Genomic DNA, 247,707 nt, shown 5'->3' with positions numbered 1-247,707 from the left:
TTGTTCCAGTAGCTGACTTTTCGCTGTTCACCCTGGTTCCCTGGCGAAAACAACGGGGGCCTTGTTTAAACGGGCGACGCCCCAGCCAGCATGAAATTTTGTCATGTTGTACCATCATTCTATATTTTGGTTTAACCAATAGGAATACAATTTGGTCGGCTAAATCCCAAATTGCCAGCCCATCCTCGTCCGTTCAGTATCCAAGTAGATACCCAACAGGGTGCAGCACGAGAAGGTGAGGATTGCACATTAGGTCAGAAGCCCTGGTCGGTTCTCCGCATTCCTTAAAGGCTATGTGGAGGTCTCCTCTCAGTTATACAGCTTTGACCCTTAAGCACCCCAAGTGTCTCCATATTACTAAGATAATTTATAGATAATTGTAGATTAGCTCAAACTCTAGAAATCAGTAGGCAGTAGTCTCAGCATTGTTGAGGTGATTACAACTCCACGAAATATTAGATGAGAAGCGATATTTCTTAACTCTAAGTAGTATTTACTTTCATGTACTCATATGCATTTTATGACATACTTTTGCTGACTTGCGATATTAAAATACATGTTTGTTCTGGAAGAAAATCTCTGTATACACCAAAAACAAAGATTATCTAATTCTGAAATCAGTTCAAAAGGTTTTGCTCTAGACCAGCTACATTCAGACTTAGAATGATCTTGTCATTGTAATCGTCCTTTGAAGGCCTTGCTCATGCAGACTTATACAGGAATGCTTTTTAATATTGCTTGTTGATGACACATGCAACCTTGTGGTAACTTCCGAAACTGGGCAGTTACTTCAATGATATGATGTCACTAACAAGCAATATGATATATGAGGGAACATTTTGGACAAAACCTTGCTTTGTTCGTATGCGAGGTTGAAAACTTTCTAACGACTTTTTTTAATGATTGTGAAGTTAGGCGATCTTACCAAAGTAACTCGGGTTTGAACTCAGATACCAAGATGTTCCATTAAAATTTCAGGATTTGTGAAGTGTTCTGTCGTAGGAAAAATTTGCGATACGCTGAAACGTTCGGAGTTTATTATATTTAATTTGCCATAATGGAGAGAATGGATATGGTATTTGCATGTTTATGGCATATTAATTGGTTCTTATTGCTAGAGATGAGATTCTGAGTGCAGTGACTGATTTACTCATTTTTTTATATATCATTAAGGCTGCCCAAAAGTTTAAGCCCAGTCGCCGACTGGAGGGACTTTTTCTAAGCCTATCTTCGACCGGTTCTCGAGTTAGTCGATCTCTGGCAAGGGGAAAGCGGGTTTTTTTTATTCCTGAAACACGTGTTTTTCGTCCCATAAACTCAAGAAAATCGATTCTAGAACCCACATTATTTCAAACAGTAACATATTCCTGTTAGGGTTAGGTACCAAGAGATGGAAGCACTTGTTTGCCCATCCTCTTCGTCGGTGTTGCCTACAATTAGTTATAGACATGGGCCAGCAATCTTTGATTGGCTACACATACAGATTGAACTGCCAACTCAATCTCCAAAAGGTAGATAGGATTAAAAGGCCTCACTAGTACCTATAAGGGAATAAAAGGCTTTTTTTTTTTCAATAAGGCAGACCTAAATATCAGGGGTTGGTTTTTATTCAGCAGTGGAATTTTTGTTAACATGGCTAGTGTGCTTTTATTTGTTTTCTTTGTCTCTCTTTTGTTGGAATGCTAATAATCAAGATATTGTATTTCTGGTAAAGTTTAATTAAACATAGTTTTAAAGAACGATTAGTTAATGTATTGTAATAGACATTGCATCCAGGCTATGAGTTAAATTTTTAAACAACGTTGTGTATTGTGATACATCACTCGGTGTTATTGTGGTTTTCATTTTAGCTCATTTTGTAATTTATTTACAGAGTTAACAGAGAAGTCATAAAAAAAGTCGTACTTTCTTTTATTTATTTAGTTATGTATGACAATAGTTTAATGTGGAATAATACATAGGCTTCCCACAGAAGACCTATGTATGTCAGAGGAAGTGACATTTGCTTTCTCAGTGCTAAACATCCCGAAGGACGACCTAAGTTCAATTCTGATCGCCAACTAGAGGAAAGGAACTGCTTCTAAGCCTTTCTTCGACCTTTCGATCTCTTGCATGGGTAAGAGGGTTTTTTCCCTGAAAGTCGGGTTTTTCTTCCAATAAACTCGAAAAAATCGACCGTGGAATCCAACTATTTCAGACAATAACATATTGTGTCTGGGATTATTAGATGGCAGCTCTTGTTTTTTAGTCTCTTCACTCGATGCCACTTAAAATTATCTATGATTGGTTACCAGTGGAGATTGAACTACCCACTAAATCTCCAAACAGTTAGATATGGATAAAACGGCCAACTCCACATAAGGGAATAGACCGTTTTAGCTGATCTTGTTTCAGCTTACCAGTTTTCGAAAGTTAGAGCTAGACTGCATTGTCCTCCATCTGGAGACTGGTCAGCATTGGCAGAATTTTCTTTTTCTTTCTTTTCTTTTCTTCTTTTTTTTATAATAATCTAGATAAGTAAATTTTAGTCTCTACTGCGTTTTCTTATTTTATTTATTTTTATTTTTTGTAATATATAAAACTTTGTTATCAACTGGAAATAGTATTTAAACTCCTCAAGAACAGAACTTCAAAATCTGTGCAAGTTTTCATGCTTCAGAGATTTCTAGCTATTAAGATTTATGGAAAACTGTACAAAAGCTGCTGCTTAGTTTTCTAAATGTTATTTCTAAAAGCAATCTTTATTTTAAGAAAAGTAAAGCAAAACTAGTTGAATTAAAATAGTTCAGGTTATCATGAAAAAAAAAAAACGAAATGGAATGGAATGGAATTGCGTTTTGATTTTGATTCAAGTAGACATTTTGAAGTACATTCAAATCCTTGTCACCATTATTATTTATTTATTTCCACTTCAAATTTCTCTCCCTCTCTCTACATTCCTCAAAACTAACATTATGTAACACTCCAGAACATAGAAGTTAATTGGATTAAACAAAATATCCAAACACAATTTCAAATTGCATCGCATATGGGGAAGAAATAATTCTCTCCTAGTTTCAAGATATTCGGCTTAACTGTAGTTTGCATACGACACGAAAGCTGGAATATTTTTTAAAAAAATTCCGACTATCCCGGACTAGCTTACTTGAGTTCAGTTTTATAGAATTAAACTCCACAAAACTGGAACGCAGGTAAGCTAGTATCATAGTCCAGTCCAGTATACTAAGAAATTTTTATTAAAAATAGTCCACCTTTCATGTCGTATGCAAACTACAGTTAAGCCAAATATGGTCTATATTTTAATATAATATATTTTATATATATTATAAATATATATGGCACTTTTATATAATAGCCGCATATTAAATAAATAATTTTTTAAAAAAGAATTTTTAAAACAAACACTTACAGAGTTTATGCCAATGTCTGTAGCTCTCTCCCCATGCACGAGTTTGAAGGAAAATATTCGTTGTAATTTATTATTACAATGAATATTTTGTTTGTCGCATTCGAAAGGATCCCAAATAATGTTGACTTCCAACACACACTCATACACCCCCCCCCCCCACTCACACACACACATGCACACCATAGTTTTCAAGACGGTGCTATGCTATTACATTAATGCTGAAAGACATCTCAACATTTTTGCTTTGGTAGAACACAAATTATTATCATATTCTTCTTATTTGTGGAATACATCCAACCCATCGAGCCTCTGTAATTCAGTCGATGCCTTTTGTTTGGAGAGACCTAAGAATTCTATCTAGGGCTAGAAGAACTTTTATTAGGGTTTTTCAAATTACGGTGAGAATCCGTCTCATACGTGCAAGGATTTTCCTTCAAGAAATTCGGATTTTTCATCCAGCAAAACAGGTAAACCGGCTAGAAGAACACGCACTTTGCAGACAAAACACGCTGGCCTTTTGTGAATCCACAGTAGTTTCAGTAACTGTTTCAACTGAAACTACTGTGGAATATATAAAATACTGTGGAACTGAAAAAAATCGATGTTAGGAAAAGAAATTTTGCTAACATTGATTTTTTTCACTTCTGCTTTTTTTTCCCTTTTTTTATTATTAGATGCATGAATGCGCTAGCTAAGTGGAAGTAGCATGTACCGTCTACTGCGCCTGGGTGATCTGTGGAATTCCCACTTTGATGATCAATTGAATCTTTGCGGGTTCCAGAAGTTAGTGGATAGGGAAAATAGGGGATATGATATAAACATTTAAGTTACTAAAAGGATTTATAGGATTAATGGACAGGGCATATTTCGGCACTTGGCTAGAGATGACAAAACAAGAAGTCATCCCTAAAAAGTGATTAAAAGTGTGAGAACTAGATTTTTTTAGTTGGAGAGTGGCGAACGAGCGCGACAGATTGCCAGACTCGGTTGTGAGTGCTTCGTCTATTGTTCAGTTCAAGGAGAGGTACAATAGATATTGTGTGGATAGTTTGGGTCTACAGTGATGTCTTTGGAATCGATAGAGATGCCCGTATAATAATAATATTAATAATAATAATAATAAGATACACAATTACAGTGTGATGATTTAGAGTTGATGTAAAAATGACAGCCATACGCTAAGTTTTTAATTAAATTATTATTATTATTATTGCATGGTACCTCATCGTGTGAGGGCACACTCCCCCATCCTATTGTACTTTTTTAGGTTTAGTATATATCTTTCCTCAATAATGATATTAAAATTTGCTGTCATGAGTTATTACAACTGAAATCTATTACAGCTTAAATGATAAAATTTTCTCAGGAATAAACCTTCTTGCTTATGAACTCAAAACCAAAATATTAAGGGTAACTTTTTTTCATGTACCACACATATTATACAAAATGTTAATAGGTTTAGCGAAATAATTAATAGAAATGTATTTGTTTGAAAGATTCGAATCGTGTTCTCCACAACACAGAATACTGTATCTTTTTAAGGTCTTTGGATTGAAGGTGAGCTAGCGAGGTCTCGATAGACAGACATACTCGACTATGAAGATAGGATTAACTGCCCTATCAGAGCATCAATTAGATTTCTACGAAACAATTTACTTGGAGTAGACATCCGTAGATTCGCTTCAGTTCACTTTCAACATTATTCCCTGTAAACAAAATAGATACAGTACATTGCTGGATTACAATGTGGACCAAAGATTGATTTCATCATCTCTATGTCTCTCGCTTACTTGGGAAAGAACAAACACTGCGCTCTGTAACAAAAAGAAGTTTGTTAGATCACGTTCAGGGAAGAATAGATTAGCCGGAATTAGACGAAAAAAAAAAAAGAGGGGGAAGAGTTTTTCCCTAGAAATCAAATTTATATATATATATATATATATATTTGTCTACATGGTAGCCACATAACCATATAACTGAGAAAAATAAAAATAAAAGAGAGAGAGAGAGATTCACGAGCAGTCACTAACTGATCCCATCACGTTTCCCTTTCACAGTCAGATGTTACCAGGCTTCTGGCTCTCCTGCACTTCCTACTGTACTAAGAAAACTAAAAATTAGTTTACCGAAATCTTCAAAATGTCAGAATTAGATCTAAATTACTACTTGCTCACTGGTGAGTTTTGGGAAGAATCGCTTAAGAAAAAAAGTAAGTACGCGAATGAACTGGTGGCAGCCGTCATAGCATAAGGTTCGTTTCCGAACTTGGTTTAGCCTCGTCACTCCACATGTAGGACATTTCCAAAAATTATTCCATGAAATTATTTTATGAAATAATTTTTAGAAATGATTATTATAATAATAATTTTACTGAACTTTTTTTATCTTTAATTTATTAATAAATTACTATAATATATACTCTTAAATGTATGAATAAATTTATATATTATTATTGGTAGTAGAAGTAGTGGTGGCAGTAATAGCAGTATGCGACACCTTAACGGAGTCCACTTATCGAGGAATGGATAATTATGGGTAATTATTAAGACATGCAAAGAAGATTAATACGTAAAAAGTAATGCATGATATTTTGAATACTATGTTAACTGTAAGACTTTTATCATCGGTCATTTAAAGATATGCTACTATTTTTAAATGATGCTAAAATATTGTTAATAATTTAATCCTTCCTTCCTGGTTTACACTGACGCGCTAGTCCACACTTAATATTTCAGTGCGAAATTGCGAATGTAATAGGAGAAATTCCTCACTCACAGCGTCGAATTAATACGCTCAACTAAAGCAATAACAGTATGTTACATCTAAAATAGTAAATGTAATATCTTTAATGTTTCAAACATTAAAATCGGAATTTATAAAATAAATTTGTACTATATTTCGTGGGATAAAACTGTACCCAAAGTAATATATGTACAGCTTAAAATTTATAATTGTGGAATTTAAGGTCAGATTCCCACACTTATATATTGTATGTTCTAGCAAAGGGAAAACTTATCGCAAATCATATAACCTAATTCAAGTAGAAGACCATCGTCATTCTTTTTCCGTCACCAACTTAGATCGTGAATAAATTAGACTTGATTAATCTTCACATGCAAAGGAGACTACATCATATCCTATTTAAAAGAGATTATATTATATCCTAATGTAAAAAAAAAAAATTAAAAAAAAACGATAGTTGCCTTCTGCAAATTAACGAACTGCGTTTTTACTGGGAATTATTAATGATTTGCTATTCAGACTTGGACAATGGTATGCGTCATTACTCATTTTTAATATACCTAGTAGCTAGTTAAGTTCAGACGAGTTGGTACAAGGTACCTTCTTTATCAATTGACGATAAACACGAATGAAACAATAATAGAAAATAATGTCATATTATTCAAAAACGAATTTTTGCATTGACGTGATTGCTGATGGCTTGGGTTTAGTATCGGTTAACGTTAAATGGTATTCATGAATGAACGTCAAAGAGACTACAAATAATGTACATTCTAGCGCCAAATTGTACACAGTATAGAGCTGAGATTATGCATTGAAGTTGTTTGCATATTATTTCTCCTACCCCCTCCCCGCTCCTGGGGGTAGAATGTGAAAGGACTTCTCCTACTATGAAAACACTGCTCTAATAATTTATACTTAAACGATGTTATTCTTTTGATGCAATGTCAGGAAAAATGTAGCACTTTCTGACCGTGAACATATATTTAGAAAGATGTCACGTCATAAAGAAGTCAAAACATTTTCTTAGGCAAGGGAATGGAATTTTATTATGCAACATCTTTACGGATTGATATTTAAAAAAAAAAAAAAGTTAAACCAAAATCGAAAATTTTATAAATACTGAAAAACTCATGATTTCAAAATAGTATACTGTGAATATAATTAGCCTTTAATTATTCAAGATGCAAAGTATAGTTTAAATTTATCCGTTTTATTTTTTAATGTGGTACATGTGATATGAAGTATCTGAAGCGCTTTGATCATATGACACAGGAAGGGAAGGGCTGTGCTAAAAAATTACCTAAAAAATATAATAAAGAGGAAATCATTTATGCATATGACCCAAAAATTTCATGTCATTTTGTATCTATTTTCTGTATAATAGTAAAATTGTATCTAAATAATATATACATGTGAAAATCAAGAAGGAAAGAGGGAAAATTTATGCAATAAAATTATTGGAGGAATTTCTAAGCTCCCGCTTGATATATTATTTCAGTCAACGAACTCCCACGTCCGGGTAGAAGAGTAAGAAAATTCACCGACACTCGAATGAGTGTGAACACATGCGAAACGTTTTTATCTGTGACGCACTATCTAATATAGTTCGTATGAAGCTGCGGAAAATAACATTCCTGCACCTTATGCTTGAAACTGTAAAAACTAACGGACAGTCGATTGACACAATTTTAGCTATTAAGGATAATGGTAGGACAAGTATCAGCGACATCAAGCGTTCCGATGTTCTGTATCAAAAGACACGCAATAGTTTAATGTTATTCAAGACATGCAGAAAAACATTCGGCAGTGATTGTTATCATATGTCACATGCTACAGAGCAAAGCTTGAACATAATAAACTTCGTTTCGGATATTATAGCACATAAACAACTAAATGAAAACAAAAAGTGAAAGACAAACAGTCTCCTTGGACAATTATAGAATATAAACCCAAAAATAGCATTCTCTCGGAATTGCGTCACTCCCGAGATGCACTGATTTTGACTATAAGCTTTATTGAAATCGGTACTCACAATTTTTCAGCCTGGCTGGTTGAGTGGTTAGTATTTCCGTTTCCCAGCCAACAAGCTGTGGGTTCGAATCCCACGTAGGCATGGATGTTTGTTATGTCCTCTCCCAATATGGCCTGGGTCACCATGGGAGCAGTAGATCCAGAAACTCCCTCAATGGGAGAGGTCTTCACCCGGTAGTGGTGGAAAAAAAAATAGTTTAATTTTTTTATTTTTAAATAAATATATGAATTGATTGATTTTGTTTAAGTATCTCACAGTCCTTAATATATTGGAAAGGCGTGTTCATTACTAAACGGCCTTAATCATTAGTAACCAAATATTAAACTACCTGAAGATAAAGACGCTCGAATCTGAAGTGCATCTTTGAAAATTATCGAAAGTTATCTAAGGTTAAGACAGTACACAAGTATATTTATACAGTGTGCTTGTATTAGTAGTGGCAAGGGAAAAAAATGAATGAATAAATAAAAAAAGCTGGAAAAAAATTCACGTAAAGTCAAATACAATAATTTGATATACAATGTACACTATATCGAAAATATCTGAACGCCAAAGTATTTCTCAAACGTCATTACACCGTTAGTTCATCTTTGCGATCACAGAGGCCATTATCTAGAGTAGACTTCCTGCCAAATAATTAAGTGAAAGTATTTTGGCTCATTACAAGTTTGATGTGCTTTGTCTCATCCCCAGAATGTCGGCAAACCTCTTCTTGAACTTTACAAGCATTTCTCGGCTGCTATACCGAGAATCGACAAGGTAAGACAAGTTTAAGTTTTAGGAAACTTTTTCCAGAAGTTTTTCTCAACTAACTCATTTCAGAATTAGTTAATTCAAAGATAGTCACACAAGCAAGTCAGTGTTTTTTTTGTTTTTTCTTCTTCTTGAAAGATTTTTTTTTTTTTTTAATAATCATCAAAAGCGTGCGTAGGACACATACAACTACAAACAATTAAATACTAGTTCGAGTAAGAAACCACCCCCTAATCTAGCACGCTAAGAATACACTGAACTCGGTGATGGTGAGAGGCGGAGCTAGTTCCCAGCTGATTATCAAAAAAGTTCGGGCTAAAAGAGTGGTACTTACTCCTTTTGAGGGACTGTAAAGGAGTTAATTATTGTATATTTTATTTTGTTGTTTACATTTCTTAAACTTAAAATCGAAATATTCCTATTTATAATTTTATTTGTGTTTAAAAAACTAAAATATAACAGTTTGGACAAATGTGAAAAAAAAAAAAAAAAAAAGATTGATATTAGATTGCTAGCAAAAGTTTAACTTTGGTTTCTGAGGTTCCGTGTCACTTTTTTTTTTTTTTAATTGTATGTAATATATATATATATATATATATATATTTTTTTTTTTTTTAAATTGATGTAGAAATACTTACCATATGAAACTGTAAAGAAGCTACTTCTTCAAAAGTTCATCCCGACAACGCTTGCTCTCATGGATGTAATTAATGCAGTGAAATTTTCTTCTTATTATGATGATGATGATTTTGCGAAGTTACGAAATCATTCTAAATCATTATGATTTAGAATGGTTTAGTTTCCAGAATCCAGAGTCAAAATGAAATTATTATTATTTATTATTACGTGACACCTCTCAGAAGCAGAACACGTCATCTGCAGGGCTTGCTATTCCACGCAATTCACTGTCTCCATAGTGAAATACAGTTCTTCAGAGCGGCACAGTTTTGTAGTTTAGCCATTTCCATTTGGTTCTGGAATTTATCAATGTCAATAATAATAATAATAAGTTTTCCAATAGCCTGATTATTTTATTAAACACTTGCGAAAATCGGTGAACCTTGAAAGTTTTTTTTTTCTAACTTTTTTTTTCAGCAATAGCCAATCAACAGGTGTGCAATGTAAGATTCCAAAGTCATTATGCAAAACAGAAAGAGGACCGGTTTTGTTTATCTGTATATTCATGCAAATATTTAAATTCATTTCAAAATTTTAAATCTGGAAGTGGATGTGAGCCACATGTTGAAGAAAGGAAGAAATGTCAAGGATTGATCAGATGGCATGTGGGAGGGATATAGAGTTAGGTTGTTTAGAATTATGGCAGGAACAACCGAGGCTATGAAGCAAGTATATTATGTTTGTTAACTGTGTGTGTGTTCTCTGTCCAGTTTGCATGTTTTGGGGAGGGCCATTTGCCGCGAAGAAAAAAAATCCTTCCATCTTTGTATGAGACCGGATAACTCACCTTCAGTTGGAAAGTGAGTTAGCCGGTTACCATTAGGACATCGCCTGGTAATGAGTCCTCACCTCCTACACGGGATTTCGGTCAGCTCTCTCTCTCTCCAGCTGAAGGTACATGTCGCGGCATCATCCAGAATGCATTACGGAAATGAAGGGTTCATGTGGCGTTGATCATATGGAAGACTTGAGAGTACTTGTGTTTATCTATTTGTGAATTTCTGACTGATATTATTGTGTGGAGTAAGTGCCAAATTCTAACAAAGTTGTTGACTGATTTATTTGATTTTATATATTTTTAACCTGTGTTAAAAATGTTATCTTTGTTAATGAAAATTGTTGAATTTTTTGTGGGATGAGAGATTGTTAGATAAATGTAGTTTTGATTGATGTCTGAAGAAAATAATTAACGTGAATTTAACATTTCCTGAATGAGTATAGTGTTCTTAGTTACCGTTCTTTCTTAGCATTTGCTCTAAGGATTTGGTTATTTAAAAGCTATTGACCTTTGAAGCAAACTGAGGGATTATCTTCCCACTTTGATCTATGTTTCCGTGTTATCATAAACTTACGGGTGGAGTGTACCTTGCCATATTTCCAATTTCAAAACAAACCTGCTTATATGAGATATAGAGTAAAATAAAACAGATTAAAAAAAATTCAGATAGTATCCGGTGTTTACAATATAGTTTTTTGAAAGTTTCATATCTTTATCATCTTTCCTGTAATATTAAGCTCACTGGCATGTCTCCAGTTAATTAGGTTGTTATAAAGCCATAGTAACCTGGTTTTATGAAAACCTAATGAATGCTATAAGAGGGTGGCTAATGCTATCCGCATAGTGTGTTACTCTTAATAGCAGTTTATGTGTCTTGCATGATGAAAAAAACCCGAGTTTCAAGGAGAAAAATTTAACACCACTGTGAAATCAGTTAAATTACATTCAGTTGAAAATACCTTATGAAGATTCTTTGCATCCTAGATGGGATTTGAACTCATGTCTTTACTGAGCCTTGTTTCATATTGGCAGCTTAATTTAAGCGAGTCGCTAATGAAAATGTGCTAATTTTTTCTCAAGATTAATCTTTAATTCAATTTTTCTAAGAAAAAAGGACACATTTTAGCTTCCTCTTAACATAATACGTATAATATGTTAAAGACCATAAGCAATTTTAAACCGTTTTAACCAATGATTTATAAATTAATTACACGGGCATGTTGTTGTAACCCGGTGTGCACCATCAGAATAGAATCATAATTCATGGAATTACAACATAACTGAAATTTTGGATAAATGTACCTGTTCATCGTACCTTTACCAATTAGTTCTACGTGGATTTTTCATATTACAAATGTTAATTTTCAAGAACGCACCCTAGACTTCATTGGCCAAAGACGTGGGGAGGATATTCATATGAGAATCAGGGTCAAAAATCAATTGTATCTCTAACATAGAAAAACAAATAATAACAGAAAGATATGTAGAATGTTTCTGCATTTAATCATCCGTGACTGACTCAATCGGTAACGAGGATGCCCTTTATTCAGTCTTGAGTTCGAATTCCGTCTCTTGAACGCGAATCTTTATGAGGGATTTTCAGCTGAAGGCGAGTTAACATGTCTTATGCGGAGGTGATAGGATTTTTCAGACCATATTCTCAAATTCGTTATTCCTATATAAGGAATAACGAATTTGTTTAGGCAGCAGTAATAACATGCAAAGTTTGTTATCCACAATAGAAATGAAAGATTAATTCCCGAATATGTGAACAATGGAACAATATTTCATGACTAATTCTTATATAATCTGGGTGGTGACAACTATCTTCAGTACTTGCTGTTTTGCAAAGGATATGTAACGTCCAAAAAAGTTGGTTCTTTGAACTTCACCAAGTGTAGACAGTAGTAGTAGTAGTAGTAGTATATTATATATATAATAAATATAAAAAATGCCAGCTTGGTTGGCCGAGTGGTAGCGTATACGCTCTCTAGCCAAGATCTGCGGAATCGAATCCCGCCCAGGCATAGATGTTTGTGATTGTCCTCCACTTTCATACATTTATTTATCCAAGTATAAATACACTCTCCCAAGATGGACTGGGCCACCATGGGAGAAGTACACCTAACCCTCTCTCCCTTTTCTACCCACGACAGGGTGAAGGTAGAAAAGAAAACAGTGTGTCCATGCCTTAAGACGGCCCTGCATGCAACGTGTGCACCACATATCCTTCTGACGACTATTGACTCAAACATTAAAATTATCATTCTTTCATTTGTTTCTTGTGTAAGTTCGTTTTGCTTATATGATGACTTTAGACTTTTCGCAGGTTGTTGTTTTGAATTGTACTCTTCGGATAATTTTATAGCATATCATTTTTAGCTTCGTTTTATAAGACTTTTATCCACTTTCTAAATGGTTCACGGAAAATTCTTTGTGGTGACATCTATCTGATACTGATGCACTTAAGGGCCAATATATATTAACAATATAAACAGAATACAATAATTTGGATGACCAACTGTCTCGGATTCTAACACATTGTCACGCATAGCAAATATCCAGGATTTTGAAAACAGTCCCGTTTTTATGATGCCAGTTGTGTTTATTTATTCATCAAAAATCAAAATCAGTTAACGCCTTTTATTCCCTTATAGGGAGTGGACGAGGCCTTTATACCCTATTTAGCTTTTTGGAGACTGAGTGAGCAGTTCAATCTCCACCGGTAGCCAATCAGAGATAGCTAGCCCATGTCTATCACTAATTATAACAGCCACCGATGAAGAGGCAAACAAGTGCTGCCATCTCTTGGTACCTAATCCTAACATGATATGTCACTGTCTGAAATAATGTGGGTACCACGGTCGGTTTTCTTGAGTTTACGGGAAAAAAAACCCGCTTGCCCGTGCCAGAGATCGACTAACCCGAGAACCGGTCGAAGAAAGGCTTAGAAAAAGTTCCTTCACTCGGCGACTAGACTTGAACTTAAGTCAAACTTCGAGCGACCAAGCGCAGAGGACGCAAGAAAAATTTATTTATTTTTTAAAATCTTGCGAGACGATTGGTACGCAAGATTTTAATGTCAGTTCGCAATGTTTATGATGACGATGTTTTTATACAAATACTCGTATAATTCACCTGTTGAGTTACGGATAAATCGCTACCTATCTAATATAAGAAAAACTAATGTTTTTCTTATATTCGCGTTGTTAGCAGTTAATCAACTAAACAACAATTTGATCTTTAAATTATAAATTCTTGGTAATATGTTCCATCAGCCCCAAATGCTTTGCTACATAAAACTATAAATAGTAGTGGTATACAAAGGGATGATTTGTTGAACAGTTCGTGAATTACATGTGCGTATCATATTTGGAACTATGGAGAAGTTCGATGAGCTGAAGCACTTCAAAACTTCAAATGCGGTTTTTATATTAATTATCATTTGCTGGGAACGAGTGCAGCAAGAGAATGTGTCTTTTCAATAATTAACAACTTGTGGACTGCTGAGAACTCACAACTAAACCTCGAAAGTTTACAAGCTCGATAATTAAAAGTGTAATTTCGCAAATTCGTGCGAAAATTTCAAGAATGCGATTAAGTCAAATGAAGAATTTTGAAAAAAATCCACTCAGTCGATAAATATTGTTTTCTATATGTTCACGTATCTGATATATAAAATAAGTACAGGTATCCCTCGATGTACCGCGTATATCAAATTCGCGTTAATCAAATCTAATAATCAATGGTAAAAATTACAATTCGTCCATGATCAATTACTGTATTAATAATTCGTTTTATATAGCACTCTTCTAGGAAAGATAAAAAATGAATGCAAAGTAAATGTTTAATAAATACTTGTACCTACATTATTTACTGCAATTGTTTTTTAGCAAAAAGAAGTTATCAAGAGTCGTTTGCACAGTTTTAGTTGTTTTCTTATCGGCATAAATTCTACGATTACAAGCAAAATGACTCTCCAGGCAAACAAGCAATAAAACATAAAGAAAAAACACTGCAAATATAATACGTGATGGTACAAATTAAGTGGACATTGAATCCAACATTATTTCATAGCCGAATATAGAAACTACAAGAGTTTCGTGCCGAATATATAGAAACTAAAAGTTTTGGCGGATGCAAGCATAAGCAACCTTATGGGCAACTCGTAGTAAAGATGGAGTAAGCTCCAGATCGCTTTCGTTAGTATTTTCCATAATGTAAAGCACATCTCCTAGGGGACATGTTTCAGTAATACATGATGGTTTATTTATTTTCAGCTACAATCTAGAAATTATTGAACAAAGAACAAAAAAAAAAAAACTAAACCATACTATACTGACATCAGAGGTCGCGGTATCTCTCAGATATAATTTACTGTCAAATATCACAAACCTTTGCATAACATGTGTTAAACCAAAATGACAGCAAAAAAACAATGCGGAATATCACTCGTAACATATGAATGCACAGCTACTCGTGACCTCCAAGCTATACACTGAATTGTGTAAGAATATTTATGTTAAGCATTTTGCATGTATCTGTCAGATCAGCTGCGAGCTCCGCAGGGTTAAAGGCGCGTTAATCAAAACTCTTGTCGCGTTTATCAAGGGATTGCAGCAATTAATTTCGCCGCGTTAAGCAAGGGATACCTGTATCCATTACTATTTTCTATAATTATTTTATGACTTTCTGTGATATAATTGTTAAAATATTATGCAGATTGACGCAATAGGACAATAATGATATAGACACCTGTCACGTGATTTATTTATTTATTTATTTATTTATTTTGTCAGAAAATTTTTATGCCCGGATTGAGGTGATTTAAAAAATGGTCACCCTGACAACAATCCATTAAAAGAATAGTTTTGTTCTTCTCTTGGTATAAATACCAGATTTATTCGAAGATAGTGGTGTGGTGGTAGTGAGTGTGTGCAGCAAAATATTCACTGGGACATTTTTGTGGATACGCTAATTGTTGAGTTTTTGTTATTACATGGCAAGTTTGAATTTTTGTATTATGTGTAAGATTATAAAAATTCAAATTAAAAACCACAATGATGAAGCCAAAGCAATACTTTTGCTTAGTAGTATTTGAATATAATTATTACTAATATTTATGATTATTTACTAATATTTAATTTAAAAAACACTAAAAGTTATATCTAGTCTTCTCCCAAATTTTTAAGGTAGGCAAGGAAAATGCAAACGGTTTTAAAAAAATTCGTAATATTCGATGCAAGATAGTTGCAAAAATTGATGTTCACGAAGCAAAGTATTGTCTGGATACGTTTATATGAGATGCCGTTCACGTTCCCATATCCGGTAAATCTCTACTTCTTATCAAGAGACTCTTTTTAATGCATGTTCTTTCTATATATTTAGAATTAATGCAAGCGAAGGTCAGTCTGAGATTACTCATTACACTAGAAGCTATTTTGTAGATGATTAGAAATTCAGCACAACAATCAGTGAAATCTATTATTTTTAACTTATTTTTAATATTTTATAGTTGTTTATTAGTATTCATATGCTGGTATAATTTTATTTATTTATTTTTAAAGTATATGCATTTTTATAGTGATTTCTATAATCGTATAAATAAAGATAAATACATTCTCTAACGGCTTTTCTTAAAAGGAGTAGCGACATTCTTATCGCCCTACCTTATAATCACAGTTAGGACTCTCCTTACGGAAGGTAAGTACTCTTATAGCCCTAAGCAACACATGCACAAATCAATGTGCATGTACTGCATTTGTGAAGTATGCATCATACCGGTTTTGTCACTTGTGACGAACATGCTAAACGAGACCACCGACTGGTGTCGATGCGAGCCGAAATTGATGAATAATTGCAACGAATCCCGAATTAACACTGGCTGAGTGAAGAATATTTTAAAGCACGTGCATAACTGAGTCAGTATTTACACAATTCATGTACCTACTTAAAGACTCTTTTTTTTTTTTTTGTATAAACTGTTACGCTCCTGACTTTGGGATGCTTAGACGAGTTTTCCGCCCTAGTGGCTGTACTAGTTGTACTTCAAAGTATTGCAAGTAGACAAAATTCTTGTAAGAATAAATGGAATCGATGTAGCCAGCCGTTTGTATATTTTTCTTTCGGATGCGAAATGTCTTGCTTTTCTTTTAGAGACTGGTAAAGATAAATAAGTGGAACAGACAGAGCGAGCACGAGTTGAAAGCAGTGTTGTTATCAGTGTTGTACTTACAGATTAAAGAAAAAAAAAACGGAAATAAAACATGAAAACAATATTCATTCCAAAAAAAAAAGTACGATATCTTTTCCATTTAAATTGGTTTTATTAGTTTCTGATGTTTATAGGAGATATTTTTCCAAGCGAAAAAGAAAAAAGTTAGGACTACTGATTTTTGGAAAACATGCCCCCCCCCCCCCCCCGAGCACACCTGTTTTACTTTTCAGTATGAATTCAAGTTTGACCGGTGTTAATTTCGGAAACAAACAGCAATAGCTTTCAGTTAGTTAAAAACATGGGTATTTCTCAAGTTCGTTTAGAGATTGGCTCAGAATTCATAGCCCCAAAATAACGGAGTTAAACACGTTAATATTTACTTACCACTTGAAAAACGAAATAATTATAATAATAAAAACTATGTAGCACTTTTGTAACAACGAGTTAGTATAACAAGAATGTCCCATTTGCTGTCTACGACAGCGATTCTTGAAATAAATTTAGTGAGCTTCCATTTTACTTTTAATGTTTGACGTTCCTCTGCACCTTACCCCAAAACTTCTGAGGAAAAAAAATCACGTGCTTATAAACTTGTTTTATTATAATACACAAATGTATTATTTACACTGTTCTTGAGGAACATATCTTTTCTCGTTAATTAGGAGTATATAGAATAAATACAAAGGACTCATGGCGGGAGGACACTTTACTCTGCCACGCTAAATACATCTCATCCTCTTCACTACTACTTAATTCTCCTACTATGACACTAATACTCCATCAACGCCATCTACCGCCCATCATCACCATGAACAGCATTTTTTTTTGTCTGTAAATTGCGTGTGTTTCGAAGGCCAATTTTTCTGTACGTGGGATGAAAAACCCGAGTTTTCGGGAGAATAAAACCCTGCTACATCCGTATGAGATAGGCTAACACCTTCATTTGAAAAATGCCCATATAAGAATTCCTTCGTCACGACGAGGATCGAACCCACGTCTTTTCCAATCGAAGAGCGCAATGTTAATGTTCCACTGTTCTTCCAATTGCGCTACGGAAACGCTGGGAAATGTTAATGCTAAAGTTGGCAAAAGAAATAATGAAGATGAGAGAGCGGTAAGTAATGAAGCTTGTGGTCAAAGAAATGAGAATGGTGACTTGCTAGTAGCATTTTGTGAAACGAATAATCTCGTAACAGGATGAAGCTCGTTTAAACACAAAACCACACATAACATGATTTGGTATCACCAGACAGTAAAAACAAAAACACAAATTTAACACAATCAAGGGTAGCTTTAAAAGTCACTCTTAGATGTTAAGGCAAGGAGCTGATGTAGGATCTAATCGTTACTTAGCGACAGCTAAACTTAAATGTCTGGTCTACTTTTTAACATGGCCATTGAATGGATCATGAAAAAACTTACAGGTATAGGGAAAATAATAAAATGCAACCTTTATAACAGCTGGAAGATCTAGATTATGCAGATGACATAGTTTCGATATCATCAAAACACCGATATACAAGCAAAATCGGGGACATTGTATGAAAGAGCTGAACAAGTTGGATTTAAAATAAATATAAATAAAATAAAATTTATTAAATTGAACAACAAATGCCGGAAAGAAATTAAAATTGACAGACATAGGAATAGAAGGTATATGTATTATTGAAAACGTAACTAACAAGTATATAAGACAATCTTCTGAAAGCAGCATTTGTTTCAGAAGATTGAATATTATATGGAAATTCTGAATATTATAATAAAACGAAATAAAGATCTTCAGACTTTGTCAATGGCATATTATCAGAGACATGGAAATTGATGGAGAAGGGAAATCTTTAAGAAACAGGAAGCTAAATTAAATATAGTTTTCAAACAAAGTTCTTGGAATATTAAAAATATTTTGGCCACAACGTAAACAATTGATGAATTACCCTGCATAAAAGTATCAAAAGTGAAATAAAAAGACACAAATGGAAATGGATTGGACATGTACTGAAAATGAACAGGGACAAAATTCCAAGAGTAGCTTTGACAAGGATCCCAGAAGCAAAAAGGAAAAGGATAACGCCTAAACTAACTTGGCAGAGAATGACAGGGGAAGAAAAAAAGGATGACTTCAGAATTAGTTAACTGGAGAAGACGGATCTCTACTACTATGTGCCTCGAGACACGAAGAGGATATGTGAATATGTAAATTCAATTTTCTCATTGAGTGTTTCAGGAATTGCACTGAATTTTAGGAAAAAAACACTGGATGTTTACTTACGAAATATTAAAGTTTTTAAAAAAATCATAACCCAAAAGATTTATTTTTATGTATTTAAAATAAAGAAAAGTCACTTTCCCCCAACTTTATTTCCCTGTTGTTAATATATAATTATAATATAATATAATATAGATGACTTAGAGTTTAGAGAGGACTTATTGAGTAAAAATAATCATAAATATACAGCAAATACTGAACAAGTATAGCCAACAACTGGAGGTTTTTTTTTTTTTTTTTTTCAATTAATAACCGTTATACGAGCATAACGTCATTGAACAGTTGCAGTGCTATGGTTGTTTGTACACAAAAAAAAAATAATATGCTACATATATATTCGTTTGAAAAACGAATATATAAAGACAGGAATAATTCATATCCGGTGTGCCTGGAAAACAGTTACAGTGACGTCACCATCTTGGTTTTGATATTGTGAAGTCAATGACCATCATCAGAATTAGATAACAGACGGGAGGTTGGCACGTGTGCTTGCTGCAGTATTTGTTTCTCGAGGATTGTAAAGTAAGAAAAACAAAAATACATCACCTGCAGTGAGCTATGTAGGAGACCGTTTTTTCCTTTATTTCATTTCTGCAAACAGGATATGTTGTTGAGTATTTTTCCTTACTTATTGATTTTAGCTAACGGGGAAATGGAGTAAGAAAAAGTTTATTTCGAAGCAGTATTTAATTTGCTGCATTTAATGTGGTAATTTTCTGATTAACAAATCGATCAAATATTTTGATATACCGATTAACCTGTTATTTACAAGTCAAGCATGATAAACGCGGACCTACATTTTATGTGTATGTTTATGTAAATGAATACATTAACGACATACTCTGCAACTGAATACAACTTAAGCCTTTGGGCGTAAGTTCTCGGGTGGTTTAAAAGCTGCCGTTTGTACAGTTTAGTTTATTCACGATATGATGGTGTGTGTGTGTGTGTGTGTGTGTAAATATTATATACTGGTAGATGCCGTAGGAAATATGAAAAAAAATGAATCTTTTTTTTTTAATGAAAGTGACGTTCTAATGTGGCCACTTCGATTCAATTTTGATATTAAACATAAGTTTCCTACTACTGTCGATTAAAATATAAACAATATTTCAACTACATTATAGACTAACAAAAATGCATGTAATTAGGATGGTGTGGGGACTTTGCAAACGCCCAATTATTATTGGGCGTTTGCAAAGTCCCCATAATAGCTAGAACAGTTTAAAAACGACCCCAAAAGGCGCCGTTTTCCTTGTTATTTTTTATTATTCTTCCTTCTCCTCCTGTGTACGTCACATCGTTCAAGTGATTTCGACGATATATATATATATATCAATTAATTATTTAAATAATTAGCACAGTTTATATAATAATAGTTATTTACATTATTTATTTATTTATTTTCTGAGCAAAGTAAACTGGGGAATAAGTTGGTTGGCTGAAATTTAAAACCAGCTACTTGAGTGACTTATTTTAATCGTTGTTGAATGCGCCACAAATTATTAAAAGTAATACCAGCAAAGAAGCCGCTTCTATTTTCACTTGGCTTTTCTTTTTCCTTTCCTTTAGTGTTACACGGTAATCAGCATTAATTTTACACAAATTATGGACTTTACAATCGTGTTATAAATAATTATTAGGTAGGGAAAGCCGCTTTTACGTTTCATTCGATCTCGTAGTTTCGCTGTACTTTTTTACACACGAGATGTTTTTTATTGGTTATAAGACTGACTAATCACTGGTCTTCAGAAAGCTATTTAGGGCTAAACTTTGGGGAATAAAAAGCATTAGCGAATTTCGTTATTTTCGCATTTATAGGCTCAAATATTACTGAAATTTATTTCCCTAGTTATATTTGTATGTTTCACATTTTTCCGTTCCACAAATTACGAATAAAATAACAGCAGGAGGTGTATAGGTTTCACAATAAAAATCCATTATTACGTCTTTGTTTTTGCAATTTTTTTTTTAACTTTCAAAATGATAAAAACAAATTTGAGACAGCTTCTCTTCCTGAGCTCAGCATTAAGATTTTAACTGAATGAACCCATTTTAAAATAAGATTGCTTTGAAACAAATATTTTTCATTACATGTACAAGACAGTAAATGTAAGTTCTGCAAGTTCCCATGCATACAGGACCGATGCAAAAATAAAATTAAAATAAAAAATAACTTAAGAGGATATTAAATCCCACATTGTTTTAAAACCGAATAAAAAACTCAAAGATTGGAATCAGAGAGTTTCATGCCAAAATATAGTATAGTAAACTATAAAAGTATCGGCGACTACTAGCGTGAGCTAATGCACGTAGTCCAAGTACGTAGTACAAACTCGGGCAACTCGTAGCAAAGGTGGTAAAGTTCTGATCGGTGCTCTTGGTATTTTCCATAATGTAAAACACATTTCCTAGGAAATGTATGCTGTTATTACATTATGGTGGGAAGTCACCACCCAGACCGGTTTCAGCCTTTATTGAGGCTTCATCGCTGAAATGAAGCCTATTGGCTCTTTATATTTAAGTAACTTAATGGGTGCACCTTTTGGACAACTCGCATAGCAGAGTATATAAGTTCTTTTTGCTATACCGTTTGGTATTAATTTGGTCTAGCTACTCACTGATGAAGCCTCAATAAAGGCTGAAACCGGGGGGGGGGAGGTGGGATGGCTCTGAGAGGCTCTGCTTGGGGATAGGTTTTTGCCTGTCTCTGAGTAGGGCCACCGCTGAGATTACGGCTCTGCTTGGTGGTGGGGTGAGCCTGCCACTGGGTAGAGCCAATACTGAGAAGTTCTTCTCGGTGACGGGGTGAGCCTTCATTGAGTGGAACAACGCAGAGTTTGGCGATCTTTCGGGATCGTCTTATTTTTAGAGCCCGCTTCACCTATACATAAGGCTGAAACCGGTCTGGGTAGTGACCTCCCACCATAATGTAATAACAGCATACATTTCCTAGGAAATGTGTTTTACATTATGGAAAATACCAAGAATAGCGATCAGAACTTGACCACCTTTGCTACGAGTTGCCCGAGTTTGTACTATGTACTTGGACTACGTGCATTAGCTCACGCTAGTAGTCGCCGATACTTTTATAGTTTACTATACTATATTCGGCATGAAACTCTGATTCCAATCGTTGAGTTTTTTATTCGGTTTTAAAACGATCTGGGATTTAATATCCCCTTAATTTAAATAATGTTTATATCGCTGAAATGAAGCCTATTGGCTCTTTATATTTAAGTAACTTAATGGATGCACGTTTTTGACAACTCGTATAGCAGAGTATATAAGTTCTTTTCGCTATACCCTTTGGTATTAATTTGGTCTAGCTACTCACTGATGAAGCCTCAATAAAGGCTGATACCGGTGGGGGGGGGGGGCTCATATGAGTTCGCTCTCTTAAGGTTTTTGCCTTAAGGGAGCAATTTGAGTTTCTGGGGAAAGTGTTTTCCGGTACGGCCCGGTGAGGGGCTTTGTCGGTGAATGCTTTTCTCCGGAAAATATGACCGGTTGTGGTGGGTGGAAGGCCATCACTGAGTGGAGCCAACGCTGAGATGGACGGTCTTTCGCCCACAATTGAGTCGCCTAGGGATCGTCCGAATTTTTAGAGACAGCTTTACTTATTCATAAGGCTGGAACCGGTTGGGGCTCCGTGAGGCTCTTCTTCGAGATAGGTTTTTGCCTGTCTCTGAGTGAGGCCACCGCTGAGATTATGGTTCTGCTTGGTGGTGGGGTGAGCCTGCCACTGGGTAGAGCCAATACTGAGAAGTTCTTCTCGGTGACGGGGTGAGCCTGTCATTGAGTGGAACAACGCTGAGTTGGGCGATCTTTCGGGATCGTCTTATTTTTAGAGCCCGCTTCACCTATACTTAAGGCTGAAACCGGTCTGGGTAGTGACCTCCCACCATAATGTAATAACAGCATACATTTCCTAGGAAATGTGTTTTACATTATGAAAAATACCAAGAATAGCGATCAGAACTTGACCACCTTTGCTACGAGTTGCCCGAGTTTGTACTACGTACTTGGACTACGTGCATTAGCTCACGCTAGTAGTCGCCGATACTTTTATAGTTTACTATACTATATTTTGGCATGAAACTCTCTGATTCCAATCTTTGAGTTTCTTATTCGGTTTTAAAACAATGTGGGATTTAATATCCCCTTAATTTAAATAATGTTTATATATCGCCGAAATGAAGCCTATTGGCTCTTCATATTTAAGTAACTTAAAAATAACTAAAAATTAAATAATAATGAAGTAAAATTATTTGGTACTTGGATTATCCACCCTCACCCAACAGACTGCGGTTCCAATCCAGCCGCGAAAACTACCATCCTTACCACTTATTGAAGGTCTAAAAGTGGATTGAAAAAGTTCCATGTTTTCCGGAACAGATAAAAAATGATTAAAAAAATCATAAAAAATTAAGAAAAATAGTAACCAAAAATCCTTAGCCGCCCACGCATGGTACTAATGTACTATGGATCATAATCTTTCATGGGAGGAAGTCACATAAAATAAATAAATAAATAAAATTAATTGTAGTTACTATTATTTGGAAATGCTTTTAAACATCGAATATGGATTTGAGCGTTTAGAATATGGAAATACATCAACGACAATAACAATAATAATAAGTACGGCGTAACACTGCTCTTGTTAAAACTGGAAACATCGGAGCTCCAACAAACACAAATCACTGACCACCTCTCAATATTCTAAGCATATTAAATATTACATATTTAAATATTGAAGAAATTAATATTCTTCAGTCATTTAAACCTGAGTCATTTAAAGTACAATACTTCAGTATATAATGCTTATCGTAACAATAGAGATAGATACCGACGTGGCTTACGCTTTCTACACAACAAGGCATTAAACCTCATCAAATGCAGCTGTGAAAGAGTATTTTATGTCTACTCCGCTCGACAATTTGTCACGCAAACGAAAACACTACACAGCTGACGAACAATAAAACATGATCTACGGATGATGCCAACACAATTAGTACCGCAAACAAATCTCACGAAACAAAAAGACCACGCTTAACAAGGTCAACTACCTAGGGGTTTAAATGGAAACACCAAACGTAGATTGTAAACGTTAATCCTACTCTTTTCATTAAAGCTTATTCTAGCTTTGAAAACGGTGGAACTAAAACCTACACTGTGCATAATTCGTAATTCTAATTCTTAGCTATTATATTTTTCCTACATAATGAAATTTTCCTAGTTATATTTACATGTGCTTCTTTTCATTTCCGTTTCTTTCTCCTCTGTTTTCTCCCTTTCACTCTCTTCTTTTGTTTTAATTATAGATATTATTATTATTATTATTATTATTATTATTATTATTATTATTATTATTATTATTATTTGACACCTCCAGGGAGTCCAAAGATTCATCGAGGGAGGGTACCTGCTCTACAACTCTGTCTCCACCAACTGGCTGCAACTACACCAGCGCCATCTACCGCCGACCACCACCACCACTAGTATTTCCACAGACAATCACAAACATTTATGCCCACGGCCGTATTCGAACCCGCAGCCTTTTTGTTGTTCGACATGAAAAAATATACATTACGAATGAGAATGACAGATTATTTAGTAACGGATTACGTGAGTGTGGAGTGAAAAGCGCAGAAACACATGCACGCAGGTTACTGAGAGATGTACAAAAGAATGTGAGAGAAGAACAGTGACAAAAACAAGCATCAGTGGGTGTAAGAGATGTGAGGTTTAAATGCGGGAAAACAGATAGTGTGCTGTGTGGAGGATTCTATAATTAAAAGTGTGAAAAATGATGGTCATTAAATCATGTCATCCAGTGTCAAATATTAGGGATATAACTGAGGCTGTGAAGTCGCAGAAGGATAGGATGAGTGAGATTATTGTAGTTGTCGTGAGGAATGATCTAAGTGGCGAAACATTTTTTGTGAGACAGGATTTGAAAGACTTAATGATAGCAATGAATGCAGAGAAAGAGAGAGAGAGAGAGGGGAAAGATCGTGAGTGTGCTACCAAGATCCGACAGTGATGAATTAAACAGAACAGCGATTATAGTAAATGGAATGATGTCAAGATTGTGTAAAAGCTTTTGCAAAGAAATGAAACTGAATATTCGTTTTATGAATTCGTTTTGGGATGAGTTTCATAAAAAGAATGATTTTTTAAGAGTGATGATTGCACTTAAACGGATTGGGCGCGTGGCATTCAGAACATTCATTGATAAAGGATAGAGAAAATAGTACTAAGATCAATAATTATTGATCTTAGTATTATTAAGATCCAGAGTACTACTAAGAGCCAAAGCAGAACACACAGCAGAAATTGCTACAAACAAAAATTATTCCCTGAAACTCATGTGTAAGTAAAATTGTTATTTTTTTATAAATATTCTTGTAATTTTTAATGAATATTGTTAAGTAGTTATGTATCTAATTATTGGCCTCTCTCGCATTGAAAGCGCCAGTACGTGCCGTTGCGGGTTCTTACGCCTTTATTCGTTTACAAACAAGCGAGAGCGGTGAGCGCTCTGATTCTGATCTGCGCATCGCTTTGAATAATAGGCTATATCTTCGGGAATTTTTCGAATTTCTTCATAAAAGGTTAGGAACAGATTTTTAAAAGTACCTACTTTCAGAAAATAATATTAAAAAATCGATTTTTTGATCCTCTAAATAGTACTGCCTCCTAAAAACTATCAAAAACTTACAAATTAGCAAAAAGAAAATGCCATAGAGGAAAAACCTGACGTGATAGAGAAAAATGGGTTTGATATTTGAAATCAGCGCACCCAAATTAGTAAAAAACAAGTCTCCTATAAAAGTCAGCAAAGATGTGTTGGACTGTGTAATCACTGTGAATATGGGATTAAATATTCACTATTGTGGACAGAGAACTAAAGTTTAGAGGGCATATTGCAAAGGTTGGTAAAACAGCACATCAAAGTACATTGTTACAGGGATAAAGAAGTTATTGTTCCACTTTAAAATGCATTAATAAGACCCCATTTGGACTATTGAGCACAAATCTGATCACCTGGATTCCTTGGTGGTGATGAAATGGTGGAGACAAGTTCCAGAGGCGAGTGACAAAGAGTGTTGCAGGTCTTGTGAATGTTTCCTATGAGATAAGATTGAAGGTATGTGGGTTCCCAAAACTGGCTAATAGGTATAAGAGAGGAGACATGATTGAAGGATATAAGTTATTAAAGAGGTTTTATAGGATTGATACCGATGAGTTTTTTCTGTACAGTGTAAGAAGGGAGAGAAAGAAGGGTTATCCCTTGAAATTGTGTAAGAGTGTGGTTAACAAGGGTTTTAGGACTATAATTTTTGCCTGGGGGAGTAGTGAACATGTGGAATGCGTTTCCAGAGGCGTTTGTGAATGCTTCGTCTATGAATGAATTTAAGAAGTATGATATATATTGTGTGAATAATAGTTAGTGTGTCAATGTAGAGTCTTCCGCGATGAGTCTTCTGACTCCATGGAGGTACTGTTATAATAATAATAATAATAAAGGTGCTTAGCGTTATCCGCTGCATATTAACACATTGAATTAATTATCTACATAATAAATTATTATGTAGATAAATAATTTATTATCAATCAATCAGAAATATTGCTATTCCTATATTATATTAGTCTATTACACTAAAATTGCGCAAAAATTATTACAGGAACTGAAACAACAGGTGTGCCCTATTTCAGCTATAAATGATTCACAAGTAGCGTCGCACCCTGTCTCAATAATAAGATTATAATTCAGTGTAAATACTATGATGTAATTCTTTATGTATAATTTCAATCGACTTGCAATGCAGTTTTCACTGCTGATTTGTAAAGGTTCTTTTGATCAATAAAAGAGAGGAAGAGAGAGATCTTGATTATGTTTCAGGAATATCCTAAGCAGAACCGGCGCTAGGATCTTTGGCGTCCGCATGCAATTTCTATCTAAGCGCCCCTGTAACGATCTGGGCGTGTGTAGTTCTTTTACGATAAAAAAAATTTAAATTATTTGAAATTTCTTAAATAAATTTTGACAGAACAGCCACACGTTGGTTCACTAAATGTAACGAACCGGGAGTGGTGACTAGGCAGGATCAGTGGCGCACTCAGGATTTAATCTTGGAGGGGGTCGAGCGCTCAGGATTTAACCTTTGGGGGACCCAAGTTGAGTAGACGTTTTGCGAATACACACTACACATCGCATACGACCTATAACTGAACATCCGCAGTGATCGCTAATTCATAAGTAGCACACAACAAATAAAAAAAAAGAATTTTAATTAGGAAAAGATTTTTGGAAATTTTTCTAGTATTTTTCCTTTTCTTTGGGGGGGACAAGGGGCCCGGATAACGATTATCCGGGCCCCTTGCCCCCCCCCCCTCTGGGTGCGCCACTGGGCAGGATAATCGTTAAAAACCCGAATATTCAAAAAATTCTCAAAAGTTAAAGCAAATTTTGACAAAGCCACTTCACTTTAATTGTTGAATATAATGATACAAGGATCATAGCCTTCTCACCGACCCGAATCGCTAACAAAATTAAAATGAATTTTAATTAAAATTAAAATTTATTTGAACTAAAGTTTAAAAATTCTTTCATTTTACAAGTTCGTAAATTCTTAATAACTTGTAAAAATGTTTTAAGAATTTTTATAAGTGGAACTATCTTTTAGGAAAATAAAAGAAACTCAAGATAGATGAGAGAAAATAAGAAAATAATTCAGAAATAATTAGAACATTTAATATAAGTATTCAAAAAATAATATCTTTACAGAATAACAGAAAATAAATTAAATTATATAAATATACTTGAAATTTTTTAAATTAAAATTTTAGGGTTTTTGATTTCATATTCACAAAATTAGAAATAATGGTCTTAACGTCTAATTCCGCACATATATCATTTTCAATAGCTATTAACGCCAAACTAACAAGCTTTTTTTTTGTGATATACTTGTTCTTAAGTAGGTTTTAACTCCTTAACGTACCAATTAAAAATCAAAAAGCGGTCGTTTTTCTGCCAATTTTTTGGGCGAGGGTGATTTGCTGGATCAAATTCATCATTATTTGAAAAATAATGATGAATTTACGCAAACGAAATAGCCGATATACGCCGTTGGCAACTTTTCTCGGCTGAAAGGAAATAGGCACAATATTGTCTAGCGTCTATATTCGGTTGTATTTATATTTGAAACCAAATTTCAAAATCAATTTTGGTGCAATAAACAAAAGACGTGTCACAGACGTCTTTGTATGTTAAGGGGTTAATCAATTTCAACTTGGAAAAGGAACGTTCACCGCTCGCTACACTAAGGTTAATAGTATTCTTAAAGCAATTGAAAAGTTAGGGAAGGATAAATTATTGGACACAATGAAATTAAGAATATCGAAAGGGATTTGAATATTTAAATTATCCTTCCGAAAATTATCCCAGAAAGCACATAACTCGTCATATAGTTCTATTGCATTTACGTCTTTATTGTTGCCGTCCTTCAAGAGAATCTCTAAATCGTCACAATTTTTTCGTAAATCTTCGTTATTAATTTGTAGTAATCTATACAAGAAATTATCATAATATGTTTTTAGTTGTTCAAAACGTTCTATTAACGAACACATTGCAACGTCTAGAAGTATATAAAACACATTCACTCTAAATTTATCTTCTGGCGATTGTGGCGTTTCGTCATGATGCTCGTAGTCAAATTATTGTGTGTTCTTTCGTCATCGAACTTCCGTATCAGTTTTAAATTCTTGTTCTCCATCCACCTCTTCGCTCAGTTCTTTTGCCGTTTTTAGAACTTCTTTAAAATTTGTATCTAATCGATACTCTTGTAAGAATATTTTTAAGTTTTCGATAGATTCTAAATCAAGTGTAATGTTCATATTTTGGTCTTGAAGCATTTTATTCACAGGATTTATTCTGTTTAGTAAATCATGCCAAGTTATAAGAGAGCAAAGAAATTTGTAGTCCTTCATTTTAGCACATAATGTTTGTGCTTCATGCTGAGTTTCTTTATTAAAATTTCCATTATTTAAAATTTCAATAAATGCATCGTAAATTTCTCGTAACTGATATCATAGACGGCGGATTTCATTTATTTTACTTTCCCATCGCGTTTTTGATGGCTGTTTCAATGTTAAATTTTTTACGAACTATATAAGGATTGCCCAATCTTTGTAAGAGAATGAAAAGAAATTGTATATTTCATGAATAATTGCAAAGAAACTAATTGTATCTGCATGCACTTTGGCTGCATCGTTAATGATTAAATTTAGAGTATGAGCAGCACATGGCACGTAAAAAGCTCGAGGATTTTTGTTCAAAAACAAATTTTGGAGCCCGTAATTTTTCCCTTTCACATTTGCCCCATTGTCATACCCTTGACCTCGCATGTCTTCAATGGGAATGTTCCATTTTTCCAGTTATTCCATTATTGTTGCACATAAACCACGTCCTGTGGAATCTGATATATCTGCAAAACCTAAATAGCTTTCCCTGATCTTGACAAATCCATTGTCACAGGAAACAAAGCGAATAATAATGGTCATTTGTTCTGTTTTACTTGCATCAGGTGTACAGTCTAAAATTATGGAATAATATTTAGATTTTCGAATTGATAATAAAAGTGTATCCCTGATTGCGTTACTTAAAGTTTCCGATATTTCATTTTGACTTTACTCCAATTAGTGTACTCCATTGTTTCGTTGTAGGGCCCTTTCAACATGATTTTACATAACGGGATCAAACTTTGCAAACAGTTCGACTAATTTTAAAAAATTGCCGTTATTCCTTTCATATAATTTATCAGATGATCTACGAAAAGCTAAATTTTGGCTATCAAGGAATTTTGTAATTTCAATCAAGCATTCTAAAACACTCGTCCAATGTTTTTTTCCATTTCATACATGCTGTGAGTCTGGCAATCAATAGTAGTTTTGTTTATTAAATTTTTATCAAGTTCCTTCCATTTTAAGAAATTTTTCATGTGAGTTGAACTAGTCTCATGTCTATGCAAAGTTGTATTTACATTTCTCCAATCGTTATAACCTTCTACAAGATTACTTGATTCAGTAGGTGCAAAAAGTTTGCAACAAAAGCAAAAAACAGAATTTAAAGTTTCGGAATAAATGAGCCATGTTCTTGGCACGAGCTCCCCATTTTCCATTTTTCTATTATAATATGTGTCGCCAAATTTACGACCATATGTATCTCTGGGATATATGATATTTTTCTTCTGAACAGGTCCCATTTTAATTAAAACAACTAGTAATTTTTCATCAATATTTCCCCATTCACCTGGATCTTCTAAATTTACAGAGACTAACAATGTATTAGTTTCGTGGTCAACTACAACTAAATCATCTCCTAACTGTTTTTCACTTAAATCATGCGTCGTGTTATCTTGTTCAATAGTTGCAATAGTACTTTCATGCAAACTGGATGATATGCACGGTTGTTCAACTCTGATTTCTGATGTATCGAGTAGGTTACAATCTGCGTCATAATATTTTAATATGTTAACAAATTTATTAAGAGCCCCAGTTTGTTTCTTAATAACTGCTTCTCTCGCAGCATGACGTTTACGATTTTATGCATCGGATAACTTTTTTTTTTTAAATTTTTTATTCCATTTCTATTTTATACCCACAATAAATTATTACACAACACGACACAGAGACGAAATAATAGTTTGCACTGCGCTACTGTCAGTAACCTACCGAGATGCGTACCATATGACTGGTTAACTAGTAACAAATGTTTTGTACGAAAATTCGTTTCTGCGCATAGAAACCGTTCACCGTTTCAGTTTAGATAGACTGCAGTAGACACAACATTCTGCAGGCAAGCATTTAGCCTGCTCTCGCTGCAAAATTGTAAACAGCAGGCTGATCAAAGAGGCCGCAATATACAATTTTTATTCGGTGTATCCGGCCTTATTTAGTTTAACATTGATTATTCTAAGAATTTTTTTTTTTATGATAAAAATTTGTTTCTTAAAAATGAACTTATTAACCGTACTCCGGCGGCGACGCCCCCTTCGTAGCGGCTCCCGCATGCTCTGTATGCCCACTTCCGTCGGCCCTGATCCTAAGTGCATAGAACTGTAATCGAAAATAATGGAATAACGATTAGAGTTAAGACAATGATGTGCGTGTTGTAAAGCAATGATGTGCGTGTTGTAAAGCAGGAGAAAACCCAAGGAGTATTTTACAGAGTTAGAACGAATCAAGCAGCTAAAATCAGTTGGATTGGAATAATGGCAAAGGCAACTATGTGTATGAGGGGCCAGTGTGTTGTTACTTGGATTGTTCTCTTGGCTGATTTGCCTGTTTGTCGAAAAAAGTTTCCGTGGAAAGAAAAAATCTAAATAAAAAATATTAAATAGGTGTGTAGATGCACACATAGAGAAATCACAAGTTTTCTTCCGGATTTTGTTTTCATTTACATTCGATTCTACTTTGATTATAGTCCTTGCAGTTTGCATTGACAATTCTCAGGAAACCTGGCAAAAGGTTTGTCTTAATAAGTATTTTTATGTAAGTGCTGTGTTTCATTTTAATAATGTATAATAAACAAAATATTTTCTACTGCGTTAGTTAATAATACAAAAAAAAATCATCTATTTTTTGAATCACAGTACTGGTTACCCCGCCTTACGACGCTTGTCAATTATGACTAATACCCATTCATACGACATTGCATTCGCTTCGACAGTTTTAGCAATGATTTATGAATGAATCAGCCGATGCGTAATATTCGTGAAATTCGATGTTATTTACGATGTCGCTGCTCGCTACCTTTCTCCGTCTTTTGGTGTTTCGCTATGATTTATAAGGATGGCGTTGCTTCTATTATTATTATTATTATTATTATTATTATTATTATTATTATTATTATTATTATTATTATTATTATTACCACCCCAAGACCTCATGAAGTCAAAGACTCATGAAAAGAAGAAGACGCGTAACCCTATTACATTACATGCTAAGATTAAAACGATTAAATTTAGTGACGATGATGTGTCGAACAATGAAATAGGTGGCAGGCTAAACTTAACTTCGCACTACTGTTGGTTACGTTTGTTAAAAACAAAGTTATTAGTGATAGGCTCCAGGTATTAGGCTCTAAATATTTTTCTATGTTAGCGATGCTTTTCAATACAGCACTGACAACTATAAAAAAACAGTTTGATTTAATGCCGTTTGTTAATGGGCCTTAATAAAGATAGTAATCAAAGGCGAATGTATGGAGGCACACAGCAGTATTCATCCTAAAACTATTACTATATTACGACAATTGGCAATAAGGAACTTGCACATATTGTAACTCTAAGGTCTCCGAGAAAAGAAAAAAATCCTGTAATGCCTTTTAATGTCAAAGCGAATCAGGAAGAGCTATTGTTCTAACGTTTTGAAGACAGATGGACAACAGTCTCTGTTCTTTGGTGATAATGAGTTCAAACTCCATCAACTATGGCTTTCAGGAAACAGAGATAACTCATTTTATTTGCTGTGATAGTGTGAATGCTATGGCGTTTTGAGGTGCAGTGTTAAAAACCCGAGTTTCTACAAAAAAAAGACGTATTTGTACGTGCAAAAATCGACTGGCTCGGAAATTGTCTGAAGATAAAAGGCCTAGTTAAAAATTCTTCTAGTTGTCGAGTAGAATCGAAATAATATTTTTTCGAGCAGTCTAGCGTTATGGAAGCAAATGCAATTTTCACTGAGCTACACAGGCGCTAGAGCTATCCATTATTCTACTTGATGCTTTACATTTGCTATCACCTGTAAGCAAATGTGGCTAAGAAATAAATGTTAACTGCGTATATTTTCCTACTGGGTTATGTATGTTTTACCAAGGAGTATACAAGAAGAAAACTATATACCATTTCGACAGAATTTTACCAGTTTATTCAGTTAGAGGACACACATATACTTCTTCAGATTATAGGCAGTCAAAACTTTTCTGTGCATTACAAACTTTTTTCTTTTTTTTTTTTTTTTTTTTGAATTGCAGAACTTAAGCGAGAGCTTAGAAGGCAGTATAGCATTTATATTTCATATAGATTCAAGAGAACTGTTATGTGTGTTTGTGGAAGTGAGAAGTAGATTCCTTGTACAGTACTTCACACCTATATCAAATATATATTTGACATTTGATCAATTGTCATCATAGTATAGAAAACACTATTACACACACACACACACACACATACACACACACACACACACACACACACACACACACACACACACACACACACACACACACACACACACACACACACACACACACACACACACACACACACACACACACACACACACACACACACACACACACACACACACACACACACACACACACACACACACACACACACACACACACACTCTTTCTGTCATTACTCCTATCAATGCCACTGCTGCCCATCATCAATGAACAGTATTTCTTGTGTATAAATTGCGTGTGTTCTCTTAGCAGGTTTCCCTGTACGTGGGATGAAAAACCCAAGTCTCCTAGAGAAAAAAAATCCTGCTAGTCCAGTATCAGATTCACTAACTCACCTTCAAATGATAAAGCCGATATAAAGATTCTTATCGTCGCCACGACGGGAATCGAACTCAGTTCTTTTCCACGGAGCACAATATCCTCATTCTTTCAGTTGCACCACGAGGCACTTATTTTGTAGGGCCTTTGAGATGCTGATTCCAAATAGTAAATTTCAATAAAATCTACCTATCTTGAATGTTGGAATAACTTGCGAACAAACGATCGTACAAAACGAATCTAACATAAGAGATTATGCATTTTGAGAAATGTATAATCTCTTATGCAAAATCGAACCGTAGGGTTAAAAAAAAAAAAATGCTGTCGCATCTCCTGACGCACACGTGCGATTCCTGTCCACTCCACGTCGCTCTCAACAATATCATCTGAGATTACACAATTTTAAAGCCACTGCCGGAAATATATATATATATTTTTTTTATACTTGTAGTTATTAGTGACGTTTATTCTATATGCGATATTTCTTGGCATGTTCTTCAGCAAATTACGACAATATCGAAAGTTTACTTGTAAGACAAGTATAGCAACAACTCGTGGGTTGCCTAAATGCCACTATTCAGATTTGGGTGTCCGTAGCTTCTTCAATTTTCTATGATGGAAGATATTCGGAAGGGCAAATGATTTGAAGACGTTTCTAATATACTACCGAAACAGCATGATACTGTAGACAATTCCCACGCAGACTTATCAGAAATGTATTCGGCATGGGACAAATCAAATTCTTGCATGTAATCTGTAAAATGATATTCTTGGAATTTTTATATCCCATATACTGCTACTACTACTACTACTAAAAAATAAATAAAATAAAATAAAATCAGCTAACGCCTTTTTATTCCCGTATATACAGGGAGTAGGGGAGGCTGTTTTTAGCCATATCTAACTTTTTGGAGAGTGAGTGGGCAGTTCAATCTCCACTGGTACCCAATCAGAGATAGCTGGGCCAAGACTACCACTAATTAAGCGGCACGCAGTGAAGAGAGACGGTTCTACAGGTGCCGCCATCTCGTGATCCCTAATCCTAACACTCATATTTAATGTCTGAAATATTCTGAGTTCTACGGTTGATTTTCTTGAGTTTAAGGGACGAAAAACTCGAGTTTCCGGAAGAAAAAATCCGCTTTCCCCTGCCAGAGATCGACTAACTCGGGAACTGATCGAAAAAAGGCTTAGAAAAATTTCCTCTAGTCGCCGACTAAACTCGAAACCAAATCTTCCTTCATGCGGCCAAGCGCCGTGGTGAGCAAACGCCACATCCACTGAGAGTAGTAGTAAGAGCTACACATGCTCTTACTACTACTACTACTACTACTACTACTAATAATAATAATAATAATACCACCATGATCAAGCGGCCAAAATAATTCATTGGCATGTATGCAAAAACTATGGCTTTCCTACTTCTGATAACTGATGACAGCATAAAATAGACAGTATTGGAAAACGAACCAGCAAAAATTCTCTGGGACTTTAGAATACAAAACCGATCGGCCTTTGGATCACAATAGACCTGACATCAATTATTGAACATCAACAAGTTTATATTATTGATATCGCAATACCTAGTGGTAATAACATCAACAAAGAACTGGAAAAAAGATCTGGCAATCGAAGTTGCGTGGCTGTAGCTTTAATATGTTTAAGCTACAGCCGCGCAACTTCGATTGCCAGATCTTTTTTTCAGTCATCTCAATTGTTATTGGCGCACTCAGTGCAATTTGAAAGAAGCTATCCAACTATTTACAAGAATTAAACATCAACGAATTAACCACATATGATCTACAAAAAATTGCCATTACTTGGAACAGTCTATATTTTACAACACTAGCTGACAGGCTATTCTTAGATTCTTGGGTAGAATCTGAATCTCTGTTCAAATTGTTGTTTGAATGATATCTTATTTTGGCTGTGTTTCAATAATAATAATTTCTTTACAACTTGTTACAACCTTGTATATCTACAATGATTAAAAATATAAGGAACAAATCTTATGGGACAAAGAGAGAAATCGTTCTCTTTCGCGAAAAAGCGATTTAGTAGATTTTTTTTTTTCATTTCTTTTTCTTTTCTTTCTTTTTTTTTTTTTTTAACTTTAAAAATGTCTCTGCAGCGAAATTTTCATTATGAAAAAAAAAAAAAAATTACGTTACGAAAGTGTTATGTTGAAAAGTATTGCACGCGCACATAGCAAGCGAACTTATGGTCACCACGTTGCTACTCCTGCAGCTATGACACAAAATCATCTTAGAAAACTTCTAAATGTGTGGCAGGATGCATTATGTACCTGGTACATAATTTATTATTATTATTATTATTATTATTTGAATAATATAAGACTGTTATAGCAGTTCAGCTCAGACATGTCCGTGCGGTTAGCCTAGTGGCTTTGCGCTTCGCAACTAATATGCCTGGGGAAGGAATGTCCTGGGTTCGATTCCCGTCGCCGACGTGAGGAGCTTAAGGATCTTCCTCAGCCATAGCCAAGTTAGCCGGTCTTGGGCGTGGACAGCAGGGTTTTTCCCCCGTTTATCTGGGGTTTTTCATCCCGCAAGCAGGCAAACCGGCCCTGTGAACACACACGGATTTACAGCCATAAATACTTAACACCCCCATAAGGGGGCTCAACTCGTCCCAATAGGGACGGGGGAGAAAAAGGAGGAAACTCCATATGAATAAATAAATAAAAGCTCAGACATTTGAATTGCTGATGCAACCTGATATCATTTGCTGGAACATTTATGTTTCCTGTTTGTTTCTCATAATAATAATAATAATTATTATTATTATTATTATTATTCCTGATACCTCCAAGGAGTCCGAAGACTCATCGCGGGAGGACATCTTCAACTATCTCTACACCTTACCTCTACTACGAATCAACGCCATCTACCACCCACCTCCAACACCACCACAACTAGTAATTTTTGTCTGTAAATTGCGTGTGTTCTGAAGGGCCGATTTGTATGTATGCGGGATGAAAAACCCGAGTTTCCGGGAGAAAAAACCCTGCTACCTCCGTATGAGATCGGCTAACTCACCATCGATTGAAATCGACCAGATAAAGATTCCTCCCGTCGCGACGAGAATCGAACTTAGGCCTATTCCAATCGAAGGGCGCAATGTACCGTCGTTCTTCCAATTGCGCTACGGAGGCGCTTACTTTATATATAATCTTTAAAAAAAAATATCGATTTATAAGTAGCGCTGTAAATTGTAATATGGAATTCGAGATTGTGCTTAAACTGAAATTTAGTTTCTCATCTGTTGATAGCAATTGATGATAATGTCTAGGAGTCGTAAGTTTGGAGTAGGGATGACATATATCCTAGGAAGTAATTTGGGTCTACAGTAGGGTGACCAACTCTCCCGTATTTCCCGGGAACTTCCGTATTTCAGCTAATTTTTTTGGATCATCCCGGTTCCCGTATCGATCTTTAAATACTCCCGTATTTTTCATAAGCAGTCATCGTCGTTAATTTTTCAATGTATATTACAACCGCGAAATACAATTTCATTAATATCGATAGTTCGGAAAATTCTAATCGACAATTTTGTTTCGGCCAACGAATACACATGGGTGTTCCGGCAAAGATGTTATATCGTTGCGTTGATCTTGTAACCTTTGGCGCCATTTTAATAATCGATACCCATTCGGAATAATCAAATCGTTGGTTTTTCGATATACACTTCCGGATTTTGTTGTCTGTTTCCTATCTTGCGTTCATACCAGCCGTTGTATCTGCATTCATTCTCAAAGTATTTTTAGTATCCTTGAACATCGAGTGCCATAGTATATTTTCGTGATGAATAGTGACGTTGAAACCGAAGTAATAATCTAAAAATGTCACCGAAAAGAAATGTAAATATTTGTGTGTTTATCTGAAGAAATGGGAAAAACAGTACTCGTGGCTAAAACCCGTGCCATCCAACGTTCACAAAGCCAACTGTATATTAGGTAAACGTGACTTCAGTATTGCCCATGGGGGTAATAATGACTGCAAGCAACATTCTAGCACTGAAGAACATAAACGGAGAGAAAAAGATGTGAAGATTTCTTCGAATTTGAACCTCTTTTTCGGTAACATAAGTAAGGACTTAAACAACACTGCAGGTGAGCTGGCGTTAGTTTTTCACACTGTAAAACACAACATCAGTTACAGAAGCTATAACTGATGCTTTTGATGTGCTACTAAAATTTAAATTGTCATTATTATATTTTAAATATAATTTAAAATCTCCCCTATTTTTTTCCCAAATAAAATATACCCAATCTCCCTTACTTTCATGTTCAAAAGTTGGTCACCCTAGTCTATAGTCTCAAGTGGAAGCAGTTTCCTGCATATTTCTTCTACTTGCACAAACAGATGCAAGTAGAAGCAAAATGAGATGTACTCTATGTCAATTTTCGCTTGCATGCTATGCAAATGGAGTCATAATTTCAAGCTTGGTCTGAGACCATCAAACGCAAACTTGATCTTTTGTGTTAAAATAAATAAAGCTTGTAACGTTTATTACTCCCCACAGGGAGTAGGCTGAACTCTTTAGTCTTAAAAACACTTTGTAAATCAGTAGACAGCCAGTATTCATTTTAGTCATCATCGATAGTTGAGTTCATTGCTACCGGTAATTTGATGACTTCAGGTCTGGGGATACGTCAGACAACTGCTGCCATATCGTATTCCTGAGCGCTCTAATTGCTCAGGAGCACCAGATGACAATTAGAGTGCTCAGGAATATGAGATGGTAGAGCACTCTAACTGGTGCATTAATGTCAAATAGTATGAGGTCTACCTACTATCGGAGAGGAAAAAATCCTAATTTACCCAACATTGGCTAACTTGGGAACCAGATGAAAAAAAAAAAGAGAGAGAGAGACCTAGAAAATGTTCTTTTAGTTGCTATGAAGATATAATTTCACTACTGAAGGAGGTACAGTCTGTCCCACGTGTTCTCGCAATATGCAGCATAACATCATGGCTCTGAGGGAAACGATCAATTCCTGTTCACTTATCCTTGGTGTTCATCTAGTAAAGTTAATTTTTCTGTTCCATACAACTGAGACTAATTACCCCCCCCCCCCAACATCCACACCCACCACTTGCTGCTCCCTGTTCCACTGCCATGACATGAAAAGAGAGTGTAGTGTTGGTTATTTGCACGGAGAGTGATTAGTGAGTGGAATGCATTGATGGACTGGTGATCAAGTACTGATGCTGACTGTATTCAAAACTAGGCATGATAGGTATTTTTATGTCTTCAGACAGTAAGAACTGCATTGATAAGTTCGTAACTTCAGTGTACAATTATTCCAGCTAAAATAATTATATTAAAATTTTCATCTCAGCAAAATTTTAATCTAAGCATTTGTTGTCAAAATTTAGAGGGGAAAATATAAACCTAGTATAAAGAATATTAAACTTATTAAAATCAAACAAAATATTACACATTTTCTAAAACTTGGCAAAACATAAATGGAAGAAAAAAAATCAAATAAATCATCAACGCCTTTTATTCCCCGCAGGAAATAGGCGGAGCTCCTTTAGCATTAACTAACTTTTTTGTAGACAAGTAGGTAGCCAATCTCCATCGTTCAAACCTTCACTAACAGTGAGTACGAGCTGTCAGTGAATCAAAACTGGAAGCAAAAAATCTTAGCCCTGTTTGAGAAACAGAGCCAAGAATTTGTTGCGCTAAACTGTTTTCGAGAATCCTTCTAAATGTATTAATAACATTTATACTTGCTTTTTTTTTCACAGAGAAGTCCAATATTTTTAAAATGGTACCATGTTCCCTTGGTTTATATACTTTAAATATTGCAATATTTAAAGTTAAAATAATTATCTGTAAACTATTTGTTAAGCTTGTGGGGGGGGGGGATTTTACTGTTCACTTGGTTGATATTTAACAGCGTGGAGGTTTCGTCAACGTGACGTCGACCACAAAGTGTAGCCTTTCCTTAGTGTTGGATTTGACAGTATCATGGAGGAATACGAAAGTATATTGTTAGTGAAGCCCGAGGTGTTTGTTTATAAAATTCCTCCTCGTGCTACAAATCGTGGTTACAGGTAATAATACTTTTCCCCATTTAAAACGGTTATAATGTTTTTCACAGAATATTCACAGCTGTAATGCTTAAATTTATCCTTAGTCAAATCATGTTGCCGGCACACAGTTTCTTTTCTTTTTTATTTTTCGTTTACCGTTATTTTCCTGTAAATGGAAAATAAGTCATGAAACGGTAACTAAGCATACCATATGGTTATCCAAGCGAACGTATTCATATTCACTATGTATTAATAAAATCCAAGTCGATGCGCGTCAGCGTTAGTTTTTTTTTTTTTAATTCAAATTATTCTTAATGCCATTGCATAGTAGATTATCATTGCTTATATATTTTAGCTGTTACTATTTATAATATTATTTGAACGATATTCACAGGTAATATATATATATATATTACTTGAGTAAAAGTCATTAGAATGCGTCTGCTTATTCCTGTTTACCTCAGTATAATTGAGACAACGGGTGGGTGGGTTTTGTAGGTGTTTCTCGCACTTCCTTATACTACGTACGAGAGCTAATTGCCAATCTTAATTTCATAATATTGATGTAGCTGATATTAATTAAAAAATGAAAAAAAATAAGCGATATTCCCTTTCACTTAACACGTTGTTTTGTTGTGTTATTAGTTATTATCAATTATTATTATTTTTCCTATTTTGGTGTGCATATATGATCAAGTGTATAACTGTTTGAACAGGTCGTATTAATATGCATTTGTTTTCTAAAAGTGAGCCCCATATATAAATATTTTAGTATTTCCCGTTAATGTGGAAGTACCAAACATCTTTTAAAATCGTAAATGGAATTGGTTTTCTTTAGGGACTTAAATGAAATCTCACACACACATGTTCAGATACTACAAATGATTTCTTGTAGAGAACCAGAAATGATTTCTTATAAAACTTTGATTTTGAAACATACAACAAAATATCATTCTTTAAATTACCATTACTATAACCATGGTCAATATATATATATATCATTTCGTGGTTTCCTTTGCTCCACAATCGATTTTGTATCAACATGAGTGAGGTACTGAAAGACCTCAAACTAACAATAACTTAAATTACTTTATTATTAAAAAAGGGCTTTTGCTGTCATGCGTAATTGTTTATTTTATTAATGAAATTTAAAAGCAACAGATATCATATCATAAAACAAAGTTTAGATAATAATAATACTAATTTATTACCTGCATTAGCCCAAGTACAATTTGTTACACATGGTTGTGAATTGCACAGTAAAAATAGGTAATATTTTTACAAAACAGAATACAAATTACATGCATTAAACATACACTATGTAAATTATAGTAGTAAAAACAAAACATAAAACGTTGGTTACATAAATTTAGATTACATTGATTGACAATGATAATTTTGTTGAACTTTAAAATACAAGTTTGGCATATAATCAAAAAATAATTTTACATGAAAAAGTTCCTCAGAATAAACAACTAATGTAAGTATGTTCGTAGTTTACTCTTTCTCTTAAGGTGAATAAAATATTTTAAATGATTACGTTTTGCTGTACAGGACCGGTAAATGCTGTACATCTGGTCACATAACTAAAGGGGGAGGAGGTTCATCCCTGGACGATATATAAGGAGGACAAGAAAAGCAAGTCTTTTGCATGTAAATGTAGGTAGATTCATTTAAGCCATGGTTTGATAAACTGTGTGTGTATGTGTGAAGAGACCTCCCAAAATGAGTGACTCCATGTAGGTCTAATGATAATAATATAAATCTGAACAAAACAAAAAGGTAATGATGAATGAGAATTTAATGCCAAAAGATTATGCCAGATGATGAATTAGTGGAGAGAGTAGATTCATACATTTATCTGTAACAAATCATAAAAATAAAAGAGAAATAAAAGAAAGCTACAACTTGGTTGTATGGTTTTTGAGATGATGAAATATGTCTTCCAAGGTAATATTCCAATTATTTTGAAGTAGAAAGCTTTTGACCAATGTGTCTTAACCTGTAATTATGTATGGCAATGAAACCTAGAATTAAACTAATATAGTTTCCAAATCAAAAATCAGCAAAGGAATGATAGGGATACTTTTCCATTTAATAAGATCAACAATACTTGTACAAGAAATTATCAAATACATTATGCATTCAAAATGAAAATGGGCTGGACACGGTGCAAGATGTGACAACATAAGATAAAATGACTAGGTTATTAACACAATGACGACTTATGGATGACAGTATGCAAACAGAAAGACAATAAAAGAAATGGCAAGATGAAATTGTTAGGACTGCTGGAATGCAATGGATGAAAACAAGATGAAAAGAAAATGGAATGAGAAAATTAGCATACACCTTCATCCAGTGCTGAACTGATTTGAGTTGAACAAGATGTTATTTAGAATTTCCCCTTTATATCACTAGATATAAAGACATTTAGTATTTTTCTTACACTACCAGGGTAAGTATTTTCACATTCTAATTTATTTTTATTATCATCATTTTTCTAGCTCAATACTATCCACCCTCCTAATTCTCAGGATCAGTACAACACTGCTTTAAAATAAACTTTTGCCACTCTCCAAGATTTATTTAATCACCTTCTCGACTTGTGCTAGTATGTTTCCTAGCTGTTATCCGCATCTCTTGTGTTTCCCACTCTACAATTTTACATACTCCCTTTTCTAAATGATATGGATCTAACATGGGAGGTGGTGGTAGGTATGCCCATAGATGTGAGACCCTTCGACACTTCTGTGCATGTCAAAAGAAGGAGAATCCATTCCGATATTAGGGTAATCAATGCGTTTTGTGGGATGAGTGTTTATTATTATACGTCGAAAAATTACCTATCCTTTTATGAAAATTCTAGTTCTTAAAGTGGTAACTATTTTGCTTGTACAAGTTGGAAAATTTACATATAAAGCACGGTGTTGGTTTCACGTGTTGGTGACCAATTCTTACATCCTTTATTTCTTTCTTCCCTTCAGCATGAATTGATATTCTTGGCAGACTGCCAGACTAGGTTCTCTGAAGTGTGGGCGTACAATATATACAGGTGCTCTTACCTGGCAGCTGAAAACCTCATGTTATAAACCCCTCATGCTTCTGCTAGCACATCCTTTTAAGTAATGGTCTCAAAAGAATTTAAGAAATTTATTTTCTCTACATCTTATGTGCTACTTCCAGCTTCAATTTAATATAATGCTAAGAGAATTATTATGTTTCCCATAATAATTCTCTTATGTACAAATTTCAGAAACAATGTTTTCTATATATACTCTAGCTGTATAAATATTTTAAATATTCTATCATATTATCTTCACCATGCAAGTGCTGTATTATATTTTTGATTCATACAAGTCATATGCTATGTTCACAAAACTCCATCCCTTATGGACAATACTCCCATAGCAATATTTCTTGAAACACAAATACAGATTTATAAGATGGAAGTGAGAGAGATCTGGCAGATGGAATTTTTTGTTGTTGTTGTGAGAACAAAACATTTAATTACAATATACATCATAAATTTGAAACAATGCTATTAGTAATATATTTAATAAGCTATATTAATAAATCAAGAAATGATTTTAAAAAAAAAATCAAATTACTTCCAATGGATAGCAAAAAAAACGTATTATCATAAAAAACTTCCATGAAGTCAAAGACTCATCACAGGAGGTTCCCTGTTACACATACAGTTTATCATACCGCACTTTAAATACGTTCACTGTCTCTGCACTCACCACACTCTCGGGCAATGCATTCCAATCACTCACCACTTTCCATGCAAAAAACCTGCTTCTCACCCCCTTGCTCCTTGCTAACACTCTCCTTATAAAGCTTCGAGGGATGACCTCATATTCTCTTCCTATCTTCACCTATTCTATTCAAAACCTCCCCAACATTAATCTGGTAATAACCTCTTAATAGCTTATATGTCTTGATCATATCTCCTCTCTTCCTTCTATCCACCAATTTCTACAAATTGCATTTTGTCAATCTGTTTTCATACTCAACATTCCAGAGACCAGAAAACACCTCAGTCAATTATCTCTGAACCCTTTGCATAAAATGTTCATCTTTCTGAAAACCAAGTGAACAAATCTGCACACAGTAATCAAAGCCTTATACAAGGGAACAATAACATCTTTACTTCTACAAATCCATGTTCTCCACATCATTCCCATATCCGCTATGCTGTCCTCAATTTTAGCAACATGTCCCTGAAATTTTAGGTACAAAACCACCAACTGGTCAAAGATTTGACACCCCATTTATAATAACATCATCTGATGAGATGACCAAATCCAATACTCTTGATCCTTGTGTATCCTCTGTTACATACTGCTTATGGTAACTGTCTTTCAAAAACTGCAGAAATTCACTTTCTTTGCCCCCAGATGCAGTCTCTTAATTCCAGTCTATATTACATAACTAAAGTCACTCATAATGATCTCCTTTCTTGCTAGCTAGGCTAATTTGCCTATATACATTTCCTTTTCATTACCTTCCATATTACCAGCTCTAAAACATCACCCAATTAAATATTTCATCCTGTTCACCTCCACCTCGCACCATAATGCCTCAAAACCATGGCCACTATTTGCACCTTGCAAATCCACCTTACATGGGCACAACTCATCTGCAACCATCAACAGTATTCTTCCTCCCTTTCTACCTTCACAAAAAATATATCTGTTCATCTCTATTCCTGTCAGGACGTCATCCTCATCTAACCATGTCTCACTTATACCAAAATTTTTGGGGGCAAATAAACTCAAGCAATGCAATAATTTCATTCCCCTTATTTCAAATACTTCTGGCATTAGTAAATAAATATAAGAAATCATTTCTGGTTCTACAAATCCTACGAACATCACTTCTCCAACCTGACTCTTCCCCAGTCCCTTCTTGTAATTTAAACATTTCTGATAAAAAAAAAATTCTTCATATGTAAAATTCAATTACTGTTATCTTAATTCAAGAACTAATTTGACTAATTTGATCAAAACACGTAATTGGTATATCTACAAAATGTAAATTTTAAATTTCAAAACTTTCATTTTTTAATAACATTTTTTGACACGGATTCAGTAGTATCTGAACAACTGTAGAGTTTTACAATTGTTTTTGATATCATTGATCCCAGGTATTTGCAGAAGTGATACTTTGCTATATCTTTTTTTATATGTTTAAAAATTGGAAAGTTTATAATTATTTTTTAATAATCAGGTTTAAACCATGTTAGTAAAAAGAAAACAAAGAGATTGCAAATGGACAAATAATTTGAAAAAAGAGTATCCGTTTACTAAGGAGTATGAACAGGAGGGATATGTTTCATGTACAATCTGTTTGGGAAAATTTTCTGTGACTGGAGGAAAGTGAGATATCACAAGGCATTTAGCTTCTGATAAGCATAAGAAAGCTGTACAGGAAGCTTCTTCTTCATCTGTAAAGATGACCAATTTTCTCCATCAAACTGAATTTGGGATGAAAGAAAGAGAATTAGCAATTGCAGAGGTTGTGTTTTCTTTCTATACCATATATCACAATCAGACTTAGATCTATGGACAGTACATCCAAATTGATCAGCAAATTATTCTACAGCAAATTCACATGTGCAAGGACAAAAGCAAAAGCTATCATCAAGAATGTATTAGCACAACATGCATTGAAAGAACTTAGTAAAGAATTACGAAATATAAACTTTATATCTGTGTTTTCTGATGCATCAAACCATAAAGATGTAAAACTATGGTTTGAGACATTTAAATGGGCAAACCTTACAAATAGGATATCATGGCATGATTTTGAGGCATCGTTGGAGTATACAGATTCTAATTTCGCAAAAAAATCATGGAATATATGAAAATAACCTTTTTGATGAGGTTTCTTGTTTAAAGAAGTATATAATTGATTCAAAAATTGAAGGATGGAAGAAAAAAAAACTCTTCCAGGAGATAGATGGGTTGAGATATTTGCATTTTTTGAGAAACAAAAAGTTAAACAAAAAATAAAAAAAAAACACAGTGGAATTTGCCCTTTGCTTACCTGGGACAAATGCTGTTACAGAAAGAGCATTTTTAGTTGTGAATAAATTATGGACTGCAGAGAAAACACAATTAAAACTTGAGACAATAAAGCCCATTCTTATTGTGAAATATATGGTTGATTCCTGTGAAGATTTTATGGGTGAAATATCCAAGGATGATGAATTATTGAAAATAATTCATTTTTCCAAAAAATGTTTAAATTGTTCATTTGGAAAGTTTTAATAGATATTCATTGTATAAGATAAGTTCTGTGTGATATTTACTTTTGCATATATTATTAAGCAGAATATTTTATTGAAAAGGTATGATCATGTTTCTGTTGGGATAAGAAGAAATACAGCAATTTTAGAATATACGCCTGGAGGGAAGGCAAACCTGCAAAGCAGGAAACAAAAGTTATGCAACCAGTGGAACATGTCCAGCATTGGTCCTTGGATAATCTGGTCACTATACCTTCCAATCTCATTCTATGACAAACCTCTTCTATATTAATCTTATCATAATTGTAACCCATTACTAGCTTATGTCTATCATATCCCCTTCTTTTCATATCTCCCTTGACTCTGTGAATTACATTTTTCTCAACCTTTCTTCATACCAGTAACCACCTCAGTCAACTGCTTCTGAACCCTTTCCAGTATCTCTTCATCCTTTTAAAAACCAGCTGACCAAACTTGTGCATGGTAGTCCATTTATGGCCCGATCAAGGTCTTATTTTACAATTAGTGTCTTCTGTATCATTGCTAGAATCTGTTATGCTGTCCTTACAATTTTAGCAATGTGTTCACTAAATTTTAGGTCCTTACCTACCATTGTCCCTATATCTCTTATTTTCTCAATATTCCTGACAGCTGTATACTATACATCATCTGTTTCCCAAATTTTAAAACCTTATGCTTTACAACATTGAACTGGTAACCCCACTTACTTTCCCTTCCATTTTCAGTTGGTTATGATGGTGTCCTTTGATTGAAAAGATCTGGGTTAAAATCCCATATAGAATGTGAAGAACTTTTATCAGGGCTTTTCACTGAAGGTGGATTAGCTGGGTCTCATAAGGAGGTGGAAGGGTTTCTTCATTCCATAGAACAAGCTGGCCATAAGTGGCAATTTCATATGCCTCATAGTTGTTCCCAACTTTGCATCATCTGCAAACAACTGCACATCTCCAATCCTACATTTCTCAGTATCATTAACATATAAGCTAAACTGCTACAGACCTAACAGACTGCAACATTAGGGAATATCACTAGTGACTTTCTTCTTCTAGGATGTTCCCCTTTACACAATGTGTTATATCTATCAGATAGTGAATCTCCAATCTTCTTCTTCCTAACATGGATTTTAGGCCAGGTGGCCTGTTTTGGTCTCATGCCATCTTTTTTTTTTGTATATTCGTATATTTTTGGTAGTCTGCTGTTGTCCATTTGATTTGAATGTTCTTTCCATTTTGTTTATACTAATCTCCAATCTGACACCCTAACTCATTATCCAACCTGGCCCATTTTAATTCAGTATCAGTTTGTTATGTGGTAGTCTTCAACCCAGTTTGACACTTGGGTTAATTCCTTTAGTGCTATTTCTAGATCTGTCAATTATATCATCAGGCAAAACGTGGATTAGTCAGAATCTTTTGATTAATTATTATTATTATTACGGGCAACTCCAAGGAGTCCCTAGACTCATCGAGGTTGGCCCTAAACATCATGTCAAGAACACCTATTCAACATTCACACAGTATCTATCATACTTTGCCATGAACTCATTCACAGTGTTGGCACCACAACAGCCTCTGGCAGCTTATTCCACTCATTTACTACTCTCCAAGTAAAAAACCTAGCTTTAACACCCTTGCCAACCACACTCTTGCCCAGTTTCCATGGATGGCCCTTAGTCCACACACCACCAGTCCTGTTCTCAAAAATATCCTCTGAATTAATCTTATAGAAACCCTTCAGTAATTTGAATGTCGCAATCATATCACCCCTTTTCTGCCTATCAACCAATTTCTGCAACCCACACATCTTCAACCTGTTCTCATAAGGTACATTCCATAGCCCTGCTATCATCTTGGTCATATTTATATATATTTATATTATAACTTCTATATACCATTTTCAATTCATGAAAAACTTCCTCCCAGTCTTATTCCCCAATTTATAGAAACATTTTCACTTTTTTTATTTAGTTCAATGATTAGGTGGATGACTATGTATATATTTCAAGGTTTTTGGATACTTCTCCTATACCTTGTTTTAATAGTGATTCTAGCTAGGATAGCTAAGGTTTTAATGGAGTCAGATGCCTGGCTTGTCCACAAAGGCTAAAAAGATCAATATTCATATTCTTATCTGCCTAAGAATATGAATATTGGTCAGTAGTTGATGTATTATTCTGTTATTACTTTTGTAAATGTTTTGTAATAGTGAACTAATGGGCCTGTAATTTTTGATATTTTACTTCACTCCCCTTTTTGTATGTATAATCATTGTTAATGAATTATTCCATGCTTCTGTGTAAAAGAGTTTTTTGTCAGATAATCAGCCATTATCTTCTCTCCAAATTTTAAAACTGAAATTCAGTTTCACTTGAATTTCAGCTTTACAAGGAGCCCTTTTCTGCTTCATTGTTTTCAAGATTAATGCAGCATCTTCTCTTGCAACTTTTGGCTGTCTAATTCACAATTCAAGTTAGTTTCTCAAAATTTATTTCTTATAAAGTTCTTCAGAATATTCTGTTTATTATTTCATTTCATATTAGAAAATTCCAATTTTCTAAGTCTGAAGTTTTGAGTTTGTCACTTGCACCTGAGATAATTTCATGGGAGGTGTTAATTATAGTATTTCTTAGTTTTTTTGTTTATTTCATTTAGGCTTTCTCCCTTTGCTGTCTGATTTTATTATTCAAAGGTTTTCTTTTTTTCCTGATTGCTTCCCCCCCCCCCAAGGTTTAAATTTTCTTGGTTTATTGCATTGAACTTAGTTTTTTTTTTTCCATTTAAATTTAGATCTTACAGTTCTGTGATCGCTTTCTGTATTAAAATTGTTTAAAACTATCACATCATTTATAATATGTTAACGATTTGTTATAAAATTATTTCATTAAAGGTCTGACCACTGGAACTTCCTTTGTCCATTTAGATTTATGAGTTCATTAAGTTTGTCTTCAGTAAATTCCAACAGTCTTTCTTCTCCCATTTCCTCTTTCCCAGTTTGAAATTTCCCATTGAATTTAGGTTATTGTTTCTACCCCTCTCCTTTTTTCTTGTCACCATTGATAATAAGATTCTTCAAGTTTGCCATAATTTTTTTTTTATTTCATCATTTAAGTGATCTCATGTTAAATATAAACTTGTGGAGTTTTAATTTGATTTCTTTTGTTTCTTTTCCCCCTGTTCTGATTGATATTTCTTTAATGTAGATTGTTATCTGTTAATTTATGTATAAGAAAACATGTACCACTGAGTATAGTTGGAGTGGTATATCCATTCCATGGTTTAATCAGATGCTATTCTCTTCATTTGCATTACTGTCTGAACACATTCAAGTTAATTTTTCAGTCTCATCATCTCTTCCAAGCAATGAATGTTCTTCTTCTGTAGTGTTTTTTTCCCTTTGATCTACTCTTTATTGTCTGATGCTAGAGTGGTTTAAATGTGAAGTGCCTCTTATGGCCATGGGCTGTAATAGCTTTTATGCTTTGCTTGTTGCATGCAGTTTCAAGTCTGAGGGGTGTGTTTTGAGGGGGGGGGGGATTGACTTAACCTAGCCAGATAGGTTAAAGTTGGAACTTCACTTATCTGTATTAGCTGGATATAGCAGTATGAATATCGCACCTTGAGTGGTCCTTTTGAGAGAATACAATCCCGACATGCTTTATCCATACTGTTCTGACCACAAACACTAACTCCCTCGCTCACTTATTTCTCATATCCAGAGCATCAGTCACCCTGTTCATCATCCCTTTTGGAAAACAGACCTTCTGCCTCCTCTCATCCACCCAGGGTCAGCTCTACCAACGGTGCAGCACATGCATTTGCACAGGGCAGCAAGTTTTTGAGAGCAGCAAAATTAGGCCAATTTGGCCTAAACTATACGAAAAATAAATCATAAAAAGTCATTCATTCCTTCTCTGTTGAAACCAGACTTTGGGATATCGTTTATTAAATTTTTAATAATAAAACTTCATTGTACTGTATATTTTTCAAAAATCATAATCATTTAAAATAATGTAGTATTATGTTGTTTAATATCAGATGACGTGACAGTAACAGAACACCTCCTGTCTTGTATTTATTTCCGATTCCATTGTTGGCTGTGAGTTGACCTGAGGTTAAATCTCATTTAACTAATGAGACCAAACGATCAATATGAGATAATTGGTTAAGAGTAAACCAATTAAAGAAATAGAATCAAAATACATAAATGATACTTTTTTGATACAGTTATTGGGATTTGGCTTTTAAAATAATTTTAACATTTCAGTATGTCTGATGAAAGGAAAAAACTTTCAGGCACAGAATATCACAAAGAAAATCGAAAAAAGAATGCAATATTCGGAAACAAAGTGGGGCTTTGCATAAATATCTGAAAACTGAAAAAGCTAATGTAGTACAAGAGAAAATAAGCGAAAAGACTGAAACCAAAAATTTTGAGTTCATGGCAAGTACTTCTAATTGAGATCCAAATAATGTCGATGTTAATAACAATGAGGGCAAAATGAAACTGATTTAATATCTTCCTCTTCAAAAAAAAAAAAAAAAGTGATGAACTTGAAATGAACATTGATCCAACAAGATGGAATCTTCTAAGTCAAGGTTTCCCAAACTTTTTTTTCCGTGGCGCAGTTATTTTAATACTTCATCTTTGTGACCCACTAAACTGAGCTACTTGAACTACTTTACCTCAAACAAAGAGACTGTGAAATGGCGATGTGGACTGAGCACATTTTTCGTCTCTATTAATTAAATTATTTATTCATTAGTCCCGATTAAATGCTATTTATTTGTATTTTAGAGTTTCGTGAAAAAAAAGAAAGCCCAAAAATGAAACACCTAGGTTTACGAGAGTTTTTTTAGGCAACCCGGCATTTAGCTTTCATGACCCACCATTTGGGAAACGCTGCTCTAAGTGATGCCAAAAGACTAAATCATAATGAAAGGTCCAGTGGCAAGACCAAAAAAGTGAATTCATTTTTCTGCGCAGCTGTAATGGTAGGAAATTTTCATTAAATTATTACACTTGGGAACTAAGCAATGGAGAACATGTTAATCGGTAATGGCTAGTGTATTCTAAAGAAAAAGATTCTGTATTTTGTTTTTGTTGTAAATTGTTTTCCAGTAATAAAATTTCACTCACTGCTGATGGATATAATGATTGGGAGCATTTGTATCTGTATCTTAATGAATATGAAAAATCTAAAAACGCTTGGAGTTCCATAAGAAGTGGATTGAGTTGTCATCTGGGCTTAAATTAGAACAGACGATTGATTCAATGCAACAAAAAATTGTTAAATGCAGAAGCTTGGCACTGGAGGAGCATAAATTGCTATTTTTCAGTTTTTAGCTGAACAATGTTTGCCCTTTTGGGAACATCTGATAAATTGTATGTTCATAATAACAGCAATTTTTTGAAGCTTGTTGAATTAATTACCAGATTCGATAATGCTATATTTTTTAGGCTGTGTTGATAGTATTTGTGATATTAATGAATTTTGAAGCAATAAAATTATTGATTTTTCAAATAAACGAACTTTTAATAATTGCCACTTTGTTATAATTTAATTAAAATTTACAGCAGGTGCATTTACTCTGCGTTTGACAAGTACACGTCTTTGCTTGATTTTAATTACCCATGGAGATAAACATTTTCAGAACAAAATTCCACCATTAAAGGGTTAATTGTCTTTCTCTCTTTCTGTAAAAAAAAATAAAAATAAAAAAAAAAAAAAATAGTTTATGATCATTTTGCATTCTAAATAATGCTATTATTTAGAATTTATGATCAGACATGTTGAAGCCTAGCTTAACATCATGGCTTTTAAGACGTCATTAAAAGAGTTTTTTTTTTAGGGGGAAGGGATGGCAAAGTATGCTATTGCATGGGGTGGCAAAATTCCTAGGGTCGGCCCTGCATCCACCACACCTTTTTATAATAGAATTTCTTACGGTGATATTCTTGAATCATTTCATATTTATTTTTCTTCGCTATCTTTCATTTTATTCTTTTACACTCTTCCACTTGTATCCACCATACATCTAACTTCATTTTGCATCTCTCATTTCTCCTAATCAGTTTATTTGTCAATTGTTATTAACAATATTCAATATTATTTACTTTGATCGGAAATTGATTGTTGATTGGAAGTTAGTACTATCGTAATATGTTGAATAGAGAAATTAGGACTATGGAGATTACTTTAGCTGGAGTAACTAGAACAGGTTTAAGTAAGGGAGAGACTTTGGTGAATGATGATGTAATGAATAGTATGGAAGTGATTGGGAGGCAACAGAATGAAAGCACAAGAAGTCTAGAAGAAATGAGATGTGCAAGTGAGGGGGGTAAGTAAAAGTGTTGAGGGAAAGTAATGAAACTGGGAGAGTCATGCTGAATAGTGTAGAAAATGAGGCTGTGAGTGATGCTTGTTTGGGTTTGAATGAAGTTATGAGTGGTGTAATATATGGTGATTCAATGATTAAGGATATGGAGAGTAGTATGCCTGAGGAATGCTTGTCTGGCAGAACAATAGAGAGAGACTTTAGCAATAAAGAGGTCATGATGCAGAAAAGATGGTAGTTATGGTGGGTACAAATGACCTGAGTGGTAGTATTAATCAGGTAGCAAAAGATTTAAGAACATTGTTAGATATCGTGAAGAAGAAAAGTGTCAAAGGGAGGATAGTGTGTGTGCTGTCTCATTTTGACAATTATGAGTTAAGTAGATGAGCAATGATAATGAATGATATGATTGCAAAAATGTGCCAAAAAAAGATGTCTGGAGTGTGTTTTAAGGCAAAAGACAGCTGTATACAAGAGATGGGTTGCATCTGAACATGGAAGGTCATAAGCATTTCAAGAAGTTACTATTTTCTGAACTAGTTGAAGTAATTGGGCAGGGAAACTAAAATTGAAAAGGTTGAGTGTAAGAGGGAGAAACTTATGCTGAATGTATATTTGTTGATCCTTTTTCACAGAATAATTTGAATAGAGTGGATAAAAATCAGTATGGGACTACTGAAATTAGTAGAATGTATATTATTATTATTATTATTATTATTATTATTATTCAGGCCTCCAAGGAGTCAAAAGACTCATCGAGGGAGGTCCCTCCTAAGACATAAAGTCTGTCAAGATTCATCGAGGGGGGTCCCCCCCCCTGAGAAACACAAAGTCCATCATACCACTCTTTAAACTCACTGACCGTTCTCGCTCCCACCACTCCATCAGGCAATGCATTCCACGGCTCATCCACCCTCCACACAAAGAAACCACTCCTTACCCTCTTGCTCACAGTTTCCTTTCGTAACTTCCAGGGATGGCCTCTTGTCATCACTCCTTCCCGCTGTTCAACCAAGCAAAAGAACTCCCAGTGTCAACCCTGTAACCACCTCTCAACAGTTTAAAAGTCTCAATCATATCACCTCTCCTTTTTCTATCCACCAAACTCTGCAGTCCACATTCTCTCAGCCGATCCTCATAACTATCCTTGTACAGTCCTGAAACCATCTTTGTCATCCGTCTTTGTATCCTTTCCACAGTTAATTTATCCCCTTCAATCCTGGGGACCAAATATATCAGTTCTAAAGCTGGTACAAGAACTAAAGGGAATCTGCAATTTTTGTATACTAATGCAAGAAGCAGTCAAAATAAGAGAGAAGAATTTTTGGCATTAGTCAGTGCAATCTCAACAAAAGTTGTAGGCATTAGTGAAACTTGGCTGTCAGTAGATGTGGTGACTGGAATGTGAATGTGATGGGTACAGTATTTTCAGGGAGGATAGAGAAGATAGAAGGGTGGGGGGGGGGAGTACTGTTGATGATAGCTGATGAGTTGCAACCAAAGAAAGCAGTATATCAAGAGGATAGATGTGCGAATGATAGTTCATTTGAGGTGGTCTGGTGTGAAATAGTGACCAACACAACCAAATATAAGTTGGTTGCTGCTATAGGCCAGGGGGTACAGGGGTGATATTGAATTCATGCATCAGCAAATGAGTGCAGGGTTAGTGATTATTATGGGTGATTTTAATTATGGTGATATCAATTGGAAGGAGGAAATATCACGTGGCAAAAAAGGAAATGGAATTCATACGCCTTCTAAGAGATAATTACTTGAAACAGCACATAACTGAAGTGACTCGTGGTGTGAGAGTGTTGGATCTGGTCGTAGATCATGTGTATTGACCTGAGGAAGTTGAAAAATTTGTGGATTTCTCTCTTAAGGGGTGTATACGGAACTACAGGTTAGGTAATTATAACAAGCTTTGGAGTGAGCTTACAGCCAGCCCATAGCAGAACATATTGCAGGGGAAAGACATTAGCAGTGCATTGGATGAAATCAGCAGGTATCTGAGGAAGGCAATATCAGAATGTATTCCCATGGTCAGGAAGACAAACAAGGTAGGTGTTAGATGGACGAGTAGTAGTATCGGGCTCGATCTGCAAAAAAAAAAAAAGAAAGAAAGAAAATGTTATGGAGAATTTACAAGGAAAAAGCGATCAGTACACCCATGAGCAGTACAAGGCTCAAGCTAGGAAGGTTACCAGCATAGTAAGAAAAGCTAAATCAGATTATGAGAAGACCTTAGCCAAGGAGATCAAGGGTAATCCCAAAGAGTTCTTCCACTATGTGGCAAGTAAAAGGAAGAATGACTTTGGAAGGATAACTTTAGTGGGGGCTGATGGTATTGAGGTGACAAATTCAGATATAATAGTAGAGTTACTGAGTGATCACTTTTCAAAAGTCTATCACCCAAGCGAGGATATCTCTGTACCTGTAGTAATAACTGATGTGAGAATTGAAGTTAATAAATCAGAGGTACTTAGTATATTGCAGAATTTAAATGCAAACACTGCTGTAGGTTTAGATGGAATCTCAGCTCGGGTATTGCGTGAATGTGCAAAGGAATTGTCAACACCTCTGACTTGGTTATTTAACTTAAGTTTGAACTCTGGTATGGTCCCTAAGGAGTGGAAGGCATTTCATAAAGGTGGCTCTAAGACTGTGGTAGTTAATTACAGACCAATCACCATCTCAGGAGTGGTGGTAAAAGTATTGGAATAGTTGTTGGTTAAGGACAGAATTCAAGAATGGGTGGATCAGAATATGATACTCTATAGGGGCCAACATTGTTTTGTTAAAGGTCGATCCTGCCTTAGCAATTTATTAACTTTTTATAACAGAATGACATCTGAATTGGACAAGGGGAACGGCTACACAGTGATACTTCTGGATTTTGCTAAGGCTTTTGACAGGATACCCTATGGAATACTGTTGCGCAAATTAGAGCAGATGGGCATGGATACTAAACTGGTGATATGGCCCATGGAGAGATACCAGAAAGTAGTGTATGGAGGAGCAGAGTTCAGGATGAGGCAGATGAACAGTAGTATGCCTCAGGGCTCTGTGCTTGGGCTGTTATTGTTTAATTTGTACATAAATGATATAGGAAATGGTTTGAAGGGAGATATTCAGTTGTTTGCTGATGATGCAAAGTTGGGTAGCACAATAAAAAATCAAGCTGATGTTGAGAGTTTGCAGGATGATTTAAATAAGCTGGCAAAAAAGGTAAGGGATGTCAGTTCAATGTGGAAAGGTGTAAAGTTATGCATTTTGGGATTAAAAGATTACCAGCTCTGTGTACCAGATTGATGGAACAGTACTCCAAGAGATTGATGAAGCTAGGGACTTGGGGCTGTTGGTGGATAGGGAGATGAAGTTCAGAGGGCACATTGCTAAGGTGTTCAAGATTGCACATACGATTATTTGGTTATTGAAGACCACTTTAACATCCAGAGATAAAGAGGTTATTATTCTACAGTAATCCAAATGTGGAAGCATTTGGATTATTACAGTAATCCAAATGCTTCCACATTTGGATTACTGTAGTCAAGTCTGGTCACCTGGATTCCTTGGAGATGAGGAGGTTGTGGAGAGGGTTCAGAGGAGAGTGACTGAGTTGATGAGTGATGTAAAAAATGCTCCCTACATTGATAGATTGAGAGCTTGTGGATATCAGAGATTGGTTGATATGCAGAGAAGAGGGTATATGATAGAAACATTTAAATTACTAAAAGGTTTTTTATAAGATTGATGCAGGGGAAATATTTTAGCTGGGTCAGCCCTGGAAATTAAGGAAAAGTGTGGTGAGAATTAGATTTTTTGCTTGGAGGGTGGTGAATGAGTGGAATGCATTGCCTGACTCAGTTGTGAGTTCTTCGTCTGTAAATGAATTCAAGAAGAGGCATGATAGATGTTGTTTTGATAGTTTGGGTCTCCTGACTCCATGGCGATACCCATAATAATAATAATTATCCTGTATACCCCTGAGGATACATATCAGGAATTTGATGTTGATAATGATGAACATAGTCTCATTCACTATCATGTTTTTCGATTATTACATTTCACCATTAAATGTAATAGTTTTATTTTCAGACTTACGTAATTTATTTAATGAGATGCCAAAAATTGATTTGCATGAAGATACTCTCAAAGATAAGCCTCTTTGCTGTTTTTGAAATATGAAGTAATTCCAGTCTATGGTAGCAGGTAGCACTATTTCTCTCTCGCCGTTTGTTATGAATTTATGCCTTTCCTGCAGGGGTGACTTCTCCATGCTTGCTGTGCAAGCTTATTAATTGAGAAAGAAGTAATATTTATTTGTTAATAAATGCATCCATTTATAAGCATTCCATTTAGGCTTTTATTTTTGTAGATAGAAGACGTCTTAAGCTTGTGCGGCAATAATTGAGCTTTGCATTGTGTATCGAAGGCCGATGCTTGCTCGTCTAGTCAAAGCTACCTTGACTTGCTCGGTTGTAGGAGCTTCCAGGTCCTCACAGCAGCACTGTGATTTCATGCGTGCGCACATAGCCATTTCACGTCGTCTCACTTTGTTGCTTAAACACAGGCCATACGCAGTCAACGTAGCTCTAGCCAGTGAGCTTCAGCTGGCCTTTACAAGTGTGCATGTTGCATGTTGCTTGGGAAAATTAAGTTACAACCAACCTTTTATAATGGTGTTATTGACCAGTTCATAAAGAAGAACCGTAGGGTAGAATTTGTATTCAAGTAGCTAAATTGAAAAAGATACAACATTTATTTTACAAATGATATTCTATTTGTATGATTAAATGTACATAAATTTCTAAATATATAGTTTTAAATGGTCAGTAATTCATTATTCCACTAATCAGACTTCAATCACACCTCTCACTCCCTGAATGATAACAAGAGCAAGCATGAATTTCAAGACCAGCATTCGCCCCTGCATCTGCAGATTACTTTTAAAATCAATAGTCATTCTCAAACAACATTTGAGAATACTTGACTATATTGATTTCAAGTATTCTCACACATTTTATTTTGCATAACTTGCAAGCCATCACCATTCTTATAAATATTAGAAATACCATTAAACAAAAAAAAAAAAAAACAATAATTACCTATACCGACTTTTCATTTGTTTCTCTGTCACCTGTAATTCTCCTGACATCCTCTTTAACTTTTGCATTTATACCATTGCTGTAAGCATATTTTAACAATTCAAAACATGAGTTAGCTTATTGTAATTGTATACTTGACCATTTTATATGATAAAAGCTTTTTAATAGTGTTATTCAAAACACAACGAGAATGAGTCATGTTTACTGACATTACATCATGAAAAGTTAGTCTGACTCCACTGTTAGGGGTTACCATTTTCTGTTATTTTTGTAGTCTTTATTGTTTGTCTTTCTTATCGAATTATTTTTATGAGTAATTTACACGATTCACCTTTCATTATGGACAAGAAATGAAGGAAATGCAAAGGACTTTTTAGTTTTGTAAAAATATTGGAGAAAACAGTTCTATTGTCATCAACTAAAAAACAATTAACTGCTTTCCAAAACAAATGGCTCAAGGAATTCAAGTAGAGTGTTCTATGAAGATGATGTTGCATTCTGTAATGTGTGCATTGTGGCTGCTGAGAGAAATCATAGATTATTTTAACATGTTTTAAGCCTTTTAAAGTGGAGACATATAGGTTTTAGAGGACGTTCAATTTTCAAAAGAAATCTCGAGCTACTTTTCAAAAAATATTCAATTCTAAAATATTTAAATACCTGAAGTTCCTTTTTAATATAGCATCTTATAAAGCCTAAATTCAATAAACCATTTACTGACATAGGCTTAGTAGTTTTAACAGTATCAAAATGATGTGGTATGTATGTAAAGAATTTGTCAGTTATTACTGATGTTGGTAAATAAAAATTAGTTAAGGAAATCAAAGACTCGAGTAGTGAGTTTCCTTTTGGATATTTCTACAGATACTTCAACTGGGCAGAAACTCATTCATTATATGAGATGCATAGATAAAAATTGGAAAAGGCATTTCTTTAATTCCTCTCCAAAACTCAGTTCTGCAGTGCACTTTATTTCATTCTCCAATCTATTAAACTTTTCTTGCCAGAAGACTGGTAATTCATTAGCAAGCATTGTAACAGAAGTAGCATGTAACATGCTGGGGGGGGGGGATGGACTAGTGGCAAAATTAAAGAGAAACTTGTCAGATCTTATAAATCGTGTATAATTCGAATTTGACTGTTTCAAATTCTATTAATGATATATTCCCCTTATTGCTGAAATGAAATGGTAGTGTGTATGTGCACACTTTTTACCATAAATTATACCAAGACGAGTAAAATTTTTTTGTGATCAGTAGATGTAAGTGGTATTTCTGGAGCTCTGCTAGCGGGCAATCACTCCTTTCATCATGTCCTGCTTAATACTGCTCTGGAAGCAGTAGTGATTCGTCAATCCATATAATTTCTTAGTATATTATCTTCCATGTATTTACTACCAGGTTATGAGTTAAATGAGATTGAACTAGATAATTTTATATTGCAACTGCCTCACAACATTGGGATGGTACAAACACGAATGAACAAGGTCATATCATTGAGTGAATGCTCGACAACTTCTCCCTTTTTAATAATCAAAACCTTCTTTCATATACCTACTTGCTTGTATTCTGCAGTAGATCTTACAATCTGTTTCGTGCCATTTTTCCCACTCATGCGGAATGTCAAAAAGAATGTCTATGGAAGTAATAATTTTCCTGTTATTTGTACTGTCTTCACAAGAACCATGTTTTCCTACACAAATGACTGATGAAAATGGACCAGGCTGACTGGAATACTTTTCCTATATTGCAAAATTTAATGCTGAAGCTGTTTAATTTGAAACCCAGAGTGCCAAGCATCCAAAAAAAAGATCAAGAGAGAACATAGGATATATTTTTAAGATATCCCCTCCCCATCAAATTTAAAACATTTTAAATGTGCTTAGACCAAAGCACGTTACATGAGATGTCAGAGTCATAAACAAGCTGGGATCCAAATTTTATTATCAATTATTCAAATAACTAGTCCAAAAATTGTATGAGATAAAATAAAATGAAAGGTACGTACAGAATGCACAAGTTTGTTTACCGTGGAACATAATGGATGTGTTATTGCTGATCTCCAGAGCTGTAGAAGATGCTTGGGAGAAAATTTCGCTAAAATCTCGGCAACAGCTCATATCCTCCTGAATTTTTAATGTTGAAAGAGCAACAAATGACACTGTGGCTAAGCTTTTCTACCAATATCCCATTGGTAGAAAAGAGAAACTTGATTGTCTTGAACCTGAAAGAGAGCTGATTGTCTGGCTCCAGGATGGAGCCAGACAATCAACCATTTGTTATAAGAGCTCTTTTACTGTCTCACACCAGTGCAGTAGGTCTTGATGAAATCCATTGAGATAAAACATCTTCTATGGATCTCCTTCTCTTAATATACAACAGAATACTTACAGAGGAAGAGTTTAAAGATTCTTGACAAAAGTCATTGCCATCCCAAAACTAGGCAAAGATCCAACACAAGCAAACAGTTATTGACTTATTGCTCTGACCAGCTGTCTTTGTAAGATATTGAAGAAAATCGTCAATGTCAGACTTCTCTGGTATTTAGAAATCATCTTTTTCTGTGGCTTTCATAGACATAGTTCAACCTTCAATCATTTGTCCATTTATAAACATGTATAAGAGATATATATCCTGAATTCCTGGTTTCAATGTTCTTTGATGTGGAAAATGCTTATGAAACAGTCTTGAGATATGGCATATCAAAAGATCTCTATAACCTAGATCTCAGAGGGCACCTTCCTGTATTTATTAAATACTGTGTCTGAGTTTTTCAGGTCAGAGTGGGAAGTATGGTATATCAGTCCTATCAGAAGGGGGGGGGGCATATTCACCATGGCTCTGTCTTAAGTGTAATACTGCTGTCAAAGTTAACTCAATCACTGAATAGCAGAAAAAGTGTGTAACTTCTGCCAAAAATGCACTCTTCACCTAAACCTGAATTACAAATGGGACAAATATTTCAGTAGCAACAGAAGTCAAGTACTTATGACTAATCTTTTACAGAAAGCTTGCATTCCTTGCACTCATTCATCAACTACGAGAAAAATTCAGGAGAGCATTGAATCTCCTTTGCACTCCATCTTCAGCAACACCTAAGCTCTCAATATGTATCACGTGTCAAACTGCAATACATCCCATTGGTGTCTGAATTAAAGATATTATACAAGCTATTAGCATGTTTGTGCTCTATCCTGTAACCTCTCACTCTGTCAACTAAGGAAGTCTCACACTCCATCTGTCTACATGTAGTTATTAAATACACAGAGCAGAATACACTTTCTTTCTGATTTAAACTGACAGATCAAACTCTGATACCTCTGTTGATTGTACTGTTGTATTTCCTGACTCTATCACATCCAATCAAATCTCATTTGATTGCGTTAATTATATACCACAACAGCATAAAATTGAGCTTGTGAATTTAAAAGAAATCTGCTACCAAAAGTAAAATGATTTGTACAGACTCTGTGAGTTCTACACAGGTTATCATGTCCCCTGCGTACAATCCACTGCTTTGCAAGGTTCTACAACTGATATACAAATTGAAGTTCGTTAATTTTGATATTCAGCTGTGCTGGATTCTTAGCTACATTGGAATCAACATTTTTCTACATACTGTTTGTCAGTCCCATATACAGACAGTTCATAAGATTAAATCTACTCGCCCTGTGACAGTCATTATGGCAGGATGCACTCACAAACAAATTATACAGGATTAAGCCTGAAATGAAGCACTAGCATACTAGCCAATGTAGAAATGGTGGCAGGGGGTGGGGAGAGATCTTGCTAGACTCCACACAGGTTATAGTCATCTTATTTCATATTTACTAAGAGGGTTGATGACCAACCTATGTGTGAACAGTGCAACATGCATCTCACCATTTGTCATGTTCTAGTGGAATGCCAGCACTTCATTTGAGAAAGGAATGAATTTTTCACTAATCTGACTGAGCCATATACTTTCAGGCAGGTTTTATCAGACTCTAACAAATTGCATGAAGTTTTTAAATTCTTACAAATAATTAATTTATGCAAACAGACTTATTACCTTGAGTACTGTTCTAATCTTTGGTTTGATATAGTATGAGCTCTGCTGTCCTTGGACCAATAAACCCCTAATCAACCAATCATTCACATTGACTTTTATCATTACTGCCCTCAAAGCCTTCCAAGGCAAGTCATTCCTGTCATGAAGAGAAAAAACGTAGCTGTTATCTCATTCTTGACTACATAATTTTCAACTTCCATGGATGCCTTCCTGTCTTTCCTCCCCATCCTCCATGAACTGAAATTTCATCTATTGGTATCTTGTATGACCCTTTCAGAAGTTTGTAGGGTCTTTATCATATAGCTATCTTTCTTGTGATTGCTAGTGTCTGCAGTCCACAAATTTTCAATCTGCCTTCATAATCTGTATTCCACAATACAGCTGTCATCTGTGACGCTCTTCTTGCACTCTTTACCATATCAGCATCGGTACAGAAACCAAGAGGCCAGACCCATGCACAGTAGTCAAAGTGAAGTTGTATCAAGGCCTTGTAAAGAGGCAAAATAACTTATCCTTACATATCAAGATTCCTTTCAGCACTACAGTTATTCTCACTTACTCTCTGAGCTATATTTGCAATTGCTGCTATACAGCTTCTGAACTTCAACTTTCTGTCTGCCAAAACTCAAAGATCTCTAGCCTGGGATCTTTGAGTTATAGTAAATAGAAAGTCAAATATACAGCATTAGATGGCTCATTACACCAAACTGCATAACTTTACATTTACTAACATTGAACTATCAGTGATTATCACATGCTTGCAACTCCAGCTTATTCAAATCATTCTGCAAATGTTGCATGCAGTTGTATATTTGATTACTCTGCTTATCTTTTCCTTAATCAGCAAATAGCTGTTTGTCACCAATCAAATCCTTTCCAATGTCATTAATGCAAGGGTTAAATAACAGTGGTCTAAGGCAGCGCTTCCCAAACTGTGGGCCGCAAGTTTTGTTGAGGGGGGGTGTGTGAAATAATGAAAACAAATTTAAAATGTTTTAAGACTAAGGAGATTTTTTTAATCTTAAAAGAAACGTATTTAATTTTTATTATTATTTCTTTTTTATATTAAAATCACACATTGGTGTTGGTCCACAAATTTTGCTTCTTCGTATTTCGGCGATTAATGAATATTAATAAATATATGCTTATTCATGTTTCATTTCAAAGATATTGATAAGAAACACAAAATCTTGAATATAAATGCAATAAATATTATAATAATACACCCTCTGTCCAAAAAGAAACCGAACTTTTGATAGAAAATAAAACACAGGCCAGTTATAATTATTCAAATCATTTATTTCAATTAATATACCCTCAGCTTCGATACAGCGTTTGACACGGTCAATTAATTCTTTAAATGAGTTTTTTTATATCGGTTTTTGAGATACTGTTGAGGGTCGTGGTTACTGCTGCTCGAACGTTTTCAGTGATGTCGTATCGCTTTCCTTTCATTGGCAAATGAAGTCGGAGGAAGAGAAAGAAGTTCACAGGGTGCTAAATCAGGTGAATACGACGAGTGATCCAACACAAAAATTTGGTTTTTGCTCAAAACTCTCACAATGTTCGAACGATGAGATGGTGCATTATCCTGCAAAAGTGACCAGTTGCCTGCATCACGATATGCGGTACGCGACGAATTCTCGCTATCAATCGCTTCAAAACTTCGAAATAAAACTCACCATTGACCATTTGGCCAAGCGGAACATATTCTTTATGGATAATGCCATTAGAATCGTAGAAACAAATCAGTATTGTCTTTACTTTTGACATCTCCGAGCGATAATATAATAGATTTAGTTTAATCCTTTATCCCAGTGAGAGCAAACAAAGTTTGCGCCTGAAAATATCTTCAGGACTAAATATAGTGTTGTACTATCTTATCCAGTAAGTAGTGCAACACCAAGGCAACTCGTGGCAAAGGTGGAGCAAGCTACCAGGCACTTCTAACCCAGTATCTCCCATAATGCAAAACACATTTCCTATGTGGATATGTATACTGTTATGCATTAAAGGGATTGGCCATCTACCCAGACTAGTTTCGACCTTTATTGAGGTCTCTTCAGTGGGAGCCAGGCCCAGAGCTGGAGATACCAGGCAGAAGCAGTAGCAAGTCATCTGTGCCTATGGGAGTTGCCAAAAGGTTTATCACCTTTTTTTTTAAAAAATTACTCTGGATTTAGAGAAAGATGTTGAAAATTTATTTATCACTAGGTTAGACTATAATAGATTTAGTTTAATCCTTTATCCCAGTGAGAGCAAACAAAGTTTGCGCCTGAAAATATCTTCAGGACTAAATATAGTGTTGTACTATACATATACATATAAATATACATATCCACATAGGAAATGTGTTTTGCATTATGGGAGATACTGGGTTAGAAGTGCCTGGTAGCTTGCTCCACCTTTGCCACGAGTTGCCTTGGTGTTGCACTACTTACTGGATAAGATAGTACAACACTATATTTAGTCCTGAAGATATTTTCAGGCGCAAACTTTGTTTGCTCTCACTGGGATAAAGGATTAAACTAAATCTATTATAGTCTAACCTAGTGATAAATAAATTTTCAACATCTCCGAGCGACTTTATTTCGGATGCCCCTCTTCTGGTGGTCTCCACTCAGCACTCTGACACTTTGTTTCGGGCCCATACTCAAAACGCTACGTTTCGTCGCCAGTAACGATGATTTCGGGGAAGTTTGAGTTCTTACGAGCGGTTTTAATGAGGTCCTTGCAGTGGTCAGTTCGATACATTTTTTGGTTTTCGGTCAACTTGTGGGGAACAAATCGCGAATTCAATTTATGAAGGCCCAAACTCTCGGTCATCGTCAAAATACACTGTCACTCTTGGCACTATAACTCGGCTTCTAATGAAACAAATGTCATAAATAGTTGACACAACACTAATGAAGGTTGCCGCTTTCGATAACAAAAAAGATACAACGGGTGGCGCCACTAGTTTCTATTTATGAAAGTTCGGTTTCTTTTTGAACAGAGGGTGTATATGTCTGTCTATATTACGATTTTTTTTTCGATGTGGCCGTGAAATATTTAAATTTTTCTAAAGTGACCTTGACATCCATAAGTTTTTGAAGCACTGGTCTAAGGAATGATCCCTGTGGTACATCATTGGTCACCTTAAATCTTGTAGATTCACATTGCCCATATACTACTTGTTGGTATCTCAGTCAGCCATCCTCTTATCCAAGCTAATATTTTATAATCCAATCGCCTATACCACAATTTATGCAACAGCCTTCTACATTGAATCCTGTCAAATCTATAGCAAAGTCCAAAAGGATCCATTCCCCTTGTCTAACTCAACCATCACATTATAAAATGTGAGCAAGTTTCTTAAATGTGACCCTCCCTTAGCAAACAATTGTGCTGTTCATGGGAAAGTATGAATTATGTCAGCAAATGTTGCCAGCAAAGTTTGATCGATTGGTAGCATCTCTGCTATCAATGGCTCACGAAAACGTTAAGGAAGTTTGAGTGCGATTAGTAGTTGGAAGGAGATCAATTGTTCGATGCTGTTGGCACACACTCCCTCGATGAGTCTTTGGACTCCCTGGAAGTGTCACATAATAATAATGATAAAAAAAAACAGAACAAAATCAACAATAAAGTACAAAAGAGTGTATTATTATTATTGTTCCGGGCAACTCCAAGGAGTTGACAGACTCATCGAGGGAGGCCCTAACATCATGTCAAGAACAACTATTCAACATTGACACAGTATCTATCATACCTTGCCTTGAAGTCATTCATGGTCGTAGCACCCACAACAGACTCTGGAAGCTTATTCCACTCATTCACTACTCTTCAAGTAAAAAATGTAGCTCTAACACCCTTGTCAACCACGCTCTTGCCCAGCTTCCATTCATTGCCCCTAGTCCTCCTGCCACCAGTCATATTTTCAAAAATATCTTCTGAATCAATCTTATAGAAACCCTTCAGTAATTTGAATGTCTCAATCATATCACCCCTCCTTTGCCTATCGTCCAATTTCTGCAACCCACAAATCTTCAACCTATTCTCATAAGGTTCATTCCACAGACCTGCTATCATCTTGGTCACTCGTCTCTGGATCCTCTCCACTTCCTCCCCATCACGAAGAAACCCTGGTGCCCATAACTGGGCACAGTAGTCCAGATGGGGTCTTATCAAGGCTCGATACAGAGGAACAACAACCTGTTTGTCTCTGCATGTTAAAGTATTTTTCAGAAGCCAAGTGATTTTGTGAGCTGTTTTTGTCACTTTTGCAGTGTGTCCCCTAAACTTCAATTCCCTATCCACCAACACTCCCAAATCCCTGGCCTCATCAATCTCCTGGAGTACGGTTCCACCAATGCGATATACTGCTGCTATTCTTTTCACCCCAAAGTGCATAACCTTACACTTTGCCACATTAAATTGACATCCATTTTTCCTAGCCCAGTCCTCCAAACTATCCAAATCATCCTGTAAAATTTTGACATCCTGTGCACTCATAATTGCTCTACCCAACTTTGCATCATCAGCAAACAAGTGAACACTTCCTCTCAAATCGTTTCCTATATCATTCATGAACAAATTGAAAAGCAGTGGTCCAAGAACAGAGCCCTGTGGCACTCCACTAGTCACAAGCCGTCTTTTAGACTCCACTCCTAAATAAACCGCTCTCTGGTATCTCTCCTTCAACCACCCTCCTATCCATCTCACCAACTCTATATCTATCCCCATCTGCTCCAGTTTACTGATTAGGGTTCTATGTGGTATCCTATCAAAAGCCTTGGCAAGGTCCAGTAGTATTACTGTAAACCCATTACCCCTATCCAGTTCAACCATCACTGTGTTATAAAACGTGAGCAAGTTACTGAGGCATGATCTACCCTTCACAAAACCATGTTGTCCCCCATACAATATCCCATTTTCATCTATCCAATCCTGTATTCTTTTCTTGACTAATTTCTCTAAGACCTCGACAATGATTCCTGATATGCTAATCGGTCGGTAATTTACAACAGCAGTCTTGGAACCACCTTTATGCAGTGGAACTATTTTCCCCTCTTTCCACCCCCTTGGGACTAACCCAGACCCGAGACTCTAATTAAACAAAATGGTCAAGGGTACTGACAATTCTTCAGCTGCTTCTCGTACAACACGAGCTGGTATACCATCTAATCCCACAGATGTATTGACATTGAGGTTATGCAATAGACTACTCACCTCCACTTCATTCACCACAATTCCCGTATAATCTACTGGTACATTCGTTTCTGTAATGTCACCACCTGGATGATATATTCTTGCAAAGTGCTCACTCAGTAACTCAACTATATCAACTGATTCAATTACCTCCCTACCATCGGCATTCTTTAAAATCATTCTGCCATGTACATTTTTCCTTTTACTTGCTACATATCTAAAAAACTGTTTAGGATTCTCTTTAGCCTGCATGACCAATGTTCTTTCGTAATCCTTTTTTGCTTTTCTTACCACACTCGTTACCCTTCTGGCCTGCGCTTTATACCGTTCGTGTGCCTGCTGGTCACCTTTCTCCTTAAATTCCCTTTATAGTTGTTTCTTTTTTTGCAGCTCAAGCTTAATGGTGTTATTCATCTATTTAACCCCTAGTTAATTTATTATTGGCTCTAGGTATACAGTCAGCCATTGCTTCATGCAAACACTTCTTAACTACCTCCCATGACTATCGACTTCTAGTCCTTGCAGTTGTACATGCCATGGCACTGAACCAATCAAACTCCTAAGCTTGTCATATTTTCCAGCCTGATAATTCCACATGTACCCTGTCTTAATTGAAAATTCTACACCTTTAGCCACCCTCCCAAGTCAAGACCCTATGATCACTCTCACCGATTGGTGGCAATGGGGTCATATTTGTTACAGCCAAATCCTCAGATGTAATTACTAGGTCAAGCACTCTCTGACCCCTAGTATTTCCCATTACATGCTGTCGCAGATAGTTATCCCTTAATAACCGCATAAAATCCAATTCCTTCCTCCCATGTGTCCTCTCCTCACTCCAATCATTGCGACCATAGTTGAAATCTCACATAATAATCACCCTCCTTCCACTCATTTCTTCTATTTGCTTGTGCATACTGTCACCACTATCTTTTCCATCACCTGGTCTATAGCAGCACCTAATTGTATATTTAGTTCTGCTAGCCACGATCTCACACCAAATGGCCTCAAATGTGCTCTTTTCTCTATCCTGCAATTCAACTTCTATTCTCCTTGGCTGCAGCTCATCAGCTATCATCAACAATACTCCTCCCCCCATTTTATTCTCCCTGTCATTTCTGTACACACTATACCCATCACATTCAATCCCACTAGCTATATCATCTACAGTCAGCCATGTTTCACTAATACCAATAACCTGTGGTCTGGAAGTGCCAACCATGACCAAAAACTCTTCCTTCTTGTTCCTAATACTCCTAGCATTAGTGTACATGAATTTAAGACCCCCCCATTAGCCCCAACCCTACCTTGATGCCTTATATTAACTATCCCACTCTGATTTGTTGTCCTTATTTGCTTGGGCATATTATATTCATTCTTACATTCAACTGCCTCCCTAAAGACTGTATATCTACTTCCCCCCCCCCCTAATAAATCTAATTTCCCTGAATTTGCACATCCACCACATTCAGCAACACTTTCTCAAGTCTTCTTACACCTTAACCATTCAAATGCAAGCTATCTATCTTATATAGATCCTTTCGCCCATCGAACTCGCTCCACACGTCCACAAATTCCACACCACTTGTCATACGTAACCCACGCATAAAGTCATTCGCAATTATGGCCCTCCTTTTAAACATTTCACTGTCATACCGTGGCAAAAGACTAATCATTCTAACTCTCTCACTCTTTTCTTTTGCTACCTCAAACAATTCATTCAGGCCTTATATCATTTTCATTTTGTCTCATTTCAAATCATTGGTACCTGCCACAACAATCATTTCTTTCACCCTTTCCTTTTGCTCTCTAATAGACTCAGTTACATCGTTTATGGTTGCACCAGGTTGGTACGATTTTGTCAAATCCTCTACTTTCACACCTCGTACTAACGAGGTTCCATACAGCACTCTATCCTTCATTTTGTTCATGTTCGCACTCATACGTCTATTTTTCCTGTCATACTTTTTATTATTGGCTGGTTCATTCAATCGACTTTTGCTCATACGCTCTAGCTGCTGTTTTGCCCTTTGTATCGCACCATTCAACAATGCAATCTCCCTCATTCCGTCTATCTCATCTTTTTTATTCTCAGTAAAACCATTAGTACTATCATTCATACTTTCTACATTCACACTCTCACAATTCACTGGTACAACCTCTCCGTTTCTTGTCATATCCCTATTTTCTTCATTCTGAAGTTTGACAAAAATATCACACTCACGATCCGAAATACTCTTCAATTTCTCATTCTCCCTACATTTTCTACAAACATTCACTCCTTTATTATCATCTAACCACACTCCGACTGCACTCCGCAAAGCGTACGTTTCGCAGCTAGTACACTGAATCATCTTTTATACTACCATTCTTTGATAAAGATGGCGAACCATCATTACTGGCCGCCATTTTCCTTCGTACTGGAGCCATACTTGCAACGTGTTTTATCAAATTATAAATTATAACACACCAAAAACACACAAAAAGATGCACTAAGAGACGCAAGGCAAACAAAACTACGCAATATTAAATAAATTTATCAACGATAACTGAAAATAATACTCATCTTATCCAGATCTTTCACGAACACTACACACTAAGAATCCCTCTAGCGGTGACAGCCCCAATAAAATATGTTATAAAGACACACAAAATACTCTAAAAACACAAAAATCATTCTAATATACTATAAAACCAATTTTCTAAGGAAAAACACACACAAAAAACACCCTGTGTATGTCAACTCATTTCTGTATGCTTTCTGATCCAGTTGAATCACTCTTGTGTAATGAGATTATCATACATTCTTTTCACTCTTGTGGAATAATCTCTGTTGTGAGACTTAAATTATACCATCAGTTCAACGGAGGAGCCCATTCACCTGAACACTTTCAACATCTGTGCTGTTGTTCCATCACTCTGTATTGCTAAATTCATATTCAGTTTATTCAACAGCTCTAGTACCTCCTCATACACCTGAGTTTCTTCCTCCAGTGTAGAAATAACATTGAGTTTTGTATTGTGTACACTAGATTGTGATAGCTTTCAGCAAAATGGGCCCTCATTTGTTGAGCAATCTCTCCTGTATCTGCCACCTGCATGCCATCCTGGCATGCAGTGTATCCAGGAATAAATCCAGTGGTGCAACGCAGCTGATACACAAATTTGCCATGGGGTAAACCTTTAAGTACTTTTCATCTAAAGGTGAGTTAGCTAGTTTTATATAGAGGCAGCAAGGTTTTCCTCCCAGGAATCCTCCATGATAGGCAAACCATTGAGAAGAACATATTCAGGCCATTAACACATTGTGCTAATTCACTGGACTTTTCTATCCTCATTTGCTTTGTTGGTAATTATAAACAATCAAAGCCCAATTGTTTGGGTTGTTTGGAATTGCAGTGCTTTTTGGATTAGTTATTATATGCAATTCTGCTGTTACTCTGTTATCAAATGCAACTAATCACTAAATATGACATTCCTTTAACAATCCTGTTATGGTTTTCACTAAGAATTTTGTGTCTGATCTTATATGTCAACCTAAAACAACTTCTCCATAACCTTAATTGCCACTCCAGAAATCAGACACACTAAGATTGTGATAGCTTTCAGCAAAATGGGCCCTCATTTGTTGAGCAATCTCTCCTGTATCTGCCACCTGCATGCCATCCTGGCATGCAGTGTATCCAGGAATAAATCCAGTGGTGCAACGCAGCTGATACACAAATTTGCCATGGGGTAAACCTTTAAGTACTTTTCATCTAAAGGTGAGTTAGCTAGTTTTATATAGAGGCAGCAAGGTTTTCCTCCCAGGAATCCTCCATGATAGGCAAACCATTGAGAAGAACATATTCAGGCCATTAACACATTGTGCTAATTCACTGGACTTTTCTATCCTCATTTGCTTTGTTGGTAATTATAAACAATCAAAGCCCAATTGTTTGGGTTGTTTGGAATTGCAGTGCTTTTTGGATTAGTTATTATATGCAATTCTGCTGTTACTCTGTTATCAAATGCAACTAATCACTAAATATGACATTCCTTTAACAATCCTGTTTTGGTTTTCACTAAGAATTTTGTGTCTGATCTTATATGTCAACCTAAAACAACTTCTCCATAACCTTAATTGCCACTCCAGAAATCAGACTGCTCCATAATTTATCTCATTTTGTATCGCCTTATGAAGTGGCACTGTTTTACCTTCTTTAAACTCCACTGGTACTTGATCACAAGCAAGATTCATTAAATTACTATTATGATTTGTGACACCTCCAAAGAGTCCAAAGACTTATCATGGGAGGACACCGATCATCTACATCAGCGCCATATACTGTCCACCACCACCACTGCTAGCATTTTTTTGTTTGTAAATTGAGTGTGTTCTGAAGGGCTGATTTGTCTGTATGCAGGATGAAAAACCTGAGTTTCCAGGAGAAAAAACCCTGCTACCTCCGTATGAGATCGGCTAACTCGCCTTCGATTGAAAAAGTCCATATAAAGATTTCTCCTGTCATGACGAGAATCAAATCTAGGCCTTTTCCAATCGAATGGTGCAACGTACATTCGTTCTTCCAAATGTACTATGGAGGCGTTTAAATTACATCAGGGTACTGTCAGTTTCATAGCACTGGCCCAAAACATCACTTGAATCCTGTTCAATCTCGCATTCTTATTGACATCTAGTTTGTTTCGTATTTTGAAAATCAAAATATTGTTTCCAAACTCCAGTTCCAAAGCTGCTCCTCCCCACCTAGAAGTGCTCCTTTCTAATTGATACTATGGAGATAACTACTGTGTTGGAGAAATATTACATTATATTCTGCACTAGTTGCTTTATTATCAGTTCTATATATTAAAGTTGTCTTCCTCCTAGTCACATAATGGAAAAACTAAGTGAAATTTTCTTTTTCCTCTTCCAGTAATATCCCTTTCTACTTCATCTTTCCTTGCTAGACCCACAGGGCTGAAAATTTTGTTAAACACTCCTTATGAGTACAGTACTGCACTGTACTAATGGTAATGGTACTGATATTCCCCACTTGTTTCCATATTGTACTAATTAGTACTGTACTAATTTAATAAAAAGTGAGATTAGTACAGTACTGTACTAATCTCACTTTTATTGAAGTGGGATACGGTAAGGAAGTAAGAATGCTTGCCATCTACAAAAGTACAGTACCAAAGCAACTTGTTTCTTTGAAAATGATTATCAGGTGATATGCTCAACTGACATGTAATACATTTATGGAAACATTCAGTTTGTCACACTGATTGATGGTGGTACTATAACCATCAGAGAGGGTTTTTTTTTTAAGGGGATGGAAACAACTGGGGAATATCAGTACCATTCAAGCTACTTTAGCATACTCGCTTGAATAGTACAAGAAATGGAGTGAAGGTATAAAGCTAGTGCAAGTTCTGTGCAGTGCTCCTTATGTGGATAAATTGAAGGTATGTGAGTTAGTGTTTATTTGACAGGTGGAAGATAGGGGTTGTGATTGAAACTTCTAAATATTAAAAGGATTCTCTAAGATTTAAGCAAAAGGAATTTTTAAATATGACAAATAGAGAGAGAACTAGGTGTCACCCATGGAAATGTAAGGGTGTGGCAGAACAGTGTTCTGACAATGACTTTCAACAGAGGTGTGATAGGTATTGTGTGTAGGAAGGTTAGTTTCTCATGTGATGAGTCTTCTGACTCCATAGAGAGAGAGAGCGAGACCTGTAGATACTTGAAGGCATGAAATGAAGTTCTTGCCTTAGATAAGAACTTAGGTTTATGTCCCATCTGTGTTGGGACATAAACTTTAGTAGTCCATTTTCAGCAAGGTTTTGGACAGTTTAGCGATGGAGAGAGAGAGAGATGCATTTTTCAACTGTAAAACAGATAAACCAATCCCAGAACATGTGGACACTTATACAGGTAAAGAAATATACTTGACAACTAGGTAACAAAATTTAAGTTACTATATTACAGTTGACCCAGAAATGGGAAAACAGTTTTTATTGAAGTGAGATACAGTGAGGAAGTAAGAATGCTTGCTATCTGAAGAATTAGCAGTGCCAACAAAATAAATCTGCTCTTTGAATCATTTCATGAAGAAAAGTATCTCTTTGGAAAAGTGATTAGTTGTAGTTTCATGCTGTATGTGTGCTAGCCAGGATAGTGTAATGGATATCGTCTCCACTTGGCTAACAACAGTGTTCATATTGCATGGGAAATGGATGCTTATAAAAGTCTTGCAGGTAGGTGTTTTGTTTGTATAGTATAAAACAGTACTGAAGGCTAGAAGAAATATGAGGAAAACAGTCACACTGCACCATGTCCTTTTTATCTAATCCTTGTATTATTTTTTTTTCCTTTTGATATTTTGTGTTACAAAATTCTAATAATGGAATATTTTAAAAATAAGTTAGTTATTAACAGGAGAAATTTTATCTATTTCTATAATTATAGATAAAAATTGAAAAAAATAGGACAAAGATTGAATTGTTGGTTGCAAAAATTTTTTTTGAAGACAGAATTCATTTTTTTGACATTTGAAATTTAAAATTTCCTCTTCATACATTACATGATGCTGATCTTGTTAATTCTCAAGGATGGCTAGAATTAGCATCAAAATATGCTCATCAGTGTACAGATATTTGTTGCCTAATGATAATTTATCTAGGTTGTATTCTGTAGAATGCCACTCTAAAGATTTTCATAGGTTATATCTGGTTTCCTAATTCAGGGCAGCAGACTGGAAGCTTGATGCTCCAGATTGGACAGGAAGATTAAGGATAGTTTCTAAAGGCAAAGATTGCATGATAAAACTAGAAGATAAAATCTCAGGTGAGGACTTTCCATCACTAATACATTTTGTTTTTATATTGTAGTACAGAATCATCGTTCAAGATATGATTCATGAAATTTGTGAGAGCAGTGATTTGATTTAGTTAAAGAATCATGCGAGTTCCATAGGATTTGGGTATTACATCATCTGCATAAATCTAATCTTTAATTCATGTAATATTGTGTAATTTATTGTTTATCATCTGCATATAGTAAACAGCTGAGATTAACATCTGCAATTTTGATATTAGGTTTATTAAGCATGTATATGTTTCCACATGTACATGCACACACATACATTAGGGAGTTAGTAAGTTGATGAAAATATGTATCAGACTTTGATTCATCCTGAAAATATTTTCATTAGCTTACTAACTCCCTAATGCATGTGTGTGCATTAGGGAGTTAGTAAGTTTCAATAAAAATGCTACAATTAGTTAATCAGCAACTACAAGAACTTTTCTTATTGCAAGTGCATAAATAAAAAAAATAAAAATATTAACTGACATGTTTTCCTGTTAACCACTGAATGCTAAGATTACAGTATTTTTCCTCTCATACAGGCTGTGCTGAAATAATGGCAAGCATAAGTAGTTATTGGTGCCACCCAGCATGCCCCTGTGACTGTCATTATTTCCTGCATTTTATAGTTTTAGCATTATAGCAATTTCAGTATGGGGCAGAGATATTGAATATTTCTCAGCTTTCAGCTTATAAATTTTTCTGGATCAGTGATTTTGTTGGTTGGGAATACTTAATTTTGTAATCTAGTTTTATAAATCAGCTTGTCATTTTTTAAGAAACCTGTTTCTCTTAAATTATTAAAGTAGCATGTTATCAAATTCCTGATATGCACTTTCTTGGAGTGTACAGGATGCTATTATAGTATGTACTGCATATGTTTTTACATTCTTACTAACTTCTTTTTGACAGTTGCCCTTCAGATTGTCCTCTGAGAACTCCAGAATTATCATACCTTGTATTTTTATCTCAGGCACTTCTAACAGCATCTATTTACTTAGATCTAGTTCCTCCTCTGAGTTTCCTTACCAGCCTGGCATCAAGTGACAATTCCACCTTAAATTAGCAGGGTTTTTGCCTCTGGACGCTCGGGTTTATCATCCTGCATATAGACAAATTTGCCTTGAGTACATGCAATTTATAAAAAATATACTGGTGGTGGTGGCAGTAGTGGCATTGGTGCAGATGATGGTAGTGGTAGTTCACTGTATTTGGTGGTTTAAGTGGTGGAGACGGGGAGTTGTAGCGTAAGTTGCTCTCCCTCGATCAGTCATTGGACTCCTTGCAGGCATCACGTAATAATAAATTAGCTGTGCTAACTTAGCATTTCTGAATGCCAAGTGTCAAATTTCTTCCTAGTATCAATTTTTAATGATTCCACTTTTGATTTCATGTATTCATTCCCTTAATTTTTTGCAGAAGTTGCATAAAAATTAAGGGAATGAATAGACGAAATCAAAAATGTAATGTTTAATCTGTTTTATTTTTAGCCCAACTCTCAGAACCTTGAGTTAAAATTGGTTTGAAAAATGCATACAGCTAGTTGAGTGTAGTGTTTTGACTAATTTCTCTCACTCTGTATAAATTTATTCAACTAACCCCCCCCCCCTTCCCCACCATACAAACTTTGCTTAGTCTATAGTCTACTTCACTATTTTCATTGTTTATTTGTCTTTTAATTACTGATTTTCATGGCAAATTTGTAAGAGCAGTGATTTGATTTAGTTAAAGAATCATGCGAGTTGCATAGGATTTGAGTATTACATCTGCATAAATCTAATCTTTAATTCGTGTAATATCGTGTAATTTATTGTTTATCATCTGCATAAAGTAAACAGCTGAGATTAACATCTGCAATTTTGATATTAGGTATAATACTACTTTCCTTCATAATGTGATCCATATAGATTATGAATAAGAGTGGAGATAATGTACACCCTTGTCTCACATCTGATTTAACATCACAATGTCTACCTGTACTGCTTTCAATTCTAACTACTGACTTAATATTTAAATAATGTCCTGATTACACCATATAATTTGAGTAGTTTTGCTCTTGTCACGTGCCATTTCCAGATTTCCAAACCTAATTCATATCCTCACAATAATCTCATAATTTCTCAACTGTCTTAAAGGAAAAATCTGATCCCAGTAACTGATCCGTCTTGAATGCAGATTGATTATTATTATTACAAGTGACTCCAAGGAGTCCTTAGATCATCAAGGAAGGCCCTAAACATCATGTCAAGAATTATCCAACATTTGCACAGTATCTATCATATTTTTCTTTGAACTCATTCACAGTCATGGCACCCACAACAGACTGGCAACATATTCCACTCATTCACTACTCTCCAAGCAAAAAAAACCTAGTTCTAACACCCTTGCTAACTACAGTTTCCCATGATGGCGCATAATTCTCCCATCAACACACCTGTCCTGAAAAATTTCCTCTTAATTATCCTATCCTTCTCATCCGTCTAGGACGGGTTGAGTCCTAGACGGATGAGATTAATACTGGCGTATTAATGCAGCCGGTTTGTCACTCCTCTGCTGCATTCCCTAAGGGCGATATTCATGACTATCAGTGTGTGTTTACGTGAGCCAGTTTGCCTGCTTGTAGGATGAAAAACCCCAGATAAACTGTGGGGAAAAACCCTGCAGTCCACGCCCAAGACCAGCCAACTTGGCTATGGCTGAGGAAGATCTTTGAGCTCCTCATGTCGTCGACGGGAATCGAACCTAGGACACTCCTTTCCCAGGCATATGGTTGCAAAGCACATAGCCACTAAGCTAACCATGTGGACCCTCTTAATTAATCTTGTAAAAATCCCTCAGTAACTTGTATGTCTCAATCATATCATTCCTTTTCTACCTGTCGACCAGTTTCTGTACTCCACAAATCTTCAACCTGTTCTCGTAAGGTTCATTTCATAGACCTGCAACCAACTTGGTCACTTGCCTCTGGATCCTCTCCACCTCCTTCTCATCACCAAGAAACCCTGGTACCCAGATCTGCATGCACTAGTCAAAATGGGGTCTTATCAAGGCTCAATAAAGAGGAACAATGACCTACTTTTCTCTGCACGTCAAAGTATTCTTCAGTAATAATTGGGGATTCAACCATGTTAGAAATAATTATTTTAATTTCCAGATGTTTCAACCCTCATATTAAGGTCATGATTTGGAGTACACCCTCTGTCCAAAAAGAAACCGAACTTTTCAAAAATAGAAGAAACTAGTGGTGCCATTTGTTGTATCTTTTTGTTGTCGAAAAGCAACCTTCAGTGTTGTCAACTGTTAATGACATTTGTTTCATTAGAAGCAGAGTTACAGTGCCAAGAGTGACAGTGTGTTTTGACGAACGGTCAGAAAATGAGTTTTTCAAGAAGAGAGCTGCGATTGACTTTTGTCAAACTTGGTAAAAGTTTTACCAAAATGCATCAAATGCATTCAAAAAGATGAATGCTCTTCTGTACTCAAGTTTACGAGCGATTTAAGTGATTTCAAAGTGGTTGTGAGACACTTCAGGATGCCGAAAAGCCGGGCCATCCAAAAACTAGACTGAGCGAAGTTAACATCCAAAAATTGTGCGATTTCATCAAAGAAAACCCGAAATCATCCGTGAGATGGATTGAAGATGAATTGGGGATTCCAAAATCAACTGTGCACAGCATTTTGACCAAGAGTTTGGGCCTTCGTAAATTGAATTCTCGATTTGTTCCCTACAAGTTGACCGACGACCAAAAAAATATCGAATTGAACACTGCAACGACCTCATTAAAACTGCATAAGAACTCAAACTTCCTTGAAACGATCGTTACTGGTGACGAAACGTGGTGTTTTGAGTATGACCCTGAAACAAATCGCCAGAGTGCTGAGTAGATCACCAGAAAAGGGGCATCCGAAAAATTACTTGGAGAAGTCAAAAGTAAAGACAATGCTGATTTGTATCTACAATTCCACTAGAGGGCAGGCCAGTAGAATAACTGTTTATCAAATCATTGTCACAAAGCATACTATGTGAAATGTAATACAGCTTGTCATCGTATATATATATATGTATACACCCTCTGCCCAAAAAGAAAGCGAACTTTTGATAGAAAATAAAACACAGGCCAATTATAATTATTTAAATCATTTATTTCAATCAATATCCTCTCCCTCAGCTTTGATATAGCGTTTAGTATGGTCAATTAATTTGTTAAAGGAGTTTTTTATATTGGTTTTTGGGATACTGTTGAGGGTCATGGTTACTGCTGCTTGAACGTTTTCAATGGTGTCGTGTCGCTTTCCTTTCATTGGCAAATGAAGTCGGGGAGAGAAAGAAGTCACAGGTTGCTAAATCAGGTGACTATGATGAGTGATCCAACACAAAAACTTGGTTTTTGCTCAAAAACTGTCTCATAATGTTCGAACGATGAGATGGTGCATTATCGCGCAAAAGTGAAAAAAATAAATGAAATAATTACTAAGGGGTATGAAGAGCCATATCCCTTAACTTAAATAATTTCACATCGCCAAATTGAAGCTTTTGGCTCTTCATATAATTAGTAATTTATTAGGACACCTTCTTGGCAGTTCTTATAGTAGGGTATGTAAGTTCTGTTCGCTACAAACTTGGTATTAACTAGGTCTACCTACTCACTGATGAGACCTCAATAAAGATTGAAACTGGTCTGGGTAGTGACCTTCTCTCATAATGTAGAACAGTAACCCAGCTCCTAGGAGCTGGGTTTCACATTATGGGTAAATACCAAAAAAAATGGTGATCGGAGCTTGCTCCACCCTTACTATGAGTTGCCTCAGTGTTGCACTACCAAATGGGTTATGTGTTGCACTATCCAGGTATTTGCTTACGCTTGGATTTGCCGAACTTTATATAGTTTCTATATTCGGCATGAAACTCTTTCGAGTTTCTTATTCAGCTATGAAACAATATGGGATGTAATATCCCTTAATTTAAATAAATGAAAAAAATATCTACATCAAAGCTATGTTCTGTTTATGACAACATCAGAGAATTTTTTTTTTTCTCATAGATAGTTTTATTACAGCAAAAGTGATCTAATTTAATATGACAATTGTTATATTAGATTTAAGATCCTGTTTACCTATAGTCCTATTTATAATTAACTCTTAGGAGAAAGGTTATGCATGTAATATATGTGCCTTCCATATTCTTGGGATTTTTAGACCATCATCATTAAGATTAGGGTGGTTGATAAGAGTTTCACGGGCCTCCTTAAATTTACTTGCATACCACGTTTTGGTGTGATGTAAACAACAGATGCTTTTTCAATCAATTCAACTGATGAGCTGCTTTAGCCACTTTTGCTATGTGTCTCCTAAACTTCAACTCCCTATCCACTAACACTCCCAAGTCTCAGGCTTCGTCAATTTCCTGGAGTACAGTTCCACCAATGTAGTATATAGCTGGTTATCTTTTCACCTCAAAATGCGTAACCTTACACTTTTTCACATTAAACTGACATCCATTCTCCTTTGCCCAGTCTGCCAATCTATCCAAATCATCCTGCAAAATTTTAACATCATCTGTATTAACAACTATTGTCTACCCAATTTTACATCATCAGCAAATAACTGAACAGTTCCTCTCAGATCTTTTAGACTTTGCTCCTGAATAAACCACTCTCTGATATCTCTCAATAAACCATCCTCCTATTCATCTCACCAATCTTATATCCATCTCCATGTGCTGCAGTTTACTGATTAGAATTCCATGTGTGGCTGTCACTGTATTATAAAACGTGAGCAAGTTACTGAGGCATGACCTACCCTTTACAAAACCATGCTGCCCCCTCCCCCAAATACAGTATCCCATTTCCATCTATCCATTCCTGTATTTTGCTCTGGACCAACTTCCCCAGTACTTTGACAACAACTACTGATCAGTCAGTAATTTGCTACATCAATATTGGAATGATGTGGTGCAATGGTATATAATGGAACTATTTTCTCCTCTTTCCATCCCCTTGAGACTAACCCATACTGAGACTTGGATTCTTGCCACTTCACATAAAACTCGAGATAGTATACCATCCAATCCTACAGATGTATTCACATTAAGGTTCTGTAATATGCTATGCACCTCCATTTCATTTACCCCAGTTCTTATATAAGCCTTTGGCTCTCACATTCCTGCAATATCACCATTCAGGTGGTGATATTGCAGGAATTCAGGAAAAAAGTGCTCACTTATTATATTAAATATAATTAAGAGTACCTAGAATCTCTCTAGATCTATCCAAAGGCTTATTGACAGTCGTGGCTACTCTTATTTACCTTTGCTCACAGGTTCATATTTATTTAGAAACAGTGCATCGGATTAAGAATCAGTGAATACACATTTTTTAACATAACAAATATATTTATTAAACTATGATGCAATTATACAGTATCTTAAATGAATTGGCTCTTTCTAAAAATCTAAAGCTAAGAATTATATTATCTCAATAGTTGTACATACATTAAAACATGCATCAATACTATCATACAGAATCTATGTTCTCATCCCAATACTAATATGTTCATGCAATATATACTTCAATTAACAAGTTTCTCATATCTAAATTATACAAATTAATCTTCAGCTTCTTAGTCTGGAACAAACAATCACAAATAAACTTTGTAAGTGTCCCATGGACTATCAGTCTATCTTCCGTAATGTTAAACAAACACATAAAATTTTACTCACAGTTCTTCTCTGACACATATATCTTAACTGGCTCTCTTATCTCTTTACTTGTTCCACTGACTGCTTTTCTGCTCTGGACCTCAACATTCTTGTTGGCTTCTTTCCTTTAGTGGCGTCACATCGTGGAGGACTTCCACGGCTCGAGGCAATAGGATAATTAGAAGAGAGGGAATGAGAGAGTTGTGGGAATGATAGAAGAGGAAAGAATGGAAACAGTAGGAGAGATGGAATGGTAAGAGGTATAATGTATGGTGACACAATGATCCGTGGTGTGCAAATAGGATGCGTGAGGAGTGTTTGCCTGGAGGAACAATATGAAGTGTGGCTATGGCAATTAAGAGGGGTGAAAGGGTGGATGAGATGATTGTGATGGTAGGAACAAATGACTTGAGAGGTAATGTAAATTGGGCAGTGAGAGATATGAGATTCTTGCTTGAGGTAGTACGAAAGAAGACGCAGAGAGGAAAGATAGTGTGCGTGTTGCCTAGGTATGATTGTGACGAGTTGAGCAGAAGAGCAGTAATATTGAATAACATAATAGCTAGAATGTGTCAGGAGAGAGGATTGGAATATGTGGATGCTTGGAGAGCATTTGAGGACAAAGAGGAATTGTATGCGAGAGACCACTTGCATTTGAATGAGGAAGGACGTAGGCATCTGGAGAGATTGCTGTTCAGAACGAGTCAGTGTTCAATGCAGGGAAACTAGAATGCCCAAGGTGGATGGTAGCAGGGGTGGCCTCTTGTTGGAAAGGGTACTTGGGAGAAGGGGGGACAACATCAGGTAGCGCTGAGCCCAGTGTAGTCTAGAGGGGAGATAATGCTGGGTATAGAAATAGTGACATTTTTATGCTTTATACTAATGCCAGGAGTATCGGAATAAAGGAAAGGAATTGGTGGTGCTGATAGCATCAGCCTGGCCAAAGATTATTGGGATTACTGAGACGTGGTTGACAGAAGGATATAATAACAGGAATAGAAGTAGCAGGGTACAGCATTTTTCGGCAGGATAGAAAGGGAAAGCATTGTGGTGGAGTACTGCTTATGATAAGTGACGACTTATGTCCTCTAAGAGTGGAGGCTTTGGAAGGCAGTGACACTAATGATTTTGAAAGCATATGGTGTGAGGTAGAGATAGGCAAGACGGGATATTTAGTGGAGTGTTGCTACAAACCAAGGAGCACAGAGGATGGGGACCAGGAGATGTTTAGACAGTTGAGCTTGGCAAGTGCAAGATAAGATCTTGGAGAAATTAGTTAGGGACCGTATACAAGATTGGGCAGATGAGGGTAATGTTATCTGTGAGAGTCAACATGGATTTGTGAGGGGGGGGGGTGCTCTTGTTGTAGTAATATGCTAGCCTTTTATAATAAAGTTACAAGAGGAGTAGATGAGGGAAAGGCATATACTGCCATTTTCTTGGATTTAGCGAAGGCATTTGATAGGGTGCCACACTGATATTTAAGTTGCAGCACATAGATTTGGATGTCAGGTTGTGTATGGTGGGGCAGTTTCAAGAAGGCAAAGGGTTACGAGTGGGGTCCCACAGGGCTCAGTACTGGGACCTATATTGTTTAACCTTTATATCAATGACATTGTCAATGGATTGCAGGGGGATATTCAGTTGTTTGCAGATGATGTGAAGCTGGGAAGGGTTATTAGTAATAGTGCAGATGTTGGTAGTCATGCAAGAGGATTTGAATAAGCTAGACAGATGGGCAAATGAATGGGGGTGTCGGTTCAATGCAGCAAAATGTAAGGTCTTGAGGTTTGGGATGCTGCATACTCTATTGGAGGAGATATACTGGAGTAAGTAGGGGAGACAAGAGATCTGGGATTGATGATTGATAGAAACCTGAAATTCAAGGGACATATTGCAAAGGTAGTGAAGGTAACACAGAGGATTGCTGCAATAATGAGAAGGACTCTGACCTGCAGAGATAAGAGTTATCATTGTTATATAAGACCCTGATCAGACCACACTTAGACTATTGTTCTCAGATTTGGTCCCCAGGATTTGAAGGGGATAAATCAACTGTGGAAAGGGTACAAAGACAGTTTCAGGACTGTACAATGTTAGTTATGAGGATCATTTGAGGGAATGTGGACTGTAGAGCTTGGTGGATAGGAGGAGAGGTGATATGATTGAGACTTTTAAACTATTAAAAGGTGATTACTGGCTTGACACTGGGGAGTTCTTTTGCTTGGTTGAACAGTGGGAAGGAGGGATGACGAGGAGCCATCCCTGGAAGTTACAAAAGGAAACTGTGAGGAGTGGTTTCTTTGCATGGAGGGTGGTTGAACTGTGGAATGCATTGCCTGATAGAGTGGTGATAGCAAGAACGGTCAATAAGTTGAAGGAGCGGTATGATAGACTTTGTGTTTCCTAAGAGGGACCTCCCACAATAAGTCTTGAAAGACTTGTTTTTCCTATGAAGGACCTCCCACGATGAGTCTTTTGACTCCTTGGAAGCCTAAATAATAATATTACACAGATGCTTTCTAGGTCAGCCGATGGCTTTTGACGTCCGATGCACATGGCAGACTATTTTACTGGCAAGGCATGCTGGTCCGACTTCTCTTTTACCTCGATGCCTCACGGCACCCGCTGCTTCTCTCCGGACTTCTAACGGGCCGTCGTCCACGATGCATGTCGAGACACTACAAGAGGAGACTGCCTTCTTTGATTCGCTCCTGGTGATTTCTTATATTTCTCCTGTGGTCCCTGGATTAAGGGTTGAGAACCCCTAATATTCTCGTGCAAAAGAGGATGTGACTTTCAAAGTTGTCGATTACTTATGTTTCCCACAGAACACACAAAAACAATCTTATTTACCAACATATTCTCAGTCCAAAAGGCAGTGGACATCCTTAGATGTTCGCCGCCTTTTGTTGCACTGTCCTTGAGACTTGTATTTGGTTAAGCTCGAACACAATTGAAAGCACTTGTACATTGTACAAACAAAGTTTCTAGGCTATTTTTTTTAAAGTGGAACCACATCAAATGCCAGGCCACTTTCTAAGGCATTGCCCTTGAAATATACAGTTTAGCATTCAAACAGTTTCAACATATACTTGCATAGTTCACAAAATTATTACAACTACAGTGTCAACATATACCTTATATACAAAATTTGTAACAAAAATTTACAATCACAGTGTTAACAATATCCTTCTTTGTACAATATTTGTGACCTCTATAAAAGTAGATGCAAAGTTAAAAAAAAAAAAAAAAAAAAAAAAAAAATTTCTACTGCATCAAATTTTACAATACCACCCATATTTGAGCATTTTTGGCTTGGAATGTTATCTGTTCCAGCTGCCTTTACACATTCCAAGTTTCTGATTGCTCTTCTGCCTCAATCTTCCTAAGAGGTGTTAATGCCTTATAACACTACTTCATTTCTAAGCTTTTTCAACATCCTGTATAATATTTTGCTTCCTTCATGATACTTATCTTGTATTGTTCCTTCATGAGTTGCAATTTAAATTGAAGCCTTTTGGCTCTGTACTTCAGTAACTGATTATGCACCTATTAAGAATTCACTTAGGATTAATTTATATTAATTAATCATAAATGAATATTCTTATAATTAAGAGGCGCATATTCTTAATATGCACTTCTTAATATTTATATTCCATATAAATTTATCAGCTGGCTCCCCACCATACCAGCTTTGCTTATTCTGTTGTCTATTTCCAGATTTAACTTGCCAACTTCACTAAAAACTGTGCCTAAATAGCTGAAATATTTTACTTGTTCTATAGATTCTGAAACTGAAATTTTCTCTGTTCCTGCCTATTTTCATAATTCTGGTTTTTCTATTGTTGATTTTCATGCTGAATTCTACAGGATGTTAGGAAATATCCTTTAATGCCCCCTCTCAAAAGTTATAGACCTCTATCATATTTCATCCCTTCAGGCTGCATATTCTCAGTCCGTTTTATAACCTATATTCCATAATCCTAATATCATCTTTGTAGCACTTCTCTGCAGCCTTTTCAGGAAACGAAATCTGTGCTCAGTGGTCCAGGTGCTGCTGTATCAAGGCTTTGTAAAGGTAAAATGATTTTTATATCCTTACAGGTCAATGTTCATTTCAACATCACAGTTATCCTCTGAATTGTATTTAAAATGTTTGCCAACAGTGCTTTGTGTTTTCCAGGTGATCATCCTCCCAAGTACTAACTGATCTAAACATTACTTAAATTTGGTGATTGGATAAGAACTGGTGCATTCAGCATCGCTGTTGGCATCTTGTGTATGCACTGATATTGCTGAAAGGTGAGTATTTTGAAAGAGACATGTAGATATAACCAGGAGCTCTTTTATCCTTAAGGATTTAACAGCAAAATCAGTCAAAGAATGGGGGATTTAACAGTTGGACCTTTCGGTTAAGTTGTGGAAAATGGTAATGGTGAAAGATTGATTGCATTATGTGAAGCACGAGTGTGAGTTGATGAATTCATAGTTTGATCATAAAAGATATTCACAGATTTTCATAGGTACAAGAAGTTCACAATCTCTTATCAACCACCATCTGATTACAAAATGACATTCATTATATGGGATGTGTATTGAGAGGTGCAGAATGCAGCACACACCACTGGCAGGTAGTGATACTAGTCAAAAATTGGAAAAATCCTGAAAGTTACAATTTTGTGACCTGAAAGTGGTGACCACCTTCAGGTCACAAATTCTACACAAAAGCTACAATTCCTAGATTTTCCTAGTGCCAGTTGTCTTAAAGCTTAATCTATTTTATTATGACTTAACATGTAAGACAGCCAACATCAGAATATCTGAACATAAAACTACTTATAGTAAAATGTGGTATGCTCAGCATTTGCAGACCATACTTTAGATACCTGTCAATGAAGTAAATACAAGTGCAAAGACTTCCCTTTATCCCTTGAATGAAACTGTTCGTAACTTAAATTTGGATCCATAAAATTGTTTCACATCTGGGAAGGCTAATGGACACAAGTATCCATTAGCCTTCACACAAGAAGGTTTGCTCCAACAGTCTGAAGCATCGATCATGCTCATTAGATGGTGCAGTTTAGGATTAGACTTTGCTTTGTTATTTCAGTCTTTACCCATGTATTGTTTTACGTATATAAAATACTATTTCTTTTAAATTTTAATTATTGTTTCCTATGTAAAATAAGAAATAGTAATAGGAATTAATAAATAGAAATAGGAAATTAAAATGTAATTACTGTTTCCTATGTAAAATAGGAAATAGTATGTCAGACTTATTGCATATTCACTTGGCAAAATGCAGAAATATGCATGAGAAGAATTGCCACTAATTTTGTGTGTTTATCTTACATGAAGAAACTGTTTTACATGAGTAGGTAGGTACTATTCTCTGAACATTTTAGAAAAAAGTTTTGGCTGTCTTGTCAAGTTTATATTCCTAAATGCTGTCGCTGAGTGTGTCAACTATTTATCAGAAGTAGTCATATTCACTTGAATAATTAAGAACAGACTGAAACTTCATATAAACTGAAAAGAGGGATTATTTTTATTTTGAGCATTAATCATGTAATGCTGTACATTGTTTGCCGACATGTTAACTTTAAGCTTGTAATTAAAAAAAAAAGTAGTGTAGGAACATCCACTTGCCAAAATTCAGACATAATTTGCTATGGTTTGCAAGTTCTTTCTTTAAGAATTAATCCCTAGGAATTAATATTCCTAGGTTCCCTTAACAATTGGCTAAATATAAAATCCATACATTAATATAAACTTAGTCAAATACTTCCATGCTAGAGTAATAACTTAAATTTAACATATCATCATCAAATTCCTGATATGTACCCTCAAGGGGTGTACAGGATATGATACTACTACAGGAAAAACTTACATCATTGCTTATTTCTTATCTATAATTTTCCTCCAAATCAATCTGTTACCTGTCAAGACTCCAACATTATCAGATCTTATATTTATGCCTTCTAAGGCACATTTTACTGTATCAATTCACCTATATTTTGGTCTTCCTCTGGGTCTTATTCCTGCCAACCTTGCAGCAAACACTTGTTTTGCTAATCTTTCCTCTCCCATTCTGTTTAAGGGACCATACCACCTGAAATTAGCTCTGCTAAATCTCTATTAATTAGCTCTGTTAGCAGAGCTAATTAATAGAGAATTAATTTGAGTCTTTGAATCTTTTGCTTTCTTTATTATGTCTGATTTAAAAAGTAGAAAAACTTTAAATCAGGCATAAAATTAACCAAAGATAGATACCCAACATTCACTGACATGAATGTGTAATGAAGATGTTTTGCAAAAACCAGTGATATGCACTAATTTCTTCCATCCTGGAGTAATTACTTTGGGAGATTGTTAAATGAGAATTAAAGAGCAGTGGTAGAAAATATTTAAGGAGATTGCAGTCAAGAGTAATATTAATATTTCAGAGAAGGAAAAAAATATCACAACTAGAAATGTGAAAAGGCAGCTGAAGTAACATTAGAGTGGAAACCCTCAATAATTCTGATTCATATGCTGAAATAAAACTAATAAAGAACTATTGTGCAGTGTAGAATTGATAAAGCAGTTAATATTAGAATTATGCCTTAACTCTAAGGAATTTCAGCATAACTACAGAAATCTCAGAAAATTGTTGCTAGTTACAGTGAGTCCTTACTGTCTGAAGTTAATAAGCAGGAAAACTTTCTGCTTGATACATAAACTTATCTAATACAGAGACAATGACTTTACACTTAAGTCCTTAGATGTAAAGTCACTTGTATTTAAGTGCTTAAGGATTAAATGCGAGTTGCATTCTTGAAAAAAGATGTAGAATCATCACACAGAAAAAAACTTCTCGAAAATGCATTTATACAACCAGATCTGAATCATGAAAAAAATCTAGCAGATTTAAGCTACTTCCTGAACTGGCATCTGCACTTCCCACAGACCTATAGAACACAAACAAAGCTTTATCAATTGTCTTAAGGGACAAAAACAACTTAAAGAAGAAATTCTACATGTTATTTTGAGACAGGAAGCATTTACTCCATAACAGTCATTTAACATTTCTTCACAGACCTTTGCACACACAGAATTAAATATGCTATTGAAATGTACCAAGACCTATTGTGTGGATGTGAGATTTGCCAGTCTCTTCATGCATCTTTCACTTCCAGTAGTATCATGCATAGGGAAAAAAGTCATTTAATTGAAAATGCTAAGGAATTAGAACCATAGACCTAGCAAGTCACAGCATAATTTCACAAATCTGTTTACAAATGTCCCCAGAGAAGAAGCTTTAGAATTCTTACAAAATCTTTTCCCACTATGTTATCTTTCTGTCTAAACACTGCATGTACAAAAACTTTGTTTCAAGAAAATACTGTGAACAAAGATGGTGATGGGCTTGCTCCTCTCTCTGCTTATAGCCACTTTATGGAGTCATTTGAGAAGAGTCCTGGATGACTTGAATCAAAAATCCAAAATATGGTTATGTGGATAACATATTCATAATTGTGGCTAGATTTGGGGAAGAATCGAGAAGAATTCATAATCTGCCTGAACAGCCTTCATCCATGCATAAATTTCACTCTTGAACAACATGACTGTCATTTCATGATGCTCCTAAAGGTCTCTGAAGAGAACATTTATTTATTCAGTGTACAGAAAGCCTATTCACACTGGAATCTACCTATGTGCTGTTTATCACAACTCCTATTCAAAAGGTAGGAGTAATTAAACATTAAGAACATACAAATCTCGAGTAATTGAGAATATCCCCACCTTAGAATTTGGTTACTAAAGTATTCCTTGGTTACTAAAGTATTATTGAAACAAAGAATGGAATTTAATGCCACAATGTAATGGCATTTCTAGAAAATGAATGCAATTCATGAGCTTGAAAGATTGATCAGGAAGAGTTTGCAAACTCCTCCAGAACAAGTTTAAAACCAGTCTTCTAGAATAATACAGTGCAACAGTTGGAAAAAGACTAGGACAATAAAAAAAAATGATCGAATGTGTTTTTAAATTAGTTTCATTCAGAGTAGTTCACTGAAGGGATTTCAGAGTAAAAACAAACAACTGTCACAAAGTAACTGGAAAAATTTGTAGAAGGCCTCTTTCTGTTCACAACATAGTTATTATTATTGTACGGGCACCTCCATGGAGTCTGAAGGCTGATCACAGGAGACCCAAACTATCCACACAATCTATCATTATTATTATCATCCCAAGACCCTATGGAGTCAGACTCATCTAGGAGGTCCCTTTTGTCTTACTATTCATCATACTGTGCCTTTAACACAATCAAATTCTCTGCAGTCACCATGCTCTCAGGCAATTCACAACTTTCCATGCAAAAAACCTCTCTTGTGCAAACTCTCCTTATACAGCTTCTAGGGATGATCTTTTGTTCTCCACCAATCTCCCACCATATTATGAAAAATTTCTTCAATGTTAATCCTATAACAACCCCTTACCAACTTGTACGTCTCTATCATATCAATTACCCCTCTTCCTCCTATTCACTAAACTCTGCAAATTACATTGTCTCAACCTTTCTTCATATTAAACATTCCAGAGATCAGAAACTATTTTGGTCAATCGCCTCTGGACCTTCTCCAAGATCTCTTCATCCTTTTGAAAACCAGGTGACCAAATCTGTGCACAGCAGTCCATATGTGGCCTAATCAGAGCCTTATACAATGGAACCAGAATTTCCTTACTTCTACAAGTCGGTTACTTCTGCATCATTCCCAGAATTCATTATGTTGTCCTCACAATTTTGGCAATTTGTCATCACCCCAAGATCTCTTATTTCCTCCACCTACAACAATATATTCCACCAAATGTGAAAATATGCCTGAAAATACAACAAATTGTTGGGTTGTTATTTTGAACAACTGTGTTGTCTACCTAATGACCTGCTCTGTGGTGCAGAGTTGTTGAATATCAGTATGACAATGCATGATCATATTGCAGGACTGTAGGAATGCGATTTGAAGAAATCGAAGTGTAGAGGTCAGATTAGCCAGCTTAGTTCTCATTTGAACTCTGAACTCTACAGGACATCTTTAGGAAGAATTTGGTTGGTTGTGGAAAAGGCTATGTCCATCTTCACTAGAGGAACAGACTGCCATTTTTGTGGGAGAATGGAAATCAAAATACCACTTTTTTTTTTCTTCTTTCCACTAATAATTGATTTTTTAAATCAATTATTAGTGGAAAGTCTTTCTATCAGAATGGCATCTGTAATCTTGCTGAAAAATGGGCCAGCAGTGTATTATTGCCATTTTTGCAGACAGTTTATGAAAGACTGACATATATGTATATTTGCAAAATGTGTCTATACACCTCAACCCTTTCTCACAGTTATGAACTAAATTTATATGTATATTTCACTTGTTCCTTTGATAAAAAAAATTTGTATTCTAATATTAATATTAGAATGAAATTTATTGCTATTTTAATAGGAGAACTGTTTGCAAAATGTCCAGTTGATAAGTACCCAGGAATTGCAGTTGAAGCTGTGATGGATTCTAGTCGTTATTTTGTCATAAGAATACAAGATGATGGTGGTTAGTATACTCCTTTGTTAATTTATATTAGAAATATATAAAGAAACTGAATTATCTTGTAACACCTATATCCTGCATATGATTTGGTCCAACAGCCTTTGCAATAAACAAGCCAAGTGGCATTTACCAGTGGCATGAGCCTGCCAAGGTATGGAATCAAACTGTTGCTCATAGTGTAGTGGTGATTTTTCTGTTATAATTTGATATGTGTCAAAGACGTTACATCCCTAAACAGGAAAATTACTTGTTCTAGAGGCAAGTTGCCATTTGCCATAACACTGTTACTTCCAGCAAAAGTTTAGTCTGCAACATAGGTGGTGTTTTTCAGTAGCTGTTTGTCTTTCCATTTTTCAGAAAGATCTAGATAGCTTATAAGATGACACATAAACTCTTTAACTACTGTGAATATATAAGCTAGCCTAACTTTCCTTGCCAGCTTATCAGTTTATTTTCTTTTATTACAAAATCTAAAAAATATTATTTCTAAATTTATAATTTAAATTTAGAAATCACGTGCGAAACTTCTACCCTGCCTTCTTTTTCCTGGTTATTTATATATATATATATATGTTAGATGACTGATTTACTTGGTTGAAGTATGTGATTTTTAGGATTAAATGACTGGGAAACCGAGATGAGATTTAAAAAATAGATTTTAATGGCACGATTAGTTTTGTCTTTTAACAGACTTCTTCAGGTACAAGAAAAAATAGAAATAACCAACAAAAACGTAACGGGACGAACTCTAAACAGCACGAAAAGTTAGCGAATACATTTCAACGTTAATGCATTGACGTTTGTGTATTTAAAAACATTCTCTCTCTGATTTCATTGTTGGGCGTGTGCTTATGCTCAAAATCTTGTGTACGCCAATATTGGATAGCAGCACAATGACAGTGATAAGTTGTAACTCAAGTTGCTGTTGAGATGTATAGGATTGAGAATAATTTCTTTAGTTTTTACTATCTTTCAATTTCATAACAATGGAAAATATTATTAGACTTAGTACTGGATGGGTGTGGTTCTCTTCATTACGATTTGCGGAAAACAGAACATGGCTAGACAGAGCACTGGCTCGTGTTCTTCCGTAACTCATGTTTCTCTGATACTCCTTGATGCGTAGTGGAATGGATTTCTCTGTTTGGCCAACGTATGGTTTCTCACAGTTGCACCAAGGTAGACTCCAGGATATTTTAGGTTGTTATGTCTAGCTTTAGGTCTGCTCAGTAAAGAGCAGATTTTTGGTAGAGGTGTGAATAAAGTCCGTATGTTATATTTCCTGAGCACCTTGGCCAGTTTGGGAGAGACGGAGCTGATGTAGGGAAGAGAAACGTTTCCTTTAACACTTGTGGTATCCTCATTATGGCGAGGGACTGGATTAAACAGGAATTTGTTAATGGTTTTCTGGGAATAACCATTCAGTTGAAAGGTAGTCCAGAGGAAATTGAATTCTTTGTTAAGTTCCTCATTATAAAGAAGGGAGCGAGCCTGATGTCCAAGTGTAGAAATGATTCCCAACTTTTATGGGGGATAATGATGGGATCGAGCATTGATATTTGTTTGTGGGGATAGGTTTTCTGTATTTTGAAATTTTTAATTTCTCTGCTGAACATCCAAAAAAGGAAGAGAACCACTAACTTCTAACTCAACTGTAAATTTGATGTTTGGATGTTGATTAATTAGGTGATGTAGGAAGTTCTGAAGAGATTCATGGCTGTGTTTTCAAATAAAAAAAAAAAGTCATTTATATATCTTTTCCAAACTCTAGGATTTAAAGGGAAGGAGGAGATAGCTTTCTCTTCAAATCTTCGAGGTAGATGTTAGCTGAGCCAGAATTTTGTTTGTAGATGGTCTCTCTCCAAATTTGAAATATCTTGAATGAACACAGTGAGTTAAAAGGGCCATGATTTCTTTGATAATTTGTTTTTTAGAAGTAAGAGAACTTCTTCTGTAGGAACATTGGTAAATAAGGAGACTATGTCGAAACTGGCCATGATTTCATTTTCTTTGATAATAATATCTCTAAGACTAGAGACAAAATCCACGGTGTTTTTAATAAAAGATGATGAATTACCTGAGAAATATTTTAAAGATTTAACAAGAAATTTTGAAAGGTTATGGGTTGGAGAATCAATTCCCTCTACAATTGGATGTAGAGAGATGTTCTCTTTATGGATTTTAGGTAATCCATATAATCGAGGGATCAGTGGATGGAGAGAACATAGAGATAGACGTATGTTCCTGGGGAATTCTGTTGTAGTTCTCAGAAGGTTGTTTGTACGATTATGAAATTTGCTGGTAGGATCTCTTTCGAGGATTGAGTAAGTGTCAGTTTGTATCTAGTCTCGCATCTTGTTGTGCTAATCTACAGAGTTGAGCACAACCGTAGCATTGCCTTTGTCTGCAGGAAGAATAATAATGTCTTTGTTTTGTAATTTCTTAATAGCTTGCCGTTCTGACATTGTTAATAATGAAGATGGATTCCATACGGAGTAGGTTTGCTTTTTGTAAAAAGAAAACGTGAAAAGGTGTATCATTTTCTTATTAAATTACTCTCAATCAGAGATAGATGTTGAAAGTTTTTCACTTTCATCTAGATGTTTCATCTTTGCGCAGATTCAGGAAACATCATATATAATGTTTGAATCGCACCAAAGAATGTCATTGCTATCAACACAGTTGAGGCCATGTCTCTAGTAACAAATTCAAACTATGCACTGTACATAGCCCAGAGAATTTTGGGTTTGCAAGTCATTATATTCTTAATTTAATCTTTCATCCAAGTGTAAGCAAACAAAGTTTGCACGTGTGGTCACTTCACGACTGGGCTGCTTGTATATACAGGCTAATGATTTCACATCAGTTGCCTTAGCATCCCATAATTCAAAACACACATCCTTTTAGGTCATATATGATGCTATGCATTATAAGAAGGGCCAATACCCAGACCTGTAAATGAGAAATATGACTTCTGCATTACCTCAGCCTTAGTATCTATGCTGAATTTTAATGAGACCTTAATGAAGGCCGAAATTTGTCTGGATAGTGACCCTTTCCATAATGTATAGTATTATACACACTGTAAAGGATGTGTACCTTGCATTATGGGATACTAAGGCAATTGATGTGAAGTCATTAGCCTCTATTTACAAGTAGTCCAGTTGTGAGGATACTTCGCATGCAGACATTATTTGCTTATATTTGGATAAAGGATTAAACCAAGAATGTAATTTCTTGGCATCTTTAATTTATAATATAACAAAGTGAGAACTTTCAGCTCATACTATTTGTTCTGCATCTGAACAATTATAGCAAGAACTCTTAAACATCAAATGATATAGAAACTCAATGGCATCTCAGAAAGGATTGCACATCTATTTTTTTTAATTCCTATAATCCTAGCTCAAATAACAAGGAAATGGTATGTCAAGTCCCAATCCCACACATATAGAATTCTTAAGAAGCACTATAGAATTCTTAAGAAATACAATTTAGTGGCTACTTTTCTACAAATTACTTTCCTACTCTTAAGAAATGATCATGGTTTCCATCTTCCAAAGATGAACACTCTCCTCTGAATTTTCCTGGTGTTTACCAAGTTCCTTTTGACTGTCATTGTTCTTATTCAGACAAACTGGATACTCGCTAGAAAAGAGAATACAAGAATACCAGGCTTACACTAGTAACAGCAAATCTGAGAAATCTGGCTATATATTCATTTATGTCACTATAAATTTGAACGTTTGTTTAAAAAAAGCACTGAGGCTTTACTTAACCATCCAGACTTTAATGCCTGCCTCTCATTATCTAAGATGTATGATTAGAATAAATCTCTTGCGTATCGCAAAGTTTTTGTAAATATAGTTAATGAATAATTAATAATATAATAGAAAAGAAAAAACGAAGCTAGTTTTGTCAATGGAGCTATCCTTTGTAATGCCAAAAATAGCTCAGTTTTTTTTCTTTTCTGCTGTAAATATTTAGGAGCATCATGATTTTTCAATAATTTGAAGCATTAATAATACAATGTTTCCTCAGTTAAGCTTTTGCACTGTTTTATGTATGACATCATGTTGTTCTTACTGTTTCAAATCAATTCATTGTTTGTTTTACCTTGTAATTAATTATCATTTGCCACTGATGGCCTGTAATATTCAAGCTGAAATATATGGCTTTAAACTAATATTTTATATTTATTTTCATTAAAACATTTATTCCTAGAAGCATAGTTAACAACATATTCATTCACAATCATACTGTTAACAGTGCTATAATGTTATTTCATGAATTAGTGAAGTCATAAGTTTTCAACTTAGTTTTGGCCACCTATTCTAATCACTTATAGAATATATGAACTTAAATATCTTTATATTTAAGATAGAATCATATATAGGCATAATTGTTTCATTTTTCTTGTAAGAAAGTGCTCTTTATTTTAATACACTGGAAAACACTATAGACAGATTTTTTCATGAAACTTCAATCATTACACAAGCACTGGTCACAAGTAGACTATGTACATAAAATTATGTGATGAAAATAAAGCCTGCATTAAGAAAATGCTTATGAAGATGTATCTCATCTTCAGGGTGAAAACTTAAGTGAGGCAAGAAAGGCACAATTAGATGCAAATGTTACAAAGTGCATTATTTGTACTAATCTGTGACCAGTAGTATATATAATACTATTAGGAAACTAAGGAATAATTTAAATATAGCTGACAACAATGGGGTTCAAAGGTTCAGTACATAAAAATATATATTTACTTAAAAAGAAAGAAAAATAGAATTACTACTAGACCATGACGAAAATATCATAGCGTGACCAAATTTTTGGTTTCTTCTAATAGGTTTCAAGTTTCGATGTAATCAGTCTCTTCACCAGGTGCATGTACCCCGAAATGACATAGTGGATCTAGTAAATCTTTTCCCACCGGACACTGGAGGACTATTCAAATGCTGCATGGAAAACACTTTTTTCATATTTCAAGACAAATACTGGGAACAAAAAGGACTTGCTATGGTTTGCCCCTTTCTCCAGCCTTAGCCAACCTGTTTATGGAAAATTTTGAAAGTAATGCCTTAAAAACCTTTCAGAAGAAACCAGAAATTTGGTTACGTTATGTCGATATTTTCGTCATTTAGTCAGGAATGGTGGATGAGCTGATTGCTTTCAAAGATTGTCTTGAACAACTTGCATCCAATATAAAATTCACTCTTGAACTAGAACAGCACAAAAAAATTATCTTTCCTTGATATTCTTGTTGAAGTAAATGAAGAGGAAAAAAAGGTTATCCTTCTCCATATACAGAAAAACCTACCACAATGGGAAGATTTTTAAATGCCACTTCATACCACCTTCCATTGCGAAAGATAGGCATAATTAAAACTTTATAAGACAGGGCATACAATATCAAGCACGTCAATTAAAAGGAATGAAAACTGCACTACCTGAAACAGAACCTTGCACTTAATGGTTTTGAACCCGAAACAATCAGAAAAATTCTTAATACATCTCCTGCAACTCAGTTACTTAAACAAGATTTCAAGAATGCAATCATGCTGTCTTACATCAAGATTGTCACAGATAAAGTGGCTTTTTTACCTTGACAAAAGATATCAAGATCCCTACATCCAGTGAAACCTCCGCATCACCCCATGAAAAAAAAAACAGGCATCTATGAGATTAATTACTCATGTGTTATGTAGGCCAGACAGGAAGGTCGGGAGAGATCCACATGTCTGAACACGTAAAAGACATTGAAAAAAGAAGAGCATAAATTAGGCTTTGAATTCTAACAACCACTGCTGGCCATCAAATAGTCAGGCAACAAACAAAAATGTCATATGTTAACCTCACAAATGCTTAGGATCCTTACACAATGCAGTAAAAATCAAGGCTTAATTTTACATCAAGTATGGTCTGCTTTTATCAAAAATTTAACTGCCATGGACCCAGGATATAGCACTTATGATACCACAGAATGTGATAGCAACAACTAGCAGTGTTCCAACATGCATACAGTAACGGATTTATAATTTGTATTCAGGTTTATCAGTTACATTTAAGAATTGTGAAGTTATCAAAAACATCTAATATGTGTAATTAATTGTTAATAAGCTTTTGTTGTGTGAACTTTCATGTACCACTACCCCGATGATATGTCATACAACTTACAAAATTTGTTGGGTTTTAATTGCTTATTTTTAATAAATTCCTTATTTATATTATAATGTGGTCTCAGTACCAAAAACTTCTCAGAGTTCCCATTTTTTTTTTTCATTTAAACTATTTGAGATTCACATTCGATTTGATTATGAAGGGTTTCGTAACATTCCTTGAAAAGTTGCTCAAACTTAAGAGTTTCCATGCAGAATTTTGTTTCAAAGTATCATGTGATTAGAAACTTTAATGTTCCTCAAGACCAGACGTGGCAGGAAAATTAAATGAACGTAATCCACATGTTCAGATCAAGTGTCTACTGAATGACTACTGGAATATGAACTTTGGCATGGAGTAGTCTAAGCGAGGAAATTTGTCTTTAATAGAAGGAAGAATAAAGAAATCTTGTTCACTGACTTGTAGGTTATAGAAAATGTTTCTGCTTTGTTATGATGTATAATTATACTTGGCAAGAAATTGTGCATAAGTGTGAAGTAACTTCATGGTTATTACTTGTTTATAAGAAGCTGTTGACTTTATATCCATTTCCTTAGTATCCCATAATGCAAAAATGTTATGGGTCTCTACTCAGAATGGTTTTGGAGGCCCTTATTGATGCTTCATCTGGAAGCAAGACCAAAGATTCAATTATGGGAGGCTATGGCAATATAAGTCAGCAACCTTTATATATAACATGAGTTGGCAAGTTACTTCATAATAACCAAGTGGAAAAACTTTAAACAACTATCTCTCATTCATAAATTAAAGATGCCAAGAAATGATATTCTTGGTTTAATCCTTTATCCAAGCGTAAGCAAAGTTTGTGCGTGAAGTAACTTCACGAATGAGCAACTCGTATACAGAGGCTGACTTTGTATCACTTGCCTTTAGTATCCCATAATGCAAAGCACATATCCTTACGGATGTATAATACTATGCATTATGGGAAGAGTTACTAACCAGATCATTGTTGAAAATGTTTCGCTTGGTTGTACTATAAATTAAAGATGCCAAGAAATTATATACTTGGTTTAATCCTTTATCCAAGTGTAAGGTGTGACACCTTTTCGCAACTCGTATATGAAAATATGACTTCTGCATTACCTCAATCTTGGTATCCCTCTGGGTCTGGCTCTCACTGATGAGATCTCAATAAAGGTCAAAACCAGTCTCCGGGTGGTAACCCTCCCCATAATGCATAGCATTATACATGTCTTCAAGGAGATGTGCTTTGCATTATGGGATACTGAGGCAAGTGATGTGAAGGACTGGGGCAACTCATGCAACAAAGTTTTGTTGCACGAGTTGCCCCAGTCCTGAAAATTCTTCAGGCACAAACTTTGTTTGCTTACACTTGGATAAAGGATTAAACCAAGTATATAATTTCTTGGTATCTTTAATTTATTTTTATACTTCCCAGACTCTTTTGGCTACTTGTATATGGAAATATGACTTCTGCATTGGTATAATTTTTTTTTATTTACGTTTATTTACATTAGCCGAATCACTCTGGAAAGAGTGATTCGGTCAACGTAAATAAACAGCGTAAGAGTGGGAGAGTTTCTGAAAAAAAGGAAAGAGTGTTGTATGGTGACTCATTATTAAGAGGACTGATAGTTGGCAGTGTTACTAAATCGTACTTACCAGGTGCAAAATTTAAGGATGTAAGTGAGAGTATTAGATTGCAAAAACAGAGGGTGAAAGAATTAATAATTGTGACGGGTACAAATGAATTGAAAGGTGATAAATTTTTTATGAGAGAGGACTTGAAAGTATTGTTAAAGGTAGCGAAAGAAAAGAGTGTCAGAGTTAGAATGGTGAGTTTGTTGCTGCGGTATGACAGAGAAGTTTAGAAGGAGGGCCATAATCGCAAATGACATTATGCGCAGGTGATGCAGATGGTGTGGTGTGGAATTCGTGCACGTGTGGAATGAGTTTGATGGGCGAAAGGACTTATACAAGATGGATGGCCTGCATTTGAATGGACTTGGTGTGCGGAGACTGGAAAAAGTGTTGCTGAATGAAATGAAAATGGATGTGCAGAACCAGGGAAACTAGAACTACCAAGGAGGGGGGGGGGAGTTGTAATGCGGACATCAGTGAGACAGTTGAGTGTAAGAATGTATATAATGTACCTGAGCCAGCACTAAGGACAAAAAATGGGAATGGGACATTTAGAATAACGCATCAAGATAGGGGCGGGACAAAGGGATCACTGCATTTCATGTATACTAATGCTAGGCGTATTAGGAACAAGAAGGAAAAATTTTTGGCCTTGATTGGCTCTTCCTGGCCACAGGTCATTGGCATTAGTGAAACATGGCTGATGGAAGATGATACAGTTAGTGGGATAGAATGTGTAGGTTATAGTGTTTTTAGGAGGGACAGAGAGAATAAAATGGGGGGAGGGGTGTTATTGATGATAGCTGATCAACTGCAGCCAAGGAGAATTGAAGTTGTATCGCAGGATAGTGAAAGGAGCTCATTTGAGGCTATTTGGTGTGAGACTGGCAGAATAAAATATACAGTTGGGTGCTGCTATAGACCAGGTGATGGAATAGATGGTGGAGATAGTATGCATAAACAAATTGATGAAATGAGTGGAAGGAGGGTAATTATTATGGGGGATTTCAACTATGGTAACATTGATTGGAAGGAGGAGAGGACACATGTGAGGAAGGAAATGGATTTTATTCAATTATTAAGGGTTAATTATCTGAGACAGCATGTAATTGAAAATACTAGGGGTGTGAGAGTGCTTGACCTGGTAATAGCATCTCAGAATTTGACTGTAATGAATATGACCATGTTGCCACCTATTGGTGAGAGCGATCATAAGGTCATGAGAGTGGTCATAAAGTGATTATCTTGACCTGGGAGGTGGCTAAAGGTGTGGAATTTTCGATTAAGACAGGGTATTTGTGGAATTACCGTGCTGGCAAGTATGACAAGCTTAGGAGATTGCTTGGATCAGTGCCATGGCATGTACAACTGCAAGGGCTGGATGTCGATAGAGCATGGGAAGTGGTCAAGGATCATTTACAGGAGATTATGGCTGATTGTATACCTAGGGTCTGAATAGTAAAACAAGTAGGGGTTAAATGGATGAATAACACTATTAAGCTTGAGCTACAAAAAAAGAAACTACTGTGGAGGGAATTTAAAGAAAGGGGTGACCTGCAGGCACATGGACGGTATAAAGTGCAGGCCAGAAGGGTAACGAGCGTGTTAAAAAAAAGCAAAAGCGGATTATGAAAGGAAACTAGCTATGCAAGCAAAAGAGAATCCCAAACAATTCTTTCAATATGCTGCAAGCAAAAAAAAAACGGTACACGGCAAAACGATTTTAAGGAATGACGATGGTACGGAGGTCACTGAATCAGTCGATATATAGTGGAGTTACTGAGCATGCACTTTGCAAAAGTATATCATCCAGGTGGTGACATTGAAAAAATGAAGAAACCATTAGTTTATACGGGAATTGTGATGAATGAAGTGGCAGTGAATAGTCTATTACAGAACCTTAATGTGAATACATCTGTGGGATTGGATGGTATACCGGCATGAGTCTTGCGTGAAGCAGCTAAGGAATTATGAGTGCCCTTGACCATGTTGTTTAATTTGAGTCTCGGGTCTGGTTTAGTCCCGAAGGTGTGGAAAGAGGGGAAAATAGATTCACTGCATAAAGGAGGATCCAAGACTACGGTTGCAAATTACTGACCGATCAGCATATCAGGAGTCGTTGTCAAGGTCTTGGAGAAAGTAGTCGAGGGAAAAATACAGGAACAGATTGATGAAAATGAGATACCGTACAGGGGACAGCATGGCTTTGTGAAGGGTAGATCATGCCTCAGTAACTTGCTCAAGTTTTATAACACGGTGACGGCTGAACTGGATAAGGGAAATGGGTTTACAGGTGATACTGCTGGACTTGGCAAAGGCATTTGACAGGATACCACATGGAATTCTAATCCGTAAACTACAACATATGGGCATGGATAAAGGGTTGGTAAGATGGATAGGTGGGTGGTTGATGGAGAGATATCAAAGAGTAATTTATTCAGGAGTAGAGTCCAAAAGACGGCCTGTGACTAGTGGTGTGCTGCAGGGTTCTGTTCTTGGAACACTGCTGTTTAATCTATTCATTAACAATATAGGGAAGGATCTAAGTGGAACAGTTCATTTGTTCGCTGATGATGCAAAGTTGGGTAGGGTGATAGTGAATGCAGAATATGTCAAAATCTTGCAGGATGACTTGGATAGATTGGAGTTCTGGGCTAAGGAGAATGGACGTCAATTTAATGTGACAAAATGTAAGGTTATGCATTTTGGGGTGAAAAGATTAGCAGCAGTATACCACATTGGTGGAACTGTACTTCAGGAGATTGATGGCCAGGGACTTGGGAGTGTTGGTGGATAGGGAGATGAAGTTTAGATGGCGCATTGCAAAAGTAACTAAATCAGCTCATCAACTCGCTTGGTTGTTGAAAAATACCTTGACGAGCAGAGACAAGCAAGTTATTGTACCTCTGTACCGAGCCTTGATAAGACCTCATCTCGACTACTGTGCCCAGATTTGGTCACCTAGGTTCCTTTTTGATGGGGAGGAGGTGAAGAGGATCCAGAGGCTACTGACTAAGATGATAGCAGGTCTATGGAATGAACCATATGAGAACAGGTTGAAGATTTGTGGGTTGCAGAAACTAGTTGATAGGCGGAAAAGGGGAGATATGATTTGAGACAATCAAATTGCTAAAGGGATTCTATAGGATTAATTCAGAGGATATTTTTGAGATCAGGATTGGTGGTGGAAGAACTAGGGGACACCTGTGGAAGCTGGGCAAGAGTGTGGTTAGCAGGGGTGTTAGAGCTGGGTTCTTTACTTTTAGAGTAGTAAATGAGTGGAATAAGCTGCCAGAGTCTGTTGTGGGTGCTATGATGGTGAGCGAGGTCAAGGCAAAGTATGATAGATACTGTGAGAATGTCGTATAATTGTGTGGACATGATGTTTAGGGCCTCCCTTGATGAGTCTAAGGACTCCCTGGAGTCTCCTAAAATAATAATAATCATTTCTAGGTGTGGCTACCACTGATGAGACCTCAGTTAAGGTCTCATCAATTCTTGTAGAAAGGCTTAGACGTTGGTTAAACATGCATATTAAATAACTTAAGGAATTCACAACGTACAAAGGATATGAATTAAATTAAACTTTAATCTATATTTCCAATATTTTCGCAATGTCACATTGCCATCTTCACAGGAACTTAAAATAAAGACACGTGCACGCAGGCGCTACACACAGTAAATGAAGACGAAGCAGTAAGCTGTTGTTTCTCTTAAAAGTCCTGATGGTGCCTCCCTAGCAGGCTATGTAGGTATTCTTGGCTGTTGGGCTGAAGATCTTCTGATGTAAGTCTCCCAAATTTGGGGCAGTCTCATGCAACCAAATTTGTTGAGGTTTGGCATGTTTCTGTGGGCCGAGGCTAATTCCACGAATAGCCTTTCAAATTTGAATTTACTACTGTGTATTACCGTGGCTTTCTTCCACCGTATTCTGTGGCGTGTATCCAGAGCATGGTCTGCAAGACCACAGTGGCTGTACTGGTGAAACAGTGAAAAGCTCTGCTACGAGAACAAATTGCCGCCACTTGCGTTCTCCTAGCTGACGCAAACTTAGCTATTCGGGTGCTCGAAGAAGAGCTTTCCAGCACGTTAAACCATGAGCTTTGGTCAATTTTATATGACATCTCGTGCACTGCTGCGGATAAAGAATTTTAAAAAATATGAGGTCGACATATCGAGAAATTAAAAAATAACTCAACTTCCGAACCAAAACTTCCTACCAACACTGTAGTTAACCTTTCTTCAGTTAATTTGAAGCCTGAAGCACTCAATACCAGAGATATGGGAGGAGATGAATGGAGAGTCATCATCAACATAACGAAACCTCTCATTGGTTTCGTTATGTTGATGATGTCTTTGCTGTTTGGCCTCGTTCTGAAAATGAACTTGCCACTTTCCTACAACAGATCAGTAGCCTTCACTCATGCATTCAATTTACCATAGAAAAAGAAAAGGCTGGTAGTTTACCATTCTTGGACATGCTTCTTACCTGCACAGCCTGCGGTAATTTATCAGTCAGTGTTTATCGAAACCTACCTTTACTGGCAGATAAATTCATCAAAAGTCTGCTCATCACACCTCTCAAAAAAATTGGTGTTATCAAGTCTTTAATTAATAGAGCACATAATATGTGCTCCACTCTCTCTCTCTCTCAAGCTTACAACAAGAACTTCTCACTATCAAAACATTAATGGAATTTAATGATTACAAACCTAATCAAATCCAGCAGATAATTGACTCCTGTGTTCCAATACTTCAGGATTCTTCAACAGACTGCAAGCTTCCAATCCCTTATATTTCTGGCATCTCTGAACCAATTGGTAGAATTTGAAAGAAGTGTCATCTCATTCCCACATTTTCCTATCAACAAAATTTTTCATCTGTTGCAATCTACAAAAGACACTGTCACCTCTATCATTAGCTGGCATTTACCAGGTAGCTTGTGAATGTAATCTAACATACTTCAGGTAGACAAGCCATTCTGTGGAAAAAGGAATTAATGAATGTCAATATTGCATAGAATACATGAAACCTCAAAAGTCTGGTCTGGCACAACATAGTATTGACTAAACACAGTATCCAGTGGGATGAAGCTCGTCTTCTCCATGTAAGTAGGTTTAAATATGAATGCCGTTTCAAAGAAAGTTGCGAAGCTCTTTTACATTGGCCAAATCTGAATCGGAACAATTTGTCTCTCTCTCTCTCTCTCCCCAAAAAGTGTGGGAGATTCTTATTTTATGTAACCATCAAAAATAATTTTTAATAATATTGATTAATATTAATTTCTAGCAGGCAGCGACAGTTTTTACTCGGTAAACAACCGACTGCTGCTGCTGTATGTACTTTGTATTCCTGTTTCTTTGATTTGCTTGTTTCTACATTGATGATGTACTGTTATTTTCAGTACGAAATATCTGTACTTTCATTTCATTAAAGTTAATTACTGTGGTTATCGTGTAATTTATTGTTCAAACTTTGTTTGCTTCCACTTGGATAAGGTATTAAACCAAAAATATTTCTTGGCATCTTTAATTTATAGTATAACCAAGTGGAAAAACTTTCAAAATCTCTCATTCAGAGTATTAAAGTGACATACCTTTTTTTTTCCAACTTGAATATTTAAATTGACTTCTGCATTGACTTAACCTTGGATTTGGCTACTGCTTCAATAAAGGTCGAATAAAATTTGAATAAAAGAAAAGTTCAATAAAATACTTCAATAAAGGTCGAAGCCACTCTGGGTGGTGTCCTTTCCTGTAATGCAGGGGTCTTCAATGCATGGCCTGCGAAGCTCTTTGCCGTGGCCCGCCAGCCATTTTGAAAAAATAACTACTTAACATTAAAATGTGATTAAATAAAAAAAAAATTTCAATGGAGCCTGAGGGCCACCAAGCTATACTGTGGTATTTAGAATTGTAAGATGCTTTCCAGATTCACAAGGAATGCTGTTCATTTGATACTTTACATAAAATCCTATAAAAATAAGTATTAAATAGACATGCTTCTTCTATTTAATATTAATATTTACTAGTACTCGCAGGTAGATGGCTGAAGCAGTAGTTCTTTCGAGTGCACTGTCTAGTGCCTTTCAGATACATCTCAAAGGTTCTCAATGCTTTGTCATTTTCATATAAATACAAGAGGATCTCATTCACAGTCAGTCGGTCGTGAACAGTGTGATATTCACGTATAAGCGCACGCATGTTCGATGTGTCAGCCATAGCCTATTGTGGTTTTATATTGCCAGACTTTTTTTTCATTAGTGTGAGACATGTTCAGTGGATAATAACCGTTACATGGCCATTTTGGATCATTTTTTGTGTTCACCTTCCATCACTGTGGTGTCTACGAGTAAAAAGCATAAATCAAGTGATTCTTGTCAGGTTCTTAATGAAAAGTGGACCAACTTGTACTTTTTTTGTGCCGATCAATGATAAGCCAGTGTGTTTAATTTGTCGTGAGTCAGTGTAATTATCAAAAGAATACAATATAAAACGACACTATGAGACAAAGCATGCGTTCAATTTCGATCACCTTCAAGGGCAGCTTCGTGTGCACAAAGTGAACCATCTCCAAATTGATATAAAATGCCAGTAGGGGTACATTTTAAAAGGCAGAGGGAAGAGAGCAAAGCTTGCGTCAAAGTAAGTTATGTCATCGCTGAAAAAATTGCTAAAAAATCAAAAGTTTTCTTGGATGGCGAGTTTGTGAAAGAGTGTCTCATCGCTACTGGGGATATTCTGTGCCCAAATAATAAGGAAGTGTTTAAAAAACGAGTTTGTCTGGGGTAACTGTAGCACAACGTGTCGAAGAACTTGCCAACGACATTGAAGAAACTTTAAAAAAACGGTCGTCCGAATTTAGGTCATATTCACTTGCTTTAGATGAGAGCCCAGATGTGAAGGATATAGCACAACTGGCTCTCTTTGTCTGTGGCACTGATCAAGAATGCAACATGACAGAAGAACTGCTAGCGATCGTACCTATGAAGGGAATGACGAAAGGCACTGATATTCTTGAAGCTGTCAAGAAAACGCTCCAGCGTTTCAACCTCAGCTTAACCAACCTCGAGGGTGTGGTAACCGATGGTGCCCCTGCTATGGTGGGAAAGAATGAGGGGGTTGTTGCGCTGCTGCAGAAGGAACTGGAACTAGAAGGAAAAGATTTCGTCCATTACCAATGTTTAATACACCAGGAGAATTTGTGTGCAAAAACTATTGCATTTGAGAATGTCATGCAAGTTATTGTGACTGTCGTCAACATTATTCCAAGAGTTTTTGACCCAAGAGTACAAAGCGGATCACGGTGATGTGGTTTATTAAAGTGATGTGCTTTGGTTGAGCAGAGGAAAGGTTCTTAAAAGAGTCTTTGACTTAAGGAGCGAAATACAGCAGTTCATGCAAACCAAGGGGAATCTGATTGCGGAATTTAACGATCTGAAGTGGATGATAGACTTTGCCTGTGAGAGACATCTCGTTGCATATGAATGACCTAAATGCGCAGCTACAATCCAAAGATCAACTGGTGCACACTCTGTTTGATCACATCAAAGCTTTTGTGACCAAGCTTGAACTTTGGTAGGCACAACTTGCAGAAAAAGACTTAACTCATTTTCAGCTTCTTGCTGAGTCCACCTGTTCGTCTCTTGATGAATACGCTACAAAAGTAGCTGTGTTGCGAAGTAAGTTCTAAAAGAGATTTTGTGATTTTTGTAACCAACAGTCTTTTTTAGATTTATTTTCAATGCCATTCAGTGTCAATGCTGCCGAAATGCCAGGCTGAGTACAAATGGAGCTGCTTGAACTCCAAAACAACTCTTCTTTGAGAGGAAAATTATTCAATGTGCCCTTGCTTACATTTTACAAAGACTACATTTCTGAGGATGCATTCCCTAATCTTTGCTGGCATGCTTTGAAGATGTGCGCTTTGTTAGGAAGCACATACTTATGTGAGCAGTTCTTCTCCAGAATGAAGCATGTAAAGTCCAAGACAAGAACTCAGATTACGGACCAACATCTTGAGAATACTCTACGCATAATGTTTTTCCTTGACAAGCTGGTCAAGGAAAAACATTGCCAAGTTGCCCATTGACATTGTAAAAAAAAAATAAATAAATAATGTTTTCTTCATTAAATTATCTTTTTTCGAGTATTGATTGTATTTACTTATCATGAACCCGACTCCTACCTATGCTCTTAAAGCTGAGTTTGTTTATTTTTATAGGATTTTATGTAAAGTAGCAAATGCACAGCATTCCTTGTGAATCTGGAAAGCATCTTGCAATTCTAAATACAGCAGTATAGCTTAGTGGCCTGCAGGCTTCATTGAAATTTTTAATGTGGCTTGTACTGTCTGAAAGATTGAAGACCGCTGCTGTAATGTTTTTGCATTGTGGTGTACTAAGGCAATTGCTGTGAAGTATTTCATACTTAGTAAAAGATTAAAACAAGAATTTAATTTATCAAGTATAAGATATGCATTGTAGGTTGTCTGGAAATCAAATCCTTTTAGAACAGCATACATTCTGAGATGCCTTTTGATTAACAGCAAGTAAGTGATTGTCCAAAATCTGAATTTTGAAAGGGAAAAAATCAAAAGTACTCTGTGGAAGACCTATCTTCATGGAGAACTAAATGTCTTACTACTATCACTTCTTATCCTTCCACTTAGTTATGCTATGTTGATAAGTTTTCTGTTTGGTCATACTCTATTGGAGAACTATTCATTTTTGTTTAAAATCAAAATCCTTTTTCTTAGGATAAAATCAATGCTAAGAAAATAATTAATGGTCTTATGTTTGCTTGATACACTTTGTTATTATTTACGCAGGTACTCCATGGAGTCAAAACACTCATCGCAGGAGGCCCATGCTTTCCATTAACACAGTGCCTATCATACATCTTAAACTTACACTCTCCAAGTGTCTGCAAACCCTCAGACAACTTCTGAGTGTGACCCTCTTGTTTTCTCCTTACTCCCCATGTATTGAAAATTTTCTTTTGTGTCTGTCTTCTAGAATCCCTTTAGTAACTTATAAGTTTCTATCATAAGCCCTCTCCTCTGCATGTCAGCTAAACTATGCAATCCACACACTTCCAGTCTATCCTGATTGTGAACATTCCACAGACCTGTCATGAGCTTGGTCACTCATCTCTAAATCTTTTCCACCACCTTCTGGTTTTCCAGAAATATGCAGGTGACCAAATCTGTGCACAGTAGTCAACATGTGACCAAATCGTATCCTTATAAAGAGGGATAATAACCTCTCTATCTCTACTTGTCAATGTGTTTTTCAACATCCAAGTAATCCTCTGAGTTTTGTCAACTCTTACAATATGTACTTCTGAATTTCAAATCTTCATCTACCATCGCCCTCAGATCCCTAGTCTCATCAATTTCCTGTGAACTAGTACATCAATATGATACAAAGTGTGTAATCTTTTCATCCCTAAGGCATTACTTTACATTTTATAACATTGAATTGATGAACCATTGTCTTTTTCCTAAACTGCCAATTTATCCTGTAAGGTATCTACATCACCTTTATCAACTATTGTTCTCCCCAGTTTTGCATAATCAGCGAACAACTGAATATTCCCCCCCCCCACACACACAATTTTCCACCATATTACTAATGCACGAATTAAAGAGCAGTGGTCTTAGTACAGAGCCCTGGAGCACTCTACTAGTCACCTGCATTTGCTTTGATTCTATTCCACTATACACCACCCTCTGATGTCTGTCAGCTATCCCCCATCCATTCCTATTTGTTCCAAATTTTGTAATAGTTTTCCATGTAGTATTCTGTCAAATGCCTTGCAAAGTTTAGCATGGCATAGCCATTTCCGTTATCCAATTCTGTTGTCACCTTATTATAAAATGTGAACAAATTATTGATGCAGGACGTACTTTTTACAAAGCCTTGCTGCTCCCTATAGAGTATCATATTCCTATCCACCCATTTTCTGAATTTTACTTTTAACCAACTTTTTCAATACTTTAACCACCACTCCAGAGTCAGAGCCACAACTTCTTCAGAGGTACTGGCAGTACCTCTGAAGAAGTTGTACCTCCAGTTCATCTACTTCAATTTGCACATCCATCTGTCATATTGGTAACTGCAAAGTCACCATCTGGATCACTTAGTAACCGAACTATTTCTTCTGCTTCTGTCACTTTTTTACCATTTACACTGAATAAAGTCATTTTTCCATAATCTTTCTTTCTCTTACTTGCTATGTAACAAAAAACAAAACCTCTTGGATTTATTTACTTTGGCCTGCTTAACTAGTTTTCTCTCAAAATTTGATTTAGCCTTCACTATACTAGTTACCTGTTTTGTTCGTACTTTACATTACTTATAAGCATGATGATCGCCTTTTTGTTTATATTCTTTCCAAACTGCTTTTTTTTTTTTGCAACTTCTTTATATTGCTACTCATCCACTTAATCCCTACGCGTTTTACCCTCCTGACCATAGGTATGCACTCTGATACTGCCTCGTTCAAATAATCCTTGACTGCTTCCAGTGCACTAATAACATTCATGCCATGCACTGTTCCAAGTTGCCTACTAAGCTTGTCATAATTGCTAGCTTTGTAGTTCTGCAGAAACCCCTTCGTGACTGAAATTTTCACATTTCCTATTAACTTCTCTGTTTATAGGGAAAACTGAATTGACTGGAAGATAAATTTTTGTGGTTGTGTGCATTACTCATCTCATCTCAGACTGAATTATCAAGACACCCACCCACAAAGCAAGGCAGATTTATTCTATGGATTCTCTGAAAAAAAATAGCATATTGACTGAAACGTGAGTCTCGATGGTAATGTCTTTAAAATTCAGCAAATCGTGGACGAGTACTGTTAATAAGAGTGATTATTATATCTCCAGGGCTATACCAATTACAGGGCAGTGAACAAGATCTTTTATCCTTTTTTCTTTTACAAATGAAATTCCTCTTAGAACACCTTAGAGTTTCAGATTCTTTGTTTCTTCAGTCTTTCCTGTCCAGACTGGTTGTACAATAGACATTAATCTGTGCATATGAATTGCATTCATTTTTTAATTATCTGTAGAAATCTGGTCTTGTGGAACAGGAAGCCACTTCTAGCCACAGAATTCTTTTGCATATCAACTCTCACAAATTTAGCAAATTTGTGAGAGTTGATATGCTATTTGAAAACTCCAAACTGCCATTTGAAGTTTTTCATAATCACGTGGCCACAACTTCGCCATAGCTCCCAAAAAAATACCAAGTGAGTATATTATGATCCAGATTGAAAGAGGAATCCGCCACCTGCCACATCAAATCGCCAACAGTGTAAGACTGGATATAGCTTGTGTCCTTTCCATAGCAAAACCACCCAAAACCAATATATCCAACAAGGAATTTGAAGCCCTACAGGAATTGAGAAACAATAAAGAATTAGTTATCACCAAAGCGGATAAAGGAAATGCAACTGTAGTACTTAACCAAAAGGACTACAAAGGTAAGCTGAATGCTCTTCTATTAGATAGGGCTACTTACCTCCCTATCAATTACAATCCCACCAACTCACAAATTAGAAAACTTCACAGCCTCCTTAAGAAAGTCACTTCTTGGCCTGTAGAAGTTACCAACAGATTAAAACCGTTTAACTCTATACCCCCCGTATCTACGGACTCCCAAAAATACATAAAGAAAATGTGCCATTACGTCCCATAGTGGATGGCATTGATTCCCCCACATACAAATTAGCTAAACATTTGGCCAAAGAGCTCACACACTATACTGGCAAAACACCATCACACATAAAAAAAACTCAGCCCACTTCAAAGCCAGCATAGAAAACCTTACACTCCAACATACTGACATAATGGTCAGCTTCGATGTCTCCTCCTTATTCACAAATGTCCCACTCAAGGAAACTTTAGAGCTAATCCAAGCTAAATTTACCCCCGATATCTCAGCCCTATTTCAGTTCACAATGAACTCAGGTTATTTCGTTTGGCAGGGAAAATTCTATAAACAAATAGAGGGGACAGCCATGGGCTCACCACTCTCCCCACCCTTAGCCAATTTCTTTATGGCGACTTTTGAGGAAAAAGCCTTAGCCTCTGCCCCACAAAAACCAACCATATGGCTTCGCTACATTGATGATGTGTTCGCTATTTGGCCACATGGCTCTGAAACACTCCTCTCCTTCCTTACACACTTAAACAACCAACACGCCAGAATCAAGTTCACCCTGGAAAAAGAGGAAAACAACTGCCTCCCCATCCTAGACACACTAGTCACCCGCCAGTCTGATGGAACTTTGGTTTTCTCAGTTTACAGAAAACCCACCCATACAGGCAGATACATCCACCAACAATCCCCCCTATGTCTAACGACATAGCCCTTAACACTGAACTAAATCACATCCTCAACACTTTCTCAGCCAATGGCTACCCCCCAAAAAAATCCAAAAAATATTAAAACCTACAAACCACAGCCCCCCTCCTCCCCCCTCCACAAAAAAGATTACTCTAAATCCATCACCATTCCCTACATCCGAGGCACCTCAGAAAAAATTACCAAAATTCTAAAAAAACATGACCTCACCTCCTGTTACAGGCCTCACAGAAAATTGGCATCCCTTATCCGCTCTACCAAAGACCAACCACTTACTCTAGACCTACCTGGTGTATACCAGGTCCCTTGCAGTTGTAAACTGTCATACTTTGGCCAAACAGGCAGGACAGCGAATATCAGAATTTCTGAACACAAGGACTACATCCGGTTTTACAAATATAGCCATTCTGGTCTTGCAGACCATGCTCTGGATACTCGCCACAGAATACGGTGGAAGAAAGCAACAATAATACACCGGAGCAAATATAAATTCGAAAGATAATTTATGGAATCAGCCTCTGCCCTAAGAAACTCTCCAAACCTCAACAAATTTGGTTGTATGCGACTGCCCCAAATTTGGGAGGCATACATCAGCAGACCTTCAGCCCAACGGCCAAGAATGCCTACTTAGCCTGCCAGAGGGCACCATCAGGACTTCTAGGAGAACGATAGCTTCATATCTTCATTTCCAGTTACTGTATTGTTAGGGCCTGTGTGCACCTGCCTTTTTGTAAGTTCCTTTAGAAAATGGCAATGAGACATTGCCGAAATATCTATTAAAGTATTATTTAATTATATTCGGATCTACGTTGTTTCAATTCCCTAAGTGATTTAGAAATGCATAACCAACGTATAAGCCTGTCTACGAGTTCTTCATAATCATTTACTTGTAATAGCAGTGATGGTTTGAATATCTGTTTAAATATCTCTCCATTTAGCAAATAGATAATTTTAAACTGCTATCAGTAATGTTTCCCTTTTCTTTTGTTGTAAGTACACACTTTTATGTATTGAACATTTGCACCTTATTGGCTATGTTTAAACTGTTTCTTGTTTAACTAGTATTATACTGCTAGCTACTGAACAGTGAAAAAGAATGCACTTGATAACATTAGCAATTATTGCCATTCTTGCTTTATGTAATAATCCATCACTATTTTTTGCATATTTCCTCAATGCTGTAACTGTGTATAGTGCCTAATGCTAGTATGAGTAGGGAAATTCTAATAGCACACAAAAAACAAACATTTGCCCACCTTAAACAGTATTATATTAATAGTTATATATTCATTATTCCTTTAACAATTTACCCAGTGGAGTTTACTTCCAAGTGAGTTTGAAATTTATTTATATAATGAATGCACAAATGGAATATTTCAAATGGTAGTTCACTAAAAAAAAAACACTTGACAAATGATATTTAAATACATCTGAATGAAACTAAAATGGAAATATTTTAAACAATGATCAATCTGGCAAAGCTTTTTTTGGGTGATGGAGTTGCCCTGCTCTTTAGCCAAAGGCAAAATTAGAGCTAATATAAAATTGTAATTATATAAAAGGGTAGTTAAAAAGACATACACAGTATTTTTAAAAGGTAGGAGTGACAAGATATTTGGAACTAAACTCGAGGAGCCATAACATGTACAATATGATCTTTCTCATCATATTTCTCTTATTGTATGTTTTAGCTCCAAATATCTTGTCATCCCTACCTTCTAAAATTACACAACCAGGTATGTAAAATTTTATATTAGGTCTAATTTTGCTTTTGGTTGGAGAGCGCAGTAGCTCCATCACTCAGTAAGCTTTGCTATATATATTATTGCTTTAATTCAGGAGTAACATGAAACTAAAGTTTAATGAAATTTCTATATGTATCCCTGTATGATGTTTATGATGTGCTGTAACTGAGATAGTTCAGCATGACTGTAGTGCATATACAGTAATACTGTTATTCTATGCTAATTACTTCATGGAAGAAGGAACAATTTATATTGAAATTTTTAGTTTTTTTTCATATTATTGTAATATTTTCCCTGAAGTTTGTTCTTGTTTATGATTAGTACATATTTCAGGTCGATCAGCATTTATTGGCATTGGATTTGCAGATAGGGGTGACTCTTTTGATTTGAATGTAGCACTTCAAGATCACTTCAAGTAAGTGCTTATATTTTCATCTAGTAGTTATTTTAAGGAAGATTAAAAACTTAATGAAATATTTGCACCTTGAATATTGTATCATTTAGAAAGAATAAATAATTCAGCAGGTGGTAAATGGAAATAGATATTTGGAGTTCAAAAAAGTTATTTCTAGTAAGTTTTGCTTTGGGAAATAAAGATAAGAATAAGATTCAAACTGGTTGATAAGAATACTGCTTATCAACCAGTTGGAAGAATAAAATTTCTTTAAGTACACTTGAAAAAATTTTTATTCTTCTTTTTAATTGTTTAGCCAAGAGTGAAACAAAGAAAAGTTTGTGGGTAAAGTTACTTCTTGGCTAGGCTTTTGTTTGCTCACATTTGATAAAGATTAAAACAAGAATGCGTTGTCAAGGGTTTTGTAACAAAGTGAAAAGACTTATTGCAGTTATCTCTCATAAATTATTTTAACATAGTGATATACCATTTTGCCAGTTGTACGTGGAAACTTGCATTGATTTTAGCATTCGGTCTGTCTGAGGGTCTAGTTACCTACTGATGAGACCTCAAGTTCAAAATTGGTAGGGTAGTGATTCTTCCTATAATGCGGGGCATTATTATTGCATGGAACGTCCATGAAGTCCAAAGGCTCATCACATGAGATCCAAGCTGTTCACACAATATTTGTCATACCTCTCTTTGACCTGTAAAGCATTTACAATAGACTGGGAACCCATTTATTTGCCACTTTCCAGGCAAACAGTCTAGTCCTCACATCCTTGCTAATCACACTCATTACTCAATTTTCAGGAATGACTTCTTGTTCTGTTCCTTTCACCAAGTGCTGAAAAATTTCCTCTCCATCAATCCTGTAAACCTTTCTAGTAACTTATTATATTTTATTAAACTCCTCTTTGCTTATCAATTGGTTTGATAGTCTGACCCAGTATCCTATACTAGTTTAGACCATAAGCAGAAATATGATGATGCAATGTTATTGAATGTCATTGCTGACAAGGGGTGTTACCTTGTTACAGTTACCTCTCTTTTTGTCAGGGAATGAGGACAAGCACTCTAAAGTCAGTTATTAGAATAACCTGAACAAAATATAAAATGTGCACCATGAGCATAAAAAAAAAAAAGTGTTGAAGTGGAGCTTGGAGAGGAATCAAAGAAATACTATATTGCCATAATTGATAGTATCAAGATAAATACAAAAAAACAGATGAGATACTTTTAAATAATAACTAAGATGTCAAAATTACTTTTGTATAAATACAAAAGTAATTTTGACATCTTAGTTATTATGGCAATATAGTATTTCTTTGATTCCTCTCCAAGCTCCACTTCAACACTTTTTTTTTATGCTGATGGTGCACATTTTATATTTTGTTCAGGTTATTCTAATAACTGACTTTAGAGTGCTTGTCCTCATTCCCTGACAAAAAGAGAGGTAACTGTAACAAGGTAACACCCCTTGTCAGAGAAAGGAAGGAGTAGTTAAAGTATTCAACATTAAAAATGAAGATAAATTTTTTTAATTGAAAGTAATTACAAACAATGTATGAAAATTTTAAAATGATTATTTTGAATTGTTTTGAAGCAGCTAAGGCTGAGGCCAGCATAATTTGCAAATACACTGTAAATCGTTTGTTCTTATGTCTAGTTTGCTGTTTTGCAGGATGAAGGTCATTATTAGAGGTGGCAGTTTTTCCTCCTGTTTCTTCAAGTAAAAACTGCCACATTAGTGTGAGACCAGTCGACTTGCCTTTTAGAATAGACAATCGGATGTTGCAACATTTGTGCAAATTCCACAAAACTTTCTCCTAAGGAAGAAGTTGAGGAGTTCTAGAGAGTCTCTAGAGCAGTGGTTCCCAACCTTTTTCCACTTGCATACTCGTTTTAAACCCATTTCTATAAATTGTACTCCTTGATTTTAAAATAGCTGTTTTTAAATACTGACACTTTTGTTCAGTGCCTATCTTAATGTAAAATAGTTTACTTTACTTGTTTTTCTGCTATTACTGATTATTTTTCGTGTACCCCTGAATGCCCAACACGTACCACCTGTTGGGAACCGATGCTCTAGAGAATGCTGTTTACATGAAGTTGATTCTTGCTATAGATCTAAACAGTACTAGAGTAAAGGGATATCAGGCATACCGAAATGTTTTTGGTAAATGTTTGAATTTTTGTTCAAGACACAGGCTAATCATTACATCATGTTCCTTCATATGAATCTGCATAAATTGATATGAAGAGAACACAAGAAGCAAGTCTGATTGATAGCAATGTCTTTAGACTAGTTCAGGATAGAGGGAGTATACAGGGAATTAAATACAATTTTATAATAATCAAATTTCATTAAAAAAAAATGTTTCAAAGTTAAAGAATCAAAGTGGTGATCTCTTTTTCAGAGCTAAACTTTAAACTCCAATTTATTATTGAAGAGAAAGGTTGAAAATAAGAACAGATCTTTAGAAACTGAGTGGCAAAATCTGAAAACATTATTTAGCTTGGGAAGAATGCAGTGAGGTTTTCTTCAGGGATAGTAAAATCAGAACTTCACGGGGAAACTCACAAAGTTAGAGATAATCCTAGAAAAAAGAGAAATGACATGGAAAGTTCCTGGCAAGTAAATTAGCATATACAGATGAAGATTTATGAAATGTGTAAGACAGCTAAGTTATATGCAAAAATAGCAAAACCAGTCATGGGATGACTAAGAAAAATATAGAAGATAAATATCAAGGCAGAAAAATGTCCTATAGGCTACGGAAAAAGCTTAGAAATTATTATTGTTATTGTAATAATTTTACATGAGCATCCACACTGTGTTCACTGACTGTGGGTCACACTAACCATAATTGAATATCATATCACTCCTTATCATATTCACTGACAGAGCAATTATAACTTCTAGGAGTGGGCTCTTCCCTCCCATCCAGTCACATCCTGGAAAATTTCTTTAGCATCTAATCAATGAAAAGCCCCTTAAGTAACGTTAATGTTTCTTCTGTACCCCCCCTCCTCCTTTCCGCTTATAATATGCAAACTTCACTCATAAACCTTCAATCTGTTCTTTATGGGAAAATATTTTAAAAAGTAGTCAAACCAGATATGGATTAATTATAAAAGGCATCAAATGATAAAGTTACATCAAAACTTAAAGATATTCTCTGCTAGTTATTTTGAAAGATTGTTAAAATGAATATCATCAGAACTGATTCACATAATATCCAGGAGGAATGCAATCTCCTGAGTACACTCAGGATTTGGAGGTGTGTGTGGGGGGGGGAGACTGTCAGAAATCTGAAACGTAGAAAGGACAGCTGGAATGGATGATATTCAACCAGAAATATTCAAATTTGAGATGTGCTGGATTATGCTGTGACTGCAGTGCATAATTCACCAGGTAAATTCTAAATGACTGGAATAGAGCTCTCATGGTATCAATCTGTAAATATGCAGATCACATATTTTAGCAGAGATATCTGCTAAAAACTAAACAAACAGGGATAGATTCAATTTGGGACTTAGCATTCCAAATTATATTCTGTATTGGCTTAATGCAGAAATAAACATAATGGTTGGGGTGTTGCCTAATTAAATAACACCCTACTGTTTTCATCAGAGAACCAGGTTGAATAGTGAAAAGTCAGCTACTGGAACAAAGTCAGTGTCAGCAGAATTCAAAATATGCACAATCAACATAAAAAGCATCCACAGAAAAGAAGTTGAACTGGAAGAGCTAGAGATGTATTCCGTGGATTGAAGACTAAACTGGAGAGATCTTGGGGAAATAATATAGGATGTTTTGAGCAATATTGATCACAGAAAGGAGGAGGTAGGTAGCATTCAACATAAATATAAACTTGATTGACAGACGATTTCAAATAGTTCATCATCAAATTCCTGATATGTACTCTAAGTGTGTACAGGATATTATGATAGTACTACACAAAAAAGTTACACCATTGGTAACTTCCAATCCATAATTTTACTCCAAATTAATCTTATCTGTCAAGACCCCAACATTATCAGATCTTATATTTCTATCTTCTGAGGCAAATACATGGTCCTCCTAATCCACCTACATGGTCTTTCTCTGGGTCTTTTTCCTGCTGATCTGGCAAAGAACACCTGTTTTGCTAATCTTTCCTCTCCCATTCTGTTTAAGTGACCATACCATGTGAGATTAGCTCTGGTAACACATTCTTGAGTGCAAACAACACCATGATCTCCTAATATCCTCATTTTTAATACAATGATGCCATCAGATCAAAGACTGGAGACCACAGTTCATCTTTCTCAGAACACTCATATCTGTGGTCTCCAGTCTTTGATCAAGTGTTTATTTCTAACCCAGCTCTCAGATCCATTGTTACAATTGGTTTGAACACTGTCTTGTATATAGCTGATTTAAGGTTTTGGCTAATTTCTTTCTTATTCCATATAAATTTATTCAGCTGATTTGCTACCTAAAGCTAGTATGGTAGGAAGTTCATTAGGTCACATTTCAGATGATTTGAGTAGAGATGTCATAATACTTGTACATAAAACTGAATGAAAGAATTAGTGAGGAATTTCACTACTAGGTGTCCTGTGTTAGATTTATGCAAGTGTACTTTAGAAGACGCTAAGAAAATTTGTGAAAGATAAACTTGATGAACAAGCTGGTTCAGGCCACACATAGGTTATCAGGATCAGATTTTCACTGTGACAAATAGTTCAGAAATTGTGAGAATATAATAAAGATCTATGTGGAGATAAATCTAACATCATATAGAGCAATATATAGTCTATATTTATGGAAGCAGTTAAAATTCAGATATGTACTGATAAGCTAATAGTTCCCTCAGTTTGATTGTTCATTAGGGATCTTGCAATTGGAAAAATTCCTGTTGTGAGGATAAATTGATTCAAAATAGTGTTCTTGTTTTTAGTGATAAAGATATTGGAGAGGTTTGTTAGTTAAAATAGAAGTCTGCTCCATACACAGAGGTTAGCATGAATTTGCTGGAGGCTTGGAGGCCAATCTTCTTTCAGTAAATCTGATTATACTTGAGTAATAACTGTATTTGACATAAAATCTACACTTTCATATTTCAGTCACAAGGATGATGTGATATTTCTATTTGATTTGAACAGGTAGAATCTTTAGAACTGTTTAGCTGAATGCGAGTTAGTCTTAACTGGATGGCAGGATTTTTTGTATTGTAGAACCTCGTGTGTTTATATCCTCAAGAGACACTAAATGAGAAAACATATTGGTTTAACAAACACAGTATACTACTAGCCTTCTGGTCTCAGATGCTTTTGTCATAATTCTGAGCAAGTTAAACCAAAAATGCACATATAGGTGTTTTTCTGGATTTTGTAGAGGTAGTGATAAATAACCACATGGCAGATTGATATAGAATTTAATGGGAATGGACATGGTTGGTTGGTATGAGAATGTTGTGTTATTTACAGAAGAGCAGTGTCTGAAAGGAAGAGGAGAGGTAACAGGTTTCATTTTAAACCTTGGGTTAGCTGTAATTTATGATAATTGCCAACTAAAATACGGTATGAATGCATCACTAAGTCTTGTTCTTAATAATTCCTCCCATCCCACTCCTTGACATTTGAAATAATTAAAATTTGCTGATCATGCTAGTTACAAGAAGTAAATATGTGTAGCTAAATAGAACTGTAAAGGTCCCTGCCATTTCCCCTCTTAGTAGAACCTTCATAGAACAGTTGCATGATTATTTAAAATTATTTTCCCTTAATTTGTAAAGAATGGGTTAGATCTTTCAAACTACTAAAAGATATATTTAGTTTTCTGTTGGGTTCATAATATATAGCTGAATGCCCAGTAAATATTGCTGTATAATTTTTACCAGTGCAAGAAGTTCTTGCATGTTCTAATAATAATGATGATGCTCATTTTAGCAGCAGCATCATTATTATATATACGGTATCTCCATGGAGTCTGGGAACTCATCGTGGGAGACCCAAACTGACTATTATACGTACAAAAGCTATCTTACTTCTCCTTAAATTCATTCACTGTCAGGAATTGGCAATCCATTATTCATTCATGCAAAAAATCTAGTCTGCACACCCCTACTAACCACATTCTTACACAGATGACCCCTAGTTCTCCATTTGTCATATATTGAAAAATTTCCTTTGCATCAATTTTTATAAAACTCCTTTAATATCTTAAATGTTTCTATCATGTCACCTTTTCTGCCTATCAACTTGTCACCTTCAACCTCTCCTCATAGGGAGCATTCCACAGAGCTGTCACCAACTTAGTCACTTATATCTGAATCTTCTCACCACCTCCTCATCCCCCAAGAAACCCAAGTGACCAAATCTATGCATGTTAGACAAGATGCAGTCAAATCATAGCCATATAAAGAAGGGAAAATAACTTCCCTATCTTTACTTGTTAGTGTGTTTTTCAACATTCAAATAATCCTTTGAGCCATTTTACTAACTTTTGCAATATACCCTCTGAACTTTAACTTTGTCCACTATTATCCCCAGATCCGTGGCCTCATCAATTTCTTGCAATCCAGTTCCATCGATATGATGCTCTATGCAACCTTTTCAACTTGAAGTGTATAACCTTATATTTTGCAACATTAAATTGAAAATCATTATTTACTTACATTTATTTACATCATCCTGCACAATCTCTACATCACCTTTATCAACTATTTCTCTCTAGTTTTGAATCATCAGCAAACAACTGAATACCTCTCCTCCCATAAATATTTTCCAATATCATCGATATACAAATTAAAGAGTAGTGACCCTAATACAGAACTTGAGGTACTCCACTCGCACCCTCATGCTCCTAGATCCACCCCACCATATACTACTAGCTTCATATCCATTCCAATTTGTTCCAACTTTTGTAATAGTTTTCCATGTGGTTTTCTACCAAATGCCTTTGCCAAGTCCAGCAGTATCGTGGTTATCTATTTCCTTTATCCAATTCTGCTGTCATTTTATCATGAAATGTGAATAAATTACTAAGGCAGGATCTACCCATTACAAAGCTATTCTGCCAACTATAGAGTATTGCATCCCTATCCACCCAATGTTTGGATTTTGCCTTTAACATTTCCAATACGTCAATAATAACCACTCCTGATATATTAATTAGTCTTTCGTTAACTATTTCTGTCTTGGAGCCACATTTAAGCAGTGTTAACTATCTTACTCTTTCCACTCCCCAAGAATCCTGCTAGAGGTGAGATTAGATTGAATGACTTCATCAGAGACATTGCCATTTATCTTGCCCATTCACTACTGACATTCTTTCTATGTAGCTTCTTAAACCATGGCATTGCTCCAAGATGACTCTTAAGTCTGTCATAATTACCAGCTTTATAGTTCAATTAATCCTTTCTTGACAGAGAATTCCGTATGTAGAGCAACTTCCCAGAACAAGACTGCATGGTCACTTTTTCCAATTTGAGGCAAAATGTCTACTTGGTTATGAATATATCTTCTGATGCTATTACCAGATTCAACACTCTCTCAAACCCCCTTGTTTCCTCTATAACATGTTGTTTCATTTAATTATCCCTTATCAATTGTATAAATTCCTCTTCTATCTTGCCATGGCCCTTTTCCTCCCCAAATTTTTGTCCACATAGTTCATCTCCCATAATAATTGTTCGGTCTACATTCATTGTGCTAATCTGCTGACACATAGTATCTGCATCTTCCTGTGGGACACTGATCTGTAGTAGCAAAAACAATATAATTTATCTGATTGGCCTCTGTCTCACACCAGATAACCTCAAATGAACCATCTCTCTCAGATCTAAAATCCTCTTTAACTTCTAATTTTGTTAGTTAGAATTCTTCAGCTATCATCAGCAATACCCCACCTCCTCTCCTATTCTCCCTGAAAATACAATACCCTTTACATTCTATCCCTATATCATTTTCTGTCAACCAGGTCCCACTGATGCCTATAGTTTTTGGCCAAGTTGAGCTGACCAATGCCAAAAACTCCTCTCGTGTCCGTTACCCTCGTGTAATGTCATTACCAAGCCATTCAAATTGGAAACCTGTGAAATCACATTTAGCATTGTAGAATCATTTCTGTACACACATACACACACATTTATCGCAGCTTGCCCAGATGCATGCTTAATTGTACTGCTCCCCTGAATATCTCCTAGTTTCTCTGGTTTTACACTTCTAGACTCTCTCACTAGACAACACTTTCTGCAAATATCTAACTCCAGGATTATTTAAATGTAGTCCATCATATTCACTCCATACGTCAATAAACTGCACACCATAATCTTCTCATTGACTTGTTAGCAGTCATGGCCCTTCTTCTCAACTCTCTCCTACAATATTGAAGCAGTAGACTTACAGTTTTTACTTTCTTACTCTTCATTTTCACTTCTTTCAACAGCTCTTTCATATCTCCTCGCATTGCATATTTCTCACATTTCAAATCATTTGTTACCACCATAACAATTATGTCTTTCATTTCTCCCTTCTACAGACTAACCACTTCACTAACATCCTCAATGTTCACATCTGAAGAAACATGTTTTTGTCACTTCCTCATTAAGTATACCTCTTATCATTGATTCTTCATATAATGCCTTCTCATTATTTCTAGTTTCTTGCATTTTCGTACTTTCCAAATTCACTTTTTCTTTCATTCTCCAGTCGCTTTAGCTCCTGTTTTGTTCTATGAAGGACACAACCTAGCACACTATTTCGCTCCTTACTGTCACTTCATCAGCCACTTCTTTCATGCTCTCATTTTGCACTATCATTCACTACTTTTGCATTCACTAGAGCACTTTTGCCATCCTTTCTTACACTGTTAATATTCGCCACTTCGTCTTCCCACTTTCCACACAACTCTCATTTCTTGCACTGGCACACAAAACATTTACCACAAACTCTATCTCAATTTTCACTTCTGACCATAACCCATTCAATCTTGGTAGTGAATACTTAGAACATGCACTGCATCATACAAAATCCCTTATACTAAACTTGGTGAACAAGAAAGCATTCGCCATCACTTTCCTTGTATGCTTCAGTGCCCTGTATAAAAATGTTTTCTAAATGATATTCCATATTAAATTTCACAAAAAAAACACACATACAGTCTAAAATAAATAAAATATAACCAAAAATAAAACTGATATTCACTAAAATAAAATACTTATCTCTAGAACACATACAACACCTTAGGACTGCAAATGGGTTTATTTGCAGTCCTAAGACAGATGTTTCAGGAGAATGATGAAGCAGACATTTCATGTAGGCAACTTAATTACCAGTCAGTTTAAACAGTTATGGAAGAAACTCCTATGATACATTATCAACATTGCATTATCTATGTAGATGAAGTGCTGCATACAATGGTGGTTTACTGCCCATTTAGCAATAAACCACCGTGTTTTTTCATTTGATAGATTTTTATGTATTACTGAATTTCAAAGAATGGGATTCTTCAAATATTGTATCTGAGTTTTTTTGTTGTTTTTTTTTTAATTTTTTTTTTTTTTTTTGAGTTGTTAGAGATCTAATGAAGTGTCTTTCAATGTAGAACATTCTATACATTTATTGACTTTTTTTAACAACCTCTAGATGGTTACAGAAGAGTGAAGAGTTAGAGCAAGAAACAGTTGAAGACACCAAACCTCACCTGGATCTTAGTTTTAAAGAAGGCCAGACAATTACCATTAACATGAATATTGCAGTAAGTTTTGTTTAAATTTATCATAGAAAAAAAAATCATGTAAGTGGTATAATTTTTATAAAGCATAATTCTTAATGACAAAATAAGGATGGAAAATTTTTTTTTACCTTATTTTGCATTCCACTCTTTCAACTCTTACCATCAGTTGCTTCAGCATTTCAAACAATTTCATCTTGCTGAGTCTTCTTCACTCCTTTCTCTCAGCCTGCTTACTAGCATTTCCCTGGTATTTGTATAAGGACATCACATGATTTGCCCTGTGTGGATGAAAGAATCAGGATTAGAATCATGTTTAGGATTTGAGGAATCTTTAAAAGATTGTTTCAACTGAAAGTAAGTTTACTTGATCGTGGAAGAGATGAAGCTCTTCTCTGGAAACTAGGGTTTTTCATCCTGCAAAATAGGCATGCTTGTAGCTTTAATTGCTTCAGTCGTAATCTGCCTATTACCATCTGTAGGACTCCATTATCTAAATAATTTAGACCAGCTTATGTTGTTTTGTGGTATGTCCAGTTCACATCTACTCTGAGTGCATGATATATTAATTAATGTCCCATATATGAGGGTTGTTTGAAAAGTTGCATAAATTTCCAATAGATAGCGACACAATTCATTCATTCATACCAGTGTCGACACGTATCATCTTTTTCATGACCCCTGGCAAAATTTTAACCATGTGCAATGCATAGTTCTCATTTGGCAAACATTTAAAATGAACATGTTCATATTTTTCATAAAAATGGAGAAAAACCGGTTTCGTGCAGTGCTAAAACACTTATTTGAAGAAGTGGACGGCTGTGCAGATCAAAACCGAGTTAGATGCAGTTCATGGGACTCTACACCAGCATTAAAGACTATTTATTTTTGGATAAATGAGTTTAAACATGGTCGTAAGTCCATCGAAGATTATGTGCTCTCCGGATGCTTGGCTGAAGTCACTATGAAGGAAATGATTGACAAAATCCACGGTATACCATTTTGGAAGACCGCCGAGTGAAAGTGCGTGAGATTGTAGGCATCTCAACTGAACAGGTGTGTAATATCCTGCATGAAAAATTGTACATGAAAAATTTCTGTGTGCGATGGGTGCTGCGATTGTTGACTGTCGATCAAAAACACATGTGAAAAGACATTTCAATGCAGTGTTTGGCAATGTGTAATCGCAATTTGCAGGATTTTTTGTGTCGATTCGTGACTGTAGATACAACTTTGATCCATCACTACACACTTGAGTCTAAGCGACAGTCAAAACAATGGACAGTGCTCGGTGAAAAAAACACCGGGCATTGTCCCAAGGAATTATTATTATTATTATTTGTCACCTCCAGGGAGCCCAAAGACTCATCGAGGGAGGGCATCTACTCTACAACTCTGCTTCCACCACTCACAATCCACCAATTGACCGCAACTACACCAACGGCATATACCACCGACTGCCACCACTATTTTTTCCACAGAAATCACAAACGTCCATGCCCACGGTGGGATTCAAACCCGCAGCCTCTTGACTCTAGAGCGGACACGCTAACCACTCGGCCAGCCAGGCTGGCTATTATGATAGACTATTTGGAAAAGGGTAAGACAATAACAGGTGTCTATTATTATGCATCATTGTTGGACTGTTTAAAAGAAGAACTGAAGAAAAAATGGCCAAGATTAGCGCACAAAAAAGTGCTCTTTCATCAAGACAATGCACAGTCCCACACATCGGCTGTCGCAATCAAAATTGCATGAATTGAGGTTCGAATTGGTTCCACATTCACTGTATTTTCTGGACTTGGCCCCGTGTGACTTCTTGTTGCCAAACTTAAAAATTTGGCTCAGTGGGAAAAAATTTTCTTCGAACAAGGATGTCATCAAGACTGTCAATGACTATTTTGCACAATTTGACAAATCCTACTTTTTAGATGGGATGAAAAAATTGGAGCAAATGTGTAGACCTCGATGGAGACTATGTTGAGAAATAAAGATGATTTTTTCAAAAAAAAAATGTGTTTAACTTATTTTTTTACCAAACTTTTCAAACAACCCTCGTACCTGTTTCTTGATGTTATCAGTAGAGGATATCTTATCTCTAAGTAGCAAGTGAATTCTATGTCCTTCCCTGTGGGACTTTGTTGTTGAAAACCATTTCTCTAGTTAAACTCTAGGTTTCACTACCATTTCTCTATCAGCTAATTTTGATATTTCTTTTGAAGATGGTCTTTGTCTTTCAAAAAACTAGTCAGCCTATTGGTATTCCCCTTCTTCTCTTTATCTTTGATTTTTATAATTTATCTGACATAAACATCAGAATCTATTCTCTACTTTCCAGTCTTCTGATATGTTATTGGTATTTTGTTATCCTCATTACTTTGGCTTTTCTCGTATTTATTTACAACTCACTGTGGCTGGAATTTGAGTTGGACTGTAATTTTATTTCTGGATTTTTTGCATCTTCTTGAACAGATTAGACTACTATTTGAACTCCTCCATTCTTCTCACCTCATGCAAAACTTCCAAGGCTGATATGAAGAATTTGAGAGATGTTATATCTCAAATGTTATTTGAGATGTTATATCTCGCTGTCTTATTTCCCACCTTATTCGCTATATTAGTCATTGGAAATACTGTTTTTATATAGTTTGATGATAGAGGTGTTGTGATTTATATGCATATGTGTGTGTAAGTATACATTTATTTTTGAAGTTTCTTCGTGTTTTTTCAATACCATTAAAGAAATCTTGATTCAGTATTCAAGAATGTTGAATAATAGTTCTGGTGATTTTATTTTAATTGAATCTGCTTTTTCAGAGTCAATACTAGTTATTAAATATGTATTTTTTCTGTTATACGTCTGAGAGTAAGGTACTGTAATTATCTAAATTATGCTTGTTCTTGTGATTGCATATAATCAAATTGATGCATTGTTCTGCTCTTTGTCATATTTTGTAAATGTTATGTATATTGTTGATACACACACACACACAGCAGATGGGCAGTAATCTGTAACTATAAAATTATTAACCCTTGTTTGAAATGTTGCCATGACAGGAAAGGTATGAAAAGATTGAAGGGGACATTAGAAAAGAATACTTGAACCATTAGATTCATAAAGTTTGGGAACCATTGTTTTATATTATCACTTTCCAGATCCAAAAGATTGCAAAATTCCCTGTGAAGAGCATTGTGGAGAAAAAAAGAAAGAGGTTTAGGAAACACTGCAATTAGATTGCCTCTATGGCTTAAAATGTTTCATATAGTTATGTTTATAGATTAGGAAGAGAAATACATAGATGAGCATGCACTGAGATAAACAATTCTGTGGTTTCTCAGATGGCTATAGTAAATTTGGGTACCACTGTTTTAAATGTAGTCCCACATCTAAAAGTATTGAAGTGAAGTTAAACCTTGAGTTGCTTAAGATTTAAGACATTCCACATAGACTATATAGAATGTGGAAAACTGACTAGAGCTTCTGATCTAATGTCATTCTTTAGTTTCTTATTAACAAGTATTTAATTTAATTATGCATAAGTAAGGATGGATGGTATTTTGGGAGTTAAATGTATTCTATGGATTGAAATGACATATAATCAAACATCATATATTTATTGACTGGAGCATTTCCTGGAAATCATTGAGAAACCAGAATGAATACTGAAGAAGTCGGCCATCAGAACATCACAACTGAAGAGAGATACAGAGTATAACTAGTTAGCAGAGAAATTATAGAAATACTGTATTGACATTCTCTGTGTTACATTATAAATTCTTAAGACAAAAAAAAAGTTCAAAATTACAAGTATAAGATGATCCTCCTTCCCCTCCAAATGAAGAAGCACTTTTCATGGTCATTAATGCAGGATTTGGAAGAGAGGACCAGTAGATCATCCTTTTCTTTGGGTGATGTTACAATAGCACAATATGGATGTGAAAGCACTAGAAATGTCAGCAGTCAGTTGCATTTGATGGCTTTGGCTTAGAAGCATTGATTGTCTAAATGTATTACCTCATAGATAATGTTTACTCAAAATGTGCATGGTATTGGCTAATGGAATAAGATCTGAACCTTTTGATATTAAGACAGGATTGAAGCAAGCAGATGCCCTTTCACTCATCCTTAATTTAGCATTAGAAAAATGTATGCAGGAAACTGTAAAAGATAACATAAACAGAACAGTAATAGATACATTGATTACTCAAGAAAATTAGTACAGAAATAAAAGCTAGCATACATGCCTCCAGTGGATCTTATCATTCATTACATCATTTACTATCTTTGAAAATTCTATCAGAGCAGTGTTAAAATAGAAATATACAAGACAATCATTAAACCCTATAGTTTTATATGAAGTAGAAACCTGTAGCAACAGAACAAGATGCAAAAGCTATGCAAATTTTTGAAAATAAAATCCTCAGTAAAGTCTGTGGACCTGTAAGAGATAACAGGTGAAATAGAGAAGAAGACATAATAATGAATTATATGAACGCTATAGATCCCCACTTATCACTGATGAAATCAGAACTTGCAGATTAAGATGACTTGGAAAAGAGGAAAGAATGGGTGAAGAGAGAATAGCTTAACAAGCATTCAAATGAAGGCTGATGGAAAACAACCTAGAGGTAGACTGCAGCTGTGCTGGGAGGATAATATCGAAAAAGACTCGGCTGAGATGGGAATCCAGGACCGGAATGAAAAAGCACAAGACGAAGGAATGGAAGAAGTTGGTACTTGCAGCAAAGAACCTTAAAGAATTTTTTTTTCATGGACTGCCTTGGAACTCTTTTTGGAGAACCAGGCTTAGATAGTGGTTGAGAAATCTGAATTACCAAGAGGAAGATTAACATCTGTGGTACATTTATCATATATACCAGCAGGTTGTGACAAAGGTTGGCTGTTGTTATAGGATATCTGTGTTAGATCATTGCTAATGCAAATATCTCTATATCTTTTCCTGCTTGATCATTGGAACAGGAAAAAGGAGGGTAATTGGAGTTGTGGTTATTGAAGTCCCAATGAAGATAATCTCTACTTATGTACTTCGACTACAGAAAGTCAAGCTTTGGAGATAGGTACTTGAAAAGGCTAGAGTAGTTATCAGAATTTGAGAAGCAGTAGATGGCAAATCAAATTGCAGAGTCAGGGTTTGTATTCTCTAACTTGGTGTCAGTTTTGATGAACAATTGTTGCCCTTGTAGCTGGAAGGGATTGAGCAAAGTGTAGTTGGGGGATTTGAGTTGAACATTAGTTGTTTGTATCACCAGATAGGTTCCATTAGGAATAGTAAATCTGGTTTGATGACTGGGTGGTGATGTACATTGTTTTTAGTACTTTTGAGGCTACAAAATAAATCAAATTTGAGAAACTTTGTAAGTTTTCAGATGTAAACTACAGACTCAAATAGTATGAAAACAATCAGCTCTCACTATAACAAACCTCTGAGAACATTCCAGCCAAAGCCTCATAGCATTTTTTTATTTAAATATGGTTTCCACAAAATGTTTATTTGTAATCCTGTAGTATTTTCATACCATGGATGGGCTAAGGATTTTTTTCTGTTTTCATTGATTTTATATATGTGTGTGTGTGTGTGTGTGTGTGTGGAGGGAGGGAGGGAGTTCTGCTAAATACCTAGAACAAAAATGAATTAATTTTGTCTTTTTATATATCCTAAAAGAAAAGATATTTAGTAAATAATAATATTTTTTGGTTTACCGATCAAGACTAGATATTTTTTGAAAAAAACATTTTTTATATGAAAACACTTTTTTAATGAAAATTTTTATATGAAAAAACATTTTTGTTCTAGTTGTTTATCACAACTTTCCACTCCCCCCTTGTGTGTGTGTGTGTGTGTTGATTTATTTTTTACATAGTCTGGTAACCCTGCTCTAGAGACTCAACATGAAACCTTTTCAAACCACTTCAAACCTCCAATAAGCAAGGTGATGCTGGTCTCACACTAGGTGATGAAATTCATCTCCTACCTAAAAAAACAATCGCAAATATCTGTGCCCATGGTAGGATTTGAACCAGCAGCCTGTTGGTTGGAGAGCAGATACCCACTCGGCCCAACCAAGCTGGCATCTAGTAAGCCTTCTTCTTCTTCTTTCACTCTGCCTTATCCCATGTTAAAGGGGGTCAGCTCACCAATCTTTAACCTTCCTCTTCCAAGTTCTCTGGTCCAGAGCATCCTTCGGACTCCATCCTTTTTCCCTAAGATCCTCTGTCATCTTATCCCTCAACCTGACCTTGGGCCTGCCTCTTTTCCTCCTTCCCTCTAACTCCATATACTCCACTCGTTTACCAACATACTCCTCACCCTTCCTCTCAACATGTCCAAACCACCTCAGCCTACTTTCTTGTATCTTCTTGCCAATTGGTCCCACCTTAACCGTCCCTCTGATGTAGTCATTCCTTATCCTGTCCTTCTTTGTCACACCACTCATCCATCTCAACATCCGCATCTCCGCTACCTCCATCTTCCCCTCCTGTGCCTTTGTTATAGGCCACGTCTCCGCACCATGGAGCATCGCCGGCCTCACCACCTTATAGAGCTTTCCTTTCCTCTTACAACTCGCTCTCTTGTCGCACAGGACCCTGCTCATCTTCCTCCAATTCATCCAACCGCATGTTCGGTGCTGTATTTCCTCATCCAGGTCACCATTCCTCTCGACAACCGACCCAAGGTACTTGAATTTCTTCCCTGAAATTAGCCTTTCACCCTAGAGTCGTATGACGATATCCTCTTCACTCCCCGTTGACATATATTCAGTCTTCACCCAGTTAATTCTCATGCTGCTCTCCTGCAATGCCTTTCTCCACTCTTCCAGGGTATTTTCAAGCTTCTCTCGGGATGATTCGCATAGAACAATGTCATCGGCAAACAGCATGCTCCATGGTGCCTCCTTCTTGACATCCTCCACTAGTACATCCATGACCAGGTCAAAGAGGTAGGGGCTCAGAGCTGACCCCTTGATGTAGCCCTACGACAATAGGGAACCCTTCTGTCATGCTGACACTAGACCTGACCTGAGTTTCTGTTCCCTCATACATCTCCTTCACCAACCTCACGTACTTCTCTGACACCCCCCTTCTTCCTCATACACCTCCATACCTCCTGCCTGGCCACTCTGTCGTATGCCTTTTCCAGGTCTATAAACACCATGTGCAGATCCACTTGCATCTCTCTATATTTCTCCATCAATCGCCTTAGCGCAAATATTGCATCCATTGTCCCTCTTTCTGGCATAAATCCAAACTGCTCCTCACCAATTTTAAAGTAAGCCTTCTACTTTACACGTAATTCCTTTGGGCCTTAGAAATCAAAGAAATAGTTTACTGTAGCGAAGGTTTACAGCTTTTTTCCCTCCCCTCTCTAATAGTAAGACCCAAACCTTAGAGTGAATGACAGAATAAAATATTGATGAACGTATTCAATGAATGGTGGTAAAGTTGGCTTTGAGGATAGAAAAATATATTCTGCACAAAAGAAGTTAGGGAAGCATTCTCTGAAAATCAATTTCATGGAAAGTTCATGATTGAACTCTGTATTCTTCAGAGTATGGAGAGGTATATGCAAAAGTTTAGCTACTTGTACATATGACTCTTTTACATATAATATGGTTTACATATAACAAAGACTGGAAGACTGATGTTGTTTATTATTTTAACGGTATAATAGAACACAGAAACTAAGTAAATAATTAATTTATTAACTTGATGCTGATATTTCGCTGGTGTTATAACCAGTATCTTCACACGTTTGACTGGAAGACTGAAATAATATTAAATAATATTCAGGAGAAATGTAACTGAGTAAATTCCAGTAGTTGTAGAAAAGCCATTAAAAACCTGAAAAGTAGTTGAAGTGATAATTGGCATGAAATTCCTAAATGTAGAAGTGAATTCTACATATTAGATAACAGAGAGGATAGCTGTTTAAAACACAAAGTATGGTATAAATGGAATCTTACTATGCATATTTTTTGCAGGGGGGGGTGCTCAAGGTTCGAATTGAAGTGGGTATAGAATTTTATCTTAAATAAGTGAAGTCATAGGTATAATCTGTTATATATAATCACTGTCATTAAGGAAAGTGATAGTAAACATGATCTAAAAATAGGAATATTATTATTACATCACACCTCCAGGGAGTCCAAAGACTCATCGAGGGAGGGCATCTACTCTACAGCTCTTCGTCTCACTACTCCACCAACCTTCATCATCTACCACCAATGCCATCTATCGCTGACTACCACCACTAGTACTTTCACAGACAATCGCAAACATCCATGCCCAAGGCAGAATTCGAACCCACAGCCTTTTGGCTGGAGAGCGGATACGCTAACCACTCGGCCAACCAGGCCTATGCCGGCTTGGTTGGCCAAGTAAAGGAGCATATTATGCTCCTTTACTCTATGCAGGTATTATCTTCCTAAATTCACCAAATTTTCAATGCTGATGAAACATATGTAAAATTTGGTATGAAAAATCATCAGTAAAATAAAGAGGAAAATGTATAATAAATGATCTGTTAGGAAGTAATTTGAATAAATTTTATTAGAACAAGAGAAAAATTAATCAAAAAAACATGAAGCTAGCAGTAATACAAAATTGCTTAAAACCGATTTTAGCATTATGGATATGAGAGTTTGGAAGTATACAGCAGTTGGTCAAAGACATTGAGATGCGTTAATATCAACCCAACCTGAGGGGGGGGGGGAGAAGAAGAAAACTGCTGATGCAATTCTTGTGAAGTGCTGGGAAGTTGGATTTTCATTGGGAAAAGTGGTAGGGAAAGCTGTTCCAAGGAAGAGAAATAGATGGAATGAAAGAAGTGGGATGAAAAGTTTGTTAGATTAGTTTGGAGCTGAACTGTATATGGATATTGGACAGTACTTCATATACTTCAATCATGCACATGATTAACCATGCTACCGCCCAGGACGTATATATACGTCCACATTTCCATGGATGTGAAGTGCATATTAAAATTGTAATACCATTGATATTACATTGAAATTTATGATGGATACAAAGCTTTAGAGGGTGCGTATTTGATCTTTAATGGCCGGTAAGGTAGTTAAAGGGAAATGGTAGAAATTTGATGGAGCAGCATCTATCATGTAAAACTTATAAACACAATGCAGAAACTGATCAGTTATGAGAAAGCAAATGGATGTGGTCAGTGGAAGGATCAACCTGTTAAGCAGCACAAACAAGCATTCTGAGGGAGGATTTAGATCCACCACCCCAAATGTGAGAACAATATTTTGAAATTTAAACCAGGTTATGATTTATAAAGGGTTAAAAGTTGTGCAGGAGAGAGTCATCTTTTCAGTGAAAAAGAATAAAAAATTTTCTGAAATCAATCCAAAAAGAGAGAACTAATCTTAACTAGTAGTCAGCATATTATCAAAAGTAAAGGGTAGTGAAGCAGCATCATTTTTCTAAGAATTAAGACAAGATTATATTTCGATAGCATTGAAGTTCACTAGATCATCCTTCTTGAAAATAGTGAGGAGATTAGGTTTTAAGGTTGGTTATAAAAGATGTTAGAGTTGAATCATTTCAGAACTGAAAGGTTTTTTGAAAGAAGAATGGAGTGTACTGTTCTCAACAAAACTGTGAATAAGGTTTGAGGTAAGTGAGAATGTCATGAATGTGTAGAAAGAAGGGTGCTGGTGGAAGCACAGAGCTCTCTCCCAGCATTGTTAGATATCTGATGGGAGGAAACCATTCATCATGACATGAAATGAATGATGAGAGGAAGCTGGCAATTCAAATTAAAAAGACAGCAGAGAGAGAGAGAGAGAGCCATAAGATGGTAGCTTGGTTAAGGCATTTATGTCTGACTTAATCAAATCCCTTTTGAGAATATCAGGAGTAACCATGTAAGTTTCTCCAAGCTTTTCAAAGGTGAGTATGGATAGCTTAGAGATCTGATGTGGAATGAGATTGGTAGAATCTTTAATTGGTGGATTTCTATGTAATGAAGAAGTTGACCATCATGACCTTCTCCCTAGACAGTATCGAAGTTGATGACAGCAGAGTAATAGATTATTTTCCAAATAGTGTTTGGTGTATAAATAGTATAGATACTGCTTTTCCATTTGCTTAGTGCCCTTTGTTAAGCACTTCTTAAGATTACAAAGATAGAAATCTATAGTCCAAGTGTGACTATCAGTTGTTAGATGTGTATTTGAAATAGTCAGTTACTGAATAGAAAGCTAACATAAGTTGCCAATGTTGTATTCATATATGTATTCTATGACATATTATCTCTAGTTGTACATATGTACTCATTTGTGTGTGAATTTGTTTATGCAGAAAAAGAATGGTGCTTCAAAAGCCAGGCCAAAAGCAACCACAACAGGTGGTATGCCTGGTTTGCTACCACCTCCACCAGGTGGTCTTAAAATGCCACCATCACCTGCTTCTGCCAAAACACCAATCCAAAACCAGGTACCCTTTATGAATAGTGGAAACCAGTCTCAGCCAGTCCCAACACAAAGTGACTCATCTTTATTACTAGATTTCGATGCACCATCAACCTTATCTCCGTCTCAAGCACAGCCCAGTGGTGTTATAAATATGCAGTCTACTACTGGCTCTACTGATCTCTGGGGAGAATTTACCGATGCTTCTGGGTAAGTTACATTTTTTACAAATGTTAACATGAAGTTGAATCTGGCATTGAATTCAGAGTTCCATATTCTAGACTCATTTCTATGTTAATTTTCAAATTTGCTTATCATTTAAAGTTTTAAAAAAAAAAAAGTGCGATATTCAAAAAATATGACTTGGCATGCAAAAATATTTAGAATAAATTGTGCCTCACTTCTACCCACTTCATTATATAAAGTGGGTAGAAGCCACTTTATATAATGAAGAGGGTTCCCCTCTAAATAAGAAACATCTTTATTCCTTCTTCTTTTTCTTGGCTTCTCATAATAGGCAATTGTTTGACTATAACATTTTCAATTGTTTAAAAAGTCTTCTGCCCATCTCCTCCTGGGTCTTCCTCTTAATCGGTGTCCCTTTGGTTTATATTTCCAAGGAATATTTGGCCATATGTCCTCATTCATTCTTTCTATGTGGTTTTTCCAGTTCTTTATATAGTTTGCGATGTTTCTGTTATGTTACATTTTTGAAAATTACGGAGACAACTACCGTGTTTGAATAAAAACTTTAGTTTAATATAACTAAAATCTACATTCGACCTTTATGTCAAGGTCATCTTCTGGAGCATACACAATATACACAGAAAACAAGCTACACTATAATCACACTGGTTTGTTAAAGTTACTGACCAACTGCTACAACAATTGTTGGCCTATCCTCTGGTGGAAAAAAAATTATACATCAACGCTAGAGTCCTATTATTAGTGTTATCTGTTGGTTGTAGAAATACATTGGGCGCAACAACAAGTCTATGTATCTATCTATATACATATATTAATATCATGATTATACAAGTACATTCCAGCCAGTTGATATGGAATGGTTTCTAATACTAGCTGAAGGTTGGCTAGAGTCCTGACTTATGCTGGATCTTATATATTAGATCCAGCATAAGTCATCCAGATCCTTAGAATTTTCATGCCATCTTTGTTGTTGATATTTGGGTGGTTTATCAGGATTTCGCAGGCTTCCTTAAATTTCCTTTCATACCAGGTTTTTGTATGGTGTAAAGAGCTGGAGCTTTTCCAGTTGATTTGGAGTAAGGTGTTGAGCGCGTGATCTGAGATGCCTGCTTCACCATAATGGTTATTATTATTATTATTATTACGGGTATCTCCATGGAGTCAGTAGACTCATCGCGGGAGACCCAAACTAGCAAAACAATATCTGTCATATCTCTTCTTGAATTCATTTACAGACGAAGAGCTCACAACTAAGTCAGGCAATGAATTCCACTCATTCACCACCCTCCAGGCAAAAAACCTTGTTCTGACACCTTTGTTAACCACACTCTTCTTTAATTTCCAGAGATGACCTCTTGTTCTTCCATCACTATCACACAGCTGAAACATTTCCCCTGCATCAATCCTATAAAAACCTTTTAGTAATTTGAATGTTTCTATCATATCCCCTCTTCTTCGCCTATCAACCAATCTCTGCAATCCACAAGCTCTCAATCTATCAATGTAGGGAGCATTTTTTATATCACTCACCAACTTGGTCACTCTTCTCTGAACCCTCTCCACAGCCTCCTCATCTCCAAGGAATCCAGGTGACCAGACCTGAGCACAGTAATCCAAATGTGGAAGTATCAATGCTTTATAAAGGGGAATAATAACCTCTTTATCTCTGGATGTCAGTGTGTTCCTCAACAACCAAGTAATCCTATGTGCAATCTTGGACACCTTAGCAATGTGTCCTCTGAAATTCATCTCCCTATCTACCAATACCCCTAAGTCCCTAGCCTCATCAATCTCTTGGAGTACCTTTCCATCGATGTAGTACACAGCTGGTAATCTTTTAATCCCAAAATGCATGACTTTACACTTTTCCACATTGAACTGACATCCATTTTCTTTTGCCCATTTTACCAGCTTATTTAAATCCTCCTGCAAACTTTCAACATCAGCTTGATTTTTTATTGCATTACACAACTTTGCATCATCAGCAAACAACTGAATATCTCCCTTTAAGCCGTTTCCTATATCATTTATATACAAATTAAACAACATTGGCCCAAGCGCAGAGCCCTGAGGCACACCACTGGTCACCTGCCTCATTCTGGACTCGGCTCCTCCATACACCACCTTATGGTATCTCTCCCTGAGCCATTCTCCTATCCATATCACCAATTTAATATCCATTTCCATCTGCTCCAATTTGCGTAACAGTGTTCTATGGGGTATCCTGTCAAAAGCCTTAGCAAAATCCAGAAGTACCACTGTGTAGCCAGTTCCTTTGTCCAACTCAGATGTTATTCTATTATGAATAGTTAATAGATTGCTAAGGCACGATCTACCTTTAACAAAACCATGTTGGCCTCTATAGAGTATCATATCCTGATCCACCCATTCTTGAATTTTGTCTTTAACCAACTTTTCCAATACTTTTACCACTACTCCTGAGATGGTGATTGGTCTGTAATTCAATACCGCAGTTTTAGAGCCACCCTTATACAAAGGAACCACTTTGCCTAACTTCCACTCCCTAGGAACCATACCAGAGTTCAAACTTAAATTAAATATCCAGGTGAGAGGGGTTGACAATTCATTTGCACATTCACGCAACACCCGAGCTGATATTCCATCTAAGCCTACCGCAGTGTTTGCATTTAAGTTTTGCAATATATTTAATACCTCTGATTCTTTAGCTTCAATTCTCACATTAGGTATTGCTGTAGGTATAGAGATATCCTCACTTGGGTGATAGACTTTTGAAAAGTGATCACTCAGTAACTCGACTATTACATCTGATTTTGTCACCTCAATACCATCAGCACCCACTAAGGTTATCCTTCCGAAGTCATTCTTCCTCTTACTTGCCACATAGCGGAAGAACTCTTTGGGATTACCCTTGATCTCTTTGGCTAAGGTCTTCTCATAATCTGATTTAGCTTTTTTTACTATGCTGGTAACCTTCCTAGCTTGAGCCTTGTACTGCTCATGGGTGTCCTGATCGCCTTTCTCCTTGTAAATTCTCCATAACATTTTCTTTTTTTGCAGTTCAAGCTTGATACTACTGCTCATCCATCTAATGCCTGCCTTGTTTGACCTCCTAACCATGGGGACACAATCTGATATTGCTTTCCTCAGATACCCGCTGATTTTATCCCAAGCACTGCTAACATCTTTCCCTTGCAATATGTTCTGCCATGGGATGGCTGCAAGCTCACTCCGAAGCTTGTTATAATTGCCTAACCTGTAGTTCCGTACATACCCCTTCTTAATAGAAAAATCCACAGATTTTGCAACCTCCCAAGTCAATACCACATGATCGCTTTCACCAACTGGAGGTAACGAGGACACCTTACTTATGCATATAACCTCTGAACCAATGTCTAATGTGTTCTTTCTTACGTATAGGAATTGTCCATCCCATTTCACCAATGTACGGTAAATTACGGGTGCAGTGGATGCAATAGACTCCAGGATGTGCAAATGGGAGGAGAGGATCCTTAGAGGAGCTGAATATGGTTTTAAGTTTAGTGAGTGACTTAAAGATGGCATTGAGGTTATAATGTTGTAGGATTCTGTTAATTTTTTCTGATAACCCTTTAATGTATGGGATGGCTATGGTTTTACTGTAATCCAGATTCATTTTAGTTGTTTTATGGAATATTTTATTAATAGTATTTTTGTTATAGCCATTATTTATGAATGTGTCGCTGATAATTTTTAGTTCTTGTTTCAGGGCTTGCTGGTTAGAGCAAATTGTTGTAGCTCTGTTTTTAAGGGTATTAATGACTCCATATTTTTGTGATGGGTGGTGGTATGAATTAGCATGTATGTATTGGCCTGTGTGTGTCGGTTTTCGGTAGACTGTGAAGGATAGACTGCCTGAAGGAAGACGTGTGACAGTGTGTCTAGGAATGGGAGCGAGTTTTAATTTTCGATTTCAATGGTAAATTGTTTGTGTTGTTTGTTCAGGTGGCTAAGGAATGTGTTTAGCATTTGTTGCCCGTGCGGCCAGATTGCAAACACGTCGTCAACGTATCTAAGCCAGACTGTCAGTCAGCGTGGCAGAATCAACAGCCCTTTGTTCAAAAGTTTCCATCTAGAAGTTAGCAATTGGGGGGGGGGGGGGGGGAATAGTGGTGAGCCAATGGCTGTACTTTCTTTTTGTAGGTAAAATTTGTTTTGCCATATGAAGTAACCGGACTGTAGTACGTGGGCAAAGAGTGCCATAATGTCGGGCAGAAATTTGTTCTGTAGTAGGAGAATTGTGTCATTGATGGGGACATTTGTGAAAAGGGCAGAAACATCGAAACTAACTAATAAGTCATCTTTGTTGAGTGTTATGTTTTTAATTTTGTTTATAAAGTGTTGTGTTTTTTATGTAGGAGGGGGAATGACCTACCAACTCCTTGAGTATTGATGCTAATTTCTTGGCTAAGTGGTAATTGGGGCTGTCTATTCCTTCCACAGTTGGTCGAAGCAGCACATTTTGTTTGTGTATTTTCGGGACCCCATATATTCTGGGGGGGGGGGGGGGTTGAGTTTTTTTAACCGTGTCCGGTGGCCAAGAAGTGACAGACTTGAGTAGTTTCTCTGTTTTATCCTTTATCCTGTTTGTTGTCCTTGACCTGTCAAGGACAACAGAAGCATTGCCTTTATCAGATGTCGTTATTATTATGTCTTGGTTGGCTTTTAATGACTTAATTGCTGCTAGTTCTGTTTTTGTGAGATTGTTCTGTATGGGTTTCTTAATGTTCAGGACATTACTAGTTTCTAATCATATTTTATCGGCTATATTGTTAGATAGGGACCTGATGCCTCTTTCTATGTGGTAGATAAAATCCAATTTGTTTACCTTTTTAGTGCTGTTGTGTAGTTAAGTCCTTTATTCAGTAGCGTAAGTTCGCCGCTGTTCAAGGTGTGGCTTGATAGTGGTTGGTCACTCCTTGTCTCCCTTGTTTGTTGTTCATTGTTGGTGTTTATCAGGGAGGAGGTCTCCTGATTGGATAGATTCCTGTGATTGGCTGCCATGTTTCGCCATTGTTTCAAACTGTGGAATTTGGTCTTGAATTTTTCTCTATTCTTTTCCAGGGTATATTTGGCCAAATTGTCAGTAATTCTTTCAAGTACTTGTAGAATGTCTGGATTAATATAGTTCACTAGTTCAGATTGCAATTTTGAAACCAGATATTTTCACCAGAGGTCAGGCCAACAATTGTTGTAGCAGTTGGTCAGTAACTTGAACAAACCAGTGTGATTGTAGTGTAGCTTGTTTTCTGTGTATATTGTGTATGCTCCAGAAGATGACCTTGACATCAATGTCGAATGTAGATTTTAGTTATATTAAACTAAAGTTCTTATTCAAACACGGTAGTTGTCTCCATAATTTTCAAAAATGTATTCGGATCACAGTGTAAGCTTAAAAGAAAGGTTTCTGTTATGCTAATTATGGATAACTGTTTTCTTATTTCTTCGTTTCTTATCTTGTCTATTCTTTTATAGCCTGCATGCGGTCTTCATTTCTGCAGCTTTCACTTGTCTTTTATACATCTTTATTCCATTATTGTTTATGGTTATCACTTGATGAATGCACTTAATAAAGGAAAGCTACTTTCTTCATTTGCTATAATTAGAATCATCATCATCATCATCGTGTCATCTCCATCCAGGATTTTGACTATCATGTCTCTCCACCAACTTCATTCCAGTGCCTCCCTTGCATGTTCCTCATATGTCAGATATGTCCATTTCTTAAGATAGCTGCTCCAAGTAATTCTTTGTTCCCTCTTTCCCTCTACCGTTCCTTCCAGGACTGCTTTTTTGTAGGCTGTCTTAGCAAATGTTTGGCCTTTCTTTTTTTGATAGTTTTAAGACTTCTTTTTTCTCCCATCATTTGTAGAACTTTTGCATTCATTTTCTTCTGAGTCCATGATACCTTCATAATTCTATTTAAAATCCACATCTCAAAAGCTTTAATTTTATCTTCTACTTCCTTTTAATATTGTGCATGCTTCAGCCCTCCCCAAAAAGCATTGACCACATATAGCATTTTGTCAATCTTCATTTTTATGCTCACATCTCTAGATGTCAGGACATTTTTCATTGTGTTGAATTTCTCTCTAGCTATTTCAATTCTTCTTATTTTTATTTCTTTTGTGCTTCTTCCATCTTCTGTTATTAAGGTGTGGAGATACATAAATTTGTCTACTCTTTCTGAATATATATCATCTATTTTGATATCAATTTTAGGTGTGGTATTTTTCCTGGTTATTGCCATTGTTTTGGTTTTCTTGGAATTAAAAAGAAAACCATATTCCTCACTCATAACTCTTACATTCTTGATTAGATTTTCTAGATCTTTTTTATTTTCTGCCAGCAGAACTGTATCATCACAATATCTTAGATTGTTTATGTTCTTCTTCCTACTGATACTTCTTTTATGTTTTCAACTTATATATTTTTTCAGTATATAAATTAGAGAGTATTGGTGATAGTATACATCCTTGTCATACACCACTTTGGATTGTAAATTCTTTAGACATCTCATTGTCAACTCTTATTGCTGCTGTTTGTTCCCAGTATAAATTTGTTAACAGCCTTATATGTTTTCCATCCATCCCGATTTTATTGAGGCACCTGATCAGGCTCATATCGTTGATTTAATCAAAAGCTTTGGTTTGGTGTAGTCTACAAATCTTATATAAATGTCTATTTTTTTCTAGATATCTTTCTATTATTGTTCTTAGAGTGAAAATACTATCTCTTGTTCCTTTTTTTCTTTGAATCCAAATTTATTTTCACCTATTTCCCAGCTGAATTTTCATTTTTTTCTTTGCAGAATAATTTTTTATCAGTATTGTAGTAACATGACTCATGATGCTAATTGTTCTATACTGAGTATTCTGTAGCATTGTGCTTTTTTGGAATGGGTATGAAGATAGAGTTTATCAGGTCTATGGGGAGATATCCTGTGTTGTAAATTTGATTGCATACCATTGTCAAAGCATTTATGCCTATAGTATTAAGAGCTTTTAACATTTCTGCTGTGATTTCATTGCTTTCTACTGTTTTCTTGTCCTTTAATTCCTTTATTGCATTGTATTCTTGCTAGTGAAGTATATGGTTTTCAGGACCATCTAGGTTGTTTGTGTTAGGTTTTTCTTCTCTATATGTACAATTGCTCTGTGTATTCTTGCCATCTTCCCAGTATTTTCTCCTTATTAATGAAAGATTTACCATTTTGTGATTTTATGATATTGCTTCCCATGCTTTTTTCTTTTCTTATATGTTACTTCATTTATCTTGTTTTATAAGTCTCTTTCTTTGTGTGCTTTCTTTCTTTGCTGTTACCGCCAGTTTTTCTGCCTCTCTGCATTTATATGTATACCAGGCTTCCTTAGCTTTCCTGCATTCTTTTTTTTTAATGTGTTTGTTCACTCTCTTATCTGGTTTGTTCTTCAAAGAGTTCTTCCGCTATGTGGCAAGTAAGAGGAAGAATGACTTCGGAAGGATAACCTTAGTGGGTGCTGATGGTATTGAGGTGACAAAATCAGATGTAATAGTCGAGTTACTGAGTGATCACTTCTCAAAAGTCTATCACCCAAGTGAGGATATCTCTATACCTATAGCAATACCTAATGTGAGAATTGAAGCTAAAGAATCAGAGGTATTAAATATATTGCGGAACTTAAATGCAAACACTGCGGTAGGCTTAGATGGAATATCAGCTCGGGTGTTGCGTGAATGTGCAAATGAATTGTCAACCCCTCTTACCTGGATATTTAATTTAAGTTTGAACTCTGGTATGGTCCCTAGGGAGTGGAAGTTAGGCAAAGTGGTTCCTTTGCATAAGGGTGGCTCTAAAACTGCAGTATTGAATTACAGACCAATCACCATCTCAGGAGTAGTGGTAAAAGTATTGGAAAAGTTGGTTAAAGACAAAATTCAAGAATGGGTGGATCAGGATATGATACTCTATAGAGGCCAACATGGTTTTGTTAAAGGTAGATCCTGCCTTAGCAATCTATTAACTATCCATAATAGAATAACATCAGAGTTGGACAAAGGAACTGGCTACACAGTGGTACTTCTGGATTTTGCTAAGGCTTTTGACAGGATACCCCATAGAACACTGTTACGCAAATTGGAGCAGATGGGAATGGATATTAAATTGGTGATATGGATAGGAGAATGGCTCAGGGAGAGATACCATAAGGTGGTGTATGGAGGAGCCGAGTCCAGAATGAGGCAGGTGACCAGTGGTGTGCCTCAGGGCTCTGTGCTTGGGCCAATGTTGTTTAATTTGTATATAAATGATATAGGAAACGGCTTAAAGGGAGATATTCAGTTGTTTGCTGATGATGCAAAGTTGTGTAGTGCAATAAAAAATCAAGCTGATGTTGAAAGTTTGCAGGAGGATTTAAATAAGCTGGTAAAATGGGCAAAAGAAAATGGATGTCAGTTCAATGTGGAAAAGTGTAAAGTCTTGCATTTTGGGATTAAAAGATTACCAGCTGTGTACTACATAGATGGAAAGGTACTCCAAGAGATTGATGAGGCTAGGGACTTAGGGGTATTGGTAGATAAGGAGATGAAGTTCAGAGGACACATTGCTAAGGTGTCCAAGATTGCACATAGGATTACTTGGTTGTTGAGGAACACACTGACATCCAGAGATAAAGAGGTTATTATTCCCCTTTATAAAGCATTGATACTTCCACATTTGGATTACTGTGCTCAGGTCTGGTCACCTGGATTCCTTGGAGATGAGGAGGCTGTGGAGAGGGTTCAGAGAAGAGTGACCAAGTTGGTGAGTGATATAAAAAATGCTCCCTACATTGATAGATTGAGAGCTTGTGGATTGCAGAGATTGGCTGATAGGCGAAGAAGAGGGGATATGATAGAAACATTCAAATTACTAAAAGGTTTTTATAGGATTGATGCAGGGGAAATGTTTCAGCTGTGTGATAGTGATGGAAGAACAAGAGGTCATCTCTGGAAATTAAAGAAGAGTGTGGTTAACAAAGGTGTCAGAACAAGGTTTTTTGCCTGGAGGGTGGTGAATGAGTGGAATTCATTGCCTGACTTTGTTGTGAGCTCTTCATCTGTAAATGAATTCAAGAAGAGATATGACAGATATTGTTTTGCTAGTTTGGGTCTCCCGCGATGAGTCTACTGACTCCATGGAGATACCCGTAATAATAATAATAATAATTCTCCTTTCTTCCATCATATTGGGTATTTTCTTCATCAGTCACAGTTTCCTTTCAGTTCTGTTTATTTTAGGTAATAACTTTTTTTTGTTGTTTCTTGGATGTTTGTTCTAAATGCATCTCAGTTCTGTTGAGCTGTTTCCTTTTGTTATACTTATATTTAAGTATATTATTCATGTTTTATTCAATTTGGATGCAAATTTATCTTTTATTCTGGCTTCTTTAAGAATACTAGTGTCATATTTTAGACTTGTTCCTTCTTATGTTTTTTAATTTTAATCTTGCTGTTACCACTATTGGATTATGATCTGAGTTGATGGCTTTGCTTGTTTAATACAATTTTTAAATCTGTCCTTTATCATGATTTAGTTGATTTGGTTTCTTGTCGGGTCTCGTAGACTCTTCCACGTGTAAATTTTTCTTGGATGGTGTTTGAACATGTATTAGTTATCACAAGGCAATTTTCTTCACATACTGGTTAAGTTTGTCTCCTCTGTCATTTTTGTGACCCAGTCCATAATGTCCCATGCATTTTGAAGTTTTTTTTAATCCAACTTTGGCATTCATACTCCCATTATTAGTAATACATCATCTGATTTTGTTGTGGAAATTGTCTCTTGAACTGCTCATAAAATTCATTAATTTCATTCTTTTGGCCTTCTGTAGAAGGGACATATACTTGAATTATAACTATATTAAAAGGTTTGCTGCAATTTTCATTGTTTTATTCTATCATTAATGGGCCAGTAGCCCAGCATGCAGTTGGCAGTGTTGTTCTTCATCACTTTTTTTTATATATATTTTTTGGATTTTATTTAGTTTTATTTTAGCATTTTTGTCTCTATAATTTTATTTAGAGACAAAATGCGAAACACTTTCAATCCACTTCAGGTCCTGTGAATATCCTGAGGTCCTTGAAGAATTTTATTTAACTTATGCACTGTGACCTCAGAACTTCAGATCCTTGTCCACCACTGCTCCAAGGTCTATCTCCTCAACTTACTCCAAAATTTCCATGATAAGTATATACTTTGCAACATTGAATTGACAGTTCTATACTGTTGCACACTTATACAATCTATTCAAGTCCTTATGTAATGCCACATTTGGTTGACTCCTCATCAATCACCTTGGTGTTGTGTCATCTGCAAACAGTTATATATCACTGTTAAATCCATCCCACTATCATTAATATAGAAATTAAATAGCATTGGTCCCAAAACAGACCCCTGTGGCACACCACTAGTGACTTTTCTCTTTCGAGATATCCTCCCACCATACACAACTTACTAATACCTATCCAACTCACTAGTCTATTGTTCAGTCACATCTGCTTCAGTTCAGTTACCAACTTGTGATGTGGCAGTCTATCAAAAGTCTTTGCAGAATCTAAGTATACCACTGTATATGCATCTCCCTTGTTCAATACATTAGTCACCTTGTTATACTACCTAAGCAAGTTGGTAAAACACAACCTTCTGTTAACAAATCCATGCTGATGTCTACGTCATTAAGAGCATTTGATTTTTGAGCCACTTGACAAGATGACCTCATGTGTATTGTCCATTGTGTTTCACTCAAGGCCCTGATTCAGAAATTCAATAAATAAGTCAGTAACAAATCCACAAGGCCAGTAATCACACAGACACACTAAGCTATCAAAAATAAACAATAGTATACTAAAATGCAAGCATTATTGCTAATTATTACACAAAATAGCACTTATCTTATCTGGAGGCCTTTACCAACAACATGTGGCAGCCATCTATGGCCAAAGTTCAAGTATAAAGTCTGGAAATATTGGAGTCCTAAGAGATGAGACTAATTTGGAAAAAAAATTGATAAACTTCTGTACTACTATGAAAAGTTTATTATATCATAGTATCCTGTACTGACAATGTATTTTAAGGTTGAGCAGAGTTTATAATTATACTGTGTTAGCAGCTGTACAGGTGAGTAGTCTTGAATGGAAATAATGATTTTATATAATCAGTAAGCATTATTGCTTATGTTACTTAACTGCTGTCAGTAAAAGCAGTATGTTCTATTATAACAATTGTAATAATAGGGCATTTTCAGTCATTGATAGAATATCATACAGAGCAGCATATAGCTTATCCTTAATTTGTAAATTTGCAGAATGCTCCACCTTGTCATTCATTCTGGATTACATTACCAAGGAAAGTAGCATTAAACTCATTTTGAGATATAAAACTCAGTTTTGATATTATAATCAAAATCTGAGAGATTAACGAGTATTTTTATGCAAGTCATGTTAGATTTTAAATAAAGCTGGTACAATTCTTCAGAACACTGACAAAAATAAATAATTGCTGAAATTGATATGGTATAATAATCGGCAATAAAAAGACAAATTTTGAAAGTAGGTAAGCACATGGAATACATCAGATTCATTCTGAACAGAGAATCTATAAAAGAAATATTTTCAGCTATTGCGATGCAACGTTTAGTGAATAGGTCAAATTAAATATGGAACTGTGTAAGAGAATAAGCACTGTCAGTTGGAATGGTGTTTGAACCAGTTTTATCTTGTTGATCTGAAAGTTTAGTTAGAAATAACATTTGATCAGAGACTAGAGAACACATTATGTTGGAGGTTTAATGGATTTTTTACAACACTCAGAAAGAATTAAATTAGAATTTAATACTTCTATATTTCGCCCTAGTCACTAGGACATCTATGGGGATTAAAAAACAATTAATGTAACATGCACACAAAAACTTACAATACTAAGCCCAAGCCCAACCACGTGGGTGACACTGGGTGACAACATAATGTTCTCACAGCACTTAAGCCTCTACACAAGAATACTAGAGAACACAGTTATGACAGTTGAGAGAAAAATCGGAGAAGTGAAAAGAGCTATAACCAGAGCTAATTTATGGTAATATAGTATTTAAGAGTTGTAGAGCAGAGGTTTGTGGAACATATGTTGAGGCAGAAAAAAGATCCAGATGAAGACCAAGATCTAAGCAGATTGATGCATTAGTGCCTTAAGTTAAACTTAAGATCTGAGAATATTATATTGGAGGCCTGACAACAAAACAACCACCATGGGTTCAATGCCCGTAGTTGTCTGATGGCATCAGACACTATAGAATGCAGTGGAAGAATCTTGATAAGATTCTTCTACTGCATTCTATTTTGTGCAAGATGACTCAGTTTGTGTATAAAGTTTCTGCACCATTTGACAATATCATCGCCCCATTCTCTGTTTGGTCTTCCTCTTTTGTTCTTTCCTTCAATCATTCCAAACATCAACGTTTTTAATTTTCTCTCATCGCTCATTCTACATATATGGCCAAATAGACGTAGTTTTCTTTATGAATAGGAAGTTAGTAATCATTTAAGTAGTATTATTATAGCATTTCAGACTCCTTGAGGATATATATCACAAATTTAATTATGATTACTGTTTATTTTAAATGACAGTTAATGAGTACTTAATTAGGTGATTAATAATCAACACTGTACATGTTAAATTTAATGATAGTTGTTAAAAAGGATGAAAAGGTAATAATACATATACAGTTTGCACAGTTGAATTCAATAATGCTAATTATTGGATATTGCTATTGCCATTAGCACTGCCTTAATTAGCAATTATTAATTGTCAGTTCCTTTCATTGTTGATAAGCAATTTAATATCTTGATTATTGAGATTAGCTGATAATTAATTAGTTATTATAGACTCAAGCTATAGTATTTATATACAAAAACAGAAATTAAAAAAAAAAATAATGGATGGGATAACAATAAAAAAAATAATAATAATTTGAATAAACAAAGCAAACCTATCAAAACAGGAAAGGAGAGAAACACGTGTTACACATCAGTTTCATTTGATCACAGTAATCAAGCATTCCAAATCATTCAATCAACATTTTTGTTAATTCTTTAGCCAGAGATAACTGGTCTCAAGCTACCACAGCTTGAGGTTTTGGAATGGGTTCCAGCTGCTCCACTTTCTCACTCCAAAACTGGCTCTGAACATATTTTTGTAGTGTTATGTTTGCTTAACATGTTTCTTTATTATTTAATTCCTCTAAAAAACAGTAGAAATTTGTATTATGGAAATCATAATACCATCCTAGAACTAATGTTTCCTTGTAGAAGGATAAAATAACACACACACAAACAAGTAAGCAAATTAGAATAACTTAAAGTTTTTTTTTTTTTTTGGCTAGTGTTAGTTGTCATTCAGATTAAGAATGAAATAATGACATAAGACTTTATTGCTTTAGTTGAAATTAATTAAATTTAAAGTGATTTATGTGGGACTGCTGTCTCACTAACAGAATCTTGTGACTAATGATATAATAAATTTAGTTTAATCCTTTATCCAAGGATGAGGAGAGCTTGGTCCACCTTTGCTACGAGTTGCCCCTGTCTTGAAGTATCTTCAGTCGCAAACTTTGTTTGCTAACACTTGGATAAATGATTAAACTAAATTTATTATGGTCTAACCAAGTGGAAAATAAACTTTCAACATCTTTCTCTGATTCCAGAGTAATTTAATAATAAGGTAGTACACCTTTTGGCAACTCGTATAGGAAAAGAAGTATTCATGCCGGCTGTGGCATCGCCCGGTTAAACAAGGTCCCTGTTGTTTTCGCCAGGGAACCAGGGCGAACAGCGAAAAGTCAGCTACTGGAGCAAATCTGAAAACACACCCCAACTCAACATCGGCAGAGTTCAAGATTGGTGCTATCAACATAAGAAGCCTGAATGGCAAAGAAATGGAGGTAGCTGAGGAATTAGATAAGTACCAGATCGACATAATAGGGGTGACTGAAACAAAAAAGACAAAAACTGTTGAAATCTTTCTGAGCAATAAATGCAAAATGTTATATTCAGGCAACGATAATCTAGGAAAAGGAGGAGTAGAAACAGTATTCAACACTAAAAATGAGGCTAATCGTCTTGAATGGCAGGCAGTCTCAAGTAGAGTGATATGGGCAAATATGAGAATTGGGAACTGGACAATGAGACTTATTTGTGCCTATGGTCCCACAGAAGGTTCTACTAAGGTAGAAGTGGATTAATTTTTTGTGGCTTTAGAAAAAGCAACTGACACAATGAAAAAGAAGTTGGTCCTTGTTGGGGATCTAAATAGCAGAGTAGGAAATGATTGTGAGACATACAAAAATATTTTGGGAAAATTTGGAGAAAAGAGCAAAGTTAATAATAATGAAAAATACCTGTTGGATTTCTGCTCAGGACATGGACTAGTTACTACTAACACCATGTTCCAACATAAAAATGTGCACAAATTCACATGGAGAGAAGAGGCAAGGAATAAGAAAAGTCTCATTGACTATGTTATCGTTGATAGTGATGTTTTCTCCCTGGTGCAGGATACCAGAGTGTACAGAGGATTTGAAATTGGAAGTGATCACTATTTAGTCTTGAGGGGGATAAAATTGAATTTCATATTGAAAAGAATAACATGTAATAAAGTTTTAAAGCGAATAAAAGTTGAGCAGCTCTCAGATGTGAACTGTAGACTGAAATACACAAAGATTATTGAAGAAAAAATGAAACAGTTTGAGAACAGGAACCAAACCTTGGAGATTCAGTGGCAAGCCTTGAAGCAAACCCTGATTGACTCAGCCAGAGAGGCATGTGGTGAGGTTGTCTGCAAGGATAAAAAATTCAGAACTCCATAGTGGACACAAGAAGTTAAAGAGGCAGTGAAGGAAAAGAAGAAAGCATATCAAAAGTTCCTCTCAAATAAGTCAGCTTGTGCTCTTAGAAAATACAGAGACAAATGTAAGAAAGCTAAACACTGTAAAACTATCTAAACAAAAGTCATGGGAGGACTTTGGCATGAACATAGAAAATGAATACCAAGAAAGTGGTAAGATATTCTGGAGGTTGTTGAAGAAGCTTAGAAATGGAGGAAAGAGTGCTGTAAAAGGAGTTAGAGATGAGAAAGATGACATGAAAACGGGAGAAAATGATTATCCTTGAAGTATGGAGTAATTACTTCGAAAAATTGCTAAATTATTATTATTATTATTATTATTACGGGTATCTCCATGGAGTCAGTAGACTCATCGCGGGAGACCCAAACTAGCAAAACAATATCTGTCATATCTCTTCTTGAATTCATTTACAGATGAAGAGCTCACAACAAAGTCAGGCAATGAATTCCACTCATTCACCACCCTCCAGGCAAAAAACCTTGTTCTGACACCTTTGTTAACCACACTCTTCTTTAATTTCCAGAGATGACCTCTTGTTCTTCCATCACTATCACACAGCTGAAACATTTCCCCTGCATCAATCCTATAAAAACCTTTTAGTAATTTGAATGTTTCTATCATATCCCCTCTTCTTCGCCTATCAACCAATCTCTGCAATCCACAAGCTCTCAATCTTTCAATGTAGGGAGCATTTTTTATATCACTCACCAACTTGGTCACTCTTCTCTGAACCCTCTCCACAGCCTCCTCATCTCCAAGGAATCCAGGTGACCAGACCTGAGCACAGTAATCCAAATGTGGAAGTATCAATGCTTTATAAAAGGGAATAATAACCTCTTTATCTCTGGATGTCAGTGTGTTCCTCAACAACCAAGTAATCCTATGTGCAATCTTGGACACCTTAGCAATGTGTCCTCTGAACTTCATCTCCTTATCTACCAATACCCCTAAGTCCCTAGCCTCATCAATCTCTTGGAGTACCTTTCCATCTATGTAGTACACAGCTGGTAATCTTTTAATCCCAAAATGCAAGACTTTACACTTTTCCACATTGAACTGACATCCATTTTCTTTTGCCCATTTTACCAGCTTATTTAAATCCTCCTGCAAACTTTCAACATCAGCTTGATTTTTTATTGCACTACACAACTTTGCATCATCAGCAAACAACTGAATATCTCCCTTTAAGCCGTTTCCTATATCATTTATATACAAATTAAACAACATTGGCCCAAGCACAGAGCCCTGAGGCACACCACTGGTCACCTGCCTCATTCTGGACTCGGCTCCTCCATACACCACCTTATGGTATCTCTCCCTGAGCCATTCTCTTATCCATATCACCAATTTAATATCCATTCCCATCTGTTCCAATTTGCGTAACAGTGTTCTATGGGGTATCCTGTCAAAAGCCTTAGCAAAATCCAGAAGTACCACTGTGTAGCCAGTTCCTTTGTCCAACTCTGATGTTATTCTATTATGGATAGTTAATAGATTGCTAAGGCAGGATCTACCTTTAACAAAACCATGTTGGCCTCTATAGAGTATCATATCCTGATCCACCCATTCTTGAATTTTGTCTTTAACCAACTTTTCCAATACTTTTACCACTACTCCTGAGATGGTGATTGGTCTGTAATTCAATACTGCAGTTTTAGAGCCACCCTTATGCAAAGGAACCACTTTGCCTAACTTCCACTCCCTAGGGACCATACCAGAGTTCAAACTTAAATTAAATATCCAGGTAAGAGGGGTTGACAATTCATTTGCACATTCACGCAACACCCGAGCTGATATTCCATCTAAGCCTACCGCAGTGTTTGCATTTAAGTTCCGCAATATATTTAATACCTCTGATTCTTTAGCTTCAATTCTCACATTAGGTATTGCTATAGGTATAGAGATATCCTCACTTGGGTGATAGACTTTTGAGAAGTGATCACTCAGTAACTCGATTATTACATCTGATTTTGTCACCTCAATACCATCAGCACCCACTAAGGAAATGGAACAAGCAATGAAAACTAAATGAAACAAGCAGTGATAGCACAGTGGTAAAAAAACATTCAACAGGCATACAGTCAAGAATAGATATTCATACTTGAAGTAGAAAAAGCCATCAAAGGCTTGAAATGTGGAAAGGCAGCAGGATTCGATGATATTTGACGAGAAATGCTGAAGTATGGTGGTATGAAAGTCTTACAGTGGCTGCACTGCATAGTTCAGAAGGCCTGGACAGGGTGATGAATTCCCGATGACTGGAGTAGAGCTCTCATAGTACCCATATATGAAAAGGGAAATAAAACTGAATGTGAGAATTACAGAGGCATTTCATTACTGAGTGTTCCTGGTAAGATATATGCAAGCATACTTGAGAAACGGTTGAGAAAAATTGTGGAAGAAAAGTTTGGTGAAAAACAAGCTAGATTCAGGTCAAATAGAGGATGTCAGGATCAGATTTTCACTTTACGACAAATAGTTGAGAAAGCATGGGAATATAACAAAGATCTGTATTTAAGTTTTGTCGATTTGGAAAAGACATATGCAAGGTGCCAAGAGAGAAGCTATCAATACGCTACAGTTATATGGTGTCAGTGGGGCATTATATCAAGTAATACTTAGTCTTTATTTGAGTTGTAAGTCAGCAGTTAGAATTGAAGGAAGTACAGGAAGATGGTTTAATGTTAAATCTGGTGTGAGACAAGGATGTACGTTATCCTCTCTGTTATTCATTATCTATATGGATCACATTATGAAGGAAAGTGGTATTAAACATGATATCAAAATTGGAGATGTTAATGTCATCTCTTTGCTTTATGCAGACGATGTTATACTTCTAAATAAATCGGTTTGAGGACAACTCGTCCAAGATTTTTTGTCCTTTTATAAGTTTGTCCAATGGAACACTCGTACAGTAGGACATTTCATCCAATCTCAACTCATCCAGTCAGACATTTCGTCCAATCTCAACTCAACTTGATGGTACATGACAAGAATTTTATGATGATGACTAGACTTGTCCAGTCAGACATTTCGTCCAATCTCAACTCGTCTGGTCGGACATTTCGTCCAATCTCAATTTGTCTCATCGATGTCAACTGACTAACCTACTACTATGCGAACTGACTAACCTGACCAACCAATGTGTCAACTGACTAACCTAATCAACCTGACCAACCAATGTGTCAACTGACTAAACCCAATTAATCTGAACCAACCAATGTGTCAACTGACTAATCTAATCTCACCTAACCTGACTAACCCAACCCAACTGACCTGACTAATATGACCAACCAATGTGTCATCTGACTAACCTGCTGGACGACAAAAGTAATAGGATTGGACGAATAACCTCAAACCCAGATGCTTTCAGGGCATTTTGTCCAATTATTTTCAATTTGACAAATAGCAGTGGATGAATAAGATTGGATATCTACTGGACGAGAAAATTAATCGACGAAATGTCCTACTGGACGAGAAAAGTAATGGACGAAATGTGGGAATGGACAAGATTTTTATTGGACGAAAATTATTGGACGAGCTGCCCTGAAACCAATAAATCTGCTACAAGTCTGCAAGATTCCCTGACTAAATTGAATAACTGTTGTAATAGATATGGTATGAAGGTCAGCAATAAAAAGACAAAAACAATGAAAATAGGCAGAATCGATGAAAATGTCAACTGCGTTTTGAATGGAGAACCTGTGGAACAAGTAAAACATTATAACTACTTAGCCATGATTTTTAGTGATGATGGTAAATTAAATATGGAAATAGACAACAGAATCAACAAAGCTGGTATGGTAGGAAGTCAATTGAATAAATTCATATGGAATAAAAGAGAAATTAGTCGGAACACTAAATTAGCTGTATACAAGACAGTGTTCAAACCAGTCTTAACTTATGGATCTGATAGCTGGGTCAGAAATAAAACACTTGATCAAAGACTAGAAACCGCAGATATGAGAGTCCTGGAAAAGATGGCATCAATGGCAGTATCATATTAAAAAAGAGGATATTAGGAAAGAACTTGACATTGTCAGCATCCAGGAATGCATTAGCAGAGCAAATCTCAGGTGGTATGGTCACTTAAACAGAATGGGCGAGGAAAGATTAGCAAAACAAGCGTTCTCTGCCAGGTTGGCAGCAAAACGACCCAGAGGAAGACCAAGATATAGGTGGATTGATATGGTACAATCTGCCTTAGACGATGGAAATATATGATCTAATAATGTTGGAGTCTTGACAAGTAACAGACTGATTTGGAGAAAAATTGTAGATAGGAAGTTTGTAATGATGTCAATTTCTGATGTAGTATTATCATATCTTGTACTATGATGATAATGCCTTTACTTCTACCTTATTAGAATCTTCTGAGGAACCTTAAAAACAAATTTGTCACATGGTCCACTTTCCATTTTTAAAATTTGCCCACATCATTGAACATGAAATTGCTTTCCATTTAAGTTTATTTTCATATTTAGCGTCAAATGCTATAGTTACTCCATCCTTTCTGAATATAACATCTTAGTTATTCAGCAATATCACTACATTGTCTTTCTTCTCAGAGTCAAAATATAATAGCTTAGTAGTTTATGTAAGCAAACATTTTTTTGTCATTTAAGCTTTCATTAGTATGGAATGTTTAAAGCATTCATGTTCATGTATATTTTTTTTGAACATAAAAATAATCAGATGATATAGAGCAGAAGATTTAAGTGCAAGAATTGAATAAAACGAAAATTAATATTAATTAACTAATGTTAGAACAGGCCAATTTAGGCCTAAATCCTTGAAAATCATGAGTGATTTGATGATGGTGAAAAATTATTACAGTACATAGAAAAATCAGCAGATTTCAAGCATATCTTAGTCTTGAATTTCTTTTAAGCATGAAGATATATAAACTTGCTTGGTCAGCAAGAGAATTGCTTTTAAATGCTTTTAAGAACATAGAAAATAAATATCAAGAAGGTGGTAAAATATTCTGAAGGTTGCTGAAGAAGCTTAGAAAGAGTTCTGAGGAAAGAGTTCTGTAAAAGGAGTTAGAGATGATAAAAGGTGACATGAAAATGGGAGAACAAGATATCCTTGAAGTATGGAGGAATTACTTCGAAAAATTGCTAAATGAAACAAGCAGTGATAGCACAGTGGTAAAAAAAAACACTCAACAGGCATACAGTCAGAAATACATATCCATACTTGAAGTAGAAAAAGCCATCAAAGGCTTGAAATGTAGAAAGGCTGCAGGAGTAGATGATATTCGACCAGAAATGCTGAAGTATGGTGGTATAAAAGTCTTACAGTGGCTGCACTGCATAGTTCAGAAAGCCTGGACAGAGGGACGAATTCCTGATGATTGGAATACAGCTCTAATAGTACCCATATAAAAAGGGAAATAAAACTGAATGTGAGAATTACAGAGGTATTTCCCTACTGAGTGTTCTGGGGAAGATTTATGCCAGTATACTTGAGAAATGGTTGAGAAGAATTGTGGAAGGAAAGCTTGGTGAAGAACAAGCTGGATTCAGGCCAAATAGAGGCTGTCAGGATCAGATCTTCACTTTACGACAATTAGTCGAGAAAGCATGGGAATATAATAAAGATCTGTATTTAAGTTTTGTCAATTTGGAAAAGGCATACGATAAGGTGCCAAGAGAGAAGCTATTCAATAAGCTACAGCTATATGGTATCAATGGGGCATTATATCAAGCAATACTTTGTCTTTATATGAGTTGTAAGTCAGCAGTTAGAATTGAAGGAAGTACAGAAAGATGGTTTAATGTTAAATCTGGTGTGTGACAAGGATGTACATTATCCCCTCTGTTATTATCTATATGGATCACATTATGAAGGAAAATGGTATTAAACATGATATCAGAATTGGAGATGTTAATGTCAGCTCTTTGCTTTATGGGACAATGTTATACGTCTAAATAAATCTGCTACAAGTTTTCAAGATTCCTTGACTAAATTGAATAACTGTTGTAATAGATAAGGTATGAAGGCCAGCAATAAAAGGACAAAGACAATTGTCTTTTTATTGTTGAAATTTCATTAAAATTCTAGTAGCAAGGCTTATACGTTGGTCATACATAACTGGTAATTAGTTTACGGAATTTTCAACATATAAGATATTAATTAAAGGCAACTTTAATGAATAACTTGTACATTTCGGCAACGTCACGTTGCCATCTTCAGGAACATAAAAATATGGTATATGCATGCAGGCACTAACAAATCAAATGAGGAAGAAAGCAAGAAACTAATATTGTTCCTAAAGGCCTAATGGTGCCCTCTGGTGGGCTAATTTGGCTGTCTTGGCCGTTAGGCTGAAGTTCTCATAATGTAAGTCTCCCAAATTTGGAGTAGTTTCATGCATCCAAATTTGTTGAGGTTTGGAACATTTTTTTAGAGCTGCTGATGATTCTTTGAATAATCTCCCGTATTTAAGCTTGCTGTGGTGTATTATTTTAGTTTTCTTTCAACGAATTCTATGGTGGGTATCTAAGGCATGGTCTAACAGCCCTGAGTGGCTGTACTGGTGGAACCGGATGTAGTCTTTGTGTTCTGAAATCCTGATATTTGCTGTCCTGCCTGTTTGGCCAAAGTAGGACAATTTGCAGCTGCAAGGGACCTGGTATACACCAGGTAGGTCTAGAGGAAGTGGTTGCTCTCTGGTAGAGCGGATAAGGAATGCCAACTTTTTATATGGTTTGTAACAAGAAGTAAGGTAATATTTTTTGAGGATATTGGTTATTTTCTCAGAGGTGCCCTAGATGTAGGGGATGGTGATAGATTTGGTGTAATCTTAATTGTGGAGGAGGGGGTTTGTGGTTTACTGGTTTTAGTATTTTTTGGATTTTTTGGGGGGTTATAGCCATTGGCTTAGAAAGTGTTGAGGATGTGGTTTAGTTCAGTGGTTAGGGCCTTGTCATTTGAGCAGATTAATTTTGCCCTGTTATATAGTGTTTTTATAACCCCATATTGTTGTGGAGGGGGGGGGGGGGGATTGCTGGTGAATGTATCTGCCAGTATGGGTGGGTTTACTGTAAACAGAGAAAACCAAAGATCCATCAAGCTGGCGAGTTAAAGTGTCTAAGAAGGGGAGGGTGTTGTTTTCCTCTTTTTCTAAGGTGAACTGGACTCTGGGGTGTTGGTTGTTTAAATGTGTTAGGAAGGAGTGGAGTGTATCTGAGACATGTGGCCAAATAGCGAACACATCATCTACATATTGAAGCCAAATAATGGGTTTTTGTGGGGCAGTGTTTGAGGATTTCTCTTCAAAGGTCTCCATAAAGAAATTGGCCAAGGTGGGGAAAGTGGTGAACCCATGGATATCCCTTCTATCTGTTTGTAGAATTTTCCTTGCCAAACGAAATGGCTTGAGTTCATTGTGAACTGGAATAGGGCTGAGATAATAGGAGGAAACTTGGCTTGGATGAGCTCTAGGGTTTCTTTGAGTGGGACATTAGTCGTGGGAGATGTCGAAACTGACCATTATGTCAGTGTGTTGGAGTGAGAGGTTTTCTATACTGGCTTTAAAGTGAACTGAGTTTTTTAATGTGTGATGGTTTGTTACCAGTATAGTGTGTGAGCATTTTGGCTAAATGTTTGGCAAATTTATATGTGGGGGAATCAATGCCATCCACTATGGGACATAATGGCACATTTTGTTTATGTATTTTGGGGAGTCCATATAATCGGGGGGGGTCTAGAGTTATAAGGTTTTAGTTTGTTAGTGACTTCCACAGGCTAAGAAGTGACTTTCTTAAGGAGTCTGTGGAGAGTTCTGATCTGAGAGCTGGTAGGATTATATTCAATAGAGAGGTAAGTAGTACAGTCTAGTACTAAAGCATTAAGCTTATCTTTGTAGTCTTTTTGATTGAGCACCACGGTGGCATTTCCCTTATAAGCTTTGGTGATTACTATTTTTTTGTTTTTCTTCATTTCTAGTAGGGCTGCATGTTCGTCTTTGGATAAGTTGGTTTTTGGAGGTTTTGCTTTGGTTAGAACACCGGCTACATCCAGTCTGACGTTGTTGGCGATATGGTTAGGAAGGTTGTGAATCCCACGTTCTATTTGGATCATGATTTCCTCGGCAGGTATTCTTTTAAGAGCTAGGGCGAAATTGTGGCCATGTGAAAGTGTGGTGAATGCTTCAGGCTTTAAAACTATGGATGAGAGGTTGACTACAGTATTGAGTGGTAGCTGTGGTAAGGAAGTAGAATTCTTTATCAGGTTTTCATATTTTTTTAAGTGCCGACTACGTATTTTTTTGAATTCTTTTCTTGCTGAAGCGCATGAGATGTCATAAAGAATTAATCACTCACCAGCTTGATGGATCTTTGGTTTTCTCTGTTTATAGAAAACCCACCCATACTGGCAGATACATTCACCAGCAATCCCCCCCCCCCCCCACAACAATATGGGGTTATAAAACACTATATAACAGGGCAAAATTAATCTGCTCAGATGACAAGGCCCTAACCACTGAACTAAACCACATCCTCAACACTTTCTTAGCCAATGGCTATAACCCCCAAAAAAATACTAAAACCAGTAAACCACAAACCCCCTCCTCCACAATTAAGATTACACCAAATCTATCACCATCCCCTACATCTAGGGCACCTCTGAGAAAATAACCAATATCCTCAAAAAATATTACCTTACTTCTTGTTACAAACCATATAAAAAGTTGGCATTCCTTATCCGCTCTACCAGAGAGCAACCACTTCCTCTAGACCTACCTGGTGTATACCAGGTCCCTTGCAGCTGCAAATTGTCCTACTTTGGCCAAACAGGCAGGACAGCAAATATCAGGATTTCAGAACACAAAGACTACATCCGGTTCCACCAGTACAGCCACTCAGGGCTGTTAGACCATGCCTTAGATACCCACCATAGAATTCGTTGAAAGAAAACTAAAATAATACACTGCAGCAAGTTTAAATATGAGAGATTATTCAAAGAATCATCAGCAGTTTTAAAAAACATTCCAAACCTCAACAAATTTGGGTGCATGAAACTACTCCAAATTTGGAAGACTTACATTATGAGAACTTCAGCCCAACAGCCAAGACAACCAAATTAGCCCACCAGAGGGCACCATTAGGACTTTAGGAACAATATTAGTTTCTTGCTTTCTTCCTCATTTGCTTTGTTAGTGCCTGCATGCACATACCATATTTTTATGTTCCTGAAGATGGCAACGTGACGTTACTGAAATATAAAAGTTATTCATTAAAGTTGCCTTTAATTAATATCTTTATATGCGTTGTTAATTCCATAAACTAATTACCAGTTTCATTAAAATTCTACCAATTTTAATGAAAATAGGTAGAATCGTTGAAAATGTCAACTATATTTTGAATGGGTAACCTGTGGAACAAGTAAAACATTTCAGCTACTTTGGTACGATGTTTAGTGAAGATGGTAAATTAAATATGGAAATAGACAACAGAATCAACAAAGCTGATATTGTAGGAAGTCAATTAAATAAATTCATATGGAATAAGAGAGAAATTAGCTGGATCACTAAATTAGCTGTATATACAAGACAGTGTTCAAACCAGCTTTAACTTATGGAGCTGAGAGCTGGGTCAGAAGTAAAACACTTGATCAAAGACTAGAGACTGCAGATATGAGAGTCCTGAGAAAGATTAGAGGCATGAACAGATGGCATCAATGGCAATATCATATTAAAAACGAGGATATTAGGAAAGAACTTGACATTGTCAGTATCCAGGAATGCGTTAATATAGAGCTAATCTCAGGTGGTATGTTCACTTGAACAGAATGGGCAAGGAAAGATTAGCAAAACAAGTGTTCTCTGCCAGGTTGGCAGGAAAACGACCTAGAGGAAGACCAAGATATGGGTGGATTGATAAGGTACAATGTGCCTTAGACGATAGAAATATAAGATCTGATAATGATTTTGATGTAACAGGCTGATTTGGTGGAAAATTGTAGATAGGAAGTTAGTGATGATATAAATTTCTCATGTGGTACCATCATATCCTGTAATTTCTCATGTAGTATCATATCATATCCTTTGAGGGTATGAGCGTAATTGATATATATATATATATATATATATATATATATATATATACATACATACAGAGAGAGATGAAAAGTAAATTAATATGAAAATTGCATTATACCTAGAACTAAGTTGTAATAAATTCTGTGCTTAAGGCTAACTTTTTACAAAGACTCGATTAAAAGTTTATAATACACAAAATTTACCCGTGATTACTATATGAAAATGAAATTTAGACAGGAACGCAAAAAGATATGCAAAAATTAATATCAGCTGAAATGAAATGTGAGAAAAACAACAAAATATACTGTATTTGATTATAAAAGAAATGGAAAAATAATGAAAAAATTAAACCAGGAATTGGTAATAAATTTCATCTATTCTTTATTGAAGTGTTATATTTTTTAGCTTATAAACTGATATTTAATAACTTTAACTGAATATAATTTTTTTTTTAAATTTCATATAGAGCTTCTAATGACAAATCTAGTGTGCCCAAGCAAACAAATTGGGTCCAGTTCTAAAGTTATGCAGATATTACTATTCAAAAGAAACTTAGAAAGTCATAGCTTACTCCCATCAGTAAGTGTTAACACTAAGCAATAATATTTACTGTTTAAGGGGAGCAGCAAGACAAGGTATTGTATTATTTCTTCAGGTCCTCTACATGTATATAGTTTCAAGAGAACATGAAAAAAGTATATGATGTTAAGACTTCTTGCATTTCAGCATAGAACTTCTGAAATACTGAGTTGTGTCGTTATAAAGGAAGTATCGTCCCCCCCCCTCCTCCATTCAGATTTAATCTTCAGTTATTGTATCATTGGCATTTCTTCCTAGATTCATGCATTAAAAAAGAATTAAATATTGTGAAAAATAGCAGAATGTAGGGAAAAAATTCTCACACCCAGTGGCTGTGAAGTTTTTCTTGTAAATGTTGTGTAAAAATAGTTTTGTTTTAAATCTTTAATTTATATGTATGTTAATTTTTTATTTGATTATAACAAAATGTATTCATATCACGAGAGAGAGACCGTCTTAAAAATGTTACTCATCAATAGTAGCATTTTAATACTTAGATTGTGCAACATTCCATTTGAAATAGCATGTGTATAGTGTGTGATTGAATTAGTAAAATATTCATGTTGTAAGATGTTGGATTTCTTTAATGTCAACTCTTTCTCATGTGGATTTTCATGCCCTTTGGATACATTTTCTTTGTGATGGTTATTTGTATACAAAAAAAAAAAAAAAAACCAAGTTAAAAAAAATATTGAAGATTGTTTCTTAATAAAATTGTTCACATTAATAAAGAAATAATAATACAGATCTGGAAATGTTAAACATTTAACTTGTACATAGAGAGTTTCTTTTATCTGTAACATTTCATCTCTGTACTTATTCTCATTTGTACTACTTATTCAAGTAAACTGCTTCAAGCAGGAAATAAAGCAGATTTGATCTCTGAAAGCATTGGTTGAAAAATCCTAATATTGATACCTATCATAATATATATATATTCATTAGCCCCAGCTTTTGGAGTGAGCAAGGGAATAAGGATAATTTAGAACACTTCTTAGGCTTAGAAAATTATTGTTCTTTGTTAAATTAAAATACAGTTGACCATTGAACAACACGAGTTGAACTGTGTGGGTCCACTTATACGCTAATTTATTTATTTTTCAATAAATGTATTGGAAAGTTTTTTGGAGATTTGTGACAATTTGAAAAACTCAGACGAATTGCTTAACTTTTTAATTTTTTCGATATTTCTAGGCTAAGTCATGAATGCATAAAATATATGTAGATACTAGTCTATTTTATCATTTACTATCATAAAATATGCACAAATCTATTATAAAGAGTTAACATTTATTAAACTTGCATACACAACACTTACACCATGCATGGCACCATTTGATGTTGAGGGAAATGTAAACAAACATAAAGATGCAGTATTAAATCATAATTGCATAAAATTAATTAATTAGCATAAATTAAAAATTTTATGATTCATTAGTGTATAGGATAGGCTATCATAAAGCAGTCATATTGCTGCTTCTACATTATCAATGCATAAATCATATACCTGTAAATAAATATGAATTTCGTTTTCACATTATTTTTCATGTCTAGTGTTAATAATACATATGACATCTATAATGTTTTGTATTATATAAGACAATATTGATGTTGATACTGACAGACAGATGGTTCATCTTGTAAATACAGTACAGTACTGTAAATGTATTTTCCCTTCCTTGTGATTTTTTTTAATAACATTTTCTTTTCTCTAGCTTACTTTATTGTAAGAATACAATATATAATACATATAACACACAAATTATGTGTTAACAGACTGTTCATGTTATCAGTAAGGCAGTCAATAGTAGGCTATTGATAGTTACGTTTTTGGGGAGTCAAAAGTTATAACTGGATTTTTGACTCGGTGGGGGATCATTACCCCTAACTCTGGCATTGCTCAAGGGTCAACTGTAGTTTTATATCAGTATTGAGGGAATGCATTAGTATGAGTATGTCTGCTCATATGGATTCTTTAGTATTTTTTAAAAAATTTTAGTCTGTTTACTTATTTAAATGTTAGTAGCTTTCATAATTAGAATTGTATAATATGTACATAACTACCATTTAGAAAATTATTAAAGTATGTAGGCCTCCATTAGTTATACAGTAATTCAGTTTTTCTTTGCTTGTGTTTGTTATGTCAGTTTTTTTTCTTTCTAAAACTTTTTTTTTTATTGCTACCTCTAAAATATTTCTTTTGTGATTCATTTTTTTTTACTTTTGCATTTCATTATAACTGACATGAGCTGCATTTTACATATTTAGTAACCCAAAAAAGACGGAACAAAGGTGATTGTTTAGTCTTTTTTGAGATTGTAGGTGATTGACAAATTCTTCCTTCTCCATAAATTGACCAGAATATCAAAATGGTACTGATGATTGTGATTCAGGTTTTGTGTAGTCTTTGTTTCTTGAATTGACAATTTTAACCTAGGCTTCATGGTTTGACTGCCAACTAATAACTAATTCTATCTTGCAGATACAGCATGTCAGCCTTTTCATTTCTGAATCCAACCCCTTTTCCTTTCCTGTTATACATATTTGATATAATATCTGGCATTTTATTTCTTTGCAAACAGGTGGAGAGATATTTCATTAGCTGATCTAAGACGCTTGCTTATGATGGAGAGGGCTTCACGCACAGCTTGGTTTTATTTCTTGAATAGTGCAGCAATTGGTACCCACAGTACATCAGTTGTGCAATTTTTTTTTTTTTAAATGCCATCCAATTAAACCTCTTGTGTGTTAGTGCTGAGTGTGAACAAATAGGTATATAATCCAGAAACCTTATCTAGAGACCAGACATCAACCTTTTTTTTTTCAGGTAGTGGGTTTAGAATGAGCAGCAAAATTTATCTACTGCATAGGTGGCTAAGGGTTAAATAAGCCAGGAATTCTACTTGGGAAATGATTTTTTGGCACTTAAGTTAGAAACTGTTCAGAAATTTTGTGACATGATGGTTAAGCTAAGAAAAAAACTGGACCTAGGACATTGGTTATGAATGATTTTACTCAAATATTTTAATCATATCCTTCTTGAATAGGGATATCTAACTGGTATATGGTCATTGTCAAAAGTAGGAAGTATCCATAAATGCTGCAGTCACAAAAAATAGTATTGTGATGTTTTAAGTTGATTCAAAAGCCTGCTTCTCACTTAGTCCTCCAAGGTTTTCTAACAAGAAAGCTTTGAATGCTGGATTGTAAAAAAATTAATTATTCTTGCACTCTCATTTCAACTATTCAGTTGACTTTATTCAAAGTCTGTGGAAATTAAAATTAATCCTATTTGAATCGAACATTACAGAAAAAGTTTCTCAGTATAATGTATGATTTTACAGACCAGAACCAGTTGGTAAACAGTCATGTCCCTATAATATTTAAGGTTTGTGGATGATCCGAGAAGGAATCAGTTTTGGTACAAAAGGCTCAACCTGAATTGCGGTGATATAGATTTTAGATAAACATAGATTTCAGACTGTTCACATTTTTCCATTCACTCAAAAAAAGTGAGTGGTCTACTAGCATCAATTTTTCTACTTTCTTTGTTGCGATAATACTTTCACCCCTATATGAATTAGTGTTTTATCAGCATTCCACAAGGAGATTTAAGTCCATCTAGGATGGCATTGAAATGAAGTTGATGGTGTCTGTAACTGTAATCTTAGAATTGTCCATTTATATTGGGAAATTGATTTGCTAGTTGAATAACTGAGTGCATGGTGCAGTAGTAGTTCTATGAAATGTCACTTGACTCAATCCATTTAAGGGTTGGTTAACTGAAGGTTAGATAATCGAGGGATCACTTTACTACCAAATGTATGTGAGGTGAGTCTTGGTCATTTAAATTCTTTTTTGTGATTTGCTGTAATAAAAATTAACTATCCTTGAACTATTTCACTGGTAACCTTATTTCTTGTCTGCTACTGCATAGTTTTTAAATTGTTTTTAATACTTTGATTTTTTTTAAATTAAAAGAATTACAGTTTCATTAGTATTCTTTTGGCTCATATGGACACATTTTGGAAGGCTCCATGGAAGAATTATTCAAAGATTTCATTTAAAGATAATTTTGTACTTAAATCTTACCTAAATGTATACCAAAAAGTTAATTAGATCCAAGCAAGTTTCAAATATTTCTTCGTTTACCTTTATAGTTGTGCTTATGATAACTATAACTCTTCTTTGGCTTTATTCTTACAATATTTAGGCAATATTTTTCTTAAGTGATACTTAAATAATTTCAATTTATACTAATCTCATTATGAGAATTTTATATGATTAGAAAGTAATAGCTCTATAAATTGTTCACATTAGTCTATATTAGATTTGTGCCTTACCAGCTAGATGTTTTAATACAAAATACATTATATTGTTATGAGAAACAGGCTGGCTTTCATCCTTGATGAATGAGTTGAGAATAGATTCAGATATCTAAAATGCATCTTATTCTGAGGTTGTCATTACTTTCATGCCTTTTTGTTTAAAAAGAGTTATGTGGAAAGGGAAAAAAAATTGTTTACATAAATACAGTACATAACTTGGTTATAGTAAATTGACAATGCTACGCTGCCCAAAAGATTTCTCTATATTATGGTAGACACTTCACTTTTCAAAGTAAAGAAATAAAATGTATACAGATTAGAGTAATATTAACAGTTCTAGACATACAGATGCAAATATTTCTCAAGTAAACATATACCAACATATGTTTTCTGTGTTAGTTTTTTTTTGTATGACTTGATTAATAATATTCATATTTTGTGTAACAGTTAAACTAAGTTATGTGGTTATGTTAAGTTATTTTATTACATCTGTTTTGAAGATTAATGCTCCCCCCCCCCCAAAAAAAAAATTATAAAAACTCCATTCTTTTATTTGCCATTACAAAATAAAAGCAAAAGAAAGAAAATGAAAATAGTAGATAATACAAAAATCATAAAATCAGACTTGGGTAAAAATTTATTACAACCACAAAATTCAGTGAAGCTTCTTTACCATTATCCATACAGGTGGAATATCATCTGGAGAAGAGAACATTCTGTTCTCTTTTCCAGATGATATTCCACCTGCAGTATTAATGCTGAATATATAATGGGTTTATGCCTTTCTTGTGGATGAGATTCACATTTAAAAAAAAAAAAAAAAAAAAAAACCTTTATTTTAATTGTTTTTTTTATTTCCTATTTTATATATATATATATATTATTTCCATTACAACTGAAATTACTTTACTTTTTGCTTTAGACTTTCATAGTATTATTAATCAGGGTATCCTTATGCTGTAAAATTTCATATTTGTAAAGGTGAGCTTTCTTATTTTTTAATTGTATTGTTTTTCTTTTAAACCTTCTCCAGATACATTAATAGTTGTCAAGAACCTTTGCTAAAACTTAGGTTACACTAAAAGTTTAGAAAAAAATTTTTTTCTGTTTTTCTTATAGAAACACTAATAGCAATATAGTTTGACTTTTGCTGTAGCATCATAGGAATCATGGAAACACATTTGTTATAGTGGATGCCAGTAGTGCACACTTGGGATTTAATCATGTGGTGGGGGACCCCCGAGTTGAGTAGATGATTTGAGAATACACTCTATGCATTGCATATGACCTATGACTGAGCATTTGCAATGATCGCTGCTAATTCATAAGAAGTATAGAAATAGAAGACACGACACAACATAAAGAAAAAAAATTAATTTTAATTAGGAAAAGATTTTTGGAAATTTTTCTAGTATTTTTTTTCCTTTTCCTTTGGGAGAGGGGGCAGGATCCCCCTCTGGGTGCACCACTGGTGGATGCTTTGGTATAGTGAAGTTTTCAGCATAGCATTGTACCTGTGGGGTTTCAGTTGGACCTCCTTAGTAGTTTCTTGTAGTGGTGTTTACTGTAGTGAATCGACTGTAACTTAAAGTAATTGAAGGTTTTATGAAATATAACAGAACAAACTAACTTGCATTTTATACACACATATTTAGTATGTGACTGATTCAGAATTAAACCATGTTAACTCTGTGTGCCAGATGTCTTAAAATACCAGATATCCATGCTTTGAATATCCCAAGCAGATATATATTAGTTTAATTACTGAAGCAGTTTGAAGGAAAAAAAAAAGTCATGAAATGAGTACATAATTTTGTCACTGTTTAATAGTGTGTTAATGCTTGCTTTCTCTTTCCAAAACACTTTATTTTTGGAGGTCTTATTACCAAGATTGAGTTGCATTTATGGTTAGTTGTATATTGGATATTCCGTCTTTTGTATTATGGTAATACTCCTGACTGACATTCAAGTAAAAAAATTAAAAAAAAAAAAAAACTCACATGAAAGCCATTTTCATTAAATATTTCTTTGATGTTTTTTTATTAAAAGGAATCACAGATTTCATTTGCTTTCAAGATATTTTGTAATCTTCAAAATTGTAGACTGTGTTTATTGGAGACTAAAAAATCAAATGTAATTTTAACAGTTAACAATCAAAATTTTGTTAGTGTTCTGGGGAATATCAGAGTTGACTAATTCTATAATGTATGCAGTTAAATTTTTTTGTACTTAGAGTATGTTACCAATTTGTTTGTTAAACATATCCTTTGATGTTGAACTGTATATGTGAAATATTAAATGTCATTATGTCCCAGTATAATAGTACCCTGGGAAATTCACAATAAAGTCTTTATTGTAAAAATCTCTAAACAAGTTATTCAGAAGAGATCATTAAGTGTTCAGGTATACTAAGTGATTCTTTAGGAAATTATATTTTTAGTTTATTTTTATTATATTATATGGGCACCTCCATGGAGTCCATAGACTCAGTGTGAGAGGTCCACTTAGGGTCTTCTGGGATGATTCTATGGATCAGGCACTAATACCATCGTTTTGCAATACTTGTTATACTTCAGACAGGACTCATTCACTCATAGATAATTCTGGCAACCCATTCCACTCATTCACCATGCTCCATGCAAAAAAATCTAGTTCATATTTAAAATTATATTAAAATTATTTCTCTTAATTAAATTATAATCGCAGGTTAGATGGAAATCTGAGAAACAAAATATTTTGAATTTCAAATGCAAATAACAGGTATTATAAATACTGATGTCATATTTTTGTGAGAGGTAGAATTTAAAGAAACTGGAAAAAATTAAATGAGGTAAAAAAAAGATGGAAGAATTTTTATTTGTTTTTTAATGGCCGATAATGTTCTTGGCACATTGATAATTGCCTCCAAGAACGAATTTCATTTCAAAAATGATAAAATCCTAGCTTTATATTTTGACAGATGAAATTTTTTACGGCTGTGACAAAAAGGTTTTTGTAGAGAATTGAAATTCATAAGCTAAAAGTTGTTGGTAGATCCATTCAAAACAATCATAGTAATTTTGTTGCACAATAGTCATCAGAAGTCTTTCATACCCTTTGAACATTCAATAAGGATGAAGACTTAAATAAGTCAAAGTTTACTGAAGTAATAATGAATATAAGCTACCACCATTGGATTATTTTTGTAGTAATTTATTATTATTATTTCCTGACCTCCATGGAGTTACAAGACTCATCATGGAAGGTGAAGACAGGCTATCATACCGCTCCTTAAACTGTCTGCACACCACCCTCTCATTCAACGTATTCCATTCTCATGTCGCTCTCCATGCAAACAATTTGCTTGTTACCCTTTTACTCACCACTCCCTTTTGCAACTTCCCTTGTTCTAACATATGAAAAATCTCGGTGTCAACACAATAACCTTTCAATAGATTAAATGTCTCGATTATATCCCGTCTTCTGTCCACCAAACTTTGCAGTCTGTCCTCATGACGTTGTATGGGCCTGATATCATTTGTTATCCATCTGTGCACCTTATTCAAGGTTACAATCCCAGTGATCAGATCTGAGCACATCCAGAGGTGGTCCAATTAAAGCTTTATGCAATGGCATTACCACACTTTTATCCCTTGTTGTTTGCCCTCGATATTGCAGCAATTCTCTGTGATGTCTTCACAACCTTTGCAATATGTCCTTAAACTCCAAATCTATCTACAATCACTCCTGAGGTCCCTTGCTTCCTCCACCTCTTCTGGTATAACCTCACCAATTGTGTACCCATCTGTGGATCTCAAATGTTAATTTTAAAATTACATTTAGTTGCATTAAACTGACATCCCCCATTTGTTTGTCCAACTTTCCAGCTTATTGAAATCCTCTTGAAATGAGCCAAAACATTAGCACTATCACTAATAATCCTCCCAAGCTTCACATTATATGCAAACAACTGAACATCTCCCTGTATTCCTGTGACAATATCATTTCATTGACATAAGGATTGAAAAGCAATGTATGCAGTACTGAACCCTGTGGAACTCCACAGGATCCATTTAAGGATGTTACTGCTGGTTATGCAAAGTTTTTGTGTTTTAAAATCAAGTAAATGCATTATCACCTGGATTACTATATAAGCCTAATACATACACAAGTAATGATGTGTGTATATATATATATATATATAATAAAAAGAAAAATTAGTGAAAGAATATACTGTACAGTGCATGTAACCAAGGCCCATAATCTTTGAAAAATATTACTTGAAAGTCCATATAAAATCTACATTTCAAATAAGAATTTCAGTCTCATATGGCAAGTTCTCACTTTTTTTTAATTTAAGGGGGTTAATGAAATCTTATGCACTTTGAAAACAATTACTATCTCAAGAGTGGTCATTAAAATATGTAGCAGAAAAGCCAAAGCAGATAGCACTTTGATCTTCCTTTGGGTAGTATGCCTTTTGCTAAAGATGTAGCAACCTGCTCATGTTTTTTAATACTAGCAACAGAATTCAATAAAAGGACTAGATCTATCATGGTACATCAGCATTTTGCCAAGGTATCTGGTATAAATTATACACAGGCAGTTAGACTAGCTCAAAGGCGATTTATGTGTAAAATCGTGACATGGATAAGAGACTGGCTAACTGACAGGTCATTCATTTCGTTTGGTGATTCGAAATGGCCGTGAGCCCCTTTTTACTGAGTGGTATGGCACCACCTCAATCTCCTCCTATTTTTATCCGGGCTTGGGACCGACATAGCTGACAATTCAGACTTATGGCTGGAGGGATGGTCTTAAGTATTCCTGACTGTATCTGTATGTGTGTTCACGGGGCTGGTTTGCCTGCTTGCGGAATGAAAAACCGCAGATAAACTGGGAGGGAAAAACCCTGCTGTCCATGCCCAAGACCGGCTAACTTGCCTATGGCTGAGGAAGATCCTTAAGCTCTTCATGTCGTCGACGGGAATCGAACTTAGGACACTCCTTCCCCAGGCATATGGTTGCGAAGCGCATAGCCACTAGGCTAACTGTGCAGACAACTGACAGGTTTTAGAAAGTCATGTAGGTAGGTGCTGAGTTGAAGAGTAGGGTAACCAGTTAGTATATTTTCAGTATTAATGATATTAGGAATGGGCTAGAGCAGTGATGGGGAACCTTTTTACCCAGGTGTGTCAAACATCTTTTTTTTTTTTAAATATTGACGTTGTTGATGTGCCACTTGCATACATGCATCATAAATTTAACTACTTAATCATAGATGGTGACTTATACATATCATATTAGGCTATTTATTTAATAGGACATTGATATACAATCCATGAATTAATATTATACAATTAATTTAATAAACTGAAATTATTGAAATTAGTTTTTTTTATCAGAATACCAATATTTTTCAACATCCAAGATGTGTCACCTGAAACCCTCAAGTGTGTCAGTGCTGACACGGGTGTCATAGGTTCGCCTGGGCTAGAGGGTACTAAATCAAATTACATGTATTTCATGATGATACAAAGGAATTCAATATCACTGTTTGCAGAATTTCTGCAGGCATGTTTGAACAAATAGGGAAATTATTCTTCCATTTCCTGAAGACTTTGTATGACATTTGTGATTGGGTATAGTCATCTGGGTTCTTTGGAAATGGAGAGACAAAAAAAAATTGAAAAGATCAGTAGTGGGTAACTAAGTGTATGTATGTATATGCGCTTCAACTCAGAAAATGTGGTCTTTATAGTTTGAAAAAAAAAAAAAAAAAACTAAGGTAAGAGGTATAATAGAAACTTTATGTTCCTATTATATTTCCTGAACATCTTGTATCTATCTATATAGTAACAGAATCTTGCAATGCAGATAATAGCTTGGATAGAAATTGTCATTTCACGATGTTGATAGTTAACCTAAGACTCGTATTTTAATTGACATAGCACACACGTGATGCTATCTTGTAGTCCTTAACATGAAATATTGTCTGAAATTTTTTTTTTTTTATGTTGGGCCCATACTCAGGAGGTTGGTTGGTCAACCTATAGTACATTAGTACTGCGTATGGGTAGTGAGTTGGGAAAGGAGGAATTTGTTTACATTTGATTTGAATGACTTTAAATTGTATTCCCTGGGAAACAGCAGGTGGGAGACTTCTACAATGCAGCAGTTGCAGGGATAGAAGAGGAGAAGAAACTTGTTCTGTTTGTTTTTAGGTGTACTGTGAAGGGATGTGCAGCAGCTGTACATATTATTTCGGGTGAGCATTTCCTATAGAAATATTTGTAGAATATACTGCAGAGACCATATGTCTGTGTGAAAGTGGGGGGGGGGGGAGAAAGAGTTGATAAGAGATGGATATGAATAAGAGATAAGTCGAATTGCTCTCCTCTCTATTGAGTCGAGCATTTTGAGAGAGAGGTTTTAGGGGCTCCACCCCAAATGTGGGAGCAGTATTCAATAGCTGGGTGAATTTATATAATGTTAGTAGCTGTTTGGAGGTGAAGTAACGTCTTGAGCAAAAGAGAAATGCTATTTTTTTTTTAGGCTGAGGAGCAGTTGTGATATGTTTATGCCAGGAGTGGTTTGATGTGAGGGTGATTCCAAGAAACAAGATCTCAGACTGTCTGGAAATTTGGGTATTGTCAAAAAGGATACTTGGGAAAAAAGGGTTCTTTTTTATGGGAAAAAGTACAGAACAGTTTTATTGGCATTGAAATTTATAAGGTTATTCGAACTCCATTGTAGAATGGCTTGGAGATCGGAGTTGAGGGTGGTGGTTGAGGTGAGTTGTGAAGGGAAAGCTTATCAAATGCAAGCGAGGAGTGAAATGTGCTGTCGTCTGCAAAACTATTGGGTTGGAGGTCAATTGCAGTAGGTCATTGATATAATGTGACTGACAGTCGTATTATTCTTGAGTTGCAAGATCAAAAACATTAATTTCCAGGGACCAACTACTCGATAATTAGGACTGCACAGGCCTTAAGGCTATTCAGCCTGCAAAGACCTCTGATCTTTGATATGCAGGATGGTTGGATCTACTTCTCCCATAGCAACCCAGTCCATTGTGGAGAGCAGCTACAGTTTCTTGCATTAATGAGACGGTTACAAATATCTGCCATCGATGAATTTGAATGTGATATTGGATATGCTAGCCATAGTAAGAAATATTTTGCTCAAAATCGCTCTTGTCTATTTATAATACAACTATACTGTATATTTGTATAGAAACATTTCTAAACAGCTGTTGCATGAACCATTTTGTATATCCTCATAGGGAGCATTCCACATGCCTCTGAATCCTCTCCACCACTTCATCTCCAGGAGACTTGAACTGAGCATAATTCAGATGTTGATGTATCAAGGCCTTATGAAGAAGAATAAAAACTTCATTAACTCTACTGGTTAGTCTGTTCTTCAATAGCCAATTAATCATATGAGCTACCTTAACAATATGCTCTCTAAACCACCCTCAAATTTCTAATTTCATGCAGTACATTTCCATCAATGTGGTACACAGTTCATAATCGATTTATCCCAAAATGCATAACTTTCATTTTTCCAAATTAAATTGACACCCATTATCTTTTGTTCATACTGGCAGCCTATTTAAATCATCCTTCAAGCTTTCCACATTGCTTTAATTATTACTCTCTCTCTCTCTATATATATATATATATTATATATATACATGCTCAAGGTGCTACTTTTATCATAAACAATTACCCTAACTCCTAGTTTCCACCATCTTCAAAATAATCCACTTGAGCATGTATACAGTGATCCCAGCAATTCGTGATTCCATGCATCCCTGGAATTTCTGAAGTGACTGTTGAGCACTTCCTGTGATTTGGCTTGGATCTCTTCTTAATTGTGTCAAAACGACTCCTTTTCACCTGGAATTTTATATTGGTAAACAGGAAGTCATAGGGAGATGGGCAATGATTTGTGTTTTTGGAAGGCAGGAACTGTTGAACATGTCTCGACGTTTGCAGGAATGATTTTCCTTCCACTTTAAGTTTCGAATTGGGGAGGGAGAGAATTACTTGTGGACAATGCCTAGGATGTCAAAAAAAAAAAAAAAAAAAACATTGCTGTAAACCCATCATTCATCACTCATTACGACCTTCGAGATGAAATTGGGTCATCTTTGGTTTGAGTTTCCTAAAGACTAATGTGATGTTCTATTCGCCGGTCTGCAGTCTAGGCGCAAATTTTGCAGCAATGCATCTCCTGTTCAATCCTGAAAAATGCGTTGAATGCTCCCGTACGACAATCTCACAAACATCGATAGTACGCCTACGATCTGCAAGTATAGCCTATTGCACTTTTTGGTGTTGTGGTTGTCAGTGGTCTTCCAGACTGTCATCGTTTGAAGTGTTTGCACCATATTCGGTCTCTTTGACTCCATAGCATTATCATTGAACACTTCTTTAAGCATTATGTGAGTTTCTTCACACAGTTTTTTTTTTTTTTAAATAAAGGTCAAAGTAAAATTTGATGCAGATTCTTTGCTCTATGAAATCTGCCATATTAATTGGGGAGGAAAATCGCGAGCCACTAGAATAAGACATTATAAAAACGCACATATTCCAAGACCGCAGCCTGTCGGCTGTTGACATACTGATCCACAAAGAGTACCGCTCATCTATTATACTAAGCAGAAAAGCGTATTACAGTCAGTTCGCAAGCTAGCTAGTACCTGGTAATATGAGTAATAGTACAGGGTGGTTTTTCAAAAGAGTGTATACAACTTTGCAGGTGAACACAGAATAACTTGGAAGACGTACAGAAACTGAGTGAGTGTCAATGTAGTGAAACATCAATTTTTGATCAAAACTTTTATTACCAAATGACATTTGATGACGTGAAACATTTGAAAATGGCGACTTTCGATGGTGCAGAGCGAGCACGTTGTGTGATTTGGTTTCAGAAAATGAAGTCTACAACACAAATTCAGAGGAAATTTTCAGACGCAATATGGCGAAGAACTCCTAGTAGGTGCACGATTTACACGCGGCACCAGATTTTTGAGGAAACAGGCTGTTCTGTGCGTGATTCAAGGTCAGCTGGAAGGCCGCGTGCTGCCGATGGTGTTGTGGAAGAAGTTCGAGAAAGTTTCCAGAGAAGCCCTGGAAAGTCAACCAGGTGGGCATCTGGTCAAATTGGAATTTTAAATGTGACTGCATGGCGTGTTTTACGACAGCATCTATTTAAGGTCCTATAAATTTATCCTCGTACAACATTTGAAGAAACGATAAGAAAAAAATTTTTTTTGCCGGCATGGTTGGCCGAGTGGTTAGCATATCCGCTCTCCAGCCAAAAGGCTGCGGATTCGAATCGTGCCGTGGGCATCGATGTTTGTGATTGTCTGTGAAAGTACTAGTCGGCGGTAGATGGCGTTGGTGTTGGATGATGAAGGTTAGTAGTCGCGAGATGAAGAGTTGTAGAGTAGATGCCCTCCTTCGATGAGTCTCTGGTCTCCCTGGAGGTATGATGTAATAAAAAAAATACGCCAAGATTTCTGTATGAAAATGATCAGTAGGACAGAACAAAAAGACCTTTTTGGACACGATTGTTTTCAGTGACGAGTGCACTTTTCACCTAAGTGGGCAAGTAAATAGCTGCAGAATTTCATAGCTGCAAAATCTCATAGCTGCAGAATTTGGGGAAGCGAAAATCCAGACGCCATCGTAGAACATGTTCGCGGTACCCCAAAGGCTAACATTTTTTGCGCCATAAGCAAGAAGAAAGTGGGCCCTTCTTTTTTCGGAGTTTACTGTTACTCGTAGTGTGTATCTGGACATGCTGCGAGGATACCTAATACCACAATTAGGCGACGATTGACTATGCGGGTCGGTTACATTTCCAGCAAGACAGAGCCCCTCATTGCCTGACAGACGTCAGGTCAGAGGCGGATCAACCACGTGTCAGACCTGACTGCCGCCAGGGTCTCCGAGCTATGTGGAAAAATTAAAAGGAATCTATAAGAACCAGATAGATATTACACATTTTGATGAATTGGGACAGTTTCTACAATTTTTAAAAGAAGATAGACAAATTCAATACTGCCACTCAGGCTGCAAGAGAAATATCGTCAACTTTTCCAAATGTAGAATTTGTAGGGCACCGTAAATTTTACCACCAAAGGTCTCCAGCTGGCTTAATCTGCCCTTGCGTAAAGTCGTACCTCGATACCCGTTTTCCAGGCAGATGAATTGGTAGAGGGGCCTTATAGCATGGCCACCTTGTTCCCTCGACCTTATACCATTAGAGTTTTTCTTGTGGGGCTTTGCGAAAGATCGAGTGTTTGTACCACCACCACCAGTCAATTTGGATGAGCTGGATTCCTAAATTACTGTCACCAAGTTACCCCTGATATGTTCTTCTGCGTGCGGTAGGAAACTGATTACAGATGGGGCGTCTGCAGAATTACTGGAGGCAGTCATGTCGAACTTTAATTGTCTTTTTTGAAACTTCAAGTGTTATGCTACATTTGCATGTTAATAAACATTGTTAATCTATCACTGTTTACCTTCTATTGTCATTCAAAGTTGTATACTCCTTTTGAAACACCATATATATTAAAATAATAATAAGCTAACGCCTTTTATTCCCTTATCTAGCTTTTGGAGACTAAGTGGGCAGTTCAATCTCCACAGGTAGCCAATCAGAGATAGTTGTCACATGTCTATCACTAATTATAGGCAGCCACCGATGAGGAGACTGAGAAACAAGTGCTACCATCTCTTGGTACCTAACCCTAACAGAATATGTTACTGTCAGAAATAATGTGGGTTCTACGGTCAATTTTCTTTCCGCAAGATAAAACCCGATTGCCCATGCCAGAGGTCGAGTAACTCGGATCCTGTATATATATATATATATATATATATATATGTGTGTGTGTGTGTGTGTACATTTTTTTAAAAACCAATTTCTTTCCCTCTGACAAATCAACACTACTTTTTTATTCTCAAAGGTAACTTTCTCTAAAACCCAGATCACAAAATTTCATCACCGTCTTTTATATCATAAGCACCTTAGAAAAAAAATATCCATTTCAAGTCTTACAAAAAAAAATTACCCTTATTCGTTCTCCAAAAGTTTCTCTCAATTACCTAGATGATTTTGGTGTCTCCTTGTGGCCACGAGTTGAAATAATTGGGGGACATTGAAAGAATAGCTAATATTCGCTTGGAAGAACCCATATTTGCAAAATATCACAAAAGCCACCCTGGAGTTGCAGACTTGGGTACTAACACAAGGGTGTATGGGAGAAAAACTATTATGAAAATATAAATCTATCAGACTATTTTTTAGAATCTGCCATCATAAATAAAGATGACTGCTTCACTTTACCAAACCTACGGAGATTGTGTTTATGAGACCGTCAGCGAGATGAGCAATGACCCCATCACCAAGCTCAAATAAGTGCCAGTTATGCCATTTTATAGTCAGTCTGTGTTTGCCTTCTTGCTGTTGTGCCTGCATGCATCTACGTGTCTTGTTCGTATCCTGATGACTATGAAAAATATTGGCTGGTAATGACTTACTAAAAAGTTATTTATTAGCTGTAGGTGTCTTTTTTTTTCTCCCTCTTTAAGAAAACAAAACTAATATCCATACTGAGTCAGAGACCTCATTTGCATCACAATTAACAGATGTTATCTAAATTTTTCAGATCGAGATATTGTGAAGGGAAAAAAGTGAAACTGGTATGTGAAATTTGCAATCCTCTAGAGTAGGGGGTCTCCAAACTAAGGCCCGCGGGTCAGATGCGGCCCGCGATATGATTTTATCCGGCCCGCCAATTGGACTAATTTTTCAATAAGAATCCGCAAAAAAAAAAAAAAAAAAAAAAAAAAACACGGGATGTTGATAGATTTCAAATGCATTAATTAAAATTGTCTTCAAAATATATTCCCGAATAATAAAAAGTAACCATAATCCAAGTTACAGTCTTTCTGAATGTAAAAGGGCGGTTAAAATGGACTAACGAAGAAAAAAAATTGAATTCTACGAAATTTTACAAGCAAATTGGAAGAAATTTGCTTGTAAATTTATTTCTATTTTTGGGATAACGTATCTTTGCGAACAAACTTATTTCCGAATGAAATATATCAAGTCAAAATACAGGCAAATTTATCTGATGAACATTTGAAATCGCTACTTGTAATTAGCATTTCAAAATATGAAACTGAGTTTAATAAGGTTTTAAGAACACAGTTACATCATTTACATAAATGGTTTTATTATAATTTGTGATAAAAATATGAGAATTTGCTGATAGTGTTCGTTGTCATTAATATACGATAATTTAATCTCACATGCTCTGTAATCAGTTTGTATCTGCTTTCAATAAAACTCGTATATCTAGTTCTAGAGTTTTTTATTAGCCCGCTGAACAGTGCTGAAGTACCCAATGTGGCCCTCACAGCGAAAAGTTTGGAGACCACTGTCCTAGAGCATCGGTTCCCAACCGGTGGTACGCCTACCCCCAGGGGATACATGCTCGGCCGTTCAGGGGGAGTACACGAAAAATTATTAGTAATGGCGGAAAAAAAATCAGCTAACGCCTTTTTATTCCCGTATACGGGGAGTAGGCGGTGCCATTTAGCCCTATCTAACTTTTGGAGACTGAGTGGACAGTCCAATCTCCACTGGTACCAATCAGAGATAGATGGCCCAAGGCTATCACTAATTAAGCGGTACTCAGTGAAGAGAGACGGCTCAAATGTGCCGCCATCTCGTAGTCCCTAACCCTAACACAATATATTTAATGTCTGAAATAATGTGGGTTCTACGGTCGATTTTCTTGGGTTTACAGGACGAAAAATCCGAGTTTCCGGGAGGAAATACCTGCTTGCCCGTGCCAGAGATCGACTAACTCGGGAACCGGTCGAAAAAAGGCTTAGAAAAATATCCTCTAGTCGCCGACTAGACTCGAAACCAAGTCTTCCTTCGTGCGGCCAAGCGCTGTGGTTGGCAAACGCCACATCCACTGAGCTACACAGGCTATATGGCGGGAAAAAAAAAAAAAAAAAAAAAAAAAAAAAGTAAATTAAACAAAATGCAAAAAAAACGTTAGTTATGGAACAATAAATGTTAAATTTGAATCACCGCTATTTTTTTAAAAATAAAGGGGTACAAATTATAGAAATGGGTTTAAAAGTAATACACAAGTGCAAAAAGGTTGGAACCACTGCTCTAGAGTATAAACTAATTCCATTAGCAGCAAATTTTTGAAAGACGTAGAGCAGGGTAATAATACCTTAACAAGTGGACCAGGCTAAATTAGGCAGATGTTATGAAAAAAGTTTTTGTAAAACGACCAATCGACCAACCTTTGCTAGAAGGTTGGTAGAGCCTCTACTACTAATGGTTTGCAATAAGTTAAACAAGCTTCAGGACGGTTAGTATTTGGAAGGGGATAATAATTCGATGCTGTTGGCACTCTCCCTCGATGAGTCTTTGAACTCCCTGGAGGTGTCACATAATAATAATAATAATAATAAAACTGCTAGTGGATATATTCATTATACGCCGCCTGCGGTGTAAGGAAGGAAACACAAAGAGTGCCGAAAAAAGAACACCCCGGTGGAATTTTCTCTATCACCAAATACAAGCTAATCGTCCAAATGCCACTAGCAGGACCGGGTTTAACCATGCATAAGGTAGACAAGCTACAGCATACGATATCACGTTCCAAAGGGCATTGGTATAGATAACTAAAATTTACCCACTAGAGGTGGGCCCCTCATAATAGTACAGCTTAGAGGCCTCAATAACAAATCCTACTAGACGTGAATGGAAGTGTGTGTGCTGCTCAAGAGTTTATAGTTATTGTCCGTTTAACAAACGACTCGCAAAGTCTTAAAAATTTAATAATCGGCTCTTGCGAGGCAGTCTGAGCTTATTACTGCGCATCGCTTATGGATATTTTTTATTATAAAGTAGTAACTTAACTAATAAATGAATGATAATAACAAATAATTTAACCTTTCTCTTTTCATTTTGATTCCGTGCGAGTTAATTTCAACACGTGATCTGTTCAAGATAAAGAAAAATCCAAGTTTCTGGATGGATTGGGGGGGGGGGTGCTGAAATCAAAGGCAAGAAATGCTCAAATATACTAAAATGTTGATGATGGTGAAAAATGGAGACGAGCGAGCCCTCGATATTTATCACAGCAAATAAAAAAAAACTGGGGAAGTGCAATCTATTTCCTTTAACGAATACAATGGCATGTTTGAGTTCTTTGTGAGAATATAATATTAATACATAAAGTTTCCTAGAGTTGTGGTGACATCCATGATGCTAGACCAGCAGATAAATTAATTATTTAAAAAAAATCAGCTAACACCTTTTTGATCCTGATTAATAGAACTTTTGGACACTGAGTGGGCAGTTCAGTCTCCACTGGTAGTCAATCAGAGATAGCTGGCTCAAGGCTATCACTAATTTATCGGTACGCAGTGAAGAAGGCGGTTAGCAAGTACCGCCATCTCGTGGTATCTAAACCTAACACAATATTTTTAATGTCTGAAAATAGTGTGGGCTCGACGGCCGATTTTCTTGAGTTACGGGACGAAAAACCGTGTTTCCCGAGAGCTATAGGGTATTCCCAGGGTGTAGTCCTAAAAAAAATAGTGCCAGCTCTACCTTGGAAACAAAAATCCAGAGCATAAAGTGTAGCATTTATTATTATTATTATTATTATTATTATATTAATTTTAATTATATTATATTATATTAATTATTATATATTTCAATTAATATTATATTATATAAAATAATAATAGCGGCAAGCTGCTATTTTTTGACCGAAAGCTGGAACCGCATTATAAGTTATTATTATAATTCTTATAATTTATTATAATGAATTTAATAATATGATAGTTTTAAAAAAGTACCAGGGCGTCTCCCTGGTCCAACTACACCCCTGGGTTTTCCCACCTTATGTGACTGCTAATTCATAAGTAGTATAGAAATAGAAGACACGCACAACATAAATAAAAAAATTAATTTTAATTGGGAAAAGATTTTTGGAAAATTTTCTAGTGTTTTTTCCTTTTTTGGGGGGGCCACCCCTTGCCCTTTGCCCTCCCGTGGGTGCGCTACTGCTTTTCAAAGTATAAAGTATAATAATAAAAAAAAGAATGAAATAAATAGATAAGTAGCATAATTAAACATCAGCTATGAAAGTCATTGTGGTAAAAGGAATGACAGGGGTAGTGTGACCAGGAATCTCATAAGTAGTACAGGGAACGAGGAAGAAAATTTACTAACGTGGAAAGATTGGCAAAACTACATTGGGATGAAATTGATGGACAAGCTATAAAGAATCCCAGTGTTCTTTCGCTGTGTGAGACGAAAGAATTTTTTTCACTTTGTTCTGAGTGAACTATGTTGTGAGAAAGTGAAGATGTGGCTGCTGAGACTGGCTTCAGCTTGATATTTGAGGTTGACAAAATCGCCGTGCGAATTTTGTCAACCTCAAATATCACGGTTGATATCTGAGGTTGACAAAATTGGAACTGAATGGGATTTCTGTGCATGTGTTGTGCGAGTGTAAGGAAAATCTTCTTCTTCTTCCCCTCGACTATGCTGTTTAAATCTCAGCTCTGGCAGAATGTCCAAACTTTAAATAGAGTGGCGGGTGATATGATTATTCCACTGCATAAAGGTCGATCTAGAATAGATATACTAAATTAGACTTGTTGCTATGCCAGAAGTGGTGGTTAAGGATTTGGCAGAGTTGGTGAAAGACAAAATTCAAGGATGAGCAGATAATAATTTCTAGAGGACAACATGGTTTTGATAAAGGGAAATCTTGCTTAGCGATTTGCTTTGTTTCTATAAGAAAGTTGTGCTAGAAATGAATAACAGCAATGCTTATATTGTAATATTTTGATGAATCAGTTTAAGGAGAGGTATGATAGGAATGTGTGGATAATACACTGAACAAAGAGAGAAATCAAGAAAGTTAGGTATATTATTAAAACGTGATGCTGAGTGTGGTTATTATTATTATGGGCTACTCCATGGAGTATGCAGACTAATTAAGGCAGGTCCTAAACATCATGCCAAGCACTGTCCAACATTTGCACAATATCTATCACACTTTGATTTAAACTTATTCACAGTCATGGCACCCACAACAGATTTAGGCAACCTATTCCACTCATTTACCACTCTCCAAGCAAAAAATCTAGTCCTGACAGTCCTGCTAATAACTACACTCTTGCTCGGTTTCCAAGGATGGTCCCTTTTTCCCACAGCCAGATCTATTATAAAAAATGTCCCCTATATTAATATTGTAAAAGCCCTTCAGTGATTTGTATGTCTCAATCATATCACCCCTTTCTCTCCTGTCAACCAATTTCTGTAGCCTACAAATCTTCAACTCAGAAGGTTCACGCCATAGACCTGCCGCCATCTTGATCAGTTGCTTCTGGACAGACACCTCCTCCTCCCCATACAAATCCAGGTGAATCTGATTTGCACACAGTAATCAAGATGGGGATTTTACGAAAGCTCTATAAAGATATATAATAACATGCTGGTCTCTGCTCGTCAGGGTATTCTTCAGTAACCAAGTAATCTGATGACCTGCTTTGGCCATCCTATTTGACTTTTGCAATACACTATCTAAACTTTAACTCCCTATCCACTAAAACCTTCAAATCCTTTCCTCCATAAGTTTCATAGAGGACAGTTCCATCAATGTGGTACACTGCTGGTAATCCTTCCACCACAAGATGCATAATCTTAACTTTGTCAAAAAAAAGGAACATCTTACCTTAGCGATTTATTTTGTTTCTATATGATGACACTATAGTTGAATAATATAATGCTTATATTGTGATATTTCGATTAATTAATTTAAGGAGTAGTGCGATAAGTATTGTGTCAATAAAGGAACTGGAACAAAGAGAAAAATCATAAAGGTTAGGTATTATTACGTGACAATTGGTCATGTAGGTATATTACTTAAAAAGTGATGCTTATCCTATCCAAATGCTGTCAACAGTTTATGCAAATGAGTCACGACATAAAAGCGGAGTTTTGGATTCCTTTTACATTTTGTGTCATCATTTAATTGCTGAATTTAGATGGAGAACCATTGTGAGACAACAAGTTAGTCAATATTAACCAAGTCAGATTGTTGCATGTGAGTCGTTCCATGATTCACAGACTTTGGACCGAAAACCAACAGTCGTCACAAACAGCATCCCAGAAGTATAATGAAGAAAGCCCGAGCTACAACCTCACTAGATTGGCAGATATCTCCGATTTTGTGCTTCCCAAAACAGGACTGCTACCTCGAATCAGTTACGATCTGACTTCGTGTCAGTCAGAAATATTGGTAACTGCTTCCACTACACGCTAAAGGATTCATGAAAGTGATCTGTATGCTAGGCGACAAATAGTCTGTGTGCCCCAGACCAGAGGAGACAACTTTTGGAATGGATCAGGCTCCATGTCAACTGGATCCAAGACCAGTTGGAATATGTATTATTTGGAGAGAAAGTCATGATTTGCTCTACAGAGCGACACCAAACATGCTCTGAGCTGGAGAGAATCAGTGACACTTTGTTTCTCTAGTATTTGTGAAAGGGATACTTACAAGTGAAAGTAGTGTGATGATTAAGGAAGGTATCTCGCTGAGAGGAGTCTTACGTGCTTCCCAGGGAAAACGATAAATGTTGCAGCTTTTAGAGACAAGGTCCTGGACCCCTATCTTTGTCTATATGTGGGTTATCTAAAGGAGACAGTTATCCTAATAAACGATATAGTCGTCCTCATCGAAAGATGCTCCTGGACCAGTACATTCAAGAAGAGACTATTGAACGCATGAACTAGTCAAGCAGGCCACCTAATCTTAATCCTTTCGAGCATCTGTGGGAGGCTCTAGGTAGACATGTTTCTCCTCTCAAATGCAGCAATACAGCACTCACCGTAATACATCGTTATGAGCGCTGTATTACTGTGAAACGTGAACACATTCCTTATTAAAGCAATTTGACAATCTCGTTTTTACCATTGTCTTCCTGTACCCATTTGATACTGAATTAAACAACTCATTTTCAATTTTTTTACATCTAACATCAAACTTCTTTTCACCAAATTGCATAAAAATTCATCATAGGGTTTTTGAGTTATCATGGGTTTTCTCTTTCTTCCTTAATTTATGATAACCAGTATAGTCAGTTTGAGCATCCTCTGAGTTAAATTCGGATGCATTATGGGAATTGTTATTATGAGAGACATTAAGGGAGTCTTACTCATTGAAGGAGATGTTTTCTTCAATTAATTTAGACTACTTACAAACCTTATAACTTCCAAAAGCAATCCGTTATATCATGCAACACTTTAGGAGAGAAAATCTATCTCTAAACCACTTTCTTTACTCATTCGTTCTCAACTTCCATGAATGTCCTCTTGTCTTTTTCCCACCTTCCATAAAAGGAAAAATTCCATCTACTGGCATCCCGTAAGAAACTTTGAAAAGTTTGTACATCTCAATAATATTATGTCTCTTTCTTTTGTTTTCTAGTGTCTGGAACCATGGACAACGTCTCCCTCCAAAACCAGCTGAATGCACTCCACATCTTTACTACTCCACCACCAAACTTTGCTGTGGGTACAACACACTGTGGTAACAAGCGTTCACCACGCTACCTCCACACCCTATCATTAGATTGGAAACAGTGAACCATGATTCATCCCTCCAAAGCACCGTTTCTACTGGTCATTTGTCCAGTTCACACATTGTTGCGATGTTCGGTTTGTGTGCCGCTGCTCTTCCTTGGAAACCCAGTAATGAAGTTCTTTTAGTACAGTATTAGTGCTCATTAATGTGTTACTGGCGCTTTGGAACTCATCACGGATGATTGGTGCCGATTGTAGCCGGTTTTTGCATGTGACATCCTTTTGTTCGTGTCAATCATTTTCGGCGGCCGCCCAAGGTGTTTTCCTGCACTAGTGATGCCAGAAGGTCTCCATCTGTTGATCACATCTTCAACCGTTGGTTTTAGATGCTCTAGTTGAGGCAATGGTACGTATGGACATGCCATCAATGTGATAGCTCAAGATGACTGTTTTCTTGAAGTCGTTAAGTTCACGTCGTGTTTCCATACCACCAGTATTCAACTGCTAAGATGAAATACTGCTTCCTACTATTGTACACCGGTTTTTATGTTATTAACAAACTGGACTGTTCCATAACTTCAAATAAGAGGGGTACGGACAATTATTAGTAGATAGTGTATATTTTCAACAGCTTCTTTCAAACACCATTCATATACTCTGCTGTCATTTCACTCCATACTGCATTTATATTCTTTGTACAATGCAAAAGGTATTCCTACCATCGGTCTCTGTGGTTCTCTCATCGTTAGTAGTAGCGATAGCCGTAGAAAAAAAAGTGTTACTTAAATAAAATGCTTTAGAACAGAAAAAACGCCATGGTCTGTGGGTTGTAGAAATGGGGTGATATTCGATGAATGTGTTTAATTAGATGGCGTGTAAATACGAGTAATTGTAAGTTCACCATAAGTCGAGGATTGATTGTATTAAAAAATCTGCTTTGATATAACCTTGGTTTCTTTCAGTGTTTAGCTTCCATTGGTGAGACCTCAATAATGATGGAAACTGATCTGGATTGATAGTGAGGCAACTAGTGTGAAGTCATTAGCCTGTATATACAAGTGTACTAGTCATGAAGATACTTCACGTGTAAACTTGTTTACTTTGTTTGGGCGAAGGATAAAAACAAAAATATAATTTCTTGTCAATAATAACAGAAACTTTGTCTTTTTATATAAGCTGTTAAGGGCCTAAAGTGAAAAAAAATCAGCTAACGCCTTTTTATTCCCGTATACGGGGAGTAGGCGAGGCCATTTAGCCCTATCTAACTTTTGGAGACTGAGTGGGCAGATCAATCTCCACTGGTATCAATCAGAGATAGATGGCCGAAGGCTATCACTAATTAAGCGGTACACAGTGAAGAGAGACGGCTCAAATTATCCGCCATCTCGTGGTCCCCCTAACCCTAACACAATATATTTAATGTCTGAAATAATATGGGTTCTACGGTCGATTTTCTTGAGTTTACGGGACGAAAAACCCGCTTGCCCGTGCCAGAGATCGCCTAACTCGGGAATCGGTCGAAAAAAGGCTTATAAAAATTTCCTCTAGTCGCCGACTACACTCGAAACGAAGTCTTCCTTCGTGCGGCCAAGCGCCGTGGTATGCAAACGCCACATCCACTGAGTGTATTGGTATCAACAACAGCAGCTGTGTACATTTAAAAATAAATATATATACAGCTATTTACAATTTGTACATAGGCTGCTAATTCTATTAGGCATTTTCATTTACTCGTTACAATATATTGTAACGAGGAAATGAAAAAACTTTTGACACCTGTTTTACAATCACTGTTTAAATAACGGGAGGAATCTTTATCTGGTCGATTTCAATCGAAGGTGAGTTAGCCGATCTCATACGGAGGTAGCAGGGTTTTTTCTCCCGGAAACTCGAGTTTTTCATCCCGCATACATACAAATCGGCCCTTCAGAACACACGCAATTTACAGACAAAAATTACTAGTTGTGGTGGTGTTGGAGGTGGGCGGCAGATGGCGTTGATAGAGATGATTCGTAGTAGAGGTTAGGTGCAGAGACAGTTGTAGATGTCCTCCCACGATGAGTCTTCGGACTCCTTGGAGGTATCAGGAATAATAATAATAATAATAATAATAATAATAAGATACAACATGTCACATGCTCAATTTCTATTTTCCTTATTGTCCTATTGAAATAGGACAATAAGGAAAAACAGTGATTTCAGTCTATTTATAAGTTCCATTATCAGATCAGTCTATTCACGTTTATATATACATATATATACATATACATCCACATACATATATATATATATATACCTACATATACATACATATATATGTTAGCATTGACATTTTCCATATGTACAATTCGTTATACATATATCTTCATTCTATATCTTTGTTCACATATTTTGGATGATTATTTTATTAACTTAATTTAAATGCACATCTTATTCTTAAAATACATACATTGCTTATGTTTTTATTTACATTTATATATGCATATATTTTGGTAGTATCTCTATACCTCATGCAGATTTTTTTTTGTGGGCACTCTTATTTTTTACAAAATGAATTCCATATTGCTTTAACATTATATTGTTTGCTTAACTTAAGAGGTAAATCTGTAATTTCTTATATACAAAAGTTTTCTGAATTGCAGAATTAGTTACAGGTCTATAAATGGATAACAATCCTATTTACATTTTGGGTTATTATCATGTTATGAACTTATGTTATCTGCATTTCTTACAATTGACATTTCTACCGTCCTTGTGTCTGTATATACAATAACATATACATATTTCTGGTAATATATCTTAATCTACATATTTATTACTCGAATAGTATTGACTTATCTTAAGGAGTAATTGCTATTTACATTTCCATTTTTTCCCCCTTGCACAATTAGATATACATATATATAACATTCTTATCCCTTATACAGTATATAGGCGTACCTATATATTATTATTAATATTTTTATTATTTTTTAAACTTTTATTTTTAATTATTATTTATATATATATATATTTTTTTTTTCAATTTATTTATTTTTATTTTATTTTTTTTATTAGATTTGATATCTTGTTGTCATTATTCCTCTCGTTGTGGCGAATGAGCCTACGTTAACAGCACCTTTGTCTGGGATTATGCTTTTTGTTCAGATAGTGGGTTATCATTATTGTCTACCACTAACTACGGGGGTTCCATTATCGGTATAAGTTTTATTTTTCCTTCTTCTTCTCCTTCTTCAATTAGGCAGAGTTTCCTCCATTGCTGTGTTGTTATGCTTTTGGTTTGTATAGTGTTTATGATAATTTCCTTTAAATAATTGTTAATTTTTGCTAGTATGTCTGGTCTGGTGTCTCTTCGGTGTATTTTGTCACATCTGTGGGACCATATTGCATACATTGTTATTATTATGATTATTAGTTCTGTTTTTTCATTTTTTGGTCTTCCAACCAAAATAATGTGTTTTCAGAGATTTTGTATGGTATTCCATACTGTGGACGTTTTGCTACAGAACATCATAATATGATATATTGTTTCTGGTCCGGACCGAAATGACACTTCGTTGGGCCTTGTAATGGGATTTTTTTTTTTGCTACACACCACATTTTTGTCGGGAGACAGGCATGATGTACTTTATAGAAGAATGTTTTGTATTTTGGTGATATTGGAAGTCGGAAAACTTTGCTAAGCACCGGACTTAGCCTAATTTCTCCTTTTCTTATTTCCCTGTTGGGGAGGTGGGAATGTCACTTGACTTAATGCTTTATATAGTTTTCTTAGTTTGATTGTCAGTAAGGTTTCGGTATCTGAGTGTTTCATTATATATGTGTACCCTTCGGCTATTTCTTTGAACATTCTCGGGCTTGGTTTTTTTATATCTGGAAGTGAGCTTATAAACTTATGCAGCAAACACTTTTGTAAGAATGTTGCCGCATAGGCATGATAGGTTTTTGTGTGTGCTCGGGCTGCTGTTATTGCCCTGCCGATGAGAGTTTTCAGATGGATGTTTAGCAATGCTAAACCTCCAGCTTCAACTTCATGGAAGAGTGCTGATCTGCGCATGGGTTCATACCGAGAGCCCCCAGATGTATGTAGCGCAGAGCCTGTGTATTTTTTAGGCCCACCTTCCGTGATACGGGGTGTTGTGTATCTTGTACCACACGCGAGATGTTAGGTAGATGTTGCAAACCCGGGCCCTTCCTCTGACGGACAGCTGTCTAGGGCGCATTGCATTAATTTTCTTCTTTATGCCGTCATGGAGTTCTTTCCACTGTTCTTCGCGTGATTCTGAGCTTCCGATGTTGATGCCCAGAACCGGTATGTAATTATTCACATGTATTTCTGAAGGAACCCTTGGTTGGTTTTCCCACTTTCCAATTATTTTGCAGTGGGATTTTGCCAGATTCACATTCAATGCTGAGGCTTTGCTGAAGTCTTTTATTATTTTGAGTGTTGTGTCCAAGGATTTTTGTGTTCCTAGTGTTAAAGTGACGTCATCAGCATATGCCAAAATTTTGGCGTCACTTTCTCCGTGTATATGTGTTCCTTTGATATTCTTGTTTGTGTTAATGACTATAATGAGTGGTTCTAGGGCTAGAGCAAATAGAGCCATGGATAGTGGGTCTCCTTGCCGGATGGAACATTTTATTGGGAAAGAGGCTGATAGATTTTTATTAATGATCAGCCTACTTTCCGCGTTTCTGTACAAAAGCTTAATCGTTTCTTTCCAGTTTACTCCAACTCCTATTCGGTCTAGTGTTTCAAACAGGTATTGGTGGCTAACTGTGTCAAATGCCTTTTGAATATCTAGCCCCATTACAATACATGGATTTTCTTGAGGCTGTAATAATCGCAAATGCATTGGAGGTGCATTATTGTGTCAAGAATATTTCTTCCTTTCACTGCACATGATTGTGCTGGTGAGATAAGTTTATGGAGGTGCTTTTGTATTCGGTTTGTAAGTATTTTAGATATTATTTTGTAATCAGTATTCAGTAGGGTTATGCCTCTCCAGTTTTTTATGTCTTGTAACTTCTGTTGATCCCCAACCTTTGGTAGTAGTACAATGTGTCCTGTGTTGAATTTTGCTGGCGTTGTCTGTGTTGTAATCATCGTGTTGATCATTTTAATAAAAATATGTTCCAATTTTGGGAAGTATTCTTTATAGAATTCGCCTGTTAGTCCGGCCAAAACTGAGCTACACTGAATTACTCTCTATAAGTAATCAGAAACTTAATAATGAACACCTGGAAAAGTAAGAAGTGGCCTCCTTACAAATTTACCTCTAACCTGAAATTTTCTTATTCTTTATTTTATTTACGGAGTTTATTTCTTTTATTTGTTATATCATTAATTTCTACCTCTTTTTTTTTTTTGAATTTCACCCCCCCCCCCACAAGTGTGCCTACAGAAACACCTATCCGCTCCTACTTATGGAGTAGAGTTATTTGCCTCCTTGTGTTTTATTTATTTATTTAACATATGTAAAGTAATACGGATTATTATTTGTAGTTGTTAGTCTGTCTGAAGGGATTTTGGTCTTATTGCACTATAATTTTTAAAATGCCATCAGTAAGTGAATCCAAGAACTATATTGTTGAGAATAATTGACAGTTATCATAAAAAATTATTATTCATGATATTTAATTTATTTTTGATTTTAATATTCATTGCTGGACAATAAAATACACGTCTATAAATGGTGGTTTGGCTTAGTTTTCTTGTTCTTAGCTGAAATTGTGTGGAATATTTCAGATTGTTTATTCCGTAGGTTATCAAGTGAGTATAAACTTTTATAACTGTCCATCGGAAGTGAGATAACGTATTTACTTTCTGCTTGAGGCCACTGCTGACCTTTGAATAATATTCTCATAGGCACCTTACCATATCTGTCACTAAACCTATAGATTAAATTTTAAAAATAAGGACAATCCTTAAGTTTCAATGTGCTGCTTAAAACATTAACAAATTGGTGATTCCTCAAAAAAGTACAGCACTTGGGAGTGAAGGCTACTACATTAGTGGCTTAGTGCCGATGGAATATTTATGGCATGTTTATTCATGTGCAAGAAACTTAGAGAAATCATCGAAATTTAAATGAAGGCATTACAAATGTGCCAGTGCACAAAATTTACTCAAATAAAACAGTGAATAATTACCACTAAACAAAAGGTAAGTACAAACTACACGTGGATGATAGCAACATCACAGTGGCAATACCTTAGAAGCGTTTGCCTTTCCAGCATTGGTGCATTTTTTTTTTTTTTTTAATCTGTGTTCCGTTGAATTAATCTTAACGTTTTGTAACAGATTTAATAATTGTGTCATTTTTTTTTCTTTTCAAAATAACACTACCATACGAATTTGCTCATGTACAATGAGAAGTGGAGACACATACAGGGTGACCACCCAGCAAAAATATTTTGTACCAACTTATGCAAGATAAAGGTACTAAATCAAAAAAGAAAAGTACTCAATTTTATTTGCTTTCGTTTCACTCTATTTAGGACATTTTAGATATGACTACCTTATTACCATATATGAACTCAATGTAAAACTGTTAAATTAACACATATAGGACAAATATGAAAAGAATAAAAGTCAAAACTCACCTCACTGTAGTCATCTATGAGTCCAAGAGCTGCAGTTTTCCATCATCATAACAGAAGTCCCAATTGTAACTCTAGTGCTTAACATGTATTAATTTACAATATAATTTTTAGTCTCATTTTTATCGTTTAAAATAATGTAACATCAAATTTTTTGGTTTAGTTTTAGATTTAGTATTTAAATAGTATATTAAATATGCTATTTATATATATATATATATATATATATATATATATATATATATATATATATATATATAGGGGTTCCCACTAACAAGAAAAGCATTGGAAGTATTTATTCATTATTTTTAGCAGATTTTGCTAAATTAATTAACTCTTCAGAAATAGTAAAATCTGTAGCTGATGAATGTTTCAATTTTTTTTTTTTTTTTTGTCAAAAAGAGTTCATTCATCAAGGGAGTTTGTAGTTGATTTCTTATTTTATTCTTATTTATTGTCACTGCTGAAAATATTGTTGTTATTATTATTATTCGGGATTATTATTCAACAAGACCTAAATGAAATCACATCATACTTCTACCAAAACGCGATTGTAATCAACGGCACCAAAACGCAGATGTTGTTAATACACTGTCAGACATACTGCTGCACTAACAACAAAAAAACCTGCCAATGTCCTGAAATCAAACCTGTAACACATGCAAAATACTTTGGTCTCTACGTAGATTGCCACCATAAATGGACAAAACATAAAATACCTATATACCAAACTCTGGATCATCGCAGCAAAACTCTTCCAAGTAAAAGACATTATTCCATCTAACAAAAAAAAAAAAATTTCCTATATCACGGTATCTGCGAATCTCTACTCAGATGTGGTATAACAGTCTATGCAAACACATTGAACAGCCACCTAACAAAATTAGAAATACTACATAGGAAAATTGTGTCAACAGTGATTTGGACACCTTATATGCAACAACCAATATCCGACCAGCACATGGCGATACACAGAATCCTGAGCATTAAAAATCTGAAATACTACATAACATTAATAAGGAATTACTTCAACAACCTATCGTATAACACGACCTACAACAACTCTCTACATCCCAACACCCCTTTAACAACTCATACGGTTCTTTTGTGAGATCACATCAGATACCCATGCTATTCAACAACCTACCAAGAAATTTAAAACATGTAGATAACTACAGAACATTAAAACATGAACTCTGGAAAATATACCAAAAAGTTAATATACCATTAACACTAATATACACATCACAAATCACCAGCATCCAATGCCTACATCCCATCTATAAACAGTAACAACAACATAAATAGTGAAGGCTAATCCCACTCTCTTCATAAAAGCTAACGCAAGTTTCGAAGTAGGTGGGATTAATCTGCCTCATTCATCTATACGTAATCCTCATAATCACAGACTGCAGATTATGTAACAAAACAGTCAGTACAGTGTATAACAATAAGGAAGATACTGATAACATTATTCAGATAAGCTCTGCGAAGCTTCGAGGAAGAACCCACCCAAAGAAACAATAAATATTATAATTGATTTAATAAAAAATGAATCATTGTAAATGTGTGTGTAGAGGCTTAAGTGCTGTGAGGTCAGGTTGGAGGCTTAATGGATTTTTTACAACACTCAAAAAGAATTAAAATAGACTTTAATACTTCCTATATTTCATCCTAGTCACTAGGACATCTACGGGGATTACAAAAAAATTAATGTAACATATTCACAAATAACAAACAATACCAACCAAATCTCAATAAATATGGGTGCATTAAGCTTCCGAAGATTTGGGAAACACTCATCACCAGAGTTCCCACCTTACATTCCATACCAACCAAATCTCAATAAATATGGGTGCATTAAGCTTCCGAAGATTTGGGAAACACTCATCACCAGAGTTCCCACCTTACGTTCCTACCAACCAAATCTCAATAAATATGGGTGCATTAAGCTTCCGAAGATTTGGGAAACACTCATCACCAGAGTTCCCACCTTACATTCCTACCAACCAAATCTCAATAAATATAGGTGCATTAAGCTTCTGAAGATTTGGGAAACACTCATCACCAGAGTTCCCACCTTACATTCCAGGCCACCTACTACTGCCCTTAGAGGGCGCTCTACCTAGATAGGACTTTAGTGTCACCCACGTGGTTGGGCTTAGTATTGTTTGTTATTTGTGCATATTAATTTTTTTGTAATTCCCGTAGATGTCCTAGTGACTAGGACGAAATATAGGAAGTATTAAAGTCTATTTTAATTCTTTTTGAGTGTTGTAAAAAATCCATTGTAAATATGAATGTGGAAAAAGATGTAAAACACATTGTTAATATCATTATTTATGCAATTTAAATAAGATATTTTCCTAGCATTCTGTACTGAAAAAAAAAGAAAAAAAAATTACATAGATAGATAATTGTGTAATCTATCCTGTGTAACTGAACTATAACTGATTATAAACTATTACTAAAATCGTTATTACTACTAATAACACATGAATTGTTGAACTACATGACTTGCGCACTGTACAAAGTACGTGATAAATTGGAATCTGAACTCAACAACAAGTGAAAAATTGTAGTATTATCTATTAAATTGTATGTATTATATAAATGTGTATTATATGTATTATATAAACTGTATGTATAATTAAATTGTATGTATATGAACATAATTTAATTGACAGATAATAAAGTATTAATAAAAAAAAATCAAGAAAGAAAGCACTAGATCTGTTGATGAATGTACTAGAACACTAAAAATTTATAAAAGGTACTAGATCTAGTACGAAAGTACTAGTGGTGATGGTGGTGGTCACACTGGACACATAAAGAGCATAAGTAGAATGCAAGCAATGGAAATAAAAATTTCAAAGTCAATTTTGGAAAAAAAAAAGATAGATAGAATAAGGAATATGGACATTAAGAATGTTTTGAGATTAGAAAGTGTTGAAATGCTTGTGAACTTGTGCTTGAAGTGGTTTGAAAATAAATTTAGTAAGAATACCAAGAGGAGTATATGAAATGAAAATTGAAGGGGGAGGAAGCCAAGAGGGACACATTGGAAAAGGTGTTAATGCCAGAAGAGTGAAGATGTAGAAAAAAAAGAGATAGAATATGGTGGGATAGAAAGTAATGGCAAGCTGTCTGCCTGACCTAACAGTTTCTGTTGAGCATTTGTTGATGACCTGATCTGATATATAAAATCAACTAATTAATGTAACATATTATATATACACTTTTCGGTTTCATAATAATTAATGCAAGTGAAGTGTTTATTTTCAATATAACTATCTCCCAAATGTGAAAAAATCAAATGGAAGCCTTTCCTGCTAAATTGGTACAGAAAAGCCTCACAAGATTTTTGAATAATAAGTTTAATGGAACTGTGATGTTTTTTTTCCATTACATACTATTATTAATATTATGTGACACCTCCAGAGAGTCCAAAGACTCATTGAGGGAGAGTGTGGCAACAGCATCGAACGATTTTCCCCTTCCAACTACTAACCACACTCAAACTTAACTTTTTTGCGAGCCATTAGTAGCAGAGGCTCTACCAATCGACCAACCTTTGTTGGCGGTGTCATACTATGGTGTCAGTGTTTATGACATGGTCATCTAGTTCTGACATTCTGTTTTTGAAGCTGGATGTAATCCATATGTACTTCACATCTCACTTTAGTAGATTATCTGTAGAAATTAGACTACATCATTTAACACCAGGAAAAAATAATAGATGCACTTCGTTGAAAAGAAAGATGCTGGTTTCTGAACTGATGAAAAGAAAATGGAGAAGTTAGTTTTTAGTAGAGAGGCAATTTTTTTCACAAGCACTTTTGATGGTATTGCTAGCCAATTGCTGTTCCCAGAAGAAGTTACTTAGTATAGATAGACCACTGATTCTGGCACCTCCTGTAGTTTGGGCAAAATTACAAGAGTGCACCTGACAAGTAGAAGGAAGAATGATCATGGTAAGATGATGATGATAATGGGTGAAAATGGTAGAGTGGTGACTGCTGCAGAAGACTTTGTTGAGGTATTCATTGATCAATTTATATTGGTGTTTCATCCTGATCAGTGTGGAATCATTAGGAACTTAAGTGTAGAAGACATAGGAGAGGATGGCTTAATTGTGAGTGAGCAGGTGGTATTTGAGGAAATAAATAACCTTGATGTCAATAAGTCGATAGGATTTGATGACATATCACCACACGTCTTAAGGGAATGTTCCAGGGAATTGGAACATTCCTTGTTTCATTGGAACATGTCCTATTTAATGAGTCTTACAACAGCACAGGTTCCAAGGGAGTGGAAAGAAGGTAAAATTGTTGCACTGCATAAAGGTGGCACTAAGGTTGTGGCTTCAAATTATAGGCCGGTCTGTATATCTGGAGTTGTGGTGAAGGTCCTGGAGAGATTGGTGAGAAGTAGGATATAGAAATGGGTTGATAACAGCAGTATTCTTTGTGGTTATCAGCATAGGTTTGTGAAAGGGAGATCATGTTTCACTAACTTATGTACTATAACAAGTTGATAAATACCTTGTACAGGAAGGAAACATATATAGTGTTTCTGATTTTGCAAAACCTTTTGATTGACTGCCACATGACAAGCTGTTAAATAAACTGAAATAGATGGGATTGGATAACAGACTTTTGAGTTAGATCAGTAATTGGCTGTCAGATAGGTATCAGAAAGTTGTATATTATTATTTTATGGTGATGAGGATATGTTGGGAAAGGTCCAGAGTAGATTCACAAAGGTGGTCAGTTGTCTTTGTAATGTGGAGTACGAGGATAGATTGAGAAAATGTAAATTGTAAAACTTTATGAATAGGAGGAAGGGAGGAGAAGATATGATTGAAGCATATAAGCTAGTCAGGGGGTTGTTATCAGGCTGACATGGAAGAGATTTTTCATTTTTCATAGTATGGGAGAGGGGGGGGGGGAATAAAACAAGAAGCCATCGCTGGAAACTGTATAAGGAGGGTGTGAGCAGAGGAATGAGGAGAAGGTTCTTTGCATGGAGAGTGGTTGGTAAGTGAAATGCATTCCTGAGTGTGTTGTGAATGTAGACACATTGAATCATCCTTTCTTTTAGTGTTACATGGTGATCAGCATTCATTTTTGAAATTATGGATTCTACAACTGTGTTAAAATAACTCTTTTTATTATCCCGATGTTTTGATCTTCATATCAAGATCATCATCTGGAGCATATGTTACCGCTAAAGTGCGAAAACCGTTAATGTGCACGTTACCTAGCTAATCTGCAGATTAACTGATTTGCTCCTTTAACGTGCGGAATCAAAAGTTTTTCGCATTTTACCTAGGTAATGTGCACATTAACGGCTTCCGTATTGTTAAAGTTCAAAAGTTTGTTTCTCTCATTTCCTTTCCCTACTCCTTCCCCCCTCTCCCTCCACTTTTAGTTTGGTTTTTTAATAAGTAAACATAATTTTATCATGTTTTTTTTTCTTAATTGTAATAATATTTTAAACCGTTTGATTCCTTGTATTATATTAATTGATTGATGATTGATTCTATCAACTAATTTGTTGATTGTTTGATTGTATTAACTTGATTCTTTAGATATCGAAAAATAAATAAATAACATTATGTTAATTTAAGCGTACAGAAACGTTGCTGTTGTTCCAGCAAAGATCTTATTTTCACTTTACGAGTGCCTAGTAGGTAATGTGCAGATTACCTAGGTAATTTGAGAAATGAAAAATTTTCCGCACATTAACGGATCACCGTAGTTAATCTGCACAGTACCTAGATAATCTGCAGAATAACTGATTTCCGCACTTTAGCAGTAACACATACATAAATATACAAGACAAGCTGCCTTACATTTCAAACCGTAAGCTAGAGAAACAATGATTTGATCACATGCTACTTACTGGCATGACCTCTAGTGAAAAAATAAAATAAAAATTATTTAAAAAAAATTTTTTTAATAAAGATTTTCTTTGGCAATGTGTATTAGGTTAACTTAATTTGATAGGTCAGATGAATTATAAAATATATTAGATTATAACAGATAGGATTTAGTAGACTATGGTCTCTGTTCAACCTATAGAGTAGACTGGAATGGTATGCAAACCACCCACAAAGCAAAATTTCAGCTAGAGAAAAGATTGCATGATTTATTTTCATGATTTCATGGAAATCATGAAAATAATAGCACACTGCTCAAACTTTAAACAACTGCCTGACATTGTCTGTAATCTGCGTTTAACACTTTGAATCCTAGATTTAATGGGACTTAAAGAACCCTGTGTTCTGACCATTTTTAGCTCTATTTAAAAAATTGCTGTGCAGTATTTCTATGGAATATCCAAATAATTATTATTTGTCTTTTAGTTAGCATCTTTGACAATTAACTGAAACAAAAATGTATGGGCTCTAGGAAATGAGTTGCAAGAAATCACGGTTTTTGTAAAAATAAGAAATTAATTTTTTATTAGTTTATACTTATATTTACTTCTTTAGTGTTCAAAATTCAACAAATTCAGTCAAAATATTGCTTAGATGTTACATAAGTAATGAGAATTATAATTTATGTGTGTTATTATTATGATGAAAATATCATTTTATATAGGGGTGTACATCACTATAATTATCCACTATTGGCCACAAAAATCAAGTGATAAATTATTGAATTAGGCCATTCAGTTTTTGAAATGCCACGACCTCGCGTGTGATTGCGAACACGATCGCTGGACAACCTTGAATTTGGTCACCCCTCGTTCGAAGTTTTGCATCACTGTCACTTGACTCGAAGCTCACATTTGTGGGGTAGATCTGCTTCCTCTTGTTCTGGATCACTGTCTGCCTAATCATCTAATTCAGATCCTTCATTATTGAGTATTTCCTTGAGCATTTGTTCTAATTCACGTTCGCTCGAGAATCGTTTTACACCCCTGCTTTGGGCACCAGTGGGTCCTGGTCTGTCCATGGTGACAGAGAAATTCAAACTGACCTCTCAGGTCACAAGAAGAGAGTTGTGAATCCCTTATATTGTTTAGATTGGAGTAGCCAGAGTTATGATGGCGTGATGTAATATAAACATGAACACGTTCAGTTGTACGTGATGCAGGCGTTATGATATACTATTATAAATTCCCTTTTTTTATTGATAAAAGTCGACCATCCTCATGGATAATGAAGCTAAACTAATGAAGCTGAAGGTTCAAATTTAACTACAATACAGTCTGATAATGAATTTCAAGCATATATTATTATTTTTGGAATTTTTAATTTAGCGACGTAAATATAATCGATTGGATTCTGGGTTCACATGCGATATATGTATATTTACATTGATAGGACTCAAAGTGTTAAACCACTGTCTGCATTCTCTTAAATAGTCCAAATGCCTTATCTCTCTCTCTCTCTCTCTCACCCTATTCTCTATCCTTCTGTGTTAACCCAGCCTCTAGTCTTGTATTTCAGGGAGTAATGATCAGAATGAACCCATCTTCTTTGTACTCTCACTTTCTTTCATAATCATAGCTATTGGACTCTGGGCATATATTATAATATTCGGAATAACTAAGTTAAGCTCTCCACAGTGTCACAGGATTTAGGCCTTATTGGACAAGCTTCCTATTTCCATGCATGCATTATGTGCACTCGTAAAAGATATGCCATAACGGACTACAGGTTTAATCTTTTTCTTCTAGGTTTCCTCCCCTTTCCAATAAAAAAACATAAACAAAAAAATTGTAGCATATGACTCTTTGATTGAGGGTGATCTTCCCTAGAAGTAAGATATACTGCATTTTCATTAAAACAGCTTTCAGAATGTGTACCCTATAACATTTCTTCAGTCTCTAGTCTCCTAGGAAAAGATGACCCATGTGAAAATGACCTTATAAGACTCCAGGGTTAACTAATGTTGCAGTTAAGCAAGACTGTGGATACTAGCTTGATTCCCCATAATGTATCATTAACCTACATAAGTTTATAGTGGATATCACTCACTGTATACATTGTATAATGTAATTGTGAGTATAATTACTTTAATTTCTATTGGGTATATTCTGATGTGAATGTATTAATTTATTTATTCTGACATATCTAGTTTATTAACGTAATTTTTACGATTAGAGATAGCAGTCTTACTTGAGCTTGTTCTTCATTGATCACATATAACCTTGTAATGTAACCAGGGGTGTAGTCGGGCCAGGGCGATGCCCTGTTACTTTTTTAAAACTATCAAAATTTTTAAATTCATTATAATAAATTATAAGAATTATTATAATAAGACTTATAATGCAGTTCCAGCTTTCGGTCAAAAAATAGCAGCTTGCTGCTATTATTATATTATCTAATATATAATATTAATTGAAATATATAATAATATAATAATTAATATAATATAATATAATTAAAATTAATATAATAATAATAATAATAAGTGCTGCACTTTATGCTCTGGAATTTTGTTTCCAAGGTAGAGCCCTGGCGCTATTTCTTTTGGGACACCCCTGAATGTAACCTGAATAACATGCCAACTGATAATGACACCATAATTATCATTATGACCTGTTTGCCGAGTGGGTAGAGTATCTGCTCTCCAGCCAAAATGCTGCGGGTTTGAATCCCGCCGTGGGCATGGATGTTTGTGATTGTCTGTAAAAGTAGTGGTGGTTGGCAGTAGATGGCATTGGTGTAGGTGATGCAGTTTGCTGTAGTTGATCGATTGAGTGGTGAAGACGAAGAGTTGTAGAGTAGGTGCCCTCCCTTGCTGAGTCTTTGAACTCCTTGGAGGTGTCACGTAATAATACTACTAATTATTATTATTATTATTATTTATATGTGCACTCTATGGAGTCAAAAGACTTTGGTGGAGACCCACTCTATCCATTAACACAATACCTATTATACATATCCTTAAACTTATTCACAGGTAGGACTCACAATCACCTCTGGCTATTCCACTCATTCACCACTCCAAGTAAAGAACCTAGTCTGTACACACCCTTGCTCACCACACTCTTAGACAACTTCCACCTGTGACCCCTTGTTTTCCTCCTGCTTCCCATGAATTGAACAATTTCTTCTGTGTCAATATTATAGCATCCTTTAGTAACTTATAAGTTTCTATCTTATCCCCTATCCTCTGCCTGTCAGCTAACTTCTGTAACCCACACACCCCTCAGTCTGTCACCACAGGAATAGATTGAGGGTGTGTGTGGTATGCAGACTTGTCACTAGCTTGGTCACTTGTCTCTGAATCCTCTCCATCACCTCCCGATTCCCAAGAAACACGTGACCAAATCTGTGCACAGTACTCAATATGTGGCCGATTCATAGCCTCATAAAGAGGGATAATAACCTCCCTATTTTTGCTTGTCAATGTGTTCTTCAGCGTCCAAGTAATTCTCTGAGCTATTTTGTCAACTCTTGCAATATATGCTCTGAATTTCAAATCTTTATCCACCATCACCCTCCAACTCCCTAGCCTCATCAATTTCCTGTAAACTAGTACCATCAATATGATACAAAGTCTGTAATCTTTTCATCTCGAAGTGCATTACATTTTACTGCATTGAATTGACAACCATTCTTCTTTGCCCACACTGCCAATTTATTTAAATTATCCTGTAAGATATCTACATCGTCTTTATCAACTATTGCCCTCTCTAGTTTTGCATCATCAGCAAACAACACAGTATTTCCCCATCAAATCTTCTGCTATATCATTAATGTACAAATTAAAAAAGTAGTGGTCCTAGGTACAAAGCCCTGGGGCACTCCACTAGCCACCCTCATTCGCCTTGATTCCACTTCACTATACACCATCCTCTGATGTTTGTCTATCAGCTACCTCCCTATCCATGCTATCAGCTTCATAATCTATTCCCATTTTCTCCAACTTATGTAATGGTTTTCCATGCAGTATTCTGTCAAATGCCTTTGCAAAGTCCAGCAGTATCATGGTGTAGCCATTTCCTTTTCCAATTCTGCTGTCACTCACCTTATTATAAAATGTGCATAAATTACTGAGGCAGGATGTACTTTTTACAGAGCCATGCTGCCCCCTATAGAATATCATATTCCTATCCACCCATTCCTGAGTTTTACTTTTAAACCAGCTTTTCCAATACTTGAACCATGACCCCAGAGACACTAATTGGTCTGTAATTTGCTACTTCTGTCTTGGAGCCACCTTTATGTAATAGAACTGTCTTTCCCTCTTTCCACTTCCTTGAAACATTGCCAGAGCTGAGATTTAGATTAAACGACTTCAACACAGGCACTGCCAGCTCACTTGCATGTTCTCATAGCACACGAGCTGACATACTGTCCAAGCCCACTACTGTATTCACACTGATATTTTTCAGTGTGAATACAGTAGTCACCTCAGTAACTGCAAAGTCATCACTGGATGATATACCCTTGCAAAGTGATCACTTAGTAACTGAACTATTTCTTCTGCAACTTTCTTACCATCAGCAGTGAGTAAAGTTATATTTCCATAATCATTCTTTCTCTTACTTGCTATGTAGCAAAAAAACTTTGGATTTACTTTGGCCTGCTTAGCTAATTTTCTCTCAAAATTTGATCTCAAATCTCAATCCTTGATTTCTTTCAATGTACTGATAACATTCATTCCATGTAGTTTTTTTTTTTTTTTTTTTGCCATGCACTGCTCCAAGTTGTCTCCTAAGTTTGTTATAATCACCAGCTTTATAGTTCAGCATAAACTCTTTCTTGTCTGAGATTTCCACGTTTAGCGACATACCAGGACAAGACTGCATGGTCACTTTCTCCAGTCGAAGGTAGAATAGCTGCTGCAGTTATAGATAGATAGATCTTCTGATGCCATTACTAGATCCAACACTCTCAAACTCTTGGTCACTACCATCACGTGCTGTTTTAGGTAATTATCTCTTAGTAATTGTATAAATTCCATTTTGCCATGTGTCTTTTCCTCTTTCCAATCTGTATCACCATATAAGTATCAAAATTTGAGATTGTTAATAGCTGATAATTTATTTTGTTTTCACCATTAAAGACATTGTAAATTACAATAAAGCTCATCATGGAAGTTTCATGTTTGATCTCTAGAGAAGGATTTCCAAATTAACTAACCATTAGGTCCATATAGAGTACTAATATGGTTAAAATTTATAACATTTAGTGGGGGGGGGGGGCTTCACATAAAAATAAAGCATATACCATCTACTCTACTGATGCATTCCTACAAGCAGTGGACACACACAAAAAAAAAAAAAAAAAAAACTTAAGGTATTTAAAAGACTGTGTCCTGAAGTCACTGAAAATTATAACCATTATGTTTCTAGCAGGAAGAAGTGCTTTACTTCCATACATTGTTTGTCATATCTGGATAGTTTGCCAAGATCTTAAGGAAACAAGAAATTCTATTTTTCAGTTGCCTTTAAACCTGTTAATAAATTGGTTGACTGCTTACCCTCAGTCAGGAATAGGCATATTTCATTATCTCTTGCTTGGCAAATTATCAGATATTAAGCACATATAACCTGCTATATTTTGGTCAGGTTAGCTATTCTGTGAAATATACCAATGCATTTCAGATGGAATTATTCATTAAAGATACCAAGAAATTATATACTTGGTTTTAATATTTCATATCTGAGCTACTTGTATATAGAGGATAATGACTTCATATCACTTGCCTTAGCATGTATACCATAATGCAACCCCCCCCCCCCTTTTGAACGTGTATAATGCTATGCATAATTGGAATGGCCACTACCCAGACTGGTTTCGACCTTTACTGAGGTCTCATCAGTGGGAGCCAGACCTGAGAGAGATACCAATGTTGAAGTAATGCAGAAGTCATATATATCTCATATACAAGTAGCCAAAAGGTGCTCGACATCATGAATAAAAAAAAAAATCTGGATGAGAGAAAGATGTTGAAAGTTTTTTACCTTGGATTTATTATACATTAAAGATTCCAGGAAAGGGGGATGTGCTTTGCATTATGGAATTACATACTAAGGCAAGTGATATGAGTCATTAGCCTCTATATACAAGTAGCTCAGATGTGAATATATTTCATGCAAAACATTGTTTTGCTTCCTTGGGAAAAGGATTAAAACCAGGTATATAATTTCTTGGTATCTTTAACGTATAATAAACCCAAAGTAAAAAACTTTCAATATCTGATCAAATTTCAGATGCCTAAAAAGAATGATATTTATTAAGTATATTAAAAATACATTAAAATTTTATTACAAAATACTGCACAAAATCATTAAATGAATAAAACTGACTTGCATTTCATTATCATCATTTTATACCTGTATTTTTCTAGAAAAAACTACAAAACTGTAAATCAGGGCAGAGCACAGAGCCAGTATTTTATGAAATGGAAACTGATCAAGTAAGTGTTTTAGTAATTATTCATAAGCACTATAAATTTATTCATAATTAGAACTTAAAATTAATTGTGGTGGGTTAGATTACATCAGACCTACTTTGGCCTAGTTCCATCCTTATTAATTAATCTAGACTTCTCTATTAGCTCCACTTTTGATTTTGAACATTGGTGTTGGTCTCTGCTACTGTTAACTCTTCATTCATTCATTTTACATCTACATTATATAACCTCCTGAGCTTTGAAATATGCTCAGACATTGCTGCTGTTAAATAGTTCTTGGCTAGCACCCAAGATGGTATTCCTTCCACTTAATTCCTTATTCCATGCTATAGCTCCAAGCTGTCTCCTGAGCTTTCCATAATCACTGGCCTTGCAGTTCCACATATCCTTTTCTCACACACATCCTCATATAATTGGCCAACATCAAAATGACCACCTATATTGTTCCTCACCAACTGGAGGAAGATTAACACCCTGTTTACAATAACGTCCACTGAGTGCTGATGAAATCTGAGACACTATCTTTGTATGTATGTGCTCTGAGTCACTAATATTTCTGGTTTTATACTCTGTATCATCAGTGCACACATAGTTTGTCATATTATGCAAACACTAACAATGTTATTAGTGGAAACAGTTTTAAATTTGTAACTGATACAAAGAACTAGCACCTACCAGTACCATCAATTGTTGGATAAAGAGAAATTAACAAGTATTAAGTTGATGTTATAATAATTGTCTCCTAGATTTTTGGATTTTTGTCTCTTAGATTTTTGGTAAATTAATACAGTTATACTTGAAATTAGGAGAATGTTTTATAGCTTCTGCAAATTCCAAAAAAACCTCCAAGTTGTAATGATTTTTGTGTAGCTGTAGCAATCTGGTTTTCTTCTCTGTAATTCTCGGTGAAGAGATGTCTACTAAAGCACAATCTTAGAGCCCCATCTCGCTGTAATTAAGGTGGTAAATGTATTTCTTATATTCTCCAGACAGATGTCAATAGATCTTATTTACCCATAGTAAGCCAGTTCACAAGTACAGGTCACTTCATATATTCCTAGATGTAATAAAGAACAGAGTTTGTCCTTAGGAGAATAGATGAGGGTTGTTAATTTGATATATGGTTCGAATGGAGTGTGGAGCTTATATTTATTAAGCACTCCATCAATCTTTTCAGATGTGTTCTGGATATAAGAAATGTAACAGTTTTGGCTGTGCTCTTATGAACTAGGAAAGGAGGATTGGTGTGTGTGTGTGTGTGAGGGGGGCATTTAGTATTTTGTCTATTTGTTGGGTAAGAGGAATGAAAAGTATAGCCATCAGCTGATGTAGTGAAGGTGAGTGAGTTCAGCGGCAAGAGCTGCATTATTAGAACAAATAGCCCTGGTGCTGTGTGTTAGTGTTTTAATGATACCGTATTATTGGGCTAGATAACGGTGGAATTATTAATATCTTCCATATGTTAATATCTTCTACAAATAGAAAAAGATAATGAACCATTTGAATGGCATATGACTAGTTTATCTATAAAGAGCAGAGTGGACTATTGGGCCAAATAGCAAATATATCATCTAGTGCAACCAGACCACTGCTTTGGGTGTAGCTGTGTCCATTTCTTCATTGAGAATTAAAATGCAATATTGAAAAACTTCCAACACTCAACACAGCTACACTCAAAGCAGTGATCTGGCTGCACTATATAGATGATGTCTTGCTATTTGGTCCAATAGTAGATAACATTACTATGGTAATAAAGATAACATCTTATCCATAAGATGTTATAATTAAAACCATAATTAAAACTATCCCTTCCTTGTTTGTCAATATGCCTATACGTTTCTCTTTTTGCTACCTTCCATATTTCCAGGCCTATGGCAACATCCAAGTAAATATTTTATGCTGTCTCATACCATGATACTTTGAAACTGCTGCCATTATTTGTCCCTTTGTATGTGTATAACACTTACAGGGTGTTCGGGATAAATTTGACATATTTATAATTAATTATATTTTTCCGTAAGTTACATGTATTAACACACACTTCTCTTCATTTAAAAGTTTGGACCCTTCTTCATTCATATACAAGATGTCAGAAAGGATGGATAGCTGGAACCCACCTGAATCATGGAAGAGAATAACTTGTATCATGATGATTCGTGCCCGCCATCAAAATAAGGATATTACGACTGCTGCCCAATGCTCCCTGAATACAGTAAAAACAATCAGGCATGAACTAGAGACTTGCAATGATGACTACGAGGATGTAGCAAGAAGAAAGATCCCTAGCAGATGATCTGATTGCGTTCGTACAGCAGAATTCCTCGCAAATCTGCAGGAACAGGTGTTGAAGAACCCTGGCATTGGAATTCGGGCTTTGTTCGTGGAGTTGCTAACTGTAGTCAAGCCCTGGATAACAAGGGTAGCCAATGGTAGGCCGTATGTATGGCAGCAGGATTCGGCCCCTTGCCACACCTCTGGGAAAAGTCAAAAATGGTTGTCTGAAAATTTCTACGACTTCACCAGTCCAAATGTTTGGCCTCCAAACTCCCCAGACCTTAACCCCATGGATTATTTTGTATGGGGCGCAGTTGAAAAAGACACCAATCGCACTTCCAGTAATACAAAAGCCCAGTTAATGGATAAAATTAAAACAGTTTTTGCGGCCCTTCCCAGGGAGACTGTAGCATCAGCTTGTTCGAGGTTCCGAAGCAGAATTGAAGCTGTGATCGATGCTAATGGTGGTTATTTTGAGTAAATCTTGTTGATAGTATTGTAATTAACTCTGCCTGTAATGTTTTTTTGTCAATTCATTAAATTTAATAGATACAAAGAAGATTTTCTTTTTCCTTACGAAACTGTCAAATTTATCCCGAACACCCTGTATGTTAACAATAGCAGCACTTGTCATTCCTATCCTCACAAAACCATTATACCCCTCTTTGTCTATTCCACTTAGGATATCTTTTCTGACTATGTTTTACTTATTCCAACAATTTTTGAATGAATGAATCCATTGCAACAGTTTCATTCCTCTTATCTATGATGATGATCCTACAAATTGTTGTGCAATTTGTAGGATCATCATAACATTCATATGCATACATTTCTGAATCATTCATTTCTGGATCCACATCCAAGTCCTATCAATGCCACCTCTCAGATGTCACTCCTATGCACCTATTCATTTTGGATGAAACTTTCTTTTTAAGCAGAAACATAAATCTGACTGAGTGGGTCTCTGGCAATAGAATGACAGTTTCTCAAGCACTTATTAAAGACACACACACACACACAGCTTGGGAAGAAGTCAATGGACACCATAGTGTGAGAGAAAACAGCAATGGCACCCACCTGAGTAGGACCTCCTTTCACTGCAATGATTGCAGCAATCCTATGGGGCATACTTTACTCAAGTGTAAAGTATGATCAGTGGGAATTTTGGACCATTCTTCCTGTAAATGTAATAAGATCCTGGACTATTGTGGGGGGGAAGACGTCCCTTGACCTCACTTGACACTCCAGTTCATCCCACAAATATTAATTATGGTTGAGATCAGGGCTCTGTGTATTCCAGTTAAGTGTGTTGATGTTCATGTCCACAAACCATGCATTTACAGCAGCAGTAGCAGCCTTATGCATGGTGCATTGTCTTGCTAAAAGAGACGATGATCAATTCTGCAGAAATGCCACAAAGTAGGAAGCATTGCATTGTCCAGAATAATTCTCGGAGTTCATTGTTTGTGGCACCAAAAACAGAGATCCAAGACCAAACCAGGAAAAACAGGACCATACCATCATACTGCTACCTCTGAATTTCGTAATTGGGAATTATGGACTCTGGTCAGAGATGTTCGCTGAGTATCTGCCACACCCACACTTGTCCATCTGTTCAGTAGAGGGTGTAGAGTGATTCATCACTCCATAACACAGCTTTTCATTCTTCCACATCCCACTGTACATGCTCTTTTCACCACTGAAGATGACACTGCATGTTGGTTCGGATAATGTGGGGGTTTGCATATTGCAGTCCTGCCATGGAAACCCATGTTTGAGCCTTGGTTCTGAATGAGGAGTTCTGGGCATTGACTGAATGCCCAGAACTCCTCATTCAATGTGTATGCTGAAGATTTGCAGTTTTTACATATTATCCTTTGTAGCACCCTACAGTGATCACATTTAATGAGTGTGGTAGGTTGTCCACTGCAGACCACACTTGCAGTTGACTCTCCACACTTCTATTTCAGTATGATATCACTGATTTTTGATCTTAGATGGCCCAGTTTGTCAACAATTTGCTGAACAGATAGGCCTGCAACATGGCATCCTATCACAGTGCCTCTTTCAAACTTCTTGAGTTCCCTCCTTTCACCCCTCCCTGTGGGTCACCTGTTCATGGTGGAGGGGACTTCTCAGAGAAAAAAGACTTCTTCTGAGTCTTTTTTACTATCCTTTCTTCCAGACCATCATTACTGGGATCCAGTGCTCTGCCACTGTGGACATCCAGAAAAGGGGGATCCTTGGTAGTCATGCTACTTTGGCAATACTGGTGATCCTGGATGGCCCAGACAGGATCAATTGGCTAGTGGGCTTGCCTGCAAGGTTCAGTGGTGTTGCAGTAAGTCTCTTCCCATGGTCCGGGGTCAGGATCCTAGTGACTGGCCCTTTTCATTCTTTTTCTTTACTTTCCTTCCCATATTCTTTGCTCTACTTCTCCTGAGTTTTTTTACTATGCTTTCTTCGACCACCATCACTGGGATCCGATGCCCTACTTCCTTGTTTGCCTTGCAGTATGACCCGTGGACGTTTGGAAAGAGGGATTCTGGTAGTCTTGCACTATTTTGGCAAGACAAATAGTCCTGGATGGCCCAGCCAGGATTAGTTGGCTAGTGGGCTTGCCTGCAAGAGTCAACAGTGTTTCAGTAAGTCTCTCATCCCATGGTCTGGGGTTGAGATCCAAGGCTTGCTGTTGTGCTGGCACAGCATCTGGGGTAGCCCTGGTGTTGCACTCCCAAGCACAATCATTGTTTGGCGGTCAGTGGGTGTCCATGTATGGCTCTGTGGTGGGTGGGGACTGTGACGCAGAACCAAAAACTCCTTGAGCAAGAATTCTTTATCCTCAGATGTTTTAGGGGAGCTAACAAAGTTCCAACCAAGTACTGATACTGTAGATACAGCATTTTGTAACAGAAGTAAGAAACAAAAGATATGTGATACTCGTATAAATGTACCAGTGTTTGTGAACATCCATGCAACAGATGAAAAGCCAATAGGGAAAATGTCAAATCAGCTAACGCCTTTTTATTCCCGTATACGGGAGTAGGCGAGGCCATTTAGCCTTATCTAACTTTTGGAGACTCAGTGGGCAGTTCAATCTCTGATTGGTACCAATCAGAGATAGATGGCCCAAGGCTATCACTAATTAAGCAGTATACAGTGAAGAGAGACGGCTCAAATGTGCCGCCATCTCGTGGTCCCTAACACAATATATTTAATGTCTGAAATAATGTGGGTTCTACGGTCGATTTTCCTGAGTTTACGGGAGGAAAAACCTGCTTGCTCATGCCAGAGATCGAATAACTCGGGAACTGGTCAAAAAAAGGCTTAGAAAAATTTCCTCTAGTCGCCGACTAGACTCGAAACCAAGTCTTCCTTCGTGCGGCCAAGCGCCACATCCACCGAGCTACACAGGCTCTAGGGAAAATGTCACCCTTCTTTATTCAAAAGAATTTAGAAGGCTGCACCTCCCAAAACTGTTAAGAAATTACATTCTAGTGATATCCTTGTGGTAACATCATATCAGCATCATTCCGAGAAACTACTTGGAGCAACATCAATGGGTGGAATTATAAAATGATCAAACCTCTGCCATCATCTTCTATCAGTCTCCTTCTCTTAATATACAATAGAATACAGCAATACCTAGCATAGTCCAGGTAATCGGTTCCACTGCTATCCCGGACTGTTTGAAACCGGACTGATCAAGGAACTAAATACATACAAAAAATGATAATTGGTTCCAAAAAAAATATTCTCCCCGTTTTTCAATAAATAAAACGAGATTAATAAATTCAGATGTCTTTATCATAAGCATATCTTTTGTTTAAATAATTAAACAAAAAATACATGTTTTTCGTAATTCATTTATTATTCTCTAAAAATTGCAATATCGATGTCCGCATTGGTTTTTTCTCTTCATACATTTCTTTGTAGCAACGAATTGCATTGTTTATCGTTCGGCGAATTGTAAGGCTATGTTCAATATTGGGATCAACTTCCATAATATGCTCTGACAAGGTTTCAACCATTCCAATAATTTTTGATAGTTGTTCAGCTGTTAATTCTCGTGCAGGCACTTCAACACAGTCGTCGTTGTCTAAGTTGTCCTCCCACTCTTCATAAAGTGTTCGATTCAATGCACTCAGTTATGTTCACGGAATCTAACTCATTGAAACCAAGTTGAAGTCCACTTTCCACTATGTTATTAGTGACTTCAGCAAAATGAGTTTCAAATCCAATGAAATCATTTGCGTAATGTGATATGATATGTTTCCATACTGCTCTCATATTGCTTGCCGTTAATTCATGCCATTCTTCGCCTATATTTTCGATAATGTTTCTGATGTTGTAGCTCTTCCAAAATTCCGTTAAAGTAGATGCATTATAGCTTTTATGGCTTGCGAAAAAGTGCGGTGCAAATAATAGGCCTTAAATGTCGCAATGACACCATGATCCATTGGTTGGATCACCGACGTCGTATTTGGTGGAAGAAAAGTTATTTGTACATCTTCATTTAAATCACAAAGACCAGTCAGATGACCGGGGGCATTATCTAAGATCAATAAAATCTTAAAATCTAATCCTTTTTTTCTGCAATAATGTTCTGTTGTAGGGCAAAAATAGTTGGTAAACTTACTTCAAATAAAACTCTTGTGACTCATGCTTTCTTATTTGAATGCCACAACACTGGGAGATTGTTTTTTGATACATTTTTAAGAGCTCTAGGATTTTCTGCATGGTACACAAGCATCAGTTTTAATTTGAAATCCCCTGCTGCATTTCCACCTAATAACAGTGTGAGACAGTCTTTTGAAATTTTATATCCAGGGCATGACTTTTCATTGGCTGCTATAAAAGTGCATGACTGCAACTTTTTCCAGAATAATCCCATTTCATCAACGTTAAATATTTGTTCATCTTTGTAGCCACCTTTTTGTATGATTTCACTCAATTCCTTCGGATATTGTAAAGCAGCCTCTTTATCTGCACTGGCAGATTCGCCAACAATATGAACATTGTGAATACCAGTTTGTTGCTTAAAACGAAAAAACCACTCACCACTTGCCGTAAAATTTTCACAAGTTCCCTCACCTTCGTTTTCTATATCATCAATAGGCTTCAAGTCATTGTAAAGACTTAATGCTTTGGTTTGAATTTCCATTTGACTAAGCGAAACTCGCTTTTGAGTTGTCTTCGATCCATATGGATAATAGCCGCTCCATATTTAGCATTCGAGTGCTTCTGGTTTTAGTCACTATTTTTGATAAATAAGAAGCCATTGCCATACCTTGCTATTTGTATTGATTTTTTTTTTTTTTTTCTGATAAATTTTCAAACTGATGACTTGTCCATTCCTTTTTCACAGCCTATTTTAGCAAAGGATGCACCTTCTTCATGAAGCTTGATTATGTCGAGCTTTTGTTCTAAAGTGAGCCATTTATGTTTCTTGGTGACAGAATCACTTTCACGTTTTCTTTTTGCACTCATTATGTAGTTTTTTTAAATGGGATTAAAATTTTATCACAAATTCAACATTAAAGTTCACAAATGTCCACTGCTTACTCGTACTATACATAGTTTACACATTAAGACGTTGAACATAATGCTGCGTTTACATTCTTGCCGAGTCTAGGTACAACCAGTAGTGAGCTATAAGTTGCTCGCGGAGAACCTTTGTTAAATTTTTCTCAAATTTGCGAGTCCCTTGTTCTTCGTTACTTTTTATTTAAAAAAAAAACAACAACATAACTTTTGAAATATATTAAGCCACAAACTTGTTCGGTAACCTAACAAAAATCAGTCTATTCGGCAGTGTATAGATATAGTATTATATTATATTATATTATATTATATTATATTATATAGATTATATAGTATAGATGTATAGATTATATAACGAAAGTTTGAAAATAAATATGCAATTGTATGGTAAAACCATTAGACAATCAGAAGTTCATAAAACTGTCATCAGCGGGTTGTTCCACTGGACATTAGTTTTGTGTTCATCAGTACACAGTTGTATAACAGTTGTTTGTGTTTAAAATTTCAAAATAATAATAAATTTAAAAACTGTAGATTCAGCAAATTTTATTTTTATAATTGTAAAAGTATTTTTATCCATGAAACATGAAAAGACAGTGAAATTTATAATATTAAATTTTTTGGGGGAAAAAAATAATGAAAAGTGATTCTGCTGATTCTACTGCTGTTGAAAATGAAGTCGAAGCTGAAGTTTGAAGATAATATGCATATTGATTCAATGAATATGCAACAAGTTGGAGGAGAAAAAGAAAATAATTTACCTGATTGCTGGAACGAGAAGCAAGCATCGCATTTCTAAATGCAGTATGTATAAGTGGTTAGAAGTTAAAAATGGTAAATTAGGATGTCGTGTTTGCTCAAAATATAAAAACTTAAGTGTTGAAGGAGAAAAAAGTTGTTTTATCATCAAAGGAATGGGTAGAAATGAAAATGGAACCAAATGGAAACACTACAGACTCAAGAACCACATCTTTGCATAAAAAGTTATCCAATCATAATGAATCATTTGCTCATAATAAAATCATAAAAATAAATGAAGAATGTTGCAAATCTATATTACCAAATTTAATTTACAAACTAAATGAAAAAGAAATTTTGATTACTTCAAAAATGTTTAATTCTGTTTATAGTTTGGTGAAGAGAAACCAACCAATGTCTGATTTGCCAGATTTAATGCAGCTCCAAATTAAAAATGGTATTGTTCTAGGATTATCATTGCATTCTAGATTCTCATGAATTAGAATAGTTGAACATTTTTCTAAACAAATAAAATTAGAAATATTCTCCAAAATAATAGAAAAAAAATGCAAAATTTCTATAATAGCAGACGAATTGACAACATTATCGAGTCGTCTGCTATTATAGAAAAAAAGTGTTTTAGTTATTCACATACAAGTTGAGCTCACTGAACCATGTATGATTTTTGTAGATCTTGCAGAACTAGAAAATGCCACCGTGGAATATACATGTTACTTTAAATTCATATGGATTTTCTGATAACAATTTAAAAAATCATCTTATTGCAGTTTGTTCTGATGGAGCTAGTGTAATGCCAGGAAACAAATCAGGGTTGCAATCAAACTTCTACAAAAATTTCCCAACATCGTGATTTGGCATTGCGTAGCTCATCGTTTACAAGTAGCATTAGACAATTCGATAAAAAACATTAAAGAAATAAATTATTTTGAAATATTTATGGATAAATTATATGCTTTTCATCATCACCTTGGTATCGAAATTTTAAAGATCGGCCGTGTGTTTGGACCATGATGAGCAGCTTGCAGTTTACGAATGGCTCTTGCTGTGTGGAGAAATAATAATTACCCAGCTTTATGCAAGCATTTCGCATCGAACGATAAATATAAGGGCTTTTTAAACCGACTTCTCAATTTGAATTGTTAAAAGATCTAGCATTAATAATTGATATCCTACAGGAATTATCATATCTGTCAGAAGCTCTACAAAGTCGCAATATAAGTATTATAAGGGCTAACTCCTTAGTCATGCAAACAATTAATGCAGTTAATGATTTTAAAAATTCTGTAGGTTCTTGTGAATCTAAAACTGATACCATGTTAAAATCAAAACAATTTGAAGGAATAGCAATTGAAAGCAAAATCAGATTTCGCAAACTACCACAAGAAACATTGCTAAACTCTTTTATAATGTCTTTAAAGGATAGATTAATGCAGCAAAGAAATTTTAAACTTAAAAATGAAAATTATGAGGATTTGGAAGATGAAGAACTCAAAAACATTTTAAATGTATGTTATCCTGAAACATGGAGTATGGAAGAAGTTATGTGTCCATGGTTAGAAGGGAAAAAAAAGATAAGATCTTTAAATTTTATTTTGAAATATGAAATTAAAATTAATGATTTTAGAGATTTAGTGGAAATGGCTTTGACTGGAAAGTTATGAAACGAAATTTCCAGCATGGCGAAAAAAGTCAAAGCGATTATGGCAACAATTGCAGTTTGCAGCGCTGAAGCCGAACGAGCTTTTAGTGTGATGAATAACATCATAATGACGAAGATATCTTCTCTCACTATAACATATTTCGGATTTAATGACAATATGTATAAATGGGAAACCTTTGATTGAATTTAATTCGAATCCCTATGTCAAATCTTTTCTAGAAAATCATCGCTCAGCTATAGATCCTCCTAGAAGAACACAAGACATGAAGGAGGAAATAAGCTGTGGCAGCTGTTGTCATAAGTATTTCTTTAAAGTAATTGTTCATAAATGTTAACGTGTAAAGGATAGAGTTTTTTCTGGGTAAATGTGCACCAGACAGTGATTTTTTTTTTTTTTTTTTTTCATGTAAAATCGTCTCATAGTTTCGAAAGTGATTTTATTAAATAAAATATTATAGTTACTGTTACTACCATTTTACAAATAAGAATTCACTTTTGGTAGTCTCATATAAATAAACAGGACTATAAAATAATGCCCCTTGATTGGTACTACTGTTGATTATCACTTGAAGTATAAAAACAAAAGAGAAATATAACGTATTTCAATATTATTGTGTTTAGATAATATTTATGTATTATTTATAGATTGTTTGTCATAAAACTTCTATCACAAACAAAACAAATGTATTTTGTTTATAAACATCCCATGAACATCCATTAGCATTCACAAACATCCCTCCATGGGAATGGATGTTTGTGATTGTCTCTGGAAATACTAATATTGGCGGTCGACGATAGATGGCATTGGTGTAGTTTTTTATTTTTTGCTCGACGATGCGAGCAAAAAAAAAAAAAAAATTCCATAGCTCACCACTGGGTACAACCCCTGAAAAAATTGAAATATTGTATCGCATAACTTTAAAACCGCATAAAAATAAACCACACAAAAAAGAGACTTGACTGTATAAAGGGAAAAAACCAAAACATTTATGTATAAAAAAAATAATTTTGTGTGCTAATTTTTTAGGATTTAAAATCGGACTATAGTCAATCCGGATTATGTGAGGTATTGCTGTACTTACAGAGGAAGAGTTTCCAGATTCTCTACATAAATCAGTTGTCATTGCTGTCCAAACAAGAAAGGATCCAACACAAGCAAATAATTATCGACCTATTGCTCTGATCAGCTGTCTTTTTAAGATATTAAGAAAATGGTAAATGCCAGACTTCTCTGATATTTAGAAAGCAACTATCTTCTCTCCATCCAATACATAATGTGGCTTCCATAGACGTCGTTCAACCTGAGACCATTTGGCTAATTAAAAACTTGTATAAGAGATGCATTTCTGAAGCAAGAAAATCTCAAGGTCGAAACGTCGGGAAATTAAAGTAATTATTCCTAACACAGTTGTATTCATAATTTTACTGAAATGAAAACAGGATCTGCTTTCAGTTTTCTTTGACATAGAAAAAGTTATGACACAGCCTGGAGATATGGCATATTGAAATACCGCTATAACCTAAGTTTCAGACATCTTCCTGTATTTATTAAAAACTTTCTGTCTGGGTGAACTTTCTAAGTCAGAGCAGGAAGTACACTATCTTGGCCATATCATCAAGGACAGGATTCCTTAAGGTTGTCTTAAGTGTGACACTTTCTGCTATCAATGTTTACTCAATCACTGAACAGCTTCACAATTTACTGTCACTCTTGTAACATGAGGGTAATAGAAAGACAACTTCAGCAAACAATTGATTGTGTTTCTCTATGGGCTCTTAGTAATGGGTTCAGGTTTAAAACAGAATAAAGCATCTGTGTATAATTCTGTCGAAAATGCACTCTTCACCCATATCCTAAATTAAGAAATGGGATGAAGTGTTATTCCAGTAACAACAGAAGCTAAGTTCTTGGGACTCATCTTCGACAGAAAACTTACATTGCTTGCACACATTCGTCAACTAAGAGAAAAGTGCAAGACAGAATTGGATCACCTTCGCAGTCTATCATCTACTGAATGGGGTGCCGATCGATCTGCATTACTTCGTCTTTATCGTGCACTTATATGTTCAAAGCTGGATTATAGGTCTGAAGACTATGGTTCTACAAGGCAGAATAACCTGCGATGGTTGGATCCCATCCATTATCAGGGTACATGGATATGTTCTGGGGCCGTTCACACATCTCCCACTCAGTCTTTATGTAGAAGCAAATGAACCAGTTCTGTCACTTAGACTGAAATAGTTGTCTTTTAATTATGCCCTGAAGATAGTCTCTTCCAGATCATCCTACATGGACTAGTCTCTTCTCTGTGTTGGGAAGCTCAATATCACACACGTCATACTGCCATACATCCTTTTGGTATGCATGTTAAAGAGACTATGCAAGCTTTTGGCATGAATGTTGACAACATTGCCTATACTAAACATAACAGCATACCTCCATGGTAGGTTTGCACTCCATCCTGTAAGCTCTCACTCTGTCAGCTACAGATATCTCATACTCCATAATCTGTCTACCTGCAATTTTTTCATGGACACAGAGTAGTCCACTCAGATTTCTTGCCTGCACTCTGTCCTTGTGCACCTGCCTAGTTACGGCACTGCATACATATATTAGTGTGTGTGTGTGTGTGTGTGTGTGTACACACTGATATGTTTCTCTTATATATATATATATATATATATATATATATATATATATATATAACCCTCAATGTTTAGTGTTTTTTCTTCTTTTATAATGTCACCTGAAGAAGGCTGTTACAGGCCAAAACTAGTAGTGTGTTTATATTAAAACCTTTTTACTTAAATCTCGGTTCTAGTCATTTAATTCTTAATAAAAATATATATATATATGAGAAACATTCAGCTGCACACACGTTTAGTTAAAACACACACTCAGGTTAATTATTACTTTTCAGTAGCAACTATAGTGTTAGTAGTACCCTCTCTGAATACTCGTATACCTAGGGCTTGACAAATAAGTTCAACTACTACTCGCCTGTGGCAAGTAGATTTTGTCAGCTGGTAAGTGGCTGCAGAACTACTCACTATGGAGTGGATGCATGTAATATTTTATTTTATACATGCATCTCCTATACCCAACACAGGATCACAGCAAAACCATTCCCATCCATATGTTAAGGGTGCATCAGAAAAAATAGCCAAAGTTCTCTGCAAATATGATCTCCATACTACTTTCAAATCTTTCACAACTAGCTTCATTCATATGTTCTCCTAAAGATCAACTACATCCTCTTGAACATCCAGGAGTGTATAAAGTTCCTTGTGCCTGCAGTTTGTCCTTCTTTGGACAGACTGGTAGATCAGTTAACATCCACCTTGAAGAACACAAAAATTACATCTGAGATCATATGTATGGCAAGTCGAGATTGGCAGACCATGCTGGGGGATACCCCTTCACATAGGATCAGATGGAGAAAAACATTTATATTACATAAAAGTCATTACAAGTCTGAGATGCTATTCTTAGAATCAGCATCAGCTATGAAGCACTTTCCTAACCTCAACAATATGGTTGCATTAATTTACCAATGATCCGGAAGGCTGTCATTTTAAGACCTAATAATTTGACTTCTCTAAATGAACTTTGTAGTTATCTGACCCATAGAAAGTGCCATGTAAGGACACATTAGGTGTCAGTTACAATTGTAACTGACACCTAAATTGTAGAAACAATTTAAATTAAATAATTAAATTAAATTAAACAATTCAATTAAAATTGTAGAAACAAGTTAAATTGTTTCTACAATTTAAATTTGAGCCAGACTCAGAGGTGGTGATACTAAGTTCTAAAAAGAACTGAGCGATGTACTGAGTCCTTGACTTTTGATCCCATCATCTGAATGAAGAGAATCTGTGTGGATGGGGTGTTATTAAGCTAAAAGCTCTAGTCATGGCTGAGTAACGGTATTAACCAAGCCTCAGTTAAAACTTCATTGGCTACAGCATTGCTAACCGCTACTCTGGAAGTCCTAAAAAGGACTGGTCGGTGATACTAAGGTGGAAGTAATGGAGAAGTCATATTTACCTATACGAGTTGCCAAAAGGTGTCTCACCTTATTATTAAATTACTCTGGATTTAGAGAAAGATTTTGGAAGTTTTTTTTCCACTTGGTTGGACTATAATAAGTTTACTTTAATCCTTTATCGAAGTGTAACATGTGGAATATGTTTCTGTATTTCAATCTGCTGACAGTTCTATCATGAATTTCAGTTATTTGTAATCTGTCTCTGGAGGAGCTTTCATTGTGCTCACCTTTATTTTACTTTATTGTTTAGTATCATTCAGAATAATATACACACCGAAAAGTCCAGACAGAAGTTGTATGTTATATCCATTAAACATGTATTTTTTTTTTTTTTTTCACAATCTCTAGCTGTGTGTTATGGCAGGATTATCTGGCTGGTAATATTAATGTTTGCTTGGAAGCCATGGTATTTTGACATAAAAATAGAAATGGTTCATATCATACAGTATACAATAAACAAAGCAGAACAAAAGCACCAAATAATTTGTCACTTTTCAAATCAATTGGAGAATATGTATTTTATGGTCCATTGAATTTTCAGTGTATTAAAAAAATGCATCATTATTTAAATATATTAAAAAAATTCATTATTTTTCAATATTCATTAAAAAAAATTTTTTTTTCAATGTATTAATATGAAAATTCATTAAGTGAATATTTATCTTTGAAGTAAGGAGTCAACAAATGCATAACAAAAAGCATTTTGCAAAAAAATAAAATAAATAAAAATGCAAATAGCAAGGATTTTTTCAAACAGAATACAACATATTGGCTTTTCAGAAATTGACTACATATATCCAGCCTTCATTTCTCTCTAATAGGGTACGCTCAAAATAGTTTATTCTAGTTTGATTTTTCCAAATTAAAGATTTGGCATATCATTCACTAATGATGATTGTATTTTGATTCATTATATATTGATTTGTGAGTAAGAGAAAATGCTTTTTGTAATTGAAAGTGGCAAATGGTTTTGTGCAGATAGTTATACTCCTTTTAGAAGTATGCAAATCAAGCTTTGTGATTTTATCATTTTTTTTTTTTTTAATAGCTTAATTATAGTAGTGATTTTCTGTTTATTTGACTTATAATAACTAGTACATCACTTTGTAACTAGCCAGGAAAAGAATTTTCCATTGCAACCAGATGATTGAAAGATCACCATACCTGCATTTGATAAAGTGGTAGATATTTTCCTAGTTTTTTAAAAAATGTGTGGCTTAAAACAAATGATGGTGTTAAAGTTTTGGCATATCATTCTATGATGAGTGCATTTTGTTTCTTGGCTTTGTGTTTCGATTCATTATATTGGTGCATAGCATGGCTTATTCATTTGGCAGTTTGAAATATCATGAAGTACTTAAGCAGTCAATATCAAAATCTACTATTATTTTATTACTAGATATGCTTCATTTTATCTCTGGAACTGGAAGCAAAATTTAATAATAAGTACAATACTAATTTCATAACCAATGTTTTCAACCATTTCGCATTTTTAAATGAAACCCACAGCCAAAACTTGTTCTTACATATTGTAAAGAAGTTATTTCTCTCCATCAGGATTTTTCAAAGATGTATCAGAGGTAAATTCTTCCCCATTGCAAAGGTATAATTGCTTTTGCTTATCAGTTTGAACAGAAATACCATACTGTGGTGCAAAAAAAAAAAGTATATTCTGGCACGTAAAAATTAAAAATATTTATTTTACTGGAAAAAAAAAAAAAAAAGAAGAATTTATGTGCCTTTCATTGCTTTTTCATGTGTACTTGAGAATGTGTATACAGGAATTGTATGCAGGCTTTTATGAAGACTCATATAAACAGTTGAATATTATTTCTGAAAATCTTTTTAGAAATAATTCTACCTTTTTTTTTTTAAGCTATAGTTTTTAAAGAAATGTATATTTAGATACTGTAACAAAACAATAGGAACTAAAGAATGCTATATAATACTGATTCTTCCTGCATTCTTTTAGAACATATGCTCTTTTTCCATAAATATAAATGGGAGTAAAAAATCATCTGGCAGCATTTCTTCAAAATTTAGTGTCGATCTTCATGTACAAGGTAACTTAATATGGTCATCTTAGGTTTATTTAAAAGCTGATTCAGTCTACTAAGAAAATAATATCACTTTCTTGTATTTTCAATTCCTGTGGATTCAATTACAATGAAAGATACTCTTGCTTAGGCTAGCCTTAGTTTGGGAACAGCATCTGCAGATCTAAGTAGATAGGAGGAAAAAGGGTGATATTTATTCATACAGATTACATATATGAAGAGAAGGGAATGGAGAATAGGTTTTTTGCTTGGAGGCCTTTTACTGAATAGAATACATTGACAGATGGTGTAGTGACTGGAAATAATGAAAATAATCAGTGAGTTTATGGTATGTTATGATTAAATGCTTGTAATTGTTAAGTAGAACCTCCTACAACAACTCAAGTAAGACTTGCAGCAGCTACTCCCTTTCTGATCATTCAAGGCGATTTCTTTTACTTTGTAGTTCATTACCTTCTAATGTCTGTTATAATAGGCATTAGAAGGTAAAACATGACTTAAAGATAAGATGTGACTATAGATGTCATAGATAACTGGGGTGCATTTTTGACTTTATTACACAGACATCAAACATGTTGGCAATTACCGCATAAGACTAGTTTGGAATTAGAACATGGCAAAACTGACAAACTGTCATTCAGAGTCTTGGCAATTCTGTCCATTCCTGATGGACACAATTGCAAAGACTCTGAATGAGTAGATGAAGGGTTCTTCACACTATGTTAAGAACAAATTAACTGTATTCCTCTATGCACACAAATTGCACAGGAAATGTGACATACATTAAAAAAAAATGTGCATGGTTCCTTTGAAATTGCATAAAATGGATTGGAAAAATCAGTGATAACTATTGTGCTCTATAAGTGACATAAAAGTTGATTCAAAGAAGCTATAGATGTGATATTAAGATGTATGTAAATCTAACTGCAGGTTTGCTGGTGTAGTGCAAATAATCCACAATAATATTATCAAAATAGAGAGAGACATTTATCTACTATCATTTAGCGCATTTCTGAAAGTTAGTAGTTATACCTGCCCACATTCAGCAGAGCACCAATTTGCTGTAGGTTCTAAAACATTTTATGTGTTGAACCAATATATAATGCAATTTTTAAATATAGCTTATTTTTGTTTGTCCTTCATTTATGCTAAAGTGCAATCCTTATGAAAGCTACTGAAATTCAGGACCAAAATTGTACACATCTAATGAACAGCATGTAAATTACATAAGACAGTCATATTGAGCATTCATGTGGATTGCAGAAAAACTACATGTGTTACTTTCTGTTATTCACATGAAGTTTCTAAATCGCCACAAATAATCACTCTGACTTTCTTTGCTGTTTCCTAATCTCTAACTGTAAAAATTAACATGAAAAATGCAAGGAATAAGTAATATTTATTTAAGGACATATATTTCTGCCTGAAATATTACAGGCTACCATGAGTAGTGACAATGGTTAATTACAAAGTAGAATGTGAATAGTGGATTGATTTGAAAAGTTAGAGCCATGTGATGTTATACCACTGTACATAAAAATACAGTGGTATAACTGAGGAAATATTGCAATGTTAATTATTTATTAGCTATTCTTTAAAAAAAAAAGTATTGATGTGTGATTAAAATAAGACATTTCCATATCTTAGAGAGAGAGAGAGAGAGAGAGAGAGAGAGAGAGGCAGTTGTTGCAATTTAAGTTTGGATGGTGAAGTAGGCCTCGGCACTTACTTTCAAAAAGCATTCACATTTATCACATCGGCATCAATTAACTAAGTGTGTTTGAAAACCATGTGATGTTGTGGTCTGTATCTATTCCGTGCTGTTGCTAATATAAGATTGTTCTTATATTCTCTTTTCTACAGAGTGTTCAGTTTGTCCAAAGTAAGAGAATTCTGGAAATGGGTTCTTAGATGCCAGAAATGTATGGGATTGGAACTCGACATACTGTTTCCTTGCTGTTTGAGCTAGGATTATAGGAATTAAAAAGCTGTTGCATGATCCTTTCTGAGAAGCCAGAGCTTCCTATATTGTTTGTTATTTAAGAGTTCCAGCTGTAACAGTTGAAGTGTAGAACAAGAAGTATGAGCACATTGCAATAAAGTTTTTATAATTCTGGTCTTCTAAGATGGATGGTGAGCTGATTGCTGTTGAATTTGGTATCCAGTGAAAGTAGGCTTTTGATAAACAGAAGGAATTAATTCACCTGATGGTGAATGGAGGAGTAGAATATCTAAAAAAGGACAATGTTGTCCTTTTCCATTTCCATGGTGGTGAATAGGAAGTCCACTCTCCCCTGCACTTACTAACTTTTAGCAAGTTCAGGGGAGAGTGGACTTCCTATTGTGGTTCCTTCAACTTGACTGTAAAACTTATTTTGATAAATAAAATATCTGGAGTGAATGACAAAGTTGAATATTTCACTATATCATGTCTGAAATTAGATGAGGTATATTCTCAAGAGGAATATTTGTGAAATCAAAGCTAGCCGTTATATCATTGAGTTGTAGGGAAACATTTTCACAAATGAGCAAGAGTTGCCAATCGGAACTTTCAATAGGTGCTAAAAATTTGGCTATTCAGTAAGTGAATCTATGCAGTCGACAATTGAATAAAGAAGAATTTCTTTTTTATGTATTTTAGGTAAACCACAGAATCTAGAGATTCTAGCAAAATAAGCTTCCAGTTTTTTCTATGGTGTCTCCACCAAGGCTTACAACTGTATCTAGTTCCAAAAAGAGTTTAGTTTTCTGAATTGTCTGTTAGTGGGATTGTAATCCAATTCATATACGTTGATCGATCCCATCATAAAAGAGCAATTTTTTATTTATTTATTTATTTATTTATTTTTTTAATATTTGGCAGAATCCATAACAACTGTAGCGTTCCTGTTGTCAGACTTAGTGATAATGAGGTGACTGTTGCGTATAAAGGATTGTAATGCTTTCATTTCAGCTAAAGAGATGTTGAAATGTTTTTAAGTGGAAGCTTGGTTTAAGTAAGAAAGAAAATTTCCAAATGAAATTTATTAGCATCCTCATTAGATAGTGAATAAGTTCCATTGAATGTTAGAAAGAAAATCTAAGTAAGGTATCCTTTTAGAAACTATGGAGAAATCATGTCCATTAGAAAAAAATAAGGGATTACTACCAATATCAATAATATACAAATTAAACAACAGAGGATCAAGTACTGATCCTTGAGGTACACCACTAGTCACCTGTCTGAGATGTTTACTACCCAATTTTCTGGAACAGTATGAGGTGTGCTTTGCTTAGTGACAAGGAAATTGAATTTACAATCAACATGTTGGTTGTGTTTTATAAATGAACAGCACAGAGAGCATTTAGCTACAGTGAGAACTGTATTGGAAAGATGAAGGTCTACAGTTAAGGTAATATAATTCCTGAGATCAGAAATAAGTCATTCACATTTATCACCTTGAAGGTGATTGTGGACAAGCTTGCATCCACAATCACCTTCAAGGTGATTGTGGATGCAATCACTGAGCTTGCAATTATGAGCTTGCAATTAATTATGCAAGCTCATAACGTCTATTTCAATCTTGCGTCCACAATCACCTTGAAGGTGATTGTGGACGCAAGATTGAAATAGACGTTATGAGCACTCAGGGAAATGATCGATTCCTTCAGTGCAAAGTTTGGAATAATTTTGAGATCCCAGAATTTTTTTAAGAAAGGAAATCCTAGCTTATTGCTTACCTTGTAACACTGATAATTTTCCAAGTTTACTTGGTCTTCTCGGTTATTTCTTCCCCATGAAGGATTATTAATTATTATTTAAGAGATACTTGTGCCATTAGAGGTTTCTTCAAATTAATGCTTGTTTAATGAAAGCACTGAGGCCTTACTTTACTGTCCAAACTTAAATCAGAATGGCTGTTGCTGCTGCTTTCTCTCTCTATCTGTGATATGGGAAAGTCTTCTTTTAATCATGCATTTTTTTAAAATAACTAATGAATAATTAATATTTTAATATTTTCTCAGTTATACCACTGTATTGTTTTATGTATAACATCACTTGGCTCTTACTTTTTCAAATCAATCCATTGTTCATGTTTTATAGTATGGTGCAAAAAAAAAAGACTGAATAATTACAACAATATTTTATGTGGAGAAATATGTTAACTATTATCTCCACTTGATGGTCTGTAATATTCAGGCTGAAACTAATTACTTATTCCTTGTGTTTTTGGTGTTAATTTAAAGAAACCTCTCATGGCAGACATTTCTCTTAAACAATCTCTAACTGTGCATTTAACTAAATGTTTATGCAGACCATTATCCTAGAGATAGAACTTATTTTTGCAATGTTATAATGGAGTATGTTAATTGATACATATTCTTTTGTCTTTTTAATGGTATATCTGATGTAACTTATTTTACAGACCTTGGCTTTGAAGTTTGAAGAGGAACTCCACTGGTGTATTCAGAACTTAACATTAGGCTTATCATCAAATAAAATGTCTTCAGCACAAGGTATTAATCTATTATAAATTATATGTCCACTGTTACTGCCTTTTTAATTGCATGCACTTTGTTAGTAAAGTGTTACCATAGTAGTGCTTCACATATAGAAGCTATTTACCTAAATATGACTTCTCCATTACTACATTAGTATCACCACTTCTGGGTCTGGCTCCTACTGACGAGACCTCAATAAAGGTCGAAACCAGTCTGGGTAGTGGCCCTTCCCTTAATACATAGCATTATACATGTCTGCAAGGAGATGTGCTTTGCATTATGGGAGATACTAAGACAAGTAGTGATGAGAGCTTGGTCCATGTTTACCACGAGTTGCCTCAGTCCTGAAGATACTTCAGGCACAAACTTTGTTTGTTTACACTTGGATAAAGGATTAAACTAAATTTATTGTCAATATCTATCTTGAGGAACATAAAAACTACATTTGCTATCATCATTATGGAAGTCAAGACTGACATGTTCGAGATACCATGTCACATGATTAAATGAGAGACTGCTGTGTTGTTGGAGTTGCTACATGCCTGAAAGGCTGTTTCATATCATCATCATCAGCTGTGAAGCACTCCCCTCATCTTAATAAGCAGGGCTGCATTAACTTATCAAAGATTTAGGAGACTGTCATTGTCTAACTTTCTTTTATCTGGCATGAGAGAGAGAGAGAACACATGATAAGACATTATTTTATATATATATATATATATATATAGCTAAAATTTGAATCATTTCTGCAACTACCTGACTGACTTCTGCATGGTTTATAACAAGTGTGTATATATATATATCATCATCATATTCCTGCCATGTACCCGCAAGGGGTGTACAGGATATGATAGTACTACATGAAAAAAATTACATCATTACTACCTTCCTATCTACAATTTTCCTCCAAATTAGTCTGTTACTTGTCAAGACTCCAACATTATCAGATCTTATATTTCTATCGTCTAAGGCACTTTGTACCGTATCAATCCACCTATATCTTGGTCTTTTTATCAAGAACATAACATTAAACAATTGCTAGGTTTGTAGACTATAAAAATCATGTATGAATGGAGACCGCACAAACCACGTCAGTGCTTGTTCACAGCATGTGCGACACTGACGAATGCAGCCGGCAGCTGAAAGATATGCCTAGTGGTGAGGCGTGAAGCGGGACGGGAATATGTACATATAAGAAACCGCGTAACTCCAGATTCGCGTAAGTCTGGGTATGAGTGTATATTACCTCGATATCGTAAAAATGAATTAAGAAGAAAGGCTATGATGGCAAACAATTCAATGCACAGGCTGTGTAGAAGGAATGGATGTGAGTTTTTGGATGTGTGGAGTAAGTTTGAGGGAAAATTAAATTTGTATAAGATGGACAGCCTACACTTGAATGCATTTGATAGCAGGAGTCTTGAAAAACTAATAACTGCTATGAGACACAGAGTCAGGAAAACTAAATTATAATGGGAGGAATGGTGAGAATATGAGTGTAAGAGCAACAATGTTATATAATTGTGCTAATGACAGGAATGGGCATTATCATAGAAATGATTACGAGGAGAGAACTATTTTGACTTTGTGTTTATCTGGTTCGGACCTATCAAACATGTCTACATGTATAAGGCACTAGAGAAGAATAGAGATCTGCAAGTTGGGTAACTTGCATACTTCCTGTAAAGGGTGTAGCATAGAGGCAGCCTGCCTCACGGTGCTGCTTAAGAAGAGTGCTTGTTCAGCTATATTGAGGTAGGCGCCGTAGCTTATAAACAGTTTTATTGTGCGATATCCCCCGTAGAGAAAACATTTAATTACCATTATGTAATTGTTTTGCATTAATGTTTCTCTTGTAATAAAAGCAAAATAGCAATTGGAGATTTTCTTATATTTCTGTCTTATAATCCATCAGGGTTGATATTTAATTGTTTGACTCAGGGCGTGATCTAATCTGGCGACAGCCCTGCATATCTCTATTATAGTATTATGCAGACTGCAGACAAGAGTATACAAAAGAACATGCAGATAGATTATTGTCTATACACGAATGCTAGGAGTATAAACAAAGGGATAGAGTTTGTTGCCTTGGTCAACATGTTAGAACTTCAGAGTGTAGGCATTAGTGAGACTTGGCTATCAGAATCAGATATACTAACTGATATTGAGTGTAAGGGGTACAGTAATTTTAGGAAGGGCAGACAGGATGGGAGAGGAGGGGGCATGCTGCTAATATCTGACTTGAATCCAGTTAGTATTGAGACCTATGATTGTAGTACTAGTAACAGTATTTCATGTGGCAGTGAATTTGAAGCCATCTAGTGTCAAGTGAAATCTAAGAAGATGAATATATAGTGGGATGTTGTTACAGACCAGGTGGATCAGTTGCTAGTGTTGAAAAAATGCATCACCAGATAGAGACAATAGGTGTGAAAAAAGTGATCATAATAAGAGACTTTAATTATTCAAATATTGATTGGGTAGCAGTAAAATCTCAGGAGAAGGAAACTGAATGAGCTGTTGTGAGATAACTTCTTCAATCAGTATGTGACAGAAGGAACTCGAGGTCAGAGAGTGTTATATTTGATTATAGTGTCAGAGGGTATTTCAGTTAGAGATGCAACTATTCTGCCTGTGGTTGGTGACATTGATCATGTAGTACTCACTTGGGAAATGACTTTTATGAAGTTTCTATTCAGAACTACAAAACAGGAAATTATGACCAACTGAGGTGTATACTAAGTTCAGTGGAATGGGATTGTTGCTAGATGGGAAGAATATTGACAGTGCATGGGATGCATTCAAAAATACTTAAATGATACAATATCAGAATGTGTCCTGAAAGTTTGAAGAATAAATAGGGTAGGAGTTAAATCGATGTGTAATCTTATTAAGCAAGAAATTTGTAAGAAACGGATCATAAGGATGATGTCCATTATGAAAATTATAAGCAGCAGGCTAGAATAGCAATAACTGTTTTATACAAAACTAAGTCTCAGTATGAAATGAAACTGGCTCTTTTTGCTAAAGACAACCCACAAGAATTCTATTGATATGCTGCAAGTAAAAGAAAGAACTCTGCTGAATGCAGATGGTGTGAGGATGACACATGCAGAAGAGGTTGTTCAACTAATGAGTGCCCATTGTGCTAAAAGCTATCAACGATGCATATAACAGTGAGTTCATGACTACCTCTTCACTGAATGAAGAAACTCAGGTGTATGAAGAGGAGGAGGTATTAGATCTGTTGCCCAAACTAAATAAGAATTTAGCAATAGGGACTGAAGGGATAGCAGCACAGGCGCTAAAAGAATGTTCAGAACTGGCTATTCCTTTAACCAGGCTATATAATTTGAGTCTCAGAACAGGGAAGATTCCACAGGAATGGAAAGAATGTATGGTAATCCAATTACACAAGGGTGGTTCAAAGACTGATTTATTGACTAATCAGTATCTCAGGAATGGTGGTGAAGATTTTGAAAAAAAATTGGTTAGGCTCGCATTCAGAAATGAGTTGACAGTGAATCTCTTATTTGCAATAAATGGCATGAGTTTACTAAGGGAAGGTCATGTTTTAGCAACTTGCTCACATTCTATAATAATGTTACCCTTGAACTAGACAAGGGAAATGGATACACGATGATGCTTTAGAATTTTGCTAAGGCTTTTGACAGAATACAACATAGAAGACTGTTCTATAAATTGGAGAATATGGGTTTGGATTATAAAATATTAGTGTGGATAAGAGGATGGCTGACTGACAGATATCAAAAAGTGGTATAGTGGTGTACTACAAGGATCAGTCTTGGTCGACTGTTATTCAATCTGTACATTAATGATATTGGGAAGGATTTGATGGCCAACATATAGCTATTTGCTGATGATGATGCAAAGATAGTTAGGGTAGTCAAGGGATGCAGCTGATATGTAGTACTTGCAGAATGATTTGAATCGACTGGAATTGTAGGCATGGGAAATGAATGTCAATTCAATGTCAGTAAATGCAAAGTGTCATGCACTTTGGATTTACTATGATATTGTAAATCCTATAGGATATAATATGATATTGGATTAGATATCCAATATCATATTATATCAGTGAGATTATGCTAGAAGAAACTGATCAGGCTAGCAATCTTGGAGTGTTAGTAGATAGCAAGTTGAAGTTCAAGGGCCATGTAGCAAAGATTGCAGATACACTCAAAAGATAATTGCAATGCTGAAACGAACTTTCACATGATATGGATGTCAGTTTACAAGGCCTTGATAAGATCTCACTTGGACTATTTTGTGCAGGTCTGTTCTCCTAGTTTCTGTTGCAATTCTTATCGCAACAGAAACTAAGAAAAGTGGTATTAAAATTGATATCAGGATTGTGGAATACTGATTATGAAGACAGGGTGGTTCATGATTGGAATGGATTGCCATTAAATATTGCGTGTGCAAATAGTGTGAATGAATTCAAGAATCAGCATGGTAGCTGATGCATGTAGTATGTGGCCTCCCTCAATGAGTCCCCAGAGGTCTCTTTTAATGATAATAATAATAAAATTCTTCCTGAAATGAATGTGTTAATAGACCTTTGCACTAGACCTTGTCAGAGACTTTGGCAATATTAGGAGTGACCAATTGAGAACAGAAAACTTTTCCAGAGTATTTATCTAGAGATGAGTGACATTCCATGTTGATCAATGCTGGCAGAATCCATATCAGCAGTTATTTGTTGGGGACTTTCAAGATAACATAGGAATTTAGTGTCAATGATTCTTTCCATAAATTCAAGGGGATTGAAGTTAGGGAAATTGGAGAGGTAAGAAACTTGTGATAAGTTTGTTTTCTGTGTTGGATAATGTGATAGACCTATTCATGGATAACAGTTGTAGGAGAAACGTTAGAAGTTACAATCAATATTTAGACAGGATGCATCTTTCCTTTTTGCTCTTTCAAAATCAGTTTTGGATGTATTGATAGTTTTCAGCTATTCTGGGCTTTGCTATAAGCAGTATAGGAAATGAGTCATGGAGCCAGTTATGATATAATCGATTTTTCTCTTGTACAGCTTTAAAAAAATCTAGCCCTCACTCCCCCTTCTTGGTGACATTCATTCTCAGCTTCCAAGGATGCCCTCGTCCTTTCCTCACCCTCCATAAATTGAAAAATTCCATCAACTGAAATCCTGTATGACCCTTTCAGAAGTTTGTAGTCTCAATCATATCATCCCTCTTTCTACTGTTTGCTAGTGTCTGCAGTCTACAAATTCTCAATCTGTCTTCATAATCAGTATTCCACAATCCTGATATCAAAAGTGAGAGTGCAGAGGAAAGTCTCTCCTTTGCACTCTCTCTCCTCACTATATTACAATCACAATGGAAACTAGGAGACCTGAGCACAATAGTCCAAGTGAAGTCTTATCAAGGCCTTGTAAAGAGGCAAAATGACATCCTTATCTTTAGATGCAAAAGTTTGTTTCAGCATTGCAATTATCTTTTAAGTTGTATTTGTGATAGCAAATATCTCAGTATCTCTATCTGCTTGATCTGTGGAGGAAGAGGAAAGCCAGTTGGTGTTATGAACATAAATCTCCAAGGAAGACGACTTCACTGTTAGGAAATTTGGACTGGGAAAAATTAATATTTAAAGGCTGGAAATCAAAAATTTCATAATTGCTGGGTGGCAGTAATAGAGACAGTAGATGTGTTTGATATAATAGGACAGAGATTTTAGCCGAAGGATATCAGATTCGTTCACTTAAATATTCAGAGTACTGGGCAGAAATTACTTTGTGTCAGCACTTTTCAATGGGCGTCAGTGTTTTATTTTAGATGGATTCCGTTGGCCCATGTGAATTCTGAGTTGGTTCTTAGTTGTTGGTAAAACAGTCACACCAGATGTGCCATCTAGTAGTCATGCAGATACCTTCCATGAAAAGGTTCCACTGCTCGTTCATGCTCAACCATTTATCACTGCATAGTTTTGTGAGTCCTAGTGCAGTATCATATCAGCTTTGTACTGGACAATGACATAGCCTTGTGTACATTTGATTATTTTGTACTGTTGTGGTGCATGTCTTCTATAATACAGTTTCATCAATTGTTTCAAATTACCAGTCCATTTTCATTTCATTGTCCATTTGGATATCTTCTAACTAGCTACACCACAAAATTGTTAGGATTGAAAATTACATTAGAAGGTCTCCTCATTACTTACAGGATATCATAGTCTCTTCCAGTTACCTAAGTCAGTGATTCTTAACTGGTGGGGCCATGGCCCCCTATGGGGATGCGGAAAATTTATAGAACGTTTCTAGTTTTTAAAATTTTTAAATCTCTTAAAATAATTATTTCTTGCTCTTTATTTTACTTTGTTTCAAACTTGTATCATTTTGTATCAGTAATCTAAATCATGCAGTTTAATGCAGTAGTTTCTTTTGTGGTGGCGCCACAAGTCGACTTTTTGCTGCTTGCAACACTGCAAGTCATGACATCTACTTACTGGACATGTGAATATCTGATAGAAGTGATTCTCTGAAGTTTTAAACAATACTAGTATGAATGCATAGAACTTAACATTGTTAAGTGCTACTTCGGTGCAATTACTTTTCAAACTTTCAGTGCTGTAATAATGATTTGTTATTTCTTAAAATTTACCCATTATAAAATGAGCAAACAAAGAACATTATTTGGTTTCCTAAATCAAATAAATTTTCCTAAAGTTTTTACAGTAGTTGATTTCTGTTTTCTGATTTTTTTTTTTTTTTTTTTTTTTTTTTTTTTGTCATTATAATCAGTAAGTAAAACCCCTTTTTAAAAAAAAGAAATAAATAAAAAAAGTTATTATTATGTTACTAGAAACTGGGGGGGGGTGCAAAAACATTTTAGGATACTTAGGGGGCCATGACTACTAAAAGGTTAAGAACCACTGACCTAAAAAAGAAAAAGCATGATAAAATATAATGTAATGTAAATATAAAATATGAGGAAACTAGTTATGTTTCCTTATTTATATGGACTACAAATAAAACTGATTGATGTTTAAGCAATACTTCTGTCATAAGGTTTAATGAATTAGTATAACATAAGGAAAAGAGATAATAAATTTAACTGCCAAATATATCAACCTGAAAATTAGAGGTCATCATCAGTGGCATCAGGCAGTTTGAATACAAAGTAGAACATGAACAATAGATAATTTAAAATAGCAAGAGCCGTGTGATGTTATTACACATGCAGAAAATTTATAGAATTTATAGAATACAGTGCACATGGATCACATAGGAAACATTGCATTATAAAAAAAAAAATTAAATTAAAAAATTTCAAAAATCTTACTTTTTTTAAAATAATGTTTCATCTGTGATCTATTTGCATTGTTCTATATATAACATTATGTGGCTCTTACTGTTTTAAATAATCTGTTATTCTTGTTCTATTTGTGTTCAAACTGCCTTATGTCATTGATTATCTAATTTTTGGGTTCAAATATTTGGCTATTAAATTTATTATTCACTCTTTTTCTCATGTTATGTTAATTTGTTTATGAAAACTAATTAGTGATCCATGGTATAGTGAATGGAATTTAAATAAGTGATTATCAATATTTTTGAAATTTTCTCTGTAAAAGATTTATGAAACAAGAAGTATAGAGTGCTGGTATGAGTGAAGGATTCATAAAGAAGTTAACAAGATAAAAAGTAATTCACTTTCATATGCTCTGAACAAATTTATTATTGGAGACTAATTTAATAATATATTGATATATCTTATGTTTACTTAAATAATTGTATAATCATAACTTATATAAATATTTTCTGAAAAAGTTATAAAATAACTTAAAACTGCATGTTTTTTAGTGGAAAAGTCTCTTAAAGTATTACGCATCTTAAAGAATCCCAAAACCTCAGTAATGAAAAAGAGGCATATGATGAGAGCTACTTTTGGGGATTATAGGAAAATGATGAAAGATGAAGAAAAGAAATACAAAATAGGTAAATTGAAGGATATGGAATTATTAGAATTAGCATTTCAATCTCCCTCTCAACATTAATTGTTTTTTAAATATAACACAATAAGTTTAAAACCTTTATCATCAAAAAGTTTGCAGGCTTCTAGTTTGAGTAACTGCACTTACATTCCAGCTTACCTCTGCTTATATTAATTCTTAAATATATAGAAAAAGTGTAACTTTAAATCCCATGAGTAGCCAAGTCTGAATTTTGAATGAAAATCATATTAATTATTCAAATTGGGGTGCTTAAGGGTCAAAGCTGTATAACTGAGAGGAGACTTCCACATAGCTTTTAAAGGAATGTGGAGAACCGACCAGAGCTTCTGACCTAATGTAAAATCCTCACCTTCTCGTGGTGAAACCACCCTGTTGGGTATCTACCTGGATATTGAACGAACGAGGATGGGCTGGCAATTTGGGATTTAGCCGACCAAATTGTATTCTTATTGGCTAAACCATGGTACAACATGACAAAATTAAATGCTGGCTGGGGCGTCGCCTGGTTAAACAAGGTTCCCGTTGTTTTCGCCAGGAAACCAAGGTTAACAGCGAAAAGTCAACTACTAGAACAAATCTGAAAACAAACCCCAACTCAACATCACCAGAGTTAAAGATCGGTACTATCAACATAAGAAGCCTGAATGGCAAAGAAATGCTAGCTGAGGAATTAGATAAGTACCAGATCGCTATAATAGGAGTGACTGAAACAAAAAAGACAAACTGGCGAGATCTTTCTCAGCAATAAATACAAAATGTTATATTCAGGCAATGACAATCAAGGAAAAGAGGGAGTAGCCACATTATTCAACACAAAATACGAGGCTAATCTTCTTGAATGGCAGGCAGTCTCAAGTAGAGTGATGTGGGCAAATATGAGAATGGGGAACTGGACAATGAGACTTATTTGTGCCTATGGTCCCACAGAAGGTTCTACTAAGGTAGAAGTGGAGGAATTTTTTGATGCTTTAGAAAAAGCAACTGACACAATGAAAAAGGAAAAGTTGGTCCTTGTTGGGGATCTGAATAGCAGAGTAGAAATGATTGTTAGACATACAAATATGTTTTAGGAAATTTGGAGGAAAGAGCAAAGCTAATAATAATGGCAAATATCTGTTGGATTTCTGCTCAGGACATGGACTGGTTATTACTAATACCATGTTCCAACATAAAAATGTGCACAAATTCACATGGAAAGAAGAGGCAAGGAATAAGAAACGTCTCATTGACTATGTTATTGTTGATAGTGATGTTTTATTCCTGGTGCAGGAGACCAGAGTGTACAGAGGATTTGAAATCGGAAGCAATCACTATTTAGTCTTGAGCAGGATAAAATTGAATTTCATATTGAAAAGAATAACATGTAAGAAAGTTTTAAAGCGAATAAAAGTTGAGCAGCTCTCAGATGTGAACTGTAGACTAACATACACAAAGATTATTGAAGAAAAAATGAAAGAGTTTGAGAACAGGAACCAAACCTTGGAGATTCAGTGGCAAGCCTTGAAGGAAACCGTGATTGATTCAACCAGAGAGGCATGTGGTGAGGTTGTCTGCAAGGATAGAAAAATCAGGACTCCATGGTGGAAACAGAAAGTTAAAGAGGCAGTGAAGGAAAAGAAGAAATCATATCAAAGGTTCCTGGCAAATAAGTCAGCTTTTGCTCTTAGAGAATACAAAGACAAATGTAAGGAAGCGAAACATTGTGTAAAACTAGCTAAACAAAAGTTCTGATAGGATTTTGGCAAGAACATAGAAAATAAATATCGAGAAGGTGGTAAGATATTCTGGAGGTTGTTGAAGAAGCTTAGAAATGGAGGAAAAAGTGCAGTAAAAAGAGTTAGAGATGATAAAGGTGGTGACATGAAAACAGGAGAAAAAGATATCCTTGAAGTATGGAGTAATTACTTAGAAAAATTGTTAAATGAAACAAACAGTGATAGCACTGTGGTAAAAAACACTCAACAGGCATACATATAAATACTTGAAGTAGAAAAAGCCATCAAAGGCTTGAAATCTGGATAGGCAACAGGAGTAGATAATATTCAACCAGAAATGCTGAAATATGGTGGTATAAGAGTCTTACAGTGGCTGCGCTGCATAGTTCAGAAAGCCTGGACAGAGGGACCAATTTCCGATGATTGGAGTAGAGCTCTAATAGTGCCCATATATAAAAAGGGAAATAAAACTGAATGTGAGAATTACAGAGGTATTTCCCTACTGAGTGTTCCTGGCAAGATCTATGCAAGTATACTTGAGAAACGGTTGAGAAGAATTGTGGAAGAAAAGCTTGGTGAAGAACAAGCTGGATTCAGGCCAAATAGAGGCTGTCAGGATCAGATCTTCACTTTACGACAAACAGTCGAGAAAGCATGGGAATATAACAAAGATCTGTATTATTTAAGTTTTGTCGATCTGATAAAGGCATATGACAAGGTGCCAAGAGAGAAGCTATTCAATATGCTACAGTTATATGGTGTTAATGGGGCATTATATGAAGCAATACTTAGTCTGTATTTGAGTTGTAAGTCGGCAGTTAGAATTGAAGGATGTAGAGGAAGATGGTTTAATGTCAAATCTGGTGTGAGACAAGGATGTACATTGTCCCCTCTGTTATTCATTATATATATGGATCACATTATGAAGGAAAGTGGTAATAAACATGATATCAGAATTGGAGATGTTAATGTCAGCTCTTTACTTTATGCAGACGATGTTATACTTCTGAATAAATCCGCTACAAGTTTCCCTGACTAAATTGAATAACAGTTGTAATAGATACAGTATGAAGGTCAGCATTAAAAAGACGAAGACAATGAAAATAGGTAGAATTGTTGAAAATGTCAACTGTGTTGTGAACAGGGAACCTGTGGAAGAAGTAAAACATTTCAGCTACTTAGGCACTTAGGGGATTTTTAGTAAAGATGGTAAATTAAATATAGAAATAGACATCAGAATCAGCACAGCTGGTATGGTAGGAAATCAACTGAATAAATTCATATGGAATAAGAGAGAAATTAGTCAGAACACTAAATTAGCTGTATACAAGACAGTGTCCAAACCAGTTTTAACTTATGGATCTGAGAGCTGGGTCAGAAGTAAAACACTTGACCAAAGACTAGAGATCACAGATATGAGAGTCCTGAGAAAGATTAGAGGCGTGAACAGATGGCATCAATGGCAATATCATATTAAAAACGAGGATATATTAGGAAAGAACTTGACATTGTCGGCATCCAGGAATGCGTTAGCAGACTAATCTCAGGTGGTATGGTCACTAAAACAGAATTGACGAGGAAAGATTAGCAAAACAAGTGTTCTCTGCCAGGTTGGCAGGAAAACGACCCAGAGGAAGACTAAGATATAGGTGGATTGATACGGTACAGTGTGCCTTAGATGATAGAAATATAAGATCTGATAATGATAATATTGGAGTCTTGACAAGTAATAGACTGATTTGGAGGAAAATTGTAGATAGGAAGTTAGTAATAATGTAAATTTTTCATGTAGTACTATCATATCTTGTACACCCCTTGAGGGTACATGTCAGGAATTTGATGATGATTATTATTCAAATTTCACAATTGGACAAAAAAAAAAATATATATATATACACGGTGTTCGGGATAAATTTGACATATTTATAATTAATTATATTTTTCCGTAAGTTACATGTATTAACACACACTTCTCTTCATTTAAAAGTTTGGACCCTTCTTCATTCATATACAAGATGTCAGAAAGGATGGATAGCTGGAACCCACCTGAATCATGGAAGAGAATAACTTGTATCATGGTGATTCGTGCCCGCCATCAAAATAAGGATATTACGACTGCTGCCCAATGCTCCCTGAATACAGTAAAACAATCGGGCATGAACTAGAGACTTGCAATGGTGACTACGAGGATGTAGCAAGAAGAAAGATCCCTAGCAGACGATCTGATTGCGTTCGTACAGCAGAATTCCTCGCAAATCTGCAGGAACAGGTGTTGAAGAACCCTGGCATTGGAATTCGGGCTTTGTTCGTGGAGTTGCTAACTGTAGTCAAGCCCTGGATAACAAGGGTAGCCAATGGTAGGCCGTATGTATGGCAGCAGGATTCGGCCCCTTGCCACACCTCTGGGAAAAGTCAAAAATGGTTGTCTGAAAATTTCTACGACTTCACCAGTCCAAATGTTTGGCCTCCAAACTCCCCAGACCTTAACCCCATGGATTATTTTGTATGGGGCGCAGTTGAAAAAGACACCAATCGCACTTCCAGTAATACAAAAGCCCAGTTAATGGATAAAATTAAAACAGTTTTTGCGGCCCTTCCCAGGGAGAGTGTAGCATCAGCTTGTTCGAGGTTCCGAAGCAGAATTGAAGCTGTGATCGATGCTAATGGTGGTTATTTTGAGTAAATCTTGTTGATAGTATTGTAATTAACTCTGCCTGTAATGTTTTTTTGTCAATTCATTAAATTTAATAGATACAAAGAAGATTTTCTTTTTCCTTACGAAACTGTCAAATTTATCCCGAACACCCTGTATATATAAGATAACTCCAAGTTTAAAATAATATGCATACATCTTTTATGAAGTGAACTATCTCAGCTTTCAGAGATAACACAATTTTAAATATGCCATGAAAAAAAATCAGGTAACAAAGTGTCTCCATAGCATGATTGGAAGAACGAGTGACATTGTGCTCTTCAATTGGAAAAGACCTGAGTTCAATTATCAGGTCTTTATGAAAGAACTGATAAGCCCTAATAAGCACTCCAATTGCAGGTAAGTTAGACAATCTCATTTGGAGGTAGTCAAGATTTTTCTCTCAAATAATATCGGTTTTCATCCTGGATACAGGCAAATCAATTGGAGTGCATGCACATACAATTTATAGACAAAAATATTATTAGTGGCATTAGATAGTCCTATATATGGATAATGGCATTGTGTGTAGATGGAGGATTAAGACTAGGATATAGACTAGGTTGTGTGGAGCAGAGTATCTTCCTGCAACAAGTTCTTGGAAATGTCACAATCAAATTCCTGATTTGTACCCTCTCATGGGGTGTACAGATTAATTATATTACTACATGAAAAAGTTACACCATTACTAACATCTGATCAACAATTTTCCTCCAAATTAATTTGTCAAGATTTCAATATTATCAGATCTTATATTTCTATCTTTCAAGGCACTTAACTATATCAACCTATCTTGGTCTTCTTCTAGGTCTTTTCCCTGATAACCAGCCAAAGGACACTTGTGTGGCTAATCTTTGCTCTCCCACTGTGTTTAAGTGACCATACCACTTAAGACTAGCCTATACTAACAATGGCAAGTTCTTTCCTAATATTCATTTTAATGTGATACTGCTATTGATGCCATCTGTTTACTCGTCTAATCTTTCTCAGAATTCTCATATCAGGGGTCTCCAGTCTTTGATCAAGTGTTTTTTTTTTTTCTAACTCAGCTCTTAGATCCATAAGTTAAAATTGGTTTGAACACCATCTTGTATACAGCTAATTTAGCGTTTTGACTAATTTCTTTCTTATTCCATATAATTTTTTCAGCTGACTTCCTGCTATATTAGCTTTACTATTTATCTATTTCCATATTTAATTTACCATCTTCACTCAAATGTGCCTAAATAGCTGAAATGTTTTACTTGTTCTATAGGTTTTCCATTCAGGATACAGTTCATGTTTTAATGTTTCTGCCCATTTTCATTGTCTTTTTATTGCTGATTTTCATACCGAATTTATTACAACAGTTATTCAATTTAGTCAGGAAATCTTGCAGACTTGTACTGGATTTATTCAGAAGTATAAGATCATCTGCATAAAGTAAAGAGTTAATACCACTTTTCTTTGTAATGTGATCCATGTAGATAATGGGCACCCTTGTTGCACACCTGTTTTGCTCAAAACCATCTTCCTATACCTCCTTCAAGTCTAGTTGCTGACTTAGAGCTTAAACTTAAAGCTTAATACATACTATGTATTGCTTGATATGATGTCCCCCTTATGGATAACCATAGTGTTTTGAAGAGTTTTCCTCTTGGCACCGTGTCATGTCTTTTCCAGATCAACAAACACTTAAATATAAACCCTTGTTATATTCTCAAGATTTCTCGACTTTGTCTTAAAGTGAAAATGTGATCCAAGGCCTGAATCCAGCTTGTTCTTCACCAAGCTTCCCTTCCACAATTTTTCTTAGCCATTTCTCAAGTTAAGGTAAGATTTCTTACCAGGAACACTCAGGGAAATACTTCTGTAATTTTTGCATTCAGTTTTATTTCCTTTTTTATAGATTGGTATTATAATTGCTCTGCTTCAATCATCTGGAATTTGACCCTTTGATCAAGCCTTCTGAATTATGCAATGCAGCTACTGTTAAAACTTTTATACCTCAGTATTTGAGATTTTCTGGCCAAATTTCATCTACTCCAGATGCCTTTCCGCATTTCAGGTTTTTGATGACTTTTTCTACTTCAAGTATGGATATGTATTCCTGACTGCATTCCTGTTGGGAGTTTTCTACCATCATGCTAACACTTATTTCATTTAGAAGTCTTTCAAAGTAATTACTCCATACATCTAGCATATCTTTATCTTCAGTTTTCATGTTGCCTTTATCATCTCTGATTCCTTTTACAGTACTCTTTCCTCCATTGCAAATCTTTTTCAATAGCCTCCAAAATATTTTGCCACCTTCCTGATATTTGTTTTCTGTGTTCTTACAAAGTCTTTCCACGACTTTTGTTTAGCTAGTTTTAGACAGTGCTTTGCTTTCTTACATTTTTCTATGTATTCTCTAAGAGCAAAAGCTAACTTACTTGCCATTAACTTTGGATATACTTAATTCTTTTCCTTGACTGCCTCTAACTTCCTTAGTCTACCATGGAGTTCTGCTTTTTCTATCCTTACAGACAACCTCACTACATGCCTCTCTGGCTGAATCAATGTTTTCTTCAGGGTTTGCCACTGAATCTTCAAGACTTGGTTCAAGTTTTCAAACTTTGTTCATTTTTATTCAATGACGTTTGTGCATTTCAGTCTATTTCATCTGAAAGCTGCTCAACCTTGATTCGTTTTAAAACTTTTTTACAAACTCTTCTTTTTCAATATGAAATTCAATTTTATCCTGCTCAAAACTAAATAGTGATAATTTCCTATTTCAAATCCTCTGTATGCTCGTGTCCTGAACGAGCCTTATGATATCACTATCAACAATGACGTAGTCAATGAGGCTTTTCTTATTTTTCGTGTATTCTCTCCATGTGAATTTGTGCACATTTTTATGTGCAAACGCTATGTTGATAATGACTAGTCTGTGTCCTGAGCAGAAGTCCAGTAAATACTTACCATTATTATTAACTTTGCGCCCTTTTCTCCAATTTTCACAAAATGTTCCTATATGCCTGGTAGGATTCATTTCTTACGCTGCTATTCAACTCTCCAACAAGGACCAATTTCTTTGTTAGCTGCCTGCTCTAATGACTTAAAAAATTCTAGTTCTTTCTTATGAGAACCTTCTGTGGGACCATAGGCACAAATAAGTTTCATTATTCATTTTGCCATTTAGATGTTTGCCCACATAACTACTTGAAACTGCCTTCCAATCAAGAAGTTTATCTTCGTGTCTTGTATCAAATGCTATTGCTACTCCTTCCTTTTGTTGATCATTATTGTCTGAAAATAAACATCCAATACGAGCCTGGTTGGCCGAGTGGTTAGCATATCTGCTCTTCAGCCAAAAGACTGCGGGTTCGAATCCTGCCGTGGGCATGGATGTTTGTGTGTAAAAATACTAGTGGTGGTGGTTGGCAGTAGATGGTGAAGGTAGTTGCGGTTGGTGGAGACGGTTTTAGAGTAGGTATCCTCCTTCGATGAGTCTTTGTACTCCCTGGAGGTATTATGTAATATTTATTAGTAAGATCTCACCTGTTTTTGTCTTCTTTGTCTCATTAATCCTAATTATATCCACATGGTACTTTTCAGTTCTTCTGCAAGTTAGATTTCCTTTCCATTAATATTCCTGTCTTCAGTTTTTCTTATGTTGGGTTTCTTCTTTTTCTAGATATTGAGTTGGAGCTTGTTCCAATTGCTGACTTTCACTGGTTCCCTGATGAAAATAGTGGAGGGCCTTGATTAACCGGTCACCATCCCAGTGCAATGAAATCTCATCATGTTGTACCATCATATGCATTTGTAGTTCAGTTCAAACAGAGAGTACAGTTTGTTCAGCTATGTTCCAAATTTGCCAATGGAGTGCACCACGTGAAGGTGAGGGTTAGACATTAGGTCACAAGCTGCATTCCTAAAAGACAATGTGAAATTCCCCTTTCATTTATTTGGCTTTGACCCAGAAGTAATTTCATATTTATATACGAGATGTGGCTATTAAATAACGAGACTGGTTGCAAAAATGTGGTTTATTATTACAATTGTACAACTTAATTGTTATCCCCTTCAACATACTCCCTGTTCTATCTATACACTGTTGTATACAAATTTTCCATTGTTGAAAGCAGTGCTACAACTCATCAGGTGTTATCTGCTTCAGTAAGGCTGCCGTTTTCTCCTTTACCTCATCCACTGACTGAAGTATGATCCAGAAACAAAGAAACAATTGATGCACTGGAAAACTCTGTCACTGAGAATGAAAAAAGCAAGAATGAGCATGTCAAAACTGAAGGCAATGCATTTTTTTTTTTTTATATCAATGCTGTGGTAATTATATCAGAGGGTCAGACAGTTAACATTATTACCTTGAGGTTCTGGCCAAGCTGAGAGAACGAGTGAGGAAGAAGAGACCCGGTCTGTGGAAGAACAATGTTTGGATTCTCCATCAGGACAATGCTCCACAGTTCACTGTCTGTAAAGCAGTATCTGGCTGATAAGAAGATCCCAGTGTTGAACCATCCACCTTTCTCCCTGGACTTAGCTCTATGCGACTTTTATCTTTTTCCAAAGTTGAAATCCGCATTGAAGGGCACCCATGTTCAGTCAGTGGATGAGGTAAACGAGAAAACGGCAGCACTACTAAAGGATAACACCTGATGACTTGCAGCACTGCTTTCAACAATGGAAAATTTGTATGCAATGGTGTATAGATAGGAGGGGAGTTTGTTGAAGGGGATAACAATTAAGTTGTACAATTGTAATAATAAACCACATTTTTGCAACCAGTCTTGTTATTTAATAGCTACAATTTTGGACAGGAGGACTAGTGTATCATCTACTGGAACATTTGTAAAAAGGGACAACACATCGAAGTTTACTAGGTGATCATTCTTCTTTAATTGAAGATTTTGTATAGTGCTTTTGAAGTGTGTGGAGTTTTATGTAAGATGATGTCTTGCCAATGTGTTTGTTGATCGGATGTTTTGATTTAGTTTTAAATTTTTCAGAGCTACTTTCTTTTAGAGATGTTGCTTCTTGGAAGGCATGCATTTCTAAGTACAGCAGCAGCCTCTAATTTAATGCTGTCAGCTTCAACTGTGAGAAGTTTTTTGATGGCAAATTTGATGTTTGCCATTGTCTGTGCATATGGGATTTTTACTGGAGAAATAGCAACACCGTTAACATAGAATTTTGATTTTGTTTTCCAAAAGTCTATAATATAACAAGTTGTGGATCATCTTGGCTGCTGGAAGTTGCTCAATTCTTTTTTTTTTTTTTAAGGTTACACAGTGGTCAGCATTCATGGTGAAGAATTTATGGAGACACAACAGTGTTAGAATAATTACTTAACATTAAGCAAGTTAATGTTAAGTTAATGCTTGTATCTTTTCCATGTATTAAGGTCATCATCAGGAAAACATATGTACAAGCTACATGATGCTGCACTATACAAAAGCAAAATGAATCTAAATGTTTGTTAATCATTTAGTTTGCCTGACCTCTGGTGAGGGAAAAAAAACTGGAACTACATTAAACAATTTCTAAAGTTCTTCTGTCTGGGGTTGTTCTGGTTGCTATATGGATTGAAGATAGGTCCTCCATATTCTTGGAATAATTAATCCATTTTTGTTCAGATTTGGATGAGTTTCAGCATTTCACAAGCTTCTTTGAATTTTCTTTCAAACCAGGTTTTGGTGCATAGATTTAGTTCTTTTCCAGTCAATTCTGTGGCATGTTAGGAGTACATGGTCTGATAGGCCTGTTTAACCATAGTGGAGGTATTTCATGTGGTATTTGTGTTCGTCTTTTCTGATTGGGATGGTACGTCCTGTTTCCTCTATGTAAGGTTGGTTACAGGTACATTGAATTTTGTAAACCCCTGGATGGGCAAGGTATGGAAGAGGAGCTAAGGTTGTCTTGATGTTGTATTTAAGTAGTGTTCTATCTATTTTTTTTTCAGAAATACCTCTAATGAAGGGTAGGCTATGGAATTCTTGCAATCTTTTTGCTTTTAATTGTGTTTCATGGAGTATTTTGTGAACTGTTTTTTATGCCTTTTTACAAATGTTTGGTTCTTGGTTCAGAGCTTGTTCATTGGAGCAGATTGTCAGGGCTCTGTGTTTGCGGGTGCTGATGACTCTTAGTTCTTGTGTGCATGAATTTGTATATATGTATTGGCCTGTGCATATAGGTTTGTGGTAGACAATGAAGGATAGGCAGCCTGAGGGAAGGCGTGTGTCTAGAAAAGGAAAAGAGTTGTTTTGATGGTGAAATGAGCAGTGGCTTTAGAAATTAAGATGGCTTAGGAATGTATTTAATGTTTTGGGGCCGTCGGGCAAAATGGCAAAAATATCATGAACATATCTAAGCTGGGCTTTAGACCTGGACAAATCTAGATCTCGTTGCTCAAAGTCTTTCATGTAAAAGTTAGCTATGGGGGGGGGGGTGAGCACATGGGCATCTGTAAATGTGGCACTTGCCCCTCCTGGGATCAAGTAAAAATTCCACAAATTATAATCTTAAAAATGATTGAGATATGTGACCGTCACTAGATATGGCTGAAAAATTAACAATAAAAATACCTAGATGATGTTCTATACAGAAATATAGATGCAATTATCCTGGAATGACACCTGAAGACTATTATCTATACCACTGAAAGAAGTTTCAGCACCTTTAGAGGTGTGAAAACATGGTTAAGGTCCACTATCTCAGAAATGTGCTTATCATGTTTATGTATGATTAGTGTGCACAGGAAGAAACTAAAAGAGGAAACGGTAAAGAAGAAATATATTGAAAATGTCATCAATAGGTTTGCAACCGATAGACGGAGAATTCAATACGATATGTGATTACTGAAATTATCTATCTATATATATATATAAATTCTTGTTTCCTTTATATTGTAAATTTATATACATTATGTGTTTTTGTATTGATGCAATACTGTATTCTATAATCTACTTGTGATAAAAAAAAAAAAAAAAACCAAAGGAAGTAAATAATTAAATAAAAATTTACTGATATAATTATTTGTTTCCAAGCTTCCCCCTCTCTCTCTCTGGGAAATTGTCTGCAGACAATTTTGCCCATGAGCGTACCTTCTTTTTGTAAGTAAAAATTATTTTGCCACACGAAATACCCGGAGCAGAGTACGTGGGCAAAGAGGGCCATGATATCGGGCTGAAATATGTTTTGTAAGAGAAGAATAGTATCATTGATTGGGACGTTAGTGAAAAGGGCAGTTATGTATGTAACATATATAGCTGACTAATTAATCTTCATTGTTGAGTGTGATGTTTCTGATCTTGTTTATGAAGTGTTGTGTATTTTTAACGTAAGAGGGGAAATGACCTACTAATACTGTTTTGTGTATTTTTGGCAGGCCGTAGATTCTAGGAGTGTGGCCATAATGCGGTATAAGTTTTTTGGTTGTTTCCTCTGGTCATGTGATCACTGATTTGATTAATTCCGTTGTTTTCTTTTCGATGCGGTTTGGTACGTGTTGTGGTCAGATATTAATTGGTTCATTTTTTCCAGGTATGCTGTCCAATCAAGAACAACGATAGCATTACCTTTATCTGCTTTTTAATCACAATGTCTGGGTTATTTTTTTAAGGATTTAAGGGCCAATTTTTCTGTTCTGATGAGGTTGCAACTTATTTGTTTATTAGAGTTTAATGTGTACGATGTTTCCATTCGTATTTTGTCAGCTAAATTGGAGGGGAGGAATTTTAGACCTCTTTCAATGTGGTAAATAAAATCTAATTTGTTAACTGACCTTGCCGCAATGGCAACATCAGAAAATGGATGAAGTAAGCGATCTGGGGAGTGTTGGTGCATAGGAAGTTCAGAGGGTATATTGCAAAAGTGGCCAAAGTAGGTCATAGGATTACTTTGTTATTGAAGAACATACTAGCAAGCAGGGCTAAAGAAGAGTTGCCATTCCTCTTTATGAAGCTTTAATACAGCACATCTGGATTGCTGTTCACAGATCTGGTTATCTGGGGTGCTTGGAGATAGTGGCAGACAGAATCCCAGGGTGAGTGGTGTAGAATATTCTGTAGGAAGATTTAGAATTTGTGGGCTGCAGAAACCTGTTACTAAAAGGTTTTTATTATGATTCATATGGAAATTTTTCAGCACTTGGCTAGAGGGACAAAATAAATCATATCCTGGAAATTGAGTAAGAATGAAGTCAGTAAGGACATTTAACTAAATATTTTGCTTGGAGATCAGTGATATGTGTATAGTGGATGGACTCCATGGAGATGCTGGTGTAATAAGCATTTTGATAGTTACAAGGGTAAAGGGACTAACTGAAATAAAACTGGAAAATTTTTTATAAAGATCACAATGAATTATATTAAAATCTGACCAGTCAGAACCAAGGTATTTAACCTGCTTATGGATCAACCAAAAAAAAAAGTTATGTCTATATGGTATGGAAAGTTTATTTCACATAATACCTAATTTTATGAAAATGCTTACAACTAATTAAAAGTATGCTACAGGCTTTCATTACTGTTGTTGAACTTCATATTATTCATTCATTCAGAATGAATAATAAGATGCAAATATAATTCATTCATTCAGAATGAATTATATTTGCATCTACATACAGCCCAGCATAAAAGGATCATTTGAAAAGTAAAGAAATACTATTGTTTTTTCTGACGTTTCTTTACTTTTCATGATCCAGATGTTTTGTCTCATGTTTTCATTTCTATAAAACCTGATAATTGCTAAAGAAAATATCCTGAACACAATGTATTTATGTTCAGAATAATTGCTTTTTGAAAATTTTCAAAAACTCGTACACTAAAATTGTCATGTTAAAAAAACTGTTTTCTATGATATTAAAACCATAAAGAATTCAACATTTTTGTCATTTCAAAAAGTTGAGTATATCCAGTATTTTATTGATGAGCAAAAATTGTCAGTTATTAAGATTATGAATTAAACCAGAATTTATAAATGTTCTTACTGCTTTGACTGTTTGCTGTGCCACATATTTCTTTGTCCCTTTCTACCATGCTTTCCTTCTTATCATTTTTTCTTCTTAGTTTCCTCTCATTTTCCTTTCTGGATGGCAGTACTATATATATATACTGGCCACTGAATTAAATCTTTATGCAGATGGATGTAAACGTCACTTACCCAGCATATGTGCAAAATATGCTGTGATGAGTCTTCGGACTCCTTGAAGGTGTCACGAATAATAATATCTTAGACATCTATTCAAGAATGTTACTAGTCAGTAATTGTACAGTGTTGGTAACCATGAGAGAGAAAAAAAAATTATCTTTCAGAGGTCAATAAAGGGCATATTGTGGGTGCCCATCTGCCTGGATTGAAGAAGATTGCTATTTGCAGTCGTATTCCTATATGGAAACCACTCATTTTCTACGAAGAACTGGAAAAGGTCACCTGGTCCAACAAGTCATGGGGCACCTTATTCGGTACCGACAGTAGGCAGAGAGTTTGACAGAAACTCCATAAAGCAATGAGCCCAGCTTGCTTTGTAAACACAAGTCAAGGTTCTGGATGTGGCATCATGGTCTGTTGGCGCAGAACTTGGAGGACACCCAACCTTCCAGCAATATCAAGGTCCCTTAATATTGCTGGAAGGTTGGGTGTCCTCCAAAGAATATCTGGCAATGTTGACTTTTTATCCAGCTCATTTTCTGGACCAGCTCATTGATGACAACGCTACTGTTCATCGTGCAAGAATTGTTCAGTGAGTAACTTCCACCATCTTCCCTGGCTGTGAATACCATCAAATCTGAGCCAGTTAAAGGACTGTGTGTGTATGTCTGGTACGTTGTAGACGTAAGTGGAATCTTTTCCAAACTGCATATGTGCCATAATTCAGGCTAATGGAAGTTCCAACACAGCATCAAAAGTTTCTAATTCAATTACTGGTATGTGTATTATTAGTATGATCTGAATACTTGTTTTTGAAATCTTAATTTATATTTCAGTCATCTTAGATAAATAGCAGAATTGTGTTTTGTTAGTTTTCATATAATGAAATATGATCTTGTTAGTGTTTTTTCTGTTCAGAATTGCTATAGTAATCTTCCTATCTGTAAAATGCATATCTTGAGTTACCTTTTTAATTAATGTTATTCTCTTTTTTTTTCAGATCCTAAGAATATTAATGTCTCAGCCATGAACAAAAGTCAAAGTTCAGTGTTTGTGAGAAAGCATGTCAAAACAGAAAATGTAATTCAGACTGCTAACTATTACTACTTTAACTTTCCAAGTCCAACAGTTGAACAGGATAGTTTCCCTTCTCTGTCAGTATTATCTACTGTAATTTCTTAATATTGAAACTGCGTAGTTTATAAACAAAGCACCCAAACACACAATTAACCTCCATTCTTTACTGATTTGTGGTGTGTAATGAAGTAATGCAAGATTTAAATATTTGGCACCCACAGGCACTTTTTCTTATTTATAAATATATTAGATATTATTTAAGACATAATGCTCAGTGGAATTTATTTTAATTTTTATATTAAAACTTAAGATCTTTCATAATTTCGTACTAGAAGTAATTGTCTATATTATCTATTGTAACATTTAATATGCCATCCCAAAAAGTAGGAAAGTGATTTCATTTATTTAAAACCCAAAACGAAAGGAGATAGTAGCTTTATTTTATTGTTCTAACAAGATTACATAGACTAAAAAAATAAATGATGCTTGCATGTTCAGAGTTGTACTGTCTATTGCAGCTCAGTATGTAAGTAGCATCAGCAAATATTTCATAGAAAATAAGCTGAAAACAGATTGAAAGGTAGCCAGAAGCACTATCATACCACATCATGGTTTAAATTTATTTCTCTTAGAAAACCACTGTGTTCTTCATAGTGTGTAGGCAAATTATGAATGTTGCACAACCACTGTTATCACTTGCACTTTGTATTTTTGAGTGCCATGCATATCACAAATGTACATCAATGAATATTGGTGCCTCTTTGTTTATATGCAAATTCAAGTGGTTTGGCAAAAGCATTTTAAACAATGAATTATGTAAAATCTTGTTACAGATTGGTCTTATCTGATGAGCATTTGCAATTGATTTTGATGATTGCAAACTAACTCTCAACCTCCATTAAGTATAATTATGTGGTACAAACTTCAGTTTGTGTACCACAAATATGTTTTGTATTTTGTTAGAAAACAAAATTTACACTTATTTTGATTATCTTATATATAAATATACGATATCCTTAATTTTCTCTTGGCCTACGAAGTATAAAATATTTATCTGGCTCTCCTCAAGATGACATTTTTAACTTCCAGCTCAAAGTTGGGTTAGCATAATGGATATTTAATTCTTGGTTTTTGACTGCTGAATGAAGGATGTCTACTGCTTGGTTTTCATAATTTTTTTGAAGAAAGGTCAATGAAAGATGCAATGGTTGCTTGCAACATAGTTGAGCCTTTTTGTTTATGCAAACCATATCCATGCTAAAAAAACTTGTTTCACCTGTAAACAAAAATGCAATGAACTCAATCTGTTCATCTATCTTTTTGCAAGATCGGGGGGGGGGGGGGTCACATCGTTATTAGTATTTATAATTTATTTAAATCAAAAATTCCTAAGATACTTCCCATATTTATTCACATTATGGGGACTAGTTTTAAGAAAAGTTATTTTAAAATAGTGCCTTGGTAGCTCTCATGCTACATGTTCAATGCCATGTAAGGCATAATATTTGCCAAAGCCTGCTCTGGATGAGCTTGGAGCTCCTTGAGTTTATGAGACTTGCTTCTTTTATATACTATCCCAGTGTAAACACTTCCATCAATTTTTATGACATATATACTGAAAATGGATAAAAAAAAACAACCTAACATTAGTCTGAATATTTGGAAGACTAACGTATAAGGAGAATAAAAAACTTATAGCATGTGTTATTTTATTAAATGCATTACTGTTAATGCATTTAATAAAATAACACATGCTATTAAATGCATTACTGTTATTTTCAGCATGTAGACAACATATGTTGTGACATACATGGTTCTCAAAAAAGTAACTTTCGTAACCTTCTTGCAGTTATGAAACAGAATTACACAAGTGAAGTTAATGATGTATTCTGAGCAGCAAAATTATTTCAAATTGCTTTGGGCATTTTTACTATCAGTCATAGTTAAAACCATTCTGTGATTCAATTCTATCAAGAGGCCTAGTTTCTTGATGGGGGATTAAAGGGTAATATAAAGGGAGTAGGACAAGCAAACAGAGGAAGAGGACCGAGGAAGGTATGGACTAATAGTGAAGGAAGTGAATTACAGCAATCAAAGTGGCAGAATGAAAGGGTGACCACATTTTCAGTTATTGTCCAGAATAAGATGAAAAACTTCTGTTAAGGTGAAAGACAAGAAGTGTAAAAAAACATTAAAACAGTAAAGATTGATGTACAATAGAAGAGAAAGAAAGGTGACAAAAGAATTATACAGCTTTCCAAAGCTGTTAACTTAAAGAGAACTTACCTGCCCTTTTAGCGAGTTCACCATGTGTCCAACTTTGACATTGTGCAAACAGTACTTGAGGTGCCTCCACAAATGAATTGTACTAGAGGTAATTAATATATTACTACAGATTAAGCCAAAAAAGAACATTTGTTAAAAGAATAAATGCATGAAGCTTGGAGTGTATATTGCATTTTGTTGAGAAGTTATATATGTATAAATTAATAAAAGTGTGTGTGCAAATATCTTAGTAAACCCAGTCACTTGTGTATAAATAATATAAATAGAGCTGTAAATTAAAACTCTTGAATGTTAGTAATTGTCTTTATTGAATCTGGCTCACACCTTAATGCCAATCTTCAGAATCACACAAAGCAGTAAAACCCCTTTAATATAATCAAGATACAGCTTGAACATGGTTTCAATGCTAAATATCAGGAGGAGAGAGTTTGGAAATATCTTGGATGTTATTCTAGCCAAAAAAGAAAGAAGATGTGAGAAAAGCAAGAAGAAATGTATATGTAAACATCTGGTAGGAAAGGTTAAAGTTTCAGATCCAAAATGCAATATTCTGCCATCTCCTGAAAGACATGGATGAAAGACTTGACTACAAAAAGTTTTTTGCAATAAGGGGGATCTAAAATAAAAAAGCAGAAAACATTTTTCGGAGGAGAGAGATTCTCTTCCCCAAAAAAGAGATATCTTTTTTGTCAAAAGATCAACCTAACAAAATGAAAAGAGAGAATTCGTTCCATTGCTGTATATTTAAATCATTGTATTAAGTTTGTTAGGTATAATTTATTGTATACAAGACAGTATTCAAACCAAGTTTTAACTCATGAATCTGAGAGCTGGGTTAGAAATAAAGCACTAGATCAGAGGCCAATGATATACGAGGGTGGTCTGAAAAGTTCTTGGCCTAACAATGAAAAAAGAAATTCATGATTTCAAAATTATTTTTATTTTAGAACATAATCTCCCTTAACACTAATACATTTATTTCAGTGATGCTCCTGTGCCATTATCACGTCACTGTAGTGATTCTCAGTAAGATCTGCTAAATACCCCTCTACAGCTGCAATCACCTCTTGATTCGAAGAAAAACACTGACCAGTGAGGAACAGTTTTAGTTTTGGGAAGAGATAGAAGTCAGAGGGGGCCAAATCTGGGGAATAGGGTGGATGTTCCAACAATTCATAGTGCAGATCCCTTAATTTTCCCATTGCCAAAAAACACTTTTGTGGGCAGGTGCATTGTCCTGATGAAAGACTATTTTTTTCTTCAACAAACCAGGTCTTTTCTTACGAATTTTTTCGTGAGCAAAAATTCTAGTCTGGTTAAAAGATCAGAATAATATTCCCTGGTTGTTTTAGCCTTTTCATGATAATTAATAAACAAAATGCCTTTAGCATCCCAAAACACCGATGCCATGACTTTTCCTGCTGATGGAACCGACTTTGTCTCCTTTGGCACTAAACAACTGGCTTCTGTCCACTGTTTTGAATGCTGTTTGGATTCTGGTGTGTAATGGTGAATCCGAGTCTCATCCATAGTAATAAATCAGTGCACAAAATCAGTTTTATTCTTGTTAAAATGCTCCAAGCACTGTTCAGAGATTTTCATGCAAGTGCATTTTTGATCTGTGCAGCACCCATCTTCTGTAAAACTTTCATTTGCAATTCATAATGCAAAATATATCCTACACTTTCTTTTGAAATGCCTATAGGCTCGGCAATTTCACTCACTTTGACTCGCCAGTCATCCAATAGCATATCGTGCACTTGATCAATGATTTCTGGTGTTGTTACACTCTTTTGGACGTCCTTCACGTGGATCATGGCCACGTTCAAACTTGGCACCCCATTTCTTAATTGTCGAAAACGAAGGAGAAGAGTTCCCACACACTTTTATGAACTTCAAATGAATTTCTTTTGGCATCCAACCTTCTTTTACAAAGAATTTTATGACCACACGATACCAATTTTATCCATTTCAAGGGATACAGACAACTGTATAAAACAAACTACTTGATAGAATGACTTGCAATTTCGTACGGATGCTTATGACAGATGTACCAACTTAGAAAAAAAAAAATCTTGCCAATAGTGTTATCATCTACGGTCAAGAACTTTTCAGACCACCCTTGTAGGAAAGAAACTGGTATTGTAGAGAAGATA

The 247,707-nt window shown here is 35.5% G+C and overlaps 2 protein-coding genes across 6 annotated transcripts; both read left to right on the top strand.

Moving 5' to 3' along the window:
- Nucleotides 1–39,429: 39,429 nt before the first annotated feature.
- On the top strand, nucleotides 39,430–164,181 carry LOC150105323 (adaptin ear-binding coat-associated protein 1). Its single transcript, XM_090394089.1, has 7 exons — nucleotides 39,430–39,539; nucleotides 73,210–73,310; nucleotides 89,508–89,612; nucleotides 111,852–111,933; nucleotides 121,552–121,663; nucleotides 131,979–132,298; nucleotides 157,746–164,181. Exons 1-7 carry the CDS (start codon nucleotides 39,454–39,456, stop codon nucleotides 157,798–157,800), a joined length of 861 nt encoding a protein of 286 aa, XP_090250215.1. The 5' UTR covers nucleotides 39,430–39,453; the 3' UTR covers nucleotides 157,801–164,181.
- Nucleotides 164,182–185,597: 21,416 nt separating this feature from the next.
- Nucleotides 185,598–245,845, top strand: LOC150105322 (UPF0488 protein CG14286). 5 transcript variants are annotated; one of them, XM_090394698.1, is made up of 5 exons: nucleotides 185,598–185,783; nucleotides 199,755–199,823; nucleotides 220,573–220,663; nucleotides 228,498–228,632; nucleotides 243,189–245,845. In XM_090394698.1, exons 1-5 carry the CDS (start codon nucleotides 185,682–185,684, stop codon nucleotides 243,368–243,370), a joined length of 579 nt encoding a protein of 192 aa, XP_090250824.1. In that variant the 5' UTR covers nucleotides 185,598–185,681; the 3' UTR covers nucleotides 243,371–245,845. The 5 variants fall into 5 exon arrangements, with proteins under 5 accessions (XP_090250824.1, XP_090250825.1, XP_090250828.1 ...); XM_090394699.1 differs by lacking the exon at nucleotides 185,598–185,783 and adding an exon at nucleotides 186,235–186,397; XM_090394702.1 differs by lacking the exon at nucleotides 185,598–185,783 and adding an exon at nucleotides 186,438–186,604.
- Nucleotides 245,846–247,707: the final 1,862 nt, after the last annotated feature.

The sequence above is a fragment of the Typopeltis vanoorti genome, chromosome 6 (genome assembly GCF_054136105.1).
Source record: "Typopeltis vanoorti isolate ZY-2024b chromosome 6, IOZ_Tvanoo_1.0, whole genome shotgun sequence".
Taxonomy (NCBI): Eukaryota; Metazoa; Arthropoda; class Arachnida; order Uropygi; family Thelyphonidae; genus Typopeltis; species Typopeltis vanoorti.
Note: the sequence above shows the minus strand (reverse complement) of the source record. Positions and strands in the feature narration are given on the sequence as shown.

What these genes read in the sequence shown, in the direction of transcription:
- LOC150105323 (XM_090394089.1), top strand. Translation starts at nt 39,454, where the DNA reads ATGGAGGAATACGAAAGTATATTGTTAGTGAAGCCCGAGGTGTTTGTT. An exon ending in ACTAGAAGATAAAATCTCAG is followed by an intron (nt 73,311 to 89,507) that starts GTGAGGACTTTC and finishes CTATTTTAATAG; the next exon opens with GAGAACTGTTTGCAAAATGT. An exon ending in GAATTTACCGATGCTTCTGG is followed by an intron (nt 132,299 to 157,745) that starts GTAAGTTACATT and finishes AATTTCATATAG; the next exon opens with AGCTTCTAATGACAAATCTA.
- LOC150105322 (XM_090394698.1), top strand. Translation starts at nt 185,682, where the DNA reads ATGCATTGGAGGTGCATTATTGTGTCAAGAATATTTCTTCCTTTCACT. An exon ending in ATGAAATGGAAACTGATCAA is followed by an intron (nt 199,824 to 220,572) that starts GTAAGTGTTTTA and finishes CTTATTTTACAG; the next exon opens with ACCTTGGCTTTGAAGTTTGA. An exon ending in AGAAAAGAAATACAAAATAG is followed by an intron (nt 228,633 to 243,188) that starts GTAAATTGAAGG and finishes TTTTTTTTTCAG; the next exon opens with ATCCTAAGAATATTAATGTC.